The sequence below is a fragment of the Bubalus kerabau genome, chromosome 6 (assembly GCF_029407905.1).
Source record: "Bubalus kerabau isolate K-KA32 ecotype Philippines breed swamp buffalo chromosome 6, PCC_UOA_SB_1v2, whole genome shotgun sequence".
NCBI classification, from domain to species: Eukaryota; Metazoa; Chordata; class Mammalia; order Artiodactyla; family Bovidae; genus Bubalus; species Bubalus kerabau.
In genome coordinates this window covers 110014116-110273230 of record NC_073629.1, presented here as the reverse complement: position 1 = coordinate 110273230, position 259115 = coordinate 110014116, and the positions used below count along the sequence as shown (strand labels likewise).

Genomic DNA, 259115 nt, shown 5'->3' with positions numbered 1-259115 from the left:
AGAGTTCTAGCCCTGGTTAGGGAACTAAAATCCCACTCATCTAAGGGCAACTGAGCCCTCATGCCACAGCTACTGAGCTCTCACACAGCAACAAAAATCCTGCATGCAGCCACTGGAAAATTAAAAAAGAATGGATGAAAGGGGTATATTGAGATAATCTATGCAGTACATAGTGTCTATAACATTTGATTTTTTTTTTTTTGTATTCTAAACTAATGCTGACTGTAAAGAAAATGAGAAGATGTATAAAAGTAAGAATAATTAAAAAAAATAAAATCCCCTAAATTCCCTCTACCCAAATGTGAGCAGATAGGAACACTCCCTGTTTCTCCACCTGAAGCAGCTGGTAGATAAGCTGGGTAAGGGCTGGAGGGGGAGGTTTGTTTTCCTGTGGGGCTACTGGATTTAAGAAATCAAAATACAGGACCCCTGTTAAAGTAAGAATTTCAGGTAAACAAGGAATAATTTTTTAGAAGTGTATTCAAATATGACATAGAACATTCTTATATTTAAAAAGTCTTTTTTTTTTGTTACCTAAATTCAAATTTACCTGGGCATCCTCTATTTTATGTGGCAACCCTAATGCGTGCGTGCTAAGTCACTTTGGTCATGTCCGACTCTCTACGACCCTATGGACCCTAGCCCACCAGGCTCCTCTGTCCATGGGATTCTCCAGGCAAGAACACTGGAGTGGGTTGCCATGCCCTCCTCCAGGGGATCTTCCTGACCCAGGATCACACTCGCGTCTCTTAAGTCTCCTGCCTTGGCAGGCAGGTTCTTTACCGCCTGCCCCACTTGGGAAGCCCGGCAGATCTATACCCTGGTCTTTCTCTTCCCTCTGTCCAGACTGCTGGTCCTTTTAAGTCTTCATTTGAATACTTCTTCCTTTAAAAGTCACTCCAGTTTATTTTAAAAATTGTCATAGAGTTTTCTGCTGTGTCCATGTCCTATGTAGTACCCACCCTGGGCCCTGCTGGCCAGGACACGGCAGCCTAGGCCCCCAGGGCCTGCTGGGGGAGGGGAGTGAGAGGGGCAGGGCTCAAAGTCCTGGCACCAGGCCCTGGGTCCTGGCAATTGAGCCTGGATGTTGAGCAGGGGCTCCAAGCACCGGGCACCATATCCTGGCTCTGAACTCTGGGACCTGGGAACTGGAAACCAGGACCAGGGCAGAGGCCACCAGCGCCTGGTCACTTGGCAGAAGTTACTGGGCTCGGGGGCTGTCCTGAGCCTGGTGTCACTTACTGCCCCCAGTGGGAGGGGTTGCCTAGTTCCCCGTTGTTTTGTAACAGCTGCTGGACTAGGCTAGAGGGGAAATTTAAGGAGCTGAGAGTGGGGTGGGGAGGAAGGGATCCGTAGGTTGGGCAAGGCGACTTGGACAGGCTCCGGGGGGTGGGATGACAGCAGGTTGGAGCTCCAGGCCTCAGGGAGGCAGGCAGTAGGGTCCTGGGGGCAAAGACAAGATAGGTGGTGGGAAAAGCGATACCCTTTAGACCCTCTGTCTTTATAGCCTCTGGTTCCCTGACCTCCTGGCCCAGCTCCCAGGTCATGGCAACTGGAGTGATGAGTGTGGGCTGAGGGAGTACTGATGCCAAAGGCTTGTCTCATGACTCAGAATACAAGATCCAGCCAGAGCAGATGGCATGGCTGAGAGTGAGAAAAGGAGACCAAGAGATAAACGGAGATAAACAGGGACATCACTAGAGAGAGACTAGAGAAACAGGACGGGATACAGAATGAGAGACTGAACGGCCACCCACAGCAGCGGGTGCTGCAGGGGAGGGAGGGGTCAGTGGCTGCCAGGCCAGTGAGCCTTTCCTCTGTCTCTTCCTAGACCCTGCCTGTCTGAGTTTCTCCCCGACTGTGCCCCCTCCCAGAGTTTCTCAGGCTCAGCGCTGCTGGTGTTTGAGGCAGGACATTCTCTGATGCGGGACTGGGGGGGTGGCTGTCCCGTGTGTTGTAGGATGTTTAGCAGCATCCCTGGCCTCTGCCCACCAAATGCCAGGAGCACCCTTCCCCTGCAAGTGTGACAACCAAAAATGTCCCTGGACATTGCCAAACGTCCCCTGGGGAGGAACTGCCCCGACGAGCTTCCCTGCTCCCAAGTAGATCGTGTGCTTGAGAGGCAATTCCCGGTTCCTGGCTCATTCTAGTTCTCCCATCTAGAACCAGCCCTTGTGCACCCCCACTGTGCCCTGCTTAGCTTCAAAGCCAGGGATACGGGAGAGTTGCCGAGACTGAGACGGGGTCTAAAGATAAGATCTGCTGAAGCAGCGGTGAACACGGTCCCCGCCCTCGTGGCGTTTCTGGTCTTCTTCCATTCAGAAGGCACCACAGGGTGTTCTGGGGTGCCCTAGGGGGTACTTTGTGAGCGGGCATACACTCTTGTCTCAAAAGCAGGAGGGAAGGATGGGTCCCCAAGTATGTCAGGACTAGGTATTTGGGGTTTGGTTCTGTTTGTTTTAATTTATTTGGCTGCGCTGGGTCTTAGTTGCAGCATGCAGGATCTTCGATCTTCACTGCAGCACTCAAACTCTTAGTTCAGCCTGTGGGATCTAGTTCCTAGACCAGGGATTGAACCTGGGCCCCCTGCAGTGAGAGCGCAGTGTTAGCCGCTGGACCACCAGGAAAGTCCTAGGGACTAGATATTTGCAGCAAGTATTCATTTTACCCACAATACTCAGATGTCAGACATGTATATTTATTTATTTCTCTAAATCACATTATCTGCTCCAAACCCCCTGCCCACCAAGCTGGTGGGAAATTCATTCATGGTCATGTCTGGGGAGTCCTCTGCCCAGTGTTGTGCTGGTAAAATGATTTCAAATGGCTTTAGGGAAAGGTTGGGGTTGGTGGGGTTGTGGTCTTAAGGAGAAATTTGTAGCATCCGCCCATTTCCATGGTGTTAATACTTCCACCACAGCTGACTTCTAGCTGCCAACCTGACATCACTGAAGGAGTTACTGGGAAGAAGCCGGCAGCGGTGCACCATTATTTAGCATTTCCACCATGTAGAAGGGAATAACTCCAAGAGCATGTGCAATAGCAAAATGTAGTAAAATAATTAGGCAGTGACAAGCTTTGAATGCTATTACTTTCGAATACATGGCATTTAATTGTAAGTTTACAGAATTTAATTTATTTATAATGCCGCCACCCCCCTGAAGCACAGCATTTAATTCCTGTGTTTATCCAGTCTAGAACATTCAGGGCAGGACTGTTTGATCTGCAATCAACTTCAGTTTATCTTCATGGACCTGCTTGGCTTAGCCACTGTGATCTTTTGCTGTGACTTCCAAGTCAGCACTCCTAGTACATCCCCTCCCCAGCAAATAGAAGCTCTGCAGGCCAATCAGAGGTCCTGGGAGATCAGGGTGGGAGTGATGCAAAGTCCCTATTACTGAAGAAAAGACAACAGTCACAGCCAAGACACCCAGAGCCCTGCTCCACTTTCTCAGGCTTGGGAAAACCTTCAAACCTTTTCTAAAGGGCCCATTTCCTCCCGTCTCCAGTCTGGAGCCTGGGAGCCCCATGCTCTGGAATAACCCAGCTTCCTGTCTGCTAGAGTCTTGCCTTGTAAACAAAAGTTCTGGCTGGGGGATGTCTTTTGATGCCTGGCAACCTTTGACAGCCTCAGTCCCACCCCCAGCCAGAGAGGAGGAAACTTACCCACAGCGAGGAGTTACTCTGTCGTTCAATAGCTAAATCGGTCCAACTCTTTAAGACCTCATGGACTTAAAGGAGACCAAAACGCAAATTGTTGACTTCAGTGTTTTTCTGCTGCCTAATCTGAGCACCACGGTGGGGACAAACCCCTAAGGTACTGAACTAAACAAAAGGAAGACTATAGGCCCTGAAAAGAGAGATTATAGATAGACTGAGACTTCTGGACCTGCCTGGAGGGAATTAAACCACGTTGGGAGTAAATCATCTCCCTTCCTGGCTGCCCCACCGACCACTCAGAGCTGATTTTCCTCCCCCCAGGTTCACAAGACTTCTTCTAATGGTTCTCTACCACCTCAGGATGAAGTCATAGCAACAGCCAACTTCCTGGACCTTGTAAGGTAAGGTAAGTGAAGTGAAAGTCACTCAGTTGTGTCTGACTCTTTGCGACCCCATGGACTATACAGTCCATGGAATTCCCCAGGCCAGAATATTGGAGTGGATACCCTTTCCCTTCTCCAGGGGATCTTCCCAACCCAGGAATCGATCCGAGGTCTCCCTCATTGCAGGTAGATTCTTTACCAGCTGAGTCACCAGGAAAGCCCTTGTAAGGTAAGAGTTGTCCTATTTTACAGATGAGAAAACTGAGGCCCAGAGAGGGAAAGTCACTTGCCTGAAAGAACACAGCTGAGGAAGTAGTCAGGGCTGGAATATGAACTTAGATCGAAAGCCTGTACTCTGCAGTGTGTGACCCCATCTCTTATCCCCACCTAACCCCTATCTCCTTCCACAGCATCCTGCGCAAAACAACCATCACCCATTCCCATACAGGAGCCAGGGAGAGGAGAGCAAGCACAAATGTGTTTATTATTTCTAGCTGCTCCTTGGCTTGAGAGATCTTAGTTCCCCCACCAGGTGTTGAACCTCAGCCCTTGGCAGTGAACCTCTGGACCGCCAGGAAATTCCCCAAGCACGAATTTACTGATGAATTGCAAGGCAACACCCTTGTGTTAGTTATTGTTGACCAGAGCAGGGGCTATTTTAAGCTACTTTTACTGAACTTTTTCTCCCTAAGCGAGATGAAGATTTTCTCAGCCTCAACACTATTGATATTCTAGGCAGAAATATCAAGAATTACCTTGTTTTCAGGGGCTGTCTTGTGCATTCAGATCAGATCAGATCAGTCGCTCAGTCGTTTCCTACTCTTTGAGACCCCATGAATCGCAGCACGCCAGGCCTCCCTGTCCATCACCAACCCCCAGAGTTCACTCAGACTCACGTCCATCGAGTCAGTGATGCCATCCAGCCATGTCATCCTCTGTCGTCCTCTTCTCCTCCTGCCCCCAATCCCTCCCAGCATCAGAGTCTTTTCCAATGAGCCAACTCTTCGCATGAGGTGGCCAAAGTACTGGAGTTTCAGCTTTAGCATCATTCCTTCCAAAGAAATCCCAGGGCTGATCTCCTTCAGAATGGACTGGTTGGATCTCCTTGCAGTCCAAGGGACTCTCAAGAGTCTTCTCCAACACCACAGTTCAAAAGCATCAATTCTTTGGTGCTCAGCCTTCTTTACAGTCCAACTCTGACATCCATACATGACCACAGGAAAAACCATAGCCTTGACTAGATGAACCTTTGTTGGCAAAGTAATGTCTCTGCTTTTGAATATGCTAACTAGGTTGGTCATAATTTTCCTCCCAAGGAGTAAGCGTCTTTTAATTTCATGGCTGCAGTCACCATCTACAGTGAGTTTGGAGCCCAGAAAAACAAAGTCTGACACTGTTTCCACTGTTTCCCCATCATTTACCATGAAGTGATGGGACCAGATGCCATGATCTTCATTTTCTGAATGTTGAGCTTTAAGCCAACTTTTTCACTCTCCACTTTCACTTTCATCAAGAGGCTTTTGAGTTCCTCTTCACTTTCTGCCATAAGGGTGGTGTCATCTGCATATCTGAGGTTATTGGTATTTCTCCCGGCAATCTTGATTCCAGCTTGTGTTTCTTCCAGTCCAGCGTTTCTCATGATGTACTCTGCATAGAAGTTAAATAAACAAGGTGACAATATACAGCCTTGACGTACTCCTTTTCCTATTTGGAACCAGTCTGTTGTTCCATGTCCAGTTCTAACTGTTGCTTCCTGACCTGCATACAAATTTCTCAAGAGGCAGATCAGGTGGCCTGGTATTCCCATCTCTTTCAGAATTTTCCACAGTTTATTGTGATCCACACAGTCAAAGGCTTTGGCATAGTCAATAAAGCAGAAACAGATGTTTTTCTGGAACTCTCTTGCTTTTTCCATGATCCAGTGGATCGTTGGCAATTTGATCTCTGGTTCCTCTGCCTTTTCTAAAACCAGCTTGAACATCAGGAAGTTCACGGTTCACGTATTGCTGACGCCTGGCTTGGAGAATTTTGAGCATTACTTTACTAGCGTGTGAGATGAGTGCAATTGTGCAGTAGTTTGAGCATTCTTTGGCATTGCCTTTCTTTGGGATTGGAATGAAAACTGACCTTTTCCAGTCCTGTGGCCACTGCTGAGTTTTCCAAATTTGCTGGCATATTGAGTGCAGCACTTTCACAGCATCATCTTTCAGGATTTGGAATAGCTCAACTGGAATTCCATCACCTCCACTAGCTTTGTTCGTAGTGATGCTTTCTAAGGCCTACTTGACTTCACATTCCAGGATGTCTGGCTCTAGGTCAGTGATCACACCATCGTGATTATCTGGATTGTGAAGATCTTTTTTGTACAGTTCTTCCGTGTATTCTTGCCATCTCTTCTTAATATCTTCTGCTTCTGTTAGGTCCATACCATTTCTGTCCTTTATCGAGCCCATCTTTGCATTAAATGTTCCTTTGGTATCTCTGATTTTCTTGAAGAGATCCCTAGTCTTTCCCATTCTGTTGTTTTCCTCTATTTCTTTGTCTTGATCGCTGAAGAATGTTCACTTGGGAACAAAATCCACACCCCGCCACCCCCCCACCCAGTTAAGAACCACTGAGTTAGACAAAAGATAAAACAGCAGCTGTTTCAAAAAAGCAGGTCTTAGAAATAAAAAGGGGCTTTCCCAGAGTCTCTGTGGTAAAGAATCCATCTGCAATGTAGGAGCTGCAGGAGATGCAGGTTTGATTCAAGGGTTAGGAAGATCCCCTGTAGGAGAGCATGGCAACCCACTCCATTATTCTTGCCTGGAGAATCCCATGGACGGAGGAACCTGGCAGGCCACAGTCCGTAGGGTCGCAAAGAGTTGGACACAACTAAAGCGACTGAGCATAAACACTCTGAAATAAAATAAAATGTTCCAGGGAAGGAGGACTAAGTCCCCTCTTCTGAAGTAGCTTAGGGGAGATAGATCGCTGAGGTTTAGGCTCCTGCTTCTGATGCAAGAGGGGACTGGAGAGGCTGCTTCTAAGGTCTGAATCCCAGTCAGGAGCCAGGACTGTGGTGATCCTCAGAGGCCTGACTCTGACTTTCCTGGGAATAACTGGCTTTGCTGGCACCTGCTTCTGTCAAATCAGTCTCTAAGAGGGGTCAGTGATGTTACATTTACTGCCATTCCCAAAGGGGATGATCCAGTGGCAAGAGGAACTTGCTCAGGGCCAAGATGGGAATAGAGTGGCAACTGGTGGTTAGTGTCACATCCTACTTGTCCACAGGACCTGTCATAGGAGCCTCTTTTCCTTCTGTGTCTGGTACTGGTTCCTTCTTTGTGTCTGTCTCAGTCCTTGATCTGCTTAAGGACCAGTGGATTGAGGAGGACTGAAGTGGAAGCCTGTTTACACGGAAGGTGTGCATGTGGCGGGGGGATGGGGTGGGGCTATCAACCAAGACAGCCCTTTCAACAGTATTCAATATTCCCTTAAATGATCCTTTCTGTCTTTTTTTTGGCCCTGCCTTGCAGCGGGGATTCCCCGACCAGGGATTGGGAATAAATGCTGCCTACACTGGGAACTCGGAATCTTAATCACTGGACTGCCAGGGAAATCCCTTAAAATGAATCTTTCATATCTCTACACCGTCCCACTTTTCCTATGACACCCTTCCATCCTTCAAGAACAAGATCAAATGCCTCCTCTTTTGGGAAGTCTTCCCTGCTCCTCAGAGGCTGTTGGTCACTGGAGACTCTTGAGAGCAGGGATCATACTATGTCCTATTTGTATAGTTTGTATCCTTTACTATCTCATAAATGGGGTAGGAATTCAGTTAAGACCTGAGTCTATTTTACATATTTAATATATTGAGAACTTCTGTGGCAGTCTCTGTGCTGGGGGAATATACAGAGGTCACAGGACACAATGCAGTCCAGGTCCATGAGAAAGCCAGAACTCAAGCTGGTACAAAATGCTAGTGCTGGGGTGTGAGAGTGACACACACATACACCCTAAACCCAAAATTCAGACCAGGCCACTCAAGGCAGCAGGATGGAGAGCCAAAGCAGCTTTATTGCTAATTGCTGCTATTTGAACCTAAGCTCAGAAACTTTCCCCTCCCATGTCTAGACCTTGGGAGACCACCCAAGGAAGCCTCACCCAGGGAGAGTCTGGGCAGGACAGACAGAGCTACCCAATCCTTGGACCAACCCTGAAAGTGGGGTCAGGGAGGTGGATCTCCAGATTGGCCTTTAGAAATCTGATGGCACCCTGGCCATGTGTTCACTACAAGAAGGGTAGGAACAGGAGGGTCTGAAAAGGGAGGGGAGCATAGTCTTAATTGCTTGTTGAAGTTTCTCTCAGTCTCATCGATCCCACAAAACATTTCTTCTCCTTAGGGGAAGAGCATGTGAATGAGAAAGGGGAATGGGAGTGGTGGGTGGGGGTAGGAATTCTCTGGGATCCCTTTTGTAAGGGCACTAATCCCATTCATGAGGGCACCACCTTTATGGCCTAATCACCTCCCAAAGATTCCAACACATCAAGGGTTAATCAGATATCAATATATGAATTTGGAGTGGTGAAAAACATTTAGTCTATAGCAGCCAGTATTGAGGTCCTACCCCAAGCCAACTGAATCAGAATTTCTGAAAGGTGTGGCCCAGACATGGACATTATGACCTAATGTCAACTTGGTGGAGAATCTCTGCTTTCTATAAGAAGTGTAAGCCTTGGAAACAGTTAGATGGGGCCTTTAGTTCCCCAACTTGTCTCATGTTGGAATCACCTGTATAAACTTTAAAAGTAGTGATGTCTGTGTCCCACCCCCAGAGACTGTGACTTACTAGGTGTGAGACGTGGTCTGGGTGTTGGAATTTTTAAAATATTCCAAGGTGATTCCAATGTGCAAGCCAGTTTGGGAACCACTGGACTAGAGTACTCTCTGATGGTAGATGCAAGCCAACTGGCTAAGGAGTAACCATCTCCTGCTTAAGCTCATACATGAAAAGCTTCCTCTTGCCGATGATCATCAGGAAAATAAACACTTGCTACCTTGGTCAGAATGTTTGGTTTGATTTTCCTGCAAAACAGAGATGGAGGTGAAGGCAGTTTGGTTGGTCTGAGCAACAGCAAAGATATCTGCTCCTCTTTTCCACAGGTAGACCTTCAAACTTAAAGGGTCATACGTTGGTACTGGTCCCAATCTCTTCTGATTTCCCTTCCCACCTTCTTTCTCTGAGAATCTCTTGAACACAACAGATATCCCCGTCAGCTTCAGTCTGCTACTCAGGACTCCAACATTAGAAGTGACAGACACTGGGGACTTCCCTGGTGGTCCACTGGCTAAGACTCCATGCTGCCAATGCAGAGGGACCAGGTTCGATCCCTGGTCGGGGAACTAGATTTTCTACTAAAGAGTTTGCATGCTGCAAGCAAAGGTTTCACCTGCTGCAACTAAGACCTGGTGCCACCAAATAAATAAATAAAAGCTGTGATAGATATTCATTTCAAACAAATTCATTTATTGGCTCATGAATGGAAAAGTTGAGGTGATGTTAATTTCAAGTTCTTTTGAATCCAAGAGCTCAAACTGGAAGAGCTGAGAATCTGTCTTTCTCAACTCTTGGCTCTGCTCTTCAACTCTATTGGTTTCACTTTCAAGAAGGCTCTCTCCAAAAAATGACAAAGATGACTAGTAACAAGTCCAGGCTCTGCTACTCTTGTAGTTTAGCAACTCCAGAAGAGAGGGCCCTTTCCCCGGTGTCCTAGCATAAGTCTCAGCCTGATGACCCCCTATCCCAGCCATTAGCCTGATTTGAGCCACCTGCTGATCACTGTGGCCAAAGGAATGAAATGTGCTCATCAGCCAGAGTCACCTGCTCACCCTGGAGCCAGAGTGGGAGACTGAAGTCATCTCAGAGGATTATCAGAGTGCTGTTACTGGAAAAGGAGGACTGGAAGGATGCTGAGCAGGCACAGCAACAGATGGCCAATCCATTTGCTCACAGGGAATGAAGGAATGAGATGTGCAGAAACCACAATGTAAGGCAGGATCTAATAAATGCAGAGTAGAAGTGGGGTAGTCCTGAGGGAAGGGGACACTGAACTGACAAGATAAGACTTTGATAGATGGGGACATTGGGGAGGAAGGGCATAAGCTGGCAGGAGGAGGCAGGAATCCCAGCATATGAGCAAGATGAGCACACATGACTGGAGCATTTTGCATGGAAGAGCTGAGGCTGGTGAAGACATTGAGGCCAGATGGTACAAGGCCCTGAGCTTGCCCTTCTTCCCAGTGGCAATGGAATGCTTTTGAAGGTGAAGCTGGGAAGATAGTCAGATTAGAACATGTGGGCCCTTGTAGAGCAAACTGAGGATTTAGGATTTGGTCTTGAGAGCACTGGAGCTAGGGAATGGCTTGAATAGAGTTGTCCTTGAGAGACAGCACGCTGACTACCTTCTGGAGGAAGGCCCGAGTGGAAAGAGGCAGGAGGCAGGGAGACTGGGGAAAAGTCCTTAGCCAACACTTATACACCCTTTACTCTGGCCCAGACACCATTCTAATCACTTTACATGTGCTAAGCCATGTAAAGTCTTCCCTGATGGCTTAGACAGTAAAGAATCTGCCTGCAAGGCAGGAGACCTGGGTCTGATCCCTGGGTCAGGAACATTCCCTGGAGAAGGGAATGGCTACCCATTCCAGTATTCTTGCCTAGAGAATTCCATGGACAGAGGAGCCTGGTAGGCTACAGTCCTTGGGATTGCAAAGAGTCAGAAATGACTGATCGATTTCTACTTGGGCTTCCCCAAGTGGTAAAGAACCCCTGTGCCAATGCAGGAGATGCAAATGACATGGGTGTGATCCCTGGGTCGGGAAGATCCCCTAGAATAGGAAATGGCAACTCATTCCAGTAATTGGCAACCCACTCCAGTATTCTTGCCTGGAGAATCCATGGACAAAGGAGCCCGGAAGACTATAGTCCATAGGGTTGCAAAGAGTCAGACAGGACTGAAGAGGCTTGGCATGTGAGACAAGTAATGGCCTCGACTTCCCTGATGGTCCAGTGACTAAGACTTCATGCTCCCAATGCAGGGGATCCAATCCCTGGTCAGGGAACTAGATCCCACCTGCCACAACTAAGAAAAAAAAAATCCCAAGTGCCACAACTAAGACCTGGAGCAGCCAAATAAATAAATATATATATATTTTTTTATAAATAAATATTTTTTAACTAAGACATGTGAAGGCCTGAAACAGGGCACTAGGAAATTCACCAGATGTTCTCTGTTTTGTTCAGTCGCTCAGTTGTGTCCGAGTCTTTGTGACTCAATGGACTGTAGCACACCAGGTTTCCCTGTCCTTCACCACCTCCCGGAGCTTGCTTATACTCATGTCCATTGAGTCAGTGATGCCATCTAACCATCTCGTCCACTATCATACGCTTCTCCTCCTGCCTTCAATCTTTCCCAGCATCAGGGTCTTTTCTAATGTCTCGGCTGTTCGCATCAGGTGGCCAATGAATGTTGGAGAACTTGTGTCTCTTGCAACTTCAGCTTCAGCATCAGGCCTTCCAATGAGTATTCAGGACTGATTTCCTTTAGGATTGACTGGTTTGATTTCCTTACAGTCCAAGGAACTCTCAAGAGTCTTCTCCAACACCACAATTCAACAGGGACAGAATATATTAGACTTTATGACTGATGCCATAAGGTGGGTGAGGTAGAAAGAGGAAGCCAGCGTTCCTCTGAGATTTTTAACCTGAGCAATCAGAAGGATAGAGGTCTCCTGTAAGAAACAGAGAAATAAGAACTGAGAAATGTTTGCACACATTTACTGCTCCCAATTCTATGCCCAGCTCACTGCAGGGCCCTCGGAAGACAAAGAACAAGCTCACTGTTGCCTTCTAGGAGATGGCTGTCTGTGGAAGACACAGGGATGTAATGAATGATTTCAGGACATCCTGATGAATGTGGGGAGATTTGTACAAGCAGTGTGGAGTAGTGAGACAGTAATAGTATGTTCATCCACACAGCTGCTCATCCCAGAAACCCAGGGGTCAACCTTGATTCCTTTTCTCCCTCTTTGATCTAATCATCAAGACCAGTAGATTTGATCTCCTAAGTATCTTTTGAATCTGCTTACTGTTTTTTCATCCTCAATGAAAACAGACAAGATCAAGCCACTGTGTCTTCTCATTTTAACTATGGTGGTATAACTTCCTAATTGGTTTCTCCACTTGTATTCTAGTTAGCCCTAATCCATTCTCATGATGAATAATCCTTTAGAATAGGAATTTTATTTAATTGTTTAGGAAATTTATTTAATCTTTATTTAAAAATATTTATTTATTTATGGCTGCATTGTGTCTTAGTTGTGGCACTCAGGCTTCTCTCTAGTTGTGGACAAAAGCTCAGTTGCTCTGTAGCTTGTGGGATCTAATTAATAGTTCTCAGACCAGGAGTTAAACCTGTGTCCCCTGAATTGGAAGGTAGATTCTTAACCACTGGACCACCAGGAGTGCATACATGCTCAATGTGCCCAACTCTTTGCAACCCCGTGGATTGTAGCCTGCCAGGCTCCTCTGCCCATGAGATTTTCCAGGCAAAAATATTGGAGTATGTTGCCACGTCCTCCTCCAGGGGATCTTCCCAACCCAGGGATTGAACCTACATCTGTTGTGTCTCCTGCATTATCAGGTAGATTCTTTACCACTGGGGCCACCTGGGAAAACCCCTGGACCACCAGGGATGTCCTTCATCTAATCCTTTGAGAAAGAAATCAGAATCCCTCCCGAGCTTATATACCTTTCAATGGCTTCCCACTGCTCTCAGAGTAAAATCCAATATTCTCAACCTGGACTATCAGACCCAGCAGGATCTGGATCCTGACGACCTCACCAGGCTCACTGTGCTTTAGCTCCTGTTACACTCCAGAGTCAGTGGCAGGCCTAACAATTTTTAGAATGTGCCAAGTTCCTTCAGGCCACAGGGCTTTCCCACGTGTTGTTTCTTCTGTCTGGAATGCTCTTCCCCAGTTCTCTACCTGGTTAACCATAGGTTTATCAGTCAGTTCGTTAGGGAAGCCTCCTCTGACCATTAAGCCTGGGTCAGGACCTCTGGATTCTATGTCAAGAATCTGCAAACTTTTTCAATAAGGAGCAGGTAATATTTAAGGCTTTGCAGGTGACAGAGCATCTCAGGGTCATAGTAGCTATAGAAAATACATAAATGAATTTACTGATGCTGAACTTTGAATTTTGTATATAGTTCTCATGTGTCATGGAATATTAGTATTCTTTTGATTTTTCTAACCATTAAAAAATGTAAAAATAATTCCTAGCTTCTGGCCATAGAAAAACAGGGGTGGGCTAGAATTGGCCCATAGGCCATAGTTTGCCAACCCCTATTCTATTCTATGAGATACATATATCTCACCTACTTTCCTGTGTTGCCCTTATCACAAGTAGTAATTAATTATCCATGTGATAGACTTCTTAATGTTGTCTCTCCCGTTAGAAGTAAGCTCTGTGACGACAGGGACGTATATATATATATATATATATATATATATATATTTTTTTTTTTTTTGGCTAGGTTTTTGTTTTAATTCATGGCCTTCTCTTGTTGCAGAGATGGCTTGGTTGCCCCGAGGCACGTGGGATCTTAGTTGCCTGACCAGGCAGGAGGAGAAGGGGATGATACATGTCCCTGCACTGGAAGTTGAATTTTTTTTTTAAGATTGTTTATTTATTTTATTTTTGACTGTGCTGGGTCTTCCCTGCTGCCTGTGGGCTTTCTCTAGTTGTAGAGTGTGGGCTACTCTTCTTTGCAGTGCTCAGACTTCTCATTGTGGTGGCTTCTTGTCGCAGAGCATGGGCTCTAGGTGAGCAGGCTTCAGTAGCTGTGGTGCACAGGCTTAGCTGCCCCATGGCATACAGGACCCTCCAGGAGCAGGGATCAAACCCATATCCTATGCACTGGCAGGTGGATTCCTAATCACTGGATCACCAAGGAAGTCCTGGGACCACATTTATTTTGTTTACTATTTTCCTCCTTAGCTTCTAGCACACAGCCTGGCTCATAGAGGGTGCTCAGTAAATGAATGGAGTCATAAGATGTTCCTTTCCTTTAAAAAAAAAAGTATTTATTTGGCTGCTGGCTCTTAGTTGCAACATGTGGGATCCAGTTCCCTGACCAGGGATTGAACCTGGAACCCCTCCACTGGAACCTCCCGATCTTAGCCACTGGATCACCAGGGAAGTCCCTATTCATTTCCTTGTGAGGAGCCCCAAGCTTAGTGGAGAATACAAATCTGTAAACAATTAACTGCACAGTTAACTAGGTAATGCTTTTTGAAGAAAGTTCAGTTTTCAGCAGGTTCAGTTTGAGATTAACAGTGGGAAGTCAGGGTATGGTGACTCTCAAACATCTGGAACTGAGTTGATGCTAAGATGTGGATAAGGGAGTAAAAATGCATAGAAGAGCTGTAAAAGCTATCTGACTGTGCTTTTACACACAGACTTAAGGAGAGAAGTCACTCAGGGAGAGAGGTTGAATGAGAAGAAGAGGAAGAGGAGGCTGGAACTGTGAATAAGTTTCTGGGCCAGGGAAGGGGCAGAGGTAAGAGATCCAGCACAGAGATGTTTTGGAAACCAAGAGGAATGACTATGTATTTTTGTATCTACCTAGTTTACCACTGTGTTCCTAGTATTTTGAACCAGGCATAACCTTACAGTAGACACTCAGAATCTGTGAATTGAAAATGACATTGCATCAGATCCTTTCGAGAAGCACTTCTCAGAAAGCAGCCTACAAGAAATGCTCAAAGAAAGGAAAAAGAGCAGTGTGGAAGGAATGTTCCTGGGGCCAGTAAGGGTGAGGGCTGATGTGGTACCATATTTGAGTTGAGCCTGGTGAGTTTTTCTCACAGGCAGTACATATTCCTTCAATATATATATATATTTTTTTTTCCACGTTTTTTGTTTACTTTGCCCTGGGGATGCAGAAATCCATCAAAACTGATCTTTGTTCTAAAGAGCTCACAGTCTGGTGGGGATGACAAACACAGCCCTTGATAATTATGAGATGGAAAGGTACTGCAGGAAGACAGAGATGAGAAGCTAGTCAATTTTGAAGGCTTCACAAAAGAGGGGATACGGAGCTCAGGCTTAAAGGTTGGAGTTCAGTAGGGCAGGAATTCCAGCGCAAACCAGCCTGTGCAAAAATCCTGATAAATGCCCTGGTTCTCAAACTTGTATGTGCATGAGAATCACTGGAGAGGTCTGTTTATAATGCAGATTTCAAAGATACACATGGGAAATTTCTGGTTCAACAGGTGAGGGCATCCACTTTAACAAGCTTTACAGGACCTCACTCTGTAAAACATTTTTTTGTGCTGCCATTGTCGTGGGAATGAGACCAGCGGTGGCGGAAACGAGGCTGGAGAGTGCTTTGCCACCGGGCTTCTGGGTCTCCACAGGAACACACTATTACAACAAAGACCAAATTCACTTTTAGTCTTCCTTTCAGGCCACTCGACGCTTTCACGTGCCTGACTTTGTCGCAACCTCGCAACAACTTTGTGAGGTAGAAATTACTAGTCTCATTTCACAGGGGAGGAAACTGAGGCTGAGAGAGGGGAGATTTGCTCAAGGTCACGAAGCGAGAAGTGGCACGTTAGAGGACGAAAGCCAGACAAGCAGATTCCCAGCTCAGAGACTTGTCGACGACCAAGGCAGGCCGGGAGTGGGTGGGGCTCAGGCCCTCGCTCCAGGCTGGTTCCAAAATGGTGGGGGCCTTGGCGTCAGCAACGCCCCCGCCCCTTCCGTCCACCTCCCTCCTTCTTCCTCAGGCCACCCAGGCGGGGGGAGGGGATGGAACGGAGAAGCTCACGTGACTGCCGACAAGCTGGCGCGTGACGCAAAGCGGCGGGCCCGGTGTTCGCCTTGCCTTATGGGAAACGTAGTTCTGTAGACTGTCAAGTTGGCTAGGAAGGCGGGAGCTAGGACTACATTTCCCAGGAGGCTGCGGGCCGACGCCGAGGCTGCCGCCGTCCGAGAGCGGGGACGCGGGGCGCGCTGTCGGGCGGGGGCGAGATTCGGGCCGGTTGTGCCGTTGCGAGGCTGCAGCTGCGATCGCTGCGGTGGGCCCAGGTGAGTGAGGGGCCCTGATGGGAATTAGGGCCGCTCAATTGACTCCAGCCGTTTCGTCGTTTTTCTTTTCTGCGTGGCCGCTGGCTCAGGGCCTCCAGCAGGCCTGGCGCGGAGTCGCTCCCCCGCGCCTGCCCCCCGGCCTCTTCCGAGAGGGCCCCGCTCGCTCCGGCTCCTCCCCCTCCCCGCCCTTCAGGGCTTCCCCTCGCTCCGGCCTAGCTCTCGACGCTGAGGGCCGCCTTTTCTCCGGAGCAGTTCCTATCTCTGTTTTTCTTTCTTGCAAGAAAGCCTTCCCTTTCTCCATCTCCCTGCTTAATCACTCACTCCTTTAGAGGTGAACCCTATTATTTGGATTTTTCCTGGAACTCTTGAGTGCCCCCCCCCCCCCCCCCCCACTGGCCTGGATGTGCCTTTTCTTAGGGCGCATGTGGCTGGTATTCAGTGTTGTTACCTCTTCAGTTCTTTTCGGCCTGGTGGCCGGAGGAGGCAGAGTCCAGATTATCAGTCACGGGAAAATTTATGCGTCCAACTTTCATTTCTTTTGGGCTGGAGTTGAGGTCGACCTGCGTTCCTGTGGTAATTGGCGTGTGTTCCTCTTAAATAAGGTAATTTCCTTCGCCTCCCTTAGCTCCCAAGCAACTTTTATGGGGTGAAGTATCGCAGCAGAAACTGGCGAATAGCACTCGTGCCCAGAAGTTGGAAGCCATCCGTGTTAGTTGAGTGTTTACCGGGAGGTTGTTAATTGGATTGAAGGAAAAGCCGCAGAGTGTGGTGGAGCCTGGCCTGAGAGAGACGATGGGGCTTTCGGTGGCCGCATAACAGAAGGAACGTGGAGCCAGCTGCCTGGGTTCAAGTTTTGGCTCTGCTAGCTTTTGCTTTCTGGTCGAGGGGCTTCACTTTCAGGTGCCTCAGTTTCCTTCATCTGCAAAATAGCAAAGAGTAACACCGATCACTTTATAGGGTTACTGTGAAGATGAAATGAGGTAAATTGAAAACCGCTTAGCTTGTTACCTACTGAGTATTAAGTACTATTATCATGGTCATCTCTTAGGATTTATACGTGTAGGCCCAGAGTGGCGGGACATGTATCACACTGTCATTTTGTTTTTCGCTTTCAGGTGGCGCTCCCTTTGCTCTTTAGTGCCTGTACCGTCTGTTGTAGCCTGTCCTGTTATCTAGACAGCCTGTATCATTATGTAGAAGCCTGCTAAAGAGCCAGAGCTGGCTGCTACCATGAACAACCTGTGGAACAAATTGGGCTTAGTTTGTTGTCTGCTGAAAAGTTTGTGAAGCTGTGGTACGCAGTTTAGCAATATAAAAAAACATTTTTTTTTTCCTCCCCTGCAGGCATTTAGGCTTGACTGTATTTTGTAGAAGAGGTGAAGGTTCTGTAAGGAACTGTTTTAACTAAAAGACTTTATATTCAGTACATTTCCATCTTTTTGTGTTTTAAATCTCCTAGTACCAGTGAAAGATCTCTGGTTTTGCAGACTGATGTTTTTAGTCTGCATACTACGTACAGTCCAGTTTTAGCGGCGGTGGTGGTAATAGTCGTGTTAGCAGCAGCAGTAGTAGTTTTCTAGCATATTTCTTTACTAGCATAGGTAGTCCGGATACTTTTTGAATTTGGCATAGCCAGTGAAGTTATGGATTACAGAGCGTCCTGTATTGTAATTGAGAAATTGAAGGGAGGAAGCTTGGAGTATTTCTGAGATTAGCACCGAGGTGAGGTGGGATGAAGCTGACTGAGAGCATAAGACCTAAGATTGATTAATTTTTGTAGAATAGTTAAACTTAACCACTAAGAATCTTGAGGTGTTACCCTGTTTCTCTTGGGCCAAGTGACAACCTAGGTTGAAGGAGTGTGGTTAATCTTGTTCTTTCTGGTGGGAGGGAGGTTCAAAAGGAAGGGGAAATACACATACCTATGGCTGATTCATGTAGATGTGTGGCAGAAACCGACACAATGTTGTAATTATTTTCCAATTAAAAATAAATTTAAAAATATACTGCGCTTTCAAAGATTAGATTTTGGTGGATTGCTTCACACCCTCATTCTGTAAACATCTAAGACTGATTCAGTATTTGATTGATACGATAAATAGTGCTTGAGAACCTGCCATCCACCGGCCCTTCTGCTAGGCTCTGGGAGTACAAGGGGATGTGAGGCAGAAGGGGTCTTGCATTTTGGGAACCTGCAAGGTAGTGGGGGAAATCACAACAGGTGAGCAAATAAGTTACAAATTGAGAAAAGTGATGTGGAAGTACCATGCAGGGAAATCAATAGACACTAAAAAAAGAGAGACCTAAGGATGGTTGGAGAAATTCTTTTTGGTAAGAGGAGGGATATCAAGGCAGGCATTCCAGGTAGAACAGTAAGTGCCAAAACTAGAAGATGGGAAGAGTTTAGTGTGCTTTCGGAACTGAAAAGAGGCCAACTGTGGCTCTTTTCAGTGAGGAGAGTGGTTAAAGAAGAGCTGGAGAGCTAAGATTGTTTAGGGAAGCCGTTGAAGCCTTCTGATTTACATTTTAAAATCAGTCTTGCCAGGGGTGTGGAAACTGGATTATGGGGACCATCAGTTAAGAGGTTATTGTATTGATTTTGCCTGGAGGTGATAGTTGACTGAAGTTGAGAGGGGGAGTGGAAAAAGAAAGTGCGTTGGTGGAAGAAGCAAAGGGATTTATTATGTTCTTTTAATATTCTCTAGAGAAAGACATTCTTAGTCAGTGGTCCATGGACTCGAAAATTTTTGTGAGGGAGTGCATTTTCTCAAGGGGTCGTTACCTTCCGTCATTCATTAGCCTCTGAGTTTAAGAACCAATTCTCTAGAGTCTGTAATGCAGGTTTATAACCCATAAAAAAGTAATTGCTCACAGCTTACCAAGAAAGTTAATAGTAGTGGGTACCTGTCTAAAAGATTGACTTTCTCCAGGAACTCTTTTGTTGTTGTTGTTTGTTTCAAATCAGAGTTAAATGCCTTGCCGTAGAAAAATCAGCTTTTAGTTTCTTTTTGTCTAGGAGTTAATGGGCTGGTGAACATACTGAGGAAGCTGAACTTAATGAGCTTAGTTTCACAGAAATCCATATTGATTCCTACTATTTTCTTCTGTTGGTTCCCCCCCCCCCCAGTCTTACTTGTCTTTGGTTGCATTGTGTAGCATGGGTGCATGTGTGCCAAGTAGCTTCAGTCGTGTCCAGCTCTTTGTGACGCTATGAACTGGAGCCCGCCAGGCTCTGTCCATGGGATTCTCCAGGGAAGAAAACTGGAGCAGGTTGCCATGCCCTCCTCCAGGGGATCTTCCTAACCCAGGGATTGAACGCACGCCTCCTGTGTCTCCTGCATTGCAGGCGAATTCTTAACACTGAGCCACAGGCAAAAGCCCTGCTGTGCAGCATGTGGGATCTTAATTCCCTAACCAGAGATTGAACCCATGCTCCCTACGTTGGGAGCACACTTACTGGACTGCCAGGGAAGTCCCCTTTTCTATGGAGTTTTGTTTGCAGTTCCTATTTTAGTGGTAGAAATGGAGCACCTTAGTGTGTGAAGAGTGAGATCGTTTTCTTCTTGATTTCCTTCTAACGGGTTTCAGATGTATATTCATTTATTTTGTAGTGTATTTTTCAGATGATAGTGTGTTATTGGAAACAGGGTGTTAAGTTAGAGCTCTACCACTGAAAGAACCATATATTTTTCTTTTTATGGCAAAGATTTAAAACTAAAGGCTCATGGACTAAATCCAGTCAGCAGATGTGTTTTGTTTGGCTCATACAGTGTTGTAAATTTGAATTTGTTGTCAACATTAAAAAGCAGGGAGATTTCATGAAAAAATGTAGATTCAGGCTGCTTTGAAAAATCCGATGTGGCAGCCACGGACCATGTTTCTGTTTGCAGCAGTCATCTTTTATAGTTGAGACACCATTAAAATTTTTTTTTTGTTTTGGTGCTTTGTTTCTTGTTCCTTCTTAAAAAAAAAGGAAATTTTAGGTAACTTTAGAAGAGGGAGAAGGAACAGTGCTGTGGGAAGGGAGGGCCCAAAATACGAAATTGTTTTGTTTACAAACCAAAGAAACCCAAGAGTTTTTAGAAAAGACGTTGATCTGCCCCCTGCCCATGCCTTTTTAGCTGGCACATGTGCAGTGTCCTCATTTTTGTTCTGCCTGATTTGCTTTTTAGCATCTGGAATGCAGTAACTGCACAGCTTGGCTTGTTGCAGAAGACAGCCAAGCGAAGAGAAGTTGCTGAATCTCTGATTAGAAAACTTTTGGCTCCTGTTTTGAGGCAAAAGTGTGTGTGTGTGTGTGTGTGTGTGTGTGTTTAATATGTGCATTTATGAAGTCTATCGCTTTGCTTTCAGTAATCTGTGTTTTTTGGAGAGGTTAATAACTCAGTTTTCTTTTTCTCTATTTTAATAAAAAGGGTAGGATACATAAAGGATTGATAGAGGAAGTCATAGAGTGCTTTTGTGAAGCTACCCTAGAGATTTCTTCACTGCAGGACTCTGCATCATATTAGGGCTTCCCAGAAGATGGTCCCCTTGTATCTGAAGGATGTGTTCTAGAGTCTTGACTAAAACCTTTGGCTCCCAGACTATGGGCTATCAGAAAAAAACTTTAAAAATGAAGACTCAGGAAGTTGGTCAGGTGCCAGAATGGGGTTGTTCAATAAAAGACAAGAATGGACAAATTTTTTTTAATAGAAAAAATTATTGTTTCAGATGTGATCAAGTGTGGCTGCATAGCATGCAGGATATGGGATCTTAGTTCCCTGACAGGGATAGAACCCACACCTCCTGCAGTGGAAGTGCAGAGTCTTAACTACGGGACCACTAAGGAAGTCCCTTTTTGGCAGTTTTGATGACTCTTTGTATGCATGTTTCCCATTGGAAAAGGTTCTGATAGAGGCTTTCCTTGATGACCCTGTCAATAATAGTACTCCGCTCATCAAACACTATCCAACCTTCATCATTACTATTGAACATTATATTATTTATTTTTCATCTACTATATCTTTACCTCTTTAGGTAGTGAAGCAGGGATTTGTTTGATTCACTGCTGAATCCCCACACCAAGACATTCTCTGTTAAATAGAAGAGGCTTAGTAAATATTGAGAAAGAGGATGAGTTAAAATGGGAATAAATAGATGGCTGACTGGGAGTCTCTGGAAGTGCTCCCACTATCAAGTTTTAGCTTACTCAGATTATGTTACTGTGTATGGTGATAGGTGAGGAGATTGCAAAGGGGCAAAAGGGTACTTCATGGAATGATGAAAGTATTCTTTCATTGAGTTGGGGTGGTGGTTATTTTGTGGTGGTATATTTTGTCAAAACTCACTGAACTGTACCCTTAAAATGGGTACATGTAATGTACCTGAGTTGTAAAGGTGATTTATAAAAATTTGTATTCAAAACTCATCGTATAAAGGCTGTTCTGTAAAACTGAATTAACTATCAGTAGGTTGTGATAATGATTATTTTCCTTGAATTTTTGGTAAAGTTAGCCAAGTATAGATTGAACGGGAGGTACCTCAGGCGTTAACGAGAGAAAGAGGCTGAGCTGAGCATGCTCTGAATAGCCCACCCCCATTTTAGAGGTGCTGAGTTGATATTTTGTACTTTGGGGTTCTGCTTGCCAGTTCTCTGTTACAAAGATAAAATCCATCGAGTTACCGGAAGCTCTCTTACCCCTACTCCAGGGTTTAGTTAAGCAAGGTGCAGCCTGCAAACCCTTGGTGGGGCAGGTAGTCGTCTTCAATTTTGTTTCCCTGCTTACAGATAGGTTCTTGTTGATAAAAATTGACATTGCAGAAATGTGTAATGTAGAAAGAGAAAGTTTACTTCAGTGCCATTTATTTAGGCTAGTGGTTACAGTTTCCATATATTTCTGAATAGTTAAGGTAAACATAAGGGATGTGGAGGAGGTAGAGATAAACGTCTTTGGTTTATTATGAAAGCTTATGTTTAAAGCCTTACTTCAGATGGACTTAAGTTGCAAGTGTATTGTTTGTGATATTCCTCTCGTTTTCCTGGAAAATTGGAAGGTTGATGGTGAATGCTTTGTCTTTGTTCACAATGTAGAACTTAGCTTACCTCTTCTCTTCCTTTATTTCTGTATCGGCCTCATTTGTCAATGTGACCTTTTTTGTCTTACTTGTCACATTTGGGCTTATTTGTCACATTTGACCTTTTACCTTTAGCAAGCATGGATTGTTTAATTATTCAACCAGCGAGGGGATTCTAGTGGACTTGAATGTAGTGTCATGTGAAATGGCAGCAGAGAATGAGGAAGAAAATGTATTTAATTGTTGGCTTATTTTCTTTTTTTGCTGTGGAGGCTGTTTAGTATTGAAGGATACATACAGGATGAAAGTAGTTTGGTAAGGAATATTTTCTATTCCACTTATAGCAGAATATTTTCGGCTGCAATGTTCATTTAATAGGGCATGCTCATGGAGGTAGGTGATCTCTGGTACCTAGCGCCTTGGTTTTATCAGATGAATGTATGATAAATGGAAGTCCTTGATTCTTACAATAAGTTTCTTTTGTGGAGAAGGAAATAGCAACCCACTTCTCCAGTATCTTGCCTGGAAAATCCCATGGACGGAGGAGTCTGGTGGGCTACAGTCCATGGGGTCGCAAATAGTTGGACACGACTGAGTGACTTCATTTTTTTTTTTTTTTCATTTTTATTTATTAAACTGGGACTGGGACAGGGTGCTTAACCATTCATTATCTGTTCAGTTTCAAATGAAAATGGAAATCTCTTATTTACCTCCAACAAGGATTATTGTGATGGCTAGATGGTTAGCCCAGTGCCAGAGCAAATAGTAGGGTTCAATAAGTTAACTTGATTATATATAGAAGATGGATTTCTTGTTAGCTGTTTGGAAAAAACTTAAACTTGAAAGAGTAGTGAGAACCACCCAGAGCCCTCAGCTGATAGCCTATGGTAAGTGCTGAATGTATGCTGAAGTTAGTGTTTCAGGATGGTGCAGGAAGGATGACTCAATTATTCAATAAAAAGTTCTGCAACAATTGGCTGACCATTTTGAAAATTACATTATTTTGACAAAATAAATCACATGAAAATAAGAGGTACAGATTAAATAAATCAACAAGGAGATACCATTTTTCCCCCTCAGATTTCTATGTTGATAAACAATATGATAATTACTGTTGGGGATGTGGGGAAATGGACATTTCTCAAGTACTGCTGGTAGCAATGTAAGTTGCTGTAGCCTTTCAGGAGAACAGCAGAATGTATCTGTACTTTTAGGAATATATCTTAAGGAAATAATTGGACACATCCTTAAAGATGAGGATAATCATTGCAGTGTTATTTAAGTGAAAAATTAAAAGCAACCTAAATGTACAACACCAGGGAACTGCTTATATTCTAGTATGTTTATACAGTGGAATGCTAGGTAGAACAAGAGAGGTAGATTCAGTTCAGTTCAGTCGCTCAGTTGTGTCTGACTCTTTGCGACCCCATGAATCACAGCACGCCAGTCCTCCCTGTCCATCACCAACTCCTGGAGTTCACTCAAACTCATGTCCATCGAGTCAGTGATGCCATCCAGCCATCTCATCCTCTGTCGTCCCCTTCTCCTCCTGCCCCCAATCCCTCCCAGCATCAGCGTCTTTTCCAGTGAGTCAACTCTTTGCATGAGGTGGCCAAAATACTGGAGTTTCAGCTTCAGCATCATTCCTTCCAAAGATATCCCAGGGCTGATCTCCTTCAGAATGGACTGGTTGTATCTTCTTGCAGTCCAAGGGACTCTTAAGAGTCTTCTCCAACACCACAGTTCAAAAGCATCTATTCTTCATCGCTCAGCTTTCTTCAGAATCCAAGTCTCACATCCATACATGACCACTGGAAAAACCATAGCCTTGACTAGACGGACCTTTGTGGGCAAAGTAATGTCTCTGCTTTTCAATATGCTATCTAGGTTGGTCACAACTTTTCTTCCAAGGAGTAAGCGTCTTTTCATTTCATGGCTGCAGTCATCATCTGCCGTGATTTTGGAGCCCAAAAAAATAAAATCTGACACTGTTTCCACTGTTTGCCCATCTATTTCCCCTGAAGTGATGGGACCGGATGCCATGATCTTCATTTTCTGAATGTTGAGTTTTAAGCCAACTTTTTCACTCCTCGTTCACTTTCATCGAGAGGCTTTTTAGTTCGTCTTCACTTTCTGCCATAAGGGTGGTGTCATCTGCATATCTGAGGTTATTGATATTTCTCCTGGCAATCTTGATTCCAGCTTGTGCTTCTTCCAGCCCAGCATTTCTCATTATGTACTCTGCATATAAGTTATGTAAGCATGTAGATTGGAGAACCATATTTGTTGACACAATACCACGTGTAGAAAAATGCCCAGAACTGAAACTTTTGTTCTATTTCCTCCTTAGTCAGTGTTTGTTTTTAAGTATGTACTGAGCTTTAGAATTCTTTTGGAAAAAAGTGATCTGCGGTCTACATCTGCACAGTCCATTTCGGTAGCCAGTAGCCACGTGTGGCTAGCTAACTTTGAGTTAATTAAAATTAAATAGATAGTATGGTTTTCATAGTAGCCGTGTTTTGGGTCATCAACAGCAGCAGAGTAGCATAGATATGGAATATTTTCCTCGTCTCAGAAAGTTCTGTTGGGGAGCCTTGATTTCTTTTGTTTTTTCATGTTTTTCTCAGCATTACTTCTGCATAAGATAGTTGGGGCCTCAGAGTAGTTGCAGTTCTTTCTCTTTATAGATTTTACAAAGAGTTTTGGGCTTTGGCTGTCTTTTATGTATCACCAATTTCATAATATTTAAACATTCTTTACTTCTTAGCCCACATGGGTTTGTTTAGAATGCAGAGAGAATACTACCTTTTAAACCTATTAAAGTTTCTGTTCCTCACTTTAAAAAAAAAAAAGAGATACTGATTGGGCTCTCCGGGTGTTAGCTGTGGCGCACGGGGTCTTCGCTCTTCATGGTGGTATGCAGGATCTCTTAGTTTTGGCGTGTGGGGTCTAGTTCTCTGACCAGGGCTGGAACCCCAGCCCCCTGCATTGGGAGGTCTTAGCCACTGGACCACTAGGGAAGTCCCTTTTCTTTACTTTAAAAACAACTAATCAGCAACTGGAATTGACATTGATTTTTTTTTTTTACTTTTAAAATCTTTTTTTTTTTTTTTTTTTTTTTAAGCTTTATTTGGCTGCTTTGGGTCTTAGTTGCATCATGCAGGATCTTTTGTTGAGGCACACAGACTCTAGTTGTGGCTGGTGGGCTTAGTTGGACTACTTTTGTCAAATTAATTCTGTGACCATATAATTTGCCTTTTTGAACCAGGATGCTATTGAGAGAGGGGATGCTATTAACACAGTGCAACAGCAAGTGCAAACTGACTGTCTTAAGCAAACCTGAATATAAGGTCAACCTAAATATTAAGAACTTTTATATGTTGAGTTTTTTTCTAACTAAATGCTTTTTTAAACACTTTACATGTATTGTCTCATTTAACCCTATACTTGACAAGGTAAGTGAAGGATTTCTTGTTTTATAGATGACAAAGTTGAATCATAAGAGATTAATTTAGGGAGAGAGAAGATTTGAACCTAGGTCTGACTCTAAACTTCCACTCTTGGCAGCTGCTGTATTGCTCAGAGTAAGGGTCCAAGGAGAAGATTCTGCAGTAAATTAGGAGAGTCCTCACTCAGACAGTAAAGTGTCTGCCTGCAGTGCCGGAGACCGGGGTTCAGTCCCTGGGTCAGGAAGATCCCCTGGAGAAGGAAATGGCATCCCACTCCAGTATTCTTGCCTGGAGAATTCCATAGAAGGAGGAAGTCTGTGGGGTCGCAAAGAGTCAGACATGACTGAGAGACTTTCACCTTCACTTCACATAAGAAAACATCCATTTTGTTTTTGTCAGGCTTATTAGGTCCAGAGTTAAATATTTAAATTTATTTTCAAGAATAAATGGACATGAATCCACAAGCTAACACAGGCTTTTTCATTTGTCTTGCTGCAAATAAAATGACAGAAAATGTGTTTCAGAATAGATAATATTTGCCTAGCTTTTTAAAAACAATTTTATTTCTGTTTTGGCCATGCCTTGTGACTTGTGGAATTTTAGTTCCCCAACCAGGTATTGAACCTGGGCCTCTGGCAGTGAGAGTGCAGAGTCCTAATCATTGGGCTGCCAAGGAATTCCTTTGCCTAGTTTTTTGTATCTTTCTATCTTTAAAATGAAAATATGCTTTCCTTCCTACTTTCTTTCGAGGGAATTACAGTATATATATTTTGACATTAATACAAAGAATGCATGAAAAATTACATAATTCAATATCTTATGCAACTTAGCATAGTCACATACCATCATTTCTTTTATTGCTAAATGGTTATTAAATGGTTTGGATATGTAAAAGTGATGAAAATTCTGTCTCATGTAAGTTTAGGCACAGATGGAGTTAGGTTAGTGCTGTTTCGACAGTTGAGTGAACAGTGTTAGCTGAGCACTAAAAATTCTCAAATGTAATTGTTTTGAATGCCGTTTGAGTTTAGCCGTTGTATTGTTAAACTCTTGGTTCAGAAGCAGAAGATCCAAAATTTATTAAAAGAATGACATAAAGTGTTATTTAACTATTGCAAGTGCTTTGTCATATCATTTATGATCTTTTAAAAATATATTTGAAATGTCTTCTCTTTGAGAGAAGGCAGGTTTTTTTTTTTTTTTAAACAAAAATTATGTATCTGACTGTTTCGGGTCTAGTTGCACGTGGAGTCTCCATTGTGGTACTAGGTCTCTGTTGCAGTGCGCAGGCTCAGCAGTTGTGGCTCAGGGCTTAGTTGCATCACAGCCTGTGGGATCTTAATTCCCTGACCAGGGATTGAACCTGAGTTCCCTGCATTGGAAGGCAGATTCTTAACTGCTGGACCCCAGGAAAGTTCTGAGAGAAGGCAACTTAATGAAAAAAGTATTAACATGGTTAGCCCAAAGAGTGGCTTCCTGATGAAATCTGATAACCTGCTCTGACCATTAATTTTCATACATGAGCCATGAATGTGAGTGAAAGATTAATTTTGAGGTTGTTGACTAAGGTATTGTTGTGGTTTTTAGGAGATAAAGATTTTATGTGCTGGTCAAAAGTATACGTTAGCTATAACTTAGTATTACATATATATATATATACACATATGTACGTGTGTGTGTATATATATATATTACACAGTATATATATGTAATATACAGTATTAGAGTAATGTGTTATTCCATCTGGAATTTTGACCTTGCTCTTCTCACCTGATTTTATCATGATAACTAACCTAGAACTTGGAAGCTTCAAACAAGAAGTAGGAGGTGCTTTCTAAGGAGATCTTTGGTTTCCTTGTTCTGTATTAAAGATCACTTGCAAGGCTGTAGGTATATGGACTTTGTTTTCGGTATTCATCTTCCTGCCATTACTTCTTTGTGTGTAGGAAAACATTGTTCAAATAAAACCTTTTGGATGCATTATGTGTATAAAACTCAGCTTTACATATAGTAACTCTTTTTTTTTTTTTTTTTTTTTTTTTACATATAGTAACTCTTGAATAATCTAGTTTCCTGTAGAAAATATTCACAACTTTTTCTTGAGTATATTTCTTTTTTTTTGGTTGAGCTGCATGCAGGATTTTAGTTCTGCAACCAGGGATCGAACCCATGCTCCCTGCGTTTAGGAATCTTGATCACTCAGAGTCTTAACCACTAGGCCACCAGGAAAGTCTCTTGGCTATATATTTCTTGATACAAGTTATATAGCATTTAGTGTGATTTTTTTTTTCCTTCTCCCTGAGTAGTCAGCACCTGAAATGGACCTAATGTGGGATTAAACAAAATGCTAGGGATTTAGCCTGATCTCTGTTTTGCATTGGACAGATATTTGTGTATCAGCTTAGTTTTTTTGAAGGTGATTCTGGAACTGGAACTATCGTTAAGGATTTAATTTGTTGTTTGGTGGTGGTTATGTAAGCATGTTACTGGGGGGAAAGGAAAGAGCCTTAATGAAGTGTAAAATGTTGATTTATTGAAGCAATTTTGGAAAATAAAGTTCTCATTGTTGAGCCTATCTGCTGTTATTTGTTCCTATCCAGCATTCTTGTTTTTATTTTTCAAACCACCTTTTTAGAATACAACATACACTGTGATTTGCATACATTAATTCATTTAATCCTTTGATAATTTTATTAGATCAGTGCATCTGTTTTTTAGATGAGAATCAGTACCGTGTTCAAACCTTCACAATAATGGAGTCAGGATTCTAATCCATGTCAGTCACATGTTTGTAAAATTCTTACTCTTAACCGCTCTGCTTAAATTCATTGTACACTTCTTTTTTTAAAGGATTATTTTATTCATTTTTGATAGCACCACGTGGCTTGCAGGGTCTTAGGGATCGAACCTGGGACCTCTGCAGTGGAAGCTTGGAGTCCTAACTACTGGACCGCCAGGGAATTACCCTTAATACATACTTTCATGTGCGCAGGCTCAGCAGTTGTGGCTCAGGGCTTAGTTGCATCACAGCCTGTGGAATCTTAATTCCCTGACCAGGGATTGAACCTGTGATCCATCTAGAAATTGGTTATCCTGGTCAGTTGTGTGCTCAGTCATGTCTAATTCTTTGCAGCCCCATGGACTGTAGCCTGCCGGGTTCCTCTGCCCGTGGAATTTTCTAGATAAAAATACTGCAGTGGGTTGCTGTTTCCTACTGCAGGGGATCTTCCTGACTCAGGGATTGAACCTGCAGCTCTTGTGTCTCCTGCATTGGCAGGTGGATTCTTTGCCACTCACACACCATCCTGGTCTGTTGCTCTCTGCTAAATGGGTTGTTAATCAAATGAACTATTTTGGATAATTTTTTTTAGTAAAACTAAGCAGTTGTGGAAGATATGCTCTGAATGAACCATCCACTTATCCAACTCTAAAATTAAGAGTTTTGGGGGAATTCCTTGGAGGTCCAGTGGTTAGGACTTGGTGCTTTCATTACTGTGGCCCAGGTTCAGTCCCTGGTTGGGGAACTAAGATCTTGAAGCTGCATGGCAGGGCCAAAAAAATTAAAGTTGAATATTTGTTAATTGAAATTTCCTTTCAAATAAACCTTCAATGGATTATTTATTTTTTGAAATTTATTTTTGGCTATGGTGGGCCGTAGTTTCTGCTGGGGATTTTCTGTAGTTGCGTTGAGTGGGGGCTACTCATAGCAGTGGCTTCTCTTGTGGAGCACAGCCTCGAGGGTTTGGGGGCTCAGTAGTTGTGGCACACGGGCTTAGTCACCCTGCAGCATGTGGAATCTTCCTGGACCAGGTCTGTGTCCCCTGCATTGGCAAGCAAATTCTTAACCATTGGACCACCAGGGAAGTCCAGATTTATTCTTACTTAGCATCCCTCAGGCTTCTAGTAGAGTATGTTTTAGTCAAATAATAAGACTATTTAGGAAAGACGGCTTTCATAAAACACACTGAAATTTTTTTATCTCCCCCCCTCCCCCCGCCCCAGATAATAAGTAAAGTAAGTGAGTTGCTCAGTTTCCAATTCTTTGTGACCTCATGGACTGTAGCCCCCCTGGGCCCCTTTGTCCATGGAATTCTCCAGGCAAGAATATTGGAGTGGGTAGCCATTCCCTTCTCCAGGGGATCTTCCTGACACAGGGATTGAATCCAGGTTGCTTGCGTTTCGGGCAAATTCTTCACTGTCTGAGCCACCAGGGAAGTTCAGATAATACGTAACTGGGAAGAAAAATAAGAAATTAGAGCAGACAGGATGAAATTTATAGTTTAAGGTTCTTTAACAGATACAGGGTAGCATGATGATGTGAAAAGAACTGGAACATACCAAGAGCCATGGGCCTTTAGCTCTAGTATTGCCTCACCTTTGTGGGCAGATCTCCCTTTTTCTGGGTTTAATTTTCCTCTGTAAAGACTAGGGTTATTGTACTAGATAATGATCTCTATGTGTGCTTCCAGTTCTTAATGCTCTGTGACTCTAAATTTCATACACTCCTAGGTCAGATTGGAGTGGACCATGGTCTCTTAATCACAGGACTCTCACTCTTTGATTAAATCTAGCTATAGACTGCCTTGGGTACACGCCCACTAACTACATGGTCTGATGATAACGCTCTCTTCTCTTAGACTCTAGGTCACAGTTGTTAACTTTTTTTTTTTTTTTTCACAAATAACTGTTTTAGTGATAGTTAGAAATAAATCATGAAAGTTATAAACATAGGTTGGAAGTGTTATCAGCACCAGGGTCTTGGCAAAATAATGATAATACTGAGCAGAGGGAAACTGCTCTGTTGTGTTATAAGTACATGGAAGGAAGCAAGTTTTTTGATTTATCTTTGTGCTTTCCACAGCACCCACTGAAGGATATTAACAATTACCTATTAAAAAATTATATATTACTATTATTTATATGAGTCCTTGCTGTATTACTATGCACTGTACTATGATTTAGATGTTTTTCTCATTTAATCACTACAGTAGCTTATGAGATAGTGTTGCCCTTATTTTATAGATCAGGAAACTGAGACTTAAAAAAAAGTGCTCTAAACTAGTTTTTACAAGACACCAGAGCCTGTGCTCTTTCTTGCCTCAATATGCTGCCTAGCAAAGACAATATCCATTGGGTACACTCAGTGAATGTTAACTCAGTGAAGTGTACTTGTGGAATGTTTTATGTTCATTGTTTTGGATCTTTATATTAGTATTTTAATTTAGTTTTAACTTGGTTTGTGCTGCATGGCATGCAGAATCTTAGTTTCCCAACCAGGGATTGGACCCATGCCATGTGAGTCCTAACCACTGGATCACCAGTGACTTTCCCTGTTAGTATTTTTAGAGGTGGCAGTGGTAAAGAATCGCCTGCCAATGCAGGAGATGCAAAATGACCCAAGATGCCAATTTGATCCCTGCGTTTTTAGAAATATCAGTATTTTTAGAACAGAGTAATAGCCAGTTGTAATAGATCAACTGAGTATCTTACTAGTGAAAGTGAAGTCGCTCAGTCATGTCCAACTCTTTGGGACCCCATGGACTGTAGCCTACCAGGCTCCTCAGTCCATGGAATTTTCCAGGCAAGAGTACTGGAGTGGGTTGCCATTTCCTTCTCCAGGGGATCTTCCCAACCCAGGGATCGAACCCGGGTCTCCTGCACTGCAGACAGACGCTTTACCATCTGAGCCACCAGAGAAGCCCTTACTAGTAGGACATCCTTAAGGCAAGGCAGCATGTATGTGGTTGGTTGTTGTGTTCCAAAATAGAAAAATTAAACCTGAGAGGGGGACCGGAAGTCTAGGATAGAGAGGGTAGAAATTAGGAAGGGGACTTCTTTTCATTATGTACTCTTGTAGAATTTGAAATTTTTACTGTGCATGTATTACTGAAATGAAAAAACTTGGTAAAAAAATTAAACATTTAGTTTGCTCAGGCAAATGATTCTGCACATTTTCGCCCTTTTAAAAACTGTGTATTTGCTGCAACATGGATGAACCTTGAAGACACACTAGGTGACATGTTAGATATAAAGGACAGCACTGTGTGATGCCACTTGGATAAGATACCTAGAGTAGTCAGCTTTCACAGAGACAGTGCTGACAGAATGGTGGTGGGGTGTGTTACTTTTTAAGTGGGTACACAGTTTGTGTTTTGCAAGATGGAAAAGCTCTGGAGATGGACACTGGTGGTGCTCACATAACAATGTGAATGTTCTGAATGCCACAGGTATGTTTTATGTCATGTATATTTTACCATAGTAAAAAGCCACATTATATAAATAATATGTACTCATTTGTTTGTCATTCAACACTGGGGATACAAAAAGGAATTTAATCAAGTACTTGCCCTCAAGAGTAAAATAGTCTAGTAGTAGTACATGATTAGTATTATTATTTTTTCAAGGAAATAGAGGCTGAAGTTGTAAGGAAATGGTGAAAGCTTATAAAAAGTTATGATAAAGAAATTATAGAAAAGTAGATGTTATTTTTCCAACAGTCTTACATGCTGGATAAGCCAGAGGATTCAGAGGAGATATTATTTTGCCCTGAGGCACTTTTGCATAGCCCGAGAACAAGATTTTAAAAACCACCTGTCTGGGTAGGAACTGTCGGGTACGCAGATGGCATGTTGATGACTCTCCGCTCTTGTAAATTGAGAACCTGGGGCACAGGATACTGCTGTCATTCAGGGGTCATGCTCATTCAGCCTGGAATCAAGTATAGGTTTGGGTTTCTTTCCAGAGTGTCTGCGTCTTTACAAGATTTTGAAGATGTATGTGTCTTATATTCTGAGTCTGCCATAAATCCAAATTCTGAATTATCAGGAGAATGTAATTGTTTAACAACCATGTTGAAGTCTTGTCTGTTAACTGTCACCTTGATATTGCCCTGACTAGTATAGTATAATGAGTACTAATGGTGTCCTAATAAGTACTAGTAACTTTATGCATACTAATTTATTCTATTTTCATAACCCCTTATAGTAAGAGGGCTTCCCTTGTGGCTCAGCTGGTAAAGAATCCACCTGCAATGTGGGACCTGGGTTTGATCCCTGGGTTGGGAACATCCCCTGGAGAAGGGAACGGCTACCCACTCAGTATTCCGGCCTGGAGAATTCCATGGACTGTATAGCCCATGGGGTCTCGAAGAGTCAGACATGACTGAGTGACCTTCACTTCACTTCACTTCACTTAGAGTAGGAACCAGCTTTACAGATAACAGAGATGGTGAGATTTAATTAAGAAGCTTACCACGGATCTCAAAGTTACTAGTTGGTTGTGTGAAAATCAGTATCTAGGCAGTCTGGTTTTAGAGCATGTGTCTTTTATTACGGAATTCCCTCGTGGGTCAGAGTTACAGAGTCTGCCTGCAGTGCGGGAGATCTGAGATCAATCCCTGGGTTGGGAAGATGGAGAAGAAAATGGCAACCCAATCCAGTATTCTTGCCTGGAAAATCCCATGGACTGAGGAGCCTGGCGAGCTACAGTCCATAGGGTCGCAGAGTTGGACATGACTGAGCGACTTCACTTTCTTTTCTTTTCTTTTGTTATTGGTTCCTGTTGTTGTTCAGTCATGTCCAGCTCTTTGCCCCCCCATCAACTGCAGCACGCCAGGCTTCTCTGTCCTCCAGTATTTCCTGGAATTTGCTTAAATTCATGCCCACTGAGTTTGTTGGTTAGTGCTTTGCAAATTGCTCTAGGTTGATTGATTGCTAATTTTATTTGCATTATTGTACGTTGTTAGACATAGTATTTTAAAAAGTGACATATTCTACCATTTGAGACCTTGTTGTGAGAACTACTGTTTATTAAGGGTTTATTCTTATTTGGGCATTTGCACTAAATGACTGTTAGACAATTAGGTAAATTGAATACAGTTTTTATAATACAGTTGTGTTAGTGAGAAGAATGGATTCTTTTGGGGGGATAGCACTTCCCTTAATTGGGGTCCAAAGTTAACCCATCAAAATTGGTGGCAAATGTTCATCCGTAAATGATGAAACATGTAGTGAGAGCTTACATATGTCATCTTTGACAGTTTCTTTTCACAGAGATAGGTCCTGCCAAATACTAATATTAACCTATGAGTATATGATTTTAATTGAGCATATTTTTTACTTGGAAAGCATTTATAGAATTCTGTTAGATTGTTTTCTTGATATTTGCTTTTTAGCCCCCCGCCCCCCCCCCATTACACTGCACATTAATGATTTCCAACTGAAGATTAAATGGAAGCATCTCGGTTGCATTTAGGTGGATTTTGAAATACAAATATTTCCTTTGCACTTCCATTAAAGAAATACACTGAAATGTAGCTTGAGCTAAGAAAATAGATCTGCTTCAGATTTCTATGGGAATGAAGATCTTGCTTGTTTTGAGTTTTGCTAGTACAGGAAGTGAAGAAAGTAACATTACTTGTGATTCAAACAAATGTTCAGTGTAATTTGCTGTAGTATGTTTTCCTTTGAAGTGCTGTTTTGTTAATTTTCAAGTGGATTTATTAAGAAATGTTATTAAATTTGCAGCAAAAGTTAATTTCAAAAGCCATTAACTATCCATTAATGGTGTTTAATGGTGATTATTCAGAAAAATTCACAAAATCAGTTTTGAGCTTAAAAAATTGCAATGAATTTTACTGCTGCTAAGCCATTTAACTGCTGTTTGGTAGGGCAAGTCTGACATCATGTATTTCTGACAGAAATTCATAGAACTGATGATGGTTAAGTCTGCAAAAGTGGACTGAGAGGGAATGAAAGTCACTCTTGTCAATACTGGATCAGTAGCACATGAGAGATTTTTTTGAGTACCTGCTGATGAGCGGTACAGTAAATAAACCATAAGCTTTAAATACTTTATAATCAATATTTCTGTACATCTTAGCATATTCAAGTTCAGACTAGATTGAATTAATGTTCTCTCAACTTTTTGGAAAGCAGTGGCACCCCACTCCAGTACTCTTGCCTGGAAAATCCCATGGACAGAGGGGCCTGGTGGGCTGCAGTCCATGGGGTCTCCAAGAGTCGGATACGACTGAGTGACTTCACTTTCACTTTTCACTTTCATGCATTGGAGAAGGAAATGGCAACCCCCTCCAGTGTTCTTGCCTGGAGAATCCCAGGGACGGGGGAGCCTGGCGGGCTGCCGTTTATGGGGTCACACAGAGTCGGACACGACTGAAGCAACTTAGCAACTTTTTGGAAAAGATTTTCACCAGAAGTTGTTCCATACAGACTGTTCAGTGTTCAGTCGCTTGAAACTCATCACTGACTTCACTAAACCACTGAGTAAGGATCAATAATATCTCTTGAATCATAAAGAGCCATGAAACACCACCAAGAATCATTTGGGTTTTTTGAAAATAAATTTTTATTTTTGAACAGTTTGATTTACAGACAGTCTGGGAAAATAGAGTATGTTCCCATGTATACCCCATTTAACACCTTTTTTCTGTAAACACCTGTTGCCCCTGTTAACACCTACTAACATTAGTGTGGTACATTGCTCGCAACTGATGAACCGATACTGGTACATTCTTATTAACTGAAGTCCATACTTGAGTTTTCTTAGTTTTTATCTAATATACTTTTCCTGTTCCACATTCTCATTTAGGATGTACATTAAGTTGTCATGTCTCCTTAGGTTTCTCTTGGCTGTGACAGTTTCTCACACATTTTTTGATTTTTGGTGATCTTAACAGCTTTGAGGATTGCTGGTTAGCGGTATTATAGAATGTCCCTCAGTTTGGATTTGTCTAATGTTTTTCTCATGAGTAGACTAATGTTATGGATTTTGGGGAGAAAGACCAGAGAGGTAAAGTGCCACGTCATATTAAGGAGTACATGCTATCAATGTGACTTCTTGTTAACCTTGATTATTGGATTAGGTTTCTCAAGTATAAATTACTCCCTTTCCTTCCATAACGTACACCGAAAGAAAATAGCTAGACATACTCATCTCCACTTGAGTGGAGAGTTATATTCCACCTCCTTGAGGGTGAGTGAGTATATTAGTATGGATTCATGGGTATTTTTTGTTATAATCCAGTACTTAATTTTGTTACAGTTTTTCTAATTGTTACTATTGAGAGCTCTTTCAGTTGGACAGGAGTGTCCTTTTGACATACCACCTTTATTGTCTGCGGTGTTGCTTTTTTGTTACCGTTCAGCATTTCTTTGTTTTCTGGCACTGTAAGGTACTCCCAAGCTCATGCTGTGTATCCCTTCCCCCAACCCTAGATTCAGCCATTTCTCCAAGGAGTCCTGGTTTCTTTTATTGGAGAATGTATTAGAAATCAAGATCTGGGTCCTGGAGGGTAGTTGCTTCTCAGCTGACAATGCAAGAAATATATCTATATTAATACATATATTTCGTATACTTATAGAAATATCTGTATTTGATATTTCTATATATATCAGTTTTTATCTATAAGCATGATTACTGATACCTCCAACTCTAATCCAGTACCTCATTGATCATTCTAGTCTTTGCCTCTTTTATGTTTAACCTCCCACTTCCAGCAGTGTGAATCTTGACTGTCACTATCTGCCATGCATTTACTCATTAGTTCCAGTATACATGTATGTAGTAGTTTCAGGATTGTTAACCTGTACCCTTTAACAGCTATGACAAACCTAGACAGTGTATTAAAAAGCAGAGACATTACTTTGCCGACAAAGATCTGTATAGTGAAAGCTTTGGTTTTCCCAGTAGCCATGTATGGATGTGAGAGTTGGACCATAAAGAAAGCTGAGCCCCGAAGAGTTGATGATTTTGAACTGTGGTGTTGGAGAAGACTCTTGAGGGTCCCTTGGACTGCAAGGAGATCATACTGGTCAATCCTAAAGGAAATCAGTCCTGAATATTCATTGGAAGGACTGATGCTGAAGCTGAATCTCCAGTATTTTGGCCATCTGATGTGAAGAACTGACTCATCAGTAAAGACCTTGATGCTGGGAAAGATTGAGGGCAGGAGGAGAGGGGGATGACAGAGGATGAAATGGTTAGATGGCATCACTGACTCAATGGACTTGAGTTTGAGCAAGCTCCAGGAGTTGGTGATGGACAGGGAATCCTGGTGTGCTGCAGTCTAAGGGGGTTACAAAGAATCACACACGACTGAGCAACTAAACTGAACTGAAACTTTTAACAGGAGCTTCCCACGTGACACTGGTGGCAAAGAACCCGCCTGCCCATGCAGGAGACAAGAGAGACATGGGTTTGATCCTTGGTTTGGGAAGACTCCCTGGAGGAGGGCATGATAACCTACTCCAGTATTCTTGCCTGAAGAATCCCATGGACAGAGGAGCCTGGCGGACTATGATCCATAGAGTCACAGAGTCAGACACAACTGAAGTGACTTTGCACGCACACATGCACCCTCTAACAACTTGACAACTGGAATAGTTTTAACAGCTAGAATACAGTGGTTATATGGAGTTCTTTTTGCTTCTTATCTTGTTTCTGTTTCCCTTATTTCCATAGTTGCGTAGGTCAGCACCTTTCCCCTCCATCTGCCCTATTTTTTAATTGACTACTTATATTGCTCCTGTTGTTCTCAACCCTTCAAACCAAAAGGCTAATAGTCTTTAAGTTCATTTTCTCTAGACACATTTCTTAGGCTGCTGCAGTGAAACATGACTTAATTAACTCACTATAATTAAATGACTTTCCTCCTTATGCTAATAGGTATAATACTCAGAAGCTTATTTTGGTTGTATAGCCTTTATTTTTTTGACTTTATAAAGATTTTCTGGGACTTCCCTGGTGGTCCAGTGGCTGAGACTCTGAGCTCCCAGTGCAGGGTCCAGGTTCGATCCCTGGTCGGGGAGCTAGATCCCACATGCTACAACTAAGACCCAGAGCAACCAAATAAATAAATAAAATTAAAAAAAAAAAAAAAAAAGATTTTCTGTTGTGATAAGATACTGTTTTAAATTAAATTTTTTTTTCCAACAATTGGTTTCCTGTGAATTGGAAATATTATGTGAGTACTTAGTTTGGTAATGCCAACTCTTGTATTCTTGGCACAGCTATGATGTCATTTCATAATAAACACAGAGTGTTGCCATCTAATTGTATTTAAAAAAGCACCCACACTCCACACTGTGTCTTAAATGGGTAACATTCAAAGTCCATTTTTCTTTTGTTTTGACATATGTGATACATGCTGGTAATTAAATAGTAATAAAATGTGATATGACAGAATACATGGTACTTGAAATGCCTTTTAGTGACAATTATTTCACCAGAATTTGTAGCAGCGCTAAGTGGTGAGACCTCTGCTTATAGTCATTTTTGCACCTATTCTGCTGCTGTATATTATAAAGGAATGAATGTGGCTGTGTTCCAGTAAAGCTTTTCATACATACTGAAATTGGAATTTCATAGAATGTTCACATGTCATAAAATACCTTGATATTTTTCTACCATTAAAAAAAAAAGTAGAAATTGGGGAGTTCCCTGGAGGTCCAGTGGTTAAGACTTCATGCTTTCACTGCAGTGGCCTGGGGTTCAATCCCTGGTTGAGCAACAGCATATTAAAAAGCAGAGACAGTACTTTACTGACAAAGATCCATAAAAATCTATGATCTATAGATCTAGATAGATCTAAATGACATAGATCAAAGCTATGGTTTTTCCTGTAGTCGTGTGGATGTGAGAGTTGGACCATAAAGAAAGCTGAGCCCTGAAGAATTGATGCTTTTGAACTGTGGTGTTGGAGAAGACTCTTGAGAATCCCTTGGACTGCAAGGAGATCCAACCAGTCCATCCTAAAGGAAATCAGTCTTGAATATTCATTGGAAGGACTGAAACTTCAATACTTGGGCCACCTGATGCGAAGAACTGACTCATCAGAAAAGACCCAGATGCTGGGAACGATTGAAGGCAGGAGAAGGGGATGACAGAGGGTGAGGTGGTTGGATGGCATCACTGACTCAATGGGCATGAGTTTGAGCAAGCTCCAGGAGTTGGTGATGGACAGGGAAGCCTGGCCTGCTGCATGCAGTTCATGGGATTGCAGAGAGTCGGACGCGACCGAGCAACTGAACTGAACTGAGCAACTAAGATCCTACAAGAAGTTCTGGCTGCCAAAAAAGAAAATATAGAAACTGTTCTTAACAAATGTACAAAAACAGGTTGAGCTTTTTGACATCATTTGCTCATCTCCCTAGCGTAGAAGACCCTGTATGCTGGACATGGTTGGCAGTATTAGCCTTTCTCTTCAAAACCATTCATAGTAAATTCACCAGTCTTGGATTCAGTCTTGGTGTGCCTGCTTGAAAGCAGAGAAGCTACTTGGAGCAAGACATTGCACAGTTCTCTGTAGTAAAACCCTAAAGGGTTATTTGCCTAGCTGTCATAATCTCATCAGTTCCTAGTATTTTTTTTTTTTCTTTAAATTGGGAAGTGGCTAAGATTAAATTTTGTCTACTTTAATTAAAATTGGCTACTTTGGGTTAACTTGAACACAGGTCCTCTTTTGTTCACTTTTATTCAACTTGCTTTTGAAACTAGAACACATTATTAGAGATGGAGAGAGGAGAGAGAGTGTGTTAACTGGTTAGAATGTTAAGAGGTAGATGTATTGGAATAGTTCTTTAATCAGTGCATTGTAAGCAGTTCCCAGTTTTGTAGGAGTCATCAGGGATTCCCTCAAGCTGACTCGTGTGAGCCCCTGTGTCCCTGCATTTAGAAGCAGGGAAAGAGGTTCCGGTTGATGTAATCTAGGATGAACTCCCAGAATGACCTGCAAGAATATATACAAAAGTATTTTGAAAGAATGAGTTCTCATAAGTGCTGTGGTTTTGCTGTTTATCAACTAAGTAAATATAGACCAACACTGTCATTAATTTGCTAAATGGCCTGACTGAATAGTAATTTCTTCTGGTAACTCTTATCCTATTAGTTTTAACAGTAGGTTTTTGTTGCCGCTTTGTAATGTTAATTATCTGATAACCTTTGGTACAGGTCAAGAGTTTATTGCTTGTGTATTCAGTTTACTCAGCAGACACATAGCAGTGTTAGGTAATAGACTTTGCAGCCCTGTGAATATTAACAGACATAATGATATGCTTGTCTAGGGTAACACCAAGAAACAGAACCTGACCCAGCCTAGGTGAGCCCAGGACAGCTTGCTGGGGATGGAGACCCTCCTAAGAATGAGTTTGGTTGAGAGGGTAGGAGGCTCTCGGCTGAGGGCCTGACACCTACTGAGAGACTAGCTTAAGGAAACGCATTCCTTTCTTTCCTAGCTAAATAGGCAAGGCTTCAGCTATGTGCAAACCACAGGTTTCAGAGAAAGCTAAGGTGGGTATCCTTGATTGAATAAATGAATAAGTGAAGAAAGAAAAGGTTAATGTCAAGATTGCATCTTCAGATTATTTAATTCTTGGGTGCCTTCTTACTCTGGGCTTCCCAGGTAGGGCTAGTGGGAAAGAACCTGCCTGCCAGTGCAGGAGACATAAGAGACGTGGGTTCGATCCCTGGGTTGGGAAGATCCCCTGGAGGAGAGCGTGGCAGATCACTCTAGTATTCTTGCCTGGAGAATCCCATGGACAGAGGAGCTGACAGGCTATGGTCCATAGGGTCGCAAAGATTCAGACACGATTGAGGCAACTTGGCATGCTTTACAGGATTTTGAATGAATGATAGACTAGGAGTGAGCATGTTAACTACATATTGAGTTTGCTGATGTTGGAACTTTGTTTTTCTGTTTGGTATAATGCTGCATCGCTTTGATACCTGGCCATGTTAATGTTTAGCTCAGGAAATATTTAAACACTTGGATCTGAAAGGTTTTCTTGTGCTTTAAGGGATGAGTGTGGGGAGTTGTTTTAACTTGAAGTGTATTTATCAATAGTTCAGCCTACTTGAAGGTTTTTGTTTAAAGCATTTAATTCTTCTGAAGTTATTCTCCAAGTTGAATTATGGAGTTTGCAAATTCAGCCTGTATAATGCAAACCCTAGTACCTGAAATACTGCCAGTGAAAGGTATCAGATTACAAGAGGAAGGTTTTAGCTTTCCCTACTGCAGCCTTACTGTAAGGAGGTGGGGTGAATGAAAATGAGTTTAGGAGACAGACAGAGACCCTCAAGCCAGTATACTTTGAGAGAGAATCCTGTGTCCACTTGAAATGAAGTTGAGAGCTAAAGGAGAGTTTCTGCTTATAGATTCCAAGCATCTGTATTTCAAGGTGCAGCCTGCGAGGTTTGGCTAGCTATTTTATCACTGCTTATTTCTTCTCATTTCAGAGTTGTATTCTGACTTGGTAATTTGGAGAAGCCAGTGGCACTGCGTCTGTCTGGGGTTCAGATAAGGTAAATGCATGATGGTAAAAGGAACTAATAGTAATTTTCGTGCCTTCTAAAACTAGTCTTATGCTTTTTATCCAGAAGATTCCTTTTGGGTTTTTAAATAACATGTTTATTCACTTGGACGTATTAAAAAAGATCAGCCATAAACTTGACACATATATAGTCACTGTTAATAGTTTGGGGAACAGACTCTTTTTATGCATATGTTACTTGGATATGTGTAATCAAAATTGGAGTTGTGCTTTTTTGTCTGGTTCTTGTTTTAACATTCTGTTTGCAATTTTAAATGACTCACGATATTTTACCATTGGATGTTCCATATAATTTATGTAACTAGTTCCTTTTTGGTAAACATTTTAGGCTTTTCTCTCAGTTTTCCATGTCTTAGATAACTATGTGACGAACATGAATAAATTCATGTATATAGTAGATTTCCCCCCATAGTATACTTTCTTTTCTTAAATTTTAAAAAGCATTTTATATATTTATTTCTCTTTTTGTTTCTCTTTTTTAATTAATACATGTAGAAAAATCCTGTACATAGTCATGTCAGACCCTCAGCTCCACAGGGCCTTTTTGGTTTTTAGTTGCAGCGTGTAAACTCTGAGTTGCAGCATGTGGGATCTTGTTCCCGGATCAGGGATCGAACTCCAGGCCCCTTGCATTGGGAGTGCAGAGGCTTAGCTACTGGCCTACCAGGAAAGTCCCTTCATAAAGCATTTGATGAAAAACAAGCCCTCCCACCCCCTTCCCAGTCCCTCAGATCAGATCAGATCAGTCGCTCAGTCGTGTCCGACTCTTTGCGACCCCATGAATCGCAGCACGCCAGGCCTCCCTGTCCAGCACCAACTCCCGGAGTTCACTGAGACTCACGTCCATCGAGTCAGTGATGCCATCCAGCCATCTCATCCTCTGTCGTTTCCTTCTCCTCCTGCCCCCAATCCCTCCCAGCATCAGAGTCTTTTCCAATGAGTCAACTCTTCGCATGAGGTGGCCAAAGTACCTAGAAGCAGTCATTTCCAGTTCTTCACCGTTTCTTTGGTATTACCTCTAAATAGCTTGTTTTGCTGCTTACGGATTTTCCAGTTTGGGGTATTATCTATTCCTACCTTGGATAGTGGTAGAATTCTCTGACTTCCTCACACATCCATATTTATTGTCACTCTGACTGTAATGTAATTTTGGTTAGAGAGCAGTATTCACTGTTAATGATATTAAGGTTATGTATAGCTTATTCACAGCTCAATCATGATGTATGCTGTGGTTAATTTTATTTGTACAACTGGTTATTTTCTCTTTTGTTGATATTTATCTTTTTCTGGTCTGTTTTGCTTAGTTTCTGTGTTCTTATTATTAATTTCTTTCTTAAACTCTACCCAGAAGTGTAAATCTTCCTCAGTACTTTAAACATTTTGGTTATATTATCAATTTTATCTTAGAGATATTTTCTAATCTGCTTCATTCTGAGCATGTGCTTTAAACTAGGGAGCTGGGATGTTATCCCAACGTCATCCCAGTGATTTTTCCTCCTGGTTTTGTTATCTTTTCCCATGTCCTATCCCTTTCCTTTTTGATACAATCTTATTTTGAAGGAGCACATCTCCATTAGCTTCCTGAGAAAGGGGTATACAACAGGTAAGTTTTTTTGATATAACATGTCTTGAAAATGCCTTTATATTGCCCTTATGTTGATTATTACTTTGGCTAGATGTAGATTTCTAGTTTGGAAATAATTTTCCTTCAGAATTTTGAAAATACTGCTCTATTGCCTTTCATGTTCATTGTTGGTGAGATGTCAGTTACATTTGCATATAACCTGTTTGTAAGCTCTGAAACTTCTTTTTTCCAGTATTCCCAATGTTCTGGTTTCATAGTAATGTCCTTGGTGTGGCTGTTTTCATCTAATGTGCTGGCCACTCAAGGGACTGAAACTTGTTTTTTCTTTCCCTTTGCTCATTTTATTGAACAACTGAGTGTATAAAACCAACATAGAACACATTACTAGAAAAAATATTTTATTTTTCAAATACATAATGGATTCTTTACCCTCAATTATTTCTTCTATCTTTTTATTAAGACTATATATAAATATTAATAATTTCATCTTTTCTCAAATTAATGACAATGGTATATTGTGATTATCTTTTAGCAACCAAAGTCTATTTCCAGAGGTTTGAACTTGATATGAGAAAAACACTGTATCAAGTCCATTGTACCTGATTTGGTGCTGAGGTTGAACTGGTGTAATGGTTTGCTCCAGGATCTAGAGGCTATTGTAAGCTTGAAAGCAAAGTGAAATCCTTAGGTTGACCTTGGCTGCTTAAGGATCCTCTGGATCGGGGTGAGGGGTGCCTGGTTCTGTTTTGCACAGGACGGCTTGTCCTCAGGCTAAGCTGGAATCTCTGGGAACAGTATGTGTGTGTGTGTGTGTGTGTGTGTGTGTTAGTTGCTCAGTCGTGTCTGACTCTTTGCGATCTCATGGACTGTAGCCCACCAGGCTCCTCTGTCCATGGGTTTCTCTGGGCAGGAATACTGGAGTGGGTTGCCATTTCCTTCTCCGGGACTGAAACTTATGTCACTCAGTTCTGGGATATTTTCCCGAAATTATGTCCTTGATTTTTCTCTCCTTTATTTTCTCTACTCTTTTTCTGGAATTAATTGGATGTTGGATCTTTTGGACTGATTCTCTAATTTTAATTTTTTTTCTACTATTTCCATCTCTGTGTTTTTGTTCTTTGAGAGATTTCCTTGGTTGTGTTTTCTAATATTTGTTGTATTTTTTTCACTTGTGTTCATATATTTTATATGTATACTTACTATTTTTTTTATATTCAGGAAGATTTTTGTTAAGTCAGTCGAGCTTCTTCATATAACTCTGAACAGCATCACTGCCTACAAAATGCCCTTCATACATTTGCAGAAACTTTTGCCTTTCTACAGCTACCAGGACAAACTGGCAATAAGTAGTTGGTTCTTTAAATTTTCTCATGTGAATCAGGGATTCTGTTTGCAAATAAATTACAAACAACTTTTTTCCTCATCTGTCATGAAGGCCTTTATTTTGCTGGCATCATGGATGATAAGTTATTTTTAGGTTTTATTTTAGTGTGATAAGAATACTGAAGATGAAGTCTAACCTCTTAGCAGATTTTTAAGTGTAGAGTAATTTTAGTTTTGTTTATGGTAAGAAGAAGGACTCTTAATGTTTTGTATTAACTCTTTGATCAGTTGTCTCAACTATTCATTTATCCTTTTTTATAGTGTTTTGAAAAGGCACCTTTTTGAGAGTGTATTAATAGGGTGTATTTTTAAACTTTGTTTTGTTCCATTTATTTGTCTAATTTTGTACAAATAGTGATTTTATTATTAGTACTTTATTTCGTCTTAAATAAATCTTTCTTCTCCAGACTCAGCAAGCAAAATATACTTGAAATTTCCATACTTCTTGTTTTTCACTATGTGGAACTATGATAGTTCTTCAAGAGACTTTAGTACTGGAAACTGGAAAACAAAAACTAGAAGGGCTTAGGCAGGGCCCTTACATAGCAAACCAGTTGTATACTTTAAAAAATAAGCCTACTAGATTTTCCCCTCTAAGATTCTTTTAGAGTCTTTCAAAGCTGCTTTTGAGTTTTTTGAATTCATTCAGTCAGTATATCCTTGAGTGCTTGTTACTGTGTCTATTCTCTATGCTGGGGATAATCAGCAGTGAGCAAGATAGACAGGATTCCTGTTCTTGGGGAGCTTACATTCTAGTTTGGGAAGGCAGATAAGATAGTTTCAGGTTTCCTAGTGTTAGGAAAGAAGGACTACAAAATAACAATGACGTGTCATTAGGTAGAATGCTAAGGAAGAGAGACCTTTTTGAGTTGGGTGATAAGCTGAGATCTGAAGGATGAGAAAGGAGCCAGCCATGCTGTAGACTGCAGAAGTGTGTTCATGTAGCAAGAACGGCAGGTATAAAGGTGCTGAGACTGTAAATGCCTGTAAGTGTTCAGGAACAGAAATAAGGCCTTTGTAGCTCCAGTATAGTGACTGAATGGGGAGAGAGTGGTTTGAGAGGATGTTGAAGAAGTAGGCATAGGGGCCAGATCATTTAGAATCTTGAAATTATGGGAAACTGGAGCTTTCACATATAAATCTGATGAATTCAATTTTGTTCCTTTAAAAATATACAAGATGTTCTAGAAAATAATTAGACCTATTTCTTTATGTAGTTAATAAGCTATTCATTATGAGCCAGAGATGGGAGTTGTACTGGTCACATGTATCTGAACTGAGTTCTTTATTTTTTTAAATATTTACTTGGCTTTGCTAGGTCTTGTTGCAACATGCAGGATCTTTAGTTGTGGCATCTTTAGTTGCAGCATGTGGGATCTAGTTCTCCTGACAAGGAATTGAACCTGATCCCCCTGCATTGGGAGAGTCACCCTGAAGAGTCTTAGCCTCTGGACCACCAGGGAAGTCTCCTGAACTGAGTTCTGGTTGAGTGTTTGGATCTATCTGGGCTTGGAATAGTTAGGTGGTCTCTAAATTAAGATAACTTTGAATAGTGCCTTAATTCATTTTAGATGAAAGCAGCAGGTTGGGTTCTTGATTTCTTTTGTAGACTGAGGTGACTGGTAAGATCCGGAATGATAGCAGATCTTGAAGGTATTTTTCATTTTTTGTGTGTAGAGTTGTGTGTGTGTGTTTAAGACACCCCTCTTGTTTTTTCTCCCCTAAACTTGTCTGGTAAAGCACAGAAACAAAGACATCAGGTTTTCTCTCAACAGGAATGTGAGGGATGAATGAAGTGAATGAATGGATGAATGAATGAAGTGAATGAAGACTAGAAACTACAAAAATAAATGATGAATTTAAAAGTGACTAATACTGAATAAGGTTCAAAACTTGAGCATTTGAAAAGACATAATCATTGTCCTTTAGGACAGTGCCATCCAAGAGAAGTCCAGTGTGAGCCATACGTAATATCAAATTTCCCAGGAGCCACATTAAGGTAATAAATACAAAGAAGCAGATGAAATTAATGATATATTTTATATAATGTAATATATCCAACACATTCTCATTTCAACATGTAATTAATATAAAAATAATGAGACATTTTGCATTCTGAGTTTTGTACTAAGTCTTTGAAATCCTGTATTTTATACCTATACCTCATCCCAGTTCAGGCCAGCCACATTTCAGGTGCTTGATAGCTACATGTGTATGGGACTTTTTAATTCTTAGGGCTCATACTTCTGCAGGAAGGGATAAATTATTGAGATACCCTGCAATGTTCATAATTCAAAGCAGTAGTAGTTGTAACATATAAGGGAATAAATTTAAACATGTATTTTCCCCTCGCTAAATCTCTGTGTGATGAACTTGTTTGGGGAAGATATTTGATCCTGTAAAGATATGTCTATAAAAGATATCAAACAGCTTATCTCCTAAGAGAGTTGTAAACAGACTTAAATAATGTAGAACAAGCTTCATGTAGAACTCCGTGAAGGTAGCAGCTGTCTGTGTACTGATGGTGGGATGATTACTTGATGAAGAGAGACCAGAGACCCAATCTTTGGAATCTGTAAAGTGTGTACATAAACCAGTGGTTTAGAATTCCTTTCTCAGTTTCCTGAAAGTATCCTGATAGATCATTGTTGTTCAATTGCTAAGTCTTGTCCGACTCTTTGCGACCCTCTGGACTGCACGCCAGGCTTCTCTGTCCTTCACTGTTTCCCCGAATTTGCTCAAACTCATGTTCATTGAGTTGGTGATGCCATCCAACCATCTCATCCTCTCTTGCCCCTTTCTCCCTCAATCTTTCCCAGCATCAGGGTCTTTTCCAGTGAGTGAGCTCTTCACATCAGGTGGCCAAAGTATTGGAGCTTCAGCTTCAGCATCAGTCCTTCCAATGAATATTCAGGCTTGATTTCCTTTTGAATTGACTGGTTGGATCTCCTTGCAGTCCAAGGGACTCTCAAGAGTCTTCTCCAACACCACAGTTCAAAAGCATCAGTTCTTCCATGCTCAGCCTTCTTTATGGTCCAACTTTCACATCAGTACATGACTCCTGGAAAAACCATAGCTTTGACCATATGGACCTTTGTCAGCAAAGTGGTGTCTCTGCATTTTAACATGCTGTTTAGGTTTGTCATAGCTTTCCTTCCAAGGAGCAAGTGTCTTTTAATTTCATGACTGCAGTCACCATCTGCAGTGATTTTGGAGCCCAAGAAAGTAAAATCTGTCACTGTTTCCATATCTATTTGCCATGAAGTGATGGGGCCGGATCCCATGATCTTAGTTTTTTGAATGTTAAATTTTAAGACAGGTTTTTCACTCTCCTCAAGAGGCTCTTTAGTTCCTCTTCACTTTCTGTCATTAGAGTGGTGTCATCTGCATATCTGAGGTTATTGATATTTCTCTTGGCAGTCTTGATTCCAGCTTGTGATTCATCCAGCCCAGCATTTCACATGATGTACTTGGCATAGATGTTAAATAAGCAGAGTGACAGTATACAGCCTTGATATACTCCTTTCCAGTTTGGAACCAGTCCATTGTTCCATCTCTGGTTGTAACTGTTGCTTCTTGACCTACATACAGGTTTCACAGGAGGCAGGTAAGGTGGTCTGGTATTCCCTTCTCTTAAATATTGCACAGTTTGTTGTGATCCACACAGTCAAAGGCTTTAGCATAGTCGGTGAAGCAGAAGTAGATGTTTTTTCTGGAATTCCCTTGTTTTTTCTGTGATCCAGTGGATGTTGGCAATTTGACCTCTGTTTCCTCTGCCTTTTCTAAACCCAGCTTGTACATGTGGAAGTTCACGGTTCACGTACTGTTGAAGCCTAGCTTGAATAATTTTGAGCATTACCTTGCTATTATGTGAACTGAGCACAGTTGTACAGTAGTTTGAACGTTTTTTGGCATTTCTCTTCTTTGGGATTGGAATGATGGACTTTTTTAAAAGCTCTGATTGCAGTGTGTACCACTGATTCAGTCCAAGATGGTCTTTTTTTTTTTTTTTTTTGATTGGAGGAAGCCCAAGATCTTAATAATTTCATTAAAAAATGGTTGTATTATAATTGGCTGTTTAACTTAGTTTTTAAGAAGATAAGTTTATCATAATGAGAACTGGAAGGAGGCCATAGGTGATTAATTAACATAGCCTGTAGTATCTTTATTAAGGTAGAAAAGCTGAGAGTTCCTTTGAAAAATAGGACTGTTGTGTTCCCCAGTGATAACACATTTAAAATAGGAACAAAAATTGCCTTCACCCTCCCCTTGGGATATAGGAGAGGAGCCTTTGGGGTCAATCAAAGATAATATTCAAGTTGCTGACTGTGCATTTCATTCTGTTTGTCTAATGATGAAGGGTTAGTTGCATAGATGGTCCTGAGCCTAGTAGATACCCATTGAGCAAATTTTAGGAGATGATACCACAAGTCATGTACACTGGGGACATTGAGGTAAGTTCCAAATGAATGGCCCCTCAGTTTGCTATTGATTTTCCCTGCTACCATTCATCAGCAAAGGGATTTATTCTTCAAAGATCAGGACCTTAAACTTTGACATTTTCTTGCTTCTCTGCACCTCTTCAGTACAACACGTGCCAGTTGAGCCAGTATAAAACACTTGATTGTTTTGCATAGGAAGATATCTGATTGCTTACTAATATATTAGCAGGAAAGTAGAATCAGTGGTGAAATATATTTTCTCTTAGAGACGTTTCTAAGTATCTCCCTGTCACCACTCTAGGGTTGCAGCTGAACATAGCTTAAGGTGTGAAGTCACTTGCTGAATGCCAGGCAATTTACACTTTTTGTATACTTTTTAATTCTTGTGGCAGTCTTATGAGGTGTAGGCCGTGTTTGGAAGATGAAGAGAGTAAGTATCTTGTCCAGCTAAGGAGCACACAGATTTGAACCCAGTTAATTTTTTTGGTGCCAAAGCCACTACTCACTGCAGAACCTAGTCCAGTATTATAAAGTGACTCTCTTGGGTTCTGTTCATTTGGGACATGATATTTAGATTGATAATCTATTTCAGCATGGTCCCTCACTTACACCACCTTTATATCCCTATCTTGGAATAACATGTTATGGAAAACACTGAATGAAACCTGGATTCTAGTCCTAGCTGTTTGCTTACTGTGTATTGAGATAATGGATTCTTTTTCCACTGAGCAGGTATTTCCCAATTACCTGTCTGCTTTGATCCTCTTATAATTGTGAGATGTGGATTCCATTGCCTTTGTCTTTTTTTTTTTAATGAACTTCTTGTTTGAGAATAGTTTAAGATTAACAGGAAATTGCAAGGATTGTACAGAATTCATGTATTGGTTTGCTAGGGCTGCCATACAAAGTAGCACAGACTGAGTGGGCTTAAACAACAGCAATGTATCGTCCCACAGATCTGGAGGCTAGAAGTCAGAAATCAAGAGCTTGGCAGGATTCGTTCCTTCTGAGACCTTGGGAGGGAAGGATCTCTTCCAGGTCTCTCTCTTCAACTGGTAGATGGCCATCTTCTCCCTGTATCTCTTCATAGCATCTTCTCTCTGCATATCTCTGTGTCCAGATTTCTCCTATTTATAAGAACACCAGTCATATCTCTGTAAAGACCCTATCTTCAAATGAGGTCCATTCTAGGGTACTTGGTGTTAGGACTAAAACATACATATTTTGGTGTTACAGAAACAGTAACAGTCCCTATATTCCCTATACCCAATTTCTTCTGTTATTAACATTTTATGTTAATATGATATGTTTGTCACAATTAATGAACCAGTATTGATACCCTATTATTAATTAAACTGTAAGCCCTGTTTGTAACGCATAAGAAAACTTCAAGGACGGGTATTTTTTTGAAAATGATACTCACACTAATCTTAACAAAGTAACTATAAAATACAGAGATTGTGAAACCTGTCTTAGTGAGAAAGCAAAACAATCTTAAAAATTGTGATATGCTTGTGTTTTCACCTTTCCAGTAATCAGCACTTTGTGCAATGTCCTCTTAATGCTTGTGAGGCCCAGTCTACAACCTGAAACTTCAGAAGTGAAGTTGTATGTTCAGTATTTGCCACCTTTAACAAATGAATAAACTGAAATCTGTACAGATTGTTACTTTATTAAAGTCCCCCAGAATGCCTCTTTTATTCCAGGTCACTTCCTTTTGTGTCCTTTCTTAGATAAACCATATATTTAAAACAGAGTACAGGCAAATAAAGTTGAATTTACCCCCTACATACTTGTTATTCCTTCTAGGAGGCATACTTATAATAGAAGAAATTGATGTATAAAATTGTTTGCATACATTTTCTTTTATTTTTTTTTCAAATTGGTGGTTAAGACCTATGTTTATTACTTGTGTGTAGTTTTCAGAATTTTCCAGCATTGATTGATTATGTTACCTTCAGTGAATATTATATAATAATATCCCAGCGATCTTAAGATCTTCATATGTTTTTGTTTCTCATTGGGGGAGAAACAGCAGTTTGATTGAATGAATAGAGGGGTTTCCCTGTAAAGGTGTGTCATTCTGATCTTGAATTTTTCAGTGTTTTCTCTGGTGTTAAAAAAAGAAAGACATTTATGAAACTCGTTCTTGTGTGGAAATCAGGCCTGAAATAATTAATAGCATGCTGTATTCTGTGCGATATGGAAAATACCTGCCTTATTGTGTTTTTCTTACCTTTCTAAGTTACTGAGAAGTAGTGTGGTCCTGTTTCTTTAAAAAGTGAAAGATGGAATGGGTGGAGTTTGCCAGGTCTTTGAGACTGAGAAACTTAATTCAGTCTCTGAAGAGCTGGAAGGAAATGTGACCTCTTGCTGGCTGTGTGATGGAAAGAAGCTAGTGGCAGTATCCCTCAGCCTGACAGGAACCTGTTGCAGAGTCCTGACTGACTCTGGAAACTCCTTTTCCCAAGTGAGATTGCGGTGCTGCCTGGATTTCGTGTATGTTGGATTGCCCCCTTGCAAGTGATGGTTGAAGTACAGTCAGAAGGTAAGTAGCCAAGTCCCTGGTCAGCTATTTTCAGACACATGGACTAGTTTTTCTAAAATGGTAGAATATGTTACGAATCGTAAATGATTTCTTCTATAGTAAATTTCAGAGGTGATGGGATGGAAGTGGAGGGATCATTCTTTTTTTTTTTTTTAAGCAAAAAGTTCAACCCTGACCGCTTAATTCTTTTTTTAGGATGACTAAAGTCAGGATGAGGAATGTTCTGCTCACTTTGTGCAAACATTTGAGTTGTTTTGGTCAGTAGTAGAGCTGTTTCAAATCCTCATTTTATTGATGAAGCGTGAGTTTAGTCTTGGTAAATTTCTCCATTTAATGTGCCTGAACACTTGCCCATTATTTATTTATTTTAGCTTTTCATTGCTCACCAGTGGCAATCAAGATCAATTCTGCCCTGATCAGGGATCTTGGTATTTTTGGGGTGAAAGAGAGGGAAGAATGCAGTTTGCAGCAGCCAAATAGGCTAGAGCAACATGTAAATAGGTATTTATTAGTTTATGACTGATGCTTGGGCTCAAAAGGAGAGAAGTCAAGAAAACTTGTCTCTTAGGTAGGATGGGCTCTGTACTGGTCAGACAGGAGCCCGCAGTCCCACCCACCCACAGAACACAGGTTTCTGGTGGCTTTTGAAAAGAACTCTGTCAAAACAGGTCTTTTTGGCATTTGGCAGCCCAAAGCATCCAATGTAAGTAGCTTTACTGTTAGAAAGGGATTACTTCTTTTTCTCAAGTTGGAAGAGATGGTCCTCATCATTTTTTTTCTGTTTTGCTGTGCAGTTTATTATGAATTTTCTAAGTGATTAAATAATGCAGCTCTCCTGTTTGCTGTCCAAAGAAATTAGGGCTGGAAAGGGAGGGATAGAGATTGACTTTTGGAGGACCTGGAGTTGAACCTTTGTGAATAAGCCCTGGCTAATCTACCTGGCTAGAACTTCCCACATTGGCAGTATTCTTGATAAATTATCCATTGTATCTTTATGTCAGGCTTTCCATTCCTTAATTGATAACACTTTTAAACTACTTCAGAGTGTACCCTCAGGGAATCTTTCTTAATGCTTCTTGAGCATTAAGGAAATTTTTCTGATTTTCACTTTGAAAAATTATCTGTGTGTCCATGGATACCTGACATGAATTACTTTTTTTTTTTTAAGTAGTGAAAACACACAACAGAGTTGGGCCTTTTGCTGCAGTTACTTGTCGTAAGAACCAAAGGCCAGATACTGTTTCTCTGAGGGTATGTGCTTTACTGGCTGTCCCTTAACCCTCTAGTTTGTGAACACAAAGGGGTCCCTGTGCTGAATTGTTTCTGTGAAGTTTTCCAGAGCTGGTTTCTCCTTTGAATTCTTTCCAGCCTGACAACAGCCATTAGAACAGTTGAGAATTTGTTGTGTAAACAGGTCCATTGTCAGCATAAGTCAACTAAAATATATGCTCTTATTAACAAAGGCTTATTTTCAGGGAAGTTGATAGTAAGGCTAGGATAAAAGCACATTGGTAAAAAAATTACTGTGTAAAAATAATTTCTCCAAATGCCACATAGTTGAAGTGAGCTGACAGTTTTTATGTGAATTTTGGACTCTGCAGAATTAGAAGCTTTAGCTTTTTTGCCTTGCTAACCCCAAAATGTAGTTTATTAATGTATATTTTCTTCATCTCATCATAATTGCTCACTTGTTATGAGGTAGTCACACTTCTTAAAACAAGTTGATGAAACAACCCACAGTGGTATTTTGGACTACTCATGTCCCGTAATTAGGAGGCAGTTTAAGGTTGCACTTTGGAATTTACTTTAAATGTGTTTGAACTGAAATCACAGTCATTATTATATGCTGATATAAATGATCCCCTTTTTAGACTTACTTTCAGAGCGCACACGGAGCAACGTATAGATATGAACCTTTTGGGTCCTCTCGTTGCATGCCTGGGTTTTTTTTTCCTCCTGATATGCAGGCTTGCAGATTCTCTGTTCCATGACCAGAGATTGAACCCAGGCCTCCACAGTGAAAGTGGCAAATCCTAATGCTAGACCACCAGGGAACTCCCACACGTCTGGATTTCTTAATGGAAGGATTCTTTCTCTCTCTTTTTAAACGGAAAAGGTATGGGGAAATATGGGCTTCCCAGGTGGCTTATTGGTACACAATCCTCTTGGCAATGCAGGATATGAGGTTTCGATTCTTGGGTTTGGGAAGACTACTTGGAGGAGAAAATGTCAACCCACTCTAGTATTCTTGCTGGAATAATCCCATGGACAGGGGAGCCTGGCGGACTATAGTCCCCGGGGTCGCAGAGAGTCTGATGCTGAGTGAGCGAGCTCATATACTTGGGGAAATAGCTGCAGAGACTGGCTATATCCACTTAGACTAATTAGGATTTTGATCATGTATTGAGCCCACCTGCAAAGAGTTGTTAATTTTTTTAGAGCTGAATGATGGATGCATTTGGGTTCCTTACAATATTTTTTTCTACTTTTGTGTATGTTTGACTCAATACCTCCATAATAAAAATATTAAAGAAAAAAAATAGAGCCCACTTGGCTTTTAGGCTGGCCTTTCGTAGCCTTCTGTTAAGTAATAAAAGAGGAAAAAAATTCTGTTGTAATAACGTTTTCCTCAGAATGGACTTTGAATTGTTAAAGTGCGGTTTTATTTATTTAGAGTTATGTGGAAATTATTTGTCTAGATTTTTAAAATATCTCCGAAGAAAGTAGGTAGATGTTTGATTTCACATTAAGAGAATCAACACCATTAACTCTATGAATGTTATTAACAACTTTTAAAAAAAGACTGGTAGGGGGAAGTCACCTGTAAATTCACTAGCTAAAAAAATTTATATGTAAAATAAGAAGCACGTGCTCCCATCCTGTCTGCCTCATTTCGTGTCTTTCCCTTTTCCTGCCCCCTTCCTCTTCATGTCTTCCTTTCTGTTCCACGGAGGTAACCACTGTTAATAGTTTGCTACATGTGCTTATGTGGATATGTTTTATATGTATATCTGTACCTATACATTGGGGCTTCCCTTGTGGCTCAGCTGATAAAGAATCCACCTGCAATGCGGAGACCTGGGTTCTATCCCCTGGGTTGCGAAGATCCCCTGGAGAAGGAAATGACTACCCACTCCAGTATTCTGGCCTGGAGCATTCCATGGAGAATTCCATGTGGTCGCAGAGTCGGACACGACTGAGCGACTTTCACTCACCTACATGTTAACACATTTTAAAAACATGTTCTACCAAATTACATAGAGTATAATGTAAAAAAGTTAAAGTTTTTAGTACTGAACTCCAGAATAACTTTGATTTTGTAATATAGGCAAGGGCAAACCTTTTATTATATCATTAAATTGTTTCAGCAGTAAAACTGCCCTTCTCCTCAAAGGATCCTTCTCTCCTTTTAGAAAGGTGCTCAATGCATATGTGGATATTTGCCTCTATAAATTTTAAGACCTCAGAATTGAAATTAGTATTATATTTGTGGGTTTATGTAATAATTCAAGAGAGCTGTTTAATAGAGTAAATGTCAGGAAGGGGTCTCTGAACTTAGATTTCTTCAGGGATATTGGGAGTGGGGTGTAAAGTCTGGGGAAAGTGTTACCCTGGACCCATAGCTGCTCTTGATTCTCTTTCCCTCTTTTACTCAGGAGAGGATAGTCTCCAGAGGAGAGCATAAAATAGTAACACATTTGATATGTCACCTGAGCTCTGCTTTCCTGCACCTCTCCAGAGGCACACAGAGCACACAGTCAGGCCCAGTCCTTTGCCTACAACCCTTTATGAGCTGTGAGTTTCTTTCTTGGCTGATTTTTAGATCTGTCTTTTTTTAATTTTCGTCAGTTTGTTCATTCTACATCTTGCCTTTAGAGACTGTTGAGAGCAGGGCTGTCTTGACTGGACTTGCTGGCAGTGGAGTTTCCCTCTGAGCTGGCACTGCTAATTGAAATGTGAATGTCTGCTAGAGACTGAGATCAGTTTGACCTTCTCTGTCTTTGAGGAATATAGAGAAGGGATCTGAATAAGCTCAGCTTCTAGTTTAGCAGTGGTTATTAGGACTGTGGTACATACTTAGTTTTATTCTTAGATTGGAATATTAATATTTGGTGAACTGATCTTTTATTATTACTGCTTGTGTGATAAAGAGAGTGGAGAAGGAAGAGGAGGTGTGAAACAAGCCTGTTTGTTAGCACATCCTGAGCGTCCACTCCGTGGCCAAGTGCTGTGCAGGAAAGGGAGAACAAATCAGACATGATCTCTGACCAGTTAATTTTGTAGCCTCTTTGGTTTGCTGTCCTGAATTGTTAAACTTAATTGGTTAGCAGCAGTACCAAATGTAGAGCCATCTATCTGGAAAAGTGCTGTCCTCTAGCGAGAGCAGAGATAGCAGTTCCTGGGGCAAGGGACAGGGAGTGGAGGCACATATGGGGTCAGTCCATTCTATTAAGTTATGTTAGAGATCCATAAATAGAATAAAGACTAATTTTAAGGCCTATTGTAAAAGCAGGTGTTAGGTGGTAACTGTTGAAAATCAGTGTAGTACAGTAGCATAAAGGACCAAAACCACTCGATCATCTCAATAAATACAGTACAAACATGAAAAAAAAAAATCCAACAGTTTTTCATAATAAAAGTATTTAACCAACTAGGAATAAAAGGAACTTCCTCAATCCAATAATAGAGATCTGTGAGAAAAACCTACAGGTATCATTGTACTTAAAGGTGAAAAGAAGACAGTGTTTTTGCCCTAAGTTCAGGAACAAGAGAAGAATGTCCACTTCATTTCTGTTCAGCTTTGTACCAGAAGTTCTAACCAGGGCAGTTAGGCATTAAAATGAAATAAAAGTCATCTAACTCAGCAGGGGAAGAAGTAAAACTCTTTTGCAGATGATATGATCTTATATAGAAAATCTTGAAGAAATCCATTGAAAACTAGTAGAACTAATATATGAATTCAGTAATGTTAAAGGATACAAGATGAGTATACAAAAATGAATCGTATTTCTATACACTAATGACTGCTTCCCTAGTGGCTCAGATGATAACGTATCCACCTGCAATGAGAGAGATCTGGGTTCAATCACTGGGTTGGGAAGATTCCCTGGATGAGGGCATGGCAACCCACTCCAGAATTCTTGCCTGGAGAATCCCCATGGTCAGAGGAGCCTGGTGGGCTACAGTCCATGAGGTCATAAAGAGCTGGACATGACTGAGTGACTAAGCATACACAGTGATGAACAATCAGAATGAAACAGAAAAACAGTTCATTTCCAGTAGCATCAAAAAGAGTAAAATTCTTAGGGATGAATTTAACAAAATGAGCATAAAATTTGTACTCTGAAAAAAACTACAAACCCTGTAGAAAGACATCCCGTGTTCACAAGTTGGAAGGCTTAATGTTGTGAAGAAGACAGTCTCTCCAAACTGATCTACAGATTCAAAACAATCTTGGACAAAATCTCAGCTGTTCATTTTTTTTTCTTTTTGCAGAAATTGATGTGCTGATGCTAAAATTTATCTGAAAATGTAAGGGACTCAGAATAGCCAAAATTCTCTGAGCAGGAGAGGTTGGAAAAACTGTGCTTTTCTGATTTCAGAATATCTACAAAGCTACATTAATCAAGACTGGCATAAGGATAGACATACGGGTCAATGGAATAAAATTGAAGGTACAGAAATAAACCCTCACATTTATGGTGAATTGATTTTTGACAAAGATGGCCAGTACATTTCAGTAGGATAAGACTAGTCTCTTCAACAAATAGTACTAAGACATCTGGATATCCATATGCAAAATAGTGAAATGAGATCCTTACCTCACACTGTAACATAAAATTTAAATCAGAATGGATTATGGACTTAAATGGAAGAGCTAATACTATAAAATTCTTTGAAGAAAAACTACGAGTAAATCTTTGTGACCTTGGGCAAACCATTCTTAAATGTGATACCAAAAGCACAAGGAACAAAGGGACAAATAAGATAAATTGAACTTAGAACCAAACAAAAGCTCTTTTCTTTAAAGGTCTGTGTCAAGAAAATGGAAGGACAACCTACAAATTGGGAGAATCTTCTTGCAAAGTATATGTCTAATATACCTGTTTCTATAATTTGGGATTCCCAGATGACGCTAAAGGTCAAGAACTCTCCTGCCAGTGCAGGAGACGTAAAAGACGTGGGTTTGATCCCTGGGTTGGGAAGATCCCCTGGAGGAGGGCATGGCAACCCACTCCAGTATTCTTGCCTGGGGAATCCCATGGACAGAGGAGCTTGGCAGGCTACAGTCTGTAGGGTTACACAGAGTTGAATGCATCCATAATTTATGAAGTCTTATAGCTCAATAATAAAAAGACAGTAAGTGTTGGAGATGGAGAGAGATTGGAACCCCCATACACTGCTGATGGGGAAGTAAAATGGTGTAGCTGCTTTGGAATGTTTCTTATTATTAGTCTCTTGTTACATGAAGCTCTTTGTTCTCTACAGCTGGCTGTGGCTTTCCTAGTTTGGACTTTCTAAAGTCATCCACAGCAGAAACATTTCTGCTATCTTGGGCAGACATGTTTCAGGCAGAGCCTGTTTCTATTTTTTGCATGTGAGTTAGCAGATAGGGGTAGGTGAAGAGAACTGTTGGCTGCTTTAGTTAAGCATTTCAGTTTTGCTGGTTTATGAACCAAATATTTTAAGAGATAATTATGCTTCAGAAACAGAGTTTTGTTTTGATATTTTTAAGCGATCAGGTTCACAAGAAGCTGATTGATGGAGTACAACATGGGGGTAGCCTGTGTGGTAATGGTGAATTGCTAGCACGATGTAAGTGAGATAATGCTGAAGGTTCATAGCTCCTTGTTTGGCACAGGTGTTATTGATAAAGTGCCAGGGAATCAATTTCTGATGGATATGTATTTATTAAGAAAGCCAGTATTTGCCTAGGGTGTTTTCTGGTAGACAGGTCCATCCAGAGACCAAACTTCAAGTTAGAAGGATCTTTGATGAACATACTCCAAATAGAGCAAGAGAAGCTGCTGCTACTGCTGCTGCTAAGTCACTTCAGTCGTGTCTGACTCTGTGCGACCCCATAGACGGCAGCCCATGAGGCTCCCCAGACAGTCCTAAATATTAAGTCCATCAAATCAGGGTAGCTGAATTGTCCTGCTTGAGTAAGTGATGAGTCCCGGTTGTTCAGGATAATTCCAGTATAAAATACTTCCCCCTATTGTCAACACAAGTATCCTGGAAACCTTATATTGCTAGATACAAATAAATGTCACACCCATGCCCCCAACCTGTTGGCTTCCTGGGTGGCTTAGTGGTAAAGGATCTGCTTGCCAATGCAAGAGATGAGGGTTGGATCAAGAAGATCCCCCTGAAGAAGGAAATGGCAGTCCACTCCAGTATTATTGCCTGGATAATCCCCTGGACAGAGGGCCTGGTGGGCTACAGGTCTAAAGAGTTGGACATGACTGGGCAATTGAGCACTCACATATGCACCCCCAACCCCCAGAGCAGGACAGAAATCTCTGTTGGTCTGTAGACTGTATACTAACTTCTAGGTTTGAACTCTATAGTCCCCCGACTTTTAGATAGATATTTTTTCTTTAAATTATTACTATGGGGACTTCCCTGGTGGTCCAGGGGTTACGACTACATAGTGTCTCTGCTGAGGGCCCGGGTTCAATCCCTACTGGGGAACTAAGATCCCATGAGCTGCATGGCTTGGCCTAAACATGTGTATGTGGTATGGGTCATTAAAGCATAGCCTTTTCTTTCTCTGAACTACAAGAAGATGCAGATTCCCGTGTTTCAGTTTCCCATCCATATTCATTCATTACTAAAAACTTGTTTTTTTTATAAACTCATGTCATAGTGTGTATCTTACGGAGTTTTACATCTTAAAATTAGGGACTTACCTTAAAGGGATTCTAGGTCTCATGCCAAGATATTTGGATTTCTATTTGGAAGGCTATTTCTTGGAAAGATTTCAATAGATGACTGTTTTTATCCATTGTTTTGACTGTTAGTTTACTTTTAGAGAGTGGTGCTTATTGATCCTGTCCTGAAATTCTCTAGGCTTAGATCTTGTTTGTGTCCTGTGACCTAAATTAAGCAGATTAAAGTAAATGTTCCTTTGTAACACTCCTTTCCTGAGTTAGTTGTGAGTCCTTGGAGTGAGAATTAGTGATGTAAGTTTCACGATACTAATATATTCTCATAACCTAAAACGAGAGGCAACTGTGTGTGCTTAATTGCTGCAGAGAAAGCAGGTGGTGGTGCTAGAAGAGGTTGGTGTTCATCAGAATACCAGTACTTTGTTTGATTTTAGATTGGTTGTAATGTGGGTACTGAAGTGAGAGATGAGATAAGAAATGCTGTGAATATGCTCTTTAAGGTACACAAGATTCTCGATTAAGTGGAATATCCTGTGAGGTAGTAAGTTTGATATTAATGGAAATGAGAGAAGGGAAAAAAGTGGTTTGCCCAGCAAAGGCCTGTACAGACATTAAGTATGGCAGTGAAGTGGTTGAAAACAGATACAGATATTCAGAGAGCAAACTGTTAACCATGTACTTTAGTTCCCTGGCCCAACACAATTCCTACATCCTTTCATGGGTTCAGTTCAGTTCAGTTCAGTTGCTCAGTTGTGTCCAACTCTTCGCCACCCCATGAATTGCAGCACGCCAGGCCTCCCTGTCCATCACCAACTCCCGGAGTTCACTCAAACTCACGTCCATCAAGTCGGTGATGTCATCCAGTCATCTCATCCTCTGTCATCCCCTTCTCCTCCTGCCCCCAGTCCCTCCCAGCATCAGAGTCTTTTCCAATGAGTCAGCTCTTATGAGGTGGCCAAAGTACTGGAGTTTCAGCTTTAGCATCATTCCTTCCAAAGAGAACTTCAAAGGACTTAGTTCTGAGTTGGTTTTACATACTAGGAAGGCTATAGGTCTGTTTTACGTTCTTGTTTTGTTTTCCGGTTATGGTATATTTGCCTTCCATTTTTATTTGCTTGATTAGTAGTAAATCTTTCTGTGAAAGAAAATAAGCAGTTAAATCTTTTCTGAGAAGGATCTTTGGAATATAAACCTAGTATTTATGGATTGAAGAATAGTTGCATGGTTTATATGTAGCTTGACCGTTTAGGGCTGCGAAGGTTGAAGCTCTGGGGCGGCCTGTTGAGAGGCTATATTTGGCACTGCTTAGTATTAGGAACTCTCCCCAGTGAAACCTATCCACAGTGTTCCACACACGGGGCAAACAGTATTAAATTCTCCCAGGATGTCCCTTCTGGTGAATTCAGCAGACGTTTACCATGTGCCAAGCACAATGCTGGCATAATCACTAGGGACACTTAAGAAGAAACTTAATAATCCAGCATGAGGAGGGGGAAGGAATAATTGAATTCTTTATCTTTGCGAGTCTTTAATGTAGAAAAGCTTTCTTTGGCCCTTGCTGTCAATATTACTGTTTTTGCTTGGAGGTAAAAAGTAGAATCTGCATTTTAAAAAAAATTTTATTTGGCAGTGCTGGGTCTTAGTTGCGGCATATGAGATGTAGTCTCTGACTAGGGATCAAACCCAGGTCCCCTGCATTGTGAGCATGGAATCTTAGCCACTGGACCACTAGGGAAGTCTCAGAATCTGTGTTTTTAATGATATAGAAGCCATGTAATTATATACCTTAAGACTTTTGCTTTAAGTAAAGTGTATCTGTTTTTCCAAAGAAAAGTGGTTTGGTGGTGAATGCTTGTGATTCAAAAAGAGTGATGGGTCTGGAAACGGTCCTCTCAGGTGGCTCTGCAAAACAGTTTAAAAGATAAACCCTTGCTCCAAGTGACAGGATTGTATCTGAAATGATTTCAGAAGGCTGTTTGAATTATGCACCTGGGTTTTACATTGAAAAGAGGGGGGCATAGAACAACAGTAGTGTCAGTACAAGATGGAGGAGGAGGACATTTTGCAGCTGAGGAGGTTTTATGAGAAAGAACTTGAGGGCCTTAGTGACTCATCTCACTCTGAATCAGCATGTGGTGTGGCTGCCAGAATGAGCAGTCTTAGGATGCATTAACAGTGTCTAAATAGTTTTCAGTATCCCAGTGAAGGAGGACAAACCGGAATTGATTCCGTGGCAAATAGGGGGATGATGTGGATAGGAAACCTCATCATCTGAAGGATCTTGGAAAGTTTGAGGATATTTGGATCATACCAGCCCTTAGGATTTTAGGAACTGTGTCCCATGTTTCTGCCTGCTAGCGTGCTGATCACTATTTGTTCAGTAGTTGGATTCTTTTATATTGCTGGTGTGGGAACATGGCTGTCTTACTCTAAATGAAACAACATGTTAAAGAAGAGTAGGCATTGCTGAAGAAACAAAATCTCCTTTGGAAGAAGTTTTAATTTGAACAGAAACCAAATGCTAAATGCTTGTAACATGTAAAAGGTGCTAAGCTGTTTTCCAAGGTGGTATTTGTCTGTCTCCCTTATGATTATACAGTGGAAGTGAAAAATAGATTTAAGGGCCTAGATCTGATAGACAGAGTGCCTGATGAACTATGGAATGAGGTTCATGACATTGTACAGGAGACAGGGATCAAGACCATCCCCATGGAAAAGAAATGCAAAAAAGCAAAATGGCTGTCTGGGGAGGCCTTACAAATAGCTGTGAAAAGAAGAGAAGCGAAAAGCAAAGGAGAAAAGGAAAGCTATAAACATCTGAATGCAGAGTTCCAAAGACTAGCAAGAAGAGATAAGAAAGCCTTCTTAAGCGATCAATGCAAAGAAATACAGGAAAACAACAGAATGGGAAAGACTAGAGATCTCTTCAAGAAAATCAGAGATACCAAAGGAACATTTCATGCAAAGATGGGCTCGATAAAGGACAGAAATGGTATGGACCTAACAGAAGCAGAAGATATTAAGAAGAGATGGCAGCAACACACAGAAGAACTGTACAAAAAAGATCTTCACGACCCAGATAATCATGATGGTGTTATCACTGACCTAGAGCCAGACATCCTGGAATGTGAAGTCAAGTGGGCCTTAGAAAGCATCACTACAAAGAAAGCTAGTGGAGGTGATAGGATTCCAGTTGAGCTATTCCAAATCCTGAAAGATGATGCTGGAAAGTGCTGCACTCAATATGCCAGCAAATTTGGAAAACTCAGCAGTGGCCACAGGACTGGAAAAGGTCAGTTTTCATTCCAATCCCAAAGAAAGGCAATGCCAAAGAATGCTCAAACTACTGCACAATTGCACTCATCTCACACGCTAGTAAAGTAATGCTCAAAATTCTCCAAGCCAGGCGTCAGCAATACGTGAACCGTGAACTTCCTGATGTTCAAGCTGGTTTTAGAAAAGGCAGAGGAACCAGAGATCAAATTGCCAACATCCACTGGATCATGGAAAAAGCAAGAGAGTTCCAGAAAAACATCTATTTCTGCTTTATTGACTATGCCAAAGCCTTTGACTGTGTGGATCACAATAAACTGTGGAAAATTCTGAAAGAGATGGGAATACCAGACCACCTGATCTGCCTCTTGAGAAATTTGTATGCAGGTCAGGAAGCAACAGTTAGAACTGGACATGGAACAACAGACTGGTTCCAAATAGGAAAAGGAGTTCGTCAAGGCTGTATATTGTCACCCTGCTTATTTAACTTATATGCAGAGTACATCATGAGAAACACTGGACTGGAAGAAACAAGCTGGAATCAAGATTGCCAGGAGAAATATCAATAACCTCAGATATGCAGATGACACCACCCTTATGGCAGAAAGTGAAGAGGAACTCAAAAGCCTCTTGATGAAAGTGAAAGTGGAGAGTGAAAAAGTTGGCTAAAGCTCAACATTCAGAAAACGAAGATCATGGCATCCGGTCCCATCACTTCATGGGAAATAGATGGGGAAACAGTGTCAAACTTTATTTTTCTGGGCTCCAAAATCACTACAGATGGTGACTGCAGCCATGAAATTAAAAGACGCTTACTCCTTGGAAGGAAAGTTATGACCAACCTAGATGGCATATTGAAAAGCAGAGACATTACTTTGCCAACAAAGATTCGTCTAGTCAAGCCTATGGTTTTTCCTGTGGTCATGTATGGATGTGAGAGTTGGACTGTGAAGAACGCTGAGCGCCAAAGAATTGATGCTTTTGAACTGTGGTGTTGGAGAAGACTCTTGAGAGTCCCTTGGACTGCAAGGAGATCCAACCAGTCCATTCTGAAGGAGATCAGCCCTGGGATTTCTTTGGAAGGAATGATGCTAAAGCTGAAACTCCAGTACTTTGGCCACCTCATACGAAGAGTTGACTCATTGGAAAAGACTCTGATGCTGGGAGGGATTGAGGGCAAGAGGAGAAGGGGACGACAGAGGATGAGATGGCTGGATGGCATCACTGACTTGATGGACGTGAGTCTGAATGAACTCCGGGAGTTGGTAATGGACAGGGAGGTCTGGCGTGCTGCGATTCGTGGGGTCGCAAAGAGTCGGACATGACTGAGCGACTGATCTGATCTGATTTGCCTGTCTCACGCTCCATAATATTTTAAGAGCATAGACATGGAAGAAATGCTAGAAATGGGAAAACCTATGTGTAATGGCAGTGACATTTAAAAAGTCTTCAAAATTAAAACTGAGAGTTGTTTTGAATGAATTTTAGTAATTTGATCAGATAGCTTTAGATATGGTTGTCCCTGCCTTACACTAAAATATTTGTTTTATATCTGTTTATGTATATCAAGAGAAAAGACTTCTCAATCTTATGGAGCTTTCCCTTTTTTATGTGACTTGCTCTTTCATGGTCTTCAGGTGACAGCTTAACTGCTATCTCTGGACCATCCTACCTAAATAATTCATTCTGTGCGTGTGTGCTCAGTTAACGTTAGACTCTTTGCGACCCCATAGACTGTAGCTCGCCAAGCTCCTCTGTCCATGAAATTTTCCAGGCAAGAATACTGGGGTAGGTTGCCATATCCTTCTCTACGGGGTCTTCCTAACCCAGGGGTTGAACCCGAGTCTCTTGGTACCACACTTTATAAATTTGCCCATATTTATGCTTTTTTTTTTTTGCCATCTTCCTAGTACTTGGCAGAATTATGTTTTTGCTTGCTCACTTGTTTGTTGTCTATCTGCAACTCTAGATTATAAGTTCCATGGAGGCAAAGACCAAGTCTGCTTTAATTTATCATTGTCCACTTTCAAGAGTTCTCGTGCATGAATTAAGGTATTCATTTGATCTATTTCCAGCTCTGGTTTTGTATCATCCAGAGTTATTCCTCTTCCCTCTCAGGGGTACTGGTGTTTTAATTTCGGCTCACATGAAAGGAGTTCTCGAAGTGAAGGTGCTGTCACAGTAAGTGACTCTTGAATATACTTGTCAACTCTAGTAAGTTTAATATATATAAAACTGTTACATTTGGCTCTATTTGTATTTAAGTGACAGCTTTCTCTTCCTGTTAATGAAAATGTCTTAATTTTCCAATGTCTGGGAGTGGAAATGAATATTTCCTGTTTTACTAACTTGTTCCCCCATCTTCTTTTTTCTTTCTTTCTTTTTTTAATTTTTTTGGCAGTGTAGCACAGCTTGCAGGATCTTAGCTCCTTGACCCATGATTGAACCTGCACTCTTAGCAGTGAAAATACAGAGTCCTAACCACTGTATCACCAGCGAATTCCCTCCCTTTTCTTTTAAAGTCTGATATTGTCCACCTGTTGTGTAAAAGTGAGCTAAAAGGATTTTTATTTCTAGCCTAAGCTAAAATTGGAAATTGGACAGAGAAGTTACTAGGCAAAGATATCCCTAGACTTGTAACAGAAAAAAGCCATTGAGCAGGAATGAACCCAAAGAATCCCCAAATATACTGAAGGCCAACCAAAAAAACAATGTGTTTTCAATATTCAGTTTCTATAAGTTTCTTATTTACACCTTCACCCTATATCCCCAAATAACTTATTCTTCCACCCTGGCTTTGTACAGGGACACTGCTGGCGAAAATTGGCTCCAAACTGAACATCTTTGACCTTGCTAGAACATGTAACAGTTTGATCCTTTTGGCAGGATCTAGATGTAGGCCTTTGGTATCCTCATTTAGCAATCTCTTACTCATCACCCTTTGTCTTTGGCTTCCTAGCTGTTTCTCAGTCCTCTTCTAAATTATGTCTCTTGAGATTATTATGGTTATAATCCCTATGAACTGGAGCTGTAGAAGCATCCTGGACTTCTTTGCCTTTCCACAAGTTCTTAAAATTCAAATCTAAAACTTGAATATAGTAATGATAAACAAATACTGCCTTTCAGTTTGTCTCTGTGTTGCTCTCTTACCAGATCCTGAACTCTGTAGGAGTGGAGACTTGGAATCATTTATTCATCCCACAAGTCTCTGGCAAGACCATATAATATAATCGTAGTTAAAGAACACTGGTTTGGAGCCAGCTCACTTGGGTTCAAATCCCAGCTCAGCCACTTAAAGCTGTGTGCTTTGGGCAAGTTAGTTACTTTCTTTTATGTGCTCAGTATCCTCATCTGTAAAAACGGATGTAATGATACTCTGCTTGAGGATAAGTTAATAAAAATATTGTTTAAGTGTCTGTTGTTCTGGGCATTGAGGATCCATTAGTAAATAAGAGATTTATGCTGGTGGGAGCTTGCATTCTACTTGGGTACAGGTGGAAAAGCAAAGTAAACAAGTGCAAAGTAAATAACTTTTAAGTCCTAGATTGAATGCTCTGAAGAAGAAAACAAGGCATTGGACTATACCTTAGAAAATGGCTTTTGATTGGGTGGCCAGGGCAAGCCTCTGGATAGATAGCTTTTGAGCTGGGATCTGAATAACAAGAAAATCTGAGAGAGAAGGGTGAAATGTTCATCAGTTATAATTTTCCCTTCACATAAAAGAATCTTTTTTTAAGCAGTGAGGTGTGACAGAATTAGGTCCTGTAGTTCTTACCTGGTTTGGCTATTAACTAGCTTTATGATCTTTGAAAAAAAGAAGAGACAATTTTGTGTGTGTTTTTTTTTTTTTTTTTCCATGGGAAAGTGACCCCAAAAGAAGGTTGGCTTTTGAAGGTAGTGACGGGCTAAAAGAAAGTTAATGGTTTTTCTCCTTATAAATTACTGTATTCCTGTGTTTATGGATTAATGTCCTGTATTTTACATGATGTACTACATCCTGTTGTGGCATTACAGTATTTGAGAATAGTCTCTTACATTTTAAACCTTTTCCTTTGAAGTAAATATTAAGGATATGCTTCATGGCTTCAAGTCCAGGAAGTAGGGAAATAAATGGTCAGAAATGCCACCTACTCTAACCAAGATGCCATTGCATAGAGTTTCTCCTGTGAGGACTGGGAAAACCCTGTCTTAGGTCATCTCATTACTTGAATTAACAGTTAACTGAGTTGGCAAAACTTGTCTGCTTGTTGAGAAAAGACTACATGTCCCAGATTATCGATAACTTGCTTCATTTTTGTCTGTTTCATGGTGTTCTCCAGTGAGAATTACAAGTCAGGTTTTCCATTGGCTGCTATGGGATGGTGTTTGGAATTGTACTGCTTAGAAATCCTCCTTGGTAAAAGGGCAAGGAGTGGTTTTTTTTGTTTTGTTTTTAATTTATTTTTGTAATTGAAGGATAATTGCTTTACAGAATTTTGTGGTTTTCTGTAAATACATCAATAAGAATTAGCCATTGATACACCCATGTCCCCTCCCTCCTGAACCTCCTTTCCATCTCCCTCCCCCTCCCACCCTTCTAGATTATCACTGAGTCCCTGTTTGAGTTCCATGAGTCATAGCAGATTCCCATTGGCTATCTATTTTACATATGGTATTATAAATTTCCATGTTACTCTCTCCATACATCTCACCCTCTCCCACCTCTCTAAAGCAGTCATTTCATCTTTTTTGTTTGTTTCTAAGTGTTCACAGAAGTTCGGGTTTACAAAGAGGCTCACTCATTTGTTTGATTCTTAGGTATAATTGAAAAGTGACCCTTTCTTCAGAGATGTCAAAAACAAACAAATCTAAGTCTGGATCTCGCTCTTCTCGGTCAAGATCTGCATCAAGATCTCGTTCTCGTTCGTTTTCGAAGTCTCGATCCCGAAGTCGCTCTGTCTCTCGTTCAAGGAAGCGCAGGCTGAGGTAAGGGGGTATGACTGTATAATGAGATCATCATTGGTTTGTCAGTGTGGGTCTCTGAAGATCTTTTGTTAGACTCTTTCTGTGAGTGTCAAGTGGAGGTAGGGCATTCGCTTGAGGTGGAGTGTTGGGCTGTAAGATATTCCAGGTCTCTTCAAACACTACAACTCTAAATCAACTTGATTGCAATGCTGTTTGCCTAATTCCTTTTCTTTCCTGCCAGCAGATACTGTTTTTCATCCACTTTGAAAGAAAGAATATTTTTTTTTAAGCTACTTGCTTCAAATCTCTGTACCAGATTGTTCACTGAAGTATTTTTGGAGGCTTGGGCCAAAGTTTAGTTGCATCATTAGCAAAGAAAAGATAGCTAAGAAGAGTAATGGTACAATCAACATTGCAAGAAAAAGAAACCTTAACCCACTAAAATAAACCTTAAAGAAACTAATCAGTAGTCACTTATATACCCCTGATATGCCACTTACTAACAAGCTGCATCTATTTAGTAAAACACATCTTAAAACTACCTAAAAGTCACTATTGTAGGCATCATTTTGCCTGACTAAATGTGCAAGTACTTCTTTTGAATTTATCACCAATATTCTTTAATTAGTTTCTACACCTTTAGTTGGATTATTTCCTTATTTCAGCTGTGTCTTGGAATAGGGTGCCAAACTTCCAGCGTCTTTTTTTTTTTTTTTTTGCTGTGTTATGAGTTCTGTTTTTCATTCTTTAAAACTTAATTTTATTTTGTGAGTGGGTAAGAACCTTTTAATAAGTGTAAGTTTCTCTATGGACTTCCCTGGTGGCTCAGACAGTAAAGCGCCTATCTACAATCCCTGGGTTGGGAAGATCCCCTGGAGAAGGAAATGGCAATCCACTCCAGTACTATTGCCTGGAAAATCCCATGGACAGAGGAGCCTGGTAGGGGTCACAAAGAGTCGGAGATGACTGAGCGACTTCACTTTCACTTTCAAGTTTCTATATGTGTGTTAGAGAAATACTGATCATTTAAATATTTAAACACCGAAATCATTCTTTTTGTCAGAGTTGCAATAGGCAAGGATGTGATTCTCAGTTTTGCCACTTGGAGCCCCTGCTGATTATTTTAGATGAGTGTCCTAGAACCCTTCTCCAGATTGGTAGGATTCTCCCCTACCCTCGCCTTCCCAACGAGAACAAGTTAATTCTTAAATGGAATCTGTGAGAAGCCTGTTTGAAAATTAATTTCAGAGTAGAGATTGAACAAAAAGTAGGTGTGCAAAAATGGTGATGACTTCCATATAGTGTAGAGTAGGAAGTTTTAAACTCTGGGTCTCTCCTTCAAAAAAAACCCTCCATTAAAAAAATAATAATAACATTATGTCTCGAGGGTAACCAGTCTTAGCTCTGTTTTCCTCTCCCATATTTCTTGGGCACATACTTTTATATCAGGCTTTGTTCAATCTTTGTGCTAGATAGAGTGTCTGTTGCCTAATTGTGTCAGAGTCTCTAAAAGTAAAGTTCCATCCCATTTTCTCACACTGCTCCTCTACCCCCCAAGAAAGAGGGAAAATCCACTGAATATATTTACCTCAGAAAGTTGCTAACAAGGCCATAGGACTAAGCAGAGACTGCTAGTGAACTCCACCTTACACCCATATTCTTTTGATCTGGACTGTTTAAACCTCAGTTTTAGCTCATTTGGTTCTACAGGTGATTTTAAAAGTTAATTTAATAAATGGAAACTAAGTGGTTCAAAAAGAAGAGTCTGTACAACTGAAACGGAGAGAATTGAACTGACATAAACCAAAATGAAAAATGCTAACCAACTCTGCAATATTTGTGATAACTGGTATTCTGGACAGATTGCTTCTCCTAATTGTACATATCATTTGGCATGGTCATCAACTTGGTAAATGAGGGAAAGATATCTTAGGCAGGCAGTATGTTTTGGGGTAGGTCTGGAGCCACTCTATGTGCTGTTTTAATGCCTGGAAGATTACTTTGGAGGAATATCGTCACTAGAAAAATGTTTTTATATTTAATTCTAGTCTGACGTCTCTGTTTTTTAGAAACAGATAAATTTGCCACTAGATGTTCAGTTTTTATTTCTGGCTTATCTGTTTCATGTTTTTCTTTTGTTTCCCCTCTCCTATAAGGAAAATATACTATCCAGAGAGTTTGAGAAACCATGTCTTTAATTTAACTTAACTGCTGAGTTCTACAGAACTGGAGAAAAATTGGTTGTTTCCTTATATTTCACAGACTGTATCCTTTTAAGTGACTTCTAAATAACTTCATTTGCAATCTGCAGAGACTCATGTTCCTGCATCTGTGCAGTGACTGCGGGTTTTGGATGCAGTATGCCGCAGGGCCCTCACTAATAATTGGTGACAGAAGCAGCAGTAGCCTGTGAGGATGGGAACATGAATTAAACCCTCCCTAGTGCTGGTGGTGCATCACCTACTCACGTATAGCCATTCAATCGGGTCATGTTCAGTTTCATAGCGCATCTGCTTCTCCCTTCTTCTTTCTTGTATTGTTACTGTTTTCGAATGAAAAGTGTGAAAGGTAAGTTTGTTTTTTTTTAAAACAAATCATACTTAAATAGCAACCATTACCAGCCAGCAGTTTGCTGCATCTTTGCCAGGTCTTGTTCTTGGGGTAGATAAAGAACCTGGACACAATGGGTAGTGGGAAAACAATCCTATTTTATCTTCTAAGTTTCTTTCTAAAGATAACATTTTATTTAGTTGTTATAACCTGTCACATTGCTAAGTGGAGTTACTTATAAGACTTATACAAGCAAACAGATAAAAATGTATGGTTCCAGTTAGGTCTGATATGAGAAGGCCTGCTTATGAACTGAAGGGTTTTTATTCTGTATATAAAGGAAAGGGTTTTTTTGGAGTTTTCTAGTAATTTTACGTTTTCTAGGTAACTGTTAATACTTAGTAGTAGTGACCAATTAATGCTCTATATTATAGTTGACACAATAAGTGGTGTTGAAGAAGCCCAGTAGATTCCTATACCAGCAAGTAGAGCTTTTGGCTTTTTGATGGAAACAGACTTCCTTGTCATCGATAAGTCTGGCATTTGTAAATATGTAATATCATCCCACCCCAGTTCCTGGAGGTACTGCAATATCAGGTTGATGCATGGAGTGGACAGAACCTGCTCCAAATACCCACTTAATAGTGAACATGTAATTTTTACAGAGTTAGATGACTGTTGAATCCTTATAGTTCTGGAAATGGGCCTTTGCTAAATCAGAAATCTGTATTGTTAAATGAGGAAGAGCACTGGCCTGACAGATGTGCAGGTGTGGGGCTGTTTGTAGTCTCTTTGCTGCCGTATTGTGTGCTTGGGTGTGTTATGGTCAGATGGTGCCCTCTTGTGGCACCTATGGAAGACCTTGTAGTTCAGCCACAGAAACTTGACCTAGAGAATGAGACCATTTCCAGATTCCCAGTTTAAAAAAACAACAATATTTGCTTGATTTGTTGATCTGATTTCAGTTGAAGTTTTTTTAAGCTTTGAACAGATGCATTCTCTCAGTCCCTACTTAAGTGTTTTTTGGTTTAGACATGTTGCAACTGTATTTTACAAACCCAAATCTTGGTGGAAGCCAAGAAATTAGCCCTGCACAGTCAGAGGTGGGTGGGATAGGGAATAAACTGAATGAGGCCAGGGGACCTGAAGACTTCCTCTCTGGGTACCACAACTTGCAGTTTGTCCTCTCCTCCAGTGACGCGGGGACCTATCTGTAAAATCCTTTGTGCCTGTGAAACTAATTAGTATACTATATTAAAATGTTTGTTTGGTACATTGAGAGCATTTTTATATTCCCTCAGTCATTGTAGAAATATATCTCCATGTAGAATGTGCTACAGTAGTATTAATGAGTCATCTCAGTGTCTGGTTTGTTAAAGTGATTTTTTTATTTTTGTACTTAATGTGGTCATAAGAGTAGGATTAGCTATTTAAGTTTGTACCTTTTGTTTGAAAATAAATGATACATAAGAGTAGGGCTTTACCTCTTTGTTGGCAGGTGTTTCTTGAATAAAAATGCTTGTGTCAAAAATTCAAACTTTTCTTCCCTCCCCTACCCCTCTTTCAGTTCTAGGTCTCGTTCCAGATCATATTCTCCAGCTCATAACAGAGAGAGAAATCACCCAAGAGTATATCAGAATCGAGATTTCCGAGGTCACAACAGAGGCTATAGAAGGCCCTATTATTTCCGTGGGCGCAACAGAGGCTTTTATCCATGGGGCCAGTATAACCGAGGAGGCTATGGAAACTACCGCTCAAATTGGCAGAATTACCGGCAAGCGTACAGTCCTCGTCGGGGCCGTTCCCGATCCCGGTCCCCAAAGAGAAGGTCCCCTTCACCAAGGTCCAGGAGCCACTCCAGAAACTCCGATAAGTCTTCCTCTGATAGGTCAAGGCGTTCCTCGTCCTCTCGTTCTTCCTCCAACCACAGCCGAGTTGAATCATCTAAGCGCAAGTCTGCGAAGGAGAAAAAGTCCTCTTCCAAGGATAGCCGGCCGTCCCAGGCTGCTGGTGATAACCAGGGAGATGAGGCCAAGGAGCAGCCATTCTCTGGAGGCACCTCTCAAGACCCAAAAGCATCTGAGAGCTCAAAGCCGTGGCCAGATGCCACCACATACAGTGCTGGTTCTGCATCACGGGCCTCAGGAGTGTCTGAGCTGAGTCCCCGGGAGCGAAGCCCAGCTCTCAAAAGCCCCCTCCAGTCTGTGGTAGTGAGGCGGCGGTCACCTCGTCCTAGCCCTGTGCCAAAACCTAGCCCTCCACTTTCCAGCACATCCCAGATGGGCTCAACTCTGCAGAGTGGTGCTGGGTACCAGGGTGGGACTCACCAAGGTCAGTTTGACCATGGCTCAGGGTCCTTAAGCCCATCCAAAAAGAGTCCCGTGGGTAAGAGTCCACCGGCCACTGGCTCAACATATGGCTCATCTCAGAAGGAGGAGGCTGCTGCTCCAGGAGGAGCAGCCTATACAAAGAGGCAAGTACCTCATTTTCCCCTTTCTGTTTTTATCTCACCAGTTGGCAGTTTAGTTGTAATGTGGTCGTTAGAGCTCTGATTAATAGTAATAAGGTAATTCCCGTTTCCTAAAGTTTCATTTCGCCAGTTTGAAAGCATCATCCAAGGAAACCTTTGGCTTAACTCTGGTTTTCCTACCTTCCTGAATTTGTATTACAGCACAAATTCTAGATTACTCTGCAATGATGTTTTCACATTTAAAGTTTGCCTTGGATTCTACCAGTGTAAGCCAGAGAACAATAGAGATTTGTGGGTCAGCTATCAAAAAAATGTGGTCTTTACCAAAATGAATGGCTATTGGAACTGTTAGACCCTCTAAGATCCACCATCTCCTATGATCGATCTGCATCAGCCCATCATGGTGAAGAACTGCACCCTCACACCCTCCAGTTGAGGAGACTGGGCAGAATGGGAAAGTCCAAGGCTTAGTCCAGGAAGACCTTGTTATAAAATCGCAAGGTGGGTGTATGTTCCAGTAGAAGCCAAGCAGGCTGCATGTTAGGAGAGAACATAATAGTGCTTCTGTCTTTCTACCCTGAGGGACACGGTGAGTTGGAGCACAAGTCTTTGTTCTGTGTGGTTGTATGCATTGGGATGGCAGAGACGCAACAAGGAAGTTGCATTGGGACCACGTTGTCAAGAGGGACCTATGGAGCAGGTGCCCCTCCTGCCCCCCACTCCCCCTTTTTCTCTTATTAGCGTTTTCTTTGATGCCCTGCTGTCCCTTTGGTTCCTTTTTTGGTTCTTTTTTTTTTTTTTTTGCCATATTAATGCAACTGTTAATTTGATTAGACTTTTTCCATTAACGGTACAGATGTGATGTTCAGAACCTGTACTTCCCAGCCTTCAGTAAGTCTGCTTTAAAATACAGGTTTTGTTCCTTGCCAGGACTGTGAATCTTATTAGAACACTTGGGCATGAACTCTGCTTTTCCATAAGAATTGAGTGGGATGAATTTTGCCCCCTCCCCCAATTAACATGTATTTTGTTTGTGTTCACAGTATATTTCATACTTAGGTCTTCTAGGTGACTTGAAGCAAATTTGAAGTCTCTTTTGAGACTTGTATTTCCAAATGTGAGTTGTATAAAAGCAAAACAGTCCAAGGTTGAACATTCTATGTTAACTTTGCTGAAAGCAGATTTTAAGTGACTTGAGTGAAGGTTGGATAAGACCTTAATTTTTTTTTTCCTAGACCGCTTACAGGTAAGTAGGTTTTTGTTTTTTAGTACCCTAAAAAATGCCTTTGCTATTTTCTTTTTGCTTGTTTTTGTAATATACAACTCCACAGAACATTTATTTATCTTTTAAATGCAAAATTCATGAACCTGTGAAGAGCAGTTTTTCAGAAATTAACAAAAAGGTAATCAAGACACCTTTGGCAACGCTGGAATCCACAAGTCATGCTTGTTAGAGACTCAAAAACCTAAGACCATATGGTGCTGTTTTATTTTGGATCAGGTTGTTTAAGTCTCTTGTGTGTCTCCCTTGTGTTTTCATAACTAGGTATCTAGATGAACAGAAGACAGAGAATGGAAAAGATAAGGAACAGAAACAAACAAATACTGATAAAGACAAAATGAAAGAGAAAGGGAGCTTCTCTGATGCGGGATTGGGTGATACAAAAATGAAATCTGATTCATTTGCTCCCAAAACTGATACTGAGAAGCCTTTTCGGGGTAGCCAGTCTCCCAAAAGGTATAAGCTCCGAGATGACTTTGAGAAGAAGATGGCTGACTTCCACAAGGAGGAGATGGATGATCAAGATAAAGACAAGGCTAAAGGAAGGAAGGAATCTGAGTTTGACGATGAACCCAAATTCATGTCGAAAGTCATAGCAGGTGCAAGCAAAAACCAGGAGGAGGAGAAGTCAGGCAAATGGGAGGGCCTGGTGTACGCACCTCCAGGAAAGGAAAAGCAAAGAAAAACGGAGGAGTTGGAGGAGGAATCCTTTTCAGAGAGATCCAAAAAGGAGGAGCGAGGAGGATCCAAGAGAAGCGAAAGTGGGCACAGGGGATTTGTGCCTGAAAAGAATTTCCGAGTGACTGCTTACAAAGCAGTCCAGGAGAAGAGCTCTTCACCTCCCCCAAGAAAGACCTCTGAGAGCCGAGAGAAGCTAGGAGCCAAAGGAGACTTTTCCACAGGGAAGTCTTCCTTTTCCATTACTCGAGAGGCCCAAGTCAATGTCCGGATGGACTCTTTTGATGAGGACCTTGCAAGGTGAGGTGTAGTCCATCTTGACCCTCAGGGCTGTAGCCTAACCGCTCTCCATAAGGTCATTCTAGAACAAGGACAAACCCCTCCTGTATTTCTCCCACTGTCTCATTTTTACTGTGAATACTCTTATGTCTCCCTGTTTTCTTTGGAGAAGCGTGTATCACAGAGTAATTACGTGTTCGGGGCGGTATCGTGAAGCGTCTTTTTAGTCTGTAGTGACTGTCTGTCTTGGTACTGGGTCCCCTCTGCTTCTCTCTTGCACTGTATTCGTCACATCATACGCCCTCCCCCCATTCCACTCCTGTCCCCTTGTCTTCCTAATGTGCTTAGGGTGTCTTTGCCTGTGGAGCCATGCAGGATCCATTTTTTCATTCTTAGCTAAGTCACAATGTGTATTATATCAGGCCTTCATCAAATAATGTAATGGTTTGAAAGTTGGGGCTGGGGTGTGGGGTTTGAGAACTTCAGGAAAGAGTTGTGAGGCCCAGGCTGCTTTTCACCTGGTGTGAAAGTTGCACACCCAGTTGGAAGTCTGCTGAGCAGTCTAGCCACATCCCACTCTTGCTGTTGTGTCACATAAACTGAGTGGCCCTGCTGGCCAAGATAGTTGATCTTCTAAGACACCTTACTATTTGTCACGCGTTAAAATCAGCAGAGACCACCCCACCCCCAACCCCACCTCCAGAACAGAACAGAATCACTGAGATTTAATCCTTCATCCTGCCCATTTGTTTCTATTAAACTCCAAGGGGAGAAATGCCTTTTTCCACAGTTACGTGCCTTGAGGTTCTTTGTACTTTGCTAGGAATTTAAAAAGGAACTTTGCAGATAAATTCACCTCTTACAAAAGTATGCTTGCATTTTTAGGACTTAAATGTTCTGACTTTCTGTGTATCTTGTTACATTGGGTCACCCTGTGTTTATTTTTCAGACCCAGTGGCTTATTGGCTCAGGAACGAAAGCTTTGTCGGGATCTAGTTCATAGCAACAAAAAGGAGCAGGAATTTCGATCCATTTTCCAGCACATACAGTCAGCTCAGTCTCAGCGGAGCCCCTCAGAGCTGTTTGCCCAGCATATAGTGACCATCGTTCACCATGTTAAAGGTGAGTCCTGACCCCAGCCCGCTCAGGTTCCCTTTCTACATGCTTAGCTTTCTAACAAGCAGAAGCATGAGATGGGGCATGAGGGAGTCTGTCGGGGACCTTTATCTCATCAATAGGGCCTTTGAACCTAGGGGCTGGTTTGAAGGAAATGTCTCCTGGGGTAAGTTTCCATTTTCTGATCAGAGAGCTGAACATTGGGAAAATACTAGTGATAACCTGGGATCCTGAGGCTAGGTGAAATCCTTCATGTGAAGATTTAAATTGCTTGAAAAGGGGGGTATGGAAAGTGGCTTTCTCAGCCCATCTGATTTGTCCTGTCTTAATACGCAGATACCTCTAGCAGCATCTTATAGATCTTGTCCCACATTATTTTGCCATCTTCTGGGCAAATGGAGGTGGACAGACTGAGGAATGTGACCTAGAAGCTGGGTTTGGGCCAGTTACAGTTTCATCTGAAATTGGAACTTAGGGGGAATTGGTGGTCTTGATGCATAGAATAGTATCTTTGTATCCATGTCCTACCATGGCAATCCAGTGCTCAATATTGGATTGTTTCTGAACCAGCTAATTTTCCTTGCTTTTCACAGTATGTTAGTTATGTGGATTTGACCACTTCATTCACATATCTGTGGCTGCAGTTTCATCCATGCAGAGGGGTTTGAATGTTGGGTCTGCCTTTAACAGCCTGACATATTTTTCTTTGACTCCCCACAGAGCATCACTTTGGGTCCTCTGGAATGACATTGCATGAACGCTTTACTAAATATCTAAAGAGAGGAAGTGAACAGGAGGCAGCTAAAAACAAGAAAAGCCCAGAGATTCACAGGTGAGGGCCCTGGCTTACACTGGAGGTGATCATAAAAGACTGCTCAAGGAGAATCACTCAGTTGTGTCTGACTCTTTGTGACCTCATGGACTCTACAGTCCTTGGAATTCTCCAGGCCAGAATACTGGAATGGGTAGCTTTTCCCTTCTCCAGGGGATCTTCCCAACCCAGGGATTGAACCAGGGTCTCCTGCATTGCAGGTGGATTCCTTACCAACTGAGCTCAGGGAAGCCCAAAAGACTGCCCACCAGAGAATAAACTTGTCTTGTTTTTGCCACTTGTTAGGTGTAATAGCAGAATTTAAGTTAACAGTCTCCATAGTCTAGGATAGTAGTGATTTGTAATGGAAAGGGTGTGCTTTGATTGCCATGTTTCTCCCTTTGGGCCTGAGGAAAACAGCCCTTTTTGATATAAAAGAACCCTTGTGTTCTTGAGAGTTGCAGGAGGAGTTTGCAAATGATAACCCAAGGTCACGGTGAGCTTTCTTTACATAAAGTAAATGTTTCTTTAAGCATCCCATGTATTTCATATATTGGTTCTTCCTTTGGGAGAATCTGCAGCAAGTGGGGGATGAAGATAGAAGAACTTACAGAATTATGTCAAAGGGTTTAAAAAGCCCAGAGGTTTAAACATTTGGTTGTGGGAATTTATTCAGCAAATAGGAACTTTGTCTAGAAATGTAGTTGGCCTTAAACTTTGATTGAACCTTTGCAGTAGGTAAGAGGACCATGTTTGTAATAGTCTTGGATTTAGGGTCTTTGGGGATGTGTGTCACTCCAGGCACTTGTTTCTCACTTAGACTTTATCATATTGGTGAATAATGGACCATTATATTTCAGTTCCCAAGGTGAAAACTGCTTTTTGAAGTTAGCAGGGCATAGATAGTCTCGATGTGAATTTAAGATTATAAGTAAGGCTATAGGTGAGTCTGTTTTCTTGACCGTAACAGTGCTGGGTGGAATATGAAGTTCCTTCTGTTTGAGTTTGGAAAGTTGGGAGAGAGAAAGTGTGTGTGTCTGTACATGTACGTGTGTGCCTGTGCATACATATCTATGGGAGAGTGTAAGTATATAAACAAACAAGGTAAGTATAATAAAAAGGGATAAAAAGGAATGCCTGTGTTTCTGCTACTTCACTTACGAACTAAAATGCTATATTCACACTATGGGATGTTGAACAACTTTTGTGTTTATAATTTTAGGAGGATAGACATTTCCCCCAGTACATTCAGAAAACATGGTTTGGCTCATGACGAAATGAAAAGTCCCCGAGAACCTGGCTACAAGGTGAACTGTTGCTTTGATCAGTAATTCCAACAAAATGAGTGCGTTGGGCATGAACTTGTCAGAAATGTGTTTGTTTAAATTACTCTCTACTTAAGTTTGTGTTTTTCTTTTAAGGATGGGCATAATTCTAAAAATGAACTACAAAGGGTTAATTTTTATTAAATGTATCAACAACCTTTGTGAAGTGGTTAGAATATGGTAAATGACCCCAAAGTCTATTGAGGTGAGCTTGAGAAAAAAAAGAGAGGAGTTTTGGAACAAGTGCCCATGATGAGAGAAGAAACTTTTTGTGATATTTTTCTGCTTGTAAGTATTATCAAATCAACTATATACATGCGCTATTTCCAACCATGATTTCAAAAAGACATGCATGTCAGAGGAGAGTGAAATTTTCATATCTTAACTGAATAGACTGTTTTAAGCAGCTAGTCCAGATTTTTTTCCTAACATTGTGCCATATCTATCATCTGTTGGTTACTGTTACTTTAAAGCTAAACATTGCTTTGATAGCCCAGCTACATGTGTAATGATGTGCACGTAAACACTGTTATTAAGAGATTAAAGCTTGTGTGCAGTCTGTTACTAGAAGTACTAGATTTGGGTTCTTAAAAATCTTAGTATTTATTGACCATCAGTTCCCACATAGGGACCCTATAGAGATTAGATTGAAATTTAATCCCTATGGAGATGACTCTTCCAATGTTGCTGAAACTGTTTCTAAAAATAGTAATTTTCAAGTTTTCCAAATAGGTTTGTCTTGTTGGTTGAATGTGATGAGAGGCACTCTTGCACAATCGGTCTTCTCTCCCATTCCCCCTTTTCCTCCAAGTACCCACCAGCTTGGCACTAACCATGTGAAACACAAGACTTTGAAACATCAGGAGAGATGTCATCCTCTCCGCCCCACAAAGCCTATTCATTAGAGGTGCTGTGTGCACTAAGGGAACTGCAGCTGTACTTCTCTCTTTTTTGGTCTTTGGAGGGTGCAGAGGCCCCATTCCCTCCTCAGAAGAAAAGCATGCAGTAAAATAAACCAAGTTACCACCTACCATTCTTGTTAATTAAAACTTCATTATTTCAACAAAAAGCTTAGTTGTGTAAGTAAATGTTAATACAAAGTGAACTGCTCATCCCTTCCTCTTTTTAGAGAGGTTTTTTTTGTTGTTGTTGTTGTTTGTTTGTTTGTGTTTTGGTCGCACCACACAGCTTGTGTGGTCTTAGTTCCCTGAGCAGGGATTGAACCCACACCCTCTGCAGTGAAAGCACAGTCTTAACCACTGGTCTACCAGAGAAGTCCCTAGGGAGGTTTTGCTTCCATGAGACAAATCTTAGAGTATAATATGCCTGAAAACCCCTTGCTCCTCTGCTTTCACTGAGTTTCTCAAGAGCTGTTGAAAGCCCTTTGCCTGATAGTTCAGGGTAGAGGGCTGCCGCTGTTGCTGGGCTCACTCTGTGCGCCACATACTATGGTAGGTTACACTTGTAGAAAGTTAGTGAGAAAATGTTTTCTCATTTTTCTTTTTAAAATAAACTTTGACTTGGTATTGCCAACTTTATGAATTCTTTATTATGGTTTTTGATATGCCTTCTCTAGAGAAATCTGTTGATATAACTAATATTTTGGAAGGCACAAGTCTTCCATTGTCTATTATTGGACTCAGTACTGAGAGGTAATTCCAAATAGAGGATAGGTCCAGGGTAGCTGCCACAGTGTAGGTAGGGGAAAGATGACAGCATTTCTACTCCTGCTGGTGACTAAGCCTAAGCCAGCCTAACTAAACACCTTCCAGAGTTAATTTTGGCCTTCTCAGCTTTTCAGCTAGCCAAAGTCATTACTGGACCACAGAGGGAAATAGCAAAGCAAGGGGGGTGTGTGTGTGTGTGTTTGTGTGTGTGTGTGTAGCATATACAGAAGGTTATCATCATTATTCTAGAGAATTGGTTGGGTTCTCTAGGGATTCTCATGAAGTGATTTTGGTGGAACATCCTGTATCCCTCCCGAGTTGGGCCAGGTGCCTCACATTCCCAGTGCTTCCTCTGTACCACTCCATTGGAATAGAAAGCACAGTTTGTGGGGTGGTTGAGTTTGTAGTCCTGAATCCCAAAAACCTTAATTTTGATTTCTCTTGGCAGGCTGAGGGAAAATACAAAGATGATCCTGTTGATCTCCGCCTTGATATTGAACGTCGTAAAAAACATAAAGAGAGAGATCTTAAACGAGGTAAATCAAGAGAATCAGTGGATTCCCGAGACTCAAGCCACTCAAGGGAGCGATCAGCTGAGAAAACAGAGAAAACTCATAAAGGATCAAAGAAGCAGAAGTATGTAAACCCTTGTCTGTTGCCTCATTCAGTCTCCTGAGTGGACTCCTTTGTCTGCCCCTCATTCCCTATGGCAGACCCTGCACACTGGAGAACAATTAGGAACTATTTTGTGTAGTTTCTTTTAACTGTCAATTAAAGTCCCTAGATTGAAAATAGAACTTTTGAATGAAAATAGACATAATCCTTGTCCAAAGGAGGCCTCCTGGGAGATAGGCAGTTGATTTGGCTATAGGGACAGTGTGGAGAATCATGGGAATTTCTTTTGCTTTTGTTTTGGACATGTTCTTTGACATGTCCTTTCTCATCACAAATCGTCTTGCGAAGGTTATGTTTTAAAATGGCTCAAAGTTGTATTCAAGTAAAAACTGTCTGGTCAGAGAAACAGGGCAGAACTAGATAGGACAAGCTTGTTGATCTTAAATGCCTTTTAAACTAGTTTCACAGGCACTTCCAAGAGAGGTGTTCCAAATATTCTTTAAACAAAGGTAGCATTGTTGAACTTCATAAGGCAGCATTTATGCCAAGGTCTTGTCTCTATTTACATTTTTGAACGTTCCATGACTTTTCAGTCATGCGCATTAAAGGTTGCAGAATTGAAACCCCACGCCTTCCTGTGGGAAGCAGCACTACTTTTGTGTTCCTGAACTTTAACTGGCAAGCACTTTTATATCCATTTTCTGATAACAATCCTTTGAAATAAGTGAGACAGTTAGTAGACTATCCCTTTTGCCTGTTTGAAAGATAGAGAAGTAAGCTCATATCTTCTCTTTCACTATCCTTGCGCTCAGTTAACATACGCATTATGAGCCCTAACAGCTTTCAGGTGTATCCACAGATAGAGGATCTGATAATCCTCAACAGGAAATGGAAGTTGGGGTACAGTAGTCTTCTCTGGGGGAAAGGGAGTAGGACCCTTTAAGCCTTTCAGTCCTGGACTTGGATTACTGATCCTGATTTGTTTCCCTGGGACATATGCCACTGCCTCTGATTTGTTGTGTAACCTTAATCAAGTCTCGTGCAACTCTAGTATTTTGTGATTGGGGCAAGAAGAAAAATGATACTCATGCCACTGTTTTCACTGTATACAAAAACTCTTTCTCATATGATTGAAGAATGGCTCACCAAGATCACACAACTAATAAAAGGCAGTGTTGGGACTCAAATCAGGATTTTTGGAGTCTTATTTTTGAAAATCTCTTGAAATAGTGCTGAGTTCTAGGAGTCAAACATTTGAGTTATAAGAATCCGATGAGAATAACTTAGTAGGATTATTTAGTAGGATTCCAATATTTGTCTTTGATCTTCTCAAATGTTTGGGGGTTGGGGGTGGCTGTGGGGGTGGGGGGTTGGCAAGGTGCTTTTCATAATGGAGGAGGGTAATGATAGGTTACTAACACTTGGCTGGCTTCTCCCTGTAAGTCCTGTACTCCTGGTGGCTGGTACCCTCCTCCACTGCCACATGGCAGGGCTGGCCCCAACCTCTCTAGTATGTATATAGTGACTCACTGTATTACTCTGTCTAATTTGCCCCTGCTCTGTAATTTCCTCCAGATGAGGGGATGGATGGGAAATAACTCTGGGAAGAATTCTGCCAGATCCTAGGCTTAATGACCTAAACCTGTTTGAGTGCAGTGGAAAGTGGGAAGGGTTTGTGGAGTATTGGTATAATTAGTGCTAGGTTTGAATCCAAATCTGCCTAGTTCTGTCACCTGAACCTTCTGTCTCTAAGATGGGGAAAACAGTACTGAAATCATAATTGCCATTTACTATATGCGTGCTGTGTCAATGTAGAGTGTTTAAGCACGTTGTTTTTTCGATCTTTAGAACAGCCTCCCAAGACAGGTCATAGTCTTCTATGAGAAATAAAACTAACATAAAGTTGAAACAGATGGTAATGTGTAAAGCCTCTCCTAGCACCAGATACTCTCTGGCTTTCATGACAGTGTTCGTCTCCTTTTGTCTTTCCAGTTTATGCACATGTGTTAGAATGAGCTACCAGAGGCCATGCATGGACTATGTTTTGTCCCTCCTCCTGTATGTGTGTGTCCTGTGTTTATCACAGGCTCAGACATAGATATGTCAGTGAACATGACTGAGAGAATTGGGAGGAAGCTCCCCAGTTCCCTGGGTGGGTATGTTGAGGGTGAGTTGGTTTTTCTGGTTACTTGTCTTCAGTGTTCTCATCACAGACACACTCTTGATTGCCCTTTGCTCCTTACTCATGAGCCCCAGACAAGGACTGTACCCTAGAGGCCTCTTGTGTTTTCATAGGAAGCACCGGAGAGCACGAGACCGGTCCAGGTCATCATCATCTTCTTCCCAGTCATCCCACTCCTACAAAGCAGAAGAGTACACTGAAGAGACAGAAGAGAGAGAGGAGAGTACCACGGGCTTTGACAAATCAAGGCTGGGGACCAAAGACTTCGTGGGTCCAAGTGAGAGAGGAGGCAGAGCTCGAGGGACCTTTGTAAGACTCTGCCCTCTCCCTTTCTTTAAGCCCTTTCTCCTGCTAATTTTAACTATGTGCTGATCAGAACATTTATTTTATTGCCCTTGATACAGGTGATTAGGTCAGTAGACCCTAGAATCTGTGGTTTCCCATTCCCCAGGCTTTCCATTTTTTAATTTTTTTTCCCCCCTGTTCATAATCGCTTAGCCAGAAAGCCTCTTAGGGCTTCTGGTCTGAAATTCCTCACTTGTTTTAACTCCTGCTGTATGTAGGGAGGCCCTTATGGCATTGTCCCCTGTCTGGGCTATAGACTTGAGATAAACAGAAAGGGAATAGCTAAAAACCAGTTAACCAGCATACTGACTGGAGGACAGCAGGAAAGTATTTGAATAGAAGACAAGGAGTTGTTTTTCTCCATTCCTTACATGGACCCTTTGTTCCTTTCCCCGTTTATTGCCATAGCAGTTTCGAGCCAGAGGAAGAGGCTGGGGCAGAGGCAACTATTCTGGTAACAACAACAACAGCAGCAACAACGATTTTCAGAAGAGAAGCCGGGAGGAGGAATGGGACCCCGAGTACACACCCAAAAGCAAGAAATACTACTTGGTATGTGTCGGGATAACCAGGAAGGGCGAGGGGGCCTTTGACATACACAGTAGCTGATAGTGAGGCTTTGATTGATTTTTCTCCAGAACTGCGTGCAGGTATGGCACTGGTTACCTGTGTACTTGTTATAGTTCTGGCAAGATGACTGTTCTCTAGAGAGGCAGTCCTGACCTTGAAAGTGTTATCTAAGATGTTTATGGATTCCAGGATAAGTAGGAAAGGTTGCTCTTGCCTTTTTGTCTGTGAAATCGGTTTACTGCTCACCCACCCTAAGCCTCCAGCCTTTACAAGGGATAGAACCATTACCTTCCCCAGAGGTGGCAGTTCCACCTTGTCACGCCCCTGCACGATATGGATAGGAAGGACAGTTCTCTTTTTGAGGGAGGGCACCTGTCTCCAGAATGAAACACCACTGGAGCTGGGCTCTTCTAGGCCAAATTACTTGGCCAGTGAGAGAGCTCTATTGCCTTGCTGTGTTAACAGCAGGCTCAGGTCCAAGTAGATGTGACTGAGTGTTGTAATAACCAAGGTAATCTTGCTGCTGAGTCTGATCACCCATGAGGACTGGCCTGGAAGTAGGAAGCTGGGAAGCAGGTTGCTGTGTAAATCACTGTGCATAGCCAACTTCGCTTTTCTGGGGCTGCTAGAAGCTACTCTGAGAGGACTCTTGAACCTATATCTAGGAAAATGTTGGCTGGACTGGGCCCGGGATAGGTACTGGAGTGGGGCTGTTTAGAGGAAGGATAAAAGGCCGTACCTTCTCTGTCCCTGAAGGAGCATTGCCAACCTGATTAATTTAGGCTAGTGAAGAAGCAGCTGGTCCTTTAGCTGAACTAACCCCTCAGGAGCCTCAGGTACTACTAGTGTGCGTGGAGGGTTCAGACTCTTTGAAGTCATGGGGCTGATGAGGTAACAGTGACTTTTCAAAATCCTGTTTCATTCATTCTTTCATTGGTTCCCTCCTTCTTTCTCATGAGATCATCAGAGCGGGGATTGAGTTATAGGTTTTGTTTTTTCCCTACTCTGCCACACTGCCTTCTTGCATAAAACTGAGAAAGGAGAAAAGATACAAGACAGGAGGCTGGGTTCTGGCTCTGCCTTTGCCAGTACTGGTCTGAGACTGTGAGCCATCTGCCTTTGGTCTCACTGCCTGCTCTTGGCTGAGGGGAGGCTTGGGGAGAGCTGGATAAATAAGACTCCCAGCTGTGTGTGTGTTCTGTGTTGCTTCCTCTCTTAGCTTACAGACAACTCAGATCAGAAATAGTTTTCATGTTTGGGGAGTGATTGGCTTACACCCCCCACCCCCTCCTTGAGAGAGTGTGTTCTAAATAATATGGAGTTACTTTAAGTTCCCCTGGCTGTTTTCTCATCTGCATAGTGGAGGGTTGATAATGACAGAGTAGGGTAGCTGTGAGGATTAAATGAGATAATGTAGGAAAAGGTCTTTGAAGATTTTATCATCATCATCATTACAATGCCTACGCGGCTGCCTTAGAATTCAAGGAACTGAACTGAATATTCTCTTAGATCTGAATCAGTAGCATTTTTCGAGTGGGGACAGGGAGGAGGACAGGACAGAGGTTCGTTTGGGAAAATCACATTTGGGTAGGTACAGAGGAGAGGCTGCTCTTGTTTACCCTGGCATTGATGACAGTTTTCCTTTTCTTTTAAGCATGATGACCGTGAAGGCGAAGGCAGTGAGAAGTGGGTGAGCCGGGGCCGGGGCCGAGGAGCCTTCCCTCGCGGTCGAGGCCGGTTCATGTTCCGGAAATCCAGCACCAGCCCCAAGTGGGCCCACGACAAGTTCAGTGGGGAGGAAGGGGAGATTGAAGATGATGAGAGTGGGACAGAGAACCGAGAAGAGAAGGACAATTTACAGCCGACAACTGAGTAGTGGCCACTCTTGCTGGGAGCCCCTGCCCGAGGGAGAGAGGCGCCGGGAAGACGGCTGGTGAGGAGCTAAACAGAGGAGCCTCGAGAAGATTCTGAAAATCCCACCCCTACCCCCCACCAGCCATGCAAAATATCCTACAGCTGCCGAAGAGCATCCTGGCGTCCCACCAGACAGAGGCAGCTGGCCTGGGGTCAGGCCCAGCTCTTGAGCAGAACACACCATGTTGGGCTTTAGCTACGTGTTTCTCGTTTATTGTTGGTGTGTGGGGTGGGGGCTGGGGTAGGGAGGGCAGAGCGATAACTTGGATTTTGGTTTGTTCCCTGTTAGAAACCAACAGTTTTATTCTTCATTTCATTACATTTGGAGCTGAGGACTAATTTGATTTTCAGTCTCTTTATCCTTATTTTAAAAGCCCCCTCTTGTTTTTTTTTTTAGGCATATATAGTAACATTAGCAGAAAGATTTAATTTGGGCAACTTTGATTCTTAAGAGAAAACAAAGCATGTGAATAAATATTGATGTGTTCACCTCAGTTTGGGACCAAATTGCGTGGGTCTTTGTTAAACTTAGTTATGTATGTCGAGGAGGAGTTCAAGGCCTTTCTGACCACCTTGTGTTCCCCTTTCTGCGCAGCCATGTATCATGTGGTGTTGCTCCTAACCACACCCATGTGCGCACCTCCCCTCCCCCCAATATTTTCTGATTTCTTGTGGGCTGGGCTTCCCCTTCTCCACCAGCAGCTCCAGTATCCCAAACTTTCTAGTCCTGCTGATCCTCTCAGCAACAGGGGTGGAAACTGGATGGCAGTTTCTGGTCTGTTTTCTAAGAAACTTCTGACTTCTATTATCTTTACAAATATAAGATGAGAAAATAATTTTTTCAATATTTTTTATTAATCTTTTTATAAAATGAAAAGAAACTCCTATGATCGATTAAGGAAGGTGGTTATGGCTGGGTGGTTTGTGGGGGTTTTTTGTTTTGTGTTTTTTTCTTTTTCCTTTTTTTTTTTTTTTAAACCTTAAGCTTTAAGTTGAAACATTCTCCGATGTTTGGGGGGAAAACATCCTCTTAAAATGGGTCCTTGTGCTTGCCTTCTGGGGAGGCGGTCCTGAGCAGGTGAATCATATGGCATTTATGCATATGTTATATGCGGACTGCACCCACCTTCCCCCCCAACCTTTGCCTCCTGGATTGTTATGCTACTTCCCCCTTACTTTGCTACATTTCTATAGTTAAGTTGGTTTTACTTGAATGATTCATGTTTAGGGGGGGAAAAAATGAAAATACCCTTAAAATTTGTTTCAACTCCTCCTGCAAATAAAAAAATAAATGAAGTGGCAGATGTAAATGGCTCTGGTCATTGTCACCCTGAATGGGTGTGGGTGGGTGTGGTGGAGGGCAGGTGGTAGATGTCCCCCATAGCAGCTTCAGGGAACCAGAAAGATGAAATGTCGGGGGGGCTGGGCCCAGACTGTTGCAGCCCCATCCCCTCCAGCTGCACACAAGATTGTTCCGGGAGGAGCCTCAGCCAATCTGTGTTGAGTAATAACTCCTCATTCCCATTCCAGTGATTTTGCTTCATATCCTGTTTCTTAGACACCCTAGGAGAACCAGATTTTTCCACTCTTGTGTCATTGTAAGCAAGGACTTTGGCTTCCAAAGCAGTGGGGCAGGGGTCAAGGGGTGTGGATGACAGGCTTGGCCTTCAGCTGTGTGTTCACCACTAAGCAGGAAGATGATCTAAAAGCTAGCCCGGCCCACCTGGGACTGGCACTAACGTTTGCCAGCTCTGGCCTTGGCTGTAGGAAAGCACGAGTCTTGAAAGCTCCCAAAGTTGCCTTCCTGTCTTCCCCTGAGGAGAATCCCGAGGTGTTTCTGAAACCAAGCTAGGCCCCAGTGGAAAGGGTTTTTAAGCTCTTCCTTGAAGGGACTACAGGGATGAATACACCTTCCAGGGAAAGCAGCAATAACTTTGTGCACACTGAGCAACCACCCACTCCACCCATCCAGGACCCGTCTAAGAGCGGTTGCTGCCTGCTGGGGGCCCCACCCTGGTATGCTGTCTCGACTCCCATGCAGCTACTAATCAGGAGAGGGTAAGCCAGGGACGGCTGTGTGCCAGTGGCGAGTGGGAGACTCGGCCAAGGCTGGGATACGGAAGGGAGGTAGCTGGGCAGATAGCTTGTAGGGCAGCTGTGACCCCAGCACTGGCCAGAGGTCCTGGAGTCCTCACCCATAGTTGGGGCCGAGCCTGCCGATCCGGGCCGCCCCCTCTTACACCCACTCCCTGCACCAGAGCCCAACCTATGGGCTTGCGTCTCCGCCTCCTTGGCTTCACAATCTCGCGGCTAGTCCCACCCTACCTGGCCCCAGTACTCGGCTGCTAACGCTACGCCATCCTCCCTGCTCGGCTCCGGAAGGAGCCCTGGAAGCCATGGGTATGTGCAGAGGGTTTGGGGTGGCTCTTCTGCCTGGAAATAGCATTAAAAGCCTACACCACTACTACGCTCTCCCGCTGTCCACTCTGGGTCCGGGACTCGCGCCAGGGCCAGTCAGCCCCGACTGGGCTCTTCTGAACCGTGTGCCCGCGCCATCCTCCTCCCGCAGAGGTGCTGGTCCTGGCCGGATATCGTGCGCAGAAGGAGGACGAGCTGAACCTGGCGCCTGGTGACGTGATCCGGCAGGTGTGCAAGGGGCCCGTACGGGGCTGGATGCGTGGAGAGCTGGGGGGCCGTTGTGGCCTCTTCCCGGAGTCCCTGGTGCAGGTGAGGTAGAGCCGAGCCGGAGGTCAGGCGGCGGTTCTCTGCGCACTCCCCAGGGAGCTGAGAGTCCCTCTCTCGGTGCGCTCTTTCGCAGGAGATCCCGGAGACCCTCCGCTGCTCTGGGGAGGCGGCGCCGAGACCGCGCTGTGCGCGCCGCCGAGGTGAGTGCTGGGGCACGTGGACGCGCGCGCGCGGAGCCTCAGCTCCCAGATTGTCCCCAACTCGCCTTGAAGGGCGAGGCTCTGGGCGGGGCTGCAAGGCCACGGCGCGACCCGTGATTGGTTCTCGAGTACAATGCTCCGCCCTGGGGTGGGGCCTGGACCCACGAAGGGCTCGAGAGCGTCCTGCCCCTCCCCCAGCTCCGCGGACTGGAGCGTGAGACTCAAGCTGCTTCCCTCTCGACCGACACCAGGTCGCTCAGTCAAATTTCTGGGCCCCCGAAGATGGTGCAAGGCAAACTTCAACTACACCCCGGAGCAGGCGGACGAGCTGCAGTTGCAAGCTGGGGAGATTGTGGAAGTGATAAAGGAGGTGAGGGGATGAGGTGATGAGAGGGGTTTGAGGGGAGACAATGGAATCTCTGAGTGAGGAGACATGGGGGCTGTGAGGTTGTGGGTGATGGAATTGATGAGGGGCACAGAAATGGGAAAGTGAGGGAGCAAGGGAGGAGAGGGGTCATCAGGCAGAATCGGGGTGAATCAGGGTTTAAGATTGCTAGGGAGACCCTTGGGGCAGAACCAGATGCCCCTGCGTCCTCCCCCCTTCCCAGATTGAGGACGGCTGGTGGCTGGGGAAGAAGAACGGGCAGCTGGGAGCCTTCCCATCCAACTTTGTGGAGTTGCTGGACAGTGGGCCCCCAAGTGAGACCTGGACCCTGTGACCCCGTGAACCCCTGTGACCAGACTACAATCTTCAGTGACCTGCCCCAGTGGCCTGAACCTGTGATCTGCACATCTTGCCCTATGACCCCTTTGACCTCTCCCATGACCTCAAGTGCATTAGCACCCTCCCTAACCTCACTATCCCCCACCAGGCCTTGGCAATCCAGACATCCCTTCAGTCATCCTTGGCCCCCAGCGGCCTCCCAAGGTAAAGTGGGTGGAGTGGGCAAAGAGTTGGTGAGTTCCTCTTAGGGGTTTGGAGGCTCAGTTTGGTCCTTGCCCTGCCCCCACTAGCTGAGCAGCCTGACCTATGACAGCCCTCCAGACTACCTGCAGACAGGTGAGCACCTTGCCAAAGGGTCCCTCAAAATCCTCTTCCCCAAGCCCCTGTGACTTGGGGGAGGGGTTGCCCAGGTAGGCTGATGGAGGAGGGAGCCTATGACTTGTTTGGGGAGGGGATTTGGCTTCAGTGAACTGAACTCCCCTCAGTCTCCTACCCTGAGACCTACAGGGTCCTGTTTGACTACCATCCTGAGGCCCCAGACGAGTTGGCGCTTCGGAGGGGCGATGAGGTGAAAGTGCTGAGGAAGGTGTGCAAGGCACAGGGAGGGCACGGGGACGGGGGATGTTGAGAGGGTGGGCTTAGGGAGGGGAGGAGCTTGGGGGTCTGGCTCATCTCCCCACGACCTCTTGCTCTCCCAGGTCACAGAGGATAAGGGCTGGTGGGAAGGAGAGTCTCAAGGCAAAAGAGGACTTTTCCCGGATAACTTTGTGCTCCCACCTCCCCCAGTGAGTACGGAGCCAGGCACCCTGGTGGCAAGGGGCAGGCCACTCTGGACAAAGTTGAGGGTGGCGGCTCTCGCTGGACACAGCTGGAGGGCCACCCACAAACGAGGGTGGACCTAGAAGTGTGAGGGCTCCTCTTCCGATTCTGACACTTTTTTCTGCGTAGATCAAGAAGCTGGTCCCACGGAAAGTGGTATCTCAGGAATCAGGTGGGTACCCAGGAAGCCTGGGACTGGGGAGTGATCTCTGGGAGGCCCACCAGTCCAGGTGCTCACAGACACCCATAGCTTCCCAGTGTTCCAGTACACACCCTTAGGAGGTACTCTCATGGGTTAAAGGCCTGGTAGGAATGTCTGGTGGGTCAGTGTTAGGACTGTGTCACTTCGTGTGTATTACTACATTCCTGTTCCTCTGTCCTGAGCATGTGGCTATCATTCTCATCAATGACCGTGTTTACGTTTGTTTCATTTTGTGAGGAAATGTATGGATCGGTATATCTGGGTCTTTGAGACTTTGTGTTCAGGTATCTATCAAGTGAGTCAGAGAATAGCTCTGTTTATGTGTCAGTGTATCTGTGGGATGTGTCTTTATGTTTTAATGTAATGCACACAATCCAAAAATATATGTAACGTATGTGTTTTAAAACTTAACAACGAACACCCGTGGTCGGTCACCCAAACCCAAGAACTAGAATTGCCAGTGGTTTGTGTATTCCTCTTTCCCTTCTGCTCCTCTCCCCACATCAGAGGTAACCAGTAACCACTATCCTGAATTTTTAGTAATTCCCTGGAGTTTTTAGGTATATTCACTTATGTGCCTAAACAAGGTATCATTTAATATAGTTTTGTTTTGAGTTGTATAAAAATGGTATCATACGTTTATGGTTTTCTTGTTTCTAGTCAATATTATGTTTCTAAAATTCACATCCATGTTGTGTGTAGATGCAGTTTATTTATTTTTCTTTTCTTTTTAAATATTTATCTGGCCGCTCCAGGTCTTTGTTGAGGCACTCGGGATCTTCAGTCTTCACTGTGGCATGCAGGATCTTTTAGTTCCCGCGTGCAAACTCTTAGTTGCGGCAGGTGGGATCCAGTTCCCTGACCAAGGATCGAACCTCGGCGCCCTGCTTTGGGAGCACGGAGTCTTAGCCATGGGACCACTAGGGAAGTCCCTGTAGTTCATTTGTTTTTCCGTATTGTTTACTATTCCTTGCAGGAATTACTGCAGTTTGTGTATCTGGTCTATTCCTGGTTGGATGTTTTCACTGTTTATAGTTTCCACTCTTATAAACGGTGCTGCCATACACACTGGCTCCCAGTGTGCAGGCATAATGTTTCTCTAGATGTGGAGTGGCGCTCCTAGATAGTAGGGTATGTGAATAGTCAACTTTTATGAGGTAAAGTCACATTGGTTTCCAAAGGACTTGTACACTTCACTCCATCCCTGGTGTATGAGAGCATACTGATCCAAACCCTCTTAAATGCTTGCTATTATCAGATTTCATTATTTTTGTGAATCTGGCACAAAACAGCATCTCATTGTGGACCTCATTTCCCTGGTTAGTGATAGCTGTTGAGTTCTTTATATATTCTGATTATGGGATGTACATGTTATAGACAGTTTCAGCTTATGGCTTTTCTTTTTTTTTTTAATGAATAGGAGTTGTAAATTAAAAAAGCTTTTTTGAAGTAAGGTGATTTACAATATTATATTAGTTTCAGGTATACAACATAGTGATTCAAAATTTTTACCTCTTTTACTCCATTTAAAGTTATTGTAAAATATTGGCTATATTTTACAATAATAATAAATCCTTGAAGTGAAAGTCGCTCAGTCGTGTCCGACTCTTTGCGACCCCATGGACTATACAGTCCGTGGAATTCTCTAGGCCAGAATACTGGAGTGGGTAGCCTTTTCCCTCTCCAGGGGATCTTCCCAACCCAGGGACCGAACCCAGGTCTCCCACATTGCAGGTAGATTCTTTACCAGCTGAGCCACGAGGGGAGCCCAAGAATATTGGAGTGGGCAGCCTATCCCTTCTCCAGTGGATTTTCTGGACCCAAGAATCGAACTGGGGTCTCCTGCATTGCAGGTGGATTCTTTACCAACTGAGCTTTCAGGGAAGCCCAATAAATCCTTACAGCTATTCAATAATAAATCCTTATAGCTTATTTATCTATATATCATTTTTAAAAATTAGATTCCTCATATGATCTAATTTTTAGTTTTAATTTAATTTTATGATCTAATCATATGAATGATATATGATATTTGTCTTTCTCTGTCTTCACTTAGCATGACAATCTCTAGGTCTATCCATGTTGCTGCAAATAGCATTATTTTGTTCTTTTTTATGGCCGAGTAATATTCCATTGTGTATATATACCACATCTTCTTATCCATTCCTCTGTAAATGGACATTTAGGTTGCTAGGAGTAATTTTAATGCACATATATCAATCTTATCTTTAATGATTAGTAGGTGTTTTTCTTGTTTAAGAAATCCCTTCCATGCCTGAAGTTCAGAAAGACAGTCATTTATATTTTCTTTAAAACTTGTAAAGGGTTGCTTTTCATTTTTAAGTGCTTTTATCTATGTAGCATTGATTTTAGTGAGTGATCCAATTACACTTTTTTCCATATAGACTATCACTTGTTCTAGCACTATATACTATTTCTGCATGTGAGTTTTATTGTGTTTTTTGAAAATTAGATATCCTGTTTATTCCTGGGCTATAGAAATATGTTGAATCTGTAAATCCTTAATACTTTTCTATGAAGACAGTCAATTTCCTCTGTGAGTAGTGACAGTTTGGCTCTATCTTTTCACTTCTTACAACCTTTTTAATTTCATTTTCTTACTTTATTTTAGTGGCTAGGATTGTAATACAATATTGAATAGAAATAGTAATACTGAATATCATTACTATGTTTCTGATTTTAAATGAAATGTTTCAAACTTTTTCCCTTTCACAATGATATTTGATGCTTAGATCTTTTGTAAGTGTATTTTTGTCTGATTAAGGAAGGTTCTATTTCTTTTGGAATTTTTATCAAAAGTGGGTATCAAATTTTCCATTGTTTATGTGAATGATTTGAAATGGTTAAATGGGTTTTCTTCTTTAATTTGTCGATGTAAAGATATTTGTAGGATTTTCTAATACTAAATCACCCTTATATTCCAGGGATGAATTCATATTGGTCATGGTTTATTTTTTTTTATATGCTATTGGGATACCGTCTCAGTTTTTTTTCCCCCTTCAGATTTTCGCATTTATTTTTACTGTCTTCATCTGATTATCAATACTATACTGGCCCCTGAATGAGTTAAGGAATATATTTTTTTAAACCAATTATTTGTTTGTTTATTTTTGGCTGCACTGGGTCTTCATTGCAGCACATGGGCCCTTTGTTGCTGTGTGTGGATTTTCTCTAGTTGTGGCGAGCAAGGGTTACTCTCTAGATGTGGTGTACGGGCTTCTCATTGCAGTGGGTTTTCTTGCTGCAGAGCTCAGGCTCAGTACCTGTGGCACACGGGTCTAGTTGTCCCACAGCATGTGGGATCTTCCCAGGCTAGGACTTGAACCCATGTCCCCTGCATCAGCAGGCAGATTCTTAATCCCTGGACCACAAAGGAAATCCCAAGGAATATACTGTTTTTTTCTTTCTTATCTTTATCTTTCAGATCTTACATAAGATGAGAATCGTCTTTCTCTGAAAGCTGATAAAATTTGCTTGTAGATTCATCTGGTCCTGTTCTCTTCTGTTATGGGAAAATTTTAAACTACTTCAGTTTTTTTTATAGTTATAAGCAAGTCTGGCTTCTGGCTAAAATTCTTTTTTTCTTTTTTCTTCCCTTCCCCACTTTCTGCTTAAAGGAACAGAAATAGCTCACATTTTCAGAAGTTGGAAACCCACAATCAGGATGTTGACATGGTCGTGTTCTCTGTGAAGGGTCTGGGGGAAGAATCTTTCCGTGCTTTTTCTTAGCGTCTGGCGGTCTGTGGCTTATAGATGCATCGCTCTGTTCTCTGTCTTGGTCTTCATAAGGTCTTCTGCCCTGTGTGTCTCTGTCCAAATTTCCCTCTGCTAATAAGGATACCAGTCACTGGGTTAGGGTCCACCCTAACCTAGTATGACCTCCCTATAACTTTATTACATCTACAAAGACCCCTTTACAACTGTTCTTTAGAGGACTTTTGCTTTGGATCTCAGAGGGAGAAGAAACCTCACACCTTAGGAGATGTACACAAGAAGCCTTCTGTCTCCTGCTTCCTGGTTAACCATGGTTGACCAAAAATCTCATGAAAATTCTTGAATCGGTTCTAGTGAGTTATATGTTCAAATTATCCATTTAATCAATATTTTCTAATCATTTATATAATGTTTTTCATAATATTCTCTTACAATCTTTTTAATCTCATCTGTGTCTGTAGTTACATCTTTTCTTCATTTCTAATAGTGTTTATTTTTTCCTCTCTCTTTTCTTATTCAATCTCGTGTTAGTATATTCTTATTCAGTCTCCTGTTACTATATTCTTATTCAGTCTCCTGTTACAATATTCAAATACTTTAAAAAAAATTCTAACCATTTTTAAGTGTACAGTAGTGTTAACTATATGCACATTGTTTTGCAAAAGATCTCCAGAAATTACCTTTGTTTTTTAACTCTAGTTTGCGATTCTTTTTCTTTGGTGATATATTGACGAGTTTAGACTATATTAATCATAATTATTTTAAAATATTTTTCAATGATTCTTTTCTTTTTTCATGTTTAACTTTTTTCATTTTTCTGAAATTTGCACTATATATTTATTATTTTAGTGATTGCTCTTGAAATTTACCAGATGTATTTAACTTTACAAGTCTGAATTCAAAGTCTTAACCTTTCTCCTGAACAAAACCTCCAACTATTGTTTTTTAATTATTTCTCCTTTCAATTCTGTAAGTGTTTTGTTTTATATATATTTGAGGATTTGTTTTTAGGCATATATACATTTGTAATTATTATCTCTTCCTGATGTATTCACCTGCTTATCATTATAACTCTCCCTCTTTGTCTTCAGTAATTTTTCTTGTCTCAAAGCTTGTTCTGTCTGATATTAACATTTTGGTACTATTATGGTTACTATTCGTGTGATATATCTTTCTCCAATCTTTTATTGTCAACCTGTTTGTGTCTTTAACTCTGTTGTCCACAGTATGTGGTTGGATCTTGTTTTTTTAATTCAGTCTGACATTCTCTGCCTTTAAATTGGGGTGTTTAGGTCAGGAGTTAGCAAATTATGGTTTATGGGCCAAATCTAGCCTGTCATCTTTTTGGGGGAACATGGGTGAAGAGCTTTACTAAGATAAATTCACATACAATTCACTCCTTTAAGTGTACAATTCAGTGGTGTTTAGTATAGTCATAGTTGTGCAACATCACCCACTGTACTTTAAAAGTTATATATATATTTGACCGTGTTGGGTCGTGGTTGTGGGATGCAGGATCTTCGATCTTTGTTATGGCATGTGGACCTTTAGTTGCACCCACAGCTCTTAATTGTGGCATGTGGGATCTCCTTCCATGACCAGGGATCAAACCCAGGCTCCTTGCATTGGGTGTGCAGAGTCTTAACCCTTGGACCACAAGGGAGGTTCCAACGGCTATACTGTTTAGCCCTTATCCCACCAGTTTCCCCATTCTCCCCTCCCCATCCCAAGACAACCACTAATCTTTGTCTTGATAGATCTGCCTACATTTCATATACATGATATCATATAATATATGGTCTTTCTAATGGGCTTCTTTCACCTAGAATAATATTTTCAAGTTTCATCCATTTTGTAGTATGTATGTAGTTCATTCCTTTTTATTGCTTAACAATATTCTTTTTAAAAAAATATGTATTTTTATTTATATTTTTGGCTGCCCAAGGTCTTAGTTGTGGCACACAGGATATTTTAGTTGCAGCATGTGGGATCTATTTCCCTGACCAGGGATCAAACCTGGGCCCCTGTACTGGCAGATGGAGTCTCATCCACTGTGCCACCAGGGAAGTCCTGGCTATGAACTTTTGTGTACAATATTTTCTGTGGATATGCTTCTATTTCTCTTGGGTATATACCAGTGAAAGAAATTCTTCCAGGGGAAGATCCCCTGGAGAAGGGAATGGCAACCTACTCCAGTATTCTTGCCTGGAGAATTCCGTGGACAGAGGAGCCTGGTCAGCTACAGTCCATGGAGTCACAAAGAGTTGGACACAACTGAGCAACTAACATACACACACACACACACGATCTATTTTTAACTTTGAGAAGAACTGGCAGGCTGTTTTCCAAAGTGACTACCATTTTATATTCCTGCTAGTAGTGTATGAGGGCTGCAGTTTCTCCACATTCATACCAATACTTGTTATTATCTGTCTTTTGATTGTAACTATCCTGGTGGATGTGAAATGCTATTTCATTGTGGTCTTGCTTTGCATTTCTCTGAAAGCTAATGATGTGGAGTATCTTTTCCTGTTTATTGGCTACATGTATACGTTCTTTTGAAGAAATGGTCATTTGCCCAATTTTTAGTTGGGTTGGCTTTTTACTATTTAATTGTGGGAGTTCTTTATATTTTCTAGGTAAAAGTCCCTGATGAGGTATGATGTGCAAGTATTTCCCCCCATTCTTTGGGTTGGCTTTTCACTTTCTTGATGGTGTTCTTTGATGCACAAAAGTTTAAAATTTTTTTGAAGTCACACTACCCATTTTTTCTTTGGTTGCTGTGCTTTGGGTGTCATAGCAGTGAAACCAATGCCAAATCCAAAGTTGCACACCATATTGATTGAGTGCTCTTCAACCATGGCAGTGAAGCTGCTGACCCTTCTCTGTCCCACCCTGTAGAATGGCCGCATGGACCAAGGCAGCAGGGACTCGGGGAAGGAAGGGAGCAGGCAAGAACACCATCAGGCACAAATACTTCTCAGATTATTTTACACCTTTGGTCAGTATCCCAGTGCTGAAATGGTGGTTTGTCACTTTTAACCCAGCTTTATAGTTGCTGTGTGGGGAGAGGGTTTATCTACCACCTACCTCACTCAGCCATAGTCAAACCCTGCTTCTGTTACCCATTCCTTTTAACACTGCTTTCAAATTTTAACTCCTTGTCTCATTCTACTTCTGGTTTACTAATTCTCTCTCTAGCTTTTATCTAGGTTTAATCTGCTGTTTAACCTATACATTGCATTTTATTTCACAAATACTAACTCATTCCTTTTAACATCGTTTTCAAATCTTCACTCCTTGTCTCATTCTACTTCTAGTTACTAATTCTCTCTCTAGTTTTTATCTAGGTTTGATCCGCTGTTGAACCTATACACTGCATTTTATTTCACAAATGCTATTTTTCATCTCTAGTAGTTCAGAACTCTTTTTTTCTCTCCCCCAAAAATCTGCTTGTTTATGCCTAATGGTCCTTTTCTTGCATGCTCGCCCTTTATTTCTTCAGATATATTATGCATGACTGCGCTGTGTTCCCTTCCTGACACTTCCAGTATCTGCTGTGTGTTGCGTTTGCTGACTCCTGCTCTCAGTGGTCTGCCATCTCGTGTGTTTTAGGATCTTTGTATATGATCCCAATCTGTGGGAATCTGGCAAGTAGGGAAAAAACTTCCAGAGAGGACTTGCTTTTACTCCTGCCAGTAGCCAGAGGGCACCAACCAGCAGCGACCACTGCAGTCCTCCGGAAGAAGGTGGTGCTAGGTTCTCGCTGCTCTGTGGCTACCGCGCTGTGGGCCTGTGATGAGCCAAGGGAGCAATGCCCGGGCCACCTGCTCCTCACAGTTCCCAGGCTCTGTAGCCACAAAGTAGGGCTGCTCTCTCACTTCCTTTCTGGCCCCAGTTCCTCCCTTTTTTGTGGATTTCTCCTACCTCTCTTATGTCCAGTGGTGCCTTAAAATTGTATCCAAAAGCAGGATATAATTGCTGTCTAGTGGGAGGGTCCCACAGAACACCTAACCAGCCACACTATAAGAAGCTGGAGTCGGTTAACATTTCCTGAGCATTTGACTATATGCCAGCCACTAAGCACCTCACGGGTTGTCACTCAGACCTCACAGAACCCTACCGGATGGGTATTCTTGTTATCCATGTTTTATGGGTGAGGACAGAGGGCACAGAAAGGTTAAGTTACCAGCCAGGTTCCCACCCACCTGGCAAGTAATAGAGCAGGAATTCCAAGCCTGCTGTCTGGCTGTAGGAGCCATGCTCTCGCCCACTGCGACCCATTATTGGGGGATTCTGTTTGTATCTGGGTGTGATACCGTGTGTGTAAGTCAGCTTCAGCATGCGTGCATGTGCCCGGGTGGCTGTTTCTGTAGCTGTGGAGGTGAATGTCACTTGTGCGACTGCCTTCAGATGCTCACTGACTTCTCCGTGTGGCCTTCCCTGATGGCCCTATTTAAAATTATACACGCCCCCCCCCCCCCACTTATTCTTCCTCAGTACGACTAATAAATCTCTGGCGTGCGTGCTAAGTTGCTTCAGTTGTGTCCAACTCTTTGCAGCCTTATGGGCTATAGCCCACCAGGCTCCTCTGTCCATGGGCTTCTCCAGGCAAGGATACTGGAGCCCTCCTCCATGGGATCTTTCAGACCCAGGATCAAACCTGCGTTTCTTTCATCTGCATTGGCAGGTGGGTTCTTTACCATTAATGCCTCCTGGGAAGCCCAATAACTATCTAACGCACTCCATAGTTTATCTTTTTTTAAATATTGATTTGTTTGGCTGTATCCGGTCTTAGTTGCGGCATGTGAGATCTTCCTTTTGTCATGTGAGATCTTTCGTTGCAGCACGCGGGCTCCAGAGCACAGGCTCAGTAGTTGTGGCACGCGGGCTTAGTTGCTCCGCAGCATGTGGGATCTTAGTTCCTCGACCAGGGATCGAACCTGTGTCCCCTGCATTGCAAGGGGGATTCTTAAGCACTGGACCACCAGGGAAGTCCCCACAGTTTACTGCTTTTGCTTGTGTCGGTGCCTCCAGTAGAACACGGGCCCTCTCTGGCTGCTGTGGGGCCAGCACACCATAAGGGCGGGTGCAGCCCATGCCCAGGTTGGAGGCTGCTGCAGTGGTTCCCGTGAAGATGGTGTGACTTGATCTAGAGAGCGAAGTCGTGGAGGTGAGGATGTGTGGCTGGATTCAGGGTGTGTTTAGAACAGACAGGACTTACTGATGGTTTGTGCGTGCGGCATAAAGGAATAAAGGTGTCAAGGGGGACGCCTCACTTTGTCATCTGAGTGAGTGGGCGAGTGGGTGAGATGGGGAACACTGGGAAAGGGCCAGATTCCGAGGACAAGGAGGTTGAGAAGCCAGAGGTTAGCTCTGCTCAGTGTGTGATGCTAAGTGGAAATACTGCGAGGGCCACTGGGTATGAGTCTGGAGTCCAGGGAAGAGGAAGGGACTAGAGCTGAAAATCTGGCAGTTGTTGGCTTATTGATGATAATTAGACTCATAAGACTGGATGAAGTCTCCTAGGGAGTAGACATGATAGAGAAGACAGAGGAGGGAGTGTGGACTGGAAGCGGAGTGGCTGTTGCCGTGTCCAGGAAGCAGAAGAGTCTGAACCAGCCGTGGGCACTAAGCTGAGTACAAGTCGTAGAAAAGCATGGATTAAAAATCGGTGGGATTTGGAGCCGTCTCCCCACAAAGCCTCCCTGACAACTCTTTGGGGTGTTCCTGGGTGGTCAGTGTCCCCAGAGCTCCCAGCAGCCGGTCAAATATGATTCATCTCGTTACTAGTCCCTGGGCACAGCACAGGACAGGGTCAGTGACTCTTAGATGAAAGGAATGAGTGAGTGAACAAATGTCCCTCTTCCCTCCTAGCTCCTATTAAGGAACCCAAAAAGATGGTGCCCAAAACAGTCCTCCCTACAGCCAAGAAGCTGGTGACAGCTCCCACTGAGCCCAGCAAAACCAAGTAAGGAGCGGGGTACGGGGGAAGGAGGATACAAAAGAAATGCTGCTCCCTGCCCCCAGCCCCGGGTCTGATGGGGACATGTTTTAGGCCATCTTGGACACCCAGCGGAGACAGTCAGAAGCGCCCCTCCCGAAACTCCAGTAAGTCTCATTGCCTCCCTGAAGTGGGGTGAGCCCTGGGGTGGTTGTGCTAAGGGGACAGAGATGGGGATTGGCTTGGGGTCCAAGTAGGCCTGGATTCCTGAGGGTCTGGCTCTCACAGGCTCCAACAGCAGTTTCCAGCCTGGCAGAAAGCGATCTAAGACGCAGGCTTCCCAGCAACGCCCTGCAGCCAGTCAGGTGAGAGGCATGATACCTGGGAGAGCAGGGATCCTAGACGGAGGCTGGTTCCCAGGGGTGTGGCCTGTGAGGGTGAAGGATCCCAGGCTGAGGGGAACCAGACTCAGACCATCAAGGTACTCATCCCTTGGCTGAGTCCGCACCCCCATCACTACAGGATGAAAAGCAGAGCCGCCTTACAAAGGGCCCTCGTGTGAATAAAACCCCAGTTCTGAACAAGACCTCCAGCCCAGAGAAGACACCAGCTCTGGATAGGGCCCCCAAACCAGAGAAGACCCCACCTCCAGATAAGACCCCTAGTCCAGAGAAGACTCTGTTTCCAGATAAGTCCCCTAACCCAGAGAAGACCCCACCTTCAGAAAAGATCCTCACTCCAGAGGAAACCCTAACTCCAGAGAAGGTCCCTACCCTAGAGGAGACCCCAACCCTGGAGGACAAGGCCCCCAGTCCAGACAGGGTCCTTTCTGTGCATGAGGCCCAGGTCCCAGAAGTCCTACTTGAAGAAGAGGCCGCTGGTCCAAAGATGGCCGCTCCGGGGGACGAGGCCCCCACCCTAGGAAAGGTCTTGACCCCGGAGCCTGTGCTCTCTGAAGAGGCCTCCGCCGGAGCCAACACTCAGTCCCATGACTTCTCTCCGGAGGAAGACGCCCCGCCAAATGCCAGGTCTCTTGAGGCCACTGAGGCTCAATCCCAAGAGGAGGTGCACAAGCCAGAGGGGCCCCCCCTCGGCATGGTGAAACAGCCCCTGGAGAGGAGGGCCAGCTCCCCTCTCCAGTCCGAGTCCAACCCCAAGTCAGGGTCCGCGCCTGCCCTTGAGAAGGCCCACCCTCAGGAAGAGGCGACGACCCTCCTGGAGGAGGCACCAGCAAAGGCTGAGGCTACCCCCAAAGAGGAGGAGTCTCCCAAAGAAGGGGTGCCCTCCAAAGAGGTAACCCCTGCTCAGAAGAATGCGGAGTCCCAAACACCTCCCACCCTGCTCTCCTCGGCCCCGCCAAATCTCACAGACCGCAGAAGTGACGGAGACGACATGCTGAGGATAAAGGACCAGGTGGAGGCTTTAAGGAGGTCGCTGGAGCAGATGGGGGTGCAGCTGGAGTAAGTGGGGAGAGGTGCGGGGAGGCGAGGGGTGCGGGCTCTAGGCTTGCCCGGCCCACCCGTTCCCCTGGGTCTCCCGCGTCCGCAGAAAGAAGCTAACTGACATCTGGGAGGAGCTGAAGAGCGAGAAGGAGAAGCGCCTACTGCTGGAGGTGGGTGGGGTGCGGGTCCCAGGCGGGGCGGGGCAGGGCGGGGGTGGGCGGCTGGCCCTCCCCTGACGCCCTCTCCCCACTAGGTTCAGATGAAGCAGAGGGACCGGGGCTCCATCCACGCGCAGACGCAGACGCAGACGCACTGAGGGTGGGCCCGGGAGGGACTGCGGCGGGACCTGGAGCGAAGTCAGGCTCCGGCCACCCACGTCCTTGCACACGTCTTCGGAAAACGCCGGAAAGTAAACTCAGCAGAGTACGCGCGCCACGCCTCCCTGGTCCGTGCGGGGCGGGGCCTGCGCGGCGGGGCGGGCGCTCGCGCTAGCGTTCTCCGCCGTCCGCATTCCTGGCAGTAGCTCACGGGCACATCTGGCCAACATGTGGCTCCCATTACCGTTCCCAAGGCCTGCGCACGGCTATTTTTATCCACCGGATGGCCGGGGGAGGGTGTCTCCTACGGACGCCAGCTCCCCCCAACGCTGGAGAAATGGCAGGCAGTAGGGGCCCTGGAGGGTTCGGGGATCTGCCCGCGGGCCGGATTCCGGAATCCAGCTGTGCGCCAGGGGAGGGGCCGGGCCGGCCTGCTCTCCAGCCCAGACCCCTCCCAGTTGGTCTCACTGCCCTTTCAGAGGGACTCATAGGAATGCAGTGACGGACACGAACTCCACGGTCCAGCTCAGGCACACTTGGTTACACTGGGGGTAGTAGCGCCTTAGCGTCAAGGTCAGGGTCCCGAGGCCTTGTGTGCATGTGTGTGTGTAGAGACAGGGGCGACCTGTACCCAGGCGTTTCCCGGTAAGGAATGCACTTCAAGGAATGCGGTTGACTTGTGTGCATGTGTCTGTGGGTGCAGCAGGCGTGTATTTTTGCCATGTGTGAACTGAACGCAAGCATGTGTGCCGAGGTGTGAGTTGCATGGAAGGAGGTGGGCAGCCTGGTAGAGGGATCTCAACCCTAGGGCCCCCGACATGGTAAGAGCCTGGGGGTTATTAGAAGCAAAGGTAACAGAGGGAGACTGAGTCACTGAGAATGCAGCTTTCATTGGTCACGTCACCTCTTAACCGTCCCCCAGAGAGGGGATGGGGTCCCAGCGTCCTACCCTACCCCCAGGGCGTTCTGGCCGGACAAGGGAAGGGTGTGTCCCAGAGGGCCAGAATCCAGGCCCGATAGCACCAGGGGAGCCGTGGGGGCGGGCCCTCCATAGCACCGTGGGCAGGGGCAGTCCAAAGGTCCTGGGGCAGCTCCGAGCCCCTACGCATGTCCTGGACGCTGAGCACCTTGCAGCGCGAGTGGGGCCGGTCAGTAATAGTGCATGCGGCCCAGGGTGCCCGTGCCCGTGGGGCTGGGCCCCAGCGTGCCAGTGCCCAGCAGGTCCGGCTGTCCGGTGCGCCAGATCTCTCGCAGAATCCGTTCCCGTTCCTCCAGCCGCTGTGCCCGCTCCAGCTCCTCCGCGGAAGTGAAGACATTGACGCTCAGGGGCCCGTCGGGCTCCGCGGACAGCTCGGGGCCCGGCAGCGTGTCGTCGGGGCCCAGCCGCGTCACCGTGTCCTCCTCGTCGTCGTCGTCCTCGTCATCCTCGGCCTCCAGGGTGCTGCTGCGGGGGTCCCGGCGTGGGGAGGGGCCGCGGGGTCGCGGGCGGGGTGCACAGGAGATGCTGATGACTAGCAGGCACAGGGTGAGGAGCAGCCCAAAGCAGACGCCCAGCACGAAGTAGAGGCCAAAGCTCTCAGGGTTAGCTGGGGGTCAGAGGGCAGAAGTCATGGAGGGGGCCTGATGCGCGGGGGTCGTCCCATCTCGAAAAGACTCCAGGTTCTAAGTTGGGGGGGCAAAGACAGCACCCCCTATTTGAAGGACCTTAGTAGCTGCCATTGGGCAGTCGGGGGAGTGAGGATGGCGGTGGGTGGGAGTAGGTAACTGGCTAAGCGCGGGGGGGGGGGGGGGGGCGGGGGCGGGCGGCGTATAGTCAGTGGCGGGAAGGATGGGGTGGAGGGGGGCCTGATGGGGCGGGGAGGGGTCCGTGTCTCGGGGTCTGCCCTCACCGCGGATGTGCGCGTAGGCCGCCAGGCTGTTGCTGAGCAACTCCATGTCCCTTCGAGGGGCATCCATGCTTCTCTGGGGGCGCAGCTCCCCTGTCAGTCTGCGAGGTCAGTAAGGTCAGATCCTTCGCCCTCTCTAGAGCCGACCGTGTCCCCGCTTCCTCCTCGGGGCAGCTCCGCTCCCTGGAAGGGGGCAGCCCCAGCCAGGTTCCACCCAGGAGAGAGCGGCTTCCTAACTTCCTTGCAGACTTGGGCCCTGGCTGGGAGGGGGTAATTGTCCTTCCCCAGGCGCAGGCACCCCAACAACCTAAGGGACCGGGGAGTGAGCCGCAGGAGGCTCCGCCTCCTAGTGGGGTCCCCAAAAGAAGCCTGCTTTTGCCGTCCGGGAAGCGCGATGGAGGAGGGAGACGCGGGCGCCTTCCCACTCCCTGGGCGGGCTCCGGGAAGGGAAGCCGCCTCTCTCTTCCATCCCGCCCGCCCCGTGGGGATCCCTCGGCCCGGAGGCCGGGGCTCACTCACCGTCAACGCCCCGCTTCCCTGCTGCCCGGCCCCGGCGCGTCCAGCGGCCGCAGACACCCGGGGCCCGGCCGCTCCCGTCCCGTCCGGTCCCGGCCGCCCGCCCGCCTGTCCGCCCGGCTCGGCTCCCAGGCCGCAGCAGCGCGGGCCGGACTCGGGCTGATGGATCGGCCGGCGGAAAGTTTCCTCCGAGGAAAGAGGAGGGACGGGGCGGGGCGGGGCGGGGGAGGCGGGGAGGAAAAGGGCCGGGAGAGGAAGGGGAGAGGAGGGTGAAGTGAGGGGGGCGGCCTGAGGGGCCGTCTGCTCCCCCACAGGAAACCGCTGGGGAGGCGGGTTGCAGGGACCCGCCCCCAGGCTGCTAATAACAATAATGAGGATGGGGTTCTGCCGAGGTGCCAGGCAATGGGCTAAATCCTTTACAATATTTTTTTTCATTTAATCCTAACCCTATAACGTGGGGACCATTATCCTGGATAAGTCAGCTGAGTCATGGAGAGACTAAATAGCTTTACCCCAATGGTCAGGATTTGAACCCACAGTTCTCTGACCCCGGGCTCTTAACCCCTTCCCTAAACCTTGTCTTCCTCCCTGGAGGTCCTCTCACCCAGGGGAGACTGTCCCTTTCCCCAGTTCAGATGCCAGACCTCTCCCAGACGCTCTGCTACAATGTCCAGGGCCCGGGCTCTCCACCCCTCCTCTCAGAGCCCCCTTCACGAGTGTGTCCAGCTGGCCCAGCTCTGGTCGTGCAGGATTAATGAATGTTGGACTATGGCTTCAAGCCAGACCCAGGCCAGCCTTGCAGAGCCCAGCCCAGGGCTTCTGCTGGCCCCTGTGCCCTTCTGCCACCAGAGCACAGGGCAGAGGTGTGTTTGGCTCTGGGCTAAACCTGCTGGTGCATGTGTGTGCATTTCCACCCAGGCTCAGGGCTCGTGCCTGCAACATGTGTGTGATCAGCATGCGGCCAGGTCTTCTTCCTGCCCAGACTCCCAGGCCCCCCCTTTCGGGCCCCCCTTCCTGTGCTGGGCCTGGGGTGAGGGGGAGGCCTTCTTGGCAGGAGCCTTAGAGAGGAGGAGGGAAGGAAAGGGGGAGAGGAAATTGCAGACATAGCTGAAGGCACAGCCTGAGGCCTTGGGGCCAGTGACCCCCCTTTCTGTCCAGGCTGGAGACCCCCGCTCCCAGTCCTGAGTCTGGGTTCAAGCAGAGGGCAGATCTGGTTGGGAAAAGAACTAGGATGACTACCATGGGGGAGGGGAGAGGGGCTTTTGGTGTCTCTGTGACTGTTTAGTCTGTTCTATGAGTGTGTGTGGAGGTATGTCTGCCTATGTTTGTATATCTGTGTCTATTTTCGTGTTGCATCTGCCTGAGCGCTTTTGTGGGGTTGAGTATGTCTGTGTATCAGTCCATTCAGCTGCTGGTCAACAAATGCTAATTGGTCTGCTTAGCACTTCCTAGTAATGGGCTTCAGCAGTAAATAGCAGGGACGCAAATCTTGGCTCTCTTGGAGCTGCCACTAAGGCGGAGAGACAGACAATACGCAGGGAAGATGGTCCTGGGTGCTGCTGAGTGCTCAGAGGGCGATGGAGTGGGGCGGTGGGGTGAAGAACACTTGGGGCAGCTCTTGCATGTGACATGGGGAGAAGCTTGAATCCTGAAGAAGGGGCAGCTGAGCTGAGGTCTGCAGGAGGGTGTCGGGCAGGAAAAAGGCTGAGGGCCCCCGAGGTAGGAGTGTCTGGCCTCACCTGGCTCCCGGGGGCACAAGGGAGGGTGAGGGGGTGATTGTGAAGGGGCTGGCAGGCCTGAGGAGGCACTTGGATGTTATTGCAAGTGTGATGGGAGCCCCTAGTTTCCATCAGAGAGTGTCATGGTTCCGTGACGCACTTCGGAGAGGTCCCGGGGGTGAGCGGGGGAGCTCTGGGTAGGAAAGGGGCTGCAGGGCAAGAATGGAAAGAGGGGGAGCTGCGTGCTGGCTGGCAGCCAGCCAGGCCAGCAGGGGCTGAGGGCTGGGACCAGGGGGGCTGGTGGAGGTGAGCCAGGTTCAGACGCTGATGGGAGTGGCGCAGGCTCTCTGCACTGCGGGAAGCAGGAATGGAGGACCACTGCTTGGATTGGGCCCGAGCACCCGAGGAAAGCTCAGGCTGGGGAGCACGATGTAGGGAATTTAAGTTCCATTTCAGGTGGTTGATTTGAGAGGTCCATAAGTATCTGGGTGGAGCCATCAGACACACAGGCGCAGCCCGTAGGAGTCTGGTTGGCCTGGGTGTGTGTTTGAGAGTCCTCAATACACAGGATGGATTGAACACCCTGGGAGTGGCTGAGGTCGCCCAGGGGACAGGAAAGGAGAGAGCTCTGGATGCTGAATTTCGGGTGTCCTGCAGGAGATGGCAGTCTGTGAGAGGGAAGGAAGACCTGGCCAGGTGAGGGTGTGATCAACCGTGTTAAACTGGGCTGTGAGGGCAAAGGTGAGGCCAGAACCCAACCCCTGGCTGTGGGTTTCCTTGGGTTGCACTGACATGTTCAATGCCTGCTGTCCGTGGGAGTATCGGTGTGTGGCGGGTGTGTGGGTATGGCCAAACCTTAGTGTGCGTTGGTTTGTATGGCACACACCTGTGCTCCATGTGGGTCTATGTGCATGCCTGAGTGGGGGCTGTGAGATGTTGGATATGTTTGTATTAAGCTGTTGACTCGCATGTGTGCTATGGAGATCTCTGGGTATTGCTACCTACAGACGAAGGTGTGTCTGTGTTTGGGTTGGTGTGTGACTTGTGTGAGTGGGTCAGGTGTGACTCGGCCCTGGCAAAGCAGGTGGCCATGTTGGAGCAGAGTGGGTGGGAGTTGAGATGGTGGCTGGTCCCTCAATGAGAGGTACCCAGAGGGCTGCCTTCTCCAGGGAGTTGGAGGGAGGCATGTGGCCAAGCCAGGCCAGGTGGGAGAAGTGGCGGGCTTGCCCGGAGGGTTCAGAGAAGCGGGGGCTGTTCCTCAAGGCCCTGGGAGAGGTGCCTGAAGCCTTTGGCCCATGTGGTCCCCTGACGCCATCCCCCTGCCCTCCTGGCCCCCTGCCTATCTGCTTTTCCGCCTGCCTCTGCCCACCTGCCAGCCTGTCTGTAGGTCTGCCCAGGCACCTGCTTTCCGGTCATGCTGGCTAGGATCTCTGCATATCTGTCACCTGCCTGCCTGGCTTGCCTCCCACTTCGGCACCTGCTGATTTCCTCCCTGTCTGTCAGCCTATGGCTGACCTGCTGCCTGCCCACCTGCCTGCTTGATAGCTGCCTTTCTGTCCTGTCTGCCTGTGAGACTAAACATTTGTCACCTTGGGAGGCACAGAGTGTTCCTAAGATGAAGCACAGGAAAGACAGGTATTAAGGGGTGGTCACTACTTTGCCAACAAAAGTCCGTCTATTCAAAGTTATGGTTTTTCCAGTAGTCATGTATGGATGTGAGAGTTGGACTATAAACAAAGCTGAGCGCTGAAGAACTGATGCTTTTGAACTGTGGTGTTGGAGAAGACTCTTGAGAGTCCCTTGGACTGCAAGGAGATCCAACCAGTCCATCCTGAAGGAAATCAGTCCTGAATATTCATTGGAAGGACTGATTCTAAAGCTGAAGCTCCAGTACTTTGGCCACCTGATGTGAAGAACTGACTCATTTGAAAAGACCCTGATCCTGGGAAAGATTGAAAGTGGGAGAAGGGGACGAGAGAGGATGAGATGGTTGGATGGCATCACTGACTCGATGGACATGAGCTGGAGCAAGCTCCAGGAGTTGGTATTGGACAGGGAGGCCTGGTGTGTTGCAGCTCATGGGGTCGCAAAGAGTCGGACATGACTGAGCAACTGAACTGAACTGAAGGGGTGGTCAGAAGGCTGAGAGATTCAGAGCCTCTGGGAGGGCCCTTGGGAAGCCTGGCATATTCAGGGCCCAAGGCAAAGCCTGTCTCTGCCCCCTTCCCCGGGGGCCCAGGTGGGGACAAGCCTGGCTGCTCTGCTCCTGACACCAGGGCCTCACCCCACTGGGGCTTCAAGGGCTGCCTAGCTCTCGGGTGGAGGGAAGAAGGGGACTCACTTAAGGCCTCCTAAGACCTGTCTAGCCCTCTGAATGCCTCCTCAGCACCCGGGACAGCTGCTGGGATGAGGGACTGTGCAGGTCTGGAATGTGAGTCATCACAGTTAGGGATGTTGAGTGTCTTTTAGGTATCTGGTGCCCTGCTAAGCACTGTGGTTGTCTCAACCCTTCAAATCCTCTCACTAACCCTGTGGTTTGTAGTGTGACCTCCATTTTTAAAATTTGTTTTTATTGGAGTATAGTTACTTTACAGTGTTGTGTTAGTTTCTTGCTGTGAAACTAATAGCAAAGTGAATCAGCCGTAAGTATACATATGTGACTCCCATTTTACAGAGAGGGAAAGTGAGGCTCAGAGAGGTCAAGTGTCCTGTGTGCAATCACAGGAATGGAAATTAACAGGGCCTGGATTTTAACTTCAGATCCGTGTTCCCTACCAGTCTTCCACAGGGCAGTTCTAGGCCGTGATTCTCCACGTCTGTCAGACCCAAAGCTGCCTTTTCTTGATATTTTCTTTTTTATTATTTTGGCTGCATCAGGCCTTAGTTGTAGCATGTGGGATCCATTGTTGCAGTGCAGGGGGCTTCTCTCTAGTCAAGCACTTGGGCTCCATGGCACGTGGGCTCCATGGCACGTGGGCTCAGTTGCATCACAGCATGGGGGATCTTAGTTTCCCGACTGGGAATCGAACCAGCGTCCCCTGCATTGCAAGGTGGATTCTTAACAACTGGATCACTGGGGAAGTCCCATGATATTTTCAATTGCTTCTTTTGTGCTCTGGAAATGAAATTTATGGCTAATATATCCACCTCTAATTAAAATCAATATATAATTAAATCAAAATTAATATATAATTAAATTATGTGATTAAATTAATATAGATGATATAGTTTACAGATATACATAAATTTTTGTCCTGTAATATATATAAAAGAAATAAAGGGTAGTGTTGTGTGTGAACTGATTAATTGCCAGGAAGGTGTCAGCTGAAGGTGCAGACCTGAGATACTGTGTCAGTGTCTGAAATGGTGGTGAACTCTTGGTAAAGTTCTGAACAAAAAGTACACATTTCTTCCACTTTACACAGTAGTTGCCTTCCCAGAAAATTTAGTGTATATTATGGATACAGAAGTCCTCTGTGTTTATGTATAAAATGGTGTTAGATTCTTGGCTCTGGTAATTATAAACACATTTTTTCACTCGTGTTGAGCAGGATTAGAATCTGCCTGCCTTCTGGGGTTGTCTGGAGTCCCTGGCCCCAGCCCCCTAAATGCCAGCAGCACCCTCTCACCCCCAACCCCCTACCCCCATCATTGTGATAACCAGCCCCCAGTTCCCCACCCCAACATGGACACATGGAAATCCTCCCACCCCTCATGGAGCTCAACATTTCAGTGGGGGGGACAGATATCATCACTAACCACACATATCTTGTAATAACAGGCTGTGACAAGCACAATGATGGGAAATAAAGCAGGGGAAGGGGTGAGAGAAGACCCAGTGGACATGGCCAGGCACAGCTCCCCGCTGGCTTTTCTCTGAAGCTGCTCTCCCCGAGGACACTGGGGACCAGGCAGTCACTAACACGGGTGGGGACATCTCGGTTCTTGGTTGACCCCTCAGGCGCATAGGAGGCTGTTGATCACACCTGCCTTTCTGGTACTTTCCTCCTGGCTTTGCTTTCAGGGCTCACACACAAAATACTGGTAAAGGGGGATCTGAGAAGTTTAAGTCAACAAAGCAACAGTTCTGGTGTGAGAGCTGCGGCCCTCAGTACTAGGTGCCAAGGACTCAATGAGCCAAGGAGTCCGGCTGCTTGGGTGGTGCCGAATGTAAGCCTGACACGTAGGTGCCCCAGTGATACCTGTGCTCAGAACAGAGGCTGATCGGGTCAGGGGTGCAGGAGGGAGGCTGAGATGGAGATAAGTGCCCTGGGGGTGTGGCTTGTGGAGCTGAGTGTGGCCGGGGTGGGCAGGGAGTGCCGGCAGCTTCTGGCCTGGGACAGCATGACAGATCAGGAAAAGGGAACATTTGTAGGCTCAGGAGTGGCCAGGAAGATGGGGGCCGCTTGGCTGCCGGGGTAGCTGTGGGATGAGGGAAAGGTGGAGGCCTGGGGGCCCACTCTGAAGAACTTTCAGAGAATCAGGGCCTTCCCAGAGAACCCTGGAGGGGTGCCGCCCCTGCTTGCTGTGTGGACACCTGCCCGGGAAGGGGCTCCTCTGGCATGGACCGCTGTTCCTTTTGTGACCTGGGCCTGTATGGGTTCCTGAACACACAAGTGGATCTGCCTGTGTGCTGTGGGGGATGCTGGGGACAGGACCAGTTCGCCTCTAGCTTCAGTGCTCAATTTGCAGAGTCTAAATTTAGGTGAAGGAAGGAAGGACCCCCCTCCGCACCCCACCACTGGTTTCCTATGGAGGGGAGGGTGGTGTAGGAAAAAGCCTGGCCTGGCCCTTCTTACTCCAGCTGCTCTGGATGGGCACATGGGCGGTCTGTCTGGCTAGGGTTCCCCCACCCCAGCTTGGGGGGTTGGTGGTGAGAGAGGATCAATGCTCTGCTGGTGGCAGCTGCTCCAGGACACATCCTTCCTGCACAGGTCGGGCTGAGCCAAGCCAGGCCGAGTGCCCCTTGGGACTTGGCAGGAAGCTGGACCAAAGCGGCCTGGGAGAATGTTGGGTGGTTCTGGCCCCCTCCCTGCTTCTAGAGAGCCACGGCTGCTGGGGTGGAGTTGGGGGGTGGGGCACCCATCCAGGGCACCTGGTGGCAGAGCCCAGGGTGAAGGAATCCTGCTCTGCCTGGCTAGGTGGGAGGGACGGGGATGCGGCGAGGGAAGAGACGATGCAGACCACGCTGGCTCCAGGTCAGGAAGTTTTATTGCTGACATGCAGGAAGAGTCCCCATGTAGTACAAAAATATGACTTTATACAAACTTTTTTGTGACTTTTTCCGTTTTTGTTTCTTTACAGTAGGACTTCTCTCAGCGTGACACCCAGTGAGGGCAGACCCAGCCTCCTCTCATTTGCTTTCCCAGAAATTAATCAGACGGGTGGGCTGACCTTGGAAGGGACCAGTCTGTCTGACAGGCTTTTGCGGACCCGGAGGATATTGCTTTGAAAAGGAGAAGGACCACCAGGCGAGCAGGCCCGGAGGGTCTGGGCGGGCTGCCGGACAAGGGGCTCGGGTGAGGCCCTCACAGAAAGACAGTCACGGGCGCTGGGAGCCCTGGGCGGGACTGCATTTCCACTCCTTTAGGAGACTTCTTTTTTGAAATAAATATAGAAAAGAGGACATCCCACCCCCACCCCCACCCCCGCTCGAGACTCTGGCTCTCAGCGGCTGGACGGCTGAGGGGGGCTGGCCTGGTGCTCAGGGGGTGCGAGAGCTGGGCTCAGGCAGGCTCCCCGGACCCTCTGAGGCAGAGGCTCGAGGCGCCCACGTGCTGGGGTGGGGGGGAGGAGGAAGGGGGTGTGGGCGGCCCTGCTACTGCTGGCAAGAGGTGGCCCCATTTTTTCCAGATGGGGAAACTGAGGCACAAGGAGGTTTTTTTTGTTTGTTTGTTTGTTTGTTTGTTTTTTGTGACCTTGCCCAAGTCACTCACAGTGAGTCAGCTTTTGGGGAGGGCACAGCTCACACGCCGGGGAACAAGGTCACGCAGGCCTCGGTGCCCCCACTGGGCAGGCAGGACAGGGCCGAGGGCCCAAGGCGGCCTGGAGGGGGACACTCGGCTGCTCTGAGGGGCTGGGGGGCGGGCAGGTCAGGGGAGGGTCTCTGCTTGGCGCTGGGCAGGGCCAAGTCCAGTGCGGGAGAGCAGGGAGGGAGCATTCTGGTGAGAACAAGGTTTTCTGGCAAGACGGGCATCCACTTCAAAATCTCGGCTCAAAAGGGCAGCAGGGCTGTTCTCAAGCCAGGCGGGGCCCCCGGTCTCTACAGGTCTCCCTTGGGAGCCCTGCAGCGCCCCCCCCCCCACCCCAGGAAGGACCCTGGCGACCCTGGTGGTCTGCTGGGAGAGATACCACCTTTGTTACGAAGCAGGGGCAGCAGGGGAGATGCTCCTGCTCTTCTCTGAACACAGAGGGGTGCCGGCCGTGCTCACAGCTGGCCGAGGGCACCCCTTCCAATCCGGGTCAGCGTCACCTCGGTACCACGGTGAGGGGTGGAGGAGGAAACCAGGGCTAATGCAGGTGTACAGCACCTCAGAGAAGCTGAGCTGGGAGAAAGAGAAGCCAGTCTAGAAGGCTTCCTCATCACCGGAGACAAGGAGGGACCGGTGCGCTGGAGATGGAGGGGGCCGGCAAGAGGGGGCCGGCAAGAAGGGGCTTCTGAGCCCGGGGCTGAGGAAGGGGCCCACTGGGGGCTGTGGGCTCCCCTGCTGTCCAGCCAGGCTGGGGGCAGCGAGTGGCCACGGGCCGAACCACCTAGAGATGGCAGAGAAGCTGGTTTCAGTACAAAAATAAATATATTTGATTCCGCTTAAGATGAGGTGAGAGTTTTCCAAAGCTTGGACTGAGGGGCCTGGGGTCAGAAGGGGAGGGATGAAAACAGACTGTGAGGGGCCTGGGAGGGCAGTGGGGAGTGGGCATTCTTGTGGGGAGCCAGCAATGAGCTGCACTTTCAGCTTATGTGGACTGTTGCGGGGCAGCTGCCCCCTGGGGGTCGGGGTGGGGTGGGGGTCAGTGGTGGGCGGGCTCCCTCCTCCTCACTCAGTCCAGAGACAGCATGGTTAAAGAGACAGAGGTAGATTAAAACGTTATGATTAAAAGCAGATTAGTTATCTAGGCTTCTCAGATTAAAAAAAAAACAAACAATCAAGCAATCATTCCAAAAGGTAGCTTCGTGGTACCTCTGCTGACCCCACGTGTGACCTGGGCTGTCCCTGCCCCGTCCCCGGCGCAGCCCGGGAGAGAGTTCAGCACTGCGGCGGGGCTGCTGGCTGGGGGCCGGGACGAGGTGGTGGGTGGGCGCCGGTGCCCCTGCCCAAGGCTGCTATTTCCGCAGGTAGCGCTGGGCCAGAATGGCCGCGTCCAGGGGGTTCACGGGCTGTGCGTCGTGGCCCAGCCGGCGCACGGGTGGCACCCCTGCCCCCGACTGCCGCTTGGGCACCCAGCTGCGGGCCTCGTGCACGGAGCTCTTCTCCTCGGCCAGCAGCAGCTGCTGCCGCATGTAGTTCTCAAACTCGTACTGAGAGCACTCCTCCGTCACCTTCGCCTTCACAGCGGAGACAGGCAGGCCGAGCGACAGGCGAACGTGCAAGAGAGAAGAGCAGGGGGTGCGTCAGCTGGCCTGCCTCAAGAGGCTCCTTCCCCAGGCACCATCCCCCGGGCCCGATCTAGTAGTGGCCGAGAACAGGGGGGTCCCTGAAGCTCCCCAGCCCACCTGGACCTCGCCGTGCTGGCCCCTCAGACCTGTGACCTCCCCTAACCCGTTGACCGTGGGAGAGGTCACGTTCCCTCAGAAGACTTGGTGCCCGCCCTGTGCAATAGGGCAGTATGCTCCCCTGCCCGAGGTCCCCCAGGGACCAGTGCAGGTCAAGTGTTAAGAGAGTGGCCTGGGGCTGGGGCGCTCAGTGCATGGGCACCCGTTTCCCTGTCCTGCCCCAGGCTGAGGTCCCTGGAGAAGGCCACGCACAGTCACAAACTGAAGTGGGAGGTCCCATTGCGGGACGGGGGCGGGGGAGAGCAGGGCTGTGGAATCAGGCTGTGGCTGATTCTGAGCCCTGTGGCTTTGGGGAGGTTACTTTCTCTCTCTGAACCTGTTTCCTCTTTAGTGAAATAAGAACACAGGCTGCACAGGCCTGCAGTGAGGACTGAATGAGATATACTGGGGGCCCTCACTGCTTGCTGGAGGTGATTATTTTTAGCTGCTAAACAGCCCTGGGAGCTGGTGGGAGCCGGGGGCAGGGTTCTGAAATTCTTCGAGGACGGGGGGCTCTGCTGTGGTCCTGGGCTGGCTCCACCTGGTCCCCCCTGTCCAGTGCTTGCTGTGGGACCCGGGGTGGCCCGGAGAGGGAGGGTCCTTACAGCTTCCCTCCCAGGACTCAGCAAGCCCTGCCCTACAGGTGGCACCCTAAGATCACCTGCCGGCTGCTGCCGGGCACCCTGGGCCTGGCCCCTGCCCCCAGCTCAGCACTTTCTCCAGTGCAAGGGACAGGAGGAGAGAAAACCGGGAGAAAATGAATCATCTGAAAAATGAAAAGCAGGAAGGGCGAGAGAGAACCCTGTGAGTCAGAGGGGTAGACAAGTGCGGCCGTATAGGCGGCCAGCGTGTGGCCGAGCCAGGGCCTGGCAGGAAGAGGAAGCCGAGGGAGGGCCAGGCTGGGCCACTGTGAGGCCTGCCTGCCCTAGGGCCTCCACCTCGGCTGCCCCACCGCCCCTCTCTCAGGCCACGGAACTGCCAACTGAGCCAGACACGAGGCAGGCCCCGGGCGCTCAGGCTGAGGAACTTGAGGCTCCTGTTCCCGCTCCAAGGGCTGGGGAGAGGCCAAGGAGGCCCGGCGCCCTGCCAGGAGCTGCCACCTCCACCCTGCCCAACCTGCCCTGCCTGGAGGGCTGGTGCCTCAGGATTTGGCCAAACGGCCTGGCTGCCGTCCCCAACTCACCTCCTGGGAGCTGTCTGCGTTGCTCATTTGGTCGTCGATGTCAGGAACCACCTGCAGAGGCCCGCTCAGAGAAGACAGGGACTGCCTGCAAGGGAGGCAGATGAGCGAGGCTGGCTCCAGGCAGCCCGGCCCTTCTTGCCGCGGCCTGGCTGCCAGGAGCCCAGCAGGGCCAGTCCCCACTGCTCTGAGACTTGGCTGGAGTCAGCAGACCTGGGCTGAGCAACCGCAGCCCCTTCCTGATGCCACTGCCTCTGCTTCTCCGAGCCTCAGCTTTCTTGCCCAGTAAGTGGGGGCAACTTCTATCTTGTAGGCTGTGGTGAGAACTCAGGGAGATAAGGCCCATCCTAGAGCTGGCATCGACTGGCATGCAGGAGATGCTCAACCCTGAGTTTTGCCTGTGTCCTCCAACCCTGCCCATCAGGACCATCTGGAGACCTGACTCTGCCTGGTGGAGATACAGGCCCAACCTCAGACGACCTCTCTGGGGAGGCAGGGTAGTGCCCACGGGTGGGCAGGACCCAGCTCTGGCCCGGCCCACGTACCACGATGCGATGATGGAACTGAGGGCCTCCAGGACGTCGGCGGCGGCCAGGCGCTGCTGGGGGTCGAGGACAAGCAGTTTCCGGATGAGACACACCGTGTTCTCAGAAACCCGTCCGTCCCTGATGCAGGAGAGAGGGGCAGCGGGCACTCAGGCGGGGTGGGCTGGTGCCAGGTCTCGGCCCAGGACGCCAAGCCTCCCCGTGCTGTTTCTGCCCCTCGAGCCTGACGGGCCGGCACCCAGGGAGGGGGGACTCACTCGGGGATGGTGTACTCGGCGGCCTTGATCTTGCGGAAGAGCTCCTGCGGTATGCTGTCGTAGAAGGGGAACTGGCCATAGAGCATGGTGAACAGTACCACGCCCAGGGCCCACATGTCGCTGGGCTTGCCCCGGTACGGCCGGCCTGCAGGGCGCACAGACACACGTGTGCTCAGCCCAGGGCTGGGGAAGAACGGCCCTGCACGCCCTTCCCTGGCACTCCCGGGAGTCCTACCTGGGGGACCCCCCTCCACCCAGGCACCCTCACTTCCGGTCACCCTCCTGTGCTTCCTCCCAGAGCAAGCACACTGGCCCCGTCCCTGAGCTTCAGCAGGGCACCTTCCTCCTTTACTCCTTGAGCTGGTTCCTGCCCGTGCTCTGGAGACCCGGCTCCACAGGGGGATGCCCCACCTCACGTGCTCCACGAGGAGAAGGGGTCTCACCTGGCCTTGTGCAGCCCACCCCTGGGGCAGGCCTCACGCCGCCTCCCCACAGCACCAGCTCTGCCCCGCTCTGCCTGGGCTCCTGGGTGCTGGTCCAGCCCCATCAGCAGATGAGCTCTCCTGGGAGCTCTAACCATCAGGCGATTTCTCCCTGAGCTCTGACTTCTGAGGGAACACTGAACTTCAAGCTTTTGTTTTGATAATGACAATGCCGGCTATGGTTCATTGAGCCACACACTAGGTTAAGGGCTTATTTAATGCCACGGGAACCTAAGGAAGTAGGGGCTATTATCATCCTGATGCCAGAGATGAGAAACTAGAGGCCCAGAGAGGTCAGTACCATTCCCAAGGTCACACAGGTATTAACCAGACCATGAACTGTGGGGGCAAGGCCTGGTGCCGAGGTCTGTGCTTATTAGCACACAGAATCAATGAAAGGCAGACTTGAGATCAGAACCCACTTGAGTTACCCCACCTCATCCTCTTAACAATGGGGGGAGGCGGGACTGCTTTCAGCTTTTAACCCAGGAGGAGACTGAAGCTCAGAGAGGGGGCTGAGAGCCAAGGCACACAGCTGCGTAATTAACACGGCCAGTCTCAGAGCCTGGTCTCGGGTCTTCCGGTCCAGGTCTCTTTCTGAGGCAGGGGGGCTCCTTTGTTTCATTCTCCAAGACTGGTATCTGTCTGGAGGAGCCCGAGAGAGGCCTCGGGCAGCAGGTGGGAGTGCCAGCACATGGAGACCACCTGGCCTGGCTGCTGAGGAGACTCCACCAGAGGCAGCCCGTCCCTCCACCCAGTCCCAGACCCCACCTCACAGCTCTGGGCCGAGGAAGGGGCCTGGGTCTTCCTCCTGGCTCTGCACCTCCAGGGAGGCCTTTCGGATGCCCATGCAGGGTGTATCCAGGCTGGGCTGTGGGGCAGGGGTGCTCAGGGAGCGGGGATACAGCCCTGGCACCCAGATCCTCCTCGCAGAGGCCACTGTGACTGCAACCCCGAGCTCCAGGCCCGGGAGGTGGCACCACTGCCCCCTGCAGCGTCGTGTGAGAGGCCTGGGCCGGCAGAGCCCTCGGGGGGAGGCCTCCAAGGAGACGGCAGATGGTTGTGGCCAGTGAGAGCGGCCTATTCCCGGGAAGACAGGTGACAACTGTTACTGCGGGGAGGGAGGCAGGTGTGAGTGCGGGGCCGACAGGCCCGGAGGCAACCCTGGAACCTTCACAGCGGAGGGATGGCAGCGGGGGTGAGCCGCTGGAGTGATCAGGACAGAGCAACCTCAGTTTGGCGAAGGACAAGCAAGAAAGGAAAGAAAGCCTATGGTGAAATAGGAGCGTGGGTTTGGGCAGAAGGCAGCCCTGGCGGAGGGGGATGCCTAAGTTTTCTGGTGAACTATTAGCTGTGACTGTGAACAAGAGGTCTGGTCTCTCCGAGCCTCAATTTTCTCATCTGTAAAAATTCTACCTCATGGGGTAGCTGCGTGGTTTTAAACAGATGATGCCTGTCGCATGGCTCAGCGCAGCCTCCGGCACGAGCGGCACGATCAGAAGGCGGCAGCTCCATACTTGACTTGCTCTGGGCACTGCTGCCCGTCCCGGCCGTGGAGGCGGGGTGTCTGTCTGTCTGTTCCCTGCTGTGTCCGAAGTGTCTAGAACGGAGCCTTGTGCACGGCAGGCCCTCAGTAAATACCAGCAGAATAGACGGATGAACAAATAGACAAAGGGAGTGGTATCTTTGAGATGCAAGTCTCATCACAGTAAACGCTGTGAAGACCTGTTCAAAGGCATCCTCTTGGACTTGAAATCAAGGATGATGTTTCTCAACAGGGCCTCTGCCGGGCCTGGCGTGGCTGGGCCCCCACACGTCTCCCCTTGAACTTTCTGAGAGGAGCCTTGGGGGTCTCAGGGGGCTCCTCACATGTGTGGTGCTGCCCCTGCCCAGGCACACCCCCTCCCCAGTGGGCTCCTATTATTCTCAAGATACAGCTGAAAGCCTTCGCGTGCCTATTCCTCACACTCACAGAAACCATGTTTCTGTCCTTCCAAGCACTGATCTCAGAGTAATTAGTGTGCTGACTGCCATCCTCCTCCATGAGACCCCACGTTTTGGACCTGGATGGGCCACCACTGGAGCCCCAGCACCTCGCCCGGGGCACAGATACAGTCTGGCTGGGCAAGGCCCCCGGGGGCTGCTGCTGGTGCCGCGCACATACCGCTGAGCACGTCTGGACTGATGTAGGCAGGGCTCCCCCGCTGGTCCTTCAAGAGGTCCCCCTCGCTCACGAGATGCTTCCCGAGGCAGAAGTTGGTGATGGTTATCCGATGCGTCCTGGGGGGCGGGAGGCAGAGAGTGAACAAACCTCGGTGTCTGTACCCCCGGCTGCCCCCCACTTCGTCCCGGGGCAGAGGAACCACACCCACGTCCTCTTCTGTTCCCCTGACCCGCCTCGTCTTCTCCAGGGCTGCGTGGGGAGTGCCACTGGGGGTGCGGACACAGGCCAGTCACCAGGGTTGACACCTGGTGAGCTGTCCCCGCAGGGACCCGAGTCACTCTGCCCAGGGAAGCTTCAGGGTGCTCCCCTGAGTCCTGGGGCTACAGCTTAGGGTCTGGAACAACTGCGGAGATTTCTTCAAACCACCCCACGTAGTATCTAGGTTGGGAGGGACTGGAGGTAGTTCAGCTCCCTCATTCACTCATGAGGAAGTCCGGCAGAGTCCTGGAGGCCTCCCTGAGGACCACTGTGTCCCCCGGGGGCTGATTCCTTCAGTCATCACTCTTAGGATTAAGTACTATCACATTATCACTGACCGTGCTAAACACTAATGCCTACTGAGAGCAGACCCTTATCTGGGCTTATGTGCCCAGCAGGGGCTGTTTGCATTCACGCCTCACAACAGCCTATGATGGAGACTTTCTCATTGCCCACTCCACAGAGAATGCAGTTAGGACACCCAGAGAAGTGGAGGGACTTGTCCAGGGTCACACAGCTAGTGAGCAGAGGAGCAGGATCCAACCCAGGTCTTTCTGACCCCCAGAGTCTGCACCCTGAGTGATACTGGTCAGGTGCCCACGGGGTCCCTGGATGGTGCCCAGCCCCTGACTTTCCCTTCCGTTCCATCCAAGCTAACTCACCCCTTGTCTGGTACTGGAGATTCTGCACTGACTAGAAAACCAGAGACCCCCATCTGAGAGTCGTGGTGAGAAGAGCTTTGGGCTCTGATCCTTTCTAGGAAGTCACAACGAGAACAAAAGTCGGCGGCCCAGAGGGGATGCAGTCTGCCACCCCTGCGGATATGGAGTGGCGGTGCGGGGAGGCAGGGGCCTCTCCACCCACAGGCGAGCAAGGCTGCGTGCTGGCTCCCGTGTCAGCAGGCTGGGCAGGGACGCCTGGGAGGATGGTGGGAAGGGAAGCTGCACCGGGCCCTCGTGCGTGAGGCTCTCAGAGCCCTCTAGCTTTCTCGGGGAGTTCTGCTGGCAAGGGCTTGGTGCAAGAACAAAGGCCGCTCTGTCCCCGGCGTTCCAAATGGAAACGCTGACTCTCGCTCTCCATACAGGCCTGCCCTGGCACATGCCACAGAAACCAGCCTGGTGGCCCCCAGGGCAGCAAGAGCCAGAGACGGGGGGTGGTGAAGGGTCTCAGGCGCAGGTCACGTCAAGAAGTGGAACTGCTCCCGCTTGGACCCACCCTCGTCACTGTCCACGGGACTGCTAAGGCCTCTCATCCACGAGGGCCCCAGAGAGCATACACCCTGCTTTTTCTCCATGGTCAGAGCTGGCCATGGCAGCTGGAGGCCCAAGACACTGGGAGGAGGACAACTCGGGGGATAGCCTGGTGGGCTTGGGAGTCAGATCCCTGGGTTCCAGTCTTGGCTCTGCCCTTGCCTGGCTGGGTGATCTTGGGCATGTTATTTACTTTCTTGCTAAACCTAAAATTTTCTCATCTGTAAAACGGAAAATATCAGCACCTAACTCCCAGGGCTGTGTTGGGATTTAACAAGAAGATCCCAGGGAAAGCGCTGAATCCAGGGCCTGACAACTAGTGACTGATGACCAGGGCCAGCTGCGAGTATATTTCATCCTCAGACGGGGGCACCGCTGGCACGGGTTACCCTTGGAGACCCCGGGGGAAGACTGTGCAGAGGCGGCGGGCAAGAGGAGCCACCCTGCGACGACAGGCCCTGGAGCGCACCTGCCCGCCTTGGCCTTCTGCTCTACCCTGTGGGCAGCCCTCTGCGCACTGGGCTCGAGGAAAGTTCGGCTGAGAATCTGCAGGGCAGGCTGGCAGGACTGAGCTGGAGCCTCTCCCACAGGAAACCGCATAGTCTGCTTCCAGCCCTCCCGATGCCTGACCCCGCTCCCTGCTCTGCCACCATCACTTTGGTTGGTGAAGCACTGATCCCGGGGACCCCAGACCCCCCAGGCTGGTCCTGGCAGGAGGGGCGAGGGTGGCAGGGGTGCAGGGAGGGGGCTCGGCGTGAGCAGGGCCTGCTCAGTGAGTCACCCTTCAGCTATGGCCTCTGGGCTACCACAGGGTGTCTCATTTTCTAGGAAACTGGATGTGCACACGCACCCACGCGGAAAGAAAGGAGGATGGAGAAAGAACCCACGGTGAAACTCACGTAACCCCAAGAGGGGACTGTAACCCTTGCCCTTCATCCGTAGCCGGGGAACTTGCTGTCCCAGTTGCCTTACAAACCCTTCTCCTGTTTCCTCCCCTGGGAGCGCTCCGATGTGCTGGGTGCTTCCAGCTTGTCTGCTGCCTCTCCAGCTGGAGTTAGGGCCTGGCCTGATAGGCAGAGGGGGCTGGACCTCTTCCAGGCCCACCCCTGACTCTCAAGGATGACAGCAAGGCCCCAAGCGGGGAGGGGTGTGCCTGTGGACACTTGGGAGTAGGAGCTGGACGGTCAGCACGGGTCTCCGCAGCACCTCCCATGCCTTCCTGGCACCCATGACTCAAGCGAGAGGCGGCCAGAATCTGTCTGCCCAAGATGCAGCAAAGGAATTATCGGATTAGAGAACGTGCTGCCAAGAACAGGGTCTGATGAGGTGTGGGTGCTCTGCAGTCCCAAGAAAACACACCGATGGGTGCGCACGCACGCACATGATACACACACACAGACATGCACACACACTCACGAAAGAGCTGCTATCGCAATGCTGGCATTACTCAAAACAGGTAGGGCCTTCTGACTACGTTCTCAGAACCTAGGGGCCCTGGAAAAATGGGAGCCGGTAGCTAAACCACCAATGGAGACAAAGAGGCCTGTGATGCTGGTCTGATTAGCACCGCAGAAGCCCTTGATGGCACCCAGCGTCCCTCAGCGGGCCAGGACCCAGTCCCCCAACATGAAGACAACGCACTCCCAGGGCTGGGATGGTCTGTGCTCTACGACACCGCCTCTCCTCGTGCACCACCTAGCTGGGGCCGGGGCTCCGTGGGACATCCTTGCCGGCCACTCACCACATAGTGGGCCTCATCTCCAGAGGGAGAGCACGTCAGGCCTGCAGCCTGGCTGGCTCGCATCCAGCACGCTTACGAGGGGCCAAACCCTGTAAGTAGTCTCATGTCTGGAGCCAGTATCTGCATGCATGCGTGCTAAAGTTGCTTCCATCATGTCTGACTCTTTGCAACCCCTTGGATTATAGCGCACCAGGCTCCTCTGTCCATGGGGTTCTCCAGACAAGAATACCAGAATGGGCTGCCATGCCCTTCTCCAGGGGAATCTTCCCAACCCAGGGGATCGAACCCGTGTCTCTTATGTCTCCTGCAATGGCAGGTGGGTTCTTTACCACTAGCCCACCTGGGAAGCCCAGTGTCTGCAGGGAAGCGTAACCATCTCTGCTTCCACAGATGAGGATGCGGAAACTCAAAGTGCCTGGCTCCACAGCAGCTTCTCAATACACGACGAACGGAACGGGTGAATAATCACAGGGGCGCGTGCTCAGGGCCTCGAGGGTAACCAAGCGGCAGTGCTGTGTGGGGAGCTGGGTGTGACCCCCGGGGCCACCCCTCCCGGGTTTCTAACCCTCTCTCGGCCGCTCAAGGGTTCACTCAGCCCTGGAACTCCCATCTTCCCTCCTCCCTGCGCAGCTCCCAGGACCAGGTTTTCACTGTTTTCTCAGGCTGGCAAACCTCTGCTTGACCTTCAGAAACTGATTGAGACGGCCAGAGCCTCAGCCCCTCCGTCCTCTGCACACTGGCCTCAACATAGTGACGCCTGCTCCCTGGTCACCCCCACCAGGCGGTGAGCTCCAGGAAGGCTGTCTGCTGCGCCAGCGCCAGGTGGGGCTGGAGACAGGCTGTGCTCGGAGGGCCTGGGGCTGGCACTGCCAGGTCTGGTGCCCCAGGCCCCTCCCCAGAGTTCCTTGTCCTGTGACCACTGTGGCTTTGGCCATTTCACAGGGATAGTGGGTCCAGGCCACTACGGGATGGGCAATGACATTCTGGACAAATTCCCCCACCACACCACTTCTGCCACGAGGGGTGTGTGGCCCGCCATCTGTAAGCTCTCTGACCCATTTTAACACCGGGACTGAGAGAGGTGAGGGTGAGCGGCTCAGGGAGATCAGGGGACCACGTTTCTAGGATTGTGGTGACACGCAGGGTGTGAGCTCCGCCCGCCAGACCTGGGCCCCTGCGTGGCTGGTGTATCTACCACTGCACCAGATCAGGGGTTCCCAACCCCTGGACCAGTGGTGGTTCGTGACCTGTTAGGAAGCAGCAGGTGAGTGGTGGGTGGAACTAAAGTCATCCTCTATGCCTGTCTGTGGAAAAAAGTATCTTCCACGATCTGGTCTTGGTGCCAAAGAGGTGGGAGGACCACTGCGCCAGGTTACTCGGAAGGGGCCCAGATCCTCTGCCTGAGTGGGACAAGAGCCCGGGGCGGGGCCTCACGTGATGTCCCTCCGCCACTGGCTCACCAAGGATGCTGGGGTGAGCCGCCCAGATCCCCTCCAGTAGGGAGGTGCTCTCTCCCTGCTGCTGGGAAAGTCATCCTTTTCCAGGAAGTCCTCTCAGCCAGAGGAAGTTGCCCTGCCCTAAGCTATGCCCCCAGGCACAGCCTGCAATTCAGTAGCGGGCTGCAGCCGGGGTACAGGGCCATGCGCCCCCTGACTTGATGCGGAACGTCTGAAGGGCCACCTGGCTTTCCAGGCGGAGGCCCTGTCGTGACTGCCCAGAATTCAGCTTCTCCCTCAGCCCAATCTCGCCCCCTCCTCCCCAAGCGTGCGCCCAGGAAACGTCCTGCACACACATCTCAGAGTCTGTTTCCTGGGAACCTGTCCCATGACAAAGCCTTGCTTTGCTCATCTGTCATTCTGTCACCCGTTGGCCTGTTTTTAATAGTCATTTACTGGGCACCCATTGGGCATGACAAATGAATGGACTAGGGAGACCACTGAAAAACCCTTCCCAAGGCTCCCCTTCTGTGCAACCACCATATTACCCTGCGGCAGAGGACAGAAGCAGGCATCCCATCCCCGGGCTGGGCTCCTGGGGGAGGTGGGCTGGGCGGAGTCAGGCTCCCCGTGGGGATGCGGGGCTCCGGGAGACACAGCGTGTGGCCTGCCCCAAGCCGAGGCTCCATCGTGGGAGCACGGCGACGCTCACCTCTTACTGAGCACCATGTTCCCCAGCTTCAGGTCTCTGTGCACGACGTTCTTCTGGAAAAGCAACAGGCGCGCGGTTTGCACTGTGATGCTCGGAGCCCGAGTGCGCCCGGCCTGTGAGAGGCGGGCCCTCCACATGTGGGGGGAGACACGCCTCTTTAGGTTGGGACTCGATTTGCAAGCCAGGGACAGATGAGGACCACTCTAAGGCCTCGTTGACCACGCGCATGAACTGGGCAGCATGTGAGCCCAGGCCGTCTCGGCCCCATCTACAGTGTTTACTCCAGTTCTTTCTTCCACTAAGGCAGCCGCCAACGGAGAAAACCACTCCTCTCTCTGCCTCCACCAGACATCCCATAAAAAAAGCCAAAAGCAACCCCCGCCCGCCACCAAATCCTAAGCATCTGCCTAGATCTGGGGTCAGAGGTGAATTCTCCCTGTTCTGATGACTGAGTATCGCAGGCTCAGCCCACAGAAGCTGTTTGTCCGGAGGCCGCCCAGGCTCTCCTAACCTCGGGGTTCCTGACGCCCCCAACCCTAAGAAAGGCTCAGAGACAGGCTGTGGCTGCCCCCAGTGGGTATCTCACCCCTAGCCTCTCAACTGATGGACATAACTGTGCTGGACTCTGCTGGGCTGCCCGCACCGCCCCAGGATCGTGGGCTGAGGCCTGCGCCCACTGTGTCCTCAGGTGTGGCATCCAGCCGCTTTCCTTCTGGACGTCCCAGCTGCAGAGCACACTGGGCGAGGGCAGCACAGAGCTGCTGTGGTCAGTGGCAGCAGAGGACGGCTTTCCGCGGCAGAGGAGGGAGCCGCGGGGCGGGGCCTCACCTGGTGCAGGGCCTCCACCACGCGCACCACGTCGTAGAAGATGACCACGGTCTCCCGCTCGCTGAGCCTCTTCTCCTTGATGACGTAATGCTGCAGGTTGATCAGGTCGGCCGTCTTGTCGCTGAAGTCGTGCGCGCAGAGGCAGTCAAGGACGAGGCAGATGCGCTTCTTCATCTTCTTAACCATTCGGTTGGATTCGGCGTCCTCAACCACTTCACAGGTGCGGTCCTGGGAGGAAGGGCGCAGACCGGGGCTTGGCCGTGGGCCCAGCAGGGCCAGGGCCAGGGGCCTGGGGCTCTACTGGAGCCTAGAACAAGCCTGCATGTGTGTGAGTGGTGGGGGCCTGACATCTGGGTGGCATGGACCCCACGGCCCCGCTTCTGCGTCAGTGCCAGGCCCAGCCAGGGCCCAGGCTGAAGCAGCGCGGGTCAGACTTCAGCCTCCGGTCCTACTGCAAAGCGTGTGGGTCAGGGCTTGGCACCTAAGAGCCCAGTGTGCTGGCAGCCCCCTGAGCGCCATGTGCAGGCAGCACCTCAGGGCCCCAGGGCCCCCATCCCCCTTAGCTCTCCCAGGGAGTCCAGCAATGACGGAGGAAACTTCCTTCCGGTGTCCACGGTGGTGGGAGCTACTTCTGTGCGTTCAAGGCAACTGCTTTCACGTGGATGCAGGACTCCCGGGCCATATAATGGCTTTGGCCCCTGATGGCTGGTTTCAGGCTCTGGCTCCACCTTGTCCTAGCTGCAGGACCTGGGGAAGTTTGGCTAACCTCTCCAAGTTCTTAGTTCCTCATCTGTGAAGGGGGCCTGGCAACTTCTATCTCACAGGGGTGTAGAGAGAAAACACAACCATGCCAAGTACGTAGTAAGCACTTGGGCTGGGTATCGATGAAGCAGGGCTTGGTAAGCTGACACCGCTGCCAACCCTAAGGGTGGTAGTTCTGGATGTACCTTCCTTGCTAAAAAGCTACGCCAAGGGCGAGGAAACACGGCGCAACAGGAGGACTCTTATCCAGCAGCTCGAGGAGGCCTCCACGCCAGCACAGCAGGCTGGGAAGCTCCCGGGGAGGGAACTCCACATTCCTCTCCCAGGCAGATCATACCCTTCATTCTGCCTTCCCCAGAGGCCCAGCACAGTGTCTGGTACACAGAGGACTCGAGAGAGGCTTCTCACCACTCAGGGTCTCTTATCCAAAATGACAGACACCAAGGCCAAGCTCTGGAAGCTACCAGAGATGAAATACTAAGAAATCATCATCACCCCCCATCTGATTTCATGTTTAAGGGACACAAGTTTTCAGAGGTGCCTTTCAGTGCACATCTAAGAATGAAGACCTTGGTGGGGTCTATGTGTGGGGGTGGGAGGCATTTTCCACTTATTTTTCCTCAAGAAGTCAAGCCAACAAGGAGCTTTTATTGCCTGAAATAACAGCAGTGACGAGCATGTGCGACTCGGCAGCTCAGGGCTCTCTACCCTCTCATTCACCCTCCCAGCACCACACAAGGTGGGCTCTGTTGTCACGGCTCTCAGATGAGGGATCTGAGGCTTGGCAAGTGACTTGCCCGAGGTCACATCACCTGAATTCAGAACTGCCTGCTTCAAAACCTGTGTGCCCTCCCTGACACCAGGCCCATCAAGCACGCGTGGGCCTGGCCAGCGTGTCTGGTGCTGAAGGCGCTGCAGAAGCTCCGCGGGGGCCGTCAACAGGACCCACTCCCCCAGCATTCAGAGTGCTGGTTCTTCACTTCATTTTTGGAGCCGGAATTTCAATTCTGCCCCGGGGAAGGCTCTTTTCAGGGTACCAGTTGCTAATCAGTACTTTTCCTAAGGGACCGGGGACATTGAGAATGGGGCCCAGGGATCCTTGCTGCAGATGCTGAAATGTCCAGGCAGGCAGCAGGACTGGGACCAAAAGCAATCACGGAGATCCACAATTCCCCACCCCGCCTTCCTCATCGCCCTCCCTCCCACCCGGGCCTGGCCGATTCCTGACCACATAGCTAGAAAGAGCCCTTGTCTTTAAATAACTTCCTGCTTTCCTCTTTTCTCGGAAAAGCGGCTCTTCAAAGAAAGCCTGCAAGCCGGGTGCATTCCCGCTAGGCGGCCACCATCATGGCAGGAGCGCTGTGACCAGACCTCCAGGCCGCCAGTCAGGAAGTCCTGCTGCTCTGCATGCAGGGAGGTTGGAAGAGCTCGTGCGACGTGGCCCCAGCAGGGCCAGCCGGGGTGGGGGCGGGAGAGGTGCCACCTACCTGGAAGAGCCCGTGGTGGTGAACCACCCCGTCCTGCGTGTGGAGGAGGGAGAGCAGGGAGTACTCGGTGTGCAGCAGCATCTTGCCTTGCCTCTCCTCTTGGCTTTCAATTCCTTGGTCGCCCCTCTCCTCTAGGGTGAGGATCTTAGGAAGGCACACACACAAAAGCAAAACCCCACAACCTTTACTTTTCCAAGCAGAGGGACTAGAACAGGAGAAGCAGGGGTTCACGTCCTCCCATGCCACCCCGGCACATCCACCCACATGTGTGTGGATGAAGCGAAGTGGTTTTTCCTGGCGTGAAGGCAACGTGATGTTCACACGGGGCCCCCGGGAAGAAGTGGTGCTGCTCTTGCTCACAGGGGAGGGCGGAGGAGCCGGGCCAGCACGGGGCCCTGGGGTCCCCGGCCCCCACACCCTGTGCCTCACTTACCTTCAGCTGATAGAAGTCATCCGTGCCATCCTTCCTCGCCAAGCACTGCACGATGCTTGGCACAGGTGAGTTACCCAGACGGGGACCTGTGGCACAGACAAGCCGCTGGCTTTACTTCTCAGGCACCCTGTCCACCATGGCACCGAGCCATCATGCCACCACGTGGGCTTCTGGCTAGATCTTTTCTCCTGGAGGACACCAGGGCTCACACCCACTGAGAAAATGGTCACGCCTCCCGAAGTGGAGCGCTGTGTGTGCCTCCATCTGAGCATATCTGGTTATCATACTCTCTCAGCACCAGGTGTGTGCTAGAATCTCCGAGGAGCATGTGTTAAAAGCAGATCCCAGCTACAACCTGGGCCCTCTGAATCACCAGCTCCAGGTGAGCCAGGAAACTGTCCCTTGAACAGGCTCCCCGGGCGGTCTGATGCGGCCATGTATCAGCGTTTGGGAACTTCTGTACTCCTGGAGACGTACGTTGCTCACTGGTCTGTGACAGCGCCCTGAGCCTTCAGAGCATAAATCAGGTAATGTCACCATGCCACTGCACTGCTGAAAGACCTGAGCAGCGCTCCACTGCTTTCAATATGCAATCGAAACCTTTTGGCCTCCGAGGTCTTGCATGGTTTGGTTCCTGTCCAGCTTTCAATGGATCATGTTTCCCTGACCCCTCCTCACCACACTCCAGTTCTGCTGGACTCTTTAATTCCTGAGGTTAAGCCCTTCCCTGTCTCTGGGCCTTTGCACTTGCTGTTCCTTCAGTCTGGAGTGCTTTCCCTTTGCTTTTCACATGGCTGCTCCTTCTTACCCTCGGCTGTCAGAGCCGATGTCCCTTCCGCATACAGAGCCTTCCTTGTCTCCAGTCTCTCTGGCCCTCAGTTTCACGTCATCCTGTTTGCTGCCTTCAGGGCCCGGCCCCTCCCCCTGCTCCTGAGGTGATCTCAGTGTTGTTTACTGTTTCTTTTTGTAACTAGAATGTTAAGTTCAGTGAGGGCAGGAACTTGCCTTTTTTTTTTTTAACTTTATGGTCTTTATTTTTAGCTTCAGAGTGTGTCTCCAACCAACTGTCCCGCCCAATTCTTTTTTTTTGCTGTGCCTGGAGGCATGTGGGATGCAAGATCTTAGTTTCCTGACCAGGGATTGAACCCATGCCCCCTGCAGTGGAAGCACAGAGTCCCAAGCACTGGACCTCCAGGAAGCTCCCCAGTAACTTGTCTGTCTTAATCACTGCTACATCCCTGATAAACAGCACAGGACCAGAACGTAGCAGGCTCCATGTACTATTTGCCGAGTGACTGGAGCTGGAACTATTCTGTACTCCTAAGTTCAAGATGCTGTGCCAAAGCAAAACTCACACCCAATCTCTGGCTGCTGGGAGAGTCAGGGTCCTCAGGACCCACCCTACCTGCAACCCTACGCATGCAGTGTGGAGCTGCTGGGCCTTGAATATCATGCAGAAAGGCCCTGCTGCTCTTCCAGACCACTGGGAACATCCGGTTCTACAGGATTTTGGTGCCAATTTTATAAGAAGTTTGCAGCTGTACCAAATGTTTTGCAAAATCATTGTGTCCTCTATGAATGGTCAGAGAAGTGCCTTAGAAGATGGACTTTGGGTTCTAAGACAGCTTGTGTGCTTCCCGAGGGCAACATCCTGGGGGCACGCATAGGACTGTCTCGGGGAAGACTGTCCAGCTCTCGGCTGGCTCTAAGGGTGGTGAGCTACAACTCAGCAGCAGCTCGTGGTGCGGAGCGGCCTTCCACTCTCACGAACAGACGCCGCTTAAACCCACAGAGGGCTGGTCAGGGCCCCGCACTGGGGCGGGTGCAGCGCTGCGCTGTGTCCGCAGGTCAGACGGTGCTGCCCCGGCCCCCCACTCACCTAGCCATCAGAGGCTTACCCAGGATGAATGGTCCAGCTCTCTTGGCATTATTTCCAGAAATCCCACTTCCTAGAGCCTTCGCCCTGGCCGACGTTTCCCCAGCTCCTCTGTCTGATGCTCTCCGCTTCATTCTCAGCTCTAGACGAGACAGAAAAGAGCCTTCTCACTGAGCAAATCAGCGAGCTTCCTTACGCTAACCCAGCCTGCGAGGCTCTGACTTGGGGGTGTGTCACACAGTGGCTGCTGCTGTTTCTGTGGCCGCTGCCACCTCCTGCCTCTCCCAGAGGAGCATGGAAGGTTCTTGGTAACAAAAAACCATGGCTCCTTTACTGCAGATTAATTAGGCACTCCAGGTGGAGGTCCTGGCTACAGAGGTGGGCAGCTGGCCCACCTCAAAGGGACCAGTCAGATGCAGAGAGGACACTGACTTCTGTGCGGATGCCAACTGGGCTTTCTTGAGACAGAGAGCTGGCCCTGGAGCGACTGCTTTCGAAGTGAGGTGAAAAAAGTGAGTGTTAGTCCCTCAGCCACATCTGACTCTCTGCCATCTCATGGACTGCAGCCCGCCAGGTTCATCTGTCCGTCGAATTCTTCAGGCAAGAGTACTGGAGTGGGTTGCTATTCCCTTCTCCAGGGGATCTTCCTGACCCAGGGATTGAATCTGGGTATGCTGCATTGCAGGTGGATTCTTCACCATCTGAGCAACCAGGCCTTCCCCTCAAATACCCCTTTCCCCTAAAAGGAAAGGGGACACAGGAACCAGATCCTAGAAGACATTAACCTCGACTTGGATCTAAAAAAACAAAAAGGAGTTGCTCCTTCTAGCTCTCTGCAGTTCACCTCTCGTGAAGACAGTGTCCTGGAGGTGGGGCAGAGAGAGGTGTACACAGTGGAGTTCCACACAGGAGGGCAGACGGTCCCAGGGATGACCAGGAAAGGCCGCCTGCCCAGCCCTGAGGCTTCGGGCCCAGAGTGGGTGCAGGGGCTCAGGGAAAACTTCTCTGAGGAGTGATACTGGAGTGGGTGGGGCAAGAGGCAAGGTCGTTCCAGAGCGAGGGGCCTGGGTGTGCAAACGTACATGGTAGGAATGGCATGGAAGCAACATACTCCAAGCAGCCTGTGTTGCTGGAGTACATGGCATGAGGCAGGGAGTGGCGGTAGAGGGCCCAGAGAGGGCAGCAGAGGCCAGATCTAAAGGTGAAGGCCACGTTAGGAGTGCAGCCTTTACTTTTACATGGACGGCTTGGGAACACTCAGCCTAAGCTTCTATAATTTTTTCTTTTTAAAAAAGTAACTGACGTTTCCTGCAGAAACACTAGAAAATACCCATAATATTACCACCAAGATATAATCGTTGTTAATATTCAAGCAGACTTCCCTCTGTGTGTGCGTGTGTATGCTTACAGTTCTAATTAAGGAAATTTAGACCACTGTGACACCATTTATAAGCATTTCTTGTCTCCCACCCAAAATATATCAGTATGATGAGGGTACATTTATGGTTATGTATAATGTATCTCATAAAGTCATAAAAAAAATCTTATTAACATCCCTCTGTCTTCTGTAGCATCCCTGTATTCTTCTGTAGCACCACTGGAAAGAGTCTCCTTGGTAAGAATATGTCATGATTTATCAAACCACATACCTATTCATGGACTTTGAGATTCTCTCCACTTTTTGTATTTTTTATTAGCAGTTATAACATCTTGGCATACCCGCCTCCCTCAGGATAAACTCCAAGAGATGGTCAAATGGGGCACGTATTTTTAAAGAGTGTGACAAGCACTGCCAGGCTGCTTTCAGGGAGACTGTGGCCATATACAGACCTTCGGTGGTGTGGGGAAGCAAATCCCAGAACCTGCATCAGGAAGGAGCATTTCCATATTTTAAAAAGCTGCCAATCTCATGAATATTAAAAAGCATATCATTGTTTAAATTTGTGATTCCTTAATTATTCATGAAGTTGGACTTGTTTTACATACTTCCTGGTTATATGCAGAATTTCTTTTACGAATTTCCAGTTCGTATTCTTTTTCTATTTTTTTTTTTTTTTTTACTGCTTTGTGCGTATTAGTCTTGGTGATTTTTTAGGAACTCTATATATTAAGGCTATAACTACCATAGGATGTAGTTTTTCCTTAATCTTTTAACTTTTTGTAATTAAAAAAGATTAAATGTCTATGCAATCAATCTTTCTTTTCCTTAAGTTTGTTTTTGCCGTTATTCGTAGAAGGTGCCCCTACTCTGCGGAGAAGGCAATGGCACCCCACTCCAGTACTCTTGCCTGGAAAATCCCATGGACGGAAGAGCCTGGTAGGCTGCAGTCCATGGGGTCGCTAGGAGTCGGACACGACTGAGCGACTTCACTTTCATTTTCCCTTTCATGCATTGGAGAAGGAAATGGCAACCCACTCCAGTGTTCTTGCCTGGAGAATCCTAGGGACGGGGGAGCCCGGTGGGCTGCCATCTCTGGGGTTGCACAGAGTCGGACACAAATGAAGCAACTTAGCAGCAGCAGCAGCAGCCAGTCCTCTGAGAACAGGTGCGTCTTCACTAGTTAGCTTACATCTCTTCACATGCTGCCGTCCCGGCCCTTATTCTAAACCCCAGGAGACTGACTCCATGCAGTGAACTGGGAAGGAGAGATGGCCCAATGCCCTTCTTGTCCAATCTACCAGATTTGCCTCCCATCCAGCCCCTAATTCATTTCCAGAGCTGTGCCACTGAGGAGCAGACCCATGATTTCACTGAGAGTGATGAGGATCAGGTAGCTCAGTAGGCTCTAATAGCCCCAAACAGAGCAGAAGCCATGGTCAGGCTCAGCTACGACTCCTGCCAACAAGGGTCATGCTGGTAGTGGACTCAGTCACTCACACAAGAGCAGGGGGAGAGCACAACTGCTTCTAGAAAAATCCTAAAAAGCTCGGCAGTAATGTGTCTAGAACACTGTTCCTACCCTTTGACTGGATAATTTCTGTGCGTCTTTCTCAATTTCAGTATCACTTCCTCAGAGAAGCCGCCTTGACATCTGCAACACCAACAGGTCACACACTCACTTGGTATCCTGTAGTTTTCACACAAAGCACTTTCCATATTTTGTGATTATGTATTTATCTGTGTGCTCATATACTTAATGTCTTTCCCCTACCATTTAGCACCATTAAAACTCCCTCAGAACTAGGAAAAAAAGTACATAAAACCATTACCCCCACTGCCGGGCCCAGGAGATGCTCTGTGGGCGGCTGGGCACCTTCCCTGCAGTAGCTGATGGCTCCTATGGGGTCAGCTGCCCTGCCCTGGTAGATGAGTTGATTTCAGTACATTCCGGCCCTGTTCTCTGGCTTCCTTGGAGCACTAAGCACCCTCCCTCCTCCTGGATCCTTGGAGAGCACCACTGTGGCGTCATCGTACGTGTAGATGCTGCCTAGGCGCCCACGCACAGGCATGGTCTAGACGGGAGCAGCTGCAGCACAGACAGTGAGTGGGCTCCGCCTGACCCCACCCACCCCACTAGGGATTCAACTCAAGCAAATGGCATGGGAACTGCTCCAAGATGTAGGCAGACAGAAGGATGAGAGCAGACGGGCAGGGAGAGGGAAAAGATGCTAGCAGGGGAAGTGGCAGCAAGGCTGCTTCACTTCCTGAACGTTCCTTCACACCACATGAGCCACGGAGGCAATGGATGCAGCGTGAGGGGGCAGGTCGGGGCAATCGGAAGCTGTGGTGGGCCTGCCGGTGGAATGAGCAAAGACAACCCCCCCTGGGGACAGACCCTCCTGTCTCCTGCCCCCAAATCATCCTGCTGTGTCCCCTCCACAGACACACCTGCATATGGGCCACCGACGCGCCCACGGGGAGCCTGCTTCGAGGGATCCTGGCCTCACAGTGAGAGTGCGATGTGGAAGCTCTGGGCACCCTGGTTTCAGAAGGACCTGGGTCCAGGCCTCTCCAGAGACACTGGTCCTCAGGCTGCAGTGACGGGCCCTGGCCCTGCCTGGCTAAGAAGGAACTGTCTGCCTGGTGTCTCCTGGGCCCATGGCTCAGCTTGCCAGAACCCAGCAGGCCTGATTTGGAAGTCTCTGGAGCTTTAAGTCTGTCCACTCTTCCAGGGCTATCCTCCTAGGCCAGCACCAGTTCCCTCAGAACCCGGATTCAGCAGACTGCTCTGTGAGGCAAAAAAGAGGGTGAGGGGCAGGCATGCCCGCCGCCTGCAGGCTGTGCTGCTCGACCCTCAAGTGGGGGTTCCCTTTGCTTGACCTGGGGAGCAAGCTGTGGGCATCAGCTCTGTGCTCGCATCACAGCATACCCAGAGGAGGCGATGCCCACCCCACTCTGCTCGTTTGCCATTAAGGTCATCCTGTCCCAAAGCTGCTGGGAGATGTGAGCTCAGCTCTCCCAGAAGGCAAGGAAGGCTGGGCCATCAGCACCACCCAAGGTTCTAAGGCCCATGATGCCCAGTCCAAGGCTGCAGTGTGCCACCGTACAAGACACCTGGGCAGGGCAGTGCCAGGCAGGGCACCCTATGGCAGATCATGGTTCAACAAGGTGGGCATACCACCAATCCCCCAAGGAAGTGGGCTGCAAAGAGAGAGGGTACTGAGACCTACCCAGCTCAGTCTTTCTTTAGCTCCACCCAACTACAAAGCAACTGAAGCCTGGCCGAGGCAAGGAGAGGCCCAGAAGCACCCCCACTGGTCTCCATGCAGGTGCGCGGATGCAGTCCCCGGCGATGGCCACTCACACACGCACAGAGCCACAAACATGAGGGGCAGCACGGGGCTTGCCCACACGTGCAGTTCTGCACTCAGCCTCCTGGTAGGCTTCCTGCTGCCACCCCGGGGCTCCTGGAGAGGTGGGTGACCCTGCAGACCGAACCAGTGCAGGCGGAGTGCACAGGTGGTCCCTGCGTGGAGCAAACAGCAGACCCCAGCCCAGTGAGCTACTTGTGTGTGTGCATGTGTGTGATGACACCACAGCCGGTGGCCACGATCTGTCAGCAGCTTCTAATGCCTGCAGGAGCCGAAGGACTTGTCTACACTGCGGGGTCACGTTGAGCCGGTAAGTGTCGGGACTCAAGCTGTCCCTATCCCCACCCCCATGTTTCCTGGCTCTGTCAAAACAAAACAAATAAAAAGATCCTGAGCTGTACAGGCCTCTGTCTTCTGGGCTTTATCTCTGGCAGTGTCTACTGAAGGCAGGGACCCTGCCCCTCTGTCCAGCCCACCTGGCACCTGGGAGTGAGCATAGGTGCTCCCACCCATCTCTGGCCTCAGCCCTATTTGCCACACATGTGTCAAGGTTCTGTGTGGCCACACCCACACCGGACCCCAGGAGGGAGGAAGAAAAGGGTCTCTGTCCACAGGACGCTCAGGTGGCAGAACAATGTGGTCAAAGCAATGCGTCTCAGTTGTTTCCGTGCCACAGCACAGACAGCAACATCTGTACTACAGCGCCTGCGGGTGGGGGCTGGGGGTGGTGGTTCTGCAGCAAGCCTCAGCTGACGTCTGCTTGGTCCGGTCACTCTCGAGCTAAAGGGATCACCATCTTGACCTATATAACCCATACTAGCTGGGATGCTTGGAGTCAGAGCAAGCCCAGCACCATTACTTAATGATGAGATCTTGGATGAGATCCTTATTCTGTATATGCAAAACCCAGAGTACAGGATCCACCTTACAAGGCTGGCCTAAGGATTCAGTGAGATGACCCACATAAAAGGGTTAGCAAGAGTACTTACTGGCATATTACAAACATATGATAAATTGTGCTTTTCTTAGCTTAAACACAGCAGCTTTGAATTTCTCTTGCTGCCCAAGGAGAAAGGAATAGTCAGGCACTGACTTGGAGCGGGGGTGGGGAGCAGAAGAAGGAAGATCACCAAACTGAAGGCTTAAGAGACCTTGAACTTGCTATCTGTCTGCTGGTCTGATACTCCAGGCTGGGTGGGGGTAGATGTGGGTGTGGGTGGTCTGATGGGCAGCCTGAGTGACATGTTCAACTGAATGTGGGGAGGAGAGGAAGCCTGGGGGCTGGCTGAGCTCCTGAGGAGGCAGAGGGGTGCTGGGCAGTACCAGGTACGAGCCCGCAGTGGAGGGCAGGGTACAGTTGTTTTGTGGGTCAAGGGGAGGGCCGGTTCTTTTAGGCAGAGGCACACAGCATCTCATCCTCTTGTTCTGTTCACTGGTTCATGGGGGAGCAGAGGCCGGAGCACTAGCTGGCAATTATCAATTCAGTGCCCAGTAAGAGACTGTCCAGAATGATGCTGCTGTTGTTTAGTCGCTAAGTCATGTCTGACTCTTTCGTGACCCCGTGGACTGTAGCCTACCAGGCTCCTCTGTCCAGGGGATTTCCCAGGCAAGAAGACGAGGGGGTTGCCATTTCCTTCCCAGGATGATGAGTTCCTTCATCATAATCCAGCTGGGGGGCAGTAAGGAGCCTGGAACTGAGACCTGGTGCCTCTGGTCCAGGCTCTCTCGCAGAGGACTGTGGGAGGGGACAGAGCACACATCCTGGGCTGTAAAACTGCTACCAAAGGACGTAAGGCTAGGTGTGTGCGTTTGTCAAAATGACGGAATTGTTAGAAGACCTGTGAAACTCACTATGTGCAAATATACAATTAAAAAAAAAGCAAACTGCAACCTTAATCACACGAGCAAAGTTATATCACTAATAACAGAACAATCTGACATCATGTTACTCCTGATATGAAGCGACCTTACTGATGTTAATTTTTTTTTTTTCAAAAATGCATAACCTGAAGCTGATCAGGAGTCAAACTAAAACTGAGGGAACATTCAACAACAGGCTTATATGCGTCAAAAACATCAATGTCAGGTAGTTAAAAAAAGGCTGAAGAACTGGTCTCACTTGAAGGAGATTACAGACAGGACAAATAAATGAGACAGGTGATCCTGAGGGGAAGAAGTTATATTTTGAACAATTAGCAGAATCTGAATATAGACTGTATATCAGATGATACAATGTTAAATTTCTTGAATTTGAAAACTGCCCTGTGGTTACATAGGAGAATGCCCCTGTTCTTAGCTTACAGATGCTGAAGTGCTTAGAGGTGAAGGGTCACCATGTTTGGAATTTACTCTCTGGAGACAGAGAAATTGCACCCTGCTGGAACAGCTCCCAAGACCCTGGAGGAATCTGTTGTCCAGATTCACAGGTTCAGAAGGATTTCTTGTGGGTACAAAGCTCACAGAAGAATTTGGAATCTCATCCTTGTGGGGCGGAGCCAGCCTGGTGTGAACAGGAGTTCCCTAAACTCTTCCTAGGGAACGGGGGCGGGGGCGGGGTGGAAATGAGGTCTCCGTGCAATCTCAAGGTCTGCCACCTGGTGGCGGCTTTCTATAGTGCATCTTCTTCAAAGGGTGTCTCTGCACCCACTGCAAGATGGTGGGGCACTGTTCTCGTCAGGAAGGATACAGGAACTCCATCAGAAGACCCCCACCTCAGCTACCTGTGTAACTGAAAAGTTAAAGTGTTAGTCGCTCAGTCATGCACGACCTTTGGCGATCCCATGGACTATATATATAGCTCCCCGGGCTCCTCTGTCCATGGAATTCTCCAGGCAACAAGACTGGAGTGGGTTGCCATTCCCTTCTCCAGGGGATCTTCCCGACCCAAGGACCGAACCTGGGTCTCCTGCATTTCAGGCAGGCTCTTTACCATCTGAGCCACCAGGGAAGCCCTGTGTAACTGAGGCTGGACAAACAGATTCCAGCAGGCTGCTCTTCCTCCTCTGCTCGGGGACCTGGGCCTGCACCAGCTCCATCTGTCTCTGCTGTGGGGGTCCTCCAACGCTTCCTGGGGTCTTTAGGAAGAAATCCAAACTCCTCAGTAAGCCTGGCCAGACCCAGGCTACCTCTCCAGCTTCCCTGCCTTTCCATGCCCCATAAATGCAGCCACACCAAATGACTCACAATTCCGAGTGTGCCATGAACACCCCTGCCCTGTTCTCCCTGGGTCCTCACAGGTGTCCCCTCCTGCAGCAAGTCCCTTCCTCTTCTGGCTGCCAGAGCACCCTCTGTCTGCTCCTATGTGCTGTAACTAATGTCTGACTCCCCCGCCTCCATCACTCTCCAGGCTGAGCAACCCCAGTTCATCTCCACGCCCCTGCATCCACCCACTGCTGAATGAGAAAATGGAGAGTGCAGAAGTGTCTGTTACACACCCAGAAGGCACCAAAACCCACACTAGGGCAGGGGACAGAGAAGACCCAATGAGAGGCCAGGGGCTGGAGGCAGAGAGACCCAGAAGAGAGTACGGATGGTCCACCAGCTCGTGGCAGGAGCCAGAATCCAGGAGCAGAGAGAGAAGGGGTCACAGCTGTGGGTAACCGGGCTGCAGTGGTGCTGGGAACAGTCTGTCCAGGAAAAGTCCCATGTCAGAAACGCCTGGATGCCCGGGGCAGGGCGGTTCTGGGCTGATCGCCAGGGGTTGTGCTTACACAGTGTTGGCTGCTGGAGGGCAAACCCCCCAGAGGAATGAAACCCATTCACGGCATGCCTGCAGACTGGGACCAACCCCTCACTGGCGAAGGGAAAGACCAGCCCCCTTTTTGCTGAGTCCAGCAAAAAAATCTGCTTTCCTGCAGTAAAGTGTGGGAACGTGTGAGTGACGGCCTGGCCTGCTCCTCACTCGGGGGATAGACCCTGTGGGACACTCTAGGTTTGGAGTGTGAAGGTCCTTCTGCTGGTCAGAAAAATTCCTACCATTTGTTTTCCCCCAGAAAAGAGACTTTCTGGCTCAGCTACGCTCTTAGCGGACTGTACCTGGAAACAAACCACCAGACTTGAGGTGAACAGTGTGAAATCTCAGCCGGTGACCCAGAGAAGGTGCTCTGTGGAGCTGCAGAGGCTGGGTTACTGAGAACCCCTCCCACCAGCCCACAAGGCGGCACCCCGCACCCCTTCCTGAGCCAAGCACTCGGGGAGCCGCCCTCATTGCACCTCTACACTCGCAGGCATGTGCTGTAACCAGTGGCCCAGCTTCCCTACAGACTGGCTCCATCCACAAAATCAACCCAGGGAACCAAGAGAAACTTGCAGCCCACGGAACTAAGTGTTTCAAACCAGGGAACAGTTACCCAAATGCTAGGTGGGAGCACAAGATGGATTTTGGGGTCAAGGCCTGGGTTCCAACTTCAGCTTCCATCACTCACTAGCTGATGACCCTGAGCTAGTCACCTACCCTCTGTGAGAGTCATTCACTCTCCGTGGGCCTCAGTTTCATCATTTGTAAAAGAGGGGTGTCTCGAGGTCTCTGGCGGATGAAAGGTGAGGGCCCCTGCTCCATACTGAGGTGGCTCCCTGGTGACAAGGCTCTCCAGGCGCATAACCTTGTAAACTACCACCTGGCGGGCATTGACTGCTTGCCAGGAATCATTTGTTCTTAGTGTTTCCTAGATTTTCTTTCATTCTCACAACTTCATGAAGTAAAGATTTCCCCTCTTTTTTGGTCTGCTGACAAACCAAAGCCTTGAGACCCTACCCAGCTCATCGGACCAGAGGAGGCTGCCTGTGGCCTGTTCTCCTCTACCCTTGCTGGCTGGCTGGAAGGGAGCTCTGTTTGAGGGCTTTTCTTTGAGTGTGAATGACAGCCATCCCTGAGCAGGCATGGAGCCTCTCCCTGGGAACCAGAGGGCCACAGCAATCTCCCCAGGAACGCACTGGAAGTCACTGGCTTCTGTGCCCAGGATGGATGCTGGGGGATGGGGAGGCGGATTAGTAATCCCTCAGCCTTAGCCAGGACTCCCTGATGACAAAGATTCATGCATGTGCTGTTATCTCCACCGTTCCAAAACAGAGTGATGATTTTGTTCATTTCTAAAATGCAGGATATGTATAGCTCCAATCTGTCAGGAATTCATAACATCACATCCTTCTCTAAACGCCTGCCTCGGGGGTAACGGGCGAACTGGCTGCTACTAACCAGAGCTCCTCTCTTGCAGGGGGTGCACACCACCCCCAAAGGCCGCTGGGCGTGTGGGAGACTACCTGCAGCGCCAGAGAGGAAGTGACTCAGCCCAGTGGGAAGTGGGAGGGGCGGCCATAACCCGGGCCCCGTGCCCAGCCCGCTTCCCCCCACCCCAGCACATCCGCACAGACCCATCCCCTGTCACCGCCTTTCCTCGGCAGGATTAAAGCAGGCTGAGTGCAGTTCTGGGCACCAGCAGGGGACTGAAGGCCCCCACTGCTCACAGGGGGCCCCATGTCTGCAGCTCGGAGATCCAGCTCCAGTCTCCTCCAGGAGCTCAAGGAGATTACATAATCAGGAATGTCTCTCCTCACCTCCCTGCCCTGGGCAAGCCCCACTGGGCTCCTCAGTGGCCTCCACGAAGGCTGAGCGGAGAGACCTTCAAGGGGGCAGAAGGCTCCTGGCTGGGAGGATGTGTCCCAGAGGGAATCTGGGAGAAGAGGCTCCAGGCCCGTGTGCACAGAGGCGGGCCTGGAGGCTTCTCTGGAGAAGAGAGAAGCGAGAGGAAGCAGTCCCTGGGCTGGGGAGAAGGGCTTCGGCGGCAGCCTTTCTGCGAGTCACCAGAGCGGAATCCGGGGCAGCATCACCAGCCCTGCACTGGTTTCACCCTCCCGGGGCCTCCGGAAGCAGCTGATGTGACAACAAATAATCCGTCACTGTGTGTGGGTGTTGGAAGAGGAAGGGACAGACTTAATAGCTCTTTCTCAGGCTGTGCTAACCGGGTATCTCCTACCAAGAGAAGCAGCCAGGGGACGCCGCCAAGTACACTGACTGGGAGGCCTTCCTGGTGGCCCCTCGCCTGGCGGGGGGGGGGGGCTTCTGCCATGTGCAGTGACGGGAGACCGAGTCACGGAAGCCCTCCTGTCATGCCAGCCTGCCCGGCAACTAGGGGGACCCCGCCTCAGCTCAAACCATCAACCGTTGCTTTGTTTGGTGGGAACAAAGCCTCCCACCGGGCTTCTCGTGGAATTCAGGTTCCTGACACCCACGACGGCTCCAGTCAGGCCAAGAGAAAGCAGCAAACAACTAAAGCAGGGCTGGCCGAGGCTGGCAGTACCTCTGTGTCCTGAGCATGTGTCTCCCTGCTCTGCAGTCTCCACCCAGAGGAGAGGGACCGGGCAGCCCCTGCCCGGGAAGCCCTGAGGACTGCGGGGAGCCAGCCTGTGGGAGGCACCGGCAAATGTTACGTCTCCCTTATTCCATCCCAGATTTCCAGAGCAACAGATGGACAGACGGAAATGCCCAGGCCAGCCCCGGGTGATGCAGTTCTCTCTCTCTGTGTGGTTTACAAAAGCAAAAGTCACTGCGATCATCCTGTGAGAAAGGTAATTTGGACTGGGGCCAGCCAACTGCCTTTCTTTAACTGCCTCTATCAACAATGAAATTCAATTAAATTTCACAACCATGAGAATGAACAATGCAGTTCGCTTTCTGCAGTCTGTTGGATGCCACTGGCTGTGGCTGCTGGGGGGCAAGATTACAGAGGCAGACAGCGGGCTCTGCCATCAGAGTTGCCCTCAGCAGGCTGTTCAGACAAGTGGACCCACACAAGGGCTTCACCTGCTCCAAGTCACTAAGGCCAGCCACGAGCCATCCCCAACACACTCTGTCCATGTGTGGGCAAGAGCCTGCTTGCCTGTGTCTCTCCAGTGGGTGAGCTCCTGGGGGCAGGGCCTGGGCCCTTGACCACCGCAGAACCCCCTGCACAGGCCCAACAGGCAGAAGACAGTGACATCACAGTCAACAAAGCAGGAGGAAATGTACTTGTCCTGGGTCCAGCACACCCAGTTCTAGGGATTTATTCTCTAGGTCCGCTCACCCAAGTTCACCAAGATGAATGTACTTAATGAGGGTCCCTCAAGAGCCCTGGGTAGCAGCAAAAACACACAAAGATAAAACCACAAAAATCAAAACACACACACATCCCCTCCAGACAGGAAACAATTTACATGTTCACCAAGAGACACTGGTTCACTCCATCATGGTACGTCCAGACAGGGGAATGCTACGCAGCCTTTAAGACTAGGCCCATGGCTGCTGATAGACGAAGATGTCTAGGACACGTTACTTTAAAAAAAAACAAAACTGCAGTTCTATTCGCATAAAATGATCCCATTTGGGTTTAAAAAAATGAATATGCGTAAGAAATTTCCAGAAGAAACTTAACAGTGGATACATCCAGGTAACAGAACACAAACAGGAGATGGGTAGTTTTATTTCATATTCTTCTTCAGTGCTTAACCAGCTTAACTGGCAGGCTATAGACCATAGGGTCAAAAGGAGTCAGACATGACTGAGCACACCTGTGCACATACATGCACGCATTCTGCTTAACTATTTCACTGCAGATTACTATAATAACTTAACAAAATTTCTGAACCCATCAGAATGATTAAGAGTGGCCCTGGAACCTGGAAGGCTGGGTCTTAGCGAAGGCGCACTGGAGGTGGCGCGGCGTTGAGAATGCCCTGCGTGCTGGGCCTGCATGCTGATGCAAGGCTGCGTCAGAGAGAGGGCACAGAGGAGACAAACCGCCACGCTCAAGCTCTCCCAGGCAACTTGCAAACTGGCTTACAAGGAACTTCCTGCTTGCCACCTGGCTTCTGTAAGAGCTGGGAAGACCACCAAACGGTTCAAACTGGAGACCTGGAAGCTGGTTCATGACGCCTCGTTTGGGAGACTCAGACTCACCACCAGAGAGCTCTCTGGGGCCTCACTAGAGGCCAATAACACCTTGTGTCTAATCCTCATCGCTGCTTTGGAGCAAGGAGCGGTGAGTTCATTTTATGGCAGAGGCTGGAGACAGGGAGTGACTTGCTCAAAGTCACTCAGTTAGCAAGGGTCAGAACTGGGTTCTGAAGCCAGGTCTGATCTGAGCCAAAGTGCTGGAAGACAGCATCGAAGGTCTCCTTACCCCCTACTCACAGGGTAGGAGGGGAGGGATGTATCTCCAGGCAGTGGCAGTTTCCATTTTTCCAGGAAAAAAGAAGGGACTGCTGCAGCTTTGTCAAGGTCATTTCCAGCTCTACAGCTTTATGGGCCCAAGATTCCACGTGGGCTGGGCTCCCTGGGTCCAGAGCCTGGCCAGGATCAGGAAATGGGATGGCATGGGATCTACGGTCACAAAGGTGTGGGCTGGAAAACCAGCTCTGCCCCTGCTGGCTGAGTAACAGTGGACAGGTTCCTTAGCCCTTCTGGCCTGGGGGTTCTCTGTAGAACAGAGACAATTCCTCTTTCCTTAGGCTGGCAGAAGGCCTCAATACATATTGCAGAGTACTTAGAAAAGGACCTGGAAGCTGGTGGGGATCCTTCTTTTCTGGCTGGTTTCCTTTCTGTTCCTGCAGGAGGAAGCACTTTGGGAGTGGAGTGAGAAGAGCACTCAGACACGGAGGTCACACACGCCTGCTGACACCAGGGGCTGCGCCGCTGCTGCTGCTGCTGCGTCGCTTCAGGCGTGGCCGACTCTGCGCGACCCCACAGACGGCAGCCCACCAGGCTCCCCGTCCCTGGGACTCTCCAGGCAAGAACACTGGAGTGTGTTGCCATTTCCTTCTCCAATGCATGAAAGTGAGAAGTGAAAGTGAAGTCGCTCTGTTGTGTCTGACTCTTAGCGACCCCGTGGACTGCAGCCCATCAGGCTCCTCCGTCCATGGGATTTTCCAGGCAAGAGTACTGGAGTGGGGTGCCATTGCCTTCTCCGAGGGGCTGCACATCAACTACAAAAAGGGGCAGGATGCTCGCTCTCCCGAGGTGGTGATGTCAGCAGCGGGGCTCCAAAAGCCCAGAGAATCCTGGGCTCTGGCAGTCCTGAGGCCTCCTGAGGGGCTGACCTGAGTTTCTCCCTAAAGGTGCCTGCTTTTAGGCACCTCTCCACACCTCTAGCCAGCTCTGCCCTAAACCCAAAGACGGGACAGGCACACCAGCCTGCTCTTGCCAGTTCCCACAACCATGTCCAGGCCACTTCTTCCTTGCGGATCCTTGGGTCACAGACTCCCTAAAGCCTTAAGATCCCCTGCCTATGCCTTTTGCCAAGTAGGTGATGATCTGTAAACAGAGGGGACAGCTTCATCCTAAATGATAAGAGCCCTTCTCAGTTTTCTCTGGTGCTTTCCCACAACTAGAGTTTCTCCAAAACCAGCAGACCTGTAGACTGCTGGACTGTGTAAGCTCTAGGGAACCCCAACTCTGACCGCAAAGAGCCAGAAGAGGGTTATCACCAGTAGGGTTCTCAGTTCCCTTCAGGAAGGAGCATCTTTGCTGGCTGGGGGAAAATCAGGCTGCTCCAGTTCACTAGAAGGGGGCTGAGAAACTACTTTAAAATAATAATAATAATAATTATAAAAGGTACTCTTTGAAGCAGCAGCTCCTTTTGGAATTTATCCTGTGGATGCCTAAGGTGGGCAGAACCGCACACATGCAGATACAGTCACTTCAGCTTTGTTTGAAGAGCAAAAGGCCAAGGAAAACCTAAGTTCATCAGCAGAGAGTTTGCGGAATAAATTACACAAACCGTGATGACACAGTATCGCCAAAATAACCCAGACGTCACGAGGCAAAGTGGAGCATCTCTAAGATAGTGAGGAAATCAGTGCAAGCCACACCACACTTTCCCTTCTTGGATCTTGGTGACAGATCCCGAGAGGAGATGCAGGGCTTCTGTGGGCCCCGGGCCACCTTCAAGGCCACAGGCTCACCTGAGCAGGTGCAGGAGGAAGAAACACCCTTGTCTTAGGCCACTTTGCCTTTGACTTTCTGTAAACCGCAAGTGCAAGGTCAAATCCTGTGAAAATCTCCCCAGTTCAAAGTGCCTGTGTGAAGTCCCATCTACCAGCACATCCCTCTCTGCAGAGCTCAGGGGGACAAGGACATGCAGGCAGCTCCCTCTCACTTCCCTGATGGCTGAGTGGGTCCCAGGGGGCCTGTGGCAGACATCTCTCCTTCCTGAGAAGAAGGACTGGGTCGGCCAACCCAGCCTCCAGAGTAAATCCCACCTCAAGGTCTCTTTCTAGATGAGACCTCCCGGGAGCCCCGGGAACACCATCTTTGCCCTGAGGGCACACTGCTCTTCGGGACCCATCACTTGCTGAGTCAGTGTGGACAGCACCAGACTGAAGGGCTGCTCTGGAGGGCCATGTGAAGGCTGAACAAGTCACAGGAGTCTTGCAGACTCAGCCCCTGAGTGTCTGAAATACTGAAGAAGTTCACCTCCCTGGGCAAATCTGAGAAGAGGGAAGATGAGGAAGGGAAGCTGCCCTTTTCCCAGGCGCTGACTCAGGCAAAACCAGAGAGAAGCCTGGCCCAAAGCTGGACCGAAAGCCACAGACTCTGCAACTGATCCTCTCCCATGAGAGGGCTTACCAAGTGGCTCTGGCGGATCTCCCTGGCCATTCTCTCCTGCCGGCTCTATCAGTCACCGTCAGCCAGATCAGGAAGCTCAGGGGCACCTGCCATCATTGCTCTTCCCTCGGTCCTCACTTTCAGACACTCCCAGACTCCAGCTGACTTTCCCCCTAAACAGCTCTGATCTGCGCCCTTCCTCCGTTTCCCATCTGCCTCTGCCTTGATCCAGGCCCCACTGATCCTTACTCTGATTACAGCACAAACCGCTTACAGAGACTGAGTGCGTGTTCTCGCTCCAGTCCGTCCTCTCCCAGCAGCCAGAGGGCTCTTGGGAAGATGCACGTTTAATGGTGTTTCCTCCACTGAAACCAAAGCAGCCCCTCACCAACAGAAGTTCAAGCATCTTAGCCCTGGTGCTCGCCTCTGCAGAGTATCCTAAAGCCAGGCCCCTTCACACGCTGTGCCGGAACCTCTTGTGGTGCCTGTACCACGCACGCACACCAGCCTGCACCCACGCCTGTGCCTTGATGCTCCCCTGTCTAGAGTGCTTCATGAACACTCTATTCCCTGTCAATATATAGTTTTCATCAAGATCCAGTTCAAGTTCTAAGGCCTCTCCAAAATTCTCCCCAGTCACCTCTCCATCCCTCGGGGAGAAATACCCCTTCCCCTCATTCCCTCTACCTGCCGCACACACTCCTATGAGACACGCCCCCAACTATCTGCAGGTGCTGATTGGTTAGGAGCCTGCCAGGCCCCTGTTAGACCAACAGCTCCTCTAGGGCAGGGCCTGCCTCTCCAATCTCCTTCTGTACCTGGTACCCAACAACTCCCCCGCTGCACATGGGAGCTTGTGTGTGTGGAGCTGGGGTTCTGGATTTGGGGCCAACGCATGTGTGCTTCCTGATGGTGCTAATTCATATACCAAACCAGGGCCACTAGTAGGGACACATATGGAAGAAATTCTAAACGTGTTTTCTCCCAGGCTACCTTATTTTTTTAAAATATGTATTTATTTAGTTGTGAGGCTGCACCAGGTCTTTAGTTGTGCCATGTGAGATCTGGTTCTCTAACCTGGGATTGAACCCGAGCCCCCTGCATTGGAAGCGTGAAGTCTAAGCCACTGGACCACCAGGGAAGTTCTCCTAGTATCCTTTAAAATATGATTTTTTTTTTTTCTCAGCAGTCCTACTTCTATTTTTTTTTAAATGGTTCTTTTAAAGAGCTGAGCTGAATCATCTGCATGGCTCCCATATTGGCTTGGTAAACTCCACACAGATTTCTTTTTTGGAGAGAATACAATAAAATTCTGTGATCTTGTGATCCCTCGGGACACTTCTGACAGTTCCCTGGGACACAGTTTAGTCGCCACTAACCGCTTTGACTAATTCTGAGGAGTTCTTTCCTGCAACCTGTAGCGTTTACCAAGCATTTCTCACTCAATGTGCATTCAATGTCCAGCTTGCAACACCTTACAGATCTTCATAACTGCCCTCCTAGGGAGGGGCTCTTACTGCCCCCACTTTACAGATGAAAAAGCTGGGCACGCAAAGAATAAGTAACCTCTACTGACCGGCAGGGGCTGGGATTGGAACTGAGATGCTGTCTGAGAGTGGAGCCAAATAGGCTCTTTACCACTCCAGTCTGCTGCCTTCCCAAAAGGTCAAATTAAAGGCAAAAGGGAGCAACTGACCTTACAAATGACCTTCTGGAGGACAGTCTCACCAGCCTGGCTGCTTGAAAGACCTGCAGTCTCAGGAAGAGAGAGGCAGATATGTCAGGCACTTCTGGGCCCAGCAGAGCAGCCCAGGACAACACAGCGAGCTTGTCACCTGCCACTGGTTGCAGGCAGTGCCATCTTACCAAAGATCCCCCACCCTGCGCCATCTCTCCTCTCTCGGAGGCCTGCCCTGCGGTAACCTCTGAAGAGGTCTCCAGTGTTTCAGCTTCTCCTCTCCTCTCCCTTCTCTCCTGCTGAGGCTCCAGAGACAGCATTCTAAAACACAAGTCCAACCACGACACTCCTCTGCTTCAATCAGTTTCCCTCGCTCCCTACTGCCCTTGGTACAAACTTCCAAATTGTTAATGTGGCATTCCCCTGGGAACCTGTACTGTTTCACCTGGCTCCAGGTTGACTTTCATACCCCATACTGAACAATCTGAGGTTTCTGGGATAAATTTTGAGTTTAGATGTCGAAGTGAAGTACCTTGCCCCTTTGTTCGTAACTGGCTGAGCCTTCTCATCCTTCCAGATACAGTTCCAGCATCATCACTTCTTCCAAGCTTTCCCAAAACCTCTCCCACCACCCCAACTCAGGTTGAGCTAGAAGCTTCCTTTGCTGGACTCCCACAGCCCTCTGTTCTTGCTGATACTAGTTTTTTTTAGACAATGTTTCAACGATTTGTTTACAGGTCAGTCTCCCTGGTGGCTCAGTTAGTCAAGAATCCTGCAATGTGGGAGACCCGGGTTTGGTCCCTGGGTCAGGAAGATCCCCTGGAGGGGGGCATGGCAATCCATTCCAGTATTATTGCCTGGAGAATTCCATGTTCAGAGGAGCCTGGTAAGTCCATGGGGTCACAAAGAGTTGGATGCAACTGAGCGACTAACACTGTCACTTTCTCCCTTAACCAGACCATGAGCTTCTTGAAATAAGATTAGCTAACATTTACTGAATTCATTATGTGGCAGACATGGTTCTATGTGTTTTGCATATGTTAACTTTTAAAATCTTCACAGTAACTCTGTTATCAGTCCTGTTCTATAGCTGAGAACACTGAGGCACAGAGAGGTTAAACAATCTGCCCAAGGCCACATAGTTACAAAGCTGCAGAGCTAGAATGTGAACTCAGGAGTTCTGGCTCCAAAGCTACTCTTAGCCTCTATAATACAGGGTACTTGCCTCTCCAGGCAAGGACACTGCTGCTGTCATGCTATTATGTGGGGAATGAATGAATGAATGAATGAACGAACGAACGAACAAGGGCCATCTCCATAATGTCTTAGATTTGAGGGACAAAGAGCTGGCACAGCAGAACCATCAAGGAGCACTGGCCCAGCTCATAAGCGCTGTTTACAAACAAGGGCTCTTTTGGCCTTACAAGTGCATATCCTGCTCTTCCTTATTTCATGCAAAGCTGAGCAAAGAGAGAAAGTGCCCAGCCCAGAGTGACTACCCTCTTCTTCATTGCACTCAAAACCAAGCAAAGCCAACCGGTTTCCTCCTGTGACTTAATACAGAGCAAAGTCTATCTTGCCATCGAAGGCGGCTGTCATCTCTTCCTTCCGCCAACAAACGGGCATCAAACCTAGAGAGTGGGGGCGGCAGGCAGAGTACTCGACGTCTGGAGGGAATCCCGATGCCCCTACCTACTGACTGGAAGGTGGGGCCAAGCGCCGTGGGAATGGGCGGGCCTGATGGGGCATGGCAGGTGAAACAGTGACCACAGCAGCAGGCTCTCTCCTCTCTCCTCGGAAAAGGCCGGTCAAACACAGCACCGACAAGCAGGTAGCTCGGACCCGCACCTGATCGCCGCCCGGGACTCGAAATTCTCCAGCAGCGATGGTGCCCGTGCCAATGGGTGAGGGCTCGTGGAGGAAGCCCAGGCTGGAGAAGAAGCTCTCCGGGGACTCGTTCCAAATCTCAAGTCACTCTCGGGATCAGGAGGGCAGTACGGAGAGGAGAGGGTACCTCTTGGGAAAAACCTGCGCCTTCACTTGGTCACTGACTGACCAAGTGACTCCAGGCAAGGCTGAGCTGTGCCGTCTCCCAGGGCTGGGACCGAGACACCCCCGTGGCCACCCGGTACCCGGCGCGCAGGAGCTCCCGGCCCCTCCCCCGCCCCCTGGGAAGAGCAGACCCCAGCCGGGGATGGCGGATCCGCTGTTGTCATTTCGGTCAAGCCGGACAGCCTCAGGCTGTCACCCTGATCCCCTTGCCACGGCCGCTGAGGCCAGCCGCCGCCAACCCGCATCCCCGGCCGGGGTCCCGGCTCCCCTCTCCCGGACCCCTGCCCTCACCTTCCCCCGGTGCTCAGCGCTGCTCGCCCATAGTCCGTAGCCCGGAGCCGGGGCTACTCGGCGCTCCGTCCCGGGAAACCGGGGCCGGGCAAGGGGCGTGGGAGCCGCTCACCGCCGTCTCCCGGCGCAGCCTCCCGAGCCGCCGCCGCCGCTGCCGCCGCCTCCCTCCATGGCTGCAGCGCCGCCACCTGACAACGGAAGTGACGCACCGCCCCCTCCTCCCGGACAGGCCGCAGCCCCGCCCCTTGCCCGTATCTACAGCCCACGGCTCCGGGATTGGGTGCCATCTTGACGAAGGGCGGAAGCCTTCAGGTAACAGACCAGAATCTGATTGAGGATTGGTTCAGGGTGGGGCTCGGGCTGAAATCTGGGAAACGATTGGAGACAGAGACCCTAAGGGGCGGTACTTACCGCTTATCTGAGTCTGCGGTGAGGTTAGGCCGGAGGCACCGCCCCCGCCGCTACTCCACTGAGCCTCGCGTGCCCTACACTCGCCCTCCCGGGTCTGGAGACTTCTCCAGCAGCTGAAAGATCGGCCGGTTGTAGTATCTTTGTCAGAGAAGTGGCTCTTTCTTGACCCCCATTTCTCGCTTCCTGGAGCTTTGAGCGGCGAGCGCTGGCGTGGGGTTCATCAATGACAGGAATTCCTGCCGTAGCCCTTACAATTCATTTCCCTCTGGGCCCCTCGCTTTTGTAGAAATCCCGCTTCAATCTGAAGATCCTTAGAGTCTCGACCAGTCAGGTTAACAGTGAAGAGTTCCTGTTAGCTATTCCAGCCACCTAACCTCAGCCCCTCCTGCTGCAGTTTCGGTCCCTTTCTCCTCCTTCTCCAGCAACCACGCCCTCCATGAATCAGCTTCTTGCACCAGCAGATGAGCCCTTTAAAGGGATTGCATCAGGCTGATGACTCACTGGGGCCCTCTGAGAGCCTGGCTTCCCTCCGCTGGCATGCAGAAGCAGCTAGAAGGGCGCCGTGGTGGCAGTACCCGCGATCATGGACCCACTCCTTTGTCTCCGAGGTGTGAGCCAGTATGCCAGCTGCATATGACTGTCTTAACTCCTGAGTCTCTTTCCAGCTGTGTTATTCTGTATCCATGTGGGCACACGTGTCCAAGCCTGTGTGCACAGCTCTGGATTTTCCTAGGTTGTGTGGCCAAGCACTTACGTGTATGCACGCATTTGTCATCTCCACACAGGCAGTGATTGCCAGGACATGAGAGTTGATGTGAGTGAGTCTGGCTGCCTCCTCCTGTGTCCTTGTCTTTGTCTCTAAATGCCTAGTGCACACTGAGCTGAAAGGGCTGAGTAACAGTAGTAATCAAAACAGCGGTAGTATGTCAGACACTGTGTTAAGCACTTTAGAGACATCAGCGTTAAGGAGTCTGTTTGCAGATGAAGCAGCTAGAACTCTGAGAGGGAAAGTAACCAAAGACACATAGCTAATAATGGCAGAGTTGTGATTTGAACCAAGTCTGGCAGATTCCAAAAAGGTTGGATTTGAGTCCTTGCTGTGTCTCTTACAAGTTCAGTGACTGTGCAAGTTCCCTAATCATTCCCATCTGTCAACATAGGAATAATACTTTGTGGGCTCACTGTGAGGATCCAGTGAGTGTGGAAACAGCTTCTCATGGGACCTGGTGAACTAAGAGTGCCCATACTCCTCTCAGCGAGCTTCAGTGCAGTGGAGGACTGAAAGCAGGCACAAAAACGCTGGGCCCGGCCCCCCAAGCTCCTCTCTCTGACAAAGGGAAAAGCCTAGAGATTCCGGAAGCTCTGACAGGAATGAGTGTTGGGTTTTCCAGAGCTCTAATTATCAGCTAGATGAATCACTTAGAGCTGACACCACCATCCCCAGCCTCAGGAGGCTCTCAGCTGATTCAAAATATAGGATTTTAACGAAGAGGAGGAGGAGGAGGAAGAGAAAGAGGGGAGTAGGAGAGGTAATGAATAGAAAGGAAAGGTGCCAGCCAGAGGAAATGAAAAACTGTCATCAGGACACCAACACGAGGAGACCACTGCATCAGACACACACACACTGTGACACACGCTCCTGCTGGCTCTCCAACTCTGGGCATCTTGGCAGACGACGCTGCCATAACAAAGTGACACCTGCACAACAGCATGAGATGGTTGCTTGACGATGTACAGGCAGATCTGCCTGTTACAGAGGGAGAGGAGGAGACCTTCAACCCTAGGGAGCTTCCTCAAGCTTCTGAAACCCAGCAAACCTTTCCTACTGGCTGACTTCTGGGTTCTCTGTGGCCAAGCCCCTAGAACCAAGGTATGCAAGTTTGAGTGCTGGCCCATACTTGGTGGCTGGGTACCATCACTGTTAGCAGCGTGCTTGGTTACTCCATTATGTCCGACTTTGCGACTGTTTGAACTGTACCCTGTCAGGTTCCTCCATCCATGGACTTTTCCAGGCACAAGGGATCTTCCTGACCCAGGGATCAAACCTGAACCTCCTGTGTATCCTGCATTGCAGGCCGATTCTTTTACCCACTGAATCATCAAGGCATTGCTTATCTTTCCTGGTTACCAGTATCAGGAATGCTGGGAGGCAGAACAGTGTGCAGTGTAGTAGTAAAGATCATGGAGTTTCAGGCATACAGACCCGAGTTCAAATCCCCACCCTGTTGTTCACTGGCTCTGTGACCTTGAGCAAGTCAGGTAACCTCTCTGGGTTTGTTTGCTTATCTCTAAAATGGGGCTACTAATACATACCTCTAGGGCTGTTATAATGATGAAATGAGATGATTCTTTCATTTCACAAAGATTTATGGAGTGCCAGCTGTGTGCAGAGCACTGAGTTGGATGCTAGAGATCCAGTGGGACCAAAAGGACCACAGCTCTGCCCTCCTGGAGCACGTGGAGCCCCTGGCACAGGGCCTGGTGCACAGTGAGATTCAATAAGCAGTAGCTATTTGTGGTGACCACCTTGGCATTCTGCCATTATCTTAATTATGGGACACAGGGAGACCCCTCCACCTTCTCCCTAAAGAAAGAGGATCTCAGCTTCCTCGACTGAAAAATGACAGAATTGGACTGGATCAGGGCTTCCCCACAGTGTCACCTTGAAAGCCTCTTTTAGTATTTTCCATCCACATGAGCCTCATATCTGGTAAGATTTTGTACAACCTGCCATCAAGTCATTTCTTCCTTTTTATTCATTACAGCGTCATATTACAGCTATGAGAGCTTGTGATCAGGAAGAGGAAGCCAGTGGCCCATCATGCTGTTGGTAGAATTCCAGCCTGAAGCAGAGGTAAGTCAGCTTGGTTAACGTTCATAGACTGTGCTGTTCCTCTGGCCCTTCTAGAACACTGATAAGAGCTCAAGGGACTCCTGCTGCCCTCAGGGACCCTTCAGCTAGGCATTCCAGACTGGAACTCACTGAACTGGATGTTCTTCTGTGGGTCCCATCCAGCTGAGAGCTGGAGAGGCCGCACCACCCTAGGGAACTGAATGTCAAGCCACGGCCTACCCAGTTCTCCTCAGATCCCTGGTAGTCCCCTTCCCCAGGTGAGTGAGCCTCCTGTCCTCTTCTCTCCATGGCCCAGATATGCCCTCTCACTCAGAATTCCTGAGTGCTCAGTCATGTGCGGGCTTGAACAAAGGCCGCAGTGATGACCACAAAACCCAAACCTCGATGGGACAATGACATTTTGAAATACATTTTTCCTCTCTTCTTTGGTGTCCCTTGGCTCTTCCCTTGTGCAGTTAGGTTACTATGCATTCATTACGCCAGGAAACAAATGACAAGCCAGAATGCAGAGTTCATTTTTAGCTTCTGAATTCTAAGAGCCTTGCTCGCCTTCAGGGAGGGATGGAAAGAATATCTGTGCAGATCTAAATTTAGAAAACTGTAAGGAGGGGGATCTGGGAGACTGAGACTTGAGGGGGTGGTCCCTGAGAATAGAGCAGCTCAGCCTCTGAGCTAGAGGGCATCCGCTGGGTCTCAGGGCCCGGGAAGCAGGAAGACGTGTGCTCCTTTTCCTGGTGGAGTGCCAAGAAGTAACAGAACCGTCTGCGCTGCACGCGGCAAATGGGGCCCAACTCACCCAAGACCCTAGGAACGTGCTGGGCCTGACTGGCCTGAAAAAATAAGAGTGAGAGTCTGAACACCAAGAGGGACAGGTTACCATCGGACGGGAGGTGAGGAAGGAGGACCTTGGCAGCATCCTGAGTGGGCTGAAGACAGAAGACCAGGACAAAACCAGGACATCTCGGGGAACGCCAGTGGGACTGCCTTTCCCGTGCTTTGGCATCTTGAAAGGAAATGCCCTGGAATTCAACTGATTCCAAAGAAAGTGATGGGGAACCCTGAATTGACTGCAATTAAGTTTCTGCCACTCTGGCTGAGTAAAGCAAAATATGAATTCAGTTGAGTTAGAGAAAATTCAAGTTATGTTTCTTACACACTTGAGATCGGAACGAGCTATACTCCTGACCCACAAGGCCCTGTATCATTTGCCTCACCTCTTTCCCATTTCTCCTGTCTCACCTGTCTCCTTCTCCTCCACCAACAGTCACAGTGGTATTTGGTTATTGCCCCCAACCCTCAAGCTTTCCATCTCAGGACCTTTGCGCTGGCGATTTCCTCTGCCTTCCCTTGGCTCTTTAAATGGTAGGTGCCTTCTCAGTTTAAATTTAACTTCTTCAGACTACACTTTTGGAAATAAAACCTATTTTCTCTCCATGTGCCCTGTTTATTTCCTTCCTGTCTGTTTACTTCCTTCCTGTCTATTTTCTTCCTTCCTGTCTATTTTTCTTTGTTCATCTCCCCCTCCAGAACGTCAGCTCCTTGAGAGCAGGACCCCTGTCTCTCTTGTCGTTCCCTCAGTAGCTGGCACTGTGACTCATATTACTTGTGGAATGAATGACCCATGGCTTGCCATAGCTTGGTGGCACTGAGCTCCCCCCAATCCCTACCTGGGCCTTGGTCAATTTCCCAGCAGTCCAGGACCAGATGCCAAGACCCATAACCTTGGTAGAGCTGTGCTCTACCCCAGGGACTTGGCATTAGTGTATCTCAGAAGGTCTTGGTATCCTGCCTCCCACCTGTCTTTGGAAGCAGAGGCCCACTGGGATCTGTGCAGAATGGATCCACAGTGGGATCCATTATAGAACTTATAGAATGGGTCCAGAGCCGCCCTTCTCAGCTATCCATGCTAGGCTTTCCCTGCTCTTTGGAGGATGTGGAAGTCGCCCCTCCTCCCTTCAGACACCCCCCACCCCACCCCCACACACCATTTGAAGCCTACCTCTCCTCCACCTTTAGGCTGAACTCCCAACCCGGGCCCTCTTCCAGTGTGGCAGCATCTGCAGACACGTGGGGAATGTCTGTGACGGCGGCAGTGTGGGGAGACTCCCCGCCAGCTCATCACACCGGAGGAGGCGGTCTCCCCCCGGCTGTGAGAACACAGACATTTCCACAGTGATGACTCCCTTCTGCACCTGCCCTCTGGCTTCTCTTACCCGCAGTCTTCTCGTGTTGCTCTCCTTAACTCTAGCTAGCAGAGAGGCCTGGCAACTCAGAGCAGTGGTTTTCTCCCTGCTCAGATCCACTGTTCTCCCCTGTGGCCTCTGAGGCCTCTGGGCAATAGAAGAAATACAACAGGCAAAGGACTCCTGGTGGATGGGTGGGTGGGTGTTAATAAAGCAAATTTTCAGGCTCCAGATTCTGTTTTCAATCCAGGGATCCAAGAAGGTAGTTCTTCTAGACATGCCAGCTGGTTCTGCTGAGATGGTCCAGGGACAACACTTAAACAGACTGGATTAGAATGTACATGCAGTGACTGTCAGCTGCCTGCGCCCAAACCAACGCCGCTCTGCAGTCTCCCTCGGGAAATGTCTACCTCCGGCCCTAGATTCTAAGTCCCTCTCCAGAAGGGACCAAAGCTTATTGGACAACGTGTGCTCAGCAGGAGGCCTGACACACGGCAGCTGCTCTGTGGATGTTTGTTTGATGAAGACAAACTCTCTGATTCCACGGGACAGAGTCGCTTTCATGAGATGGTAGTTGGCCTATGGCAGGGCTGCCAAGGCTGGGGGATGCAGTTACAACAAAGGCTGGGGTTCTCATCCCGAGACCCCCTTCTTCCCTGAGGGTCTAATATCAGAATCGGAGCCTGATTTCCTGCTGCTGGATAAGCTCCTACACTTGAGGGGAGGATCCGGGATTACTCCAGGCTCTCCCCCCGGAAAGAGCACTGAGATGAACGAGCTCTCCAGCGGGAAATCTCAACAGAAGAGTCACTTTCCCCGACCAGACTGAAGGCCTTTCCTACATCCTCAAACTTTGCTGCATATTTAGTATCACCGGGAAACTTAAAAAAAAAAAAAAAAAATCCCACTGCTTAGGCCACAACTCATACCAATTAAAGCCAAATAGGTGAGGGTGGGCCAGGTGACTCCAATGTGCAGCCACGCTGGCAACCCAGCACTCTATGACACCAAGACCAACAGGGAGCCCGGCACACAGCAGAAGGCACGAGGCACAGACTTCTCTGCATCCTCCTTTTGTTTCATGAGAAAACAAACACAATTGCAAGAGAAATGGGGCCCCTCAGGCCCAGCGTATTTAATAATCCTCAATGCAAGAGGGCTGAAAACTGACACAATCCCTAAATCAGTAGAGATTCAGATAAATAATGATCCAAAGCGGGGGTTGTCATCTACCCCAAGGCCACAGTCAGATAACTAAAATTCCGGGTCCCAGGGTGAGTCTGAGAGGTGAGACCCTGAGAAAGGCAGCTGTGACAGGTGACGTCTGTCAGACACCAGCTTCTGGGCTGGTCCTGCTCCCCTCCCAGGTTCTGGGTGGGCAGGGAGAGCAGGCTTTGGCTCAGAAGAAGTCTGCAGGAACCTAAGTGGGGACCGGGACAGGCTTACTTAAGAGTTTTTGGAGGGAAATTCCTGCCGGCCTTGCCCCTTGCTGCCAAAGTAACGCACCCGATGGATGACCTGCAGCTGCCGCTCAATGGTCGCGGTGATGTTCACGTTGTCGGGGATGTGGACGTAACGGACGTTCCGGCCTGTCACAAAGAGGTCGTCCAGCTCCACCTGATGCCCCCAACGGTCTGTGTAGGTGACCTGGGCCAGGCGGATGTTCATGAAAGCATCAACGTTGTCTATGCGTCCGTGGGCCACGCTCTCATCCCGCAGGTCCACGGTGGTGACTTGGCCCTGGAGGCCCTGCAGCAGGATGATCAGGCTGTTCTCGGAGATGGTCCGCTCCTTCACCGAGTGGCTCACCTCCATTCTTCCACACTTGCTCTGGGAGGGGCACACACAGGGGAGCTGAAGCAGGCTAGGGAGTATGGGTGCTAACTCATCAATGTCAGCTTTTAGCACAAAATCCCCAGCCCAGACTTCCCCAAGTATGCCCACCTCCTCCATTTTTATGCCTACGGAGCGCCCTTAGGTGCTTTCATGGACACACCTTATAGAATCCTCACAACACCTTGCAAACCAAGGATCACTTACACTCACTCTATAAACAAGGAAAACCGGGCCAGGAGATGTTAAGTAACTGGCCCAAGGTGCTGGGATTCTAATCCATGGCTGCCCAGCTCCAATTCTCACACCCAGGGTTCTGAACCCTCACTATGAGAATCACCCAGTGAGTTTCTGGTCACCACACCCCAGAGGCTCTGATTCATTTGGTCAGGGGTGGGGCCCAGGTACCCTATTTTGTAAAAGCTCCCCAGGTAATTCTAATGTGCATCTAAACACAGAGACAAGGAGTTTGAGAACCACTCCTCTAAAGTGTAGTGTACACCCTTGCTGCTCAAAGTATGGTCTGTGGACCAGCAGTTTCAGCATCACCCAGGTATTGTTTCAGAATGCAGAATCTCCAGGCTTTCCCCAGATCTACTGAAAGAAGCTGCATTTTAACATGACCCCTAGATGAATCGCTTCACCAGTTCTCAGACATTAGTGTGCCTCAGAATCACCTGAAGGAGGGGTTAAAGGATTCCCCCCACCACCCTTTCTAACTCAGTCTGTTTGAGGTTGAGCCCAAGAATGTGCATTTCTAACATATTCTCAGCTGATGCTGATATTGCTGGTTTAGGGCCCACTGAGAATGACTGGTCCACAGGATGCTGCTGCCATGTAACCAGGAATTTAGACAACTGTAAAAAAAAAGGAAAGGGTAGCGTACATGGCACATAGGTATTGAAGGTAGAGAAACTTGGACGTTGGAATCCCTACTCTACCCACACTCTGGCCACTTACTTCTCTGAACCTGTTTCCCCGTCTATTAAGCCAACAGGTGAGGTTAACAGGTTCTCAACACACTGAGTGTATCTTCCTTTGCCTTCTACACGCTCGGATGCTGTATTAATGTAACTGTATTATCCACCCCCCATTTTCAGACCTTGAGTGCCAGGTGTTTGAATTTCTTTCCTTAAGACTTCACTCAGGATCCCGACAGGGCTGTGCAGGGTGGCATGAAGTGTGGCAAGCTAGCTACCCACTCCACTGACAAGGTGCTAGGAGTTGGGCCGGAAGACTCTTAACGACCCCACCCAGGTTTCACCAGGCGTATCCGCTCAAACGAGGGTTTCGGGGAGCACAGTGACTGCAAAGAGGCAGATCTGGGCCCGAGGACGGGGCTCGGGCACTTCCTAGGAGGGTCGACCTCGAGAAAGCCGCTTGGCTTCTTCAAGCCTGTTAGACAGTCCCTAGAGTGGGGATGGTGACGACCCTTTACTCACAGAGCGTGGGAGTGGGCTTGGGAAGAGGAGCTAAGCTCAGCAACCGGGAGGAAGACGCTGGCCCCGCTCCCGCCGCCTCCGTGGTTCCAGGCTCGCTCGCGCTCCGCCCCTGGCTCCCCAGGCCCGCCGCCCGGGTTCCTTCCGCTGTGCCGCTGCACGTCGCCGCCGAAACTAGCGGGCGCCTAGCCGGGCTGCCTCCCTCTGGCTGCCGGATTAAGACGCCATGGCAACCGCGGGGCCGCTCGGTCCTTCCGGAGCACGAGAGCGCGGCCGAGCGCAGAGGTGGCGTCCCCCGCGGCGAGCCCGGAACTACAATCCCCAGAATGCCTCGCGGGCTCGAGACTCGCCCTCCTGCTGCCCGACAGACGTCACTGGATTATCTTCTCCTTTGGAGTCATTCTTTCATCCGGCAAACGAAATAATAGCTTCCCTGGCGGCTCAGTTGGTAAAGAATCCATCCTGCAATGGAGGAGATCCGGGTTCGATCCCTGGGTTGGGAAGATCCCCTTCTGGTAACTCACTCCAGTATTTCTGCCTGGAGAATCCCACGGACAGAGGAGAGGGGCCAGCTACAGCCCGTGGGGTATCAAAGAGTCGGACACGACTGAGCGACTTTGACTTTCACCTCTTTACCATCTGAGCCACGCCCCTTCAAGGTTTGAGTGACCTTCATTAATGTGTGACAGCACCTGGCCCACTGGAGAAGCCCCATGAGTTAGGCTTAGGTCATTCCTTCACCCTCTCATTTACTGGTTTCAACCTCTCTCAGAAACCATCCCTTTTTCATCCTTCATCACAGCTGGTCTCTTCTTATCCTAAAAATAGAAAATGTCTTTCTCCTCCCTGGCAGCTACTCTGTTTTCCTACCTGACACAGTTGAACTTCTCAGAAGAGGCCTCTATATCAGTGATTCTCCAATTGGGAGTTTTTTTCCCAACCCCATTTCTACGTGAGACTGGATTTTCTTCTTGTGGTGGTGGTGGTTTAGTTGCTAAGTCGTTTCGGACTCTTGCAACCCCATAGGCTGTGGCCCGCCAGGCTCCTCTGTCCATGCTACTTCTCAGGCAAGAATATTGCGGTGCAGTGCCATTTCCTTTTCCATTTCTTCTTGTACTTCAGCCAAAACAGCATAGCACGATGGGCTGAACGCAGAAGCAGATATGAGAGTCTGTCTTCTAGTAGGACAGACATGAAACAGATTTGCAAAAATATAAAGCAGTGTCACTCTTCTCACTAAATTTAAAAATATGAAAGGCAATGGCACCCCACTCCAGTACTCTTGCCTGGAAAATCCCATGGATGGAGGAGCCTGGTAGGCTACAGTCCATGGGGTCGCTAGGAGTCGGAAACGACTGAGCGACTTCACTTTCACTTTTCACTTTCATGCATTGGAGAAGGAACTGGCAACCCACTCCAGTGTTCTTGCCTGGAGAATCCCAGGGACGGGGGAGCCTGGTGGGCTGCCGTCTCTGGGGTCGCACAGAGTCGGACACGACTGAAGCGACTTAGCAGCATAGTTATTTTAAAATAAAAATATGATAATGGGTCTGTTATTGTTATTTAAAAGGGAATTAATATTAATATATTATCTCAATTTCATATATATGTGATTACTATATATATATATCCCACATAAATGCTTTAGTTTTCAGTAATTTTTAAAGAGTACAAAAGGGTTTTGAGACTGAAAATTTGAGAACAGCTGCTCTATCCTGAGGGCTTTCACCCACTCACTCAACTCGCTGTAATCTGGCTTCTTCTCAAGAGTATTTTTAGTTTTACTCACATTAACTTCTCTTGAAAAGGTTACTAATGATCTCCATGTACATAAGGGAACCTCTTATCACCTTTCATTAAAAAAAAAATTATTTATTTGACTGTGCCAGGTCTTAGTTGTGGCATATGGGATCTAGTTCCTGACCAGAGATGGAACCCAGGGCCCCTGTATTGGGAGTTCGGAGTCTTAGCCGCTGGACCACCAGGGAAGTCCCAGGGAACCAGTTGCCTTAATGTTATCTGGAATGCTTGTTAAACCCAACCCCACACTTACAGAATCAGGAGCAAAGCCCAGGAATATGCACATCTAACAGTGCACACTAACGTTGAGACCCGATGCCCTCCTAAAGTCAGACTCAGCGACTCCCAGGCAAGCCCTGAACTCTTGTCTCTGCCTTTGCTATCGTGCTCAACTGCCTGGGATCCTCTCTTTTTATCTATAGATGTTAAGTCCAATCCCTCCTTCAAAGGCTGGCTGTACCTTCCTGAAGTCTGAGAATGCCAACTGGGAGTGAGGCTGATATCATACTGCTTGATACATGTTTGCTTGGTGCATGCAGATTCACCATAGCTGTTTATGTAGATCTCACCTCTCCTACTCATCTCTTGGGTGTTGAGACAGGGAGAAGGCCCTAGAAGGCTGAGATGCTTCACCCTACAAACAGCAGTTTCAGGAGGAACAATGGTTTTATGAATGTGGTGAGATGATGGGAGCTGAATGAACTGGTGGCAGTGGGATGGAAAGAAGGGATGAGTGTTAAAGACCCTGAAGAGACTGAATCAGAATCCTTGGGGACTGATTAAATCTGGAGTGTGGTTTGCAGGAGGGGAAATCGATGATTTAAATTTTAACGCTGATGGCCCATTGACAGGAATAAGAGTGGTAGGGTTGGGAGGGGGTTCACGCCTTAGAGGGTATCTCATTTTTTGGCTACACAGCCCACTGAACCCCTTTCCCCACCTTTGGGGAGATCTGCCATTCTGTGAATTTCAGTGAGAGGTGAGTTTCTGTTCCTACTCTATATGGTTTAAAGGGCAGATATTGTCTCTGATCCTTGTCAGCTATGGCACAGGCTGGTGACCTAAACTCAGGCATTATCAGATTCCAAATCTGGAGCAAGGGACACAGACCAGCAGAAACGGTTGAGGCTTCATCTTGGTGTCTGCGTCATCCAGCGCTTCATCCCTGCGGGTGCTGCTGCTGGCGTGCTCTCCATGCCGCCTCCCCGTCCCTGGTTCCTGGCCATTTTACATGGTCCTTCACTCTTCCTGACAACTGTCATTTGCCTGAAGCCCTTTCAGTACATTCCTTCACCTCAGTGGAGAATTAGTTCCTTTTTTTTTTTTTTTTTTTTTTGGTTCAGTTTCAAACCCAGACTAAAGCCCACTTGAATTGAGTTCATTTCAGGATCCTTGAGAATGTCCCTAGTGGCTCAGATGGTAAAGCATCTGCCTATAATGTGGGAGATCCAGGTTCAATCCCTGGGTTGGGAAGATCTCCTGGAGAAGGAAATGGCAACCCACTCTAGTATTCTTGCCTGGAAAATCCCATGGATGAAGGAGCCTGGTAGCCTACAGTCCATGGGGTCCCAAAGAGTTGGACACAACTGAGTGACTTCACTGTCACAGGAGCCTTGAATTTCCCTGTTCCCTGTACATGATTTCATTGTGGTTCTGTATCCAACAGTCAGAAGATACAGAATCCTGAGAGTTTGGGTGATTCCCAGGTCACCTGCTCCAAATTCCCACCCAGGGTCCAATTCCCCTCTGCAGCCTCCCTCACTCCCGTGACCCCCTAGTCACTGCTGGATATTCCAGTGACCAGCAACTGACTCCTGTGCCGCTGCTCTACTCCATTGTTAGGAAGCTTTAGGTAACTTCTATCCATTGCTTCTGGTGCTTTTCCATGGAGAACTGTCTTATTCTATATGAAATTTAAGAAGATTCTTCATGCCTTTTGAAAGTAAAGTGAATGTCCTGAATAAATAAAAATGATATCAATGTTAGACACTAAGCATGAGGTGACGGAATGTCTCAGGAAAACTGAACCTGCAGCCCAGAGAGGGGAATATGGAAATTTGTTAGTTGATAGCACAGGATCAAAGTAATGGCCTCTCTGAAAAAAGGAATGCAAAATAGTTTGCAGAAGAATGCAGACTAAGCACTGCAGGGCACATAAATATGTGGTCAGCACAGGGATGGAGATGGTGAGAGCAAAGGATAGGGTGAGGGTGAGAAATGGGGCCATGAGATGACCGCTGAAGTGAGTGTGATGACAGGGTGGGTTGGGGGAACACCAGGGGTGATCAAGGATCCTCCTGCAATTGCCCCAGCCATTCTCACAGACTTTGAAAAATGGCTACATCAACATCTGTATCAGAGGGCGATCTTCAATCAGAAGCCACCGAGGGGGCACGTCCCTGGTGGTCCAGTGGCCAATAAGACTCCGTGCTTCCAGTGCAGGGGCCCGGGTTTGATCCCTGGTCAGGGAACTAGATCCCACATGCCGAAGCCAAAATATCCTGCGTGTCACAACTAAAGCTGAAGATCCTGTGTGCCATAACTAAGACCCAACATAGCCAAGAAAAAAAAAAAAAAGAAGCCACGGAGGAAGAGAGGGGAAGTGTGGTCAGAAATTAGTAGGATTTGAGTACAAGGACATAGTAAGAAAAGGAGAAAAGGGTCTTGAACTGGGCCCAGGAGAATGGGGAGCAGAGAAGGCAGCTGAATCCAGCAAAGCTGGGGCTGGAGACTGGAAAGGGACTGTGTTGTGACAGAAGCTGTGGGAGTGGGAGAGAGCAAGGTGACGCAATGGGAAGGCTGGAGAGCTGGTGGCAGGAGGAGGTCCTGGAGGAGCCGAGGCCATGCTGTGTGGGATTGCGTGGGACCCATGGGCTCCTTGGCGGCCTTTCGGCTTTTGGTGAAGTTCTGAGGTGCAGAAAGGGGGCTGGGTAGGGGTAAGGAAGGTAAATGATGTGCTGAGCTAGAGGGGAGAGGTGAGGGGGGGCATCCCACACAGGTTATTATCTTCTCAGTTGTAACTGAAGCTGGGAGGCCTTCTGGATATCCAGAAAACCTGAGCTGAGAGCATCCTTGTCCTTCCCCTTAAATACATGAAAAAAGGAGAAGGCGAGGGTGGGATGCTTTGAGAGAATAGCATTGAACATGTATATTATCATATGTGAAACAGACCGCCAGTCCAGGTTTGATGCATGAGACAGGGCACTCAGGGCCGGTGCACTGGGATGACCCAGAGGGATGGGATGGGGAGGGAGGTGGGAGGGGGGTTCAGGATGGGGGACACATGTACACCCATGCCTGATTCATGTCAATGTATGGCAAAACCCACCACAATATTATAAAGTAATTAGCCTCCAATTAAAAAAAAAAAAAGAAACAAAAGGAAGTTGGGGAATTTTACAAAGAGGAGGGTGGAGGGATCTGAAGCCAATGTGCATGTGTAGGATTTAGGAGTCTTGGGTCTGCCCCCAGGTCTATAAAGCTTTGTTTATAATACTTATTTTATCCTTCGTGTTTTAAAATTTTATGTTTTAAGTAATCCAAAAATAAAGAGAAAACCATTTATGAAGTTTATAGACAGTGACTTTTGAAGAATTTTGTAAGAGATGTGAATTTAAACAACTTCCTTTATTGTAATTTCAGCTGTCTCTGTGATTTTCAAAGTCACTTTTTCAGTTTTCCTCTTATTTTTCTCCCAGAATATGGGACTAGGGTTAATGACACACCCTGGCAGGTCCTTTACCTTCATAATGAGAAAAAAACGCCACAGCTCGCTAGGCCTCACGTGACGGGTTTCCTGTGGTTTTGGGAACTAGCAGAGACGACACTGTTATTTTCATCAGCAGAGGAACCACTGGCCAGAAACAAAAAGGATGTCGCATGTGTGTATGTGGGGTGGTGGTGGAGGTGTCAGGGTGACCAAAGAATCCAGAATGATTTCCATTGGCTCTTGGAATGCATCTTGACATTCTCATTTGAAAAGAGGTGGGCTATGACATGAGAATTTACTTTGCATTGAATCCTGAAGCTGGGTAGGGAAGATTCAACTGAGAAGAGGGGTCTCCAGCCCAGTCCCTTGGAAACAGTTCTTTCCACTCCCTCTGCTGCCAGCTGCCCAGGAATTCCACAGCGGAAGAGGAGTTTTCCAGGCTTGATTTAAGGGAAGGAGCATGTGCATGTGCTAAGATGCCTCAGTCGTGTCTGACTCTGGGCGACACTATGGATTGTAGCCCGTCAGGCTCCTCTGTCCATGCGGTTCTCCAGGCAAGAATACCGGAGTGGGTTGCCATTTCCTCCTCCAGGGGATCTTCCCCACCCAGGGATCAAACCTGTGTTTCTTATGTCGCCAGCATTGGTAGGTGTGTTCTTTACCACTTGCGCCACCTAAAGGGAGGAAGGGGTAGGTAAATGGTGTACTGATTTTTGGATTTTAATTTGGGTCTTTATAATTAGGTATTAGTACATGAACTGAGAACTTCCAGATGTTCAAGCTGGATTTAGAAAAGGCAGAGGAACCAGAGATGAAATTCCGAACATCTGTCGGACCATAGAAAAAGCAAGAGAATTCCAGAAAAACATCTACTTCTGCTTCATTGACCATGCTAATGAAGTGGATCACAAAAAACTGTGGAAAATTCTTTATTAATAGATGGGAATAGCAGACCACCCTCTCTGCCTCCTGAGAAACCTGTATGCAGGTCAAGAAGCAACAGTTAGAACTGGACATGGAACAAAGGACTGGTTCAAAATTGGGAAAGGAGTGCGTCAAGGCTGTATATTGTCACCCTGCTTATTTAACTTATATTCAGAGTACATCATGAGAAATGTTGGGCTAGATGAAGCACAAGCTGGAATCAATATTGCCAGGAGAAATATCAATAACCTCAGATACACAGATGACACCACTCTTATGTCAAAAAGCGAACAGGAACTAAAGAGCCTCTTGATGAAGATGAAAGAGGAGAGTGAAAAAGTTGGCTTAAAACTCAACATTCAAAAAACTAAGATCATGGCATCTGGTCCCATCACTTCATGGCAAATAGATGGGGATACAATGGAAACAATGACAGACCTTATTTTCTTGGGCTCCCAAATCACTGCAGATGGTGACTGCAGTCATGAAATTAAATGACAGTTGCTCTTTGGAAGAAAAGCTATGACAAACTTAGATAGCATATTAAAAAGCAGAGACGTTACTTTGCTGACAAAGGTCTGTATAGTCAAAGCCATGGTTTTTCCAGTAGTCATGTGTGGACATGAGAGTTGGACCATAAAGAAGGCTGAGCCCCAAAGGATTGATGCTTTTGAGCAGAGGTGTTGGAGAAGACTCTTGAGAGTCCCTTGGACTGCAAGGAGATCAAACTAGTCAATCCTAAAGGACATCAGTCCTAAATATTCAGAACTGATGCTGAAGCTGAATCTCTAATACTTTGGCAACATGATGCAAAGAACCGACTCATTGGAAAAGACCCTGATGCTGGGAAAGATTGAAGGCAGGCGGAGAAAGGGACGACAGAGGATGAGATGGTTGGATGGCATCACTGACTCAATGGACATGAGTTTGAGCAAGCTCTGGGAGATGGTGAAGGACAGGGAAGCTTGGCGTGCTGCAGTCCCTGGGGTCGCAAAGAGTCGGACATGACTGAGCAACTGAACAACAATTAGGTATTATGGTTAAAAAAAAAGAGTATAATATATACACTTCCCCCCTGTAATTTGCATTTGTCTTTCTACAGTTTCCTGTGACTTGAATTTGTCTCCATGGATGTAAACCAGAGTGACAAACCTGTTGGAAGAGGATGAGGGGATCTGATCCTGTTTAGACTTAGGTATCTTCAGGATCTGATTGCGATGCTAAAATTGGTTTCTTGCCTACCGAGATCTGGATGTAAGGAAAAAAGTGAGTTAATCTTGCATGGCATGACTTAAGGGCTAAATACATTTCCTCCCTTTCTTCCTGCCCCTTCACTCTCAATTTTTAAAATAGTTTTTATTTAGTTATTTTTGGCCATGCTGGGTCTTCTTTGCTGCTCGTGGGCTTTCTCTAGCTGTGGCGCTCAGGCTTCTTGTTGCAGTGGCTTCTCTTGCTGCGGAGCGCCAGCTCTAAAGCACGCGGGCTTCAGTAGCTGTGTGGTGAGGGCTCAGCAGTTGTGGTGCATGGGCTTAGGTGCTTGGTGTCATGTGGTATCTTCCCGGACCAGGGACCAAGCTGGTGTCTCCTGCATTGCAAGGTAGACTCTCAACCACTGGACTGCCAGGAAAGCCCCACTTGCAATATTTTATTATTTTCTCTCTCTTTTTTACTCTCAATATTTTAAAAATTTTTATTTGGGGATTTCCTGGTAGTCCAGTGGCTAAGACTCTGAGCTCCCAATGCAGGGAACCTGGGTTTGAGCCCTGATCGGGGAACTAGATCTCACATGCTGCAACTGAGATCGGCTGCAGCCAAAATAAATAAATACATAAATAATTAAAATATTTGGCTGCAGCCGGTCTCAGTTGTGGCACACAGTCTTCGACCTTTGTCGTGGCATGTGAGGTCTTCAGGTGCAGCGTGTGGGATCTGACCATAGATTGAACCGGGGCCCCCTGCATTGGGAGGGCAGAGTCTTAGCCCCTGGACCACCATGGAAGTCCCTTCACTCTCAATTTTTATTACATCTTTCTTCTGGAAGCCATTAAAGGACTTTTGTTCAGGAGGCTTTTCTAGAGCTTTGCCTTGCACGATTTACACGATCAACACTATGACAAGAACAAGAGTAGGGCAGTTTGAAGACTGAGAAGAGCTAAGTCACAGGTTTGCTGAAAGAGAACAGAAATAGCCCCCCAAAGCACGGAGATTGGGGGAGGCATGGGTAAAACTGCGACTGTCAGATCCCACCTGAGGCAGCGTCTAGGAATCTGTAAACTCACCAACTTAGCTGGGCAAGCTGGCTTTAAGTCAGCGAACTAGTTCTTTCCGTTTCTTACAGATGAAGGGAGGAACTGAGGCTTGTTGAGGGAACTGCCCAAGACGCCATGGCAAATTCGGGGCAGGGATGGGGATGCTGGTGCCCCTTCCCTTGGAGCGAACTGGGCACTGCTGTGTAACAGCCTCAGAACCCAGGTGAAAGGGTTAGTCACTCAGTCACGTCTGACTCTTTACAACCCTGTGGACTGTAGCCCGCCCAGTTCCTCTTTTCATGGAATTCTCCTGGCAAGAATACTGGAGTGGGTTGCCATGCCCTCCTCCAGGGGATCCTCCCAACCCAAGGATCGAACCTGGGTCTCCTGCATGGCAGCCATCAGGGAAGCCCTCACACCCCAAAGCCTGGTGTTAAATGAACAATGATGCCTTGTCAGTACTCAGTCCAGATCCTTGCCAGAGTAATCCTTGTCTTCTTTTTCCTTTGCCCCCTCCCAACTCCCCTGCTTTTTCTGGGTGCCCTAAGCCACAATGCAAATAAACTTGTTTTTCTCAACATCTGTGTAAGACTAGAGACGTGAAACTCAAAGATTGCTTCATCACCAGGCTGCCTTACCAGAGATCTGTATCTTGTTTATTCACTGAGACAACAGGGAGGTTTGAGATCATCAGCATGGCTCTGGGATAGGTGGAGGGAGGAGGCTGCCTCTCGGCCACCCGCGGCCCATCTCCAAGGCCCTAGGACATGCTGGGAGCAGATGGTGACGTTCAGGTCTGTCACAGTGCGGTGGCAGCCGGACCCAGGTCAGGGTCTTCCCCTGCACTTGTCGTCTGCTTACAAGAGACTAAAACTGAAGGCACTTTGTAAGCCTGTAAGAAGCAGTCTGGGGTCCCCAGGTGGCTCAGTGGTAAAGAGCCCGCCTGCTAAGTCAGGAGATGTGGGTTCCATCCCTTTGTCGGGAAGATCCTCTAGAGGAGGGCATGGCTGCCCACTCCAGTATTCTTGCCTGGAGAATCCTCACGGACAGAAGAGCCTGGCAGGCTACGTCCATGGGGTCTCAAAGAGTCAGACACAACTAAATAACAGCAACAACAAATCCAAACCCTGTGCCTTGGGTAAGCTAAAGGATGGGTACCCTGACCCTTGCTTTCCAGAAATACGTTTGCCTCCACTCTTACTAGGGTGCAGGGGTCCCAAGTGGTCCTGGTTGGCTCAATCTCAGGCAGTGACCAGCTCAGCTCAGTTCCTCTCCCACCCTTTGCTGTTCCGGATATTGCTTTCAGGAGACTGAATGGACCTTGACCTCTGGATGTTGGCTGACCTCGAGCTGCCAGTTACTCGGCCAGAATGAACACGAGGTGGAGGGCTGACCCTCCTTCCTGAAGCAATGAGGGCAGCCCTGGCCTGAGACATTTCTCATGGATCCAAATTAGACTTTGGCATCCTGCCAAGGGAAGTATTGACTAACTCATCTGGTGCATGGAAGGGAAAGCGGTACACCACGTGCCTCCCGCACGTCCAGCTTACAGCACTGCTTGGCCGCTAATGGCGAAGCAGAGGAGACGGCTGTCATGGCAACTCACGCTGGGCGCCTTTAGAAGGCAAGAACGCTAAGTGGCAGAGGAAGACTCTGGGGGTAAGGAGGACGTATCACGCTAGAGAGCAAACACATTTCCACATGGGATAAGCCCACACCACATATGGATGGAGAGACGTGTGGAGAACCACAGACGCCCACAGGCTCTGCGCGGGGCCCGCGGGAGGAGTCCCCTGTCACGGCCTTGCTTCCTCTGCGTCTGAGGTGACAGCTTCCAGTGTGCCAGGCTGTATAAACTGGGCCCCGACGGTTTGAGGCGATTGCCTTTTCCACTTATGTCAGACTCACAAAGCAGAAGACGTCCCGGAAAGCTCTGAAATTTTGTGACGATCCACGGGCATCTGTGAGCGGCAGGCCCCCCTGAGCCAGGCTTGTCATGCAGGTGGCAAGAGGGGCACCGTCTTGCTGATTCTGGGCTCCAGATGCTCTGAGTGCCATAAAACCAGGAAGGAAATGGGGAAGGGTCCAATTTCAAAGCCAGAGAATATTTTGCTGAAAATACGGGTATGTGTGTTGCCTTCCGGACAGCATGCTCCCGAGGCAGACCCGCACAGTTTATCAGGACGGAAATGGGAACAAGAGGGTAAGGGCTTCGCTTAGTAGAAAACTAGCAGCATCGTGTGGTTCCCTGGGGGGCACCCCCCGGGGTCCTCATCAAGCGGCCTCTCCGCAGGGGGAGGGGCGCCTGGTCAGCACGGCTATAACTCATCCATCATGGCGAGCCAGTCGTCGCCCTTGCTGGCGCTTTGCCTTGACTGGTCCGTGATTTCAAACTCCCCCATGATCCGCACCAGCTCCTGGTTCGTCTGCTGGTCCTGTGAGAGGAGGGAGGGAATGAAGAAACGTGTGGGCATGCCGGCCTCTCTGTGCAGCTGGTGGTGCGTTTTCCCACCCCTGGGATGCACTTCGGTTCCTGCCTGTTTGTCAGGATAGGGACTATGTTATGTGCTGATTAGACAGGAGGAGGAGGGAGGGCCTTTGAAGTTCATTATTATGATAAGAACAGGAGGGGAATAAGATTTGACTTGTATAATCGCCTGCACGCACCTGAGTAGCTTGGATGTTGATAACTTCGTAGGATAACTCTTCTGGCCTGGTGAGCGCTGCTTGTCTGTACAAGAGGTTCGAGAAACGGGTCAAAGGTTAGGATTTTTCTCCCTGCCAGTGTGGCAAATTGGTCCTTGATAATCTGGTAACCTATTTTTTTTTCTCTCTTCAACTTTCTGCCCTCTCCCCAACCAATACACCCTATGCTCCAGGAAGTCAAGTCCTTTTATATCTCTGTGCTTTTGCACATACTAAAGTCTGCCAAGAATAACTTTTCCCCTTCCTCTGCTTGGCAAACTCCGAGACCCAGCTCAGTTGCCAACCTCTTCAATCTGCTGGGGCCAAGTCAGTCCCCGTGTCCCTCACTGGAGTGTGTGTGACATGGCGCTGGAGGGACTTGGGCGCATGTTCATGCTCCTGCAGCACTGGAGCACCTGAGGTCAGGCCCCAGGTGTTATGTGCCATCCTTGGGTCCCTACACTTCCCCCAGGGCCTGTCACTCCAAAGGAGAGAGAAAGAGAAGGCACCCACCCCCACCCCAAATACATGGCTGTGAGAACAGTCAGATGAGATAATCAATGCAGACGTTCTCTGGAAACTGTAAAGCACTGTCTAAGTCTCAGTGAATTACCACCACTATTGGTTCTGGGGGAGACTGTCTCATCCTGAAGATGTCATGCTCCAATCTCCTTCTGGTTTCTTAACAGTCTTTTTTAAAATATGATTATCTTGACTTTCAATCCTCTTGAGCTGAGCTAAATAAAATGTTAGTGCTACTTTTTGAACAAATCCAAAAGATTCAGGCCATTTAATACTAGTGGGTTCTTCTTTAACTAAGGTTGTTGAGTTTGCTGATCTTTCATTTTTGAACTTTATTTACATCTGTGTTTATAAATGATAAGAACCACTTATTTGGTTTTTGATGGTCATTTTTTTGGTTCTTACCACACTTAGGATTTTTACATAGGTCTTTAAAGAAACAGGTTGAAAACATACTCCTCCTCTTCATCAGTGGTGAAGAGATTCAACCGGAATCCTGGCTCAGGGCCACTGGGTTTCTGAATCTCCATGCCTCCTATCAGCCTGGCCAGGAGATTCAGCTCTTCTTTAGCAAGAGGGTTTGGAACAATGCTTTCCTGCAAAATCAATTTCATAATTTTTAGCCACGTGAAGGTGATTCAATTCCTTGCTGATACCCCAGAGACCCAGGGTGGTATTTCAAAACAAGGCAAAACAGTAACTGTCTAAATGATTTCTGGGAAGCACTGGGTCCACACGAAGCATAGGAAATAGAACCAGAAGAGAAATAGCCCGTGTCAGAAGCAGAGGGACTCTAGCAAGGCGACAAGCCAGAGATTCTCACACTTTCAAGATGAGTGGAGGGCCCCAGGGATCCTCGTTCTCAAACCACCTTCCTCCTCGAAGGAGAACACTGCTTCCTCTTCAGGCTGTCTAGTTCCCCCAGCCTTTACCCGTGGCCTGGGTGAAGCCTCCAGGTCCAAGGGCACTCGTTCCATGGGAGCGACCACACTGCCCTCCGGTGGTGACCGTTGAGCACACCCTCGAATCCCTTCTCTCCCGTGGCTCCCTCTCTCAATGCCTGGCCCCACTGCAGCCTGCACCCTCCTCCTACCTGGCTCTCTCTAACCCGGCTTTTCCCCTGCTTTGCCTCTGGAATCAGGCCCTGTGTGCCTGTCTGGGCGGGTTTCTGGCCACTGCTGCTATCGCCTTATGATCCAGCTACACGAGAGGGACGCTGACTGCCTGCTTCCCCTGAGGAGCGTGACTCTGGTGCCTTTGCTCGTCCTGTCATCTTGGTTTGTGTGCCTTTTTCTCCTTCTGAGCTGTTTAGTATCTGCCTCACTCCAGAGCCCCACTTGAATGTCACCTCCTCCGAAAAGCCTTCCTGTTCCCTCTCCAGGGGGTTCCTTCCCACCCCCTGGACAGGATATGTGTTCTGACATAGCTCTTTGCTCAGAATGCTCAGTGAGTTCACCTTCTGTCTTCCGCCAGGTTATAGTTATTTGTTCCTATTGCTGTCTTTATAAGCCTAGCGTATTACAAGGCCCTTCAGGATGGGACCAAATCTAAGCCAGCTCTGTGTCCTGGGAACACCGCTACCCCCTCCCCCCCCCGGCCCCATAGACACAGTTCAATAAATGTTTATAGCATAACTGAATAGTCCATGAGGCCTATAGCTAGATGACAGCTAGTTCAGTGAAAATTTGTACAAAAGAATTCAGAGAACCCAAACCCCATTTTGAACCCAACTTTCACATCATCACACAGGGAAGCAGGGAAAGGGGATGTTTTAACGATCAGAATACACACAAGTGCTGAACTCAGCAGCCACGGACCTCACAGCACTGGTACAATGCTATTTCACATGTCCTTATGTGTGGTTCCTGCTTAATTATGGTGGTGGAGACAAGCTTAAAATTACCTAATTAGTCAGATCACTGGAAGTCTCCATGAGAAACTATAATTAAAAACCTGCGTACTGGGTAAGGCGGAATGGAGAAGACTGCAAACAAGGAGGGAGCCTTGGCCAGCTCTGAACTCTAGAGACCCCTCCCTTCTCCCTGTCCAGACTCTTGTATCTAGAAATTGGCTCTGAAGGTAAACACGGGAGGCAGAAGCTCACCTGCGTCCGTGAAGCTAAGTTCTTTGATGCTGCAGACATGTGGGTTTCCACGGGCCGGTTCACGCTATACCTGGTGGCAACGGAAAACCACGAAAACATTGTCCAGGCCTCTTACCCTGACTTCCTTCTAACTCGTAAATATAGTGCATAGCTTTTACTCTGAGGTATCAAAAAGCATCCAGAAAGGTGCTGGGGATACAGACTATAACTAAGTGGGTGTCAACCACTCAAGTTTTGCTTCTACCCAAATCAAAATACCTAGGAAGCTGTATGGCGATATTTCCTCTTGCAAAGTAATGTGTATTTCTGGAAAAAAACATGATCGGTACATGAAGGCCAAGGCCTTTTGGGTCTCTACTGCATTAAAAGGTTTTGGCTAGTTCTCTTGTATGGCTATTTTAAGTTATTTATCTTTTTGACCTGTTAATCTACCTTCTGGTGGAAGATCCGAGGTTCCCTTTGGAAATGTGGGGGCCCTGTCTGCTGTGTCTCTAAGGGGAAATTTCTTCAATTGTCAGCAGGGGTTTTTCACTGCAGAAGTCAAGCCGGTTTTTTAAATGAAGGGACCTCTGCTGCACTGGAATTCATTTGGGGAAGGAAGAATTTGCTTACATATTAGTTCCCAGTTTCAGGACTCGGTCTCCATAGAGCTCAAGAGACCCTTCTCTGGGGGCAGCGACATAGCTCCCGCCGTGCTTAAATTCTGTCCTCTTCACTTCTTTGCCTTTGCTGTTGAATGTTCTACGAGACAAAGTAGGACATGATGGGACTTCCCTGGTGGTCTAGGGTTAGGAATTCACCGCGCAATGCATGGGTCTGAATCTTGGTTGGGGAACTAAGATCCCATATGCCACAGAGCAGCTAAGCCCGCACGCTACAGCTGCTAAGCCTGCATGCTCTGTGCGCCAAGTAGAGAGCCTGTGTCTCAACAAGCGATCCCACGTGCCACAATAAGACCTGATGCAGCCAAATAAATAAATATTAAAAAAAAAAAGACAAAGCAGGACGTGATGCCATGCTCTCCAAGCCTGGAGAGTCCCGGAGGCTTCATTATTCTTTGTACTATGGGACCAGAGGGAATTTACACACTGCTTCAAAATAAAGATGCTAGCTGATGTAACGTGTGTGTGTGTGTGTGTGTGTGTTTGTGTGCTCAGTTGCATCTGACTTTGCAGCCCCAAGGACTGTAGCACGCCAGGCTCCTTTGTCTGTCGAATTTTCCAGGCAAGAATACTGAAGCAGGGTGCCATTTCCTACTCCAGGGGATATTCCCGACCCAGACCCAGGATCAAATCCACGTCTCTTGCATCTCCTGCATTGGCAGGTGGATTCTTTACCGCTAATGCCAGCTGGGTGATAGTAATACACTAATAATGATAATATTTATTGAGTATATGCTATGTACTGGGTGGTGTGTAGCACTTTAGAGCATTACAGTATTATCATATTCATCCTCACAGTAAACATTCAATAGATGAAGAAATAAATCTTAGAGTATCTGCTAGGTGACAAGCTGGGATTAAACCTCACCTCCTCTCTGCTGTGCTTAATTGGAGAAAGGGAGGGGCCGAGCATGGCTGCAGTCTATGTGGCGGCCCACATATTGCTTTCCCGGCCCCCTGAACACTCGTCTGACAATCACTGCTGAGCATTCATTCACCTGATGAGTCCAGGGACTTCAGTTCCCCAGGGGACGGGCCCGGACACTGGCAACACGAAGCGACCACTGGAGTTCTGAACTTTGTCCTTTAGAAATATGGACACCTGGGGGGGAAAAATACTTGGTGTCATTTTCTTGGCATATTTCCATAGACATATGCTTTCTGAGGATGGGAGGTGTGTAATGGCTTAAGACAAGAGAGAAAAACACACCATGACAAACACCTGCGGAGTACAGTGTTTTTACAAACAGAACCTCTTTGAGCCACATAACAAACCTCCCAGGGAGGGAGTGCTGCTGTGCTGTGCTTAGTCGCTCAGTCGTGTCCAACTCATGTGTCCCCAGGGACTGCAGCCCGCCAGGCTCCTCTGTTTATGGGGATTCTCCAGGGTAGAATTCTGGAGTGGGTTGCCATGCCCCCCTCCAGGGGATCTTCCCAACCCAGGGATCGAACCGGGGTCTCCTGCATTGCAGGCGGGCTCTTTACCAGCTGAGCTACCAGGGAAGCCCATGGGTAGCGCGACCCCTGCCTTCACGATGAGGAGGTTGGGGTTCACAGAGTGAAGCGACTTGCCCAGAAGGATTCAGAGGATGACTCCAGATTCCATGTCCATTCCTTGGTTCCTTGTAAACTCTCTATATAGCTCTGAGGCTAGAGCTGTTAAGACCCTCATTATCTCCTCAGAGGTTAAGACACTCCCTCCAGGCCTACCAGCTCATAAGGGGCAGAGCTGAGGATTCACACCCTTGTGTTTCTGACTGCAAGCTCTCAGCCACGTGCTGGACTGGTGAGGAGGGGCCGGCCGGGTGGGTCCAGCGGGCAGAGTCTGAAAGTCTACTACATAAGTCAAAACCCCACACTATGCTTATTTCTCTTCCTTGCTTCATGCACTCTTGTATTGAGGTCTTGGTTGAATTAAATCCCATCAAGATTGTAGCAGTCAATCAGTTTTATTGGGGAGTTTCCTGGCAGTCCAGTGGTTAAGACTGGGTGCTTTCACTGCAGGGGGCCTGGGTTCAGTCTCTGGTTGGGGAACTGAGATCCCACAAGTTGTACAGCATGGCCAAAAAAAAAAAAAAAAAAAATCAGTTTCTTCCTCATCTGTAAAGTGAGATAAACTTGAAGGTTCCTTCAAACTCTAAAATTCCACAAGATTATATCAGTAACATTGCCAAGAATAAGCATCTGTTGCACGCAAGGCAGCGAAAGTGCAAAGTGGTGAGGATTTGTATGCTGGCAGCGTGGCCTGCCGACGTTACACTGTCCAGGCGCACAGCTCAGCTGGGCCTCTCCTTGGCTCTGAGTTTTTTGGTAAGTTACGCTGCCTTTCTCTTTGGTCATCTGAGGATAGTAACAGAACCTATGCAATGGGTTAGTTGAGCACTAAATCAGGTAATGAACAAGAAGTCCTTTCCACAGAGCCTGATACATAAGTGCCCGATGAGAGGTAGCTAACAGTCTCAGTATCACAGTCTGATTGGACGCAGGACACAGCATAGAGTGCAGAAACGATGACACTGTCAAGAGTGGTATGCTGCACACGCAAAGGAGCCCACCGAGGAGAGTGACCACAGGCAGAGCGGGTGGGCAGGGGCCACTGTGGGTGTGGAGCTGGGCCTGGGGAGGCTGGGTGTGAAGACACTTCAGAAACACAAAGTGAAAGTGCAAGTCACTCAGTCGTGTCTGACTCTTTGTGACCCCACGGACTCTACAGTCCATGGAATTCTCCAGGCCAGAATACTGGAGTGGGGTAGCCTTTCCCTTCTCCAGGGGATCTTCCCAACCCAGGGATGGAACCCAGGTCTCCCGCACTGCAGGTGGATTCTTCACCAGCTGAGCCACAATGGGTGGGCAAAAAGGCATGTTTTGGGGGAAGTGTGTATACTGGTTTGGTTGGAGGGTTTGGCTTTAAGGACATTTTAACCTTGAGATTCTGTGACCACGGGATATGAATACAGGCAAGGAGAAAGAAAATTCTGAGAGAAGTGAGACTTTATGCCTGTTTTGGACTTTCTGGTTAGTTAATTCTAACAGGGGTGACTATGTCATAGACCAGAAATGTACAAATTTAGTCAAGCGTGTGTCTGGGTTTGACCTGAAGATCTGCCCTTGGCTGGAGGGGATTGTTTGGTCTGCCTGCTTGCCCAGCCCCTCTGCTGACACTCAGCTTAGCTGTGACTCTCCTGTGCCCTGTTCCTCTCACTCCACCCTTTTTATTCCGAGGTGATCTCCTCTCTTCCCATACACCACTGTTCACCTCAGTGCTGACGGCTCCCAGATCTGGAGCCTCCACTCAGTCTTCTTTCCTGGGCGTCTGACCCGTCTAATCCCATTGCCTATTAAATATGTCCACGGATCCACGGGAAGCACCTCCAATTCACCCTGCTCAGAACAGGGCTCCATCTGTCTTCCCTAACCTGATCTCCCTGAATGACACCACCAGGTCACCACGTCAGCAATCTGAGTCCCCCGCCCACCACCTTCCCATGGCTATTCAGTGGCCAGGCCCTGCTCACCCAGTGATCATTTCTGTGTCCGGCCCCTCCTCTCTGCCCTGCTCCCTAGCACGGACCTTCATCACCTCTAGCCTGGGGACTGCAGAGCCTCCCTGCCTCTGCTCTCATCTGTGCTGGATCTGTCCTCCACTCTGCTGCTAAAGAGACTCTTCTCAACTCCTCTCTGACCGTGTTCCTCTCCTGCTTCACTGGCTTAGCCGCCTGCCCGACGATGTCCAGCTGGCCCATGCTCCTCTCTGCAGCCACGCTCCTCCTCGAGCCTGAGGCAGCCTTCTTGCCCCTGCACTGCCGGTCACGCCGGGTGGTCACCTGAAGGTGCTTTACAAGGTGGTGTCCTCTTAACCTCTCCTCTTGTTTTCCCATGATCCTGGGGAAAACCTCTTTCTTTTAAAGCTCTCGGATCCTCTGTGCAGACGCCCTGATGCTCTTAGGTAGAGGTGGCCATGCCCCACAGTGACCTCTCTTTTCTGGGTCAGAACCAAACATCCGTAAGGCACTTAGTGCACGTTCCCTTCTCTGAGGAGGTCCTGAGGGCAGGACATGTGTTTCCTATGGAAAGAGGGAATGAAGGTTGCGGAGCTGCGGGGCTGGCGTGCTGAATGCTCCATGAGTGCCCACACTCCCCAGCATGATGGCGGGATTCAGGTGGCCGGGAGGAAGTGAGCCAGGGATGTAAATGCTTGGGGAATGTGGGTGAGTGACTTCACAGTTGGTTTCAACAGTGAGGGCTGAGTGTGGGGCTTTGGACGGTGTGATGGTTGCTGGTCTGGCCTTACAAGAGGAGGGCTAAGTTTGTGTAGGCGGGAAAATAATGATCCGAAAGGGAGGGGGAAGCTGGTAGAATGCCGACCCTGCTTCTTGCAGCCTGCCTGTGGATGAAGGAAATGACCGGCCACCTTCAGGTGGAGAGAAGACTTTGCATACGCCTCTCTGCTGCATGCTAGGATGCCCACGTCACACCTCCGGCTTGCCTCTCCCCTCTGAGCTCCGGGTTTAGACATCCAGCTACCTGCTTGACTCTGCTACTCAGAGAGCAAATCGAGGGTAAACAGAACGACTTTTTCTACTCAAATATCCTTCCCTTCCGTCCTTCCCCAACTCAGAAAATGGCACCAGCAACCTAGGAGCTGTTCTTCATTCCTCTTTCCCTCATTCCCCACATCCAATCTCTGAGTAAATCTTATTGACCCTGCCCTGAAGGTGAGTATGTGAATATTTTTCATGATCTCCAGAGCAAACACCTAGTCCAAGTGCTTTCTTTTTTTACCTGGATCTCATTTTTTACCTAGATTTTGTAACTGCTGGCCTACCTCTTTTAGTTCATTTTCCAGATCCAAGTCAGATCATGTTACCAATTCATCTTAAAATCCCCCAGATCTTTTCTTTACTCTTAGGATAAAGTCCTTACTAGAATCTAAAGCTAAGTCACCTGGTAGGTAAGAACCAGTTTATTCATGACTGGCGTCTCTTCTGCTCAGCAAGCACTCATGCTACCTAGGTGGTTAACTTTATTTGAGTACTGCCCCCGCCTAGACATGCTCTGTTCACACAGCCTTTCTCTCTGTCCATGGGGCGTTTCGTGCTTTTCCCACTTAATGGTCTTTGAACTCGCTGTCCCTTCAGGCTAGAAGCTCTTCCCTGAGATCTTTGTTAGTTACACTCTCAGATGAAATGTCTGTCCTCAGAAAGGCTGTCCTTGCCTCTACCATCTAAGGATATACTGTCCAGTAAGGTAGCTATTAGCCAAGTGTGACTATTTAAATTTAGATTAAATCAACAGCTCAGTTTCTCTGTCTGATGAGCCATGTTTCAAGTACCCAACAGCCCTATGGGGCTAGTGGCTCTCTCAGTGGACAGCACGGATACAGAACATTTCCATCATGACAGGAAGCTCTGTTGGACAGAGCTGGTCGGAAGCAACATCCCATCCCAGTTCCCTCCTATAACTTGACCTTATAAGGCCATCTTCCTGAGAATTATCAGAACTGGAACACAACTTAACGTGTCCTCGTGGTCTCTTCCTACTGGCATGGAGCCTTCTCAGGGAAGGGCCTCTGCCTTGTTCACTTCTATATCTCAGGACCGAAAACGACCTGGAGTGGAGCAGGCACTCGGTACATATTTGTTAGACCGACTAGTTTTCCAGGAATGCAGTGTTTCCAAGTGGAGTGGATAATGGAGTGGAGATGTGAGGACCAGGCTGTGAAGAGGTGAAGATGGAGTGATGTTTGCCAACTGGAACAGTGGAAGCACAGGAGGAAAGTCCATGATAGAAGATGCACGCACGCGGAGGGTCATTCGGGAGAGGGTGGGTGACCGGAGGGTCTACCCTGTAGGAGGCAACTCTGAAGGCACTCCGGAGGGCTGACGGGGTTGGGACTTGAGATGCCTGCACATAACTGCTCTGATTCCACATGGAATCAGTCTCTGTGCAGCCTCTTGGGCCCAGGGCACAGGTCAGGGCGTGGACCATACTAAGGCCGCTTCAGGCTGCTTTTGTTTTTAAAATCTTTATTTATCATTTATTTGGCTGCTCTGGGTCTTAGCTGTGGCACATAGGATCTTCCGCTGTGGCGTGCAGGATCTAGCTCCCTGAGGACGGAACCTGGGCCCCCTGCATTGGGAGTGCAGAGTATTGGTCACTGGACTGCCAGGACAGTCCCAGTCAGGTTGTTTTGTGATATCACAGAAAGCTCTGGACGTTAGGATGTGGAGTCTTGCATTTGCTTTGGTTAAACAATGAGCAAGGGAGTGTTAGGTCAGAGCTGTGTTTTCTTGATTTAGTTGGTTGGTTTTGCTAAACAATCTAAAAACTACCAAGATTGTTTTGAACACAGAGAAAATCTGTATAGGCAATCATAAAGAGCAGCTGAGCAGAAATACCATTAAAGGCCAGATTTGGAAAAGCAGCCAGATGTTACAGACCAGTGGCTGAGTAATGTCAGGATATGTGATTCCTATTTCTCTTGATGAACATTCTGATGTTTTATTGCCTGCCCATTTAGCAATTAAAGCTTAATGTAGTTTGTGGTTTAATATGTTTTAATGATTTTGTTATAGACTTATTATTAGGAGTCTTCTCATCATAATGAATTTCATCTTGCCAGAACTGAGAAATCAATATGGCTGCTTATATTACAACGATCCATAAAATATTGCCCAAATATGCACAGGCTTGACAGCAGGGTTTTCAATATTTTAAAGTAATGTAAAACTTAATCTTATTTGTACTTTCACATTTTTAATTTCAATTGATGACTATTAGAGATCTTGATTTACATCGATGTTATTATTGCTCCATCCATAGCAAATGAAATTATTCATGAGGGTTAAAAATAAAATTGGCCTTGGCATTGTCATCTATTTATCTTTCCCTGTTCATAGGAGGGAAATAACGAGGTTCTAAGTATATTTTATTTATTTCCTTTTTTTTTGGATTTAATATTATTATTATTTTCTGGCCATACTGTGCAGCATGGGGGATCTTAGTTCCCCGATCTGGAATTGAACCTGCACCCTCTGCAGTGGTCCCTATTTCTCTTTTTTAAAAAAAATATTTCTGTTTGTGAATATGTTACACATGAACATGTACAAAATTCAAAAAGTCCAAAGAGCGGGACTTCCCTGCTGGTCCACTGGTTAGGACACTGTGCTTCCACTGCAGGGGGCATGGGTTTGATCCCCGGTTGGGGAAACTAAGATCCTGTAAGCTTCACAATGTGGCCAAAAAAAAAAAAAAAAAAAAAGTCCAAAGAATATACAAGGGAAAGTAGGTCTCTTTTGCATCCCTGTCCTCCACGCACTTCCCCACCCCCAGGAGGCAACCACCACGACCAGGGTCCTGTCCCTCCTGCCAGAAGCACTTGGTAGTGTATATATATATATACACATCAGTTCAGGTCAGTCGCTCAGTTGTGTCCGACTCTTTGCGACCCCATGAATTGCAGCACGCCAGGCCTTCCTGTCTATCACCAACTCCCAGAGTTCACTCAAACATATATATATGCAAATACATATGTTACATGTGATGCTTTACTTAATCCCCCTGACAAACTCTAAATCAGGTATTATCATTTCCACAATTTTGTGGGAGACCCGGGTTCGATCCCTGGGTCAGGAAGATCCCCTGGAGAAGGAAATGGCAATCCACTCCAGTACTATTGCCTGGAAAATCCCATGGACAGAGGAGCCTGATAGACTACAGTCCATGGGGTCGCAAAGAGTCGGACACGACTGAGCGACTTTACTTTCACTGTTACTTTAGATGGTGAAACTAAAGCCTCAGGGAAGTAATCTGCCCAAGGTCACGGAGCTGTGCTGGAGCTGGGATTCAAATGGGAGTGCCTGACTCTAGTGCCTGGCTCACTGTGGGTGTCTTTCCCATATCAATGTGCTAAATTACAGGAAGGAACAAAGTCCCGGCCAAGAGAGACAGGCCCCAAAGTCAGAAGCTCAGGAATGTGGGTTTTCAAACTTGGAGTGTAGAATTGTCTGGAGCAGGTGTGAGAGGAGGTGGTTGGGTCAACTGCGAGGCAAGGGCCAACAAAAAGTATGAAGGCCTGAGCTAAGCGACCGGAGTGGACAGGAGGGCATGGACGTTGAAGAGGCAGACTTGATGGGCTGCAGACACAATCAGATGAAGATCAGAGAAGGGAAACCAAAGGTGTGATGGTATGGGGCTGAGCCAAATGACTGAGGGAATGGTGGTCCTCTCAAAAGAAACCAGGAGGTTAGGCAGGACTTGAATTCTGGAGACTCGTTTAGCTGCACACATGAGGCTGTGGGCACTGGGGGAACTTTTTAGAAGCAGGTGGAGATATGGATCTTGATGCAGGGCTGGGGTAAGGGGGGTGCAGAGGTTAGAAGTAGGAGTCACCAAAGATAGAGGAGTTAGTTGGCAGCCAAAGTGGGGGGGAAAGTGATTCAAGAGCAGGGGGTGGGTAAAGCCAGAAGGGGAAAGGCTTGGAGACAGAAGGAGGGGAGCAAGGACTGAAAGACGGAGAGATGGGAGAGGTTAGGGACGGCCGAGATGGGGACTGTTCCATGGAGCAAGAGGGCCGCCTCCTGACAGCTCAGATGCTGGACAAGTCAAGGCAATAAAGGCTCGGGAAAAGGTTTTGGAATTGAGATCAGACTGGGAGCCTGGAGAAGCAAGGGAAGAAGCCATATTTTAAAGAAACGTACAGAAGGTAACTGGGAGGGAATGGTGGCATCACTGTCCTGCTTGGTCCCTTGAAAACCCGCTGAGATTTATCATCAGACAGTTGATCATCATGGAAGCAAACACTGAGGATGTGCTAATAGGGCGGAATCCCAGTCTTGGTCTGCCCTGACGACTTGCGCCCTGTCTCTCGAGGACGGCAGCGCAGGGCAATCCCAGGTCACCCACTCACTCACCCGGATGTGCAGGTCCTGGAAGAAGATGAGGAGTGTCTGTCGGATCAGCTGGAACTCCCCTGCAGAGAGGCCCCCATATATCTGCGCAGGCAAAGCAGAAACAGGCATTCTGCTTTCAGAAGTGAGATGGGAGACTGTGGTGGGGGGAGCGGGGGGTGGTGGGTGCCCAGAGAGGGAGCCAGAGGGCAAGGAGAAGACTCAGCTGCAGGGTGGGGTGGAGGGGCAGGAGGGGAATACCACCCACACCCAACCCCACCCCCCATCTATCCAAGGGGCAAACCCCACCACAGCACATCGAGCGGGGCACATTCTGCCTCTCCCTTTCCCCAAGATTCCACAGAACATCTACTACCGATTCCCTTCAGAAAAGTTAGGCAAGAACTGCAATGTTCTGTGCCGCTGCTTTCCTGGGTATGAAGGCCCCAGTGAGAGGGTATAAGATGACAACATCTCTTGTGTTACCAAAATGGATTCCTGTGGATTGTAGAACTTTCTGGGACAGTGGCCGGCTGGGTCATTCCCTTTCTTGTTTCCTTTGTCATAGAACCTGCCTGTCCTTAACAGGGGAATGGGAACGAGTACTGGGGGCTGAGAGGAGGTGCACGGACAGCCCGCTTACGTCAGTCAGCTGCCGGAACGTCTTGTCCACTTGATGAAGGATGGTTGGGGAATCTTGGATGAGTCCCTTGATGGCATCTAAGTGATTCAAAGTGACCAGCAGCACATCCTTGGGACGAGGACACAGCAACACTTGATACTTGAAAGCCATCGTCATCAGGTCATAGAGCTGCCAACCCACATGTGAACAAAAGAAACGGACCTTATATAAAGGCAGGCCTCAGAATGTCCAACAGTGATTCAGTACCGGAAACAATTCAGCGCTTACCATGCAGCTCAGTGACCACATCATGCAAACCAAGACACTGATGAGAGCGAAAGGGGGTGGCGGTAACAAGCTGGGGCAAGAGCAGTGAATCGGGACATTCCTGGGCAAACCAGGGTGTCCGGTCAGCTTGCGCGTGGTGCTGATGGAATGCATATGAAACAATACGGGCAGCGGTGGGGCCCGGGACTGGGTGCTGGGCTTGGAGAATAAAAGCCCCCGTTCGAGCCCTCCTTGCTGTAGATGTGGATGTGCTGCTGCCCTGCTGCGCTCAGCTGTGTCCGATTCTCTGCGACCCCTGGTGTGGACTGTAGCCGGCCAGGCTCCCCGGTCCAAGGGATTTTCCAGGCAAGAATACTGGAGTGGGTTGTTGCCCTTTCCTACTCCAGGGGATCGTCCTGACCCAAGGATCAAACCTGCATCTCCTCCATTGCAGATTCTTTATCTACTGAGCCACCTGGGAAGCTCAGGTTTGTTGGATGGCCCTGGCCAAGTCTCTTTGCCTCTCTGAGCCTGAGTTTTCTCATGTGTAAAAAGTATGCCCTAATTCCTCAACGTTGCAGAACTGCTGAGAGGTGTAAATGAGAAAACACATGTCAAAGTGGTAAGACTGAGGTTCTATGACTGTATTAAATGAATAATGGAACTTAATGGGACATCAACAAGCTCCACGAATGGTATGACCATTCATGAAGATCAGAGGTGACACTGGAGAGGACCACAGTGGTCACGATGGGCTTTGTGGAAGAAGTGGGCCTGCTTCAGACTTGAGGCAGGGTTCCAACTGGGTAAGGGAGGAAAAAGGCATTCGGGTGGTAGGGAACAGTATGCTTGAGGGTCCGGAGGCAAGCCATGGGTGTGCTGCTTTCCTGGGAGAAAGAGTAGAACAGCCTGACTGGAGGGGATGGTTTGTGTTGGGGGTGGTGGGAAATAAAGTTGGATAATTATGGCAAGGTTAGAATATTAAACGTTTTTGAAAGACGCACAAAATAATTTAGACTAGATGTGGTAGGAATTAGGGGGCTACTGAAATTTTCTGCGCTAATGTCATAAAAGTGGTAATTAAACAAGATTAGTGAGTCTGGCCATGATGAGATGTGCGAAAAGGGAGAGGCTGGAGTGAGGGCAGTCAGCTGGTGCCTGGCTCCTAGGAGGGTGGCAATAACATGATCATATGAAAGAAATAAATTTTGTTGGAGAAACCCGGATGGAAGGCCTGGAAGGAAGATGGTGGGGAAAGATGAGGCAGGGGAAAGAAGAGACTCTGACACTCAGGAGAAAAGCTGTTTGTTAGTACACGTTGACTGCCTGATTGGATCTGGGGGACGAAGATGAGGGCTGTCCAAAATGACCACAGCATTTTCAACGTGGTGCCTGCGAGATGCATGATGCTACATGACGCTGCTGCTGGAGGCAAGTTTGGGAGAGAAGGTATGGACATGTCTGAGGCAGGACTGAAAGTTAAACCACCCGAGTGCTTTGCGGAGCACACGGATGTGCATGACCTCAACTAATCCCATTTAATTTCACAAGAACTCTACGTGTGTGTTCAGTTCAGTTCAGTCGCTCAGTCGTGTCCGACTCTTTGTGACCCTATAGACCACAGCCTGCTAGGCTCCTCTGTCCATGGGATTCTCCAGGCAAGAATACCGAGGTAGGTATTATACCAAGTTTAAAAATGAAGAAACGTGCCTAATTTCACATGGCTGGTAAAAAGTAGCAGGGTGAGATTTGAAACTAAAGACAGTCGGATCCTGAAGCACTTGCTAGAACCCTCTCCATGATCTCCTTTCTCCAACATGCAGCTAGACATTTCACTTAGAAAGTGCCTGCCTACATAGAGGGGTGGGGTGGCGGGGCGGGAGAGAGGCTCAAAAGGGAGGAGATGTATGTAAACATATGCTGCTTCACTTTGTTGTACAGAAGAAACTAACACAACATTGTAAAGCAATTATATCCAATAATAAAATTAAAAAAAGAGAAAGCGACATACAGCAGGAGCTGTCTCGGTTTGTGTGTGTGTGTGCGTGTGTGTGTGCATGCGTGAGCAGGCTTGTCTAATACTAGAGACGTAGATTTGCGACTCTCAGCCATCATCATCAAACATTAAGTACCTGTTGTGTACAGGACACTGTGCTAGGAATAAAGTATAAAAACAGGTATAAGATGAAGAAATCAAAGTTCAGAGTTATTCAGTGAATTGAGTCTCACAGCCATTGGTAGTGGAGAAGGAACTGGCAACCTACTCCATTACTCTTGCCTGGAGAATCCCGTGGACAGAGGAGCCTGGTGGGCTGCTGTCCATGGGGTTGCACAGAGTCGGACACGACTGAAGCGACTTAGCATGCATGCCATTGGTAGAACTAGGACTCGAACCCAGGTTTTTTGTTTCTAAATCCTGTGTCATATCTCAATGGAAACCTAAACTTTCTTAAAGGCAGAGGGAGATGAACAAGCAGAGAGGAGAAGATACTGAACATTTACTGAACATTTATCTTTCTTCTGTCATTATGTATGTTTCTCACTTAATCCTCCCTCTAACTAATGAAGTAGCTTTTATTATCCCCATTTTATAGATAAGAAGATGGAGGCTCAGGGAGCTAAAGTAACTTTCTAAAGGTAATTGGCAGGAGGCAAGAGGGCGATGCTTACTCCTTGGAAGAAAAGTTGTGACCAACCTAGATAGCATATTCAAAAGCAGAGACATTACTTTGCCAACAAAGGTCCATCTAGTCAAGGCTATGGTTTTTCCAGTGGTCGTGTATGGATGTGAGAGTTGGACTGTGAAGAAGGCTGAGCGCCGAAGAATTGATGCTTTTGAATTGTGGTGTTGGAGAAGACTCTTGAAAGTCCCTTGGACAGCAAGGAGATCAGCTCTGGGATTTCTTTGGAGGGAATGATGCTGAAGCTGAAACTCCAGTACTTTGGCCACCTCACGTGAAGAGTTGACTCATTGGAAAAGTCTCTGATGCTGGGAGGGATTAGGGGCAGGAGGAGAAGGGGACAACAGAGGATGAGATGGCTGGATGGCATCACTGACTCGATGGACGTGTGTCTGAGTTGGTGATGGACAGGGAGGCCTGGCATGCTGCGATTCATGGGGTCGCAAAGAGTCAGACACGATTGAGTGACTGAACTGAACTGAAGAGGGCACAGTTGAAGGCAGTCTGTCTCCCTGAGGTTTCCAGGTGCCAGCACTGAGACAGTGTTGCTTTTTGCACACCTGGCACCCACTGTCAGTCCTCACGATTTATAGAAATTCACATAATAAAGGGACTTGAAAAGGGATTCTTATTAACATTATTTTGCATTGCAGGAAGATTCTTTACCAGCTGAGCCACAAGGGAAGCCCAAGAATACTGGAGTGGGTAGCCTATCCCTTTTCCAGGGGATTGCCCTGACCCAGGAATCAAGCGGGGTCTCCTGCATTGCAGGTGCATTCTTTACCAATTGAGCTATCAGGGAAGCCTTGTTATTCAGATTAGTTTCTCCTAATGTCCTATTTCAGTTCCATTTCCCACATTCTATTTAAGTCATCATGGCTCCTTAGGCTCCTCTTGGCTGTGACAGTTTCTCTAGTTTTCCTTGTTTTTGGTGGCCTTGACAGTTTCGATGACAGGTCAGGTATTTTTTTAACATGACCTCTGAATGGTATTTGTCTGCTGTTTTTCTTCATGATCAGCCTGGGGTTGTGGGTTTTGGGGAGGAAGATCACAGAGGCAAAGTGTTATTCTCATCTTGTCATACCAGGGTACGGCCACATGGCTTATCACTGCTGATGTTACCACCTGGTTGAGGTAATATTTGCCATGTTTCTGCACTGAGAAGTTAGTTGTTCCCCTCCCCCGCTTTGCATACTGTCTTCCTTGGAAGGAAGTCACCAAGCGCAGCCACATTCAAGGAGTGGGGAGTTCTGCTCTCTCCCTGAGGGCAGGGCATGTATATAAAGTGTCTGGAATTCTGAAGAACAGGAGATCTATCTGTTCTCTGACATTATTTATTTGGAATTATTCCTTTTAAAATCAGTACCCTAAAAAATTGTTCCACAAAGAAACAGATATGTTTACATTAGAAGTAGAGACTGAGTGGTTTTGAATTTGCTCTTTAAAAAATGCCTGGCTTGCAGGGCTGAGATCTGTTAAGAAGGAAGCAGAATTAAGCAGGGCTGGGTGCTTGGATTGGATTGGTGGTGTTCACGCAGTCGAGTCTGGCTCTTTGTGACCCCATGGACTGCAGCATGTCAGGCCTCCCTGTCCCTCACAATCTAAACGTGGACATGTAGACCCGCACTCTCTGTGGGTGATATAATGGCTTAATAAACTACAGAGGGCTTTGAAGCTCCAGTATTTGGCCACCTGATGTGAAGAACTGACTCATTGGAAAAGACCCTGATGCTTGGAAAGGTTGAAGGCTGGAGGAGAAGGGGACAACAGAGGATGAGATGGTTGGATGGCATCACCAACTTGATGGACATGAGTTTGAGCAAGCTCCAGGAGTTGGTGATGGACAGGGAAGCCTGGTGTGCTGCAGTCCATGGGGTCACAAAGAGTTGAACATGGCTGAGAGACTGAACTGAACTGAACAGACGGGTTGGTGCGGATGACTTCTGGGGTCCTTCCCAACTTGAAACTCAAGAATAAGCCATGGTCACATGTGCCTGTCTTTTGCCACGCACCGCTGCACACATCATCTCCTTGGACTCCAGTCTGTGGTAATCCATAAGAAACGCAGCCCTGGGGATGGAGGCAGCTGCTTACCTTATCCATGCTGGCCTGGTTCAGTCTCATGATCGAGGCGTGAGCCAGGCGGTCGTAGACGGTCCTCAGGGCCTTCTTGGAGTAGAGCTCTTGGGGTTTGAACAATTCGTCCATGAACTTTTGATTGAACATGGTTGAAATGATGTCATTCATAACTGTAGAGACAAGAGAGGATGCAGGTGAGCAAAGCATTGGTGGAAGCTTTACTCAGGAAATGCTCCCTGTGTGCAGATGGAGTGGAGGGGCAGGGCCTCTGTGGTATGGGGATGCAGTGTGCTTGGAGACCTGCTTCTTGGGGAGAAACCCCACGTGTGTCCCAGTGGAAAGCAGGGTCCAGAGTGCCTTCTGAGCCCATCGGAGGGCAAACATACATGTGGCAGTGTGTTGTGGTTCAAACCACCTTCACACACAACGTTTCACTTGATGATAGAGAACATGTTTATTCTTTCTTTAAAAAAGACTTCTATTAGCATTGCAGATTAGATATCCACCTCAAAATGAGAAACAACATCACTTTTTCTGTTTGTTTAGCAAGTCTATACCATTTTTACTTTAAATTTTATAAAATGGGACCTATAATGGTAATTGACTTTTTTTTTTTTTCTTCTTCAAAACAGTTTACAAAAACAGACACGGGGCCTACCCACTGGTTAGAGATTAAAATTTCTTCTAGTGTTTCTACAAGATGTGTACTTCAGATTAACACCATTTGCTGCTGCTGCTGCTAAGTCACTTCAGTCGCGTCCGACTCTGTGCAACCCCATAGACGGCAGCCTACCAGGCTCCCCCGTCCCTGGGATTCTCCAGGCAAGAACACTGGAGTGGGTTGCCACTTCCTCCTCCAGTGCATGAAAGTGAAAAGTGAAAGTGAAGTCACTTAGTCGTGCCTGACTCTTCAACTCTTCGCGACCCTGTGGACTGCAGCCTACCAGGCTCCTCTGTCCGTGGCATTTTCCAAGCAAGAGTACTGGAGTGGGTTGCCACTTCCTTCTCCATAACACCATTTAAGGATGTCTTAATTTCTCTATATGCTCTATAATATTGACATCATACGGTAGTGATATGTCCCATACTGTTGTTCAGATGGAAAATTTCCCGGTGGCGAGAATAAAAGGTCCTAGTGTGCTTAGTTGCTTCAGTTGTGTCCAGCTCTTTGCAACCCCATGGACTGTAGCCTGCGAGGCTCCTCTGTCCATGTGGGTTCTCTCCAGGCAAGAATATTGGAGTGGGTGCTGCTAAGTCACTTCAGTCGTGTTTGACTCTGTGCGACCCCATAGACGGCAGCCCACCAGGCTCCCCTGTCCCTGGGACTCTCCAGGCAAGAACACTGGAATAGGTTGCCATTTCTTTCTCCAATGCATGAAAGTGAAAAGTGAAGCCTATCCCTTCTCCAGGGGACCTTCCTGACCCAGGAATTGAGCTGGGGTTTCCTGCATTACAAGCGGATTCTTTACCAGCTGAGCTAACAGGGAAGCTAAGTATCTCTAATTCTAGGTCTTCATTCACTCATTCATTTAGATATTTTGTGGTACTCAAATAACATCATTTGAGGGCTAGGAAAACCATTTGGTACAAGAAAAGAAACAGATATGGTTGAATGCAGATTATTCTTAATTAATCCAGATATATTCCTGCCTAAAGGTGACTGTATATGGATGCTGAGATTATACATTCATAGTAATTAAAATCTGAAAGAAAACTGGGTACTTAAAATAATGACACAAAATCGCATGAGTGATTACTGCTGAAAGAGACAGATCTCTCCTCTTGCCACACAGGGCACAGCGGGTGACCCATGGCCAGCCTTGTATCTTAGAGAGCGAAGCAAGCTCATGGTTTCAGACGCTCTTTCTACATGTAAGTAACCGACAGAAGTACCCTGAGGGCTCAGGCCAGCATTTTAAAGCATCTCAAAGAGCAGTTTTGGGGAGAAGTGGGGAGCTGAGGGCTAGCTGTACTTAAATCTTAAATGGAAGGGTTATAGAGCAAGGTGGGGAGGGAAACACCCCCTCTCCCCACTCCCACCCTGACACGAAAGAACAAACTGAGTGAGTGTGACTGCTTTCAGAAGTACTGGACTCACACTTGACTTCTGTATTTTACTCTAGATCCCATCCCCTCAGTGAGGAAGAAGCAGATCCATTGCCAACACAGGATATCCTCATACGGGACAGTTTCAGTCCAGGCCAGTGTGCACTCAATGTGCACTAGCCTCTCCCTGCTGTGCACAGCCTGGAGACCCAGGAACCCTTCTGGGTTTGCCTCAAGCATGGCCTTTGGCCTTCGACCTAAACAAGCAAGCTGCTGCTGCTGTTGCTGCTACTAAGTCACTTCAGTCGTGTCCAGCTCTGTGCAACCCCATAGACGGCAGCCCACCAGGCTCCTCTGTCCCTGGGATTCTCCAGGCAAGAGTACTGGAGTGGGTTGCCATTTCCTTCTCCAATGCACGCATGCATGTTTAGTCGCTTCAGTTGTGTCTGACTCTGTGCGACCCTATGGACAGCAGCCCACCAGGCTCCTCTGTCCCTGGGATTCTCTGGGCAAGAATACTGGAGTGGGTTGCCATTTCCTTCTCCAAAACAAGCAAGGGTCTGCAATAAATTGGACTTTCTGATATCTTTCTTACTGCAGCCTATATAGATGTAGAGTTGCATGAAATAGCTACACACAGAAAGCCACATATAAGGCCTCAAAAAAGAGGGAATTCGAAGAATTTTCCATAGGTTTATGGAGGCCAGGGAGGAGTGCCAAAGAGGAAGAACTCACATTAAAGACTCACATCAGCTCTGATTATGTTCATGATTACAAAGAGCTCCCGTTCACTGAGGTGCTGAGTCATGTCTCTAGGGTCTTTGAGCCTTTAGCAAGATCTAGGAAAATAGCTTAGACCTAAATAAGCCAGTTCTAAAAGAAAGAAAGCCCCAAGGTAATTTGTCAGCCACTCTGGCAAAGTAAAAAGCAAAGTGAAGCCTTTTCTTTGGGAAGTGAATAAGCTCTGTATCACCATGGCTTCTTGCATAAGAACTTCCAGAAAGTTCTCCTGCTGGGAAGAGAGTATGGCAGGCTCTGTCCCCATGGGCAGAGCAGTGAACACAAATGCCCCCAAGGGGAGATGGCAGTTTTGCAGTTGGGTCCTGGCACCCAGGGCACCCACCTTGATTTAATTTTTTGGAAGGGGCATGGGGGCACAAACTAACATGCTTACACCTCACAGTGTGCTTCAGCTGGCACTTGCTGATGTGGGCCTACTGTCTGCCGGACATGGAGGGGTGGTGTGGGCAGAGAGGAAGCGAATGTCATCCTTGCCCAAGAGTAGCAGCCCACACCATATTTATGCTAAACCTCAGCAGTTTTTAAAAAAAGTAATATTTATTTTATTTGGCTCCATCTTAGTTGCGGCATGCCGGGTCTTTCATCGTGGTGCACAGACTCCCGGTTGTGGCACTTGGCGGGCGCAGCAGCTGAGGCGTGTGGGCTGAGTTCTGTGGCACGTGGGATCTTAGTTCCCTGACTGGGGATGGAACCCACACCCCCTGCATTACAAGGTGGATTCTTAACCACTGGACCACCAGCGAAGTCCTCTGGGAAGTTTTAACCTGATCTATAAGTTACTCTTGGTGTTTGTTTTTGGCACTCACATGAGCTCGGCATAATTGCATGAGGCAGGAATGTGCTAGAAGCCAGATTTCATCAGGAGACTAAAGCCAGGTGTGTGGAGGGGTGGTTTTTCATGGGTGCGCTGGAAGGGTCAGTAACTGAGTTCTTAACGTATCAGGCTTCTAATCCTGGGTTTGGATTATGAAGTCAGTTTCTGCTTATTATTTTTGGACATATAAGATAAATTCCAGTGATTCAGTTACACAAAAAGTCTTCAAAATCCATACTTTTCACCTGAAATTCTGCAGTGCATCAAGAGGTGGGCCAAAAATTGCTTGAGAAGTGGTGAGAGATGGTTGTGAAATATTATAAAACTTTACCAACCACTTCGATTGGAGTTTTCCTCAAGCCTGGCCTGATGAAGTAATTCTCTTGATGAAAGCAACTGTGTTTTTAACTAGTACTTCTGTAAATTTTATTGTTTATGGGAATACACAACTTGAAACCAAGGGTAAAAAAAGAGAAGCTACTATTTCTGGGTGGTTACCATGTTTTGAAGCCTTATTATGTTGTAAGTCTTGGGCTTAGAACTTTCCATTCATTATCTTATTTAAATAAATAAATAATCGAATGATTTTGAAGGGTACCCCGCTCCTCACCCCCAGTTGCTAGGGCTTTGAAAAGGAAAAGTACAGAGATTTAAGAATACTCAAGTTTCTCAAAACCAAGGCAAACCTAATCAGATTATAAACCAATTTAAGAAACTGAAATGAGAGCAAACAAGCACAAAAGGCTAGTGGGGGTGGGCTGGACAAAGCATTTGCTTAAGTATCACCCTATTGTATCCAAGGAGAAAACTGAGTTTTCGAGAGGTTAAAGTCCAAGGTCACATAGCAGGGGGTGGAGCTGAAAAGAGAGCGGGGCTGTTTGATTCTAGTGCCTGTGCTCTTAAATATTACACGTTATCTCCTCTGCATACTCAGTGTGGAGAGAGCACTTAAAACATCGAGGCTGATGGCTGATGACATGCATAGACTATACCCAGGGTCAGATAATGACATTTAAAGGTGAGAAAGGCGACGGTTTTCTTCTGAGGACTCAACAGCTTTCTCAGGTGTGCTATTGGTTGTAGGTGAAGGGGAAACTGAAGATGTGGTGTGATAAGACCACAGTGCATGCGTGTCATGCCTTCTGTGCTCAAGCCTGACGGCCATGCAGCCACATGCTTCCACATTGCTCAGTTGCTCAACAGATATCTCTGTGTGCTCAACAGCTCTTTGGCTACATGATGCTATCACAGAATTGTTTAAGGATGACTAAATAGGGCAGCCCACCTGGAAATGCAGCTTTTGTCGCAGGTGTCCTCGCAAAGCTTGGAACTGTGAAAAGGGACAGATGCCTCAGGTGCAATATGGTCCTCTGACTAATATTTGCTTGGTTTTCATCTTTCATGCTGTATTTAAAAGATTCAACTGTACAACCAATATCTCAGCTAAAGAGAAACTCACGCCTATTCTTTTACTTGGAAATGTCTAGAGTGGTCCCACTCTAAGCCCCACTGAGGAAGGACTGGGTGACCCTGCGGATGCAGACTGAAGACATGCAGCCCCAAGGTAGCATACCTCGTTTTCTGTCCACCTCTGTCCATTCATCTACACGAAGCATATAAAAAGAAAACACCAGTTCATGAAGCAAGAATGTTATTTTCAACGAGGCTTTTAAAATACCAATTCCAACGATCTGGCTTACGAAACTTTATTTTTCACGTTTGGATTAATGTTTAATGCAAACACTCTGCCTTCCATTTGAAGCTTTCTAAAGGCTGATGGATAAATAACAAGTTTCAAAAAAGCCCTAGGGAGGCTGTATCTTATAGAGGGTGGCCCAGGAGGAGAGGAAGCTCAGGAGGATGAAATACCCTGGGGTTTACCTTGCAAGGTTCAAGAAGCCATCCTCTTTAATGCTCTGAGAGTAGACATCTTTCAAAATAAGCCTTTTAAAAACACTAACTTCCACAAGGAAGAATAATCCTGAGAACAGGACAGAAAGAATTTTCTTTCTTTACAACCTGATTCTCTTATTAATGCAAGAGTTCTCTTTCTAGAACTACTCAAACTACTCACTACTTATAGAACTACTCAAATTAAAAAAAAAAAAACAAAACTAGAAATATAAATTAACAGAAAAAAAACTGTTTCTGATTTACCTTTTATACAGAGAGGTATGACTTCCATGTAAAAAGAGGGAAATAATGATGGGACCACTGTACAGAAAGCTCCTGAGGACAAAGGTAGACAGGGAAATACCAAGAAGAGACCAAATAAGGAAAAATGTACTTGGCTAGGGAGAAGGCACTGGCGACCCACTCCAGTACTATTGCCTGGAAACTCCCATGGACAGAGGAGCCTGGTGGGCTGCAGTCCATGGGGTCGCGAACAGTCGGACATGACTGAGCGATTTCACTTTCACTTTCAAGCATTGGAGAAGGAAATGGCAACCCACTCCAGAGTTCTTGCCTGGAGAACCCCAGGGACGGGGGAGCCTGGTGGGCTGCCATCTATGGGGTTGCACAGAGTCGGACATGACTGACGTGACTTAGCAGCAGCAGAGAAATCTGTGAGAATCATGACCCTTTAATGGGCTGAGACCTGGCTCTAGTGTTTACTGGCTGTATAACTTCAAGCAGCTTGTGTAACCTCAGTTTCTTCATCTGTGAAATGGGGATCATAATTGCACCCACCCAGTAGGATTGTTGGGATGAAATAGACACATCAAACACTTATCCAACTTCTCTCCTAGTTCTGCTTTCTCTACTTCAGAATTTTGGGCGCCACCCATAAAGGCTCGTGATGGGCCTTTTTTTTTTCTTTCCTTGATTTTTTGGGAGAGATTTCAATCTAAAACCACTCATGGATAAACAGAGTTCTACCCACAACCACATTTTAAAAACATTTTGTAGTTTGGTGTATTTTGGGAACATTTGCACTAAATTGTTTGAGAAGTGACTCCTGAGGTTATAACATGCATGCTGCTGCTGCTGCTAAGTCGCTTCAGTCGTGCCCAACTCTGTGCGACCCCATAGACGGCAGCCCACCAGGCTCCGCCGTTCCTGGGATTCTCCAGGCAAGAACACTGGAGTGGGCTGCCATTGCCTTCTCTGAATCAGCATATATGTGCCTTCAGTACGCAATGCCGACAGCTCCTAAGAGACCCTCCTGAAAGCACAGCGAGTGCCATGTCCTGACTAGCCACAAAGGGTTCCTACTGCGGGGTCAGACTCCTCGGGGAAAATTCACCATCTTTCTCCCACAGAGTTACAGGGTTCTGGAGAGAAAACACTGGGGAAGCAGCACCAAGACTCTAGCCTTCTTTGAGCAGATGCTGGCTTCTTTGGCATAATGTCCACATCTGTCATTTCAGAGCATTTATTTTACAGGTGGTCTTCCCTGATAGGCTCGTGGGAATTCACAGAGATAGAGCTGCAACCCTTTTGAAGGTGTGTTTGGCAACAGAGGGGGTGCCAGGGGCTCACCAACCCTAAGGGAGAGTGATTACCTGCTGCTGACCAAAAAAAAAGAGCCGGCGAACACATGCCCAGGGCTACCAGGCACTCCTGCAGGCAGTGTGGTTCAGCTCCAGCAGAGGTCGCTGTCGAGCTGTGTGTGCTCCTGGCCCTCTTCCTTCTGAGGATCCCGGAATGTAAAGAAGGATGACGTGTTTGTGACGATTTCACTTTACTTATATTTTGAGTGGGAGAGGTAGGCTCAAGGCTTATCCAGAGCTTCCTGTTAAATGGGAACTATAAAAATAAATATAGTATCTCACAGCACTCAGTTGCTCAGTACTACTCTGTGATCTGCATATCCTGGGAAAATCACTTAATAGCCCCATGCCTTAGTTTCCCCTTCTGTCAAATGAGGAAGGCAAACAAATGGTAAGAGGGCCTTGCTTATGAGTATTTGTAAGAGTGAGTGAGTGAGTGAAAGTTGCTCAGTCGTGTCTGACTCTTTGCAACGCCATGGACTATACAGTCAATGGAATTCTCCAGGGCAGAATACTGGAGTGGGTAGCCTTTCCCTTCTCCAGGGGATCTTCCGGGAGTGAGACAAAGGCAACTTTTTATTATTCTGGCAATTGCTTAAACGTGGGACCTCATTCAGTATGCAACAGTCAGAAGTTGCCCCACAGAGAGAGCACTTCCTTTCTGTTGAAGGCTAAACTAGAGCGAGCTGCCTTCTGGGGAGAAACTGCAAGATCGGCCCTGGAGTTAAGGGAGTGGGATGGGCTCCAGGAGACCAATTAGTTGTGTAAGACAGTGAAAACTTCTAGAAGAAATACGATTTCCATCCAGAGCTTCAGTGAGGACTATTTGACTGCTTTGGATCTCTGCCCTGTTTTCTCGTTCTATTTTCTGCATGTCCTCATCAACCAACTACTTTCTGTCATTTCTTTGATGAGACCAGTGGGTATCCTGGATTTTTTTTTCAAGCCTCTCCCTCCCAACCTTCCAACTCCCTCCCCGCCCTATTCCCTCCACAAAGATTCTGATGTAGTCCCCTGGAGTGTGGAAGTACAGAGCAGCCGTGAAGGTTGTGGGTGAAGAGTATGAGCTCTAGAGCCTGATGACCTGGGTTCAAATCCATTACCCTTCCTTCTTACCAGTTATGTAAACCTGGGCAAATGGACCTCACTTTCCCCATCTGTAAAACGGGGATATAGTATTACCTACATGATAGGATAGTTGTAGGGATTAAGGTGTTCAGAGAAGTCCATGGTACATGGTTAAGTGCTTAATAAGTATTTGTTGCTATTGCATCAGGAAGACATATCCCCCAGGTTAAGAATCTGTTACTGGAAAGACTGATCAAAAGCCCCATCTCTGGAGGATGCACAGAAGGGCTGCATGAGGCTCTGCCCAGCACCTCAATGGCATCTGACACAAGTCGATGGTGGAGGGAAAGTGTGTGAACGTGAATTACGGAAGATGGCTGGAACTCCCTGAGGCCGTCTCTAGCAAACCCAGGACTGCAGCTCCTGAACACAAAGGAAGCCAGTCCCCTAGTATAATCACAGGGTCTTGCCCAGACCGCCTCTTGAAAGACCACACCTGCGACTCATTGTGTTAAACATGTTAAGTTCATCACCTCATTCGATCTTTACAATGTCACTGTGAGGTATATTTTATTATTCCCCTTCTATGGAGAAAGAAACAGGCATACAGAGTTTACACTCCAAGGTCATACAACTAGTTAAATGCCAAAGCTGGAATTGGGAACCATATCTGTATGACTCCAGACAGCTGGAGTGCTAATGTATCCTGCCTTCCAAGACTGCAGACCACTAGTCCAAGCACTACCTATCGGCTCACTGGTGCCAAAAGCCTATATGAAATCACATAACATAGCACCAAGGAAAACAGAACCCTCTTGAGGGAAAAACGGCAATGTAATATCAAACAGTAGTTCAACAAACATTTACTGAGCACTAGTTTATTCAGTTGTAGGCAGGATGCTAGGCACTGGAGTACAAAGGTGAATAAGACAATCGCGTTGGGGAGACAGACACATATGCAGACCATTTCAGTATAATATGGCTAGCAATAAGGTTGAGGCGGGGCACAGATCTGGTATGGGAGTATGTGCAGGCCGTTTCCCATGTGGAGATGAGGAGATGATTCTTAAGCTGAATAATGTAGGATGGAAGGGAAGTGACTAGCATGGAAATGGGAGCGTTGGGGTAGAATGGGAATTACCAGCATGGAAACATGAGTGAGCATGCTTTAAATGGAGACCTACAAGCAGTTTGGTATTAAGATACACAGCAGGAGGCAGGCAGCGGTGGAAGCTGGGACTGCAGAGGTGGACAGCGGGTCAGATCAGGAAGGTCCCTGAAATGTCCTGCCAACGACTTGGCCTCCATCCAGACAGCAGTGGGAAGCTGACAAAGGGTTTTAAATAGCAAGGTGTATGGACAGATTCAAATGTTAGAATGCTCACTGGCAGCAGCGTACAGAATTAATGGAGGGGGTATGCTATAGGGAGGTCTTTCTCTTTATGCATGGACTTGGACTCAACTGCACAGATACAACAGTGAACATCTGTATTTGTACACTGAACATCAATTGAGCGTACGGAGACTGCTGGAGACAGTAAATATTTGAATCAGCGGCAATGTCAGTTACCTTTATACCAACTTTCCTTTCTCTATCTTCAAATACAGTATTTCCTTCATACTTAATCCCAGGAAACTTAGTGAAAACAGCTGTTGGTTGAGAAGGAGGGGAAAAAGGAGAGAAAAAAGGTGGCAGAGAGTTCTGGGTGGCCATTTATCTATGGTTAGATGTGGTGTGTATGGGAGGTAGATTTTGCATTTTAGAAACTCTCATATAATTATTTTCACAACTGCATTCTCTCCAAACAATTGTGAAGGGAAAAGACAACTTTCTTATATTTTCTTATTTATCCATGTTATTTCAGATGCCCACCTTTCTAGAAATAGCTTCTGAACTTAGCAAGACTGGCCTCCAGTTTATGAAGGAGGATACTGCACAGAGGAATGGAGACTCAGAAGGTTCCCTGGGGGGAAAGAGGATGCTCCGACTAGCAGTGTGCCACCAGGGGTGGACCACTGGGACGCTCATATTTGGGAGGGATCAATTGTCAAGAGAGATTGGGAAACCATCTCCAGTTTAAGGGGATGAGTAAATGGGGGGAGGTCAGGTACCCTCATAATACTCAATGGGGGTATTAAATCTCTCTGTGGTGAAACGATCTTTTGGGGACTGTGCTGATGAGGGGTTCTGCCTGGATGGGGCTGTGGGTTATGAAAGAGGTCCCCGGCTATGAGAGCGCAGAGTGCAGGGGTGTTGGTCAATCTGTAAAGGCGCTTGTCTATAGAGGTCTGGCTGTGGGGGTCGGGGCTGGCTGTGCGGGCCGGGAGCCTCTCACCTTTGCGGGCCTTGTCTCCGGGAATGTTCTGGGCCCGCAGCCGCTGGTCCAGGATGTAAAGCATCTCCCCGCCCAAGTTCAGGAAGAGCAGCGGTAGCGTCCGCATGGACATGGTGCCGGAAAACCAGCGCGTCTGGTACAGAACCTCCAGGTTTAGTAGTCAGAGGCCTGGAGGTCCCGCAGCCGCGTCCCCGAAGCCCGGTTGCTAGGCGACGCGGCAGGCGGCAAAGAAGGCCAATCAAAAGGCCGTTTGTTGGGAGGCACCCGGGGGCGAGCGCGTCCTGGGCGGGGCGGCGAAGACCTACGGGGTTGATTGGACGGAGCCCTGCCGGCCTTTGGCCCTGAGCGCCGGTTTTGAATTTGTTGAGACCCGGAGGGTGGGCGAGGATCGGCAGGGTGGCCACCCTCTCCCTGCTAGAGCGGAGTGTTCACGTGCCCCTAAAGGAGGAAAATGAAAGTGTTTGCCGCCTCATTTCTGGCGGACTCTTTGTGACCCTGTGGACTGTAGCCCGCCAGGCTCCTCTGTCCATGGGATTTTCCAGGCAAGAATACTGGAGTGGGTAGCCAGTCCCTTCTCCAGGGATCTTTCCCATCCGGATCGAACTCAGATCTCCTGCATTGCAGGCAGATTTACCCTCTGATCCACAAAACCCAAGCCAAACTCTTTTAGAGCAGACTCTGGGCAGACAGGCCTGTTGTTGTTGTTGTTTTTAAGTAATTTTTAATATGATCATCACATTAGCTTGAAAATTATTTATATCATGTAATTTTACCAACAAAAGCCAAAACACAAATTTCAAATTAAATCAGATTTTCCATTCTAATAGACTTTCTCAGTAAGTTCAAAGGAATTGGCAGATTCGTGATCCTGACAAATATGAGAATCATTTGATTCAATTTGGTTAGAAGTCAATTCCTTTATACCTTTGTTATGGGAAGCACTGAAACCGCCCACCCTGGCCAGGCGCCATAGTAACCATTTGCATGCGTGGTTTTTCTACAGGAGGTCCTGGTAAGGAACAGGGAGCTAATAAGCCTCCACCAACCAAAAGAGTTCGGGAAAGGTCAAAAGGAGACACCACCTGTCTGACCACTTCCCAGAATCCTTCTCTTGGGCATCCATCTTGGCCGAACAAGGCATGCACCACCAGGAAGGACTCTGAGTCAGAATGATTGGCTAAGGACAACCTGGAAACTAATCCCATCACCATAAAACCCGAGACTGCAAGCCATGTGACAGAGCTGTTCTCCTGGATTCCCTTACCCTACTGCTCTCCACCTGGCTGCCCTTTCCCAATAAAATCTCTTACTTTGTCAGCACATGTGTCTCCTTGGACAATTCATTTCCGAGTGTTAGACAAGAGCCCGGTTTTGGGCCCTGGAAGGGGTCCCCCTTCCTGCAACACCTTCGTAGGTGGTGGTTTGGTGGTTTAGTCGCTAAGTCATGTCCTACTCCTGCGACCCCATAGTCTGTAGCCCACCAGGCTCCTCTGTCCCTGGGTTTCTCCAGGCAAGAATACTGGAGTGGGTTGACATTTTCTTCTCCAGGCTGACCTGGGTTTGAATCCCTGCTCTGCAGTTTCCTCGCTGTGTGACTTGGGGCAGTTGTTTTGAACCTCGGCTTCCTCACACTGGAAAATGGAGGGGACAGCCATCTCCCCATGTTGCGGAGAGGAATCACTGAAATCATGCAAAATGCCAGGCAAGCCCTCAGCAAAATGGTAACTTTCAGGTGGGGGATGTACCAGAGGTCCTTGAATTATTTGCATTTCCTCCCTAAAAGCCACGTGGCGTGAAGCCCCTTGTTTCATGCACCGGGAAGCAAACCAGGCCTGTTCAGGGTGCATGCTGTGCTCTCCGAAGCTCCCACACGGTTAAGCAGGCTTACCATCCACTTCTCTGTTTTGAGGGCAGTGACCACGTTCTTCATCTTCATCTGGAGCTCCAGGATCACCTTATCATCATCTGCTGTTTTTACATTTTTACTTTGATAAGCAACCATTTCTGTAAATTTCAGTGCTTCTAAAACCTACTAATCATCTTCCCCTCCAGCCACTCAGACTTGAAACCTGAGCCTTGTTTTCCAGGTCCCTCCCCCTGGGTCTTATTATCATTCACCAATTCTGCTTTTCCCACCAAAATCTTTCTCACATTTCTTTCTTTTCGTCTGCATTACCGTGTTTCTCCGTATTAGCTGCTCTTTTTCTCACTTCCACGGGCCTGGCTGCTAGGCTAAATTTCAGAAGACACCTGTCAGGCTTTCGGCATGACATCCCTTTGGTGGCTTTCTACTCTTTGGCAGATCACAAGTGAAATGCCTTTGTGATGCATTCAAGCCTGTCTGCTCTGGCTCTAACTGCCTTTCCAGAGACCTCTTCTGCACTCCCTTAATACTTCACAATCCAGTTGAACTCAAACTCTTTAGCGTCATCTTCTCTTTGGAGCATCACCTCCTCTTACTGATAACTACATCCACCACTGCAAAGTCTTCCCTTAACATATAAGCTCAAGTCTTTCCCACACCTTCTGGAGTCCACTTTCCTTCCTTTCAAAGCCGAGGTTTTATGAGAATAGTCTACTCTTGTAACCTCAATTTCCCCTATCATCATCACCCACTTCATTGCCATTGGATTCAGCTCTCTCCACTCCACTGAAACTGCTTCATCATGAAGAATTTTTGGTGCTTAACCGACATCTCAGCGGCTACTATACAGTGATTGAAAGCTAGCAGCCCAGGGCTTTGATTTGATCTTGGCTGGTCTGCGCACTGTCTTAAAAGGGACTATAACTAGGATGGGACTGTAATGAGCGGCTTGGCATCATTATCTTACTCTTGGCCTTCATGCATTATGCTATCTGCCTGGTTGCTAAAAGCATTTGAGTTTGTTTCAGTGTAGTTTCCTCCCAGAGCTTCTCAGACCACTCTTCCCCCTAGACAGTGTGATATCATGAACAGAACATGGGCTTTGGAGTCAAGACAGATGTGGGCTTGAATTCTTGCCTGCCTCTTACTAGCTGTGTGAATTTGGACAAATTGCCTGAGTCTCAATTCTCTTATGGTAAAATGAGGATAGTTATGCCAATATGGCAGTGGGGTTGGCAGGGGGGAAGTTTGGTAAAGGTGGCTTTAAAAATTATATGAGTTAATGTAACTAATGCAACATTTAAAACAATGCCTTTCCTGTAGAACCTGTTCCATGAATCTGTGAATGTGTTCCTTTTCTTGCCTTCTTCTCCAGCATAGCATCTCCAAAGTAGCTGTGTCTACTCGCGTCCTGTCCCTTAACAGGCATTCCCTCCTGTTCCTGGAGGTGGTATCTGACCCTTTCATCTCAATTCTGAGTCCTCAGGACCCCAGGCCCTCTGTTCCACCCTCATGTCACCTTCCCCTTCGCCTCAGCTGCTCCTCCTGACTCAGGATATGCCCTCAGAAATCATCCTTCCCATCTGGACATGGTCCTGTTTTCTTCACTCACATTCCCTCCCTGAACAATTTCACTCACACCCATGGCTTCAGTCACCTTAAAGGTAACTCCCAAACCTGGCTCTGGTCTCCAGCTGCTCTTTGGACATCACTATAACGCACCTTCCTTTCTTTCTGGCTTCCTTTCTCGCTCAGCATGAAATCTAGTCTTTCCCCCAGTGTTATGGACTGAATATTTGTTCTTCCCAAATTCAAAGGTTGAAACCCTAACCCTACCCCTCAATGTGATGGTATTTGGAGATGGGGTCTTTAGGTGGTCATGTGAGGTCATGAGGGTAGAGCCCTCATGAGGGGATTAGTGCCCTTATTAGAAGAATAACTTTTCTTCTCCTTGGAAGAAAAGTTATGACCAACCTGGACAGCATATTAAAAAGCAGAGACATTACTTTGCCAACAAAAGTCCGTCTAGTCAAGGCTATGGTTTTTCCAGTACTCATGTATGGATGTGAGTTGGACTATAAAGAAAGCTGAGCACCGAAGAATTTATGCTTTTGAACTGTGTTGGAGAAGACTCTTGAGAATCCCTTGGACTGAAAGGAGACCCAACCAGTCCATCCTAAAGGAAATCAGTCCTAAATATTCATTGGAAGGACTGATGCTGAAGCTGAAACTCCAATACTTTAGCTTCCTGATGCAAAGAAGTGAGTCATTTGAAAAGACCCTGATGCTGGGAGAGATTGAAGGCAGGAGAAGGGGATGACAGAGGGTGAGATGGTTGGATGACATCACTGACTCAATGGACACGAGTCTGAGTGGACTCCAGGAGTTGGTGATGGACAGGGAGGCCTGACGTGCTGCAGTCCACAGGGTTGCAGCGTCGGACACGACTCAGTAACTGAACTGAGAAGGGCAAAAGCAATCTCTTCTCCTTCTCTCTCTCCCCACTTTCCTGCCTCCCTCCACATGTGAGGACATAGTCAGGATGTGGCCATCTACAAGCCTGGAAGAGATTCCTCATCAGAAACCAAATCAGCCTGCACCTGGGTATTGGAATTGCTGGCCTCCAGAACAGAAAATAGATCTGTTACGCCACTCAGTTTATGGTGCTTTAAAATAGCAGCCTGAACAGACTAATACCCCTGCAAAGCTCTGTATTATCTGGTTTCTGCTAACTCCTCTGACCTCATCTCTTCCTACTCTTCTCTTTGCTGGCTCAGCTTTAGTCACACTGTCTTCTTTGGGTTTTTCAAACATACTAAGCACACTCAGGCTTCAAGGCCTAGGCACTTGAATTGGTGTAAACGAGTGTGCTTTGTGGTGAGTTGTCCATAATGCCCCAGAATTGATAAGCAATGTTTTGTACCTGTGCAGTTTTAGGGACAGACTTTTATCAGATTCTCAGTCTGAACACCAACACCCCTGCCTCCCCGCAATTAATCGCTCTGATCTCTCCTCGTCCTGTCCGGCTCTACACTGCGGCTGTTGATCTAGTGGAAACAGACTGTTATCGTCACTCCTTCCCAGCCAGCACATGAAGCCTCACAGAGCCCGGCTGGAGCCTACCTGTCAGGCTGTGTGTCCAGTTCTGCTGCTCTTTGCACTTGCAATCCCTCCTGCCTGGGACGCCCTCCCTCCCCACTCCCGCCTGGTGAACTGCCCCTCATCCTTCAGGCAACTGTTAGAGGCGGTTCGACACTGGCCTCCTCACCCCATGGCCAGGCAGCCTTGCTTCCTCTGTGCCACCGTGTGCTCGGTCTCGCCTCCACTGAACAGCCCCTGGATGACAGGGGGTTGTTTACCTGAGTGTGTGTGAGGTGTGTGATGAGAATGTGTCCCGTGGTGCCTGGGGGCAGAGACTCTGCCTCTGACACCCCAGAATCCCAGAGCTGCATGAACGAGTGAATTTCTCCTTGTCCCAGGCCACAAGGAGCCCCACCTTCTCTACTGTTATTCTTCAAGGCAGCAAGACATGACTTTGTCAACATTTATTGGGTTTCTTTGATTGCCTCTGGTCTGGCTTCAGAAGGGCTCTCTGGGTTCCTCTGGCCTTGTTTCTGGGCTGCTGCAGCTGCAGTTTTTAAGGCTCTTTTTTGCTTCTTCAGCTTTTGAACCTCTTGGAAAACCTGGGGATAAGAGGGGATGGGATAAGCCTTTGTAATACTATGCAAAACTGCAGACTCGAAGCAGCTGGGGTGGGGAATGACTCCCTCAGATGGTCACCCCAGCCTTTCTCCATGGACTTGGTGACCTGGGAACCACAAGGCCTCAGGCCCAGCTCCACGCCTTGCTCAGACTCAGACGACCCCTCCCTCTGCTCTCGCCACCACAGTGGGACCAACCAAAGCAGCAGTTCTGAATCGTACCCGAATGCACAGAGCCTTCTTAGTTGCCAAGCGTCGGTGGATTTTCCGGTGGTACGCAGGGGGAAAGGTGTACTCAATCCCCAGCTCCTTACATGTCTTCTCAAAGACAGGATAGTTGGTCTTGCGGAGGTTTTTGAGCATCTTTTGCCTCTTGTCAATGCTCATCAGCAGATAGCGCTTGTGGGCTTTGTCCTGTATGAGAATTGGTACTACTTTGAGTATTATGTAAATAAGTGGGTGCCACTTCACAGAAACAAAGCATGATCATTTTACCATGGCACTGAAACAATCTTAGGCAAATATCAGCGCAACTCTGAGCTAGGCAGTGTCACTCCCATTTTACAGATGGGAAAATAAAGGCTCAAAGATGTTAACTGATTCATTAAAGGTTTCAGAACTGTGCTGGGTCAGGACCGTCAGTCTGGAATCCAAGTCTGGTGGTCAGACTCCACATCTCATGCTCTTTCCCCTCCACCCACCCACTCAGCCTCTCCACAGCTCAGCACACTGTCAGCTGGGGTGGGAGGAGGGAAAGCCAAGGAAGACCCCTGCCCACAGCCAAACACTGCTTCCTCAGTTGGGCTGGTGTCCATCCTCCAACTCTGAGCTCATGGAACAGCTCAACTAGCTTCAGGGAAGAGAGGTGCCAGGGGTGGAGCCAGACCAGTTTGTGTTAACAACTGTGTGTTTATTAAAAATACCAGCAATTGCTTCATTACAGCAGCTCTGCGTCCGACACTGTGCTGAGATCTGGCAGACCGGTTAGGAATGTGGGTCTGGAGCAAGACCACCAAGTTTCAAGTCCCAGCACAGCATTTCCTAGTGGTGTGCCTGCAGGGGTAACTTAATCATGCCCCGCCTAGATTATTCTTCCATACTACGGGCTACCAAGAAGAGTTATGAGGGTTAAATGAACTGGTGCACATACAGCATTTAGTATGAGGCCTATAAATAAGGCCTCAGGTTGGCTGCCATTATATTCATACAGTCCTTGCAATCCTCTCAGCAGGTACTAATTCGGTCCCCATTTGACAGACAGGGGAACTGAGGCTTGGACAGGTAACTTCCCCAGAGACCCACAGCTAGTCAAGTGGCAGTGGTAGAGCTGAGTTTTGAACCCAGGCCAATCTGACCCCACTCATACACTCAGCAACTACTGAGCGCCCCTGTGTGCCACACCCTGTGCCCTTGCTCTGAAGTTTGTGCTCTTCTTGACCATTAACGACCCTCAGCCTGCCCTGTAAGCCTCCCTTGTCTCCCCCGGAGGCGGGAGGGAAGTGTGTTTCCCACTGCAGCTGAGGGGCGGGTGCTCTGCTGCTCTGGCCACCTGGCTGCTCAAGCTGCATCTCCGGACCCGGAGCCCCTCAGTGCTCAGGCTCCTCTCCCCACAGCTGCTGACGTTTAGCTCTGAGTGAGGCCCAAGGGTTACCTTTCGATGTTTCTGCATGTGTTCTTCATAACTGCGGATCTTGACAGTCAAGGCAACAACTGAAACCACAAACCACAGAGGATGAGAGACAGGCACAGAGGAAGGAAGGGCCAGACCTCGGTTATGTTCTAAGACCTCAAGGAATAACAATCACCAAAGCTCTTGTACAGCTCTCCACCATTCCCAGAGCAGTCTGAATTTTAAGAGCTCAAAAGTCTGGAATATCTTGCCTTTAGAATGCAAAGCCTGAGGAAAGGAAGTTCCTTAATCTTATGAAGGTCTCATTGCCAAACCCCAAACACCCAAATCAGCATTCTTAATGGTAAAACTTTAGAGCATTCCTATTAAATTCAGGACTTAGTCAGGAATGCCTGCTCTCATGGTTACAGATTCAATACAGCCCCAGAGGTCCTTGCTAAGGCAATAACTGAAGATCCCCAAACTGTCAAGGGTCTCCTCCTTGCCTCTTTCCCCCACTGCCATCCTTATCTCTGTGTTTTCACTAATGAGTTTTCAGAATTATCAGCTCCCATTCATCTTAAAGCCTCAGAACATCCTTCCTTCAGGTATCCTCTTGTTTGGCTCAAGCCTGTGTTGCAGAGATAGGGACAAAGGCAAAAGCAGAAGATGGCCCCAAGGAGAGGTTGTCACTACAGAAGGCCCTTCCTGTATGCAGTACACTGAGTCCTGGGAGCACTGCAGAGAGTGCGGCGGGGACATTGGCCCTGACCACGCGCCCTTTCACATCACCTTAGCCGCAGAGCACAGAGAGGAACAAGCTCCTTAGGAATGTCACCTGAGCTCATATAGAGATATGACTACATCACGGAGCTCAGAAAACAGAGTCCAGTTTTCCTTGGTCCTTCCTGTCTCCCCCTTTATTAAGCCACATCTAATACCAGTGTATTTGCAGATGAGGGACCTGAATCAAGTACCAGCTAGAGGACTATCCTGCACCCTGACTCCCCAAGGGCCCTCCCGACCAACTTCGAGCCTCCAGGGAGCTGGTGTCCTTTGGGTTTTCCACGACCTTGCTCATCAGCTGCTCTTTCTTGATTTTTAGCATTTCCTTCTGTTGAAGATAGAGAGAGAGAATCTGAGAGGTCTGCCACCCCCTAAGAACTGGCCCTCATGCCTCCAAGTACAGGGCTGCAGTCATAGCGACCAGGTCACAAGGCTCAGGGACTGACTTCACTCAGCTCATCAGGGTATGGCCTCTGGCCAATTGCATGGCTGCTCACATCTAGGTGAGCCGAAGGCCAATGCCACTGACAAAGAATGTTGGATGAACGTTGCTCACTCATGCGGGCATCAGATTTTTATCGAGTACCTACTGTTTGTCAGGTGCTAAGGGTACAACGAGGAACAAGCCGTACCCTTAGTCCTTGCCCTGGAGATGCTCAGTCTGGGATACTGACAAGTGGATACAGCATGACAGTGCGATAAGCACTCTGACTTGAGAAGCATGGGCTGGGGGCTGCTAGCAGGGTAGGAGGGAGTCTCCAGAGGAGGACAGAGAGAGGTCAAAGCTTGGCAGAGGCCACTCACCTTGTTGGCCATTTCCAAAGATATGAGTCTTTTCACAACATCATCAACCCTGTGGGAAAAAAACCACAGCAATGAGAGACGGGTGTGGAGGGAAAGGGGGAAGGGGAAGCAATGCTGTTTTCATTTGAGTTTGAAAAGCAAGAATGGTTAAAAATTTCTTTTACAACAGGAGCCTCTCTGGAAGTGGGGTGCCATTTCTCAGGAATTAAAAGTCCGCATGGATCTGATCTGCTAGGCTGAGAAAATGCAATGATGTGGTAACAGGAAACTGGGGCTGTCAGCTTGAGTGTTCCAGGTTCATTGCAGGGAGGGCAAAAGAGGATTTCCATTTTAGCTGGGATATGGCTCAGTCTGTCTTGAGACACGTCAATTCTACAGTCACTGTTTCTTTCTCCTGTCACACTGCACTGTGGGAGGGACTGGACGGACTGCCCAGCTCCCACTGCACAGGACAGGGGCTGCACACAGGGGCCTGGTTTTGATGTCTCTCAGCCCTGATTCCCCTTAGAAGCTGTATGACATTGGGGAGTCTGATACTCTACAAAATGGGGACACCATGTCTTCCCTCACAGGATTGAGAGATGCAAGATTTCTACAAAGACCTGTGAGGCATGGTGCCTCCTTGGTATCTAATGGCAGAGGGTCTTTACCCAGAGCATAAAAACAGCAGGCAGGTATGCTCCATCTGGCTCGCCTGCCCACTCACTCTCATCATGCCTGGGCTTCTCTGCCCTGTTTCACAGTCAAGCTTCAGATCCAGCAGGTATCTCCCTCGAAGCCCTCTCCTTGCCAATCCGCCCAGGGCTCTCTGCCTCATCAAGGAGATTTCGTCCTGCTTACTTCTCAATTCCAGGGACATTCTGGTAGTCCTTCAGCAGCATGGAAGGGGGCGGGTCATCTTCTTGGCTTTGCTGGACTGTCAAGCACAAGGATGGAAAACACCCAGAGTCAGCTCTCACTGCCCGTCCTCCCAGACCTGGCTCTTCCCATCACCTCTGTCAGAGACACCCAGGGTCTCAAGCAAGGCACTGGTATCTCCGGGTTCAGTTTCTCCTCTGCAAATCCTGTGGGCATCTGCCTTGATATTTCATGCTGGGAGTAGAGAGCCTTTCCCAAGACCCTGTACTGTGCCTGTGCCTCTCACACACCTGTCTGGCTCTACAGTTATCAGATGTCCCGCTAGGATGGGTCCTCCTGTGGACAGACTGAGTTCGACTCCCTTTGAATCCCCTCCAGTCTGGTCCTGTGGCTCAGCACAGAACAGGCACTCTACAAATACTCGCTGGCTGACTGCATGAATGAAATAAGGGGTTTACTTAAGGAGATATCTGAAAGGTAAACACCAGATAGAGATCACAAGAAAGCCTCAGCCTTGGTGTGTGCTTGCAGGTGAGGGAGAGACAAGGCAGAGATCAACTTGTCCTCTCCACTCTGACCCTGCTCTGCCATTACACTAATAATATTAAGCAAATAATATTAAGATCTAGTAAGAGAAATCTGAACAGCTATGCAGACTGCCTGGGGATGGGAAACCAGGCTCTCCACCTGGGAAGGGCGGACACAAAGCGCTGTATTTTAGGTAAGCCTCGGTAGTGTAAGGCCCCTGCCTCTCAATGGTTCATTTCCACTCACGCCCACTCTAAAAGCCCCTGTTCCCATCCTCCCCTCCCCCTGCCCTTCATGCAGGATCCAGGCCTACGACTTTGTTGCAAGGTGAATGTGGGCTTCTTCGCAGGACCTCTGCACAATCACCCCTCTACGCCTGCCTCTGGGTGGCTCTAAGTAGCCACCTCAAGCCTTCCAGGCAATTGAATCTCTCTTCCGCCTCAAGTCGCATCCAGTTCCTACCTGGTTTCTGGGTGGCATATCCGCGGGCAGCCTGGAGGATTAGACCTACGCAAAAAAAAAAAAAAAGGGGGGGTGCTTAGGTCCGTCTCCTTCAACAGTCCAGCCGTGATTCTGGTCTATGGCCGCCGCATTTCTTCGGCACCGGGATACCCCATGTCTCTCCCACCTCACCTCACTTCTTCCCACCCACCACTTTTTCTCCTGCCGCTACACCGTCCCCCAGTAGCCTCTTTCCCCTCATATCCTCTATATCCTCCAAATCCTATTTCTCTACTCTCGCTGTCCGGCTTCTCAGCTCACCTCCAGGACTTGAGGGAAGGTCCCGCTGGACGGAGAGAAGCTTGGCGCACCCTCCGCCCGGCAGCCCGAGGACCGGGGGCTGTGTCACTGCCTGGGTTCGAATCGAACTCAGCGCCCTCCACGCCGCCCTCAGCATGGTGACTTCTGACCCTCAATGGACCCGCGCACGGCCGCGTCGTCTTCGCGCTACGGACTGGGTTACACGGGCGCCGCCATGTTGGCTCCGGCTCGACCAATCGAGTGCAGTTGCGAGACCGGAGCAGATGAGGACCGAGATGATGGATTGACAGGTAGGCTTCCGTGATGACGCGGAGTTCGGTCAAATGGAGAGGTCTGGTTAGCTATAGCGCTCCAGTACTCTTGCCTGGAAAATCCCATGGACGGAGGAGCCTGGTAGGCTGCAGTCCATGGGGTTGCTAAGAGTCGGACAGGACTGAGCGACTTCACTTTCACTTTTCACTTTCATGCATTGGAGAAGGAAATGGCAACCCACTCCAGTGTTCTTGCCTAGAGAATCCCAGGGACGGGGGAGCCTGGTGGGCTGCCGTCTATGGGGTCGCACAGAGTCGGACACAACTGAAGCGACTTAGCAGCAGCAGCTGCAGCAGCGCGAGACTGGAGGGGCTTGGTTGCCTGGCCCTGTTAGTGGCGTGCGGTGCTGTATCAACTCTAATGCCACCTTTTCTTGATCATGCATCCGGCCCTTAATCCCACTCCAGTTTCCTGACGAGTTATCCTAGGGGCTTCCCGTGGGCCTGTCAGTGGTCTTCTTCCCCCGACCTAGTATTTCCATCCCCTCTCTCCCTCTCCCCGGAGAGTGCAGGATGGGGCCCCTAAGAACTGCTGGGTTTCAGCCTCTTCTCGGGCAGCATTGCAGCGTGGTGACTGAGGTCGGTGATTTTGGACAGCTGGAATCCTAGCTCAGCTGTTTGCTGGCTGTGTCACTGTGGGCAAGTCACTCAACCTTTCTGGGCTCCAGTGTACTTACTCCATGATAATGGGGGTGGTAATAACAGTATCTTTATTTTAGGTTGTTAGAGGGTTAACTGAGACAGTTGTGTGCAAAGCACCAGGACTATAGTAAGTATTCAAGAAATATTAGTTTTGATATTTGTGAAATGAGGGGTATAAGGACAAATGCCAGCTTCACAGGTGGCTAAGTGGTAAAGAATCTGCCTGCTGGAGTTGCAGGAGGACAGATCCCCTGGAGGAGGAAAGTAGTCTTGCCTGGAGAAGCCCATGGACAGAGGAGCCTGGTGGGCTACAGTCCATGGGGTTGCAAAGAGTCGGACATGACTGATCCACTGAGCATGCAGGCATGGACAAATGCCAATTAAAAGTAGGAAAAATATACCTTAATTTCTCCCAGTACAAAATAGAGAAAGACTCCTCCTCTTTGCTTTTCTTTTTTTTTTTTTCTCTTTGCTTTTCTTAAAGCATTTACTTTAGAATACATGTAACTGAATTCTTTTTCTGCCCTTTTGAGATGTGTGTAAATCTTTTTAAAAGCTAAATAGGCCTCTTGCCAGTTTTACCACTCCGGGATATCTTTCTCAGGGACCTGGGAGTGGTCTGTTTGAAATGTAATCATGAAGAAAGATAGAGCCCTTGTCTCCCAGTTTCTGTGGAAGAGCAGGAGCTGGTCTCCAGCTTCAAGTTGCAAACCTCCCTCCTCTTATAAAGATATGAGAAATTTATTTTTCCTTTGAATAAAGACAGTTAGCAAACCCAGGTTGGCTACCCCATTTCCCAGCTGAATTTAGGATGACCCTTGTGTGACAAATAGTGCTGTCAAGTCCTCTTGCTTGAGAACTAGTTATTGATTATCTTGAGAAAATGTATGCAGTGAGTTGTGTCCGCTTCACTGTGTAAAAGTGTTAAGATTTCTTTTCGTCTTTGCAAACTCTTGAGCTGCTTGCCCATGACATTCTGGTTTAATTCTCGCCCAATTAAAAATTTTTTTTCTTCCTTGTCTACCCTTGTGGACGGGTTTTATAGGCTGGTGGGAGATTTTGTTTTTAATTATATTTATTTTACAGGGGTTACTTGTTTCCGAGGTCTGTTTGCCACGGCCCCAGTTACCTGTGACTCCCTTGGTAACCATGGCCACTGTGCCCTGATGGTCATTTTTCAGGTCCCCATCACTAGAATGGGAACTCTTTGAGGATGGACTAAGCCTAGTCCTTTTGGAACCCTGCTGCCAGCACAGCGCCTAGGTGCTAGTTGAATGAAGGAATTAAAGAAAGAATAAATAAATGAACTATTCTGAGGAGCACCCCACCCCTACGATCGCTCGGGCTCTGAAAAGAAAAAGAATAGAGATTCAGGCACACTCAAGAGTTGCTCAAAATCAAGCCAAACCAAATCAGACTATAAACCACTTTAAGAGACTGAAATTATAGGAATCAAGTACCGATTATACGAAACAAAGGCTAGTAAACAGGGTGGACCAAGCTTTGTCTGGCCTTTGAAGTAGGAGACCCAGTCCATGGAGATTGGGAAGATGGGGAGGAATGCTGAGGGTCAAAGACAGGGGGAGGCTGGGAGCCTTTCTGCTTTTCCTGGGGCTGAGTGGTTTTTTAGTGATGGGCTTACTAGCATTCTTTTCTCTGGATAGCCCAGGCTTATCAAGGAGCAGGCCCAGGTGGGGGGTCCCAGGAAGCCCTAGAAGCCCCCAAGACCCTCCGCCCCACTGACCCGGAGTCCTTGTAGTAGAGGGAAGTCAAGCAGAGGCTCAAAGATACTGTCGTCCTCCGGATGTGGGACTAGGGGCTCTGGGGTCCCCGGGGAGCTGGTCTGGAACCAGAGGTTCTCGTAGGACTTGGGACTGGGGGTGAGGCCCTCCAAGAGGGGCTGAGTTGAGTCGCAGCGGAGGTAGTGCCCAGGCCCTGGGCCTGTGGGGCTGCCTAGCACCTGCACGTAAAGCACCTGGTCGCTGTTGCCAGACTGGGGCTGAGGCTGAGTGGAAGGTACTCTTGGGTCCCCCTGGAGCACATAGGCCTGGACGAGGGTGGAGAGGCTACCGGTCCCTGAGCTGTCATTGGACTCCCAGGGCCCTGGCTTCTTCTCTTCCTCCTCCAGCACCGTGATCTTGGTGATGGGTGGCATGCCGGGGTCCCGAAGGCTGGGCAGCTGAAAGATATCCTGACATAAAGATGTGTGGTGAGGGCCTGGTTCATTTCAGATGTCTGTTCCAGCCACTGTCCCTTCCTGCACTGGGGTGGTGGTGGTGGGGGGGGGCATTCCTGCTGTTCCTTGCTGGGACGCAAAGGGTTACTCAGAGGATGCAAAGCACCTCATATGTGCCGGACGCGTGCTATGTGCTGTTCAGACTTAGCCCAGTAAATCTCCCCAGTGCTTCTGTGTGTGATTTGTCCCATTTCACAATGAGGTGACTGAGGCTTCGAAATGGGTGGAGCTGGGATTCACACTCAGGCTTGCTTTGCTCTATAAAGAGGTGAAGTGATAGGAAGGCCTGAGTACTCATTCTTGGGGGAGTTTCCCTTCACTTTGAGCTTGGGGTAGGAGCCTAACCCTCAGACCCATTTCCCTCTCCCTCCAGTGTTCTCACCTCTGCCGTGATGGTTGGCACCCAGGAACCCAGGCTGCTGCGGGATGGGTCTGGGACATTCGGCCAGAGGGAATACTTCCTGCTGGAGAAGAGGGCAGGTGAAGGCTGGGTCAGCATGCCATCCCGTCCTTCCAGCATTTCTCCCACCTACTCCCAGGAGCAGAAGGGATGACCCCTTCATGCAGAGAGGAGAAGGAGGGGGGCCCTGACTCCCAGACCTGAACCCTGTGGCCTGGCAAGTCTGAGAGGAGCCAGCCTTGCTCACCTGGGCCTTCAGTTCCCTTCGGCAGGGTTACCTGGGTGTCAGGTCTCTCAGAAGGACTCACCTGGGTCTGCAGCAGAACTGGGCAGCCCCACAGAGGCAGATGAGCAAGACCAGGAGGCCAAACAGGCCCAGGAGGATGTGCAGCTCAGACTCCTCTGCAGTGAGGGGAAAGCCAGGAGAGGTAAGAGTGCGTGCATGTGAGACTGAGCCTCCACCCTCAGACTGGGCTCCAAGGGCAGGGCTGGGCCGCCACCCTCAGACTGGGCTCAAGGGTAGTGCTGGGTATCCCCCCTCAGAGGACCCGGGCAAGGCTTATCTAGTTTCACAGTGGCAGTCTTTTGGGTTAGGCCCCCTCCCAGCAGCTTTGCCTGACCAGGCCCCATTCTCCCCTTACCTAGAGTCAAGGTCATCAGGGTGAGGCTTGTGCTGTTGGCAGCCCACGCCTGGCTGGTGGCCATGAGTTGGACATGGTACAAGCTAGAAGGCTCCAGGCCACGGAGGACAAAGCTGTGGGTGGAGGCATTCAGGACAGTGGCTGGGAGTAGAGGAGACTCGTGAGCCTGAGCCTGGCTGCTGAACCTCCCCAAGGCCTCTGAGCACCCCCTCCCAGGCCTTCTGGGGCTGTGGGTCGCTGAGGATAGACTCACAGAAGGACTGGTCCTGAGTGTTGGTCCAGAAGATGGTGTAGTGGGTAAGGGGGCTCTTCCCCAGCTCAGGGGCCTCGGGCACCCACTCCAGCTGGGCCCACGTCTTGCCAATGTGCCTGAGATGCAACTCTGGGCCATGGGAGGGGGCTGCCGGAAGAGAGAGATGCAGGGGCTGATGGGGAGTGGGGTGGGGATGAGGGAGCCTAGTTGGACTTCTTGTGGCTCCCCAGACCCAAGAACTGGGACACTTTGTTGGGGTGGGTGGTGTAAGAAAGTTCAGGGGGACTCATATGCAAGCCTCATTTTCCCAAGAACTTTCACTGAATCCCACTGACTGCTAATAAGTGGCTGAGCTGGGATTTGAACCTACTTTTCTTTGACTCCAAAGCCTTGCTTCCTGATTTCTGCCAGGCCTGGTTTTGTCTGGCTCACTATTTGATTTCTGCCACTCGTGTGACACCTGACCAGTTTTTGCCAGAATTGCTCCTTGAATTCTGCTGAGCTTACTTCCCAGTTTCCATTAACCCACCACCTGAGTTCTTTCCAGCTGCAGGGGTCTAGTGTAAGCCAGGGGTGATCTTAGGATTGAGAGAGACCGTTTTCTGGGCCAGAGGTGGGGGGGCGGGGCGGAGAAAAAGTTCTCTCCTAATTCCAGATTTTGGGGGGCCTAGACAGGCCTTGAGAGAGAGGAGGGGATTCTGAAAAAAAGACTTAGTGGCTAACGAACCCATCTCTTGGGAGTAGGCATAGATATGCTGGGAGGGTCCCTTGGTGTCCTGGTAAAGGGGGGTCACCGTGATCTCGTAGAGCTGAAAGGGCCTGATGTTCTCTGTAGAGAGAAAATGGGGGGGTACTCTGGTTAGGGGCAAGCCTCTGATGATGGCTGGGGGCTAACCTTAGACTTCAGGGATAACCTGAGCCTCGTTCTTCAGGTCTGGCCTCTGCAGTCTCTTCTTTAGACCATTTGCTGGGGGTAAGGGACAACAAGTGGGAGAGAGAGAGCTAGAAAGGTGGCAGAGTCAGGGCTAGAAAGAGAGGCTCCAGTTAGATTGCAGGAAGAACTTCCAGATTCGGAGGACATGCGATGAGAATGGCGCAGGAACAGGGTAATATACATCTTTAGCGTGGTTCAGGCAGATAAAATGCTCCCCCTGCTCCCCAGCCCTGCCCATCTGCCCAGCCCCCAGGCCTGTCTCACCCTGCAGCAAGGTCCCTGCAATGCTTCCATTATGCTCCATCCTCCAGGTCATAGGACTGCCGTTGGGGCTGGGGGGACTGAGGCCCCACTCAATCACATAGCCCTGAGGTTGAGGACTGGGGGGCTCCCAGCCCACCCAGAGGCTATGAGGGTCTCGAGCGGTGGTGTGGAGTCTGCCCAGGGGTGGGCCTGGAGATAGAGTAGGAGATGATGTGAAGATGAAAAGAAAGGCCCTAGAGCTAGAAACCTGGGTTCAAGTCTGGCCTTTGCAACTTACAAGCTGGGTGACCTTGGGTAAGACAATATCTGAGCCTCAGATTCCTCATATGTAAGGTGGAAATGATGATAATAAAGTTGTTACCGTGGAGGGTCATGGTGCAGAGTAAGTGAGATGGTACATGAAACAGGCCTGCTGTGGTAATTAATGATGAAAGCTCACCCTGTGTGGTTCTCTGTGTGTATTAATTCACTGAGTCTGCTGACAGTCCCACTGGGGGCACTACTACTGTCCCCAACTTAGCAATAAGAAAATGGAGACAGAGAGGTTAAGGGACTGGTCTAGGGTCACATGGCTGGGAAATGGGAATACTAGCTCTTGTTGTTAATCTCACTTCATGAAGACCCGTGTTCAGGGGCATCTGGGGGTGAGAGTGACTGATCCCCTGAGAATGAACAGTTAACTCAGGGACTATTTTTTTAATATATTTATTTATTTGTCTGTGCTAGGTCATGGTTAAAGCATAGGGGCTCTTTGATCTTTGTTGCAGCTTGCAGGATCTTTAGTTCTGGCATGTGGGATCTAGTTCCTCGACCAGGGATCAAACCTGGGCTCCCTGCATTGGGAGTGTGGAGTCTTAGCCAATGGACTGCCAGGGAAGTCCTAGGGACTATGTTTTAGCTGGAAAACATTAGAACTTTATCTCCCATTTCCTTGGCAGAATAGACTCTGTGTGTGTGTGTGTATGTGTGTGTGTGTGTGTGTGTGTGTGTGTGTGTGTGGGTAGGCACTGCCACCAGCTTAACTTGGTTCTGGCTAGTGATAATAATAGTCGCTAACACATATGGAACAGTTACTTTGTGTAGGCACATATCTAAACTCATGTAATCTTCACAGCAATGCTTTGAGTTAGACACTGTATCATTCCCATTTGCGAGATGAGTAAACTGAGGCCAGGGAGGGTAAGTAACTTGCCCAGATCTCACTGCTAACAAGTAACAGGATTAGATTTGAATCCAGGCAGTCTAGCCTCTGAATTTACTTGCTTAACCACCATACTCTACTAGCTGTGGGCCCCTTTACCTCTGCTTTCCAAGAAAACCACGGGGGTGGGATGCGAGGTCCCAGCTGTGTTATAGGCCTTAAGGACCACCTCCCGGGCTTCTGAAGGCAGTTGGAAGGTACAGTTCAGCTCCGTGGTGTCACAGAGGGTTGGCTCTGCCCCAGCCTGGCCTGAGGGTCTCCGGGAAACCAGGTAACCTTGGATCTGCCCGCTGTCTTCTTCCAGGGCTATTGGCTGTTAGTGGGCATAGGAGGAAAAAGATAAGGGGATGCGCAGCTCATCTTGAGTGTGGGAGAGCTTCTAGATGGAGTGTCCGTGTCCCTGGAACTGAGCCACCCAGACTGGGAGTCAGTCCTCTTCCCTCCCTCCCTCCCTCCCTTCTCCCCTGTGCTAGGTCCTAGAAGAGAGGAAAGGATAAAGTAACTCAGTGTGAGCAGCAGGCACCTAACAAGGTGAGTCCTGCATTGTAGTCTCTGCAGAAGGGCACGGCCCAACTTCCTAGGTGTGTGCAGATCACGTACACATCCAAGCCTGCTAGGCCTGCTGGAGTCCTGAGCCCCAGCTTGCAGCGGTCTGTTTGAATCTGAAGAGGTGGAGGGATGGCCTTCAGAGGGGGTTACCTTCCAGAACAGCTGCACGGCCACCGTCTGGGGGTCCAGCTGCCTCTGCCGCCACCACGTGTCCAGTCTGACGATGGGGGCTGTGGAGGGGGCAGGAGGGGAGGGTCAGGGAGGGCCCCGGAGGCCAGCCTGGATCCTGATGGCTGCTCCCAGCCCCTCACCGCCTGCTCACCCCGTTGTGCAGTGGTCAGCTCCAGGCTGGGGCTCCATTCGCTCCAGTGGCCGGGCAGGCGCCAGCGGGTACAGCGCATTTGTAGGGTGTAGGCTGTGGATGGGAGGAGCCCGCAGAGTTCATACTGGGAGGTCCTGGCGGGCAGGGCGCTCACCTGGTGGAAGACAGGCATGGCTGTCAGCCTGGACCTCTGTGCCCTTCGGGGCCAGCTCAGCTTACCCTCCCCTCAGCCACCCCCACCCCAGCCCCCTCAGGTTGCCCTCTGCCTCACCAGGTCCCAGCCGGCTTCTCCCAGCCGAGGCTGGTGGCGCAGCTCACACTTCTGTTCTATGTACAGACTTGGCTTCCAGGTCTCCCAGCGCAGCCTCAGGCAGCCTGGCTGGGGCGGGGCCACCGCAGGGCTGGGCTCCAGGGCCCACAGTGTGGGGGGCTCCAGTTTCACTGCAAGGAGAGGGGTTATCGGACACTTCCTCTGCTTCATCCTCCAGGGCTCTGTCCTGGCTTCCCCTGTCTTCCTGTCTGTGGGTCCATTTCTTCTCTGGGTCTCCATTCGTGGGACCTCTATATCTTCCCGTCTCTCTCTGTGTCTCTTCATCTCTGTGTTGTCCTGTTTCTGCAGGTCTGTCTCTGTCTATGAGCCTGTTTCTCTCTCTGTTTCCTATTCTTGCCCCAGGGCCTTTGCACTGGTTGTTCCCTCGGTCTGGAGCACTTACCTTCCGAATATACAGTGTCTTGCTCCCTCATTTCCTCCAAGGATCTTCTCAAATGTCGTCTTCTCAGTGAGGCCTTCCCTGACCGCCTTCTCCCCAGCTGTCCCTACCCCATCCCCTGCTTAATTTCCTCATCACACATACCATTACCTGACATTTTATTATTCTTTGCCCACCAGAATGTAAGTGGGCAAAATTTCGGGGGCACGATTTTTGCTGTGTTGTTTACTGCTGTATTCCCAGCCCCTAGAACAGTGCCTAGCGCAGAGTGGGCGCTTCAGGAAATTTGCTGAAAGAATGAATGAGTGTGTCTCCTTGCCTGTGTTTCTTCCACATCCCTGTCTGTGTCTCCAAAGCTCTGTCTTCAATTGAATCCCACATTGTTTTTCTCCCTTCTCTTCCTCCAGGTCTTTCAGCATCTTATTGTCTGTCGCTGGGTCTGTGTTTCCCTCCCTGTGCCTCTCTGAGTCTGCTCATGGTGGGGACCTCTTTCCTCCCCTACACCCAGCGTCACCCACCAACGTCCATGGGAGCAAGGCAGAGCTTCGGGGAAACGCTAGTCCCCAGCGCGTTCCTGGCCTGCACCCAGATGCTCATGTTCTGGTACAGCTGCAGGTGTTTGCGGGGGATGGAGCAGTGGCTCTGCCCAACTTCCGGCACGCAGTCAGGGATGGAATCCTTCTGCTTCTGGCATTTGTCCTGGCTCCTGCCAATGGGCCAGGCTTGGATGTAAAGTGGGGGCAGAAAGCCAAGCTCCCTCCTCCTCCCTATCTCTGCCTTGGCTCTCCACCCCAACAGTCCTACCCGTGGTCTGTCCCAGAACCCAAAGCAATGGGCTGGCATAAGGACCCTTACTCACTTGAAGCTCTTCAGGGTGAAGCTGGTGGACAGGTGGGTGTCGGGGCCTGGCTCCCACTGGCAGATGAGGCTGTTGGTTGTGAGGTTCATGATGCAGGATAGGTTGTGGGGTGCAGTGGGAGGGTCTGTGGGTAGGGTGGAGAGAGTGAGGGCTTCAGGTAAGACCACTCAGAAAGCTCCCACTGGGACCAGTTGGGCATTTCCTTGCCCTGGGTCTCCATGGTAAGTGGGTTGCCAACCCACCTGCCATGCCTTTGTCTCCATGCAGAGTGATCCCAGAAGGGCAGCTCTGGGATGAGCTAAGTTATCCACATGTACATGGACAAGTAAACAGAGCCTCCAACCTTCTTAACTCTGCCCTTTTTGACAGTAACAGTGTAGTGTCTGGGTTTTCATCCTGATTCTGCCACTCATTAGTGGTGTGATCTTGAAGTCACCTAATGGCTCTGTGCCTCAGTTTCCTCATCTGTAAAATGGGGGTAATGGTAATATACCTACCACCTAGGGTTACTGTGAGGGCTGAGTGACTTACTAGGTATACAGTGCTCAGAGCAATGCCTGGCATATATGAGTGCTCTGTAAATCTTAACTTTCACTATTATTGATTCTTAAACAAGAACCTTGGTCTCTGTTTTTCATTATGCATTGGCTCAGCACAAATCCATCCTTCTCAGTTTGAGCAGAAGGCTGAGACTGGGGTAGGGGTAGAATCTGGGAGCATGCCCACCTTGTTGAGAATGTCCTCCCTGGAGACACCTTCTTGTGGCTGGGGAGTTGGGCTTACTCGGCAGCCATATGGAGTAGTGGTTACTTGTTTTTGAGCCACACTGCTTAATAAAAAGCTTTATTCCATCCTTATTAATTTGTGACCTCTAGCATGCAACTTTGCTAATGGTAAGGAACCCACCTGCCAATGCAGGAGACATAAGAGACACGGGCTCTATCTCTGGGTCAGGAAGATCCCCTGGAGAAGGAAATGGCAACCCATTCCAGTAGTCTTGCCTGGAAAATCCCATGGACAGAGCAGACTACAGCTCATAGAGTCGCAAAGAGTTGGACACAACTGAGCAACTAACACACACACAGCATGCCACTTAGCTTCCCTGAGCCTCAGTTTCCTCATCTGTGAAATGGGGCTATGTAATACTACCCACTGGTAGGGAAAATGTGATATCATGCTTATAAAGTACTTATTGAGCAAGAACTCAAGAAAGAATAGCTCTTATTAGTATTGGCAGGAGGGCATTGGAGGCAGAGTGGGGGGATGGCCGCAGGGACTCACAGCCCGCCTGTAGCTCAGCCTGGTCCAGGATCTGCAGGCTGTTGCCCCAGTGCAGGCAGCAGGAGAGAAGGACCCGAGAGTGGTTGAGGTGGCGCAAGGTGATGGTGGACTGCAGGGTCCCGTTCGGCAGGTGCTGCTGCCTCTCCCTGGGATGAAGCTCCGGTTCCAGTTTCCATACAACCCGCCACTCGGTGCCCAGGTGGCTGCAGTTCCGGGTGATGATGCAGGAGGCCGTGACTTGATCTCCCAGGCGGATGATGGGGGCTGAGAGGAGGATATGCCCACACTGCTCCAGGCCTGGGGTGGAAGAGAACGGGCCGTAAGTGACTCCTCTGTCCGGCAGAGCTGGCCTCCTAGACTCGGTACCTTTACCTTCTTGCTTTTCCCTCCAAGATTCGGGGGGGGCAGGTGCTGGAATGGCAAGGATGTGTGCAGAGATTGGGAGAGGCTCTTGAGTTGAGATGGAGATAGTGGGGTGGGGGTAAATGTTTATCAACCTGCTATACAGAGGGAAACGGCTCCTGGCTTGTAGCCTGGGCTGCTTTCCCTGGTGTAAATATTCCCACCGTGGCTGATTTCAAGCTACCAGGCTGACATCACTGAGTGTGAACTTGGAAAGAGAGGTACACAATCAGTGCTTGCAAGCCAACACCGGCACGCCACCAGATGGAGACCAGTCCCTCCCCAACAATGGCGAAACAATGGTTAGAATGATAAGAAGCCCGCAGCCACAGCAATCTTTCCAGAATTCATATCTGATTGTTACCCCATCATGACCACAGCACTTCAATGGCATGTTATTCTGAAAGGCAGTACGCTGTGATGGATGAGAGTGTGGATGTTGGAACTAGACTGCCTAGGATTAGAACCTGGTTCTGCTGCTGCTGCTGCTAATCAGTCGTGTCTGACTCTTAGTGACCCCATGGACCGCAGCCTACCAGGCTCCTCCGTCTGCTTAGTAATTTTGTGACCTTGATGTTACCTAGACTTTCTGTGCCCTGGTTTTCTCATCTGTGACATGAAGATAAAAAAGTCCTTAACTTAGTGATATTGGGAGGATTAGATGTGAGAATATGCGTAAGGCACTCAGAACAGTGCCTGGCACATAAGTATTTGCTGCTATGATTAGGTTAAAGACTCAGATCCTTCTCACAGCCCAAGACTTAGATCCTTCTCACAACCCTTGTGGCCTGGCCCCTGCCTAGCCCTCCTGGTTCCAGCGCAGACCATTGTCTCTCAGCTCCAGTCCCTCTAGCCTACATGCTATTCTCTGGAAAGGCCACGCTCCATCCAGTCTCCTGATCTTCGTACCTGTTGATCCTTTCAGAGGTGCTCCTTTTCCTTTCTGCCACCCCTCTTTCACCTGGATGACATTCAGGCATCTTGCAAGGAACCAGACCAGGTTATGACCAATCAGACCATGCTAGGCCCCCTGAACTTTCCCAAAGCTCATATCTTTCGTAATTAGAGAGTCACGTGATTATTTGCTACTCTGTACCCCCAGCTAGAACATAGGTTCTGCGAGGCCAGAATCCCTGCATTCCCAGAGCCTAGTGCCGAGCAGGCCCTTGGTGAATATGTGTGGAATAAGAACAAGCACCGGACCTTGCCCACAATGCCTTCTCTCCTCTCCCAGCTGTTCTGCATTTTGCTGATGGGGATGCGGAAGCCCCAAGAGGAGGAGCAATTTGTTTAGTGTCACAGAGCAAGTTTATAGGGCTCCCATCACATCACAGACTCAGAATTTCAGACCAGAAGGACTCTTGCCAACTGTTTACTTCAAAACTCCACGTAATACCAAGTCCTCTACCACAGGGCTAGGATGATCTGTTTTTGTATGGCTTGCCAGCTGAGAACATTTTTTATATTTCTAGAGGGTGAAAAACCAAACCAAACAACAGATAAGCAAGAACATGCCACAGAGACTGTATGTGGCCTGCAAAGCTGAAAATTACATCAAAGTTTGCTGACCTCTGCTGGGCCTTGGCTTGCATACCCCCAGAGATGGGAGGCTCCGCACCTCTCAAGATAGTCTCCATAGTCTGGAGAGCTCTGCCTGGGATTCATATTTTTAAAAAAAATTATTGTTATTTTTTTGGCAGCACCATGTGGCATGTAGGATCTTAGTTCCATGACCAGGAATTGAACCGTGCCCCCTGCAGTGCGAGTACAGAGTCCTAACCACTAGGGACTCCGCCAGGGAAGCCAGGGAAGTCCTGGAGATTCTTTGCTTCAGGATTAAAGCTGCCTTCTCACGGCTTCCACCCTGATCCCTCTACTGCCCATGAAGGCTGCACAGGACTCAGAGGTTTCTTCTGACAACCTGGTAGAGATTCGCAGACAAGACCCGGGTCTTGTGCACCTTCCCCAGGCTGCCTAGCCGAGGTCCTCTCACTTTTCCTCAGAGGTGGTGGTTTGCCGGCAGAGGTCTGTGCGTGGGAGCCCAGCTACCCTGCATCTGTGGCCCAGTCGATTCTTTGGGGATTCTCTGGGAACCCCAGGAGCACTGTGACAACGCAGGGAAATGACTCCCTCCTCCACCCCCAGCATCTCTCCCTGTGATCCCCCCACCCATGGCACCCTCATCCCTGACCACACTCACTTCTGGGGAGCAGCAGGATGATCAGAGCAGCTCCCACCAGGCTCCAGGCTCCCAGCCCCACCATTGTGCTGGCTTGGTCCTCACCTGGAGGCAGAGGGGGTGGTGAAGGTCATGGGCTTTGGAGTCAGGGCTGAGCTTAGTCTTTGCTCTGCTACAGTGTGGCTTCAACCAGGTTACTTGACCTCTCTGAGCCTGGTTGCTCTGCAAAATGAAGGTAACAAAAACCTATGCTGCATAGGGTTTGGGGAGGAAGACCCAAAATGAAGCAAGTCAAGGGCATCGCACAGTACCTGGCGCATAGGAAATGACTCTTAAATGACTGTTATTATTATATGTGCCTTTAAGGAGAGAGCAGGGAAGGGAGCCACGGGGACCAGCATTCTTCCCGTTCCCTTCTGTTTTAGCCAGTCTCCCAGCCTGCTGAAAGCAAAGCCTGAGATGAAGGCTTGCCTGCAGGTAGTTTATTTGGGGGAAGACTCCAGGAACAGAGTAAGGGAGTGGGGAGAATGAAACGGGTAAGAAGGAAAGCCAACACAAGGGTGCATCATCAAACTGAGGACAGCTGGGGCTCAATCCTGCTGGAATCTTGCAAGGAGCCATGCTGAACATGCCTCAGAACTTGGCTGGCAGACAGTATGGGAACATTGTCCACCAGTTTCTGCCCCTTGTTGGTCAAGGGCTGTTCCTTGGGGTGTTAACTCCCTGGCACGTGTCACATTGCACATGTCTGAGTACCGGGCAGGTCCCCCAAGGTGAGCCATGCTCAAAGAGTCAGAGACGCTCACTGCCTGGCAGAAAGGGACAACTCCACGGAACAGCTGGGGACAGGTTGCACCTTGAAAAGCTGGCTTCCCCAGCAATGGCTAAAGGGAAGGGTGGGTTGAGAGGATACCCCAATTCTGGGCACAGACCTCTGGAGGCCTTCTGGGACCAGATATCCTGTGGTCATGGTGACAGTGCCCAGATGGAGGGAGCATTAGTACATTAGTCTCAGGAAGTAAGCAAAGGTTTCTATTGCTGGCGTGGCTTCCAGCCTTTCCACTCTGCTCCCATTGGGGTCTTGGGGCCAGACACCTGGTCCTCCAGCACTAACTGACGTCTGGGTGGCAGATCAGTGGGAATCGTTGACCAGCTTTTGCATGTACATACATGAACACATACGTGTAGGTGGTGTCCCAACCGATCCCTGGTGCTCAGAAAAGGTTAAGCTTCTTTCGCTCCAAGACAGAGGAGTGAATAAGAACTGCAGATACCCAAAGCTGTTTCTGCCTGCAGGGGTCTTACTTAAATCCCTGGTGCCTCCTTATTATACGTTGCAGGATCAGGATACCAGGTGAATGCTAGCCCCTAAGTCATCTTTTTGCAAATCAGGAAAAAAGCATCCCTTCCTCTGGACAAATGCAGCTCCACACAAGGACCTGGCAACTAGAGAACAGGCTGGATTTCAGCCTCTACTTTCTGGGCAGCTTTGTGCAGTGAGAAACGCGCACAATTGTTCAGAGGACCCCAGTCTACCAGTTAGCGGTTGGCACCCTTGTTCCTCCAGCATCCAGTTTGACTATCCACCAACACACACATGTTGGGGAAGATTTCGTCTCCTTGGCTCAGATTTCGGGACACTAGTGCCCGTTCCTATGTATTTTTGATCATATCCTAGCCCTCCTGCCCAGTGAGGTACCACTTTATCCCTCTCCACTGGCTCCCAGTGGGCAACCCAACCCCAAATCCCAAGGGCCCAGGCATCTTCTCCCTGGGTTGCCAGGGGTTGGCACATTTGGCATCAGTCCCTGGTCCACCCATGGCAGCCTTGGATGTTCCCCACTCCAGCCGAGTGGGATCTGGGACCAGGTGGAGCATGGCGTCACTTTCTGGGGGCCCAGCTTTGAGTCAGACCACCTGGTCTGAACCCCAGGTCCACCACTTACCAGCTTGGCGACCTTGGGCAGATTATTCCACCTTTCTGAGCCTCGGTTACCCCATCTGTGAAGGAAGGATAACAATAGCTCTGGCATCTCCAGGTCGGGTTGAGGATGAAGTGAGATGGTCTGTGCTAAAGGCACTTAGCACGGAGCTTGCATAGAGGAAGCACTCCATGACCATGTTATTTTCATGCACCATAAGGCAGAATACCACCTCATGGAATCAGCACGGTTTAGTACCTCTCTCCCCTGCTCACCAACTGTGTGGTCTCTGCCTCCTAGGACCACCACCTTGCTTTTGTCTGTGTCACATTTCATGTTTCAAAGCCCCGTTTCTGGGTTCCCTGCTCCTTGGCCCCCCAGTCTCCCCCTTTGCTTCCAGCCATCCCTGCTCACTCACTGGACTCTGGAGTCCTAGCCCGTTATGTTGTCCCCTGGGGTCACTGCATCACGAACCCCTGCTCCCCACCACCTTTCTGCTTTCCTCTCCTTTCCATCCCATCACACAGCCTTCTCGCCTCCCCCTTCTCCAGTTCACGCCCCTGTCTCCCCTTCACGTGAAGATTCTTTCCTTGGGAAGAGGGTTGGGGAGAGGAGGGGGCTGGGACAAAACAAAGGGAGAGGACTTCCTAGATGTGGTTCAGACAGAGAAAGACAGGTGGAAAAAGTAGGAAAGTGGGGTGCACAAACCGAAACGCTGGAGAGAGATCACAGAGAGACAGACTGAGGTGGGGAGAGAAAGGAGCCTGAGGCAAGGGATGGTGGTACTCAGAAACATGGCACCCAGAGGCTGAGAAGAAAGAGATACTCAAGAGAGTTTAAGACTCAAGAGACAAAAGGACCCTTGAGAGACAAAAAGAGAGGCATAGAGAGACTCTGAGACAGACTAGACAGGAGCTCAGAGCCAAGCAAGCCAGAGAAGGGCTAAGGAGGAAAGAGAGAAATTTACATGGTATGAAATTTACATGGAGACTGGAGGCAGTTAAGACAGGTTGTCAGAGAGACTTGGAGGCAAATAATGAGTATAACTTTCCCTGAATCCAGCCCTTTCTTGAGTCCAGCTCAGTGTCCCAAAGAGATATTTGTCTGTGACTTCCCAAATGCAGTGCCCACCCCTCAAAAAAGTAGGGGCACCTTGGGAAAAAAGACTCAGTGTTGAGGGCTCCTGGTTCCCAGGGGTAAATTCTTAAGGCTGGAGTGCTGGTCCAAGGTTACCAAGGGGCGCGCGCCCTTGGCAGAGTGGGGGGAGTGGACCTGAGACTCCAGGGTCCCATCATTCCCAGGCCCAGCCCTCCCAGGGGCTCCCCTACTCACGCTGGAGCCTGCGGCCGGCCGGGCACCCGCTGGCCTCCCGTCTCTGCTCTCCTCTTCAAGGCAAGTTCCTGAAAACAGCCGCAGCGGGCTTCTCTCCCCAACCCTGTCGTTAATGGCTCCGTCTCTGACAGGCGCAGGGGCTGCCGATTGCAACACCTGCCCAACTCCTTCCCTCCCTTGCATTGTTGACTCGGGCACGGGCAGCCCCTTCCTCCCCCAGGAAGGAGCCTGGGAGGGAAGCCGGCGAGGCCTGGGCAGCCTTCCTGCCTCGGGGGTCTTGAGGGGGCTGAGGGATGTGGCAACGTCGTCCCCCACCTCTGCCTCCGGATTTCCTGACTCAAAGCTTTGAGGCTGGCAGGGCCCAGACTCCAACCTGCCTGGGTGCCATTCCCATGCCCCTATGCCCTGGGGGAACATCACTTGGAGACAGACCCTGGCTTGAAGGCTCGCTCGGCCCTAAGCCTCTTTTTGGCACTGGCTTTGGGGCCCCGATTCTCCCAGTATTCAAGGGGTGGCCTCCAAGGTTACAGGGAATTCTGGAACACGGTACCTTTCTCCCTGCTTCCTCTGCACGGCATGTTCCCCCTGCTGCCCGAAGGCCTTGCAGACGGAGAAATATGGACTCTGGGGAGAAATACGGACTCTGGGCACAAGGAAGGGGTCACTCATGAGGCTCCGGTCTTCATAAGCTCACGAGACATTAATAATGTTCACTCACAGTGATTCTGCCAAACTGAATGTTTTTTCATTGAGTGAAACAGACTACAGTTTATGTCTTTCATGGTCTGTATCCACGAATACCCTGCAGCTGTTTACGAATAGTTTTCTGTGCATTTTTCTGAAGAGGGTTTAGAGTGTTCACCGTTTCTTGGATTTATGACTCAGTAAAGATTAGGTACTAACACACCAGCGGAGGGTCCACACCATATGACACATTTTAGGAAAAGTGAGCTTCTGAGTCTGTTGCGAGGGGGCAGACTTGGGTTCCGGTTCTGGTTCCAGTTCGAAATATCCAACTGTCGGCAGCTACCTCTCTGAGGTGCCCCATAGGATCCACATGCTCAGCAAATCCCATCGACTCTTCTTTCAAAATATTGGAACCAGAATCCTGAGTAGGTAGGTACTCACTGTAAAGCTCAGCTCGGCCACATGTTTGGATATTTTCCTGATGAAAAGTTGGAAAATATAAATATCACTTAAACCAACAGCAGCCAGCTCTAAGCCATTCTTTCTCTTACCTGGATCACTGCAATGGCCCCCCTTCCCCTCCCCCTTCCATTCATCCTTGTTCTGCCCCCTGCCCCCACCCATCTATTGTTCCTTCAGTGGCCAGTGTGATGCTGATCAAACAGAAGTCAGTTCATGTCATCCTCTGCCCTAATTCCCAATGGCACTCATCTCACTCAAAGGCAAAGCCTTTTCAACAACCTACAAAGCCCTTTTTCATCCAGGGGTTCCCTCTGGCCCTTCTCCTGTGATTATTCTCCCCCTTGCTGCTCTGCTCCAGCCATTCTGTTTTACTTTTTGGGCTCCCTCCTGCCTCCGGGCCTTTGCCCTTGCTGTTTCCTCTGCCTGGACTAATTTCCCCCAAATGACTATATGGGGCACTCCTTCCCCTCCATTTGAGCAGAAAGTGATTGCTCAAATGTCACTTTCTCATTGAGGCCCTTGCTGACCACCCTTTAAAAATTGCAACCACCCCTCACTCCCTAGCTCTCTTTCCCCTTTAATATTACCTCTTCACCGTCTGACTCTGGCTGTCCCTGCTGCCTAGAATGGAAGTTCCATGAGAGCAAGAGTTTTAGTCTGTTTTGCTTAAAAACTCATCTCCAGGATCTTCAACCCATCTGTCATGTGATGAGTCCTCGATACAGGTTTGTTGAATGAATGATTGAATGGATACACCTTCCCTCCACTTCACCAAACCTGCCCCCAATCCCTGCATACCTCATCTTTTTAAATGACACCACCCCAAATCCCCCAACGCAGGGACCCGGGAGTCATTCTTCGCACCCCTCCCCCACACCCTCACCTCCAGTTAGTTCCTAATGAAGGAGAGTGGGCTTTTGGTTCATCATTCAGAGAGCATGTTCCTCGAGCAGGCGCAGGGGCGTGATGGTGCCTTGATGGAGCTCTCAGGCTCGTTAAGAGCTGTGAAATCCATCTCTTCTCCCTGCCTTTGTTACATCTCCCCAGTCTTCACCTGGGTACTCTGCGGCCTCCCTGCCTGGCTGATCCCCCGTCACTTCTGGCTGCCTGTGTCTTGTCTGCCCTGAGCATCGCTCCAGGCTGGGTTGGGTGCACCCCACCCCTTGGTGATCTTATAATGCGGCAGTGGCTGCTGGCAGGCTGCCTCCTCCGTTAAGACTGTGCACTCCTTGAGGGCAGAAACCACTTCTCCTCTCTGCCTCCAGCCTCAGCCCCGGGTGCACAGAGACCTCAGCTCAGGTCTGCTGGGCTGCGGACTCCTGGTGAAGCTGTTTACCTCTCCAAGCCTCGGTTTCCTTGTCTGCCACAGGGATAACAACTCTTCCCAGGGGGTGTTGTGAGGATTAAGGGAGCTTTGGGAGGTACAGAGCCTCGCACAATCATGTAGCAGGGTAGCGATCACGTAGTAGGTGTTCAAGAAAAGTGCTTCCTGTGGCATTCAGCATGTCAGAGCAGGGTGTGGCCGATCTCACCTGTGCTCCGTTCTCCACTGAGAACCTGTACCAGGCAATGGAGCTGCAGCCACTGAAGTGAAAATTAGACTTAAGAACTCTCCTTAGGTAAGAAGCACTGGCATATAGAGAGGTTAAGAGCAGGGGCTGAGGAGTAGACTGCTTAGATTTCCCTCTGAAGGCTGTGTGACCCTGGGCAGGTTGTTTGACCTCTCTGAGCCTCGGTTTCATCATCTTTAAAATGGGGATGAGGTTAGTATTTATGACAGGGGATCCTTGAGCGAAATCAGGGAACTAATGTATGTGAGGCTCACAGTAAATGCTCAACAGATGTTTACTCTGAGGAGCTGGAAAGCACGGGGCAGATGTGGGCTCACCCGTCCCTCACACCTAGTGTCTGCTTTGAGGACACTTCCTCCTCCATCTATCCTGCCCCACCCCCTCTTCCATCAGACCGGGTGGCCTCTGTGGGCTGGAAACCCCAGTCAGGGAACCTTTTAAGTGGGGAGGGGAACCCCATTCTCTGCAACCCTACTGAGGGTTGGGTGGTTTCTGTTTGTTATTGCCTGTGAGGTGTGGGGCTGTGGGGTTGGTCCAGGAGCCGCCTGTTGCTGAGGGGCCCGGGAGGAGGCCAGGTGGGCCAGCCCTGGTGAGGGTCTGGAAGGAGAGGCTCTGCTTGTCCGCCAGGGGCTGGTTTGTCTGGAAGACAGCAGCCGGCTAAGATTGTGCAAACAGGTCATTGTGCAAACACACCCCCATGTGTGACCTCGATTGTGCAAACAGGTGTTTACTGGAGGGTGCCCAGCTTGGGCTGCCCGCTTACAAAAAGCGCCAGAGCTGTTGACTCAGAAGGAACCGGAATCTGGACACTCATTCTTTCTTGAACACACCCTGAACTTTCTGCCTCCCAGCCTTGGCTCGGGCCGTCCTCTCTGCCTGGAGTGCCCTCCTCCCTCCTTGGCCTCCATCTCTACTTGTTGAAAGTGTACCCATTTTGCAGAGCTCAGAACAAATGCCAGTAAATCTTTCTCCATAAACTTTCCCCTCATTTGCATACTCAGGGCATTTGATATTTCTCTGAAATCACAGGTCACTTTTTTACCTGATGGCCCTTTCTGGACTGTGAGCCCCCTGAGAACAAGAACCTTTCCTTATTGTCCTCTGAAAGGTTAGCAACTGAGGCACAGAGAGGGAAGGTGACCAGCCCCATGTCACACAGCTAGTTCTCTACAGAGCTGTGCTCTAAATCAGGTCTCTGCACTTCCTGCTGCACTCACTGCCTCTCTTTCAGCCTCACCCCTCTTCTGACCCTGGATTTTGCCTCCTGACCCCGGGTTGTGATGTAACTCCAGCTGGAATTTGAGGGATGGTGGGATTTGCACAGAGGAGGGAAGGGTATTCAGGGCTGGGGAATAGCAGGAGCAGAGGTGTGGAGGCTGGAATGAGAAGAGTGTGTGTGGAGGCCGTAAGAGGTAGGAAGAGGTTGCAAGGGCCTGGGAACGGGGGAGACGGGGTAGGGGTAGGGCTGCATCCTAGACTCAGCAACAACATTAACTCTGCGACCTTGGGTAGCACCTCACAGTCCTGCTTCACAGGCCCCTGCCTCCCCCTAGTACTCTGCAGATACCCCAGCGAGACACGCCCTCACCTGGTCTCTGCTACCTTTTCTCCTGACCACCTTCTTTTCAGTCCTGGTGAGCGGCATCTGGATACCTGGACACAGCCCTGACCCCTCCCTGCCCCTCACACCCCACATCCAGCCTGTGGCCCCTTTCTGTGGGTCCTTCCCCTTCTCCCCCTCCTCACCGCCATGGCAGGAGTCAGGCTACCATCATCGCTCTTCAGGATGATGGCAGTGACCTCCTCCTGGTCTCGCTGCCTTCATGCCTGGAATAACGCCCTGCTCAGCTGGAGGGCTTCTTCCAAAACACAAGTCCCAGCATGCCACTCACCAACCCAAATCCTCCATTGGTTCTTCGCTGCCTGTGCGATAACGTTCCGAGTCACCCTCATGGCCTTTGAGGCCATCACCCCCAGCCCCTAATCCTCCCCAGTGCTAGAGTCTCATCTCCCCACACTCCCCTTCCCAACCTCCTCTTCCCTTTCCCAGGCCCGAGACTCCAGCCGTTCTGTTTACCATCACCGTGCAATCATGTGCTGCTTTTCCTGTGGCTCCAGGACTTCTCCACACTGTTCTCTTTGCTTGGGATGCTCATCTCTTTTATCTTTGTGTCTGAAGAAATCCCTTTTATCCTTTAAAATTCAGCTGAGGGGCCTCCCTGGTGGCTCAGTGGTAAAGAATCTGCCTGCCATTACAGGAGACATGGGTTCGATCCTGATCTGGGAAGATCTCACATGCCATGTAGCAGCTAAGCCCATGCGCCACAACTATTGAGTCTGTGCTGTAGAGCTGAGCCCTACAGTCACTGAGCCCGCGTGCCCCAACTACTGAAGCCTGTGTCCCTAGAGCTCATGGTCCACAACAAGTGAAGCCACTGCAATGAGAAGCCTGCTCCACCACTGGAGAGTAGCCCCTGCTCGCTGCAACTAGAGAAAAACTGTGCAGCAATGAAGACCCAGCACAGCCAAAAATAAATAGAAAAATTATATATATACATGTATATACATATAAATTCAGCTGAAATGTCACCTCCTCTGTGAAGTCTCCCTGGATTTCCCAGGCTAGGTTATGTGCTGCTCATTTGGGTTCCCAGGTGCTCTGTGACAGCTGGGCCTGGATCTGTGACCCCAGTATGCAACATGGGCCTGGCAGGGAGGAGGTGTCTGTGAAAGAGTGCTTAGCAGTTTGGATGTGGGCCCTGGGTCGTCAGGCTCAAGAGATTTCCAGTGGCCGTCAGTTTACCTGCCAAGAAATCTGGAAGAGTCCTTCCTATGCAGTGGCCGCCCACACTGTGCTCTCCTGCTTCCCTGGTGCTCAGATTGACAGGGTTTTCTGCCTTTGATTGGTTCCCCAAATGAGAGGTAAATCGGTTAGGACATAATAAATGCTGAATGCTGGAGGGCCAAATGCAGGGCCCCAACCTAAGTAGCTGAGAGGGTTGCCCAGATGCTCTCTTGGGGCTTGCTTCTAGGGAAGGAAGCAGAATTCTAGCTTCGGGTGGATAAGGAAGAACACACCCCCGCCCCCGACCCCATCTCCTGCTTGTGGTCTGCTGGTCAGGAGGGCCTTATCTGTGCTTCCCTGGCCTTGGCCTGCCCTGGTGTGGCTGGTGGGGGTTATGGTCCTGGAGATGGTGGTGGTGGGGGAATCGGAGGGTGAGGTGAGATAAAGCTCAGATGCTTATCTTGGCTTGGAGGAAGAAGCCTATCTGGTCTGCAACCCTTTGGCTGGCAGAGAGTCTCTAGGCCAGGCCAGCTTCTGCTCTGATCATGAATTTCCTTCAGTGAGGGAGCTGGATCCAGGCAGCTGGTTCATATCCCCATGCACTGGGGTGGGCAGGTGGAAGGGAGAGAGAAGATAGGGGCATTTTTCCTAAAAATCCTGCCTGGAAGAGTAGCCAGGAGAAGTCAAATAACCTGGTTAAGACAAGAGAGGGGTGAAGGCAGGCCCATCTTCCTAGATGAGAACCTGGAATCTGCATTTTTTCTGCTGCTCCCTGGGGTGCCTGGCCTGGATACTGAGAGGAAGAGGGGTCATCAGGCTTTGCCAGTCTGTTCCCTTGTTCCTATGTCCTCTGTCCGTCTAGTCTGGAGCCGGGGCCACAGATGGGGGCTTTTGCCCATAGGTGAGCCTTTGGGCTGGGGACCCCCAGGAAGAAGCAGAGGGATGGCGGCTTTCGCCACCTCCTGTGGTTGCAGCTGTTCTAATGAGTGGTGTAGACTGCTGGGGCAAGGCCTGGCCTATTAGCTCTGTCGCCTCTCTGACTGCCCAGGCTTCTCCTATGTTTGCTGGAATGTCCGGTTCATTCAGTTCACTCACTTATTTATTCACCTCGCTCCCCCTCCCCTGCCTGCATATCCCTCCATCTCACTTTTCCCATTCACCCTCTCACTCACTGGTCCATCCACACATCCATCTACCCATCTGCTCACTCATCTGTCCACGCATCCACGGCCCCACCGTCAATCCATCACATTGCCATCCATGCACTCACCTGTCTGCCCACCCCCTCATCAATCCAGCAAATGTTTTCTGTGGGTATAAACCTTCCACACACACAAGCTCTTCATGCAACCTCTGGCTGCCTCCCATCCCTCCCATCCTACCTCCCTGAGGCCCTTATGAAAGGAGGCAGCTCCTCCCAAGTTCCAGGTATGACAGGAACGAGGACTATGGTGGGATTTCCTCTTGATTGCAAGGTTGTATCCAGATGTGGCTCCTGGGTCCTCATCTGAAGCCGTTGCCGTGGAGCTGTGTCTCCCTCAGCCTTTCCCTGGTACGTATCTTCTGGCTTCACTTGCTCTTGATTTGTGTCCCTGCCTCATGGGCTTCCTCTCCACTGCCATCCTGCCCCCATCTGGGGGCATCTTACTGGCCACGTGGATGGTGCCCCCACATCCGGGTTCTTCATTTCCTTGACCAGTCACCTCATGGCTTTTCCACTTTAGCCGCCAGAGCTGTGGTCACACTATGGACCTCAGCCTCACCTGGAACTACTCAACCTCTCAAACCTCACACTCCAACGCCCATCTCTTTGCCCACATCCCTCCCTTCATCTAGCTCTCACCCCTCCTGCACAGCTCCTACACTCTCAGCTCAGAGAGTTCAGGCCTCGGCTTCCTCATCTGTCAGCCTCCTCCTCGCCTTTCTTCCTTCCCTTCTCCCTGGGGGGCCAGTGAGGACTCGCTGATGACTTCTGACTGGAGGCCTGCGGTGCCTTTGCAGCCCTATCCTCTCTCCTCTCTGGCCAGAAGAGCCTCATGGATCATGCTGTCACTGCCTGTCTCCCCCTCCCCAGCCCACCCCGTCCTGGCGTGGGGCCTGTGAAGACCCCTCATGGAAGACGAAACAAGGGCCTGGTCCTGGCTCCAGTTTCTCCTGGGCTCTCAACTGTCCCTGAAGCTGTATTCTTGTCCTGTGTCCCCACACTCTCCTTTCAATGCTTTTTGAGGCACTTGAAGGCCCTTTTCAAGAGTTCCCTCCCACCAATTCTCAATTGGCCAGTAAGAGAGCCTCACCTTGATTTTCTGACCCTCAAACATGCCTGTCCTGGCCTTTTTCCAAAACGAGGCATCTCTCCCATGGTCCAAAACCAACTTCTCCTTCCACCCTTCTTCCAAGTTCCTCCCACTTCTGTAGTGATCTTCACCACCATTTCTGCCTCTGCTTTTGTGCTAATAATAACACCATAACTTCCTCTGCCGAGTGCTTCCTGGGTGCTGTGCTCTGCTTTAAACGCTCTGCATTCTTTCATGTATCTAATCTTTATGGCTGTTCTGGGAGGCAGGGTCTTTGATCACCATTGCCCCATACCGAAGGTGGGAAAACTGAGAGAGCAGGCCAGAGGCAGAGCTAAGGTCTTGTTCTGAGCCCCGGAAACTTGACTCCAGATTCTGTGCGCATGCCCACTGTGCCTCTGCTATGCTGTTTCAGGGCTTTTCTTACTGCATGGCTCTGCCAGAAGCACTGCACTGGGTCCAGTTTCTCCCATTCCTTCAACATAATTTCTTTTTGGTACTACCCTGTCTTTCTCCTCCCCCATGTTAGTTGCTCAGTCGTGTCCGATTCTTTGGGACCCTGTGGACTGTAGCCCACCAGGCTCCTCTGTCCATGGGATTCTCCAGGCAACAATACTGGAGTGGGTTGCCATGCCCTTCTCCACTTTCTCCTCCCACTCACATTCAAATGATGGTAAAGAGTTGTCAACATTTGCTCTTTCCACTTCCATACTGCCCAGTCGAACCTGGCTTCCACTCCATCGCCCCATAGGAATGTCTCTCTCCAGATCACCCACAGCCTTCTTTTTTTTTTTTTTTTTTTTTAAACTCAAGAAACTGGTTTATTCTGGGAACTTTTACCAATGACTATTAGTATCTTTGAAACAAGTCCCCTACCCACCCACCCCTACCACCACCATGATTTAAATTAGGTGTTGTCACTCCTGGCTACATCCCAGATCTTTGAAGGGAGCTTAGAGCAAGGGAGAGCTATTTCAGCCCCACTAATTCAAGCTCTGCTTTGAGAGACTCAGGGTGAAGCTGGGGGTTCCACATTTCTAAAAAGCTCCCTGAACTGTGTGAGTGAAAAAAATATGTTGCCTTCCAAATCAGTAACAAAGGACATTGCAGCCACCAGGCCATGGCATTATAGCTGCCCCATGGGTGAGTCCCGAGAAAACTCAGGGAGAGAAAGCACGGGCAGCTGGGCCTGGACAGCTAAGGTTCATTATCAAAGGAGTGATTTCAGTGAGCCCAAACTCTTGCATCTTCCTGCACAAAGTGAAGTCACTCAGTTGTGTCCAGCTCTTTGCGATCCCATGGACTGTAGCCTACCAGGCTCCTCCATCCATGGAATTTTCCAGGCAAGAGTACTGGAGTGGGTTGCCATTTCCTTCTCCATACCCACAGCCTTCTGATCATCAGGTTCTTCCCGTTTCTCTCCTGACTCAGCTCCGCTGCTGTATTTGCCCACATTAGCCTCCTATTCCTTTTGATTTAGTGGATTTTTAAAAGTAAGCTTTTAATTGAAGAATAACTATATAGGGACTTTCCTGGTGGTCCAGTGGTTAAGAATGCGCCTGCCAATGCAGGGGACATGAGTTCCATCTCTGGTCCGGGAAGATCTTACCCGCCCACAGGGCAGCTAAGCCTGTGTGCCAGAGCTACTGAGGCCCGTGTGCCTAGAGCTGTGCTCTGCAGCAAGAGAAGCCCCTGCAGCGAGGACTCCGTGCACTGCAGCTAGAGAAGAGCCCCCGCTCACAGCAACTAGAAAAAGCCCACATGTAGTAATGAAGACCTAGCGCAGTCAATAATAAATAAATAGAATTAAGAAAAGAATAACATATGTACCATTGTAAAACTGTTATCGTAACTATTATCCTTATTATAAGTGTATAGAATTATATGTGCTTGTGTTTTTAAGCTCTTAATTTTGAGGTCATTTCAGGTTTGCTGAAAAATTGCAGGAACAGTACAGAAAACTTTTGTCTCTCCTTCATCCAAATCCTTAACAGTTTACCAAATTTGTTGTCTATCTATCTATTATGGGCAAAACTGTGTCCCCCAGAATTCATATCTTGACGTTCCAACCCCTAGCAGAGAGTGACTATATTTGGAGGTAGGAGCTTTAAAGAAATGATTAAGTTAATATGAGATCATTAATATCACATATCACAGGCTGGAATGAAGATTGCCGGGAGAAATATAAACCTCAGATATGCAGATGATACCACTCTAATGGCAGAAAGTGAAGAGGAACTAAAGATCCTCTTGATGAGGGTGAAAGAGGAGAGTGAAAAAGCTGGCTTAAAACTCAACATTCAAAAAACTAAGATCATGACATCCAGTCCCATCACTTCATGGCAAATAGATGGGGAAGAATGGAAACAGTGACAGACTTCATTTTCTTGGGCTCCAAAATCACTGTGGATGCTGACTGCAGCCATGAAATGAAAAGACACTTGCTCCTTGGAAGGAAAGCTACGACAAACCTGGACAGTGTATTAAAAAGCAGAGACATCACTTTACGGACAAAGGTCTGTGTAATCAAAGCTATAGTTTTTCCAGTAGTCTTGTACGGATGTGAGAATTGGACCATAAAGAAGACTGAGTGCCAAAGAATTGATGCTTTTGAATTGTGGTTCTGGAGAAGACTCTTGAGAGTCCCTTGGACTTTGAGGAGATCAATCCTAAAGGAAATCAATCCTAAAGGAAATCAACCCTGAATATTTATTGGAAGGACTGATAATGAAGCTGAAGCTCCAATACTTTGGCCATCTGATGCGAAGAGCTGATTCATTGAAAAAGACCCTGATGCTGGGAAAGACTGAGGGAAGAAGGAGAAGAGAGCAGCAGAGGATGAGTTGGTTAGATGGCATCACTGACTCAATGGACATGAATTTGAGCAAACTCCAGGGAGATAGTGAAGGACAGGGAAGCCTGTTGTGCTGCGTTTCATGGGGTCACAAAGAGTCAGAAATGACTTAGCTACTGAACAACAACAAATCCAATATGACCTGTGTCCTTATAAGAAGAAGAAGAGACACCTAGGGTGCTTAAGTACAGTGAAAAGACCATGTGAAGACTCTGGGAGAAGGTGGCTGTCTGCGAGCCAAGGGGAGGGGCCTGAGAAGAAACCAATCCTACAGATACCTTGATCTTATACTTTCAGCTTCTAGAACTATGGGATAGTAGATTTCTATTGTTTAAGCCAGCTGATTGGTGGTATTTTGATACATACATGTGAGTGTGATATATACATATACATGCATATATATATGTGCAATTTTTTTCTGAATCATTTGCGAGTAAATTGCATGTCATTCATTACTCATAAGTATGTCCACTGTGTATTTCCTAAAAGCAAGGACATTCTCTTGCCTGATCATAGAATGATGATGAACATCAGGAAATTAACATCATTACAATAATATTATCTGATCTATAGCTCTTATTCAGATTTTACCAATTGTGCCTAGATATATACTTTCAAATGTATTATATATGTATATATATATAATATATCAGAGAAGGCAATGGCACCCTACTCCAGTACTCTTGCCTGGAAAATCCCATTGATGGAGGAGCCTGGTAGGCTCCAGTCCATGGGGTTGCTAAGAGTTGGGCACGACTGAGCGACTTCACTTTCACTTCACTTTCATGCATTGGAGAAGGAAATGGCAACCCACTCCAGTATTCTTGCCTGGAGAATCCTGGGGACAGAGGAGCCTAGTGGGCTGCCATCTATGGGGTCACACAGAATCGGACACGATTGAGGCGACTTAGCAGCAGCAGCAGCATATATAATATATATTAAAATGTATTATAGAATTTGACATGTAAGAATGCTTGAAAATTATATACTAATAAAACAATCATCTGCCAATCAGTCACACAACTAAGATCTAGAACAGGGGTCAACAAACTATGGCTGGCAGGCTAAATTCAGCCCACCGCCTGTTTTGATTGTTCAGTTCAGTTCAGTTCAGTCACTCAGTCGTGTCTGACTCTTTGTGACCCCATGAAGTGCAGCACGCCAGGCCTCCCTGTCCATCACCAACTCCTGGAGTTCACCCAAACCCATGTCCATTGAGTCAGTGATGCCATCCAACCATCTCATCCTCTGTCGTCCCCTTCTCCTCCTGCCCTCAATCTTTCCCAGCATCAGGGTTTTTTCGAATGAGTCAGCTCTTCGCATCAGGTGGCCAAAGTATTGGAGTTTCAGCTTCAAAATCAGTCCTAGCAATGAACACCCAGGACTGATCTTCTTTAGGATGGACTGGTTGGATCTCCTTACAGTCCAAGGGACTCTCAAGAGTCTTCTCCAACACCGCAGTTCAAAAGCATCAATTCTTCGGCCCTCAGCTTTCTTTATAGTCCAACTCTCACATCCACACATGACAACTGGAAAAACCACAGCCTTTACTAGACAGACCTTCGTTGGCAAAGTAATGTCTCTGCTTTTTAATATGCTGTCTAGGTTGGTCATAACTTTCCTTCCAAGGAGTAAGTGTCTTTTCATTGCATGGCTGCAATCACCATCTGCAGTGATTTTGGAGCCCTGTTTCCACTGTTTAATAAGGATTTGTTGGCTTACAGTCACATCTACCTATTTACATATTGTCTATGGCCTCCTCTGAGGTACAACAGCAAAGCTGAGTAGTTGTGACAGAGACCTATGTTCTGCAAAGCTGAAAAGTTCACCATTTGGCTTTTTACCAAAAAGTCTGCCAAACTCTGATCTAGAACAGAAGTGTCCAATAGAACTTTGTGTGATGATGGAAATGGTCTGTAGGTCTGTGCTGTCCAGTAAAGTAGCCACTGGCCACACGTGGCTATTTAGCACTTGAAATTTGGCTGGTATGACTTACAGAACTGAATTTGGAATTAAATTAAATTTTAATTCATTTAAAAACAAATCAAAATAGCCACATGCAGTTAATGATTACTGTATTAGAAAGCACAGATCTAGGACATTATCCATGTATTTTCATCCACATGAAAATCCCTTCCTCTTCTGTTTAAAAATATAGTTATTCCTGGGACTTCCCTAGTGGTCCATTGGTTAAGACCCCATGCTTCCATTGCAGAGGGCATGGGTTCCATCCTTGCTCAGGAAACTAAGATCCCACATTCCGTGCGGGGTGGCTAAGAATCAAAACAAAACAAAATAAAACAAAAAACCTGTGGAAGAGCATGCTGCTTCTGCTGCTGCTAAGTTGCTTCAGTCGTGTCCGACCCTTTGTGACCCCATAGACGGCAGCCAGTAAAGTATTAAAAAATAAAAATACAGTATTACATCTGTATGTTTTAATAAACAATATATTGTTTCATTTGATTGCTTTTGAACTTTGTAACAATGCTATCATCTCTGTAAACTGATTTTCTTCATTATATTTCTGCCATATTGCTATGGATGATTGAAGCTTTTTCATGTTTATCTCTGAACAGTTTATTATGTAGCTATACCAAAATTGGAGAAGGCAATGGCACCCCACTCCAGTACTGTTGCCCGGAAAATTCCATGGATGGAGGAGTCTGGTAGGCTGCAGTCCATGGGGTCGCTAAGAGTCAGACACGACTGAGCGACTTCACTTTCACTTTTCACTTTCATGCATTAGAGAAGGAAATGGTGACCCACTCCAGTGTTCTTGCCTGGAGAATCCCAGGGACGGGGGAGCCTGGTGGGCTGCCGTCTATGGGGTCGCACAGAGTCGGACACGACTGAAGCGACTTAGTAGTAGTAGTAGTATACCAAAATTAGTTTTATCCATTTCTTATTAGATGCAGAAGTAGTTTCCATTTTTTTTTCCAGCTAGGGATACTCTGAATCTTTCTTGAGGTGTAAGTTCATGAGTTTCTTTAGATGAGTTGCTGCTGAATAGGATATATAAATATTCAAAGTTACAATCGGCACCGTCTTGTTTTCCAATATGATTGTGCTAATTTACATTCCCACGAGCCAAGGATAAAAATTTCTCTTGATCTAGAGTCTTACCAACCCTTGGTGGTGTCAGACTTTTTCTTTTTTTTTTTTTTTGCCAGCATGATGTAAAATTGTAGCTCATGTTGTCTTAATTTGCATTTTACTGATTATTAATAAGATTGATCTTCTTTTCATACGTTGATCAGTCTTTCATGTTACGCTTCTGAACAATGCCTGATCATGTCTCTTGCTCATGTTTTTAACTGGGCTGACAGTTGTGTATGCTGCAAATAATTTCCCCCAGTTGATGGCTTGTCTTTTCATTTTCTTTGTGATGTCTTGATGGATGAGAGTTCTTAAGTTTAACGTAATTGAATTTATGAATATTTTCAATTATTGTTGGTGCCTTTTACCTTATTGAAGGAAACCTGTCCTGTTTGGAGACCATAAAGATATTCTCTTGTATTTTCTTTCAGTTGAAAAGTTTTGCCGTTCAGATTTAAGGCTTTAATTCTCTTGGGATTCATCATTTATGGTTTGAGAATAGAATGCAATTTCATTTTTTTTTTTCTGTGAATCCACACAGAAAAATTACTCACATATTGAATTCAGTTACTCACATATTGAGTAGCTCTTCCTTTCCCCAGTGATTGGCAGTGGTACTTCTGTCTGTGAGTGAGTGAAAGTCGCTCAGTCGTGTCAGGTTCTTTGCGACCCCGGGGACTATATAGTCCATGGAATTCTCTAGGCCAGAATACTGGAGCGAGCAGCCTTTCCCTTCTCCAGGGGTCTTCCCGACCCAGAAATCGAACTGGGGACTCCTGCATTGCAGGTGGATTCTTTACCAACTGAGCTGTCAGGGAAGCCCACTTCTACCTATGTCATGTATCAAATTTCCATGTGTTTTTGGTTTGAGGCTTTCTATGCTCTTGGTCTTGTTCCGTTGGTCTTTTTGACTAGCCCATCATGGAAAAAGCAAGAGAATTCCAGAAAAACATCTATTTCTGCTTTATTGACTATGCCAAAGCCTTTGACTGTGTGGATCATAATAAACTGTGAAAAATTCTGAAAGAGATGGGAATACCAGACCACCTGACCTGCCTCTTGAGAAACCTATGTGCAGGTCAGGAAGCAACAGTTAGAACTGGACATGGAACAACAGACTGGTTCCAAATAGGAAAAGGAGTACATCAAGGCTGTATATTGTCACCCTGCTTATTTAACTTCTATGCAGAGTACATCATGAGAAACGCTGGACTGGAAGAAGCACAAGCTGGAACCAAGATTTCCGGGAGAAATATCAATCACCTCAGATATGCAGATGACACCACCCTTATGGCAGAAAGTGAAGAGGAACTCAAAAGCCTCTGATGAAAGTGAGAATGGAGAGTGAAAAAGTTGGCTTAAAACTCAACATTCAGAAAATGAAGATCATGGCATCTGGTCCCATCACTTCATGGCAAATATATGGGGAAACAGTGGAAACAGTGTCAGTCTTTATTTTTTGGGGGGGCTCCAAAATCACTGCAGATGGTGACTGCAGCCATGAAATTAAAAGACGCTTACTCCTTGGAGGAAAGTTATGGCCAACCTAGATAGCATATTGAAAAGCAGAGACATTACTTTGCCCACAAAGGTCCGTCTACTCAAGGCTATGGTTTTTCCAGTGGTCATGTATGGATGTGAGAGTTGGACTGTGAAGAAAGCTGAGCGCCGAAGAATTGATGCTTTTGAACTGTGGTGTTGGAGAAGGCTCTTGAGAGTCCCTTGGACTGCAAGGAGATCCAACCAGTCCATTCTAAAGGAAATCAGCCCTGGGTGTTCTTTGGAAGGACTGATGCTAAAGCTGAAACTCCAATACTTTGGCCACCTCATGTGAAGAGTTGACTCATTGGAAAAGACTCTGATGCTGGGAGGGATTGAGGGCAGGGGGAGAAGGGGACGACAGAGGATGAGATGGCTGGATGGCATCACCGACTCGATGGACATGAGTTTGAGTGAACTCCAGGAGTTGGTGATGGACAGGGAGGCCTGGTGTGCTGCAATTCATGGGGTCGAAAAGAGTCGGACACGACTGAGTGAGTCAACTGAACTGATGTCAATACCATATGTCAATGCTGGACTTCCTTCACAGTTCAGTCAGTAAATCATCTGCCTGCAATGCAGGAGACCCGGGTTTGATTCCTGGGTTGGCAAGATCCCCTGGAGAAGGAAATGGCAACCCACTCCAGTATTCCTGCCTGGAGAATCCCATGGACAGAGGAGCCTGGTGGGCTATAGTCCATGGGGTCGCAAGAGTTGGATATAACTTAGTGACTAAAACCACCATGTCAATGCCATCCCATCCTAATTACTTTACCTTTGTAAGTCTTCATTTTTGGTAGAGCAGGTACCCTCAACTTATTTTTCTCTGTCAGCAGTGTCTATTCTTGGGCTATTGCACTTCTAAGGTATTTTAAAATTAGCTTGTCTAGATCTGCAAAAATTCTGCTGTAATTTTGATTGGAATTGCATTGATTTTATAGATTGATTTAAAAGGAATTGTTATCTTTAAGTATTGAGCTTCCCTATCCATAACAAGTTTAAAAAATTTTATTTACTGACTGTCTTCAAGTTCTACAGTTCTTTCCATCTAGGTCTTACATATCTTTTGTTAGATTTATTCCTGTTTCTGTATGCTTTTGTTGCAATTGTAAATGATCAGATCAGATCAGATCAGATCAGTCGCTCAGTCGTGTCCGAATGATATGTATTTTTAAATGATGTCTTCCAAATGCAGTTGATTTCCCCCCTTCCCCACAGTAGGAAAAGATATCTTTCTTTTTACCTCTTAAATATTGTTTAAAAATTTGGCAACTTTGTTAAATCTCTTTTTGTAACATTTTATTGTAGATTTTTTATTTTCTATGTAAACAAACAAGGCTTTAATAACCTAAATCTAACATAACATAAAAATGTTTAGCATTAACATAAAAATGGGAAATAGATGGGGAAACAGTGGAAACAGTGTCAGACTTTATTTTTTTGGGCTCCAAAAATCACTGCAGACGGTGACTGCAGCCATGAAATTAAAAAACGCTTACTCCTTGGAAGGAAAGTTATGACCAACCTAGATAGCATATTCAAAAGCACAGACATTACTTTGCCAACAAAGGTCCGTCTAGTCAAGCCTATGGTTTTTCCTGTGGTCATGTATGGAAGTGAGAGTTGGAATGTGAATGCTGAGCGCCGAAGAATTGATGCTTTTGAACTATGGTGTTGGAGAAGACTCTTGAGAGTCCCTTGGACTGCAAGGAGATCCAACCAGTCCATTCTGAAGGAAATCAGCCCTGGGAGTTCTTTGGAAGGGATGATGCTAAAGCTGAAACTCCAATACTTTGGCCACCTCATGGGAAGAGTTGACTCATTGGAAAAGACTCAGATGTTGGGAGGGATTGGGGGCAGGAGGAGAAGGGGACGACAGAGGATGAGATGGCTGGATGGCATCACTGACTCGATGGACGTGAGTCTGAGTGAACTCCGGGAGTTGGTGATGGACAAGGAGGCCTGGTATGCTGCGATTCATGGGGTCGCAAAGAGTCGGACACGACTGAGCGACTGAACTGAACTGAAAACTGTTAACATATTATGGCCAACTTGGTTTTATCCTAGAATTGCAAGGAGGTTTAACATAAATCTATAAATGTTATTCATCACATTAACAAATTAATAAAAAAATTACATTATGTTTTCAATAGACGGTGTAGGAAGCATTGGATATGATTTAACAAGTTATTCATGATTTTTTTTAAACTCTTAAACTAGGGCTATAAGGAAGATTTCTCTTTTTTCTTCCAGTTTTATTAAAAAATTATTGACATACATCGCTGTATAAGTTTAAGGCATACAATATACCAGTTTAATTTATATATATTATGAAATGATTAGCACAATATGTTCAGGTAATATTTATCTTCTCATGTAATACAAAGAAAAGAAAGGAAACAAGGAGAAAATTTATCTTCTTGTCATGAGAACTTAGCATTTACTCTCTTAACTTTCTTATATATTTACTATACATACAGTAAATAGACAGATCTCTATATTTAGAGAGATTTATAATATTAAGCCTCCTTGCAATTCTAGGATAAACCCAAATGGGCCCTAGATATTAACATTCTTACGCACTGCTACATAAGTTACAGCCTTGTTTGTGATTTTTTTGTGTCAGTGCTCTTGAGTGAATACCTTCCTCATGTTCTCATTTTTGGGTTTTGGACTCAAGGTTCTACTGTCCCTTTGGAATGAGCTTGAAAGTGCTCTGTCTTCTGTAAATCTGTATACGTTGGAATGGTCTGTTCCTTGATGTTTTTCATGATGTCCACATTCTCTCTGTAATCTGTACAGAAAGATTAATCTGTAACATTTTTCAGCACAAAATTTTGGTGACTTCTCTCTTTTTTCTGCTGTTGTTTTTCAGTCACTAAGTCTTGTCCGACTCTTTGTGACCCCATGGACTATAGCAGCCAGACTCCTCTGCCCTTCACCGTCTCCTGGAGTTTGCTCAAATTCATGTCCATTGAGTCAGCAGTTTGTCTTTTTGTTAGTCTTTTCAGGAAACCAATTTTCAGTTGTTGATTTTTTTTTTGGCTTTGCTTTGCACTAATCTGATTTTCCTTGCTTTGAATCAGTTAATTTCTCTTCTTGAAGTGAAGTGAAGCCTCTCAGTCGTGTCCGACTCTTTTCGACCCCATGGATTGTAGCCTACAAGGCTCCTCTGTCCATGGAATTCTCCAGGCAAGAGTACTGGAGTGGGTTGCCATTTCCTTCTCCAGGGGATCTTCCCAAGCCAGGGATCGAACTGGGGTCTCCTGCATTGCAGGCAGATGCTTTACTGTCTGAGCCACCAGGTTAATTCCTATTTCTCTTCTTAGCTTTATTATAACTGTTTTGGGGGGGTTTGGTTTCTTTGAGTTTATTCTATGGTTCTATTTATAACTTCTTAATTTGGTTGTTAATTGTCTGGCTTTTCATCTTTTCTAACAGAAACTTTCAATGTTCTCTATTAGAACTAGAACTCTATTAGAACTATTTACTAGAATTATTACTTTGGTTCTGTCCCACAATTTTGATAGGCACTATTTTCACTATTGCTCTGTTCTAAAGTGCTTAAAATTTTCCATTATGATTTCTTCTTTGACTTATAAATTGCTTGGAAGAAAACTTTAAAATTTCCAAATATATGCGGGTTACATTTTTTTCTGTTTTATGCTGAGTTTTAATTTAAAGGCATTGCCTTTAAATGATTTGTGTGATGGTGATCTTTTGGAACTGAGACTTGCTTTATAATCTAGTACGTGACCAGTTAAAATCCTTTAAAAATATTCATTTGTTTGGCTGTGCCGGGTCCTTGATGTGGCATGCAGAATCTCTAGTTGCAGCATCTTTAATTGCAGTATTTGAGCTCTTAGTTGCAGCCCGTGGGATCTAGTTCCCTGATAGAACCCAGGCCCTCTGCTTTGGCAATGTCATCTTAGCCACTGGACCACCAAGGAAGTCCCTAAAATAATTTTTAAAAATGTGTGCTTGAGAAGTGTGCTGTGCTTAGTTGCTCAGTCGTGTCTGATTCTTTGCAACTCTAGGAACTGTAGCCCGCTAGGCTCCTCTGTCCTTGGGGATTCTCCAGGCTAGAATACTGGAGTGGGTTGCCAGGCCCTCCTGCAGGGGATCTTCCCATTCCAGGAATCAAACCCAGGTCTCCCACATTGCAGGTGGATTATTTACCGTATGAGCCTCCAGGGAAGCTCTTGAGAAGTGTAGTTGGATGCATTAAACCCAGCTTGTTATATTGTTCACAACCTCTTTGAATTACCAATAATATGTGTTTGACTTCCCAATCATGGAGAGATGAGTATTCAAATCTACCTCCATGATAGTGGGTTTTTCTGTTTTCCCCTGAAGTTCTATCAATTTTTGCTTTCTATTTTTTGAGGCTATTTTTATTAGGTTTAAAATTGCTGTGTCTTCCAGGAAAAGTGAATTTTTAATCTTTATGTACTGACCTTTTCTATCCCTAACAATGTTTTTCACCTTAAGTTTGTTTTTTTCTTCTGATTTTAGTGCAGCTATCCTGGCTTTCTTTTCCTTCACGTTTGTATGGTCTTTCCACCCATCTCCTTATGTTTTAGCTGTGTCACTTTAAACAACAAAGAGTTAGGTTAAAACCCAATCTAACACTTTGTCTTTTAAATGGTACATTAGTCCTTTAAAGTTTATCATGATTATTGATATCTTTTGACTTTTGTTTTCTTATTATATCCCCTATGCTTTCTCCCCTTCCTTTCTTGCTTCTCCCCACTTTGGATTTACTGAGTTTGCTTATTTTATTTTTCTATCTTTTGCTACCTTCTTTATTGATTTGGGGTTTATACATTCTACAGTGTTTCTAGTGGTTGCTTTTTTTTTTTTAAAAGCATGTGGGATCTTAGTTCCCCAAACAGGGACTCAAGCCACACCTGCTGCATTGGAAGCACAGAGTTTTAACCACTAAATCGCTAGGGAAGTCCCTAGTGGTTGCTTTTTAAATTCTATTTCATGTACTTAATGAAGTCTAAGATTGTTAGTATTTCTAAACCCTTTTCCAAACCTTGCAAACAGCTTTGAACCCTTCAACTTTGACCTCCTACAGGTTTACGCATATTTCTGTGCAGTATTTTGGTTCTTTTCTTTCTGTTCCCATGTGTTCTTATTATTTTATACAATATTTGTGTAGACTTATCCCTTACATGTTTATCAATTTCTTTGTCCACCATTCTTTCTTGTACACCAGACCTTCCTTCTGGGATAATTTCTCTTTTTCTTATATCACATCCTCCAGAGGTCCCTCTAGTGAAAACTTGTAGATGGCAAACTCTTTCTGCTTATCTGCAAACACACACACACACACAAACTCCGTTTCATCCTCAGCCTTGAAAGATAATTTTTCTAAATTCACAATTCTGGTTATTTTCTTTCAGTGCTTTGAAGATATTTCCTGTCTTCCGGTTTTCACGGTTGCTATTGAAGTGTGCTGTCTAATTATCCTTCCTTTGTAGGTGGTATTAACATGTCTTTCTACACAGGTGCTTTTAAGATCTTTGTCTTTGGTGTTAATGCAGTTTCAACGCACTTGACTAGATGTGGATTTCTTTTACTGAGCTTGTTAGACATATGTTGTGCTCTCCGTATCTGTGGACTCATGCCTTTCATCAGTTCTGGAAAATTCTCAGCCATTATCTCTTCAAATATTGCTTCACTTTCCCTTTTCTCTCTGAGACTTTCATTCAATCCATCGTAACATTTCAGTTTCTTTCAGATTTTCCACTGGCATGTCTGTGCTGAAATCTGTGTAATTTCTTCAGATTTACCTTCTAGCTCACTCAGTCACGTCTAATATGCTGTTTAACTTGTTCGTTGCCTTTTCAGTTTTGACAGTTGTCATTTTCATTTCTGAAAGTTCCACTTTTGTTCTTTTCCAGGTCTCACTAGTCATTTAAACATTGTCTCTTCTTAATTACTCTTCTGATGTCATCTTTATTTCCTTAAAAATGTTAATCTGTTATTTCATATACTATAACGATTATAATTTCTTAGGGATCCAAACATATTGTTTGTTTTTTTTCCTGTTCTCTCTCACCTCCTTGAGTATTTGATTTTATTTTTCAATTGTGGGCTTATGTGTATATTCGTTGGGAATCCTGAATGCCTTAAGTTGAGGATGCTGTCCTCCAGAGAGGGTTTTTACTTTTATCTGGGGTCAAGGGACCCCACTGATCTGGGATTACTTTACCCTCTGCTGAAGTTCCTGAGTTAATGTTAAGGTGATGGCCCCCAAGTTGACTCCATTCTAGTCTTGGTCTCCTGACAGTAGAATTTGCTCTTACTCCCTTGTTTTCTTACAGCTCCCTTTGCATCCACATGGGAAAAACTCAGTTTTTTCCTATTTCTCTGCAGATGGTGCCAGTGCAGTCCCTTGTTCCAGCATGTCTAGCAGTGCTTAATTTTTTCTTTTAATTTTACTGAAGTATAGTTGATTTACGATCTCATGTTAATTTCAGTGTACAGCACAGTGAAGCAGTTACACAGCCTAGCAATGCTTTTAAAAGGCGCTTTCTTTCAAGGAGCAGGTTATTCGTAGTGTGAGTGTCCAGTATCCACAATGTTGCTAAAAGAGGTTTTCCCTACTCTCTGTGTGGCCTGTCTGTTCTTCCTGTTTCCAGGTTACTAAACTGTCTTCCATATTGATGCTAGAGAGTAGTTCCCAAAGCACAATTGTGATAAAGTCACCTCCCTGGTGAAAACCTTCCAGCGATCCCCACTGCCCCCAGGATAAAGACCAAGCTCCTCAAGTCTCCATTCTCACCTTCATGGCTTCTAGCCTTAAACTGTATGGTCTAGTTAACTTCTTTGTGATTCTGTCCTCTCCCCGAGTCCCTTTCCATGTTATTTGCCTATATCCTTTCCTAAGAGACCAAGCTGTTTGTACTGCTTGAAATTCCCTTTCAATTGTCTCCCCTCAACTATTTTTTCCACCTGGATACATCTTACTCATCCTATAAGACTCACCTCATGTGCTTCCTTCTCCCAGAAGCCTTCCCTGACCCTCTTCCATGTTGGAGGACTCTTCTGTCCTCTAGGGAAGACTCTGCTGTCTTCCCAAAGCTCCTGGGCTTGCCCCACTCTTAGCACTCATAAAATCGTGTTGAAAGTTACCATTTACAAATTTCCTTCTCCACTGGACTGGGGGTTGCTTCTTGAGGTCAGGCATGGCTTCTCAATGTTTGGGTATTCGCACTGCTTGGCACAGGTCCTGGCTTGGAGAAATTGCTCCATAAACATTTGTTGCATTAAACAGAAGTCCCTTTTCCCATCCTGAAATTTCTCATGCCTGAAATTACTTAAAAATTTTTATTTATTTGTCTGTGCTGGGTCTTAGTTGTGGCACTTGGGATCTTTAGTTGTGGCATGTGGGATCTAGTTCCCTGATCAGGGATTGAACCCAGGTCCCCTGCATTGGGAGCGTCGAGTCTTAGCCACTGGACCACCAGGGATGTCCCTGAAATTACTTGTTGATAATAAGCATTTTTATATGTGAAGACATCATTTAATGTTGTTGATGTGGGACTCCCCGCCAGGGCTTGGAATAAGAAAGTTCTTGAACCAGATGAGGTCTTTTGAAAATGCAGGGGCTGATGGATCTTTGGCCTCCTTGTTGGGCATATGCCATTGTGTGGGGTCCAGTACTGTGGGGCTCAGTTTCTGTCTGGTCCTGTGCTAGGGGTGACCATAATAAAACTTATGGCATAGGTTTGTTAGAAATATTAAACGAGATACTATATGCAAAGCACTCATCTCAGTGCTTGGCACACATGTGTGCTTGCGTGCTAAGTCGCTTCAGTTGTGTCTGACTCTTTGCGACACTATGGACTGTAGCCCACCAGGCTCCTCTCTCCATGCGGTTCTCCAGGCAAGAATACTGGAGAGGGTTGCCATGCCCTTCTCCAGGGGATCTTCTGGACCCAGGATTGAACTCTTGTCTCTTTCCTCTCCTGCACTGGCAGGTGGGTTCTTTACTACCAGCGCCACCTGGGAAGCCCACTTGACACAGAGTAGATACTAAAAAAAAGTTCTTTTTTCCGTTAATGATTGAATTCTTTGAGGTCAGGAGCCCTGTATTATTTATTTCATTGGTTCTCGCTCCACCTAGTGCAAAACCTGGCACAAAAAGAACACAATAAATATCTGATAAATGAATGTGTTCCCGAAGCCTCAGCTTTCAGAACGGAACTACCTTCTTGGGTCATCTCTGGTTTCCATAGCCTGTGGCTCTGCCCCCCCCCCTCAGAGTACTTTGGGACCTTTCAGAAAATCAATACAGCTTTCAGTTCTCAAAAGACAAAACTTGTGTTCTCCCTTTCTTGCTGTGTAGGAATTTGCATGTGGCTTGTCCATGGTTGCAGATCCTGAATTGCAATTCTTTGCTGATCTTGAATAAACCCACCTTTGTTGAAGAAATACCTGGCTGTTTGAAAAAAAAGAAAAAAGAAAAACAAAACACAGCAATAACTGAGACATGCGGGGGAAAATTCTAGCTTTTTTCAGAGCTCTGAATTGAAGTGTTAATTGCTCAGTCATGTTCGACTCTTGGTGACCCCATGGATTGTAGCCCACCAGGCTCCTCTGTCCATGGAATTCTCCAGGCTAGAATACTGGAGTGAGTGGCCATTCTCTTCTCCAGGGGATCTTCCCAACCCAGGGATCAAACCTGGGTCTCCTGCATTGCAGGCAGATTCTTTGCTGTCTGAGCCACCAGGGAAGCTCTGGCCTACAGGCAATCGACATGCTGGGGACCGTGTTTGTTGTTTCCAAAACTGCATCATGCCCTTTCTGTTCACACTGAGGGTCCTCCATCTGCTCTTGCCATCGAATCATTTAGAAGATTGCTTTTTTGTTATGTCACACCATGCATGTCCCAGACATGAAGCCTCATATGAGAAACCTCTTTCAGAATTAGTTCCTGGAAATAGTTGTCCTTGTGGAGGAACTGGTCTGTTTCCTCCTTTCTGATAATAAGTGTGTCAAAACTTCATGTTTTGTGTTTTGCCCTGGCTTCCAGGAAGCTCAAAGTCAAATTTCAGGATCAATCACAGCACCTATGACACCCCTCAAGATGGCTTCCCCCCCACCTTGAGCAATATGAATCTGTCGAATGAATTAATCTTTCCTGTTATATGGCCATATCATGTCCTTTTGGGAAAAAGGTGAAGCACGCATGAGTTTCAAAACTATGACAGCCGCAGTGGCAGCAACAAGAGGATGTGGGGGACAGGGGAAGAAGGGACCATCAATCCAGCCATGTTGGGTGCTGGTGAGGAGCGGGGCTTCTGGGGCCAGACTGCCTCCATATGAACCTTAGCTCTCCTTATCACTCGCTCAGGACTCTGATGCAAATTACAACTTTTTTTTTCTAAATTTCCTCAGTTGTGAATAGGGATCTTCACTGTATCTACTTTAAAAGGTCACAATGAACCCAGCTCTACAAACTCCATTGCATGGGGTCTGCCCCAGAGTAAATGTTCAGTATATGTGAGTTTGAAGATTGCACAGAGTTTTGAAGAGACACTGAGCCTGGGTGGCTGGAAAACAAGACCAGAGCCTCACTGAGAGAAGGGTTTGGTTTAAAGGGACTCAGGATGTTGACAGTCACCCAGCACTTCCCTCAAGGTCTCACCAAGCCTGGGAAGGTTTCAGTGAGGTCGCTTTAATAGTCACGACCTGTCCTTGGCCGGCTTCTAGTCCCATCTGTTCACCAGGATTTCCAGAAGCCTGCAGTTCTTGTCCAGTTATTTCTGGAAGCCTCCAGGGGGGTTTGCTTGGTGTTCGTGAAAGAAGCGACCGACTTGAGTTACCCTGTGGCCTCCTTCATGTCGTCTAGCTCCTGCCTCCTGGGTGTCCACCATCTGTGAGGTCACCCAAGGCTGCCTCACCACGTGCCAGCTGCCAGGGCCCTCCAAGGGGCACCTATACCTGCTGAGACATGGGTGCTCCCTTTGGACACTCCCCAAAGCCTGAGTAGTGCCAGCATTCCTGCAGACTTCAAGGCATCAAAGTTATATTGAGCTCCTTGAAGAAGAAACAAGTCCAGCCCTCACCTTGGGTCCGGGTCACACTTTGGGTGCTGAAGTCAGCCTGTTCTGTCCCCACAAATCACAGAAATCCTGGGGACAATTGCTTCATTTATAACCCTTACACCTGCTCTCAGCTCCAGTGTGAGTCCTGGGGACAGACCTGGGGACTGGCAGGCTCAGTGTGATGCCCCTGAGGTTCCTTCTCCCCTGCAGCCAAGAGGGAGGGACTGAAGGGAAGGAAGCGGATGAAATCTATGGGAGACAGAGGGGAGAGGAGGGGGGATCCATGACCCTTGGGTGGGACCCAGGGAAAGGTCTCTGAAGCAGACGGAGCAGGTGCAGCTGTGGTGTGGGAAACGAGGGAGCGCTGCCCAAAGAGGGCAAGGGGAGAGAGAATTTGGAGGGACAGAAGGTAGGCACGTCGTCTCACTTGATGGATAAAGCCTTTGTCTGGGGCTGTGCAAGCGTCTGGGGGACCCCAACTCTTCAGCTAATGAACCAGGGGACCCAAGGCTAGTTGCAGCCCTCTCTGGGCCTCAGTATTACATCGTAAAATAAATGCATAGAATTCTGAGGACAAGCATAGGAGGATCTAGACAAGGGCTGTTTCCAGGCATGGAGGAGAAGAAGAGGACTCCTGGGTCAGGGGGATGACCTCTGGAGTGGGGGAGGATGGGAAAGAGGAGAGAAGTCAGGACTTCTTGCTGGGAGGGGTGGAGGGAATGCTCTGCACTGGGAGTGAGCTGCACCCTCTGGCTGGGTCTCTCTCTCTCAGGCGCTCCTATGAATGGAGGCTCCACCCAGAGTCACGCCCTTCATCTCTTCCTGGGTCTGGTCTTGGGTGGTGTCACCTACAACTTGTTCAGTGGTGTTTCTGAGCTACATGGAGGTGAGCGTGGACGGGATGGATCTGGGGAAGCAGGTCTGGAGAGAGAAAGATGCTCATTGCTGTTGAGGGCAACCACTGGGCAATCTAACTGGGCCAGACACGCAGTCACAGGAGGAACAAGCATCAGGGACAACAGGCTGAGCCCCTGAGTGTCTAGGGGGTTGGGAGGAGGGGAGGCAGCAGAGCAGAGCTGCTTTTTCCAGGAAGCCATCCAGTGGAGGAGATTTCAGAGGTGGGAAGGGACCTGGGGGGCGTGGAATGAAGGTGAATGGTCCACGCCTGACGCGGAGGGACAGAGAACCTGTGGGTGATGGGGACGGCTGTTCTGTTTCGAGGGTGCTTTGCGGTGAGGCCCCAGTACAGCACTCCTCCCTTTCCCCCATGTGTGTGACCCAGAGCAGGTCCCCTGCAAACCTGGCTGAGTTTGGAGGATGGGGACCCCCAGGAGTTGGTTTATTGCAAGGATTACTGGCAGTGATGGGGCTGGGGTAGTTGAAGGCTAATAGAGAAGGTGGGGCCCGTCTTTCTGCTTGTGCTTCAACTGTCCCGGGTCCCACCATACGGCTAATATCCCTGCAGCACTGGGACAGCCAGAGGCATTCACTACCAGGCCCCACACTTTCTAATGGCTCCCGTGGTCTGATGGCTGGATGGGTCCAGGAAAGCCAGCACCAGCCAGTCCTGCCTGTGACTGGCCTCCTGGGGACCGATAAATCCAGCTCAAGGTCAGGTGTCCCTTTGGGCCAAACCCTGGTACTTAGGCCTCAGAATTTTTCCAACAGGTGACATAGGGAACAAAACAATCAGAGGGGTTATCGCTAGGTCAGAGGTTGGGTGCTATGGGGTTGGCTGAAAGGGGAGAAGAAAAAGCTGTCAGAGTGGACCCGAGCAGAGAGGCCACTGTGAACCACTGCCCTGCAGAAAGGGGGTGAGGAGGAGTCTGGGGAAAAGAGGTGGAACAAGAGGGGAACTTCAGCCCTGGGACTTGTCCAGAGAAAATACGGAAGCAGGGAGAACACAAGAGCTGCCAGCCTTCTGGTTGGAATTTTCCATAACATAATGCTTTTTGGAAAGATGAAGGGCACAGTCATTTGGCTACAATCACTATGGTGGGTGAGAGAGCTCCTGTTGGGTCTCTGCTGGGGATGCTAATGGGCAGGATCAGAGATTGCAGCAAGATCTGCATGTTCATGGCAGTTTACTTGGGTCCAGGCCTCTCACCTGGCTCAGGTGTACCAACAGCCCAAGCCTGGGGCCAGTGATGGATCCAGGGGAAACTCCCCCATAACCATCCTGCCAAGTGGCTGCCAATACCCTTAGGGTTTTAAGAGCCCCAGGGAGTACCACAGGGTGTCCTCTAGGGAAGCCAAAGAGCTTAAGAAGCAGAGATGTGACAAATGTGGGTGACACTCAGGAGAGATCCAGAATGATGGGTGGGTGAGGTCTTAAAACATGGAAGGGTGATGGGTCCACTCACATGATGGGCAGCCTGAGACCGAGGTCAGTTCTATGTCCAGCAAGTTCTGGGCCTTCAAACATGCCAAAGCAGATTCAGGAATGAGGATACTTTGTCTCGTGGGACTTGTTTACAGGCCACTGAAGTGACTCCCTGGGTAAATGGGACTCTTGAAGGAGTGGGGGTTTCAGAGGTGATGAGGAACTGTAACTTTTCACCACGTGGTGTCCTGGTCCTTATCTGCACCTTCCAGCTTCAGGGAGGAAGGAGCAGTGGGCTGATCAGGCCCCTGGATGAGAGTGAGAGTCAAAGGGAAGAACAGGGCACCTGACTGGAAGGAGCGAGACCCTCCCCATGGCTTCTCTATGTTGTTCTGGGGACTGGGGTAGACAAACTCACTGATGAGAAACTGCCAAGGGCAGTGGGAACAAGCAGGAAAGGCCTGGTTGCCCCTAAATACTGCCCTTGGCTCTTCTGACCCCTGCAGGATGGCTTTGACTGCCTGGTGAGGGGCAGAACTCTAACTAGCTGGGCTTGTTTTTCCCTGGTACAAGATGGCAGATGATGTCAAGGACCAATGGCAAACCTGATTTCTGATGGAAGAAGCCCACATGAGAAACTCATCAGAGAACATTTCAGGCATGGAGCCTCAGAAGTTTGTGAGTCAAAAACCTCTTGGTTGGAGTTGATCAGCTTCCTACAACACCCGGGCTTGTCCTGGGTGGAGATCACATGGCACTCTGGTGGCCTCAGTGGTGTGAGGGAGGCATCCATCAGCATGTGGGTTCCCTGTGGAATTGAACTGGGAGATTTATGAAGGCTGCTGACTGTGAGAAATACTCCTCCGCTTGGAATACCCAAGTCCAGGGCACCCAGTTCCATCTACATGACAACTGAGAAAGTATATTTGTTTGGGGGCTTAAACAAGAGATACGTTTCTTTCTCTGTCATTTAGAGGTCCAGGGCTGGTGAGGGGTTTGGGGTGTTTATGGAACAAGCTTCTTGCACGTTATTGCTCCTTACCCTCTGGGAGTAGCTCTCATCCTCGTGGTTGCAGATGGCAGATCATGTTTTAGGAAACAGATTGGAGGATGGGGTGATGGGCTGCAAAAGGCAAGCTCCAGCTTTCTTTCAAGTGAAGTCCCAGAAGCTGCCACACCACACTGCAGAGCCTGGGCATAGTGATGTCCCAGACCAAATGAGGTTGGGCCACGTGGGTTTTATCTGGGGGAAGGGGACCTCTGTCAACAGGAGGTGGCGGTTAATGGAACCTGGATACATATGTGGAGATATCTTGACTTGAGTAACAGGACAGGGGAACCAATTGATAGCATTTTAAAAGAAAATTTATTTATTTTTGGCTGTGCTGGGTCTTTGTTGCTGCACATGGGCTTTCTCTAGTTGTGGTGAGTGGGGGCTCTTCACTGTGGTCGTTTCTCTTGTTGGGGAGCACGGGCTCTAGGCACTGGGGCTCAGTTGCTCCGTGGCATGTGGGATCTTCCTGGACCAGGGATGGAACCGTGTCCCTTGCATGGTGGATCTTTTCTCTTCTATTTTCTATTGGAGTGTAGCTGATTAACAATGTTGTGGTAGTTTCAGGTAGACAGCAAGATTCAGCCATACATATACATGCATCCACTCTCCCCTAAACTCCTCTCTGGTTGGCAGGTGGATTCTTAACCACTGGACCACCAAGGAAGTCCCAGATAGCATTTAAAAAAATTTTTAGCTCTTTGTTTAGCATACATAGTATCAAGCTGGTTACCAAAATAATGATCGAGTTACTGTAACACTTCATTACTGAAAAGTCACTCTTGACAGCCTCGAATCTATTGCGATTTGTAATAGGTTGAATTTTTTTCTTTTCCGTTATGGTTTACTACAAGACATTGAATATAGTTCCCTGCGCTATACAATAGGGCCTTGTTTATCCATTCTTTTTTTTTTAAACTTTTATTTTCATACTGGAGTTTCAGGTGAAGAGTGAAGGGATTCAGCCATATATATATATACACGTATCCATTCTCCCCCAAACTCCCCTCTCATTGGCAGGCAGACTCTTAACCACTGGACCACCAGGGAAGCATTTTGGATTCATGATGGCATTTTGGATTCATGTCGTGTTCATATATGGCTTGCTTTGTTCCGGTCACTATTCTAAGTGTTTTATTTATATTAACTCATTTAGTCTTTATGAGAATTGACGAGTCAGATACTAGCAACATCGCTGTTTTAGGGACGAACAGGAGAGGTTAAGGAGCCAACGTGGAGTTGCCCAGAAAGTGGCTGAACAAGGATGAGCTCCCAGGCAGCCTAGCTTTGCAGTGTGTGCTCTCAGCTCCTGAGCTGGTCTGTCTGTCGCTGCCCGAGGGCCGCTGCTCTTGGCTTCCTCTTCTGCTGTCCTTCACTGAGGGGTGGGGTGGCTTAGCAGGGCCACCAGCCTTGGGAGTGAGTAGGTTAAGGGATGGAACAAGTTGACTGCGGGTACCATTTGCAGCATCGTAAGCAAGGCAAGCCCTGGGTGATGCCGGACTGTCCTCAGCACGCAGTGTCTCAGCTCAACCTGGGGCTGGAAGCATAAAGCAGACCAGGCCCAGAAGCTGCCCCTTACCTCATGGCAAGCGAGGAGACTTGGGATTTTGCCAGTGTTCAAGGGGCAGGCTGGGGCGAACCCCAGAAAAAGCGACAGATTGCCCTGAGGATGAGAAGTTTCCCCAGCGCAGCTCAGGGTGGTTGTGGACCATCATGGCAGGCAATAGGGGCACCCATAGATTGAACACGAGGATTGTGACCCCACCTTCCAGGGAACAAGAGGTGAGGATAAGCCAGCAAGAGTCAGGTTGTGCTGTGGGGGCAGCGACTTCTCAGGCGGGGCATTGGATTCTGCTTTGCTTTGAGAATTACTCACCGAGAGGTTTGGGGAAAATGAGGGAACTTGAGTCCTTCCATACAGGGGAGGACCTGGGGTCATGTAGATGCTGTCTTAGGTGGCCCAGGCCATGGGGATATGAGAAAAGCCTGGGCTGGAGAGATTTCAAGGAGGAAGGATCATGAGGACTTGGACACTGAATGGATGTGACCAGGGACACATAACATGGGACACATTTTCTTTCCAGTGGGAGGAAGAGATTACAGTGATCCCAAGCGTGACTCGGGCAGCCACACCCTAGGAGGGCTTTCTGGGGACAAGTCCCCACATTACAGACCATGCTGTGGTTCAGAGAAGGCTTCTGGGCAGAGGCAAGGGGTGAGCAGGCTCTGCTGGAGGTCAGGGGTGCCCTGGAGCCTGCCTCCTGCCCTCTTCCAGGCTGTCAGAACTCTGGAGTCAAGGGGCATGTGGGTGAGCCCAGAGGAGCCCCACACCAGGTAGAGGGCATGGAGGAGTCCTGGGAGCTCTGGGCCCCCATCTGATAAGGGCAAGGCTTCCCACTCAAGTCTGAGCCTGAGGACAGAGGCCTCAGAAGGCCACGGACCTGTCCATCGGGCTGGTCCCGGAAGCTCTCCAGGGTCCCCAGACACTCTGACTGGGCTCCTCAATCACAGAGACCAGACTTGCTGGTCTGATGACCGTGAGTGTTTACGTCCTGGCCTAAGGGTATGCTGGTCAATTCTTTCCTTTCCTGCTCAAACTCTGGACTGATTGACATCGGTGCCCCCTCTTCCTGCCCAGCTTCTGATTTTACTGCCATTCCTGGGAAAGAGGAATTACCAGCAGGTCTTAAAATAGCACGGCTTCCTCCTGGACATGAGAAAGCAGAAATCAGAAGTGGCACCATTGGGCTGTGAGCCTTAAGCTCGGGATACAGACCTGGGTGCCCCCTGCTTGTCCCATTTCACAGAGAGGGAAACAGAGACCCAAAGAGGGGTGACATTTACAGTCACTGGACAGAGCTGGGAACAACCCTGTCCACCTGCCTGGCCCTTGGAATCTCACCATGCTAATGAGAGTCTGGGTGGGGCTCCCCTCACTTACAGAACCCCCCGGCTGCACCGCACACTCCCCAGGCTCTTTCTCACCTGCAGACCTTGGCTTGTGGGTCCCAAGCCCTCCCCACTGCAGGTGCTGCTTTACCCTCTTCACACCAGCCAGACTATGGCCCCCCAAGTCGGGAACTGGATTTCCTCTTCTCTGAGACCCAGGTCCTCAGCAAAGCCTTGCAGACTTGAGTTGAAGAAGATGTTCCTTTCCCAGTGCTGGGCCCATAAGCTGGGGCTTGGCGGGAAAGCTGCCTCCGCTGTAACCCCCAACTTGGAGTCCTGTGCCCTTGTCACCACTGGAAGATCTGGGTGGTCCCTGAGCCAGGAAGACGAACCCGGGGGTCCAGTTCAGGGTCAAAGCTGCTGCCCCTGAGAGCTGGAGAAGCACGTCTTCCCTCTCCCTCGTCGGCCTCTTATGTAGTTCCCATAACGGCCAGCAGGGGGCACTACGCCCCCAGCTCTGCCCACCTCAAGTCTTGGTCTGCAAATTCTGCTCTGTCCTTGCTGGGGGCAGAGTCGCAGCCCAGGAAGATCCCATGAATCCTGCCAAGGTCCCTTTGTGGCTCTCTTCCTGCCTCTGCTGAGGGTTTCTGGTGGAGTGGGACGTCTCTCAGGGCTGGCAGAGCCAGGCCTTGAGAAGTTCGAGCACAAGTTCATGGCAAGCCCCTTGCTCCTTGCTGTCCTGACAGGCCTCTCACTGCCCAGGTGGTCTGTTCTCTGTGGGCCTGGGTGTTTCATTCCCCATCTATTTCTACGTGCCGTGCACTGCGTGGGGGTGCAGCCTACATATCAACTCACGTATTCATCACACAACTGCGTGAAGTAGCTACTCCTTGCACAGATGAGAACATCAACGTCAGGACAGGATACTTGGCTAGCACATGGGCCTGTAATCTGGCGTCTGTCTAACCCACAGCAGTGTTCTTGCACTGGAATGTAGCCGTGTCCTGAAGGAATTACTGATCTTAAGTGAAGGGCTCCAAATGTGGGAGCCTTCTTTCATCCTCCTCCACCCTAATCCTGGGGGACTTTGTCCATCCACGTGAGGTCCTAAGATGAGCGAGAAGGGACAGCCTCGAAGAGCGTGTGGACCTGCCTTGGCGGCGTATCTTATCCTGAGTACCCCACGCCTGTTGCAGGTGCAAAGGGTGGGGGTCAGGTGAGGGAGCGGCCGTGGGAACCACAAGGCGGAAAGGGTGCTCTCCCAGCCCTCTGCTTCCTCACCTGCTCCTCCCCTCCCGTCCCGCTCTCTCTGCCCGACTGCATTCCTGTTCTCTGCTCTCTGGATGCCTCGCCCTCCTGACTCTCTCCCCCGTTAGTTCTTCCTTTTCCTCTGTGTCTGCTGCTCTGTCAGCGTGTCCTTCTCTCTTTCCGTGTCTCTGTCTCTCTCCAGCAGAATCGGAGTTAAGTGACAAGAGAAAAATGATCCCCTCCTGCCAGGGTTATTAAAATCATGTTCTACAATTGAGCCGCCAGAAGAGCCCCGGTTAATGACGGATGGTGAGGCCACAGCTTCCCCGCAGCTGGGAGTGAGGCGATAGGCTGGCTACGGGATTACCACCAATTACTCTGGGGCGGATAGGGAGCAGCTCTGCTTCTCTCCTTCACATCACCTCTTTCCTGCTCCGGGGAGATAAAGTCTCACCCTTGGCAGGAAGGATGGAGCTGGGTGGGTGGGGCCAAATCCCCAGAAGCCAGCATGCCTCACATCTGCAGGGATTATTTCAGTTTACCCAGGGCCTCCACATCTCCTCACAGCAGCCTTGGAGGCAGGCAAATTTCTGAGACCTGTGAAGATCAGGGCTCAGAGAAGTTAGGTAACTTGTCTGAGGTCACACAGCCAATAAGTGAAACAGCTGGTCCTTGAACTCTCGACTCCAGTGTCTTTTTTATTCATTACCCAACCTCGTCACCATGAACAGAGAACTCTGGAAAAGATTCTGTTTGGAGGAAAATGACAAACCTTGGTCAATCGGCCTTTGATTCTATTGGCATCACAGGAAGAGTAAACAAGTATATTGCAGCAAAGTGGATTCAAGTTAGACACTGGGAAGGACTTCCCAAAGAAGTGAGCATTAACAGAGACTCTCAAGTCTGTGCTTTTGCCTTCTTTGATGTTCTTTCAGAACAAGAGGGACCATCTTGGCAGTCTTTTCTAAACTAGACAAGGTGCTGGAGTTATGGAAATCTGTCCAATGGAGGTCGAGGGTACTGGGAGTGGGATGTGCCAGAGTTGGGGAGACTTGACACGGCAAATTGCAGAGGAGATAAGAAGGCATTTGTTAGACCCAACCCTGGAGCCCAGAGCGTGTGGGTGGGAGAAGCCAGGGCCTTTTGGGATGCAGATGCTGCTGTGTGGGTGGGGTCACATCCCCTGAAAATCTTCTGTGTGCAGTTCATTAATTTTCCCAGCCTCTCTTTGGGTAGACAACTGAGGAATTATTGTCCCCATTTTGCAGATGAGGCAAATGCGTCTTGAAGAGGGAAGTGGCTTAGTTGAGGTCACACCCTAGTGAGAAGGCCACCAGGGGCTGCAGTGGCCTCTGGCTGCAAGCCACCCTCCCGCCCAACCCCTCATTCTGCTCCAGCCTGGCCACTTGTTCCCCAGAGAAGCCCAGAGGTAGGGGGTGCGGGCTGATGCTGGCACCGCAATCTGTGTAGGACGAATGACTGTCTCTTTCCCATCTGGATTCTATTATTTTTCAGTTTCTCCTGGTCAAAAAGCACAAGATGAACGTCTGGAGGGAAAAAAATATAATCTTTGAGAAAATTGAAAATATATATCATTGTTTGGGGCTGGGGGCTCTGAGGCCCTGGTGTCTGAGTCTCCCTGGCTGACCGCTCAGGCCTGGCTCAGCCCATCTTGGCAAATGAGGACACCCCATGGCACCCCCAGGGGATCTTCCTCCTGTCTCTGGGGTCTGTCAGGGACCTGGTCTCCTGGGTGTGTATGTGGGGGGTCCTCCGGGGAAGGGGAGAAGAGGTGGAGCCACAGCCCCTCAACTTCCTTCCCTGGGGACATGGACCTGTTCTAGATATTTCGGGGACCTCAGATTATTCTCTGTAGGAGAAAGACCCACTTCAGTGTTAATAGCTGAGGTGTATTGAGCCTTTCTTATGTACCAGGTACTCTTCCAAGCGCTTTTCATGTGTAATAAGTCCTCCACATACAGACCTTCAAGTTGCGAACTTTCAAAGTTACAAACATCCATGTTCACGTGTGAGTCTCTCCTATTGCTGACGACCCTTCAGCGCCGCCGTCTCCCACCTCTCCCGGCTCCAGTAACTCTTCTTGCCTGCTCCCTCGATGCCAGCCCCTGTGTGCCAGCTGCGGTACTGCACTATTGTGCTTTTCAGGATACTGTATTGGAAGATTAAGCGTTTCCTTTATTTTGTGTGTGTGTTTTTAATGTATTATTTGGGTGAAAGGTATTATAAACCTATTACAGTACTATATAGCTGTTTGTGTGCGATGGGTACCTAGTCTCAATTTGTTGGACTTATGAACAAACTGGACTTACTAACATGCTCTCAGAACTTGTTCACATGTAGGGCGCTTACTGCACTTTAAGGACTTTCCATTTACTTTATTCCTCACACAGACCCATCTGATAGATGAGGAAGAACAGGCCCAGAGAGCTGAAGAGACTTGTCCGTGTGCACATACCTAGGAAATGGCAAGACATTCAGATCTACTTCTCAACCACTCGGCTACAAAGCCTCCTTTCATTGCAAAGAGAAAGGGGAGAAGGGCGAGGGTGGGAGATCGTGCACACGGTAAGTATGTGAGTGATGATGACGTTGGTCCCCGTGTCTAGCCGTGGTGTGTGTGTTCCTTGCGTACCTGGCTGCGTCTGTTCCCTCGTCTGTCCCTCCACCAGCCAGCTACCCACTTACATCCCTCTCTCCTGCCGCCTTCCCCCTCCACCACCCATCTATTATCTGTTTATCCATCCATCCATCCACCATCCATCCATCTATTGTCTATATATTCAACTACTAGCTAACCTGCCATCC

General features: G+C 47.8%; 8 protein-coding genes across 24 annotated transcripts; 2 read left to right on the top strand and 6 right to left on the bottom strand.

Annotated features, from left to right (window-relative positions):
- Positions 1–16042: 16042 nt before the first annotated feature.
- THRAP3 (thyroid hormone receptor associated protein 3) lies at positions 16043–86209 on the top strand. 8 transcript variants are annotated; one of them, XM_055586383.1, is made up of 13 exons: positions 16043–16183; positions 40942–41007; positions 50918–50994; positions 66957–67124; positions 71221–72126; positions 73670–74383; positions 75312–75484; positions 76199–76310; positions 77512–77596; positions 79730–79917; positions 82192–82387; positions 82832–82975; positions 84648–86209. In XM_055586383.1, exons 4-13 carry the CDS (start codon positions 66988–66990, stop codon positions 84867–84869), a joined length of 2877 nt encoding a protein of 958 aa, XP_055442358.1. In that variant the 5' UTR covers positions 16043–16183; positions 40942–41007; positions 50918–50994; positions 66957–66987; the 3' UTR covers positions 84870–86209. The 8 variants fall into 8 exon arrangements, with proteins under 8 accessions (XP_055442358.1, XP_055442356.1, XP_055442363.1 ...); XM_055586381.1 differs by lacking the exon at positions 50918–50994; XM_055586388.1 differs by lacking the exon at positions 50918–50994 and having other exon boundaries at positions 16044–16183; positions 82835–82975.
- A 123-nt stretch (positions 86210–86332) lies between these two features.
- SH3D21 (SH3 domain containing 21) lies at positions 86333–101735 on the top strand. Of its 3 annotated transcripts, none has more exons than XM_055586389.1 (16): positions 86333–86965; positions 87477–87634; positions 87726–87792; positions 88044–88162; positions 88401–88491; positions 88665–88720; positions 88807–88852; positions 89002–89102; positions 89215–89301; positions 89465–89507; positions 99150–99243; positions 99331–99383; positions 99505–99581; positions 99739–100676; positions 100765–100828; positions 100912–101735. In XM_055586389.1, exons 2-16 carry the CDS (start codon positions 87581–87583, stop codon positions 100972–100974), a joined length of 1953 nt encoding a protein of 650 aa, XP_055442364.1. In that variant the 5' UTR covers positions 86333–86965; positions 87477–87580; the 3' UTR covers positions 100975–101735. The 3 variants fall into 3 exon arrangements, with proteins under 3 accessions (XP_055442364.1, XP_055442365.1, XP_055442366.1); XM_055586391.1 differs by lacking the exon at positions 86333–86965 and adding an exon at positions 87113–87307; XM_055586390.1 differs by lacking the exons at positions 88807–88852; positions 89002–89102; positions 89215–89301 and having other exon boundaries at positions 86333–87307.
- Positions 101736–101832: 97 nt separating this feature from the next.
- Positions 101833–103519, bottom strand: EVA1B (eva-1 homolog B). Of its 2 annotated transcripts, none has more exons than XM_055586393.1 (3): positions 103381–103503; positions 102865–103044; positions 101833–102561 (listed from the first exon to the last, which is right to left on the bottom strand). In XM_055586393.1, exons 2-3 carry the CDS (start codon positions 102929–102931, stop codon positions 102125–102127), a joined length of 504 nt encoding a protein of 167 aa, XP_055442368.1. In that variant the 5' UTR covers positions 102932–103044; positions 103381–103503; the 3' UTR covers positions 101833–102124. The 2 variants fall into 2 exon arrangements, with proteins under 2 accessions (XP_055442368.1, XP_055442367.1); XM_055586392.1 differs by having other exon boundaries at positions 101835–102561; positions 102865–102962; positions 103381–103519.
- Positions 103520–110288: 6769 nt separating this feature from the next.
- STK40 (serine/threonine kinase 40) lies at positions 110289–148942 on the bottom strand. Of its 6 annotated transcripts, none has more exons than XM_055586378.1 (12): positions 148017–148031; positions 131217–131288; positions 128279–128398; positions 126381–126466; positions 125948–126091; positions 123699–123926; positions 122871–122923; positions 117474–117589; positions 114828–114972; positions 114571–114690; positions 114029–114113; positions 110289–112638 (listed from the first exon to the last, which is right to left on the bottom strand). In XM_055586378.1, the coding sequence occupies exons 3-12, from the start codon at positions 128388–128390 to the stop codon at positions 112417–112419; spliced, it is 1311 nt and encodes a 436-aa protein (XP_055442353.1). In that variant the 5' UTR covers positions 128391–128398; positions 131217–131288; positions 148017–148031; the 3' UTR covers positions 110289–112416. The 6 variants fall into 6 exon arrangements, with proteins under 6 accessions (XP_055442353.1, XP_055442352.1, XP_055442351.1 ...); XM_055586377.1 differs by lacking the exon at positions 148017–148031 and adding an exon at positions 147606–147906; XM_055586376.1 differs by lacking the exon at positions 131217–131288 and having other exon boundaries at positions 148017–148942.
- A 5210-nt stretch (positions 148943–154152) lies between these two features.
- Positions 154153–156642, bottom strand: LSM10 (LSM10, U7 small nuclear RNA associated). Of its 2 annotated transcripts, none has more exons than XM_055587013.1 (2): positions 156329–156642; positions 154153–154883 (listed from the first exon to the last, which is right to left on the bottom strand). In XM_055587013.1, exon 2 carries the CDS (start codon positions 154866–154868, stop codon positions 154500–154502), a length of 369 nt encoding a protein of 122 aa, XP_055442988.1. In that variant the 5' UTR covers positions 154869–154883; positions 156329–156642; the 3' UTR covers positions 154153–154499. The 2 variants fall into 2 exon arrangements, with proteins under 2 accessions (XP_055442988.1, XP_055442989.1); XM_055587014.1 differs by lacking the exon at positions 156329–156642 and adding an exon at positions 155989–156232.
- Positions 156643–167091: 10449 nt separating this feature from the next.
- On the bottom strand, positions 167092–197006 carry OSCP1 (organic solute carrier partner 1). Its single transcript, XM_055586374.1, has 10 exons — positions 196077–197006; positions 185533–185687; positions 180512–180679; positions 179893–179973; positions 171979–172082; positions 170931–171059; positions 170319–170388; positions 168671–168810; positions 167675–167738; positions 167092–167442 (listed from the first exon to the last, which is right to left on the bottom strand). The coding sequence occupies exons 1-10, from the start codon at positions 196186–196188 to the stop codon at positions 167326–167328; spliced, it is 1140 nt and encodes a 379-aa protein (XP_055442349.1). The 5' UTR covers positions 196189–197006; the 3' UTR covers positions 167092–167325.
- Positions 197007–201470: 4464 nt separating this feature from the next.
- MRPS15 (mitochondrial ribosomal protein S15) lies at positions 201471–207240 on the bottom strand. Its single transcript, XM_055586372.1, has 8 exons — positions 206989–207240; positions 206689–206733; positions 205681–205756; positions 204841–204889; positions 204280–204364; positions 203293–203351; positions 201864–202055; positions 201471–201623 (listed from the first exon to the last, which is right to left on the bottom strand). Exons 1-8 carry the CDS (start codon positions 207122–207124, stop codon positions 201486–201488), a joined length of 780 nt encoding a protein of 259 aa, XP_055442347.1. The 5' UTR covers positions 207125–207240; the 3' UTR covers positions 201471–201485.
- A 2124-nt stretch (positions 207241–209364) lies between these two features.
- On the bottom strand, positions 209365–222161 carry CSF3R (colony stimulating factor 3 receptor). Its single transcript, XM_055586373.1, has 16 exons — positions 222119–222161; positions 220194–220394; positions 217592–217888; positions 216311–216434; positions 215970–216157; positions 215013–215182; positions 214742–214895; positions 214570–214649; positions 213970–214183; positions 212670–212858; positions 212199–212300; positions 211472–211618; positions 211219–211359; positions 210886–210979; positions 210560–210638; positions 209365–210132 (listed from the first exon to the last, which is right to left on the bottom strand). The coding sequence occupies exons 2-16, from the start codon at positions 220255–220257 to the stop codon at positions 209653–209655; spliced, it is 2523 nt and encodes an 840-aa protein (XP_055442348.1). The 5' UTR covers positions 220258–220394; positions 222119–222161; the 3' UTR covers positions 209365–209652.
- Between the last annotated feature and the right edge of the window lie 36954 nt (positions 222162–259115).

Excerpts from the sequence above, each read along its gene's own strand:
- MRPS15 (XM_055586372.1), bottom strand. The coding sequence starts at position 207,124 with ATGCTGAGGGCGGCGTGGAGGGCGCTGAGTTCGATTCGAACCCAGGCA. Across the intron at positions 204,365-204,840 it reads CTTTGGAAATGGCCAACAAG|AAGGAAATGCTAAAAATCAA; the intron begins GTGAGTGGCCTC and ends TATCTTCAACAG. Across the intron at positions 203,352-204,279 it reads CAGCTCCCTGGAGGCTCGAA|TTGTTGCCTTGACTGTCAAG; the intron begins GTTGGTCGGGAG and ends TTGTGGTTTCAG.
- THRAP3 (XM_055586381.1), top strand. The coding sequence starts at position 66,988 with ATGTCAAAAACAAACAAATCTAAGTCTGGATCTCGCTCTTCTCGGTCA. Across the intron at positions 72,127-73,669 it reads GGAGCAGCCTATACAAAGAG|GTATCTAGATGAACAGAAGA; the intron begins GCAAGTACCTCA and ends TTTCATAACTAG. Across the intron at positions 82,976-84,647 it reads AAAGCAAGAAATACTACTTG|CATGATGACCGTGAAGGCGA; the intron begins GTATGTGTCGGG and ends TTTTCTTTTAAG.
- STK40 (XM_055586376.1), bottom strand. The coding sequence starts at position 128,390 with ATGAAGCGGAGAGCATCAGACAGAGGAGCTGGGGAAACGTCGGCCAGG. Across the intron at positions 117,590-122,870 it reads AACATGGTGCTCAGTAAGAG|GACGCATCGGATAACCATCA; the intron begins GTGAGCGTCGCC and ends CCCGCCCCCCAG. Across the intron at positions 114,114-114,570 it reads AGTTCCATCATCGCATCGTG|GCAGTCCCTGTCTTCTCTGA; the intron begins GTACGTGGGCCG and ends CCTCCCTTGCAG.
- LSM10 (XM_055587013.1), bottom strand. The coding sequence starts at position 154,868 with ATGGAGGTGAGCCACTCGGTGAAGGAGCGGACCATCTCCGAGAACAGC.
- CSF3R (XM_055586373.1), bottom strand. The coding sequence starts at position 220,257 with ATGGTGGGGCTGGGAGCCTGGAGCCTGGTGGGAGCTGCTCTGATCATC. Across the intron at positions 212,859-213,969 it reads GGTTTTCTTGGAAAGCAGAG|GCCCACCCCTGGGCAGACTC; the intron begins GTAAAGGGGCCC and ends CTCTATCTCCAG. Across the intron at positions 210,133-210,559 it reads TGCCAACCATCACGGCAGAG|GATATCTTTCAGCTGCCCAG; the intron begins GTGAGAACACTG and ends TCTTTATGTCAG.
- EVA1B (XM_055586392.1), bottom strand. The coding sequence starts at position 102,931 with ATGGATGCCCCTCGAAGGGACATGGAGTTGCTCAGCAACAGCCTGGCG. Across the intron at positions 102,562-102,864 it reads GGCCTACGCGCACATCCGCG|CTAACCCTGAGAGCTTTGGC; the intron begins GTGAGGGCAGAC and ends TCTGACCCCCAG.
- SH3D21 (XM_055586391.1), top strand. Across the intron at positions 99,244-99,330 it reads ACTGAGCCCAGCAAAACCAA|GCCATCTTGGACACCCAGCG; the intron begins GTAAGGAGCGGG and ends GACATGTTTTAG. Across the intron at positions 99,582-99,738 it reads AACGCCCTGCAGCCAGTCAG|GATGAAAAGCAGAGCCGCCT; the intron begins GTGAGAGGCATG and ends CCATCACTACAG.
- OSCP1 (XM_055586374.1), bottom strand. The coding sequence starts at position 196,188 with ATGTCCATGCGGACGCTACCGCTGCTCTTCCTGAACTTGGGCGGGGAG. Across the intron at positions 185,688-196,076 it reads CGGAGACAAGGCCCGCAAAG|TTATGAATGACATCATTTCA; the intron begins GTGAGAGGCTCC and ends TTGTCTCTACAG. Across the intron at positions 172,083-179,892 it reads TCCAGGACCTGCACATCCGG|GTGTCCATATTTCTAAAGGA; the intron begins GTGAGTGAGTGG and ends TTTCCCCCCCAG.